General features: G+C 49.1%; 3 protein-coding genes, 1 long non-coding RNA gene and 1 pseudogene across 11 annotated transcripts; 2 read left to right on the forward strand and 3 right to left on the reverse strand.

The window, feature by feature from the left end:
* The first annotated feature begins 15433 nt into the window (after positions 1-15433).
* HSPG2 (heparan sulfate proteoglycan 2) lies at positions 15434-132181 on the forward strand. 7 transcript variants are annotated; one of them, XM_063714482.1, is made up of 98 exons: positions 15434-15601; positions 57796-57931; positions 58846-58890; positions 64088-64197; positions 64297-64355; positions 64641-64801; positions 66065-66115; positions 66713-66841; positions 67093-67347; positions 67433-67552; positions 69305-69436; positions 69600-69744; positions 69839-69990; positions 70080-70229; positions 73232-73395; positions 73899-74078; positions 74175-74371; positions 74480-74627; positions 75605-75732; positions 76061-76147; positions 76233-76291; positions 76471-76538; positions 78074-78214; positions 78318-78494; positions 78682-78861; positions 78976-79094; positions 79721-79832; positions 79994-80107; positions 80190-80317; positions 80711-80797; positions 81288-81337; positions 81621-81715; positions 81952-82092; positions 82355-82546; positions 88739-88831; positions 89183-89263; positions 89474-89704; positions 90336-90449; positions 92383-92510; positions 92655-92741; positions 94281-94339; positions 94515-94682; positions 94841-94951; positions 97126-97226; positions 97316-97496; positions 98599-98724; positions 98836-98988; positions 99065-99207; positions 99525-99660; positions 99743-99897; positions 100165-100315; positions 101405-101556; positions 101643-101775; positions 102240-102385; positions 102548-102683; positions 102777-102928; positions 103982-104117; positions 104289-104440; positions 105212-105350; positions 105448-105599; positions 106161-106296; positions 106414-106565; positions 106762-106900; positions 107662-107813; positions 108006-108153; positions 109936-110087; positions 110787-110928; positions 111304-111455; positions 111844-111985; positions 112083-112223; positions 112552-112686; positions 112943-113127; positions 114428-114623; positions 114895-115074; positions 115362-115622; positions 117435-117639; positions 118802-118899; positions 119493-119759; positions 120513-120622; positions 120824-120971; positions 121054-121170; positions 121832-121943; positions 122650-122794; positions 122884-122983; positions 123122-123231; positions 123356-123464; positions 124356-124454; positions 124843-125064; positions 125368-125612; positions 126020-126191; positions 126294-126416; positions 126527-126583; positions 129669-129744; positions 129833-129911; positions 130035-130141; positions 130244-130327; positions 130728-130831; positions 130954-132181. In XM_063714482.1, the coding sequence occupies exons 1-98, from the start codon at positions 15539-15541 to the stop codon at positions 131124-131126; spliced, it is 13266 nt and encodes a 4421-aa protein (XP_063570552.1). In that variant the 5' UTR covers positions 15434-15538; the 3' UTR covers positions 131127-132181. The 7 variants fall into 7 exon arrangements, with proteins under 7 accessions (XP_063570552.1, XP_063570563.1, XP_063570557.1 ...); XM_063714493.1 differs by having other exon boundaries at positions 130071-130141; XM_063714487.1 differs by having other exon boundaries at positions 70083-70229.
* Positions 55985-62518, reverse strand: LOC129056636 (uncharacterized). Its single transcript, XR_010136610.1, has 3 exons — positions 62251-62518; positions 57006-57950; positions 55985-56550 (listed from the first exon to the last, which is right to left on the reverse strand). It is a non-coding gene; the product is annotated as an uncharacterized LOC129056636 (long non-coding RNA).
* Positions 132182-132246: 65 nt separating the features above from the next.
* On the reverse strand, positions 132247-141338 carry LDLRAD2 (low density lipoprotein receptor class A domain containing 2). Its single transcript, XM_054546755.1, has 4 exons — positions 141254-141338; positions 138957-139382; positions 137741-137872; positions 132247-132981 (listed from the first exon to the last, which is right to left on the reverse strand). Exons 1-4 carry the CDS (start codon positions 141336-141338, stop codon positions 132764-132766), a joined length of 861 nt encoding a protein of 286 aa, XP_054402730.1. The 3' UTR covers positions 132247-132763.
* Positions 141339-173550: 32212 nt separating this feature from the next.
* Positions 173551-279405, forward strand: USP48 (ubiquitin specific peptidase 48). Of its 2 annotated transcripts, none has more exons than XM_054546749.2 (27): positions 173551-175748; positions 200785-200905; positions 201864-202020; positions 205421-205548; positions 205889-206013; positions 206916-207024; positions 210260-210393; positions 211402-211484; positions 221902-222081; positions 228694-228822; positions 229792-229941; positions 234418-234615; positions 236753-236867; positions 237351-237481; positions 243073-243141; positions 251631-251755; positions 251910-252032; positions 252313-252374; positions 252665-252775; positions 254114-254244; positions 254887-254993; positions 256889-256993; positions 263338-263493; positions 268466-268591; positions 271347-271395; positions 277780-277806; positions 279184-279405. In XM_054546749.2, the coding sequence occupies exons 1-27, from the start codon at positions 175615-175617 to the stop codon at positions 279204-279206; spliced, it is 3108 nt and encodes a 1035-aa protein (XP_054402724.1). In that variant the 5' UTR covers positions 173551-175614; the 3' UTR covers positions 279207-279405. The 2 variants fall into 2 exon arrangements, with proteins under 2 accessions (XP_054402724.1, XP_024111672.1); XM_024255904.3 differs by having other exon boundaries at positions 228697-228822.
* On the reverse strand, positions 217332-217387 carry LOC112131257 (U7 small nuclear RNA; annotated as a pseudogene).
* Positions 279406-284029: the final 4624 nt, after the last annotated feature.

Genomic DNA, 284029 nt, shown 5'->3' on the forward strand with positions numbered 1-284029 from the left:
TACCCACGTTTGGGCCAGGAAGAGTGGGAACCCCCATCCCCTCTCCCCTTGTGGGGTGGATGAGGAGATTCTGTACTTTCAGAGAGGACCCAGGCCAAATCTCTTGAAAAGTTCTGATCTCATAATCCAGCCCCATCAGCGGGCTTATCACGCCACCTGGCCCTCGCCCTCATTTGGGGTTCTTAAAGTCAGGATCCACTTACTAACAGGGTTACCTATAGCCCCTACTTCTCACCAAGGCCCCCATCTAGGCAGGCAGAGCAGGTGTGGTGAGAATTCATCCTTAGCAGGCTACAGGAGAGGCCAAATTCACCGTGATGATGTGACATTGTCTGTTAGGGGTCAACAGAGACACCCAAGATGCTATCCTGACCCCACTGCTTACAAGCTGCATGATCTTAAGCCAGTCCCATCATCTCTCTGAGTCTCAGTTTCCCCATCAGCTAGGAATAGAATAGTAACTACCTCCTTGATTTGTAGCAGGAATTAAAGGAGTTAGCCCACAGGGGACACCCAGTGAGGAGTGTGGCACACAGTGAGAGTGTGTATAGCATTGCATCCATGCTAAGATACAGTTTTTAGTATCAGGGTGCATTGCGTAGTTGATGGTTAGCTTTTTGATACGACCTCAAAAGCAGGTGTGTCTCTGCTTGGAATTTCACCATTAGAGATTCAGTCCTTGGCCTCTGTGGTCTTCTGCAGTACCTGCTTCAAGGGGGAACGGGAATTTTCAAATGTGGGCTAAAGCTAAAAGAAAAAGAAGGCACTGCCCCACTTCTAGGCGGGCCCCTTGGTCTCAGTCATCAAGATGGTCTGGCCTTATGCCCCCATCTCTCATGCTTTCCCTGGTGCATTCTGAAGAAGAGGCTGTCGGTTTTCCAGTTTGAGAATTCCTGGGCCTGGGAGGAGGATGGGGAGAGGAGCAGGACATGGAGACATGGAGCCCTGGGGGCAGAGGGAACACCTGGAGAGAAAGCCTGGAGGGTGGCGGCAGGGAGCACAGCTGAGCTGAACTAACTCTGTCTCTGCCAGGCCCCAGTAACCAGTAACCAATCTCCAGACACTGTTACCACTCAGCCACGAAGCTTTGTCCACCCAGCCAGGATAATGTCTGGATACCAGGCGAGCCATTCCAACACTCACGGCCGCTTGGGCCATCCCAGCAACACATCCTTTCCAGCCCGAATTCCAGGCTGGACCAAACGCACCTTCCTGAATGAGGCCAAGAGCCTCAAGCGCCTCCACACCCGGAGTGGCTCTGGCTTGGAGTCCAGCAGCTGCAGCAGCTGCTCTGAGCAGCCCTTCAACCCCACTAGGCTTCCGCTAGGGAGAAACTGCATGGGCCGGCCCTGCTACTCCAACTACACAGAAAAAAGTCACCTGGTGAACCCCAAGGTGGCCAGAAAGTCCGCTTTCCAGGGTAGCCCCCGCTGCCTGCTCTGTAAGGATTGTCCCTCGGACTCCTCCAGCCCCACGTTCCTGGACCAGCTCATCAAAGGCATCAACTGCCTGGACCGATCCACCAATGCCTGTAACAGCTGCCACAAGACATTGCAGAGCCTGCCAAAGCTTGCAGCCAACTACCTGGAAAGGGCTGCCAGCTCCCTCAACCTAGACCACCAGGACCACCCCTTGCCCCAAAGTTACTCCAGCCCCAGCACCAGCGTGACCATCCCAAACAACTCCACCACCAGCACCTGCATGGTGCCATCCCTCAGGGGTGCCAGTGCCCTGCAGTGCCTGGATGACTCCACCAACACGAGTTATCCGTGCAGGTCTCATTGCCAGAACTTCACTATCGCACTGCCGCGGGGGCCACGTACAAAGCTGCCTGAGCTCCCTTTGCTTAGCAATGGGCTCTTTGCCTTAGGTTGTCTGCCCAAGGTCTGGGAAGCAATCTGCTCAGGCTGGAGTGCCCCTGAGGCCATCTCCAAAACCGCCAAGCTGGTGGTGACACTGATGCCAACCGTGAAATGGGCACATGCCCCTCAGGCCACAGTTGTGGAAAATAAATCGTCTGTGGCAAAATACTTCTTCTAAGACTTTGTTGGAGGGGAATGGCCATTTAGATTAGGGTTATAAAGTCAAGGGCCTCTGAGGCCAGGCAGGGAAAAGTGAAATGAGAGAATTTCAGGCAGGGCAGTAGCAGGGAATGATAGAGACTGTGGACGGGTGGAGAGGGACTGCCTAGTCTCAACCCGCCTCTTGAACAAGTTGAGGCCTTTATAAGAGAATCCAGTGAACTGATCTTTTTTTTTTTTTTTTTTTTGAGACTGAGTCTCGCTCTGTTGCCCAGGCTGGAGTGCAGTGGTGCAATCTCGGTTCACTGCAACCTCCGCCTTCTGTGTTCAAGTGATTCTCCTGCCTCAGCCTCCTGTGTAGCTGGGATTACAGGGACACGCCACCATGCCCAGCTAATTTTTGTATTTTTAGTAGAGACAGAGTTTCACCATGTTGGTCAAGCTGGTCTTGAACTCCTGACCTCATGATCTGCCCGCCTCAGCCTCCCAAAGTGCTGGTATTACAGGCATGAGCCACCGTGCCTGGCCTCAGGGACCTGATTTTTATATGTCAGCGACAAATTCAAAAATGTCATGATGCTCTGTGGGCTGAACAAAAATACTTGCAGGCTAAATGTGAAACCCACAGGTCTTGTCTTGGAATCTCTGGTTTAGATCCTGAATGGATCACTGAGGAGGTTGCTGGCCTCCCTTAGCCTCGGTTGCCCCATGTGAAGAAACAGACTGGCTGTCCATTCCCAACTCCTATACGTATTCCTCTCTTTTCAGGATTGTTGATTTTAGCACAGTCCCATGTGAGCAGAAATGTAGAATTAATATGAATTATAAGAAGAGTAACAAGCACTCATAGAGTACTTATTATATAGCAGGAACTGTTCTAAGTACTTGATATATGTTTATTCTTTTAAAGGTGTGATTTTAATGATCAGGGCCTAGGTTAGACATAGAATAAAGCCTCCTGGTGCCTAGTGTGAGAGGCATTGGAACAGGCCACGAGGGATAGTGGCAGGTAGTGGGATGGCCCTTTTTGGGAAATCTGCAGAGTGGTTCTGTCTGTGCCAGGGGAGGCCTGGAAGGGTCAAGATGAGCCGGTCCCCTTTTCCCACTATGCTGAATTTCTTGCTGGGACTATCTGGGAAAATGTTCCCTGGACCACCAAGAACTCCAACTGAGCTCCTTCAGAGACCCAACTGAGCCTGGTGCTGGAACATAGGGCATTCAGCAACCCACCATCCTGCTGGCTAAGGGACCCTGGAGATGGGGATTCCAGCCTAGTTCCACCACTAGCCTGCCCTGAGATCGTGGATATATCACTTCTCACTCCAGTCCTCGGATTCCCCATCTGTAACAAGGGTGCAGTAGCTCTGATGATCTCTAAGGGCCGTTAGACTCTGATGTTTCTGAGTGTCTCCTCTCGGTCCCAGGCCAGGCCTGGAGCCTCTCAGGCTGAGGATTGAGAGTACCTACACCCAAGAACTCAGGCATCCTGTACCCTGAGCCATCTTCCCAGGCTACCCAGGGGCCGTTTCAGGCCTCAGGGCCCATTTCTACATGGTGATAAACTTCAGGCTTCAGGTCTCTTATTGCTTGAGCTCTCCTCATCACCCTGGCAATGTGAAGGCCAATAGCAGCTCAGACTTCAGAATGGGGCTAACCTTGAGATAATGCAGAACCTGGAGGCCCACCAGATCCATGGTGTTTGGAGGCAGTGGCCAGTCAGAGAAAGTGACAAACCTGAGTATCCCCACCATGAGATCACCACAGTGGTCCCAGGGCAGGAGGAGGGAAGGGGCCAAACTCCTGGCCCACTGAATTTACCCTCCCTTCTATTCCATCTCTGGAGGACAAGGGTGATCCTCCCTGGGCCCACAGTGTAGCACGTGGCATACTCCTTTCTCTGTTGCACCCCTTCCCTCCTCAGGGAGAAGACTTTGGCCTTAGTCTGGTGGGTCCTCATCTTGCCAGAGACCCATTCCCCAGGTGAACATTCGCAGGAACACAGCTTGTTAGAATCCATCTGGCCTAGTTCAAGAGACAGTTCAAGGGTGTCCTGACTCCCAAAGCCTCTGTCTGGCCATCTAAGGCCACCCTTCCCATTCCAGGGCTGTATTTTCCTGGCTCTCAGAGGCCTCAGAGCGGTCTGTCCCTGACTTTCCTGGAGATGCTCACCTCCAAAATGGTGCACTTTCTCCCAATGAGAGTGTAAGATCCTTGCCTAGGGTGCTGCTCTTAAGGTCTCCAGTATCTAGCCCACTTCTGGCTCATGATAGGGACTTGAATATCAGATTAATGTTGATTACAAGCCTTGTGCTCAATAGGTGCCCAGTAATAATAACTACTATTATCTTAAGGATGATTACAGGGTCTCATGCAATGGATGTTCAATAATTAACAATAGTAATGATGACAGCCAACATTAATTAAGCACTTGGTTTTTGGTTTTTGTTTTTTGCTTTTTTCTTTTTTTTTTTTTCTTTTTTTTTGAGATGGAATCTCACTCTGTCGACCAGGCTAGAGTGCAGTGGCACGATCTTGGCTCACTGTAACCTCTGCCTCCTGAGTTCAAGTGATTCTAATGCCTCAGCCTCCTGAGCAGCTGGGATTACAGATGTGCACCACCACATCAGCTAATTTTTGTATTTTTAGTAGAGATGGGGTTTCATTATGTTGACCAGGCTTGTCTCGAACTCCTGACCTTGTGATCAAAGCCTCAGCCTCCCAAAGTGCTAGGATTACAGGTGTGAGTGACTGAGCCCGGCCTGTTTTTGTTTGTTTGTTTTTTCTGAGATGGTGTCTCGCTCTGTCGCCCAGGCTGGAACGCAGCGGCACAATCTTGGCTCATTGCAACCTCTGCTTCCCGGGATCAAGTGATTCTCCTGCCTCAGCCTCCTGAGTAGCTGGGATTACAGGTGCCCACCACCATGTCTGGCTAATTTTTGTATTTTTTAGTAGAGACGGGATTTCACCATGTTGGCCAGGCTGGTCTCGAACTCTTGACCTCAAGTGATCCACCCGCCTTGGCTTCCCAAAATGCTGGGATTACAGCACGAGCCACCGCCCCCGGCTGCACAGCAACTCTTTAAGGATGGTACCATTATCCTTATTTTACAGATGAGCAAACTGAGGCACAGAGTGGTCAGGTATAAACGATTATGATGATGATTAAAGTGCATAGAACACATTGGCTTTTCAGAAAATATTTGGTATTAACATTACGGAGTACTATATGCAGAATAGGTACATAATAATACAATTATCTTCACGGGAACAACATCTTGTAAGCAGAAGGTATTCTGCAAATACACACAGTAGGTGCTCAATGAATGGTAGATGTCATTATAGAGCCTCGTACTGAGCAGGTGCTCAAATTAGGTTTTCCCATTGGTTGGGGATTGGATTGCATCCCAGAGAGACAGGATCTCGGCCCTTGGCCCAAACTGCTTCTCAGGATAGATACTTACTGTTCACAAATCCCTTCCACAAGTTATTCAGCCGGAGTTCAGGGAAAATAAGCCTGTTAGGGAAGGTCCTCTGCTCCACATGGCCATGCAGAGGCTACAGGAAGCCTCCCAGGTCTACAGTTCAAGCCATGCATCTGCAGGGTCCATGTAAACAGGAAGCAGCATGCTGGCTGCAGACAATGCCACAGCCTGCTGTACTGTCCCCCTTGTGTTCAGGAGTGGCCTTGGTGTCCCCGTGGCTGGGAGTGGCCGAGGAAAGTCTTTCACACTTGCAGAAGTACGTCGCCCATTGAGCACTCACGCTGTGTGCCAGGCATGCTGCCGAGGCCTGAAACGCATGCTCTCAACCCTCCCCAGCCTGCCAGGCTAGGTTTCAGTGCCCCATTCTGCAGAGGGGGAAAACTGAGGCTTAGTGAGAGGAAGTGACTGCCCAAGCGCCTGCAGCTGGTTGCAGAGCTGGGATTTCAACCCAGGGTTCTAACTCTCAACCAATGTCCTTTTCATCCAAAGTACAGCTTCTTTTTATTTATTTATTCTTATTTCAGTAGTTTTGGGGAAGAGGTGGTGTTTGCTTAGCTGCGTAAGTTCTTTAGTGGTGATTTATGAGATTTTGGTGCACTCATCACCCGAGCAGTGTACACTGTACTCAGTGTATAGTCTTTTATCCCTCACCCCCCCATCCTTCCCCCTACCAAGTCCCCAAAGTCCATTATATCATTCTTATGCCTTTGCATCCTCACAGCTTAGCTCACACTTTTTTTTTTTTTCTTTTGAGATGAAGTCTCACTCTTGTCGCCCAGGCTGGAGTGCAATGGCACGATCTCAGCTCACTGCAACCTCCGCCTCCCGGGTTCAAGCGATTCTCCTGCCTCAGCCTCCCCAGTAGCTGGGATTATAGGCATTTGCCACCACACCTGGCTAATTTTTGTATCTTTAGTAGAGGCGGGGTTTCATGATGTTGGCCAGGCTGGTCTCGAACTCCTGACCTCAGGCAATCTGCCTGCCTCGGCCTCCCAAAGTGCTGGGATTACAGGCATGAGCCACCATGCCCGGCCAGCTCCCACTTATAAGTCAAAATATATGATGTTTGATTTTTCCATTCCTGAGTTACTTCACTTAGAATAATGGTCTCCAACTCCATCCAAGTTTCTGTGAATGCCATTATTTCATTCCTTTTCATGGCTGAGTAGTATTTCATGGTCAAAGTGCAGTTTCTTTTCTTTTTTCTTTTTCTTCTTCTTCTTTTTTTTTTTTTTCTTTGAGACAGAATCTTGCGCTGTCGCCCAGGCTGGAGGGCAGTGGTCTGATCTCGGCTCACTGAAACCTCTGCTTCCCAGGTTCAAGCGATTCTCCTGCCTCAGCCTCCCAAGTAGCTGTAAATACAGGTATCCACCACCACACCTGGCTAATTTTTGTATTTTTTAGTAGAGATGGGGTTTCGCCATATTGACCAGGATGGTCTTGAACTCCTGACCTCAGATGATCCACCTGCCTCAGCCTCCCAAGTGCTGGGATTACAGGCGTGAGCCACCGCTCCTGGCCCAGTTTCTTTCTTACTATTTATTAAACAAATTCCAAGAGAAAGAGGAGTAAATCTTAGTCTCCAAAATATGTAGTAAATTAGGAAAAGCAAGGATGGTATTTAACATGGGTTTGGGCTGCCCCACAATACTAGTGTTCTAAACAGGGCAGAGTAAACCTGGAACATGCTCTTTCCAGTAAATAGTAAGCAAAGGGAGAAATTTCCTCAAAGGTCATCTATGGTATCAGTTGCCCAGTCCAATGGTCTCTGCATCCTTTGGTATCATTGGGTATAGCTGCATGACATTAAATTTTTTTGTATATTTAAACAAATCTGGTGTGGTCCCTTTCAAACAGACAATTTGATGGCACTTCTGTGATTCTAGAAAATAAATGCAGCTTTTTGGCTGGGCGTGGTGGCTCAAGCCTGTAATCCCAGCACTTTTGGAGGCCAAGGCGGGAGGACTGCTTGAGCTCAGGAGTTCAGAACCAGTCTGGGTGACATGGCGAAATCCCGTCTCTACTGAAAATACAAAAATTGGCCGGGTGTGGTGGCGTGCGCCTTTCGTCCCATCTACTTGGGAGGCTGAGGTAGGAGGATTGCTTGAGCCTGGGAGGTCGAAGCTGCAGTGAGCCGAGATTATGCTACTGCACTCCAGCCTGGGAGACAGAGTAAGACCCTGTCTCACAGGAAAAAAAAAGAAAAGAAAAGAAAAAAGAAAATGAAAAGAAATGCAGCTCTTTTATTACCAAGGTGTGTGTGCCAGAGAGAGACGCTCATGTTATTCCTCATTCTCACTCCACCCCAAATCTTTCCTCATGGGCCTAACTCTCCTAAGCCTCAGCTCTCCCTGTCCCTCACCCCATTCCCGGGCCCTCCTTTATTCCTTACTGCCTCTTCTGTCTACACAGGACTGGTCCTGCTTGCTCTACCTAAGAAACATAAAAGGGAGGCCTGAGTGGCAACCCACCCGCACCTCAAAATGCACCCGCACTGCCCTCTCTCAGCTGAAATCTGCAGGAGCAGCAAAGAGGCTCGGCCATGTGCTGTGCCTGAGCAGGTACCACCATTTTTGGCAAACTCTTTAACAGCCTCCCAGGCCCCTCCCAACAGGGCAGGAATTTCTGGTGAACAATTGAACAAAGCCGGGAACTCGGAGAGAGAAGGCACAGGACATTCCAAAAGGATTTCTCTCAAGCTCCAAAAGACAACATGTGGGAACACTGCAGAAAGCTCACGGCCAAGCAAAGAAAATCATGAAAGGGACGGAAAATCCGTCTGGGAGGAAGGGCAGTGCAGGCTGCAGGAAGGAACAAGGGACTGGGGGTGGTCAGAAGGCCTGGGTGGGAGGCCTTTCTCTGCCACTTGTATCCTTGCGGAAGCCATCCCACCTCCCTAGCCTTGGATTTGTGGTCCTTAAAAACTGAGGGAGCTGCAAAGTGAACTCACGGACCCACACACAGCCATTCATAGCAATGCCCTTGTGAATAACAAAGACCTGGAAACAGCTCAAATATCCAACATTTCCATCATTCACATAATGAATGGTAGTGTGTTGATGAGACATGATACCAAATGATTATCAAAAATATTGTGTGCAGGAGGGGCGCGGTGGCTCACTCCTGTAATCTCAGCACTTTGGGAGGCCGAGGCAGGCAGATCACCTGAGGTCATGAGTTCGAGACCAGCCTTAACGTGGAGAAACCCCGTCACTACTAAAAATACAAAAATTAGCTGGGCGTGGTGGTGCATGCCTGTAATCCCAGCTACTCGGGAGGCTGAGGCAGGAGAATTGCTTGAACCTGGGAGGCGGAGGTTGCGGTGAGCTGAGATCGCGCCATTGCACTCCAGTTTGGGCAACAAGAGCGAAACTCCATCTCAAAAAAAAAAAAAAAAAAAAGAAAGAAATATTGTGTGCAAAGGCAATGTCTTTTTTTTGTTTGTTTGTTTTGAGACCGAGTTTCGCTCTTGTTGCCCAAGCTGGAGTGCAATGGCGCGATCTCGGCTCACCACAACCTCCGCCTCCCGGGTTCAAGTGATTCTCTTGTCTCAGCCTCCCGAGCAACTGGGATTACAGGCGCCTGCCACCACACCCGGCTAATTTTTTGTATTTTTAGTAGAAATGGGGTTTCATCATGTTAGCCAGGCTGGTCTCGAATGCCTGACCTCAGGTGATCCGCCTGCCTCGGACTCCCAAAGTGCTGGAATTACAGGCATGAGCCACTGCAAAGGCAATGTCAATGCTATTCAAAGTAGCTGGCCCAGGAATTGTTCATGGGCACCGTCTGTCACAAAGAGCTCGCACCAGAATATAAATCTATGTGCTGCTTCCAATATGGGACAAGAATGGCCAGGGAAAAAAAAATGTCAACTGAGCTAAACTGTCACTAAGCTGTGCTTATTGAAACAGTTGATTTACACCTGGAGCAAGCTCTTTGTCTCATCTCAGACTGGTAATAAACAGTTTGGGGGCTGGCACCACAGACTCATTTCTAAGTAGCTCTGTTCCTTCCTGACACATAGAACGTGTTTATCTAAAAAATGTTCAGTGAGAAGGGCCGGGCACGGTGACTCACGCCTGTAATCTTAACACTTTGGGAGGCCGAGGCGGGTGGATCACGAGGTCAAGAGATCGAGACTATCCTGGCTAACACGGTGAAACCCTGTCTCTACTAAAAATACAAAAAAATTAGCCGGGCATGGTGGCGGGTGCCTGTAGTCTCAGCTACTCGGGAGGCTGAGGCAGGAGAATGGCGAATGGCATGAACCTGGGAAGCGGAGCTTGCAGTGAGCCAAGATCACGCCACTGCACTCCAGCCTGGACGACAGAGCGAGACTCCATCTAAAAAAAAAATGTTCAGTGAGAAAAGCAAGACATGAAATCGTACGTATGCATGGAAACGTACACAATGAGATCAAATGCATAATGTCTACACTGACAAGGGAAGGGAAAGGAGCATTTATGGAGCTCTAACCGTGAGCCTGGCAGAGAAGTCTTCTATAGCTGAAGTAGGGGCTAGTAGGCAGGAATGTGAGGGTGTGTACGGAGCTGTAAGAATTCCAGCCTAGCTGGAGGGGAGGGGTGGGAGTGGAGAGCCATGAGTGCAAATTCAAATTATAAAGGCCATCTATGGTCAGCTCAGGAGCCAGGCTCTGGGGCAGCATTCGCAAAGTGTTATGAGAAAACCCAGCCCTATAAGATTTTAAAAGGATTTTCCATAAAAACCACTGGGTTCTGTTCTCAAAGAGGTTGAGGAAGGCTGGATTAAATACAGTTGCATAGGCGACTTCACTGGAGGCCTATTCAGAAACCTTCCTGCTTTGGTGTCCCTTGAGATGGTCAAAGTGTGGGAAAGAGTGCAGGGTACTCAAACTTCTTTGACCAAAGAACCTCTTTTTCAAAGAGCATCTCAGATGGCAGGTGACCCATGAGGCACAGTGTGGGAATCCTGCCTTGGGCCTGGGACCCCAGTCCAAGAAAGCAATTGATAATGATGAAGGGTAGTGGGGAAACAGCAAGTTGGGGCAGGGGGTCAAATCCAAGGGCTTTCAGAAGATTCACGCTTCTGCCTGAGCTGGGAGAAGCACACTTCTGCCTGGCCAGAGTTGAGAACAGCCCACAGGGAAGCAGAATGGGTGTGGTTGAGAATGGGAGTTCTAGAATCAGACCGACATGGACATGAATCCTGGTTCTACCTCTTACTGACTGCACTACCTGGGCAAGCCACTTCATCCCCTGGGTCTCAGTTTTCCCAGCTGGAAAGGGAGGGGGATAATAAAATGTACTGCCTTGCCTGCTCCCCAGGGTTTATCTTTGTTCCAAGCACAAACCACAACAGGGACATTTACACTGTGTGCCATGTTTGAACTAATGTCTTGTTCTTTCATTTAAGTAACAATTATCCAAACGCCAACTCTGAGCCACACACTGTGCTCTTCACAGGGGATATAATTGGGACCAAGACAGAAACAAGACCTTCATGCCCTCTGCCTTCATTATGCCTCATAATATTAAATGATCTTCCAAATAATTACAATGGTCAAAAATGCTACAAGAAAAGCATGGCGGGGGGGTGCTGTGGGAAAGTGTGGTGGGGAACACGACCTAGCTTGGGAGGTCAGAGAAGATTTCTATGGTAATGTGATGTTTGGACTCAATCTTAAGGGAGAGTAGAGTGAAGGGGGATGGGTGTTAACTGGGAAAAGCACTTAGGAGAGGGAACAGCATCTGCAAAGACTATAGTGGGGAAGGGCCGTGGCTGGATGGATGGGCAGGACTAGATCATGCCAGGCCTTGTGGGGTCCCCACCCTCTCCATGGGAACTTTTGCTGCCTGCTTAGACCCACGTCCTGCCTCCTCTTCCTCGTCTTCTTCAGTACTATCTTCTTGTTTTTTCTCGTCCATTTCAACTCTCTTTCACACCAATTTCTGACTCTCTATTTTCATCCAAGGACATATTGTTACTCTGTTAGCATTTGTTTTCCCACACGGGCATAGAAACTCTCGTGGGTAGTGTTTAGTTTCATTATTGAATGAATGTAGGGCCACAGCTAGCCTTACAGTGCCTTCACTCATATTAGCAAAAAGTACCCATTCTGGGCCGGGTGCAGTGGCTCACGCCTGTAATCCCAGCACTTTGGGAGGCCAAGACGGGTGGATCACTTGAGGTCAGAAGTTCGAGACCAGCCTGGCCAACATGATGAAACCCCGTCTCTACTAAAAATACAAAAATTAGCCAGGTGTGGTGGCATGCGCCTGTAATCCCAGCTACTTGGGAGGCTGAGGCAGGAGAATTGCATGAACCCGGGACGCAGAGGTTGCAGTGAGTTGAGATCGTGCCACTGCACTCCAACCTGGGCAACAGAGTGAGATTCTGTCTCAAAAAGAAAAAAAAAAAAAAAGTACCCATTCTGGGCAGATGTAGCCCCACAACAGGGCCCATTACAGTTCCTATTTGCCCACTTGGCTACACACCTTTGTTCAGTGAACAACCTGCCCAACTGTCCACTGCAGCCCTGAATGAATGAATGAATGAATGGACAAAGGAATGTGATTAAGATGAATGATAAACTCTCAGGCAGAGCAAAGATTTGGAATGGGAGTGGAAGCCAGAAGATGAGTCCTGTTGAATTTGGAGGAGTGGACAGGTAAGCCACAAACTCCAGCTGCTGGTTCCAGAACCCCCAACACTTATTCTCAGAAGTCAGGCTGTTTGACTGTTTCTGCCTATCCAAGCTGTTGTAGTCTCTCCGTGCCCAGGGAACCTTGTATGAGACTTGAGTTGTTTCTCTCCTCGAGTGTGACCAGCACCCTGAACTCTGTGTACGTACAGTGAGATTATGGGCGCCTCCAAGGTTTTGCCAAGCCCAGAAGGCCTTGTGCCTGCTCCTCTTCTTAGCCATATGAGGAGATAGCCAGGCTCTAGACAAAGCAACTTGAGAGCATTTGCTAAAGATATCGAGGACTGCAAACTAAAACAGACCGAGCCAAATCCCTTAGTGGGAAGGAGAGAATGCAGAATAAATAGGTGGATGACCAATCCTCCGCTGCTGGAGCCGCCCTGGAAGACTTTCTCAACGTGCCGTATATTCCTGCTTTCTGCATGTCAGCCCAGCTCCTTCCAGTCCCCAGTCAGCCTTACCATCTCTTTCCTCAACCCCTTTGAGGAAGCAAGACTTATAGCTCTGGGTTAGTCTTGACCAAACATCTACAAAAGGTTGCTTGTTTCCCTTTTTCTCCCCCTTTGCTCATGAGCAAATCATCCAAGAAGCCAAAGCTCTGGTACTTAAAGGGCCCAAGGTAGGGAACAGACACTGAGGCAGCTCATGAAATGCGATTTGTCACGGATGCTGACAAATCCATGGACAGGCAAGGCCTTGGAAAAATCCTGCCACTAGGGCTGGCCACCTGCCAGCTCTGAAGTCAGTGGAGTTTTGAAGCCTTTCTCATCAGACAGGGAGTTTCCAGGCGCAAACTTGGTGTACTCTCCCCTCAAATGGGAGGTCCCTGGGGTGGCTATGGAGGCTGCTCCTCTATCCGACCTCAGCTCCCCAAGGGCCGAGTCATGTCTCTCTCTTTAGATTGGGAGCACATCGGAAATAGTAATAAGAGAAATGGCTACCACTTATTTCATGCTTACCATGTGTCTGAAATGGCTGTGTTTTTTCAAAGAAATATATTAATTCATCTTAATTCTCATAACAACGCTAAGAGAGACGTCTTAATGTTATTCTCATTTTCTACATGCAGAGACTGAGACGTGGAAGTTGAATAATGTGCTCAAGATTGCACGGCTAGGTGGTGGAGGCAGCATTCTCTATCAGACTGAGAACAATACCCGGACAGGGACAATTCTTCCCCACACCTCTATCAGATTAAGAGTTTACTGAGGGCCAAAACTGGGCGTCCCTCCTCTGTCCACCCCTATCTCCCTGTGCGGATCAGAGATAGACCTTATTCAGTGCTGCGCCTGGAGCCTGGGTTGGGGCCAGGCAGTTGGCCTGACTACCGTGGATGCAATTTCTGTTCTTTACAACTCTGAGCTGGTCCCACAGAAATACACCCCACAGGGCATATTTTGGAGATATCTTTCGGAGATAGGGTATCTATCTGGGATGGGGGTCAGGATGCCAGTGTTTTTTCAATCCCCCAGATGCCTGGCTGAGAGGCCCCAATGTGCCTGGGAGCCTGCCGACCCCTATCACAGGGAACATAGCTTCCGGAGCCAGGCCTGGTGCCGCCCAGTGAGCTGGGCATTTCCTTCTGTCCACAGCTCACCTCACTCCTGGCTACAAACCCAGCCATGAGTTTCTGGAACCTAGCAACTCTCGCAGGAAACAATGGAAACTTCAGTTTTATTCTCCTCCTCTATCATTACTCAAAAGGTTTCCCTCAAAGCTACACACACATAGTTTTCCTCTCCACCCATCAGCCTGGGGCTGCCCTGGAAATGTCAGGCAGAAGAGGGGAGCTGAGAGTAGGCAGTGGAGAGGTCGGGGGGCTTGGTGCTGTTTGCTGCCTGAGGCTGGGTCAGAGACAGATCATGGGGCTGTGATTTTATCACCCACCCGAGCATCTGTGATGGGGCTTTGGCAGGGTCTGTCTGTCTGGGCCTGGGTGTGTGAGTTGGTGTGCTTCTGGCTCTGGGGCTGTGATTTATGTGACTCAAAGTTGGTGTGTGAGTGATTTATATGGAAAATGGTGCAGGTGGGGTGGGCAGCTCAGTTCAGTACCCAGTGCCCACTATGAGGCACTGTGATTAGTGGGTGAGAACAGGTAAAAAATACAGGCTGAGGCTGGGTGCGGTGGCTCACGCCTGTAATCCCAGCACTTTGGGAGGGCAAGGTGGGCAGATCACAAGGTCAGGAGTTCGAGACCAGCCTGGCCAACATGGTGAAACCCCCATCTCTACTAAAAATACAAAAATTAGGCAGGCGTGGCGGCACGCCTGTAATCTCAGCTATTCAGGAGGCTGAGGCCAGAGAATTGCTTGAACCCGGAGGCAGAGGTTGCAGTGAGCCACGATCACACCACCGCACTCCAGCCTGGGGACAGAGCTAGACTCCTTCTCAAAAAAAAAAAACAAAAACAAACAAACAAAAAAAAAAACCAAGCTGGTAAGCATGCAGGCAATGATGTGGGCCTGTGTGTGAAATGTGCGTGCCTGCGAGGAATCTGTGTGAAAAGGCGTCCTCCCGCTCCGTGACTTGTTGGGATGTATGTGTGAGTCTGTGTGACATGGGAACAAGCCTGTGAGGGGCTGAGTGTGGTGTGAGAGCTGTCCCCTGTGTCCCTGGTGGAGGTGAGAGTTTGGAAGCGAGTTAAGTGTGCGTGTGAGCCGGTGAGGATTGTTGGTACTTGAGAGTTGGGTCCAGAGTGTGAAAGTGTTCCCGGGTAGCGCACAAGTGTGTTCGTGCAGTAAAGTTTTGGTGCGAAAGTGTTCTTGGGTGTGGAAGTTGGCGTGCACGTGTGGCGCGGAGTGGCAGCTGCGTGCGTGTGAGCTGGCAAGGAGATCCCGGGATCCTCAAAAGCTGCGCGAGTAGAGTCGGCCGTGCGGGGCGTGCAGGGGCGTGGAAGTCGGCGGGGCGCGCGGGGAAGCGGGGGAGCCAGGAATCGGGGAGGCGAGAGCGCCTGGCCCGGCGGCCCCATCCCATGCCCGGGCCCGGGCCCCCGGTCCCCCGCCCCGTCCCATCCCATCCCATACTCCAGGCCAGGTTTGGCGGGGAGCCGGGCCGGGCCGCGGCCCGCGCGGAGGGGGCTGGGGGCCCAGACAAAGGCCAAGTGGGCTGCGCGGCCGGCTGGGGCGAACAGAGCCCGCGGCCCGGGGGCGGTCCGGGGGCGGGGCCTGGCGCTCCGGGGAGGGACGGTTCGGGGGCGGGGCCGGCGCCGCGGGGGCGGGGCGGGGCGGGGCGGGGCGGGCGGGGAGGAAAGGGGGTGGTGGGGAGAAGGCCGCGCTGTCCCGAGCTGGCCGGCGAGCGGGCGGCTGCGGGCGGCGCGGAGCGAGCGAGCAAGAGACAGCGGCGCGGGCCGGGCCATGGGGCGGCGGGCGGCGGGCGCGCTGCTGCTGGCGCTGCTGCTGCACGGGCGGCTGCTCGCGGTGAGTGTGCAGGGCAGAGGGGCGGGGGGCGGGGGGCGGAGGGGCTAGGGGTGCCCCGGTCCCGCTGGCTGCCTCCCGCCAACTTGGCTGGGGCGCCCAAGGCTGCGCGGCGGGGACTCTGGCCCGGGACGGCGGCGCCCGCCGGGGACCCCGGGCCGGCGCCACCCTGCGGCATGGGGCTAATCCAGGGGGGCCACTAGTCAGGACCCTTCGTGGGGCCGGGGGCGGGGCTGGCCCGCGTGGGAGCCCGTGGGTCTCTCGGCCACGTTGCCGAGTGCTGGAGTCTCCCTAGGCATGATCCGGCCTACCATTCCTGGGGACCAAGAGGGGAAACTTTGAGCAGGGTGGGAACTTGGCAGGACGAGGGAACCCTTCTGTGCCAGCTTGGCAGAACGGCCACTCAGTGGTGATGGGGACCCTGTGAGTCTCGCTGAAACTTTACCACACCGTCTATCACCTTGGGGAGCTTGGACCCAGGTAGGCACAAGCAAAACTTTTGGGACAGAACTGAAGCTTGTGTGGAACACCCACGGGCCTTGGAGTCATACAGCCGAAGAGTTGAATCAATCCCTGCCTTTCACTGAGTAACTGTGTGACCTGGGGCAAGCTAGTTAACCTCTCTGAGGCCAGCCCCACGTGGGTCAAGGGAACTCAAAATGCACGGCCTCAAAATGCATAGCTGCAGGGCGTTGCTGGACTGGGTGGAATGAGCTGCAAAGTGCGTGGTGCAGGGATGCAGTGCACCCTTGGAGAACCCAAGTTCCCCAGCTTTCCTCTTCCCAGGTCTCCAAGAGGCAGAGAGAGGCCTGCCCTTGCAGTCTAGTCCCCTACTCTGAGCTCAGGTGGAGGAAAAGGGAATTCTACGGTCAGGAATCCCGAGGCTTAGAAGGCACTTGGCCAGCAGAGGCCCTGAGGACCTGAGTGAACTTGAGGAGGACTGGGCCGGGTCGGTGGGCAGGGAGCTAGTGGCAGATGTGGGTGGGGGCACATCTGGGGAGCCGAGCCTATCGTGGGGAGCCACAGAGCCACCCCCACTCTCTTCGAGGTGCTCCTAGGCAGTCCCCATACCTGCCTCCCTGTTCTCTGAGCCAAGAGAGGGACTTTTCTAACCAGGCTAGTGTTTACCCAGGAACTGCCTGCCTGGCCTCACCTTGCTGGCTTCATCGCACCTCTGCCCTCCTGAGTCACTCGTCAACCCCCGACCCAGACCTGGCTCCTCACTGCTCTTGCCCCACCCACCCAGCACTTCTCCTCCCCCACCCCCACTCTGGGCAGCCTCCTCTGTCGTCCTCCTGTTTCAGCCTCTCACCCCGAAATACTCAGCAGGGCCATCCAGTAGCTCCCTAGTCTTGACCTGAACTTGCACTCCTGGCACTGACTTTTGCTTTTCCCAACGCACCAACCTAGCACATGGGATGTTTTCCCAGGCCCAACAGTCTTGCCTGACCTTCCCCCAGCTCTGCCCCGTGATGAGGGGGCTCCTCCATGCCCTGGTGCAGTAGGATGGCGGTGGGTGGAGTTCTTTGCTGTGTGCATGAGGAATTTCCACAGACATTCCTGGACCGCGGCAGATCTTCTCATTCACTTGTTCATTCAACAGATCATCACTGAGCAACATTCCATGGCAGTCATCGGGAGTACAGGGGTTCATTCTTCGGGCAGATATTTGCCGTGCACCTACTGTGTGCCAGTGAACCAGTGAACCTGGTGTGGTGCTAGGGGCTGGGGTGGTGTGGACCAGCAAGGACAGGCCCTGTCTGTGCCTTCCCAGCACTCACAGGCTGGTGGGCTGTAATTTAGACAAATAAACAGGCAGCTCCAATCCTGTGGGATTAGAGAGCCTTCTCAGCAACACATGGAGGGTCGCTGTCCCACCCCAGGCTGCTGCTGGTGGGCTGGAAAGAGCTTGGCCCCTGAAGTCTCTTTATAAAATTCTTTTTAAAAAGTTTTTCAGGCCAGGCGCGGTGGCTCATGCCTGTAATCTCAGCACTTTGGGAGGCCAAGGCGGGCAGATCACGAGGTCAGGAGTTTGAGACCAGCCTGGCCAACATACTGAAACCCTGTCTCTACTGAAAATACAAAAATTAGCCGGGTGTGGTGGTGCATGCCTGTAATCCCAACTACTCGGGAGGCTGAGGCAGGAGAATCGCTTGAACCCAGGAGGCGGAGGTTGCAGTGAGCCGAGACCACACCATTGCACTCCAGCCTGGGTGACAGAGTGAGACTCCGTCTCAAAACAAACAAACAATAAAAAGTTTTTCGGGGCCAGGCGCGGTGGCACACGCCTGTAATCCCAGCACTTTGGGAGGCCGAGGCGAGCGGATCATGAGGTCAGGAGTTCGAGATCAGCCTGGCCAGCATAGTGAAACCCTGTCTCTACTAAAAATACAAAAAGTTAGCCAGGCGTAGTGGCACGTGCCTGTAGTCCCAGCTACTCGGGAGGCTGAGGCAGGAGAACGGCGTTAACCTGGGAGGCGGAGCTTGCAGCTTGCAGTGAGCCGAGATCACGCCACTGCACTCCAGCCTGGGCGACAGAGCAAGACTCCGTCTCAAAAAAAAAAAAAAGAAAAAAAAAGAGGGCATCACACTTTGTTGCCCAGGCTGGTCTCAAACTCCTGGCTTCAAGCGATCCTCTCACCTCATCTCGGTCTCCCAAAGTGTTGGGATGACAGGCGTAAGCCACCATGCCTGGCCTGTCCCTGAAGTCTTGCAGACCCAAGTTTCAGTCTCTGGGCTGCTGTTTCTGGCTGTGTGATCTGGGGCAAATTCCTCTCTCTGAGCCTTAGTTTCCAAATCTGTACAATGGGGTTGAGGAGTTTGTTGCAAGTCAAAAATGAGATCAATTCCTAGCCCAGGCTCCCAGCACGCCTTGGACCTCCTTGCCTGCTGCCCTTTCTCTCATCTGCCCTTCAGTTCGGTCCGGAGCCAGTGGCGTATGGGGAAGGGTTGGGCACAGGAGCAGGGTGAGATGGGCCTTAGGGAGCTTAAGACCTCCCCGGGACGGGGACAGGACCGCAGGAAGCTGGTCTGTGATTAAGTGTGGGTGTAATTTCAGCTGTTGGGAGGTGAGGAGGCTTGCTGGAGGAGGGGGCTGGGCCCGGGTGACTCGGCAGGACTTGGCCTGCTGACCCCTTTAGGGCGGCCCTGCAGGGGACAGGCGTCTTGAGGGAGCCTCGGTGGTGATTAAGGTGTTTTCCAGGGCCGAGGAGGGAAGTCGCTGAGATACCTGTTTCCTGCCTCAGCTGGATTTCCTCACTGGGGAGGCTGCCAGCTGAACTGGAGGAGCCTCCCCTTCCTGGCGGTCCCTCAGCCCTCCCCTCCACGCAGCCAGCTGCTCTGTCCCCTGACACTAGCCTACTTGTTCCATACCTGCAGCCGGCACAGGATGGGGTTTTGAGTGTGCCCTGGACATTCCCCGAGGGAAGGAGGGCAGGCTGCAGGTCTGTCTGCAGGGTGGAGGCTGGAAGGGGCAGAGATGGACCACCCCCCATCCCTTAGGCCCAGTTCCCCGTGTCTGGGGAGTTGTGGCCCCTGCCTGGCTTGGCCCGGGCCTGTTCTCAGGCTGAGCGCAGACAAGTTAGGATCTGTGGGTCTGAAGCCCTGCCCGGGAGACGGTGGAAAGAAGGTGGCAGGAGGTGACTGGGTTCAGGGCCTGGAAGACGTGTGAGCAAAGTGGAGAGGAAGGAGCTCTTGGGGTGCCAGGCTGGATGATGACAAAGTAATACGGGTACTTCACATTTATCCAGTACCCACTGTCTGCTCTGAGTTTCTCAGTGAATCCTCCCATTCACCTGTGTTTCCTGCTCACCACCTCCCTGAGGTGCTCAGAATTTGGTCCCGGCCTCTGACTTAATATAGCCTACGAGGCCCTGCAAGACCCGGCCTCCTGCCACCTGCTCCTCTCAAACTCCTCCAGCTATACCAGTCTTTGTTTTTTTTCTCTTTCTTTTTTTTTTTTTTTTTTGAGACAGGGTCTCACACCGTCACCCAGGCTGGAGTGCAGTGGCACAATCACAGCTCACCGCTGCCTCGACCTCCCAAGCTTAGGTGATCCTCCCACCTCAGCCCCCTGAGTAGCTGGGACTACAGACACCCTCCTCTACACCTGGCTAATTTTTGTATTTTTTATAGAGACAGAGTTTTGCCGTGTTCCCCCAGGCAGGTCTCGAACTCCTGGGCTCAAGTGATCCAGCCCCTTTCGGCCTCCCAAAGTGCTAGGATTATAGGCGTGAGCCACTGCACCGAGCCTTTTCTTTTCTAATGAATATAAAAATTTAAAACAAATAGAGATGGGGTCTCATTGTATTGCCCAGGCTGGTCCCAAACTCTTTAACTCAAGCTATCCTCCCACCTCGGCCTTCTGAAGTGCTAGGATTGTAGGCATGGGCCACCTCGCCTGACCAAGGCTTTGTTTCTTGAGCATGTGAAACACACTCCCACCTTAGGGTCTCTGCGTCTGCTGTTCCTTCTGCCTGGAACACTTGTCCCTGTAATATCCATATGACCCTCTCCCTCTCCTTCTGTTCCTTACCACTCTTCCCATAATGGCTGTCTCCTTAAACGGCTTCATTTTTGTTCTCGCAGTTGTCTGGCCTGTATTTGTCTGTATTTGTTTATGTGTTTATCTGCCTCCTCCAGCTCAGTTTAAGTTCTACGAGAGCAGGACCTCATCTGTTTTTGTTCACTGCTGTATCCTTAGCACCTGGCGGGTAGTAAGTGCTTAGTGAATATATTTGTCGAATGTTTTAAGCTATAGCTGCTAGCCTGATCCCCATTCTCTAAGCAGAGGACATTGAGGCACTGAGAGGTTATGTAACTTGCCCAGTGACTTACATATCCACACACTCAGAGATGCTGCAAGCCAAGTTTTGAATCCAGACGAAGCTCTCCTAATCACTCCACCTACTGCCCCATGTGCTTGTGGCGGGCAGTCAGTAGATATTGCTACAACTTGTCACAGATATTGATTAAGAACTCTGGTCCCAAGTAGTACAGGGGCTACCTCAGGCAAGGAATATCAGGGATTGGCTCGGGGAGAGAAGCTCTTAGGGTGGGTATGCCTCAGTGTCCGTGGGGTCTCCTAGGGGACGCCTGTGCCTGGAGGGGAAGCCTAGGAACTAAACTCTAGGGTGGTCATTTTTAGGTTTGTTAATTCATTAATGTTCTCATCAGATATTCCCCGGGACTCTACAGACAGTTGAATTTATCCAGGGACTTTTAGGCCTGAGTGGGCCAGGCTGGCCCTGCCCGGTGTGGGAGGTCAGGGGCCCCTGCCCCTGCCATGCTGCTAGTAGGGGAAGGGGAAGAACACCCTCCTGGTTGTCCTGCGTGGAGCCTGTGCTGTTTTTTTCTGGCTCTTCCCTGGGGGCTCAAGGTTTAGGGTGAGTCTGCAGAGTTTCAAGGGCTGCCTGGCCTTGGGGTGAGAGGCTCAGGAGGGAGGGCAGGAGGGCCTGCCCAGGCTATGGAAAGATCTAGAGCAATGATTCAGAGGCCACTTGGAGGCCAGAGGGGTGGGCTCTGTACCCTCAGACTACTTGGGGTATATGGGAAGGGTTTCCAGCCCTGGCCTGTTGCCCCCCTCCCCTCCACCCAATCCAGTCCCAGCTGTGAGGGGTCAGGCTGGAGGAGGAAGTGAATATGACTCAGTTCCCCAGCAGCTTCCCAAGGATCTGCTGGGCGTACCTCTCCCCATCCCAGGGCCTACCCTGGCCTTTCCCTCCTCTCATTCCTGCTCCTGCCAAGAAGAGGGAGGCTGCGCCGAGGGTCCCGGCCCTGCTGGAATGTTGCTTCAGCCTGGGCCTTGGCCTCTTTGGCCCTGCCACCCCCTCCTGCTCCCGGGGCCAGCTGCCCCAGCGCCCAGAGCTGGCTGACTGAAACCCAGAAGTATGTGTGGAACTCACTTCGCGGGGAGCCGCCGGCCTCACTGCCCAGCCTGGTGGCGTCAGGGCTGTGTCAATAGCAGCCTTGAGAGGGGTGTGGCTCGTGGCTGCTGGGGTGGCTGGGTCGGGGGTGCTGTCATGAAAGCCCTGAGAACAAGGTGGCTCTTTGAGGCCTGGGAATGTGGGGCCTTTGAGTCCTGCTGCCCCCAGAACCACCCTCCCTTCCCTTCCATGATGCTCATCTGTGCCAGGCCTGCAGGAACCTCAGAGCGTCCCTGGGGGCATCTGTGGCATCCTGAGATAGCCTTAGGACCAGCTCCTAGCTCCTGACCAGAGCCCATTCCCTGAGCCATGAACGAGCGTGTCCTGTTGCTCTGGGTTTTAGGGGAGTATCTGGTGCACAAAGCCTTGCAGAGTGTGTTGAATGAATGAATGAACAAATGATGTATGTGATTAAGCATTTGTTAAAATTCATTTCACAAATATCTGTGGAGCATCTTCTATGTATCTGACTGTGTTCTAGATTTTTTTTTTTTTTTTTTTTTTTTGAGATGGAGTCTTGATCTGTTACCCAGGCTAGAGTACAGTGGTATGATCTCGCCTCCCTGCAACCTCTGCCCCCCAGGTTCAAGAGATTCTTCTGCCTCAGCCTCCCAAGTAGCTGGGATTACAGGAACGCACCACCACATCCAGCTAATTTTTGTATTTTTAGTAGAGATGGAGTTCCACCATGTTGGCCAGGTTGGTCTTGAACTCCCGACCTCAAGTGATCCACCCATCTTGGCCTCCCAGAGCGCTGGGATTACAGGTGTGAGCCACTGCACCCGCCCTGTTCTAGATCTTGAGGTTACCGCAGAGAATAAAAATGTCAGATTCCTTCCTCTCATGTCACTTGCATTATAGCTAGTGCAGGAAGACAGACAATAAATGAAATACATCAGGTGGTGATAAGTGCTCAAAAGAAAAAATAAAACGGAAGAGGGCAGCGAGTGATGAGGCGGGGTAGGGTGGGGTGATAGGAAAAGCCTCTGTTAAGATAAGTTTGAACTGATGGAGACCTGAAGTAAGTGAGCGGGTGAGCCTCGCAGATATCAATGGAAAGGGCATTCCAGGCAGAGGGCACAGCTAGTGCAGAGGCCCAGAGGTGGGAGTGTCCTTGGCATGTCTGTGGAAAAGCAAGGAGGCCCGTGGGGCTGGAGCAGCATCAGTGAGGGGGAGCGTGGTGGACACAGCAGGCAGGGGGGTGGCAGAGGGTGATCAGCAGGGCCTTGGCCGTGGAAAGGACCTTGGATTTGCGTCTGAGTGAATTGAGAAGTCACTGAAGGGGCCTGGTGTTCCATAGGATTGCTCTGGCTGCTGTGTGGAGAGGAGCACGGGGAGGGTCCAGAGCAAAGGCAAGGAGGCCATGACCCAGGACAGACGATGGGAGCTCAAGCCAGGACCACGGAGGTGGGAGATGGTTGAATCCCCAGTACATTTTGAAGATGGGTCACCAGGATTTGCTAGTGGGTTGGATGTGGGGTGGGACAGAAAGAGAAGAGTCCGGGATGCCTCCACGGTCTTTGGCTTCAGCATCCCGAAGGATGGAGCTGCCACTGCCTGAGATGGGAAAACTCCAGGAGGAGTGGGCTTAGGAAGAGGATCAAGAATGGCAGGAGGTGGAGTCCAGAATTCTCAGAACAGTTAATTTATTTGTGTCTTCTCTTACGATCTCTTGTTTGGACAATAAAAATTCTTAAAAAAAAAAAAAAAAAAAGGCAGGTGGGCCAGGAGTGGTGGCTCACACCTGTAATCTCAACACTTTGGGAGACCAAGGTAGAAGGATCACTTGAGCCCAGGAGGTGGAGGTTGCAGTGAACCATGATCTTGCCACTGCACTCCAGCCTAGGTGATACAGCGAGATCTGGCAGTCATCCCCCTACCCATCTCCAGCCAGGAGCTCCCCCGTCCCCACCCAAGCTGGGGCCTCTGCATTGGCTTGTGGTGTAGGTGGAGGGGATCTTGCTGAGTGTTCATTTGTGGAGTTGCAGACTCTGCCTTAGAACTCCACAGCCAGAGCTCATGGCTTGTAGATTTATTCTTACCCCCTCATCTAGCGTGGAAGCTGCATGAGGGCAGGGACTTGGCTTTGTTCATTGTTGTTTGCCTGGTGCTAGGCAGACAGTAGGTGAACACATTAAAAATTACAGGTGTGCTGGCTCACAACCTGTAATCCCAGCACTTTGGGAGGCCAAGGCAGGCGGATCACCTGAGGTTGGGAGTTCGAGACCAGCCTGACCACCATGGAGAAACCTCGTGTCTACTGAAAATAATAATAATTAAAAAATCAGCTAGGCATGGTGGCACATGCCTGTAATCCCAGCTACTCAGGGAGGCTGAGGCAGGAGAATCACTTGAACCCGGGAGGTGGAGGTTGTGGTGAGCCGAGATCGCGCCATTGCACTCTAGCCTGAGCAACAAGAGCAAAACTCCATCTCAAAAAAAAAATTCAAGTGAATAAAGGATGGGCGCGGTGGCTCACGCCTATAATCCCAGCACTTTGGGAGGCTGAGGCGAGCAGATCACTTGAGGTCAGGAGTTCAAGACCAGCCTGGCCAATATGGTGAAACCCCGTCTCTAATAAAAATACAAAAAAGTCAGCCGGGTGTGGTGATGCATGCCTGTAGTCTCAGCTACTCGGGAGGCTGAGGTAGGAGAATCGCTTGAACCTGGTAAACGGAGGTTGCAGTGAGCCGAGATCGTGCCATTGCACTCCAGCCTGGGCGTTATTGCGAGACTCTGTCTCAAAACAACAAACAAACAAACAAATTCAAGTGAACAAATTAATGGCTTTGAGGAAGCCAGCAGGCCAAGAAGGCCCAGGCTCCTTGCTGAGATTGGAAAGGGGCGTGCTCTGGCCCCTGCACTTGGGAGCTGCCTGCCCAGCCATGCTCTCTGCAGGGCCCCAGAAGATGTGGGACAAGCTGGGATGTCCACTCTGCCCTTTTTGACTTGTCTGTGTCCTCATTGGTCTCAGAGCCCCTTCCCTGGGCACTGTGGTCAAGGGAAAGATGTGGGCTCAAAAGGCCCTGCCTTCAAGTCTTGGCCCAGCCCTGACTGGCTCTGTAACCTTGGGCAAGTTGCTTTACCTCTCTGAGCCTCAGTCAACTGTGAAATGGGGAGGCCTGCTTCCTGGTGGTTGTGAAGTAACCAGGTGGATGCACCTTGCTCAGTGCCTGGAATGTGGCAGGTATTTGACAATCTGTGATTGCACTAAGTCTTCTTCCTGCTAAAGGCAAGGCCGGTGGAATATCTGAGGCAGGGTTCCCAGGGCCCAGCCGGGCACGCCTTCTCTATGGCCCAGGTCCTGTACTGGGCTTGTTGAATGAATGGCTGTGTAAGGGGATTGTCCATTCCCTGGGCCTCTTTCACAGTCTCAGAGCTCCGGGTGTAACTGCCTCTGATCTGTCACTGCCCCTCCTTCCCCTACTGAGGCCGCAGCTGTAGGACAGAGTCCATCCTTCCACTCTGATTGCTCCTTCCTGGACTGGGAGAAGGAGGGGGGCACACCCCAGGGTGTGGCCTGGGAAAGGCTAGAGTCTTTGGACGCCTTGTCCCCTTCCCAGATGTGTGCAGTTGGTGGGCTCTGAGCAACAGGAGGTGTGGCCAAGGGCTCCCATGGGTGCAGAAAGGATGTTCATGTATCTTGAGGGTAGTGATGGTGGGGGGGGGGTGGGGGACGTCCTGGGACCCCATCCTAGCCCTGTCCCCCCCCGGCCTACACTGGAGGAGGCAGGACCTTGCCCGGGGAGCTCTGGGCAAACCTGTAGTTGGTCCTTACTTGGTGGGATGTGGGGCTGCTCGACTCTAAATCTGTCTCCCGTGGCCTCAGAGAAACAGCAGGACTCAGGAGAGAGAGAGACACACAGGCCTGGGGATCTCACCCCACCCCACCCTATGCTTTGGACTTGGGTATTGGGTAGAGATGTGTCCCCTCCCCACCAGGCGGGTCACACCTAGGTGTTTTGTAACATTTGGCCTCTTCCCCATCTTTCTCCCATCCCAGTCGGTGGGGAAGGGGAGGCCTGGCTGGGGCCTGAGCCTGGGGAGGACTTCAGAGGTGGCCTCGGGTCACCCCACAGATGCTTCTCCACGGGTGGGGCTGGGATTCCCAGCTGCCTCTGGCCCCTTCCCAGCCCACCTCCGGGTCCCTGCCGCCACCTCCCCACGCCCCGCGCCTGCCCATGGCTCTCTCCCAGGAAGCCGGCTCCGGCCCCCACCTCCTGGTCCTGGCCTCCCCTCCTAACTAACCCCAGCTGACTCAACCCTCTCCTTGTTTGGCGTTTCCAATTTTCAAATAGTTGGGAACTGGGATCATGCCTCTTCTTGGATCCCTTACTGGGCTGGATGGATTGAAATTCTGGCCTCATAAATCCCAGCGCTAGTGGCCTCTACTCTATCATTTTCTTTCTTTCTTTTTTTTTTTTTTTTTGAGACTGAGTCTCACTCTGTCTCCCAGCCTGAAGTGTAGTGGTGCGATCTCGGCTCACTGCAACCTCTGCCTCCTGGATTCAATAGCGATTCTCTTGCCTCAGCCTCCCTGGTAGCTGGGATTATGGATTACAGGCATGCACTACCACGCCCGGCTAATTTTTGTATTTTTAGTAGAGACGGGCTTTCACCATGTTGGCCAGGCTGGTCTCGAACTTCTGACCTCAGGTGATCCGCATGCCTCAGTCTCCCAAAGTGCTGGGATTGCAGGTGTGAGCCACCACGTGCAGCAGCCTCTATCACTTTCACGGCTCTTCACCTTTTCCTGCCTTTTGCCTTGCTATGACCCTTAGGCCAGGGGAACGGAAACCCAGGAGTTTCCTGGGGACAGACCAGTCTCTTGCCTGTCCTGGGACCTGCAGGTTCTCCTCCCCAGTGGCCTCAGTCACATAGGTCACCAGCCAACGTTCCCTGAGTGCTGACACCTTTTCATTGAAACTGCCACCCTCTTTAGAGCCAAGCTTCCCACTGGGCTCTTGCCAGGCATTATCGCATATAATACTTACAGCAATCTTTTGAAGTTGGCATTATATCTCCATTTTGCAGAGCGGGAAACTGAGGCATCAGGAGGGGGAGTTGGGGGCCAGATTCTCACTTGTAATCCCAGCACTTTGGGAGGCCTAGGTGGGCAGATTGCTTGAGGCTAGGAGTTCGAGAGCAGCCTGGACAACATGGTAAAACCCCATCTCTACTGAAAATACAAAAATTAGCCAGGCGTGGTGGCTCATGCGTGTAGTCCCAGCTTCTTGAGAGGCTAAGGCAGGAGAATCGCTTCAACCCAGTAGGCGGAGGCTACAGTGAGCCGAGACTCTGTCTCAAAAAAAATAAAAATAAAAAAAATAGAGGGAATGGCTGGCCCTTCATCCATCCAGTATGTGCCACACCTGGGAATGGAGCCCAGGTTGTCAGACTCCCAAGTCGTCATTGTTTTCCCCAGTGGGTCCTGTTGTGTCCAGAGAGAGGAAGTCTGGGAGGGCTGTGTGGAGAAGGTGGGTCCAGGCTGGCCTTGGCAAAGGGTTATAGGAGGCTGCATGTCTGCCACATGGGCTTTGCCAGTTCCTGTTTCACAGACTCGGGTGCCTTTTTGCCCTTTGGCTTCCATTTCAACCCAGTGATAATGTTCCCCAGAGAGATGGATGTGACCTTCCCTGTGATTGAGACCCCTGGGAACCCTGATTCTTCTCAGTCAGGTCCCAAGCTCCCTGTGGGGCCTGCAGGTTTTGCCCTGTTGGGAGTTCAGTGAGTTTTGCTGAGCGGGGCCTGCTCTGAGCCAGCCCTGTGTCCCCCTCATACTGGGGGCTTGGGTGAAATACAAGGCAGAGAAACACATGGCTCAGCTGCGAGGTGAAATCTACATCCAAGTCCCGCGTTGTGTTGTTTCAACAGCCCTGTGTGGTGGAAGCTTCAAGAATCCTTCCCTCCATCCCTCTGTCCACTCATTTGTTCACATATTCAGCTAGTGCTGCCTGAGGACCTGCTGTGTGCCTGACATTGCGCTCATTGTTTGATCTGCGTTATCAATCCCCCTGTACAGCTGGGGTTATGCCTCCATTTCCCAGATGAGAAGTAGCTCAGAGAGCAGGGAATAGCCAGGCGCAGAGGAAGGTGGAAGCTGCCTTCAGCATCACCAGACCTCCTGGAAGAAATTGGAGGCATGGTCCCTACTCTCCGGATGCCTTGGATCTTGTTGGAGAGGCAGGACTCGTAAGCTATAAGTGCCCAACACAACTCAAAGTCCAGACAATAGCAGAGTGTCAGGGGAAGGAAAAGATTGATTGGGCATGAGTTATCTGGAAAGACTTTCTAGAGGAAATGGGGCTTAAAGAGCAAGTGTGATTTGGCTGGTAGAGGAGGAAAGCATTGTGGCAGGGGTCCAGGAGTTGTCCCCATTGTCCCTGGACTCACATTGTCCGTATTGTTGTTGCATGTGCAAGAGCAGGAAGACACTCGCTTGCTGCCAGAGTCGTTAAAGTTGGGAAAGAATAAGAGGAAGTCCCCAAGATAGCTGAGGTGACATTCATTGCTGGTCAGACCAGGGAGGCAAGAGGTTAAGGCCTGGGCCTCCACTTGGTCACCAGTCGGCTACCATCTCTCCTCCCTGGGCCTCAGTTTTCCTACTCACAAGATGGGCTCCTTTCTTGTTTGTTGGCCACCTTCCAAGCAGACGAAAGGGACCCTGAGTTCTTGGAGAAAACTGCTCACTACCCCCCAAAAGTTGGTGGCGTTCCATTCTCTGGGGCCTGGGGTGGTAGGCACCTCAAGGAGCCCACCACATCACCAATCCCATGTCTTCCTTCATTGACGCTATTGATTCCTTCCCCTGACACTGTTATTTTCTGGACTTTGAGTTGTGTTGGGCCCTTATAGCTTACGAGTCCTGCCTCTCCAACAAGATCCAAGGCATCCGGAGAGTAGGGACCATGCCTCCAATTTCTTCCAGGAGGTCTGGTGACGCTGAAGGCAGCTTCCACCTTTCTCTGCGCCTGGCTACTCCCTGCTCTCTAAGCTACTTCTCATCTGGGAAATGGAGGCATAACCCCAGCTCCCAAGTTCCAGGCTCTGGGCTAGGGAAGCAGATGAAGGAGATGGCTCCTGTGCCCTAGACCTTGAAGCCTGTCCTGTCTTCTTGTGTAGCCCTAGAATCTCTCCTGCCGTGCTCTGTCCATGTCAGTTCACCTCTGCTCTGGGTACCTGCTGCTAAGCCGACATCAGGGGCATTCATTGTAAATGTCTGTTTAGAAAGTGTGACTAGGAGTCACAAGATTCCTAAACTCTTATGTGATCCCAAGCCATTGAACTTCTTTGAGCTTAATTTTCCCCAGAAGCAAAATGGGACCGTTCATTCATTCGGCAAGCATTCTCGAGTGCCAGCGGTATGCGAGGCCTTGTGTTGGATCTAAACACCAACCGTGGACTTATGGAGCTTGTGGTCTGATAGGGGAGAGAGGCTGAGTGGTGGGCCAGTTGGTAAAGGAGTAGGGAGAAGGAGCCTGCATTCAAGGAAGACACTCGAGGATTATAGCAGGATTTCGGGGCCACCAGACCTCTGGGAGATCTCTTGAGTCTTTGTGACTTGGTCTCAGCACTCACTTATGAGTCTGTTTCCCTTGCAGTGAGCCTGTGGGAGGAGAGGACCTGGGAGCCAGCTCCCCTGGGCGAGGGCGGAGGGGAGCCCACAGCAGCAGAGAGAAGTGCAGGCCGATTTTATCGTGAGTCTCAGATGAGCTCATGGATGTGCAAAATAGCGAGGGCTATTTATGTTGAGTCTGGTTATTTTATTTTATTTTTTTTTGAAACGGAGTCTTGCTCTGTCACCCAGGCTGGAGTGCAATGGCATGATCTCGGCTCACTGCAACCTCCGCCTCCCGGGTTCAAGCGATTCTCCTGCCTCAGCCTCCCGAGTAGCTGGGATTACAGGCGCCCGCCATTACGCCCGGCTAATTTTTGTATTTTTAGTAGAGACGGGGTTTCACCATATTAGTCAGGCTGGTCTCGAACTTCTGACCTCAGGTGATCCACCTGCCTTGGCCTCCCAAAGTGCTGGGATTACAGGTGTGAGCCACCATGCCCGGCTGAGTCTGGTTATTTTCATTTAGGAGAAATGGAAGCTGCCAACAGAGCCCAGGTTTGGGGTTCCCTCGCATTGAGTGGGTTAAATGAGGGGCGCAGTCTTGGGTGCCTGCTTTTCACTTTCCTCCCTCTTTTTTCCCTCCCGCCTCCTGCGATGGGGGTGGGGGCGGGATGGGGGAAACATCAGCTCAAGCCTGGAAATAGGAGGAAATGGGAGGAAAGGGTTAATTGACTCAGTCTGGCTTCCCACCTCCCTGGTAGGGGTCGAGGAGGGGGGACTGGGATGGCTAGGGCAGGAATGTGTGATAAGATCAAAGCTTTCAGCTGGCCTGAGCCCCACCTCGGTTTCACCTGAGCAATTGAAGGGAATTCTCTAGCTGGGAGGACTGTGGCCTCCTAGGCAGGGGGGTTTTAGGCAGGGCCACCTTCCTCCAAGAGGCCCCACCTCACGTTGGCTTCAGGTGCTTCTTCCTTCCCCCCACACCTCCACCTCATCTCCCAGAAGACCCACCTTGTGCCCTGACAGGTACTAGAAGCCCCAGGGGCCACCTTTACTTGGTACTTCAAATGCGGGGGGATGCACCCTCTCTAGCAACAGGCCTCTCTCCTGCTCCCTCCACTGCCCTCTCATAGTTTGGGTTTCTAAGCCCAGGACACTTGGTTTTAGAAAGACCAGGAGGACCCTGGCTAAGGAGCTGAAAGGCTTCAGACCGCCCAGAAAAGAGCCCAGAGCCTCCTTGCTGTGGCTGTTAGCTCCCGTCCATCAATTCCACACCGTTTCATTCTGCAGCTTGCACTTTGGGACAGTGTCATAGGCAGGAGGCATAGCCCTGAGGCCTGTCCTAGCTTCATCACTGATTGCTGTGTGACCCTGGGCTGGTGAGTTCGCCTCTCTGAGCCTCCTCTTCAGATGGGAATGGCAATTCCTACACTGCAGGGTTTTGGTGAAGATTAGAGATCATATAAATAGCCTACAGCTGGAATAGGCAGTTGATAAATTACAGGAACTATTATTTTGTGATTTTATTTTTCCTCCTTCGAGAGGGCCCCTGGTACTTGGTCCTAGATAAACCTCTGGGTCTCAGTTCTATTGTGTCGTCCCCCTGCAACCCCACCTGCCACCTCACCCCCGCTATGGGAAGGCCCTAAGTCCGAGAGTCCATCCTCTCCTCCAACACTTTTCTTACAGGATCTTCATAATGTTGGGAGGGGAGCAAGGTGGGAAGGGGTGTGAGTGCAGGGGGCCGAAGGCTCAGTAAATGCTCTCAGGGACCTTCCCTAGGGATAGCAGGTTGAGCCTTCCTGGACAGCCGGTGGTCCAAGCTTTCCCTCTCCATTGCCAGAGGCCTCACCAGGCCAGCTGAGCTACAGAAGTGGCCCCAGGAGGCACTCAGTAGGGAGGAGCGGATGCTGGGGGTGCCGCAGCCTGGGCTTCTGCCTGCTCTCCACGCTGGCTCTGCCCTGGTTAATGATTACTCTGGGTGAGCAGGAGAGCAGCAGAAGGACCCTCCCAGCCCCTTAACCACTGGTTGCACCCGAGGTATGTCAGTAGTCCGGTGTTCCCTGCTTTAATGTGGCAGCCTGCTCTGGGGTACATGGGGCAGGGAAGCAGGGGCTTGGAGTCACATATTGACAGGTAGCTTGTGCACCTGGGGTCCTGGAGACAGTCTTAGGGCCCACAGGGTCTAGGTGCAATGTGAACTCTGGTATAATAACAGGCCCTGTGGTTTGGTGGCAGCTGTATGAACAGATCCTGCAATAATACACAAGGCAAGGAAGCTGCTTCTAGCTCAGAAAATCCTGCACTCCTCCTCTCCCAGGCTCAGACCCTGCACAGGAGTCCTAGTATGATGATTAGGGCTTTGGGGCAGCTGGGCTTGGCTTCCAACCCCCAATTCTGCCAGTTCTGGGCTGTATGACCTTGGGCAAGTCACTTTACCTTTCTGAGTGGCTGCTTCCTTATCTGAAAGAAGAGAATGCTAATCCCTACTTTGCAATGGCAGTGAGCCACTGGGAGGAAGGTATTTAGTTCACAATTAATACCTGGGGAATGGCAGCAATTGTTATATTACCATTATAGTTTTTGTTATTAGGAGAAAGGGAAATTGAATCTTCGTCTTAGGTAACCAGGGCGACAATGGCCGTTGGGGATAAGCTGGAAGATCTGCGGGGGGGAGGAGGCATAGGCAGATCCCAGACACATGTTTGAAGAGGGCATGTAGGAAAGGGCTGGAAGGATGAAGAGAACAGGGGCTTAGCAGAGATCTCAGCCACCCTAGGCCCACCTCAGACCTCTCAGCCTGGATTCCTCCCTGGGCTGGGTCCTGCTGCTGGCGAAGTCCAGGAGTGGGGGAGGAGGGAGAACTGTTTTATTTTGATAACATTAGGGCATTTTCCCCTACTGGCAGCTGCTATTTTGAGAGCCCCGGAGAGCAGGGGCTATGGTTAAATTAGGTAATGTTGCTGCAACAGGAATGTGTGAAGCAGGCAGGCTGAGGCTGCAGAGAGAGGACGGTCAGTTAACTCCATATAAAATTAAACTGCAGCCTGGAAAAGAGCAGCTTGGGCCACTTTATAAGGCGATGTGGGGGGAACCATTGGAAGCTGCTGCTAGTGGAGTGAAAGTGATGGCCCAGGGCCTCTTTTTAGGGAGCCTGGGCCTCTGCCCGGAGGCCTGGCTGACCCAGCAAGGAGCCGGTGACTGGCCTGAGGGGCAGAGCTGGGGTGTCTTCAGCTCTACACCTGTGGCTGCTACTCGAGGCGTGTGGGGTTTAGGGTGGCGTGATGCATGAGAAGGATGGCTTGGCAGACTTGGCCTTGAATCCTGCCTCTGCCTCTTTCTAGCCTTCTGTGCTTGGGCAAACCCCTCAACCTCACTGGACCTCAGTATTAGCAGCAGTGGAAAAACAGTTCCAGCCACACGTGGTAGCTCATGCCTGTAATCCCAGCACTTTGGGAGGCCAAGACTGGCGGATCACTTGAGGCCAGGAGTTCGAGACCAGCCTGGCCAACATGGTGAAACCTCATCTCTGCTAAAAATATGAAAATTAGCTGGGTGTGGTGGTGCATGCCTGTAATCCCAGCTACTTGGGAGGCTGAAGCAGGAGAATCGCTTGAACCCGGGAGGCGGCAGTTGCAATGAGCCAGGATTGTGCCACTGCACTCCAGCCTGGGCGACAGAGCGAGACTCTGTCTCAAAAAAGAAAAAACACTTCCAGTGCCTTAGGAGAGTTTCTCATAGATCAAATCACAAGAAACAAAGGCATAGCTCACTTTTACAGAGGGCCTACTGTGTGCACTAATCCCTTTATGTTCTTATAACTCCGAGGGTGGTCCAGGCACTAGCAGCCCGGGCCTCAACTGGGAGCTTGTCAGAAATGTAGAGTTTCAGGGCCCCCTTGGACCTACTGACTCAGAATCTGCATGCCGACAAGATCTCCAAGTGACTCATACGCTCCTTAAAGTTGGAGAAGGTCTGCTTTCCGTCTGCTGTCTCATTTCATCCTGAAAACCACCCCTGGAGAGATGACTGCCATAGAAACTCCATCAGTGCTCATACTCTTCCCAGATTCTTCCCTTCTTCCCCTTTTTTGGTTCAGGTGGGGGTTCAGTGAAGAATAGGGTGTCAAAGCCCCTGACAGGACTGGAGAAAGTTGAGAGTATTAACCTGCTTTTGAGACTTTTTTTTTTTTTTGAGACAGGGTCTTGCTTTGTCACCCAGGCTGGAGTGCAGTGGCACAATCTTGGCTCACTACAACCTCCACCTCCCGAGTTCAAGCGATTCTCCTGCCTCAGCCTCCCAAGTAGCTGGGATAACAGGTGCGCACCACCACACCCAGCTAATTTTTGTATTTTTAGTAGAGATGGGGTTTCGCCATGTTGGCCAGGCTGGTCTCAAACTCCTGACCTCAAGTAATCCGCCAGCCTTGGTCGCTCAAACTGTTGGGATTACAGGCCTGAGCCACTGTGCCCAGCCCCTTTGAGACTTAATTAGACTTTCTTGTCTCCATTCACCTGCAGGCTCGGCACAGCCGGACAAAGGTCATTTCCCCAAAGTCATTCCATGCTGCCTGCCTTTGGGGAAAGATGGGGGCAGGAAAGAGGTTCTCTACTGACATGGCCTGTGGGGCAGGGAGCAGCCACTGCCCTATAGATCAGAGGAGAGGGGGAGGAGCCCAGTGGGGAGGGGAGTCAGAGAGGGGTGGCCCTGGGCTTAGTTAGGGTTCTCCCACCTATCACTGGTACATCTGGTACTGAGACGGTCTAGCAGCAAATACTTGGAGAACGCTAACTATGTGCCCAGCCCTGGGGAAGTATCTTCAATTTCCCCTAATTCTGTAGACCCTTTATTATTCAGAAATAAAACTCCACAACTGTTAATACAATTTATTTAGGACGTAGCATGTGCCACACACTGTACTGAGCACTTGAGTTGCATTAGCTCTTTGATCTATTTAATTTCACCATCACTTCCCTCCTCTATAAAATGAGGGTAGTAATAATAATACCGATCTTGTGGGGCTGTTATGAAGATAACTCAATGTTTGTCAAGTATCTGGCACATAGTGTTAAATAAATATAGTAAGTACAAATAATTTCCCAATAAGGTAGGTACTATTATTGTCCCACCCCTCCTTTTTTTTTTTTTTTTTTTACCACGGAGTCTCACTTTGTTGCCCATGCTGGAGTGCAGTGGCGCCATCTTGGCTCACTGCAACCTCTGCCTTCCAGGTTCAAGTGATTCTCCTGCCTCAGCCTCCCAAGAAGCTGGGACTACAGGTGTGCGCCACCACACCCTGCAAATTTTTGTATTTTTAGTAGAGACAGGGTTTTACTGTGTTGGCCAGGCTGGTCCCGAACTCCTGACCTCAGGTGATCCACCTGCCTCGGCCTCCCAAAGTGCTGAGATTACAAACGTGAGCAACCACGCACGGCCTGTTGTCCCATTTTACAGAGGTACAAATTGAAGTTCAGTGCAGGGAAGGGTCTGGACTCCTCTCCTGGGATCACAGGAGACTCGGGAAGAGCCATAAGAAATTGAGTCCTCAAACTTATAAGCCAATATTATAATTCAGTTCAACATAGTAAGTATTTGTTTATTATCCCCTAGCTGCTGGACATTAGGAAGTATCTAAAGGTTGAATATATATATATATGTTTAAAAGATGAAAAAAAACTTGGTGTCTGTCCCCAAGGAGCTTTGGTTCCAACAGGAGAGAAGAGACATTAACTCAAGTGATTATAATTAAGACTGAATCTCTAGTGTTCTGAGGTAGAAATTAAGTCCACATATTTGTAGGGAGAAGGATGTCTTTATAGGGGTTCCAAAAATTATTTAGAGTGGAGGTGGTGATTGAGTGGGCGCTGAAGGATGGATGAATAGATTAGCTCGAAGGGCACGGGAACAGCATTCCAAGAAGAGGGAACCACATGACTAAAGGCCTAGAGGCAGGCAAATGTGCCCTGTGTTACCCTGAGTGGGTTTCGTCCAGTTCTTAGGAGCCTCAGGGGGCTGATAGGGTTAGGGTAACCAGGTGGAGAAGTCCAAGCCCAGCTTTTTTGCCATTGAAGATTCCCAGTGTTCTTAAAGACATGGCTTCTCGACCAGCTGGGACTATTCCATCCCCATTCTGCCCTGTCTTTTATTTTTATTTATTTATTTATTTATTCATTTATTTACTTTTGAGACAGGGTCTTGCTCTGTCACCCAGGCTGGAATGCAGTGGCATGATCATGGCCCACTGCAGCCTCGACCTCCTGGGCTCAAGTGATCCTCCCCTCTCAGCCTCCCGAGTAGCTGGGACCACAGGCACATACCACCACACTTGGCTGATTTTTGTATTTTTCATAGAGATGGGGTCTCGCCATGTTGCTGAGGCTGGTCCCAAACTTCTTGGGCTCAAGCAATCCACCTGTCTCAGCCTCCCGAAGAGCTAGGATTACAGGCATGCGCCACCACGCCCAGCCATTCTGCCCTTTCTTAGTGTGAAAAAATCAAAGACCTTTGTAAACTGGCGGTCAGAACTTCTGGTCAGCGTGTGATAACTGGTGTAGCTGACAGAATTCAGGCCAAAAGCAGACAGACTTGATGTCTTGATTAACGAGGTAGCCTTATCACCACACATGTTCGATTTCCGTTAGCCGTTTCCAGCCTTGACAATAACCATGGGTGGGGAGCCCTGTGGCAGGGGCAGGCCTGGTTCCGATTTTGCCTCTGCAGCCTACAGCTGTGCAGCCTTGGCAAACCTCAGTTTCCTCCTTTGTAAAATGGAGATAGCTCCACCTCCAGGCTTGGCCTAAGGATCAATGATGGTATAATCTGCACTGTCTGATATGGTAACTGCTAGTCGCACGTGACTATTTAATGAAAAATTTAAAATTAAATAAAGTTTTAAATAAAAATTCAGTTTCTTTTTTTTTTTTTGAGACGGAGTCTCGCACTGTCGCCTGGGCTGGAGTGCAATGGCACGATCTCGGCTCACTGCAACCTCTGCCTCCCATGTTCACGCAATTCTCCTGCCTCAGCCTGTGGAGTAGCGGGGATTACAGGCACACACCACCACGCTGGCAATTTTTTTTATGTTTTTTTATTTATTTATTTATTTTATTTATTTTATTTTTTATTTTTAAGACAGAGTCTCACTCTGTCGCCCAGGCCGCAGTGCAGTGGCGCAATCTCGGCTCACCGCAAGCTTCGCCTCCCGGATTCATGCCATTCTCCTGCGTCTGCGTCCCGAGTATCTGGCACTATAGGTGCACGCCACCGCACCTAACTAATTTTGTTTTTGTATTACTAGTAGAGACAGGGTTTCACCGTGTTAGCCAGGATGGTCTCGATCTTCTGACCTCATGATCCACCCGCCTCGGTCTCCCAAAGTGCTGGGATTACAGGCGTGAGCCACCGCACCCAACCAAATTTTTTGTATTCTTAGTAGAGATGGAGTTTCACTATGTTGGCCAGACTGGTCTCCAACTCCTGACCTCATGATCTGCCCTCCTCGGCCTCCCGAAGTGCTGGGATTACAGGCGTGAGTCACCGTGCCAGGCCTTTTTTTTTTTTTCTTTTCTTTTTTGAGATGGAGCCTTGCTTTGTCACCCACGCTGGCATGCGGTGGTGTGATCTCCGCTCACTGCAACCTCTGCCTCCCGGGTTCAAGCAATTCTCCTGCCTCAGCCTCCCGAGTAGCTGGGATTACAGGCGCACACCACCACGCCCAGCTAATTTTTTTTATTTTTAGTAGAGATGTGGTTTTACCATGTTGGCCAGGCTGGTCTCGAACTCCTGACCTCAGGTGATCCACCCACCTCGGCCTCCCAAAGTGCTGGGATTATAGGCGTGAGCCACCATGCCCGGCAAAAAGTTCAGTTTCTTGATGGCACTAGCCTCATTTGAAGCGCTTAGTAGCTATCTTATTGGATGAGTGCAGGCACGCAACATTTCCATTGCACCAGAAAGTTCTGTCGGAAGCGCTGTGTATGTTAAGTGCTGGGTATTGCTGGAAGGAGTTGCTGTGGTCATTATCCCTGGTTCTCTGTCCCATATTGGAACCGTTCCGGCTCTCATTGGTTCTTCTTGCTGCTCCTCTCTCTGCTGGGCCCTTCCTGCTTTCTTCTCGGCAGCCTCTCACTCTCCCTTTGCCTGACCACACCCATAATGTGAAAAACTCCATGACTTGCCTTCATCCAGGTCCTCTGCCCCTGTTATTTTCCCACATGCTCCCTGCAGCCTGTCTGCATATCTGCCCTTTCAGCTGCTGGCATCTGGAATCTCCATGTCCAGGCTCCGAAATTCCCACTACCCATTCCCAGTGGGAGACGGGGAGGAGGCCTCCCCTGGCAGCCCCTAGTCCCCAGCTCCCAGCAGAGGTGCCGGCTGCCTGGGCCCCTCAGCGGGGCGGAGATGATGGTTTGTTGTGACGGGGGCAGTGGGCAGCCTGCCCGCTCTAACGCGCCCGTATCAGGGCGCCAAGCGTGCTGTTTGCACTTGGCTGGGCCTCACGATCTGGCCGGGTGCCCGTGAGGGCTGGCCCGCTTTGGCACCCTTGGTAACAAAGGCAAATCACGGACTCTCCGCCCGGTCAGGAACACAAGGAGCCGGTCCTGGGCTGGGCCCTGGGGGTGAGGCACATGTCTGACACCCAGAACCAGAGTGCAGGACAGAGGCCGTGGCTGTGGCTGGGCTCTGGGTGCTGAGTGGGACAAGGCCCAGTCAGGCATAGGCAGGATGTGAGCTTTTGGGGGTCAGGCAGGTGGTTGCTCTGGGTGGTTCAGGTGGGCAGGGTCTGCACCTGGCATTCACACCTGCCCGGGGAGGAGCTTTGGCCTGAGATGCCAGAGAAGCTCAAGGTCACCTCCCAGCACCATACTTTCTCCTCCCCTTCCTTTTGGGCACATCATCTGCAAAGTGGATGGAACAGGCATCTCTAGCCCATGAGTGACAAGGACATTGAGGCCCTACAAGGAGCTGCAGCTGGTCTGAGATCACATGGCCAGTCCCTGGAAGAATCAGAGCTTGGACTCAGACACCTGCGCTTTTCTCCCTTTCTGCTCCTCCCCATGGGAGCTCTGAAGCGAGTCATCCCTGGACACCTGGCTATGGAGGGTCAGATCCTGGCCCTGCCAGATTCTCCTCCGGGGGATAGAGACAATTACACCTAGCTCTCAGGGCAGTCATGGGAGTTAGATAACCGGCCTCCTGGCTGTTTCCAAAACATTCTGAGGCTCCTCCTGCCTCTAGCGTCTTTATAGATGCTGCTCCTGGTGTCTGGGTGCTCTTCCTCTAAGTATGCAACTGACTTACTCTGTCAGCATCACCCTCCATACCCAGGGAAATAGCAACCCTCAACAGGCCACTCCCCGTCCCCTCACCCTGCTGTATTTTCTTTTCAGCACTCTCACCATTTGACATGTATATTTGGGGTATTAATTTATGGTCCATCGGTCTCCAAGTAGAAGGTCAGCACCAGCAAGGGCAGAGAACGTTGTGTGGCTCATAGTACCTGCTCCTATAACAATTACTGTTTTATTCCCCTTCTCTTTCTAATGCTTCCCAATACCTAATAGCCACTGTTTACTGGGCCCCCGCTACACACCAGGTCCTGGGCTAAATGACTCACAGCTTAGCGCCACAAATTTCACAGGTTCCTGTCACAGGCTGCTGTCACTTATGTATCAGAGATGAGGGCAGAAGGCACTGCAGTGCCTTACCCAGAGCCACCCAGCTGGCAAGTGGCAGAGCCACGCCTCCAGCTGGGTTAGTCCCCAGAACTCACACTGTACTGCCTCCTGTGTTGGGTTTACGAGATCAGAGCCTTCATCCAAACTGGGGACTCAGAATCCACGTATGATGGGATTGGATGGATCAGATTTGGTGGTAGCTGTCAATCTTTTGGGGGTTCCCCTTCTAGCCTTCTCCTCCTTCCCTGTGCCCAGCACACATTTCCTAGGATGGCTCCTTCCCTGGGATTGGTCAGTTAGTTACAGCCAGGCTCACTCCCTAGAATGACAGGTACCCTTTGGCTGGGGGGACCCAGCAGCTAACCTAAGGCCTGGGGGTGGGGCAGGGAGCAGAGAGTGGGTCCAGGTTCCTGGCTGTCCCTGGGCTGTCTGAGGGCAGGTGGACAGGATGTTCCCTGGGGCAGCAGACATTCCTGGTCGAAGGTGACAGGCAGCGGGGAGATTTACCATTTCCGGTAACCCGAGTCCCTCGGATGTCGCATTCTCTCTGCCAAGGACACGGCATCCCTCCCTTGCCAGCCCTTCCTGCCATTTCCTAGTCTGGGCCTGTCTGGGGCTTGAAGACAGGCTGGAGGGACCAGCTCTGGGTGCCAGAGGTTGAGACTGAGGGCTCTGGACCTGATTAGCACCCCGACAAAGACCTAGCCCATTGCCACCCTCCCAGAGGCCTCATCTGTGTAGCCCCTTATCCTGGCCTTTGAGAATCCTTGCCCCAAGGAGAGGAGGAGGTGGCTTCGTGAAAGGTAAATGACCCTTCGTTAGGAACCAAGAGGCTGGGTCCTGGATCTGCCTCTGCCATCGAGTTGCTGGGAGGCTCCTCTCTCTTCTCACGGCTGCCCAAAAGCACCATTCTTGACACTCTGTATACATAATCCAGCTTTTTTTTTTTTTTTTTTGAGATGGAGCCTCACTCTTTTGCCCAGGCTGGAGTGCAGTAGCGCAATCTCAGCTCACTGCAACCTCCGCCTCCCAGGTTCAAGTGATTCTCCTGCCTCAGCTCCCCAAGCAGCTGAGATTATAGGCACGTGCCACCATGCTCTGCTAATTTTTATATTTTTAGTGGAGATGAGGTTTCACCATGTTGGCCAGGCTGGTATCAAACTCCTGATCTTAAGTAATCCGCCTGCTTCAGCCTCCCAAATTGCTGGGGTTACAGATGCAAGCCACTGCGCCCAGCCATAATTATTAATCCAACATTATGGGGGTATGGGAGGCACGAAAATGAGGCTCAAAGTGATAAAGTTTCCCAGCAGCCAGAAGTGTCAGAGACGGGATTGAACCCAGGCCCTCCAAGTCTGGTTGGTTCCCCATAACATGCTCACTTCCCTTCTCTGGGACTTGGTTTCCTCATCTGATTAGTGAGGGTGTTGGGCTAGGTGATCCCTCCCAGCTTGGACGGTACCGGATCCAGGAATGCATTGGAACCTTTTGCAGGCAGGTCTCTCTTGTGTCTCATTCTCCCCGGGGGTCTTTGGAGAGCTTACTCACTTGGTGTGTGAGCTCTGGGGTGGATTGGCCTGGGGGAGAAGGAAGAAGTGGTACTTACACCTCATAAGTGCCTGACACTAGCACTTAGGTTGTCCTGTTGAATTCTCACAGCAGCCTTGTGAGGGGGTCATTTTTATTCCCATTTTACAGATGAAGACACAGAGGCTCAGAGAGGTCAAGTGATTTGCCCAGAGCCACACAGCTAGGAAGCTGCCAGGCTAAAGTGTCCAGTCAACAGTTAACAGTGGTATGGGGTGGCATGTGCCCAACACACATTTCCTAGGATGGCTTTGATTTATTAATAAAATATGATAGATACAGTAGTCATCCCAAAAAACTGTCAACGTGTCTCAGAGATTTGAATACCTCTGCATCCAAACTTCACCTCCCAGGCTGCCTCTGACACTCAGAAGTAGCCCAGAAATCCTTTATTCAGTGGTTTCTTGATTTCTGCTTTGGAAAATATGGTCAGTTGTAATTATGGGTATGTGAGAGTTCAGAGGAGAGAGAGCTGCGTGGGCTGGAGCGGGCTGGAAAGGCTTGGCACCGAACTGGGACTGGAGCTGGGCTGGCCGGCAGCTGAGGGGGCTGAGATGGGCTGGGGTGGGCCAAGCTCACAGCCTCCAGGGACGTTTTCTGAAGGGCCTGCAGTGGAGCTGTGCACCAGGGAAATTGCAAGCCTCTTCAGGACTCCCTCCCTCCTGGCCCTGCACCTCCCCACGGGGGCCCTGGAGCAGGCCAGGCTCCAGTTAAGGCATGTTCAGCCCCAGACCTTTGCTCCAGCCTCTCCACCCAGGCTTCCCAGGGAACTGGGTAAAGGGCTGTGCGATGGGACAGCGGGGCCAGGCACCCTGAGGCTTGAGCAGTTGACAGCATGAGGACTAAGATGACCCCAGCCAGCCCGCCCGCCCCCTCCACACCCCCACTCCCTGCCTGCTCTGGGGCCCTTGGCCCCTAGGCCTCAGCAGCTGTCAGCAGGGAAGGGTGACAGAGGAGGGCCAGAGGTGACTTCCCAGCCTGCCCATTCTCCCCCTGCTTGGGCCAGGCCCAGAGCTCTCCACAGCTGTTGTCAGCAGCTGCGGAGCTTTGTTCCGGAGCCAGCTCTGGGTAGCCCCCTCCTCCCAGTACATCTTTCCACCATCCTTCACAGCTGCTGCCCCTGGGGAGGCGCTGGGGCTAGTGTGGGAGACAGAGTCACATCCTTTGGTTCCTTTGATCCTACCAACGACCTGAAGAAGAGGAATTCATGCCCTTGTTTTTATGGAAGAGAAAACTGATTCAGAGAGGCCAAGCAACTTGCTTGAAGTCACACAGCTTAGTGGCTGACTTCAGGCTCCTGGCTCCCCGCCCAGTGCTCTCCGACTGCCTTTCTTCAATGTGCATTTGCGCAGGATGCCGGGGCTTCAGGGCTCCTGGGCTTGACTCCCAGCTTGGCCATTTAGGACCTCAGGCGAGCTGCTTAACCACCTGGACTGGAACTCCCGTTTTCTTGCTTGTGAAATAAGAGAATGGTACCGACCTCTTGGGACTGTTGAGCAAATTCAATGAGATAATTAACATCAGGTACTTAGCATAAGGCTTGATGTGTTCTTTGTGCTCAAGCTGAGAGCTGGCAACGTTACCATCGAGGGTATTAACCACCTGTGTGCCTGGTATTCTGGGTGGTTCTATGGAGGCTACAGACACATTCCACAAATATTTGTATCAGTAAGTAAATATTTATTTGGCACCTACTGTGTGCCAGGTGCTAAAAAAAGGGCAGCGACAAAACAGACCAATGCCCGTTCCTGCCTATATTCTGCTTCACAAGGTGGCTGGAGAGACATTACTCATCCTAACCATGGAAGCCTCTGGAGTGCTTTCACACACTGGGATTCACATCCACATTTTGCAGATGAGAAAACTGGGACCCAGAGAAGATCGATGGCAGAGTTGGGCCAGGACCCAGCTTTTCTGAGGGTCTCAGGCAGTGCTGCTGAGCACAGGAGGCAGCCCTGTGGGCTTCCTGGAGGAGGCATTTTGTGCTGAATCCTACAGGGCCTCAGGGCCTGGCAGGGGAGGTGGGGAACAGTACAGGATGTAGCCTCCACAGTCTGGGCAGGAACAATTTCAGGAAGGTCTTACGGAGGGCAAGGCCTTTTGTTCCCCAGGGAGGAGGCCCAGTCAGAGCTTTAAATACCCCGTGCAGCCCAGAATAGCCCCCATTGTGTTGGTCTGCAGCTGGGGGACCCAGGGAGGAACCAGCATCACCATGGAGGATCCTGAGGGGGCTGATTCTGGCAGATTCTGGAGGTGGGGCGGGAAGGTCTTCAGGCACTTCCCTATATGGTACGGTGGCATTTCTGTGGAAGGCTTTTCTAGTCTGGCTCAGGCAGGAAGGCCTGCTTTGTAGGAAGGGTGGAGCAGCAGCTCAAGTTCTGCGTGAGCAACGTGCAGCTGAGGGGGGAGCCTGGTGGGTGGGGGACTCCCAGGGACGGCTCTGTGCCTGACTGAAGGTGCCTCTTTGTGCACCAGAGGTATGTGTGCATTGGCCCACTGGGCCCTCCTGTAGGTGGGCCTAGCCCAGGCCCTTGCCAGGGCCTCTTGGCACCCTCTCCTACTCTAGCTATTTTGGGCACTGGCTGTGTTCGGGTTTGGGGAGTGCTGGGTAATCCTGCCTAGACTAAGGCTGCTGGGGTGAGGTTAGTGGGGTACTACCTGGACTGCCATTCCAGCTCCCTGAATCTTTGATCACTGTAGCCTCTGCCCCTGGCTTCAGCTTCAAAGGGTCATGGTCAGCAGACTCTGAGGGGATGCCAGCCCCACTGATGAGGCAGAGAAGGGTGCCAGACAAGCCTGTCCCTTGGGACATTCCCTGCTCTCAGTATCAGGGATAGTTTTGCTTTTTCTAAACAACTGGTTTGTTTTTACATTATGAGACATGGAATCTAGGGACTGGTCAGGTTTCCTTCTTCCCATTGGCTGCTGGCAATCTCGGGGCCACATGAGTTGTCCCTTTCCTAGATCTCTGGGATTCAGCATGTGCTCTCTGTCTGCTTGCCTCACTCCAGGCTCCATCTGCCTGCCCTGCCTGAGTTTTTCTTATATATCTTTAGTTAATATTCTCTTGGCTGTTAAGTGTGCATCTTTGTAAGCTGTCTGCAGCCTTTTTGGAACAGGGCAAGAGGGGAGGTATAAATGAATGATGAGGATGATGGTGATGATGACCCTTTGCTGGGCAGGTCTCTGCAGCCTGACTCCTTCTGGCTTTGTCCTGACATTGTTTTTGTTTTTGTTTTTTTGAGATGGAGTCTCACTCTGTCGCCCAGGCTGGAGTGCAATGGCGCCATCTTGGCTCACTGCAACCTCCACCTCCCGGGTTCAAGCGATTCTCCTGCCTCAGCCTCCCAAGTAGCTGGGATTACAGGCATATGCCACCATGCCTGGCTAATTTTTGTATTTTTTAGTAGAGACGGGGTTTCACCATGTTGGCCAGGCTGGTCTCGAACTCCTGACCACCAGTCTCGGCCTCCCAAAGTGCTGGGATTATAGGCGTGAGCCACCGCACCCGGCCTGTCCTGACTTTGTAATCCCCTCCTTTAGCCCTGTTCCCTTTGCGGGTGGGACACAGCCTAGAATTTTGGAATCCTAATGTTTTAGAGTGTCAGTGCTCTAAAATATCAAAGCCAGAGGAAGCTTTGGGATCATTTAAGTTGATGGCTTTCAAACTCATTAAGCAGTGAGACCCTCATTTTAATCAAATTAACAATAATAATCACAGCAAACACTTTTTTTTTTTTTTAACAGCCCAGAGGTCTTTTTTTTTAAAACACCTATTATGCCATGAATTCACAGGGAATAGGTTCCAGCAGCTCAGGCTCCTTCCCATTGGTTCTCACAAAGTGTGCTTCTCTGGGTGAAGCAGGCTGGCACTTTAGTTGAACCCAGGTACCTTTCTCTTTGGCTTCTTTCTTTTTCTGATCATTTTCCTTCACGCGTTTCAGGAAGCTATCTCGGCTCTTAGAGTGCTTAATGTGCTCAATACGCACATTAATTCTCTTGGCAAGAATCTTGCCCTTAACTTGTTTGTTTACAACAATGCCAGCAACATGCTGGGTAACATTGTAGACTCTTCCAGTTTTGCCATGGTAACACTTGTGGGGCATTCCTTTTTGAACAGTACCCATTCCCTTGATGTCCACAATATCACCTTTCTTATAGATTCGCATATACCTGGCCAAAGGAACAACTCCGTGATTTCTTTTTTTTTTTTTTTTTGAGACGGAGTCTCTCTCTGTCGCCCAGGCTGGAGTGCAGTGGCGCGATCTCGTCTCACTGCAAGCTCCTCCTCCTGGATTCACGCCGTTCTCCTGCCTCAGCCTCCCGAGTAGCTGGGACTACAGGCGCCCGCCACCACGCCTGGCTAATTTGTTGTATTTTTAGTAGAGACGGGGTTTCACCATGTTAGCCAGGATGGTCTCGATCTCCTGACCTCGTGATCCACCCGCCTCGGCCTCCCAAAGTGCTGGGATTACAGGCGTGAGCCACCGTGCCTGGCCAACTCCATGTTTTCTAAAAGGCCTGGAGAACATCTATCGGGTACCTCTCCTCTTTCCCTTTGTGTTCGTCATTTTGGTGAATTACTGGAAGATGGCGGTTCCGGCCGAAAGGCAGCAAACACTTATAGAACATTCACCATGTGCTGTGTTATTTGTAGCATTTTACATTTGTATTTAACCCTCACAACAGCCGTATGAGATAGATATTATTACTATGAATGATCGTGCCCATTTTACAGTTGAGGAAACGGAGGCACAGAGAGGAGAAATGACTTGCTCACAGCCTCACAGCTAACCAAGGGCTGAACCAGATATTTATGTAGAAGGTGAGAATATAAAAAGGAAAGAGGTGGATTTGTAGCTGGGCACAGTGGCTCATGCCTGTAATCCCAGCACTTTAGGAGGCCGAGGCAGGAGGATCGCTTGAGACCAGGAGTTCGAGACCAACCTGGGCAACATAGCGAGACCTCATCTCTACAAAAAATAAATTAGCCAGATGTAGTGATGTACACCTATACTCCCAGCTACTTGGAAGGCTGAGGCAGGATGATATCTTGAGCCTAGGAGGCTCTGAGGAGGCCCACTGCCCTCCAGCCTGGGCGACAGAGCAGAACCCTGTTAAAAAAAAATTGGATGTGTTTTGATGAAAGTGAGTGTTTGGGAAGGGGCCCAAACTCTAACGGTGCCCCGCTTCCACCTCACTCCTGTCCAGAGTGGCCCTGAGGCTGCTGAGGATGGACTGGAGAGCCGTGACTTAGGGCTGCTTTGTCATCGGACAGAGGGGAGTCTGAGGCCCAGAGAAGGGAAGGGACTCGCCCAAGCGAGCAGAGCTGGTTGGGAGCCCTGTTCTCAGTCGCTGCCCTGAAGAGCACCAGCACCCACTCGCCTGCATGGTCCCCGGCCCTGGGAGTGAGCCCCTGCCCCGGTCTCTGCACTCAGCAGCTGAACGAAGCTCTCTTTCTCTCTGGGGCACAGGTACCTCCAGACTTTCTTGAGGGTCCCAGCGGACCAGGAATGACTGGGTGCTGGGCCACCTTCTCTTTCACCTCCGCCAGGAGTCACCCCCTGAGAGAGCAGATTGATGTCCAGGGAGGGAAGGCTCGGGCTGTGTCTGGATTTCTCAGGTGACAGGTGTCAATCACCCTGAGGAGAGAGAACACACCCCTCCTATTACCAGCTAGCCTGCTGCCAGCCCTCTTTTCCTTCCATGGGGCCTTGCAGCTTTTCTTATCTTCAAGAGCCTCCTTTACAGAGCCCCTGGGTACTGGGGAGCATATCTTACATCTAAAATCTTACTTAAGGCTAACTTGAGGGAAAGGCGGGATGGTTGGGATAGTGTTCCCAAAGTGTGTTCTGTGGAACCCTAGTCTAGTGAGCCTTGCATAAATAAAGGGTTCCAAGTTGAGCAACTTGGGAAACACTAAATAGTTGCACGTGACCCCTCCCAACCCCCCAGTCCCATCATGTTGCTTCAGTCATTTAGGACTTAGGGAGGCAGCTCAGCTTTGTGTAACCAGCCTTTCCCAGATGTGTTTGTCTCCCCCGCGCCTATTCCCTTCCCAGAGTTTCTGTGTCCAGGAAAGGACATTATCATGAAGAAAGCAGACACGGGGCGCTTCAGGACGAGGACCCCTTGCTCTGATTTCCAGCTCTGCTGTCCACAGGCCTATCTCAGCCATGGGCCTGGCCCTGCCTGCCCCTTCCTCTTCTTCCATACAGCAGATGAGGAAAGCCCGGCCTGGGGGCAGGGGGAGCCGACCTCCTTGGCCACAGCTGCCGGGCCGCCGTTCCAGCCTGTTTTTTCCTGTTGCCGATGCCCACGGGAACAAGCGCTGAGTACAGTCACTGAGGCCTGGCTGTCTGGCTGTGTTGCGCAAGGCCCTGGAGCCAGAGTTCTGGCCCCTGCTCGCCTCCGAGGCCCCCACCCACCCCTCCGGGATGCTCTTCAGTGACTATGGGCAGCCTCTTGTCACCCCAGAGATGGGCTTCCCAGCAGGAAAGTCCCAGGCATCATCGAGGGACCAGGTGGTATGGAGTTCCTTCCAGGTGTGGAGCCAGGGGTCTTAGGTTCAAGTCTTGGTTCTTCCAACCCTGTGACTATGGGCAAGTTAGCTCTCTGAGCCTCAGGCTCCTCACTTATAAACCCCATTAATTAATTAACTAATTAATTGTTTTTAGAGACAGGGTCTCACTTTTTTATCCAGACTGGAGTACAGTGGTGCAATCATAGCTCGCTGCAGCCTCGAACTCCTGGCTCAAGCAGTCCTCCTGCCTCAGCCTCCTAAGTAGCTGGGACTACAGGTGTGCACCACCACAATGGGCTGATTTTTAATTTTTTTGTAGAGACAGAGTCTCACTATGTTGTCCAGGCTGGTCTTGAACGCCTGGCCTTAAGTAATCCTCCTGCCTCAGCCTTCGTTAATTAATTCAACAATTTATTTTTTTAGATGGATTTTCGCTCTTATTGCCCAGGCTGGAGTGCAATGGCACAATCTTGGCTCACTGCAACCTCTGCCTGCTGGGTTCAGGTGATTCTCCTGTCTCAGCCTCCCAAGTAGCTGGGATTACAGGCGCCTGCCACCACACCAGGCTAAGTTTTGTATTTTTAGTACAGACGGGGTTTCACCATGTTGGCCAGGCTGGTCTCGAACTCCTGACCTCAGGTGATCCACCCGCCTCGGCCTCCCAAAGTGCTGGGATTATAGGCGTGAGGCACCGGCCATGCGCGGCTGAAAGGTGACATTTGAGCAAAAACTGGAAGAAGAGGAGCGAGTGATGGAATATGTGGGGACAGTGTCCCAGGCAGGGGGCTTAGTGTGTTTGAGGACTATTGAGGGGATGCATGTGGCTATTTTAGAAGGCAGGGAGTTGGGGGAGCACAGTAGCAAAAGAGGTTGGAGCGTGGCGTGTGTGTGTGTGTGTGGGTGTGTGTGTAGACAGATTACATAGAACCTGGTTGGCCATGATAGTGTGTGTGGGTGTGAGTGTGCGTCTGTGTGTGTGTGTGTGTGGGTGGGTGGGTGGGTGTGTGTGTAGACAGATTACATAGAACCTGGTTGGCCATGATAGTGTGTGGGTGTGTGTGTGTGTGTGGGGGTGTGTGGGTGTGTGGGTGTGGGTGGGTGTGTGGGTGTGGGTGTGTGTAGACAGATTACATAGCACCTGGTTGGCCATGATTGTGTGTGTGTGTGTGTGTGTGTGTGTGTGTGTGTAGACAGATTACATAGCACCTGGTTGGCCATGATTTTGTGTGTGTGTGTGTGTGTGTGTGTGTGTGTGTGTGTGTAGACAGATTACATAGAACCTGGTTGGCCATGATAGTGTGTGGGTGTGTGTGTGTGGGGGGGGGGTGTGTGTGTGTGTGGGTGTAGACAGATTACATAGAACCTGGTTGGCCATGATAGTGTGTGTGGGTGTGGGTGGGTGTGGGTGGGTGGGTGTGTGGGTGTGTGTGTGTGGGTGTAGACAGATTACATAGAACCTGGTTGGCCATGATTGTGGGTGTGTGGGTGTGTGTGTGGGGTGTGTGTGTGTGTGTGTGTGTGTAGACAGATTACATAGAACCTGGTTGGCCATGATAGTGTGTGTGGGTGTGGGTGGGTGTGGGTGGGTGTGTGTGTGTGTGTGTGTGTGGGTGTAGACAGATTACATAGAACCTGGTTGGCCATGATAGTGTGTGTGGGTGTGGGTGGGTGTGGGTGGGTGGGTGGGTGGGTGGGTGGGTGTGTGTGTGTAGACAGATTACATAGAACCTGGTTGGCCATGATAGTGTGTGTGGGGGGGGGGGGGGTGTAGGGGGGAGGGGTGGGTGTGTGTGTGTGTGTAGACAGATTACATAGAACCTGGTTGGCCATGATAGTGTGTGTGGGGGGGGGGGGTGGGGGGGGAGGGGTGTGTGTGTGTGTGTGTGTAGACAGATTACATAGAACCTGGTTGGCCATGATAGTGTGTGGGGGTGTGTGTGTGGGGGGGGGGGGTGTGGGGGAGGGGTGTGTGTGTGGGTGGGTGTGTGTGTAGACAGATTACATAGAACCTGGTTGGCCATGATAAGGGCTTTTCCTCTCACCCGTTGGTGAGTCAGGAGTCGTGGGAAGGCCTAACCCGACAGGTTCAGGAAGCAGCCGTGGTTGTTAGTGGTGTCTCATGGCAACATAACTTTGTGCGACATTCCGCCCATCCTTCCATAGTCCTGGCACTGTGCAAGGGGCATCATTCATGAAATCTGTGGGCAGTGACCCAGGAGGGTATGGGCAGGCCCGACCAGGTTGGTGTGCCCTTGAAGCCCCACAGACATGCCAGGGCAGCAGGGCAGCTGGGAGCCGGAGAACCTGAGAACCAAGCCAGGCTGCGTGCAGGAGGCTGGCACGTGAACGCTGCAGGTGCTGCCGGCAGCCGCGGTGCCTGGCAGATAGTGTTCAACCCCCAGGGACCTTCTTGCTGGGCAGCCCAGTCCAGAAGCTGTCGCCGCTTGGGCCACCCCCAGCGCCTTGGCCACACCTGGCACATGGGTGAGGCAAGGGCATTTCCCGGTGGCTTCCTGGTTCCCTGTAAGTTGGCAGGCAGCTCATTCAGCCACCAGGGGAGACCTAATCTTGGGGTGTCTGTAGGGGACGGAGGAGAGTGCAGGGACTCTGGGGGGACAGGGGAGACTTGGCTTCTGTGACTAGCACTGGGTCAGCAGCACAACTGAGGGGCGGCACTTTTAAATGGAAAAGCCCACTCGTGCCACCCTTTGACTCCTCTGCCACTCACACGCGTGTCCCGCTGCACCAGGCTTCCTCCCACCCCGTGAACGTGCCCTGCCCTCTCCAGCCCTGGCCTCAGCGTGTGCCTTCCCCTCTACCTTGTCCGCACTCTTCCCCTTCTCCACTTTACTTAGGTGAAGTCATCTCTCAGGCCCAGCTGAGTTAGCATTTCTTCTGGAAATCTTCCCCAGCCTCCCAGCCACCTCCCTAAGTGAGGGGACCCTCCCCTGGACTCTGCTGGCCCTGTCCTTCCCCTTCAGCACTCTCTTCGCACGGTATTGCCAGCACATGGTTCCGTGGCCTGTGTCCCCCAGGAACATGGAGTTCTGTGTCCATTTCACATTTTGTCCCGCGGGCCCAGCACATAGTAGGTACCCAGTAAGTCGAGGTTGAAGTGACTTGAATTGAACCGAATGGGACAGATCTGATCGATTCTACTGTTTTTACGGATAGGAAGCTGAAGCCCCCCAGCTAGACTATGGCCAGGGTGGCCCGGACTTGGAGGTGTCTGACAGCACAGCCTGCTCTGCCCCGCCGGCTGGTGGTCAAGTGTTCTTGCCAGTCCCCTGCCTGGTCAGTGCCAGACCGGGTTGGGTGCCCACCCCTAGCTGTGTCATAGGAGCCTCCAAGCAGAGACCACATGGGGCCTGCCTGGAGAAGGGCCAGGCAGATTCAGAGATTGGGACTGTGCCTCTCAAAGAAGTCACCACCTCATTCCACGTGCCTCTCCCAGTAGCCCCAGGAAGGAGGCAAAGCAGAGACCTTTTTTTGCTTCCATTTTATTTATTTTTATTTTATTTTATTTATTTATTTTTTGAGATGGAGTTTTGCTCTTGTTGCGCAGGCTGGAGTGCAGTGGTGCGATCTTGGCTCACTGCAACCTCTGTCTCCTGGGTTCAAGCGATTCTCCTGCCTCAGCCTCCAGGGTAGCTGGGATTACAGGCGCACACCACCACGCCCAGATAATTTTTGTATTTTTGGTAGAGATGGGGTTTCACCATGTTGGCCAGGCTAGTCTCGAACTCCTGGCCTCAGGTGATCTGCCTGCCTCTGCCTCCCAAAGTGCTGGGATTACAGGCGTGAGCCACCGCGCCCGGCCTTTTGCTCCCATTTCATAGCAGAGAGAACTAAGTCTTGGAGGGATTGTTCTGCAAGGACAGGGGGTGTCTTGGAATGGATTTCAGGGCTCCTGTGACCTAGTCCCCTCTTTCCCTTGGGATGAAGTATTATGGCCTCTGTTGTATTAATGGGAACTGAGGACTAGAGGTAATTCTGGCACTTTCAAGCTGTGTAATCTTGGGCAAGTCTCCTTCTGAAGTTACCTTTCTTCTGTCAGGTGGGTTAATTTCCACCTTAGGGCTGTTGGGCAGGTTCATTCATTTGGTTTATCCGCGAGTCCACAGATTTATTAGTACCTACTGTGTGTTTTCTGTTGTGGAGTTGCAGCAATGCTCAAAACAGATCAAAGTCACTGCCTTCCGCGTATTGTTCACACGGACTGAGATGGTGGTGTGGATGCCCAGTGCACACAGTAGGGACTCACTAAAGTTAGCTAAAAGGTAAAGGAGGCAGGGGCTTGTCCAAGGCGACATGGTGAGTGTGGGGCTGAGTTGGGATTAGAAACTCCAGACCCCAGCTTCCCGCCCTCTGGGTCTCCGCTGAAGGCCCTGACCTGCCCCAGCGCTCCCGAGAAGCCCTGGATGGAATGCAGCTTTTCCAGGTTGCAGGCCTTGATATGAGCTTACAGAGGGCAAGGGGTCAGAGGTTAGAAGCAGGGCCCTGCTGGCAGCTATGCCTCTGAGCTAGCCAAATACAGAAGCATGAACCCAGCAGAGGGGAGTCCTGGTTTCAGACTCCATTCCCATTGCCTTTGCTGTGTGACCTGGAGCAGGTAACTGTACCTCTCTGAGCCTGGTTTCCTTATCTATCAAATGAGGGTGCCTCCAGTGTCTCCCTCGTGAGGTTGTGGTGGATCTGAGTGACGTAAGTCTTGTGAAGACCTTAGCTCAGCCCTTGGCACAAAGAAGCACTGGCTGCGTGTTGGACCCTCTCCTTGTTTGGGGAGGTCCGTATTCCTCCTGGCTGACTGGCTGGCAAAGTTTCTGCCACCTTGGGGTCCCCTGTGTGAGAAGCTGGCAGGCCTCCCGAGTGGCACGGGCAGCACAGGCATGCCAGAGGAGGCTGTGGCCACCTCCGTTCCGGCCCGGCGCCCCTCTCAGACTGCCGGGGATTAAAGGCCTTTTGGCCTTTGTGTCCGACTCTGCGCCCCTGGCAGTTTGTACAACAAAGTGCTGCCCCGACAGATTCCTTCCCCTGTGCTGTCTGTCGCCTGTGGACAGGGCACTGGGTGGCCTGGGGGTGGGGCAGGGCACCTTGATCCTGTATCTGGGGCCTGGGTTGCAGCCGAGTAGGGGAAGCACTTGTTTTGGGGTTACCTAGGAGCCTGCATCCTGTCAGAGGGGGATGGGGACCTTGTCTGGGTTCATGTCCCTCCCCAGAGATTTGGGGACCATGGGTCACATTGTCTGCTGGTTCCTTGGCAGCGGGCAGGGGAAGGGGCACTGAGGCAGAGCCCGGGGTGACCGTGGCAGGGAGGCAGGTGGGCAGGCAGAAGCTCTTTTGTCCCCCCGCCCCCGCACTGTCTCTGGATTTTGATGGGGTGAGCTCACTCCATCCCCACATGCCTGGAGCCTGGCCCTGGGCAGCTGCAGCCGCCCTGGGGACTGTGCAGTGCTCAGACCTTCCTGCCTAGCTGCAGGGGCAGTCGGGGGCTCAGTCCCAGGCTTGGGCTACAAGGAGGGTGGGGTGGACTGGCTGCTGAAGGCATGTGAACAGTGTCTCTGGAGAAGCCCAAAGCCCTGGGTTGGTCCCAGAGTCAGCCTCTGAGCAGGCAGACAACTTTGAGCCATGGGACCCAATTCTATTGCCCACCCCTTGCTAGGGTCCCGCCCACTCAGCCAGGCTCCTCCCTTCATCCCAGATCTGGAGGCAACCCCAGGCCTGAGCCACACCTCACACTCCCCATGCATCACCCCTCAACCACACCTACCCCTCACCCCTACCCCGCACCCCCTGCATGGTACTAATCCTAATGCTTATTAAGCACTTACTGTATAAGTAATTCTAGAGCTTATTTTTTTTTTTTTTTTTTTTTTTTTTTTAATTTCTGAAGTATTTATTGATCATTCTTGGGTAATTCTAGAGCTTATTAAGCACTTACTGTATAAGTGAACGCCTCACTAAGTGCCTTACCTGCTTGATCCCATTTACCCAGCCAATCCTCTCTGAGCCTCAGTTTCTTCATCCAGACAACGGAAATAATAATAACACAAGCTCACAGTTTGTTGACCGAAAGCCTCGGAGTCAGATGTGTTTTGGAATTCAGAATTTTTCAGGTTTGAGGAAGGTGACATAGAGCATGTGCCCAGCCGGGATGTGACATCCCCATTGGAGTCTGGGGGTCACACCCCATGATCAAACAACAGTAATATTGCTACAGTGAAACACAGGACTCTTCCCTCTGAGTGGAGTGAACACACTCTGAATAGCTTCATGTCAGTTCAGTTCAGGGCTTGGCACTAAATGAGCTTGCTATAAACTTTTTTTTTAACAGAGTCTCGCTCTGTCGCCCAAGCTGGAGTACAGTGGTGCGATCTCGGTTCACTGCAACCTCCGCCTCCCGGGTTCAAGCAATTCTCCTACCTCAGCCTCCTGAGTAGTTGGGACTATAGGCATGTATCATCATGCCGGGCTAATTTTTGTATTTTTAGTAGAGATGGGGTTTTGCCATGTTGGCTAGGCTGGTCTCGAACTTCTGGCCTCAAGTGATCTGTACCTGCTCTCCGTATCTGTACCCCTCCTGCCTTCTCTCCGTTCTGTGCCCCACTCATGTGGTTTTCTCCTCCGTGCTGAGTCCTTTCCTAGCCAGCCTTGTCTGCCTCTTTATCCTCACCCAGGCCAGGAGAGGAGGATCCAGCCTGCATTCGTTGTCCCCAAGGACACAGCTTGGACCTGGAGTTCCATGTGACCCTCATTCTCACCAGGAGGGCCTGGACATAGCCCACCTCCGGGATTGGGTGCCTCCCAGAAGCCCTCGCCTACAGTCCCACCAGTGTTCAAGGAATGCCTGCCCACTGGGGGTCACACTGCCTGCATCCCGGCCCCAAGCAATTGTTCTCAGCCTGTTAGAACAGTTCTCTGGCCCGGGCCCGGTTGAGTCAGCTGCGTGCACCCCCACCCCCACCAACCAGGAACTGCAGGGTCTGGAAAATCCCCCTCTCTGCTTAGCTCCTTCCTCTCTGGCCGAGGTCTGCCTCCTAGACCCCTCCTCTCCAGCTCCCCGTCCGGCTCCAACACATACCTGAAGTGCTGGGTTCCTCTGGGAGGAAGCCAGGCTCTTTCACCACCGGAGACGGGCTGGAGGGCAGGAAACCTGGGTTCTATTTCTGCCTCTGACCTTGGAGCGGCTAATAGCCCTCCTTGGGACCTGAGGCACATGCTGCACGGTCCCAGACCACTGCCAGCTCAGGCATCCCATGGGGCCATTCTGAGAGCTGGTCAGGTTGGGGACAGGGACTAGCCAACCCTGGGCTCCCTGGTATTGCTCTCTGCTTAGGCCTCATGGCCAGCCCAGAGGTCCAGCCCTGCCTCATTTCCTGGTGAGCAGAAGGCCTGGGGTGGGACGCCAGCTCCTCACCTGTGGTCTGGGCCGACACGTCTCCCGGGGCTCACTGGGAAAGGGGAGCATTCATACCTCCTCAGCCACCTCCAAGGGTCACTGTCAACTCAGGTGATACTAGGCTGAGGAAATGCATTGCAAAGTGGCGTGCAGTGTGACTGAGAGGCTTCGCAACAGTGACTCCCAGTGATCTCTGCCTCGTTGCACACCCTGGTCACAGAGGTGATGTAGCACAGTGGTAGCTGCTTAGGTATTGGAGCCCGACCACCAGGGTTCAAATCTCAGCCCTGCCACATATAAGTTTCCACAGGTAACCTGACTTTCTCTGCTCTCTTTGCCCTCCTTCTCAGTGGCACCCCATAAGACCTATAACCTGGTTTAGGAGTGCCTGGTGCATAGTAAGTGCTCAATAAATGTTAGCTGTTATTATTCCTCAAGCAGATCCTGGACTTTCCCGTTCTGGGTCCAAGGTCCTTCTATGGTCAAGTCTCAAGTTCCTTTTGGCTCTTTCTGGGAGCTTCTTTCCTGTCTGGTTGCATCTCCTCTCCCAGATGTGAAATACAGCTGCTGGAACCTCTTGATCTTCAGCTTTTTACAAATGAAGTCTCTGCTCTTGCTGACTTATTCCTTGTTATGGGCCCTGATCTGACCCTGGATCCTCAGACCCTAGGGTGGGGGCTGCAAGCAAGAGCAGACTGGCAGATGGAGGGATCCATGCTCTGGAGTCCTCTGGTGGAGTGTGGGGCACTTCTGTCCAAGTCCCGACGTGCTCTGGCCTCTCTTTCCCCTCTCCCTGCAGATGTGTGTTCCTGGCTTTCTTTCCATGTTGAATCTCACTTTGCTATTTCCTGTCTGGTCCCAAGGCCACCCCCGCCGCCAACCCCAACGAGCTCCCTGCTCCCTGGGAAAAGCTCTGGACCTGGCTCATCATTCACCACTAGATTTTCCTTTCTAGACAGCAGTGTCTAGGAGATTCGGGGAGTCGCAGTGCTCCAGGCATGCCCTCCATAACCTTGGTTGCAATGGGAGGGGGATTGGCATTGACAGAGCCCCCCACCAGATTGAGGGGACCCCTCAAATCTCCTCTAACCAGAGTCAGTGCCCCTGCACCAGCCCCAGCCTCATACCCACGTTGGGTCAGTCAGGCCTGCTCCAGCCAGTGGGAACACTGCCCTGTACCCCACCCGGGGAAGGAGGCAGAGTCCCTGGTCGGGGCTGCTCTTATGGTTCTAACTAGGGGCTGTGGGAATCCCCTGGACATGCACAACTATGACCACCCTCCTGGGATGGAAGAGCCTGACTCACTGTCTCTGAGAAGGAGCCCAGGAATCTGCATTTCTTACCAGCTCCTGGACGTTCGAAAGCACACTCCTGAATGCGCATCCCACGGGCACAGCCTAGAAGTCCACAGGCCAGCACTCAGGATGACAGGGAGAGGGCAGGGAGAGGACAAGGAACAGGAGGCAACATTTGCCGGTAGATTGTTGGGGGTAAGGGCTTTAGGCCAAAGCAGGAATAAGATGTGGACAATGCAGACCTTCCCCAAGGTCTGAGAGCACCGCAAACACAAAGATGAACAAATGGCACCCAGCCACTCCCCCATCCAGGGAGCTCACAGCCTAGGATAGGAGATGCTTATAGATTGCACGGAGGTAGGTAGTGCCTCCCCAAAGCAAGTCATCTTCAAGGAGTGACTGGAATTCATAGGTGATGACATTTTTGTCCATTCATTTATTCATTCATTCAAGTATTTATTGAGCACGGGGTGCAGAAAAGGTGGAGATGAATTCATCACAGCCCTTGTCTTCAAGGTGCTTCCATTCCAGCAGAGGTACAGACAATAACCTTGTGAGCCCAGGAGGGCCCAGAACCAGACTGGGGTTGAGGTCACTGTGAACAGCAAGGAGTCGGGACAAAGAGAGTTTCTTTCTAGTCATCCTTATTTAGGCATAAATACACACAACAAAATATACCCATTTTCAGGGTACAGTCAGTAATGAGATAGTATGCCCAGTGAACCATCACCCCAGAGGTGTCTCTTGTGCCCCCTTCCCAGTCACCCCCAGCCTGCCCTTGGTCCCAAGTGACTACTGATCTTTCTGTCACTATGGATTAGACTTTCACCCCTAAGGGTTCATATAAATGGAATCATATAGTTTGTAGTCTTGTGTGTCTGGCTTCTTTCAGACCCACGCATATCAATCAGTCATTTGTTCCTCCTTATTCCTGAGTAGGTGGAGGAGGTGGTATTTAAGATGATTTTTGAGGATGCATTGGAGTTCGCCTGAGAAACAAAGAGAGGAAGGGCATTCCAACAGAGGGCCCGGCGTGAGAAACGCCAGAGGCGTGAGGGACATGGACTGTGGGAGCAGTAGGGGTGGGGAGGGAAGGGGGCCTGGCTGGCTCTTTGTTTTTTTCTCCTCCTTGGCGTTTGCTCTGGCTTGGACCTCACTACCTTGTCTAGCCCTTGTGGGTTTGGTTTTCAAAAGCGAGACCATTTCCTTCTGGCTTAAGGCCAGGGCAGGGCCTGAGGCCCTCACCCCAGGCCATTACCAGTCTGTGCATACTTGTGCTTGTGGAATCTGGGGTCCAGCCATCGTGAATCTGCACACTTGTGGGCCACGGGCTTCCCTTGGGCTCCCCTGGGTTTGTTTTCCTCTAAGTTATTTGGTAAAACTGCTTTGGAATCATCCGGATCTTGTCTAGGGGGAAAGAGGCACTCATTGCCCGGACCCACACCTGGGAAGGCAGGTGTTATGGCCGCTGGGGCCCTTCTGCTCCGGCCCACATAGTTTGCAGGCCCCAAGGTGGAGCTTATCCTGGGCTTGGCAGCAGCCTGAGGTCACGTGGAGTTGACACCACGCCTGTCCCCATTCAGCCCAGATGCTGAGCTCCGCCTCCGCGCTGCTGGGCCCAGGGATGAGTCTGTCAGTGTGGTTGCATGTGCCAAAGCTAATTCTCCAACACAGTGGAATGTGTTCCCTGCAGCCTGGAGACGGGCAGGCCAGAGTAAGGCAGGAAGAGGAGCCAAATGGCCTGGGGAGGAGCTGCCTGGGGAGGCAACAGCTTTGAGCAGCTCGCCCTCGACTTCTGCCTGTGTCCCCACCCATGCTGACCCTGGCCAGCCTTCCACCTGCCTGTGCCCCCCATCTGTGCTGGCCGAGGTCACCCCTTTACCCACCTGCATCCCCCCATCCACTCACTCATGTCCTGGGTGTCCCTTGCCTTCTCCAAAGGAAAAGGAGTCTTTACTTACCAAAGTGATTTACATTTTATTGTCTGCTGTATTTGAGGATTCATTCGGAATTTACAGGGTTGAGCTCCGAAGCCTCCAGGGGCTAATGGGACTTGGGGAAACTGAGTCAAAAGAGTTCAGCCCCAGCCTGGCTCACTGAGCCATACTAAGTCAAATTTAACCACTAAGGGGCCTGAGGGTGGGATTCTGGGTCCCCCTGGAAGTGAGGGGAAGGACCGTGGGGCTCAGTGGGAGCTGAAGAGAGTGACTCAATCAGCTCTCATTTGCTTACAGGTGACCCACGGTCTGAGAGCATACGATGGCTTGTCTCTGCCTGAGGACACGGAGACAGTCACGGCAAGCCAAATGCGCTGGACACATTCGTACCTTTCTGATGATGAGGACATGCTGGCTGACAGCATCTCGGGAGGTGAGCCAAGGATCCAAGGCTGGGAGCAGAGGGGTAGGGGGTGAGACCGTGCTTCTTCCCACTGGTCTTTAAAGAGGCCCCATGAAGTTCCACAAGGTGGTGCCTCAAGAAATGGGCTGGGCGTGTCCTGAGCCCTGGTCCCCATGACGCCAGCATCCTCCACTTACAACCTGTGTGGCCCTGGGCTGGTCATCACTCTGCAGCCTGGGACGGTCAGGACCCACTGGGCAGGTGGCTGGCAATGCAGCATGCAGGACCATCACGCATCCCGTACCCCACCTCCTTGTTCTCACCTGGAGGCGAGTCTGATCTGCCCGTTCCCACCCCAGCCACTGCACAGATGATTTGAGTCCCTGGATTTTGGGGCGTCAGCCCACATCCTCTCTCTCTTTTTTTTTTTTTTTTTGTTTTTTGTTTTTTGTTTTTTGAGACAGAGTCTCACTCTGTCGCCCAGGCTGGAGTGCAGTGGTGCAATCTCAGCTCACTGCAACCTTTGCCTCCTGGGTTCAAGCAGTTCTCCTTCATCAGCCTCCTGAGTAGCTGGGACTACAGGCGGGTGGCATCACACCCGGCTAATTTTTGTATTTTTAGTAGAGACAGGGTTTCGCCATGTTGGCCAGGCGGGTCTTGAACTCCTGACCTCAAGTGATCCCACCCACCTCGGCCTCCCAGAGTGCTGTGATTACAGGCCTGAGCCATTGAGCCCAGCTGGCCCACACCCTCTGTGATGGAGGCTTCCAAGCCGACTTTCACAGGCCAGCCCTCCCTAGGCATGGGGGAGGAGGGTGACCGACCATTCCGTGCTTTCTCAACCCTGCCCCACTGTGTACTAGATTCCCAGAACAGTGCCTGACACCCAGTAGGTACTCAACAAATATTTGTTGTTGCTGATTACGTCTCTTTTTTGCTTATAGACGACCTGGGCAGTGGGGACCTGGGCAGCGGGGACTTCCAGATGGGTAAGTTGCTGCGGGCCTCCCGCAGGTCTCCCTCCTGTCCCCCAGGGAAGCCCCAGAGCCAGTCTCCTGGGCTGAGGGCCTCAAGGGCTCCTTGGGCCTGCCCTGGGGTACGAAGCAAGAAGTGGGTGTAATCTCTTAACCCGCTGAGTGACAGTTGTGCAGACTGATTGGCAGGTCCCTGCAAGGCTGGTGTGGCCAGGTCCTATGCTTGCCCATGCCGCAGGCACAGGTATCAGGGCACTGGGCAGGTAAAGCCCAGCTCTGCTGGGGACTGAGAGCCAGTCAGCTGTTTCACATTCAAAGCAAAGTTCTCACCTCCCAGGGCAGCTCAGCTATTGAGTCCTTCCCCAGAGCCCTCCTGGGGGCACAGAGCTGGGGATCCCAGGCAAAGACAAGCGGAACAGAGGGGCTCTATGGAATTGGGCATTCAGGCAGCCAGCAGGGCGGGCAGGGCACAGATTGAGCCTGACCCTAGGCTTGGGAGACAACCCTGCCTTAAGGTGGGTCACCTGCTGGGAAGCAAGGGTTCCTAGCTTAGGGAGGCAAGGCTGGGCTCTTGGAGAGAGGAGAGTCAGCCCCCACCCTGGTCAGACTGGCCCAGCACTGGGATGGGGGCTCATAGTCCCCGCTTCCTTCCACTCTGGGATACTGGGTGGAGAAGGACCTACCCCAGGACAAGGCCCTGTGGCTCTTTATGGTTCCTACTGCCCTCTCTGGGAGGCAGCTCCTGGGACAATCTGTGACCAGGGCCAAGGATGGAGCAGGTGCTCAGGTCAGACCAACCACTGGGCCATCCTGTGGCATCCAGGGCTGCCTTCACCCTAGGCAGGCCTTGGCCAAATCTGGCCTGGGCCTACTTCAGGGGTGGAGTCACCTCCCTTTAGCTGACATATCAGGGGCCTTCAAATGCCAGTGGGTAGCATCCTAACTGGGTCAGTGTAGACAGGAGGGTGGGTGCCTGGGTAACCTGGTCCTGACTGTGACCTCCCAGAGCCTGGACTTGGGCTCCGCCTGAAGGTTTTCCATGCGTAGGTCTCCACGAGGCTGCAGGATGCCTGGGAGCTGGGTAGGGCTTGGGAGAGGGAGTGTCAGGTGGGCCCCAGGCACACATGGCACATCCCGTCCTGGAATGGCCTATGCTAATGTGTCCCTGGAGCTGCCTCTGGCCAAGCCAGGCTTGCCTCTGAGTCCACCCTGTCCGTTCATGAACCGTCTCTGGCCCCTCCCCAGGGGCTGCCCACTGCAGCAGCTCTGCCCCAGCTGGGCAGTCCTGGCCAGCCCACCTGCCCTCCCTGAGAAGCAGCTGTGAGGGCAGATGAGGCCAGAGGGGGAAGAGGTGGGGAACAGGGCACAGCAGCTGTAGGGGGCCCAAGACCAGGGTAGGTGCCTTTCCTCACAAGTGGGAACAGGTGGGGCCTCAGACCCTCCAGGCCAAACCCTGGCTCCTGCCAGCTGCCCTTGGGGCAGGTCCAGGCAGCTGGGCTGAATGCCAGTCAGGGAGGCAGCAGGTATGCCTCCCTGATCCTGGGGTCCCAGGGTGCCCGCTCAGACTTGACCAAGGGCAGCGCCCCCGCTGCGCCCATGAGCCAGGGCCATCCTGCCTGTCATGGGGCCATGCCTAGGCTCTGGCCCAGTCCCAGACCCTGGACTCCAGCCCCTGAGATGGCTCTTCCCCTCCTCCCACTGGGCATGGTTGTGGCTCCCTGGCTCAGCTCCAGCCCCCTGTGTCAAGACCCATCCCTGATAGCCTCCCCTCCTTAGGACCCCTTCCTACCTCTCCTCCCCCAGTTTCTTTCCATCTTCTGACCTGTCTCTTTCTGTCTTCCCCCATGCCCATATGTCCTGCTCTGACCGTCATCTCATGTCTGCGTGTGTCCCCTGTCCTCCCTGCCCTGGGCCCTCTTCCCCACTCCTTGATTGTCTGTCTGTGCACCTCCTCCCTCTGCCTCATCCTGTTCTCCCTCTCTCTGGCTCACCATCTCTGCTTCTTTCGCCCTCCGTCTTTCCCTCTCCCCTCTGCCTGTTCTTTTTTTTTTTCCTTTTCCCTCTGCCTTTTTCTTCACCTTTGTCTTACCTTTTCTCTCTCGTTCTCCCCCGCCCCACTTTCTTTATCTCTGTCTCTGTCTTTCTGTCTCTTTGTGTCTCCCTCTCTCTTGCAATGTCTCTGCCTCTCTCTCTGCTTCTCTCCGTCTCGTCTCCCTCACTGTCAATGTCCCTTCTCGCCTCCTTCTCTGTCTCTACTCTGCAGGCTCAGGGCTGCCCCTGGGCCGCCCGCCCATGGTTGGCATGATGGTCTCGGAGCCTGATGAGGAGTCCCCTCTCAGTAAGTGACCCAGGCCCTGGCCAGGTGGGAGCGCTGCTCTCCCTCTGCCTCCCTCCCCATCCTCTCTCCCCACTCTTCCTTTTCTCTCCTTTCTCCCTGTTCTCTTCCTCCTCAACCTGCACTTTGCTGCGAGTCACACAAGAGGCTCAGAGGCACCTCCCTGCAGAGTCCAGGGGCCAGGCCAGCCACTGCCCCTGCCCAGGACACACCAGGCCCACCCTGGGCCCACAGATCTAAACCCAGTGGGCTGGGACCCTGGCAGGCGTTCTTCCCCATGGGGTGTTGGTCGGGCAGAGATGGGTGCAGCAGCCCTGCAGGGACCAGGCCCTGCATTCCAGAGGCCACTTGTGTCCACCCCAGCACAGGCCAATCCTGGGCCCATCCGAGGGACCCACAGGGACCCAGGGCTGGAGTTTGGGGGCCTATATGTGTGTTGCAGGGAGTTCTGCTGAGCAGGGATGGGAATCAGGAGTTGGTGAGTAGCCTGCTCCGGGGCCAGGGCTAGTCAGGTGTGCAGCCCCCACTTCTACCCTGAGTGCAGGGCAGCTGTCTCCCTCTCCCAGCCTCTGGCTCCAAGGGAACTCACCAGATAGGGTGAGAGGAGGGAGAGGACTGGCCAGAGAGCACTCCTATTCCAAGGCAGCCTCGCCCCTGTTGGCTGCACCAGTGTCCTTGGCTCTGGAGGCTGGTTCTTTTTTCCTTTTCTTTTCTTTCTTTTTTTTTTTTTTTTTTTGAGATGGAGTCTCACTCTGTCACCCAGGCTGGAAGGCAGTACAGTGGCACAATCTCGGCTCACTGCAACCTCTGCCTCCCTGGTTCAAGCAATCCTCCTGCCTCAGCCTCCCGAGTAGCTGGGATTACAGGCATGCACTACCATGCCAGGTTAATTTTTGTATTTTCACCGTGTTGGCCACCCTGGTCTCGAACTCCTGACCTCAAGTGATCTGCCAGCCTCGGCCTCCCAAAGTGCTGGGATTACAGGCGTGAGCCACTGCATCCAGCCCGGGGGCTGGTTCTTGAAATAGAGGTGGCCTCACCTTCTGCCCCAATGCTCAGGCACCAGCTGCAGAGTGGGAGACGGGAGGTGTTCGCCTGGACCTGCCCTTGGTCTTGAAGAATGAAGCGGGGTGGGGTCAGGCTGGAGGGCCTGTGCCCTTCCCAGGCCCTAGTAGAAAGGGGCTTTGTGGATCTCCAGTCCCCTTCCCCAGGAGCGGGCACATTCCTGGGCAGAGGCCCGGCCTCCTCGCCTGCGCTGGGCCGTGGGGCTGAGGCCAGGGGCTTGGGTGGGGAGACTCTCAATGGGCCTCTGTGCCGGCTCACAAGGGGCCTCTGTGACTGAGCCATGGCCCCCACACTCCAGCCCACAGAGCCCCGCCCACCCGGCACCCAGGAGCCTGGCCCAGCGGTTCAGGGCAGGCAGCGCCAGGGCTTTCTCCACCCAAGCCACAGAGCAAGAATGTCCTGTGCACCTGCGGGCCTGATGGACAGAGTAAAGCGGGAGGAGGATGGGCCTGGCAGTAGCACAGACAGTGCCACTCCCTGCTCTGCCACCTACACACCAGATTTCAGATTTTTGGATTACGGATGCTTGGCTTGTATATGACTCATTTGTCACTCTTATTCATTCACATCTATCACATACATGAATTCACAAATATTGTGAAATGTAATGAGCATAAAATGTCTCGTATATAGTAGGTGCTTAAGAAACGATAGATGTACTTTGGAAGGCCAAAGTGAGAGGATTGCTTGAGCCCAGGAGTTTGAGACTAGCCTGGGCAACATAGCAAGACCCCATCTCTATCAAAAGCCAAAAAATTAGCTGGGCATGGTGGCATGCACCTGTAATCCCAGCTACTCAGGAGGCTGCAGTGGAAGGATAGCTTGAGCCTTAGAGTTTGAGGCTGCAATGAGCTGTGATTTTGCTACCGCACTCCAGCCTGGGTGACAGAGCAAGACCCTGCCTAAAAAAAAAGAAACAACAGATGCACGTGTGTGTTCACACCAGTCTGAGATGAATTTATTCAGCCATCACTTTCGAGGAACCCGCCGTGTACCAGGCACTCAGCAGGCACTAGGGATGCGGGCGTGAATGAAATCCCAGGTTCCCCCTCATCAAGCCTAGAGTCTGGTGGGGGAGAGGACCACAGCAGCTTTGATCCTCAGGTGGTTTGCTGTGTGCCAGGCGCTGCATCTGAGTACAAGGGCCTGGTGCATGTGAGCACAATGTCATGCACTCCTCGCAGCAACCCAGATGGTGCGTGCAGTCAATATCCCCATTAGGAAACAGAAACTCAGAGCCGAGGTCAGTGCCTGAGGTGCGGCTGACCTTAGAACTCACGATTGTTACTGTGATGTGAAACCTGGCAGAATCTATGCAGTACACGGTGGAAGGTGCTCTGCTAGGGAAAGCAGGGCACTGTGGGAGCCCAGGGGAGCGGTCTCTACCCCAGCCGGGGCAGATCAGGAAGATCAGGAGACAATGGCTGAGCCAAGTCCTGAGGAATGAGTAGGAACTGGCCAAGGAAGGCTGGCAGAGCCCTTCCCAGTCACACGCAGGTAATCCCTGTGCCAGGCCAGCCCCCTCTGGGAGCCACCCCTTCTTGTCCAGCCTTCTCTGAACTGTGGGGGTCTCCTCATCTGCACTAGCACTTGGTTTCTGGATCAAGCCCCTCAGTCAAGTTGGGGCCTTGACATTGACCCCTGAGCATGTATACCTACAGGCAGTCCTGGGCGTAGCTGTGGGCACACAGGTGTCAGCCTCGAGGGAGGCCTCCAGGGGCCATCCCCCCAACTCTGCCTGAATGGTCCAACTGCCTAAGGCCATAGATGCCAGGCTGGGGCTCTCAAAATGATCCTCCTTCGATTTTCCAGTTTATTTCCGAGCCCTGGTGAATTTCACTCGCTCCATTGAGTACAGCCCTCAGCTGGAGGACGCAGGCTCCAGAGAGTTCCGAGAGGTGTCCGAGGCTGTGGTAGACACGGTGAGGTGAAGAGGGTTCGGGAAGCTCGCGGGTGTGGCGGGGCAGGACCGAGGATGGGATGAAGGCCTCTGGGGCTGATGGCACTGTGTCCCTCCCCAGCTGGAGTCGGAGTACTTGAAAATTCCCGGAGACCAGGTTGTCAGTGTGGTGTTCATCAAGTGAGAAGGGGCCCCCTGGGAGCTGCTGGGGAACTTGAGCGGGTAACCTGGAGGGGGCTGATGAGGATGGGAAGGAAGCCTGGCACCGCGGAAAGGCCTATGGGATGAGTCACTATGGGTGGAAATTCAGGAATTGGTGGGGGGATCATTGGGACCTTTAGTTGCCCTTCTTTGGGTACAGGCTGTCCCAGAACAGGGCCTGAGTGTCGGGGCGAGAGCCTCATGGAGGAGCTGAGAACACAGGCGTCTCGCTGACCCTTCTCTCCTGCCCATCTCCATCCCCAGGGAGCTGGATGGCTGGGTTTTTGTGGAGCTGGATGTGGGCTCAGAAGGGAATGCGGATGGGGCTCAGATTCAGGAGGTGCTGCTCAGGGTCATCTCCAGCAGTTCCATGGCCTCCTACATCACCTCTCCCCAGGGATTCCAGTTCCGACGCCTGGGCACAGGTGAGCCTGTCCTGGTGTCTGGGGTTGCCTCCTCCAGACTTGTGGGGTCCCCTTTCAGTGTCTCTGTCATGGGCTCCCAACTTGGGCTTGCACACTAGAAACAGGGAGCTCACTACCTCCTGAGTCTGCCCCATCGATCTTTACACAATCTTGGCTTGGTAGAGCACAGACTGTTTCCTCTAGTACATACCCATTAGACCCAAGTTCTGCTCCTTCCTTCTAGACCTCTGCACATTGACAATAGGTAATCAGGCCTTTATTTATCCTGTACTTCCAAGTCCCAAACACATTAGTACTTAATAATAACCAGCAACTGTTTACTGAGCACTGACTGCCTTTATTTCCAGCCTCTGGGTCAGTCTTCACAGCAATTCCTATGAAGGAGATGTTATTCCTCCTGCTTCAGAGACGAGGGAACTGAGGCCCAGAAAGGAAAATCTGAATTTGTTCAGAATCAGATGGGCAGATAGTGAAAAGGCGAGGATTTCAAACAAACTCGGTGTCTGTGACAGTCTTGCCAGAACCTGTGATGAGAGAAGCCAGAGAAACTGAGGCACAGAGAGACTAGGAAACTGGTCCAAAGCCACACAGCTGTTAGGTGCAGAATCCTGGCCTTTGTACTCTGGGTCAGCCCAGATTTCCTTCTACTGTGCCCTTGGTCTCCTGTTTTAACCTCCTGAGTCTCTTTTTTTTCTCTAGACCGAACAGCCCTAGTTCATCCCTCACAGGTGTGGTTCTCAGCCCTGTCTCCATCTCAGTTCCCTCTCTCTGGGAAGACCCTGACTCAGTGCAACTCAGAATGGAACAAACTCCATCCCCTACCATGGTGTAGCCCAATTAGGAAAAAATAGTGAAACCATCACCTCCCTTGTTCTGCACCTCAATTAAAGCCAAGCATGGTGGTGCGTACCTGCAGTCCTAGCTACTCAGGAGGCTGAGGCAGGAGGATCACTGGAGCCCAGGAGTTTGGGGGTGCAATGAGCTAGGATCATGCCACTGTACTCCAGCCTGGGCAACAGAGAAAAACCCTGCCTCTAAAACAAAACAAACAAACAAAAACCCTTAATTATTGCACCCAGAGATCAAGCTTGCTCTTCTGCATCATCAGGCCCAGGTCTAAAGACTGCTGGGGGTCCAGCCCCCCTCTCTCACTTTTCAATGAGTCCTCCTGGCTAGGGATGGTGGAATGGCCTGGCCCAGCCCTGCAGCCTTCAGCTCCCGGCTCCCAGGTGGAACAGCCACTGACCACATCTTCCTTTCCAGCACAGACCCCCCCACCCCCACCGGCCGCTGTGGCGGTCGCAGTGACACCAGGTGAGAGTGTAAGCCAGGCCCAGGCCCAGCCAGGTTCCTAGAGAAGTTAAGGTTGGAGAGGAGGCCGGGTGCAGGGGCTCACGCCTGTAACCCCAGCATTTTGGGAGGCCAAGACAGGAGGATTGCTTGAGGCAAGGAGTTCGAGACCAGCTTGCGCAACATAGCAAGACCCTGTCTCTAAAAAAATAAAAAAGAAGAGAAAAAAAATTTTTTTAAAGGGTGGAGGGGAAAGAAGGGTGTGGGCAAGATGGCTGGCTGGGCACAGCCCAAGACAGCTGGGCACTCCCTTCTCCCCTCCTTCTTTGTCCTCACAGGGCCAGGCTGTGGCCTGCATGTGTGTGGTGTGGTGGTTGCATGCATGTGGCATGTCAACTGTGTGTGGGGTCTGTGTTAGAGATGGGGGAGGCCACTGCCACATGTCCCATGCCCCACGCGTGCTGTGGATATGTCTAGTATGTGCTCCTTGCCCTCGCTGTGCCTGCCAGAAACCGAGCTGCCTGACACAGGGTCCTGAAGCCCACTCCAGCCACACAGCACCTACAGCTTCCTGCACCTCCCTCCTGCCACCTCTGACTCCAGTCTTCCTTCCACCTGTAGTGCCCCAGTTCCCAAGAGCCTGCACGGAGGCCGAGTTTGCCTGCCACAGCTACAACGAGTGTGTGGCCCTGGAGTATCGCTGTGACCGGCGGCCCGACTGCAGGGACATGTCTGATGAGCTCAATTGCGGTGAGGGGATGTCCGGGGCCACAAGTGGTTTGGGCGCCAGGGGAGGGCCAGGGTCCTACACCTGGGTCTTGGAGCCCATCAAGGACTATGAGGGTTTGGTGCAGGCAGAGGATGGGGATAGGAAGGGTGATGACAGAGCCAGGCAGGGGGTGGTGTTGGGGAGTACAGGGTGGGCCTGGGGAGGGCTGGGGACAAGGAGCAGGTGAGGAGCCATCTGCTTCTGCCAAATGCCAAGCGGAATCTATCCACAGAGGAGCCAGTCCTGGGTATCAGCCCCACATTCTCTCTCCTCATGGAGACGACACCTTTACCGCCCCGGCCAGAGACAACCATCATGCGACAGCCACCAGTCACACACGCTCCTCAGCCCCTGCTTCCCGGTTCCGTCAGGCCCCTGCCCTGTGGGCCCCAGGAGGCCACATGCCGCAGTGGGCACTGCATCCCCAGAGACTACCTCTGCGACGGACAGGAGGACTGCGAGGACGGCAGCGATGAGCTAGACTGTGGTGCGCACCGGCAGGGGTGCAGGTGGGTGCGGGGAGCGGGAAGCTGGCCCGGGAGGATGCTGCTGACCCCTGCCCGGTCTCCTAGGCCCCCCGCCACCCTGTGAGCCCAACGAGTTCCCCTGCGGGAATGGACATTGTGCCCTCAAGCTGTGGCGCTGCGATGGTGACTTTGACTGTGAGGACCGAACTGATGAAGCCAACTGCCGTGAGTATCTGAGAGTCCAGCTGAGGCCCCCCTGCCCTGCCCAGGCCGCTTGCTTCTGCCCCGCCTTCCACTCCTGTCCCGCCCCTACCCTGCCGCTCCGCTTTCCACCCCCGCAGTCCCCCAAGCCTGTTTGTTTGCTCTCCCTGGCTGAGTGCGGAAGGCCCTGGAGACACACTCCAAGGTTTATCTCTGACCAGAGCCGTAAGGCCCCTTGGCCCTGAGCTGGCCTTTGGTGAAGCTGTGTGGTTAGCCTGCCTGTGGTTCATGTCTCGTCATTTATTTCCTTTATTTTTGTTACCATGAAGCTTCTCTTTGTTTTGTATGTGGGTCAGATGAATGGCTAGGAGGATTCTATGTGCCAAGGTCCCTTGGTGATGGGTCCTTGGTGTATGTATGCAAGTCAGAGCCTTACCCATCCATCTGTCCAACTCCCCAACCACCCATGCACCCACCTATACACCCATTATCCATCCACCCAGCCCTTCATCCATCTATCCACCCATCCATCTGTCATCCTTCTTCCCTCCCATCCATCCTTCCAGCCTCCCACTTCCCCACCCTTACGGGTGTGGACATTATGGGCATCCTGACAGTTAAATAGGAGGGGGAGGCTGGAGAGGCAGTGACCACATCAGGTGGTATCCTGTATGTCCCGTCCCGCGAGAAGCCTGATGCTTGTTAGTGTGAGATTGAGGATAATCTTCAGGCGCTTTGCTGTGGTCCTGGGTGGTGTGTCTGGGCGCGTGTCCATGTTCCTGCCGTGAGCTTGTCCATCTTCTCCTTGCCTTCCTTCCCCTGGCCACTCCACAGCAAGAGTGGCTTGCTGGGGAGAGGCTGCATCATGCCACAGACTGGTGGAGTTTGAGAACGCCTTTCTGTGGCTCTAAGCTTGCCTGATAGCACCAGCCCCTTGGGAGAGATAAAGTAATTGGGGGCTTTAGTTGGAAGGCCCTTCTCAGGGGCCTCTGCTGGGGAAGTCAAAGGAAGGACAGGTCCTTGTGGACAGCACAGAACCAGAGAACGTGAAGGCTGAATGGCCTCGTGGGCTCCTGAGAGTGTGGGGAACAGAAGCGCCTGAGCTGCACCCACGGCTACCTCCTGGTCTCCTCTCGCACCTGCTCTGTGGATGCGCGGCTTCCGCTCCTGCATGGCTGTGACTTCTCTGTCCCTGTCTGTGTCTCTCTCAAGCTCCATCTCCCTGAGGAAGAACATTGGTCACCAGCCACTAGAGAGGCCTAGCAGGGCCCAGCCCTTGTCCCGGGCCACTTCCAGCCTCTGGCCACTCCATAGAGGGCCTGTCAGTGGGAGCACAGACCGTTGAGCCCCGCAGGGGACCACGCCGTGCCAGGCGTTCTGGTAGAGAAGGGTGTGCGGGGCATTGCTGGCGCCCAGAGATGCCAGCCCCACTGGTTGTGCCTTTGACATGGGTCTTGTCCATGTGAGCAAGATAGTGCTTCTGTGCCTCTGAGCGTGGCCGGGTGACGCTGTGGTTGTGACAGTAATGCGCCAGCCATAACTGGCGTGGGGAATGCAGGTGGAGTGAGGGGTGGGGGCTGGGTAATGTGATGAGTGGTTCGATGACAGCTGGTGGCCACATCATGCTGGCTGTGAGGTGGACAGTGTTGTGCAGCAGGGGCTAGGCATGGCGAGGGCCGCTGTGGGTTATGTGGGCAAGATGAGAGAGTGGCCCTGGGGATGCCCGGGGAGGATGGATGGGGTGGGCTGTTGGGAACCACCTGGCTTTGTCCCCAGCCACCAAGCGTCCTGAGGAAGTGTGCGGACCCACACAGTTCCGATGTGTCTCTACCAATATGTGCATCCCAGCCAGCTTCCACTGTGACGAGGAGAGTGACTGTCCCGACCGGAGCGACGAGTTTGGCTGCAGTGAGCAGGGAGCTGGGGTCGAGATGCGGGCCCTGGGCTGGGTCCTGGGGGCTTCTGTCCACAGCCTCGGCCTCTACTCTTCTCCATCCTAGCCCCTTGGAGCCCTCCTTCCACTCCTCCTTCCTTTGCCCCCGACCCCTCACTCCTGCCCTGGTCTCCTCAGTGCCCCCCCAGGTGGTGACGCCTCCCCAGGAGTCCATCCAGGCTTCCCGGGGCCAGACAGTGACCTTCACCTGCGTGGCCATTGGCGTCCCCACCCCCATCATCAATTGGAGGCTCAACTGGGGCCACATCCCCTCTCATCCCAGGTGCGGCTCTGGGCCCAGGTGGTGGGGTGGGAATGAGGGGCAGCTGGTCCAGAGCCCTAGGCCAGATCCCACCACTTGTCTTGGGGCCCACCAGGGTGACAGTGACCAGCGAGGGTGGCCGTGGCACACTGATCATCCGTGATGTGAAGGAGTCAGACCAAGGTGCCTACAGCTGTGAGGCCATGAACGCCCGGGGCATGGTGTTTGGCATTCCTGACGGTGTACTTGAGCTCGTCCCACAACGAGGTACTGCCAGAGGGCAGGTGTCACTGGGTGTGGGGGTGGAGCCGGGCTGCCCACCACAGCCGGCTGCAGCCCCCGCCCATGCCGCCCAGCAGGCCCCTGCCCTGACGGCCACTTCTACCTGGAGCACAGCGCCGCCTGCCTGCCCTGCTTCTGCTTTGGCATCACCAGTGTGTGCCAGAGCACCCGCCGCTTCCGGGACCAGATCAGGCTGCGCTTTGACCAACCCGATGACTTCAAGGGTGCGTTGGCGGGCGGGTGAGCGCTGCGGGAGGTGGGAGGTGGGTACCTCTGTACCCAGTGGGCACAGAGGATAGATGCGGACAGAGGGGGCCAGGTTTTGGGAAGGAATGTGAGTCGCTGAAGAAACACTGAGCCCTGCCAAAAAAGCATTTCGGGGGGAAAACCAACATGTTTAGGAAGAGCCAAATCCCCCCTTGCTACCTACCTGCTTCAGGTTACGGTGAGGACGGGCCCTGGAGTCAGCTTCCTGCTTCAGATCCTGACGTGGACGCTGTCCACCTGTGTCCTGGCTCAAGTTACCCACTATCTCGTGTCTGTTTCATCATCTGTAAAGTCGGGGGAGTGGAATAATAACTACCTCCTAGGGGTTGGTAAGGACTTAGTGGAGTCACGTATGTAAGCCTCTCAGAATTGTGCTCAGTGCATTTTCAGCACCCAGGAGGTATTTGCTAACATCACAGTCATTGTCCTCGTTCTGAGAGACAGAGTTGCCAGTGTACCCAGATTATAGGAGCCTAGGCTTTGGCATCTCCTTGGCCTGAGGGTGGCCTCCAGCTACACCACTTACTGCCGCTGTGTCTTTGGGCAAGTCTCTTGGCTTCCCTGGGCCTATTTTCCCAAAGATAGAGGCAGGCGGCCGGACTCAGTTCTTTCTGGCACTGAGAGGCAGAATGGCAGGATGGCTGAGGGCATGAGCCCAGGCACTGCGTGGACTGGGGCTCAGGTCCCAGCTCTGTCGTTTCCCACCTGGCATCAGGCAGCCCTCACCCTGCTGAGTCTCACTTCTTCGTTGCAGAGGATTAAATGCATGTAGAGAGTTAGCTCCAAAGCACTCAACACATTTTATGCCCTTTTGTTGGTTGAGGAACCTAAAAATGACTTGTATAAAACTTAGTTACCTGGCCAGGCATAGTGGCTTATGCCTGTAATCCAAGTACTTTGGGAGGCTGGGGAGGGAGGATTGCTTGTGGCCAGGAGTTCAAGACCAGCCTCGGTAACATAGAGAGACCCCATCTCTACAAATAACTAAAAACAAAAAATCTAGCCAGGCATGGTGGCTTGCACCTGTAGTCCCAGCTACTTGAGAGGCTGAGGCAGGAGGATCTTTTGAGCCTAGGAGGTTGAGGCTGCAGTGAGCTATGATCACACCATTGCACTCCAGCCTGGACAACAGAGTGAGACCCCATCCCTAAAAACAAAACAAAACTTAGTTACTTCCCAAAGTTGTCCCCCAGTATATTTAGAATGCTAATGGCCGTGGCCACCATTTGGTGAGCAGGCAGTTGGCCCTGTGGCTTGACATGACAGTCACCTAACTGCCAATAACCCTTGCAAGGTCAGGGCTGATTTCACAGTTTTAAGATGAGAGCCCCAGGGCTCTGAGAGATTGTGGGGCTTCCCTGGGTTCACACAGCAGTTTAGAGGGGGAGCTGAACCCAGGGCTGTCTGATTGGAATCTGGTGGTCCAGGGGAGGGAGTGGTGGGAATTCCAGGGTGAGTGGGTGGCCTGTGTGTAGATGGTGACCAAGAGGAAGGAGGCCTGAAGACATCCCCGGAAGGCAGGGAGGAAAGAGGATAGAGTAACCTAGACCCGGGGTTGTGCTCGGTCATTCTGCGGGTGAGGAGCTGGATTCCCCTGTGGTTGCAGGGGGTTAATTCAGGATAAGGGGGAGAAGCTATTGGCAGACAGATGTGGACTCTGTGTAAGGAAGAACTTGCTAAGAGTCAAAGTTGTCCAGAGCTGGGAGGGTCGGCCTTTGGAGGTTGTACGCTCTCCATCCATGACAGCTGCACCATCCAATGTGGCAGTCACTGGCCATGTGTGGCTCTTTAAATTGAAATACAATGATTCATTCCTGAGCAGCACTAGATACATCTCCAGTGCTCAGTGGCCACGTGTTGCTAGTACGATTATTTTTAATGGCAAAACCAAACCAGCAATTACTTTTTCACCAACCTAACAGCTACCATAATGAAGAGTGTAGGTACAGGATATTTTCACTCCACTGAAATTTCTCTAGGATGGAGCTGTCCTAGAGATCTGGGAGGATGCTGTCAGGGGAATTCCCATGTGGGGTGACTGCGTGTGTTTGTGTGTGTGTGTGTGTGTGTGTGTGTACGTAGGAGAGGGTTGGACTGGACGACCCGTCATAACAACAGCAACAATAAGAGCTAGCCATTTTATATCAATTTGCTCATTTTAGCTTATACCTCTAGGAGGCAGGCTACTTGAAGCACCATCTTACAGATAAGGAAGCTGAGGCCCTTGCCCAGGCTTACAACACACCTGGACTTGGTCTCCTGTTCCTCAGCCCTGTGTAGCTCTCCTGCCTGCAGGGATGTTTCAGCCCTCAAAGTCTGTGGGTCTCTTAGCAAGAAAGGCCCTGAGAAGTCTGGCTGCAAATAATCGCCTTGTCCTTTCTTTGACCCTGCGGTTCCCAAATGGTTCCCAGCTATCATTCCATGGCATTGACTTTCCCAGAGCATGCTTTGGGAAATGCTGCTGCAGTATTTGAGAAGGAGGAAAAAAACTGCATTTTCTTTTTCTTTTTTTTTTTTTTTGAGACAGAGTCTTGCTCTGTCACCCAGGCTGGAGTACACTGGTGTGATCTCAGCTCGCGCAGCCTCCGCCTCCCGGGTTCAAGTGATTCTGCTGTCTCAGAATCCTGAGTAGCTGGGACTATAGGCGCGCACCACCATGCCTGTCTAATTTTTTTATTTTTAGTAGAGACGGGGTTTTACCATCTTGGGAAGGCTGGTCATGAACTCCTGGCCTCAAGTGGTCTGCCCGCCTCAGCCTCTCAAAGTGCTGGCATTATAGGCGTGAGCCACCACACCCGGCCAGAAACTGCATTTTCTTCACTTTGGAAGAGAGATCAAAGTTTTCTCGAAATCATATTTCCCCTAGAACTTTCCCATCTTTCTGGATTGCTGCCCCTCAAGATAGGTGTATCAGGCAGGCCCAGGCTGCAGCCCTCAGCCTCCCCCTTGCCACCCACAGGCGTGAATGTGACAATGCCTGCGCAGCCCGGCATGCCACCCCTCTCCTCCACGCAGCTGCAGATCGACCCATCCCTGCACGAGTTCCAGCTAGTCGACCTGTCCCGCCGCTTCCTCGTCCACGACTCCTTCTGGGCTCTGCCTAAACAGTTCCTGGGCAACAAGGTGAGGGGCCTGGGCTGCCACCCTGGGTAGGGAAAGAATCCCTGTGGGCTCTGCTCCCTCTGCCATTGGTGGACAACAAGGCAGACTTGGAGGGAAAGGTGTTACCATGCCCCGATGCAGCCCCCTATGGCAGCAGCTCATCCATTCAGGGCAGGACTTCTCCCCGGCACTGTTGGCTTGGGAAGAAGAGCTGGCCTCCCCTCCTCCCGGGAGTCCTCCCTGACCTCTCCCCCATGCCTGGGCTGGGTTCTGTGCCTTCACACTGGCTTCCCTGGGTACCCTGTGCACTGCATGATTCCACACCCTGCCATGGACCAAACACCCTAGAGTCAGGGCCTGAGTCTCACCCATCTCTGTTTCCTTGTGCCCAGCTCAGTGCCTGGCACACAGTGAGTCTCAGGTAGGCAGAGTGAGGGAGGAGCTGGAAGACTATAGGCACCTCATAGGCACGAGGTGTCAAGTGTGCCCACAGCTGCCCGCCCTGATCCACCCTGTTGTGCCAGGTGGACTCCTATGGCGGCTCCCTGCGTTACAACGTGCGCTACGAGCTGGCCCGCGGCATGCTGGAGCCAGTGCAGCGGCCGGACGTGGTCCTCGTGGGTGCCGGGTACCGCCTCCTCTCCCGAGGCCACACACCCACCCAACCTGGTGCTCTGAACCAGCGCCAGGTCCAGTTCTCTGAGGTGGGTGGCGCCTGAGCCCTTAGGGCTGGGAGCAAAGGGGGATTTAGGCTGGATAGACGCTGATGTGTGACCCCTGCCACCTTCACCCATACCCAGGAGCACTGGGTCCATGAGTCTGGCCGGCCGGTGCAGCGTGCGGAGCTGCTGCAGGTGCTGCAGAGCCTGGAGGCCGTGCTCATCCAGACCGTGTACAACACCAAGATGGCCAGCGTGGGACTTAGTGATATCGCCATGGATACCACCGTCAACCATGCCACCAGCCATGGCCATGCCCACAGTGTGGAGGAGTGCAGGTGCCTGAGCTGGCAGGGCTGGGAACCACAGAGACCCTGGCAAGGATAGAGGAGAAATGGCAGGGCCTCACAGTCCTTGCAGCGACTCTCTTGGTCCTGTCCCCACAGATGCCCCATTGGCTATTCTGGCTTGTCCTGCGAGAGCTGTGATGCCCACTTCACTCGGGTGCCTGGTGGGCCCTACCTGGGCACCTGCTCTGGTTGCAATTGCAATGGCCATGCCAGCTCCTGTGACCCTGTGTATGGCCACTGCCTGGTGAGTAGTGCCAGCAGACACTTGAACACTAAAATAGGAGCAGGGACAAGGTGTGAGACTCCCTGTGTTCATGAGCTCAGCACAAGCCTCCAGAATGACTGTCATGACTGCCAGATGAACTATCACGACCTCTGGATGCAATAACAGAAATATAGGTCAGGCGCGGTGGCTCATGCCTGTAATCCCAGCACTTTGGGAAGCCGAGATGGGTGGATCACTTGAGGTCAGGAGTTTGAGACCAGCCTGGCCAACATGGTGAAACCTCATTTCTACTAAAAATACAAAAATTAGCCGGGCGTGGTGGCATGCGCCTGTAATCCCAGCTACTCAGGAGGCTGAGGCAGGAGAATCGCTTGAACCCGGGAGGTGGAGGTTACAGTAGGCCAAGACCGTGCCACTGCACTCCAGCCTGGGCAGCAGAGCAAGACTCCGTCTCAAAAAAAAAAAAAAAAAAAAACAGAGATATAGCATTCAGATGAGGGAGGTGTTGGCCCTCCTCTCCTCCACTCTCATCGACTAATCCTGGAGAGTGCCAAATGAAGAAGCATGGCCTGCAGAGGGCAGCCCTAGGGGGAAGAGCCCTTGGGGTGGTACCTTATTTCTTAGGAATAGTGGTTGTGGAGCTGACAGAAAAAAAGGCTCAAGCAGGGCAGCATTGTCATCTCCAAATCCCTGCCAAGGTGTCGGGTAGAAGAAACACTCTGGAGAGCAGAACTGGCCAGTGGGTGCGGATTGGAAGAGGGTGGCAGGTTTAGGTCAATAAAAAGCAGGCATTTGGAACCATCTGTGGGACAGGCTGCCGTGTAAGATGATGAGCTCCCCATCATCTATAAGTGTTTGCAGTTGATGCTGCGCTGTCTGCAAAGCTGTGCCTCCAGCGTGATGGGGAGGCTGAGCTAGACAGCCTCCAAGGCCCCCCGCAGCATCTGGCCCAGTTCTGCTCTAGAAGTTGAGCCATACCATCCTCCTTCTTCTAGAATTGCCAGCACAACACGGAGGGGCCACAGTGCAACAAGTGCAAGGCTGGCTTCTTTGGGGACGCCACGAAGGCCACGGCCACTGCCTGCCGGCCCTGCCCTTGCCCATACATCGATGCCTCCCGCAGGTCAGCCCCAGCTCAGGGTTGGGGGGTTTGGCCGGGGACAGTACAACAGGCCAGAGAATATTTTGGGCAGGGAGGCGGGAGACTTGGATTCAGATCTCTACCTGATCACTAAGTTATCCCATGCTCCTTGACCTCTCTAGGCCTCTGTTTCCTTTTCTGTATAATGGGCCCCCTGACTTCCCACAGTTGCTGTGAGGCTGCCGGGCAGGGAGATGGCGTCATGCCTCATGGCACACTGTGTCTGTGTGGACAGCAGTCATTTCCCCGGGTGGGAGGAGAAAGCCTGACCCCAGCCCTGCCCCATTCCCTGTCCACTTGATACCTACAGATTCTCAGACACTTGCTTCCTGGACACGGATGGCCAAGCCACATGTGACGCCTGTGCCCCAGGCTACACTGGCCGCCGCTGTGAGAGGTGAGGGAGAGCCTTGGGGGCTGCAGGAAGGGGGCTCCTGGGTGGGGTCATGGAAGTGCTGATGGCGGCTCCCTCTCTCCCCTAGCTGTGCCCCCGGATACGAGGGCAACCCCATCCAGCCCGGCGGGAAGTGCAGGCCCGTCAGTGAGTATGGCTGCCACCATCCCCTGACACCCACCTCCCAACCCAGCCTGGGCTGCACACTAGGCACACTCCCTCCCTGCCCCAGCTCATGAACCTTGGGGAGCCACTGTTCCTGTCTCTGCCCGGACTGCATATATGCCATTCCCACCTGCCCTGCCAACACTCTTTTTGTGTCCCAGACCAGGAGATTGTGCGCTGTGACGAGCGTGGCAGCATGGGGACCTCCGGGGAGGCCTGCCGCTGTAAGGTACGCATGCCATCTGCCACCCACCCAGGGGCCTTGGGCCCAGCACCACAGCTGGGAGAAGGAGGAAGGAAGCTCCATCCTCTCCATAGATCCTTGGCCAGTGGGTGGTAACCTAGTCAGAGGCTGGTGGACCTGGCTGACCGAGCTTCCATACCAGGACAGGTGGCCTGGCGTTGGGAAGGAGCACTGGTTAGGGAGTCAGGTGACCACAGTTCAAGTCCCGGTCATTCTTTATGTAGCCTTTGTATCTGCATTGTACCTTTGCTTTTGCCATACTTTGTCCATTGTCACATTGATACAATGATATAGATATTAGTGTCCCCAATTTGTGAATAAGGAAATGGAGGCTCAGAGAAGGGAGGTCACTTGCGTTAAGAATGGGAGCATCGGCCGGGCGCAGTGGCTCATGCCTGTAATCCCAGCACTTTGGGAGGCTGAGGTGGGTGGATCACTTGAGGTCAGGAGTTTAAGACCAGCCTGGCCAACATGGTGAAACTCCATCTCTACTAAAAATACAAAAATTAGCCGGGCATGGTGGCGGGCGCCTATAATCCCAGCTACTCAGGAGGCTGAGGCAGGAGAATCGCTTGAACCCGGGAAGCAGAGGTTGCAGTGAGCTGAGACTGTACCACTGTACTCCATTATGGGCAACAAGACTGAAACTCCGTCTCAAAAAAAAAAAAAAAAAAAAAAAGAATGTGAGTATCAAGTGTCGGTGTAAAAAAGAATGGATAGATTCTGGAGCCAGGCACTCCTGGTCTTAAATCCCAGAGTGGATGGGCAAGCTGAGTAACTTTGTGCAAGTCATTTAACATCCCTGAGCCTCTGTTTCCTCATGTGAAGGATAAAGGTATCACCTACCTCTCAAGGTCCTTAGGGAAGTTAAATGAGGTGATGTCGAATGGAAAGCAGAACAGTGCGTGAAACACTCCATAAATAGAAGCAGCAATTATTTCAATCAAGTCACTGTATTTCAAATCTAAATTTATTGGTGAACCTCCTGACAGCCAAAGAGAAAAGGGAAAAATGCTTGCCTAAGTGCTTGTTAAGTGGGAATTACTATTCAGATGGTAATGACGCCTCATACATGTGCTCTTTCTTCTCTTTTCTTTTTTTTTTTTTTTTTTTTGAGATGGAGTCTCACTCCCATCGCGTAATCTGGGTGCGGTGGCACAATCTCGGCTCACTGCAACCTCCACCTCCCGGATTCAAACAATTCTCCTTCCTCAGCCTCCTGAGTAGCTGGGATTACAGCTGTGTGACACCACGCCAGGCTAATTTTTGTATTTTTAATAGAGATGGGGTTTCGCCATGTTGGCCAGGCTGGTCTTGAACTCCTGACCTGAGGTGATCCACCCGCCTTGGCCTCCCAAAGTGCTGGGATTACAGGCGTGAGCCACCACGCCCGGCCACATGTTCTCTTTCAGTGGCTCCCCTGGGTCTTGGGTTCTTATCTGGACTGAGGGCGGATTCGGCCAGAGCTCTAGGCAGCCTCTCCCGTGGGCTGTCCTTCAGCTCCAACTCTGTGCCTGCAGAACAATGTGGTGGGGCGCTTGTGCAATGAATGTGCTGACGGTTCTTTCCACCTGAGTACCCGAAACCCCGATGGCTGCCTCAAGTGCTTCTGCATGGGTGTCAGTCGCCACTGCACCAGCTCTTCATGGAGCCGTGCCCAGGTACCTCTGCAAGGTGGGCGGGCAGGACCGCCAAGCCCTGGGCTGGATGGACCAAGCGCCAGTCCCAGGCCACGGCCCCCATCCCAGCCCTTTCTCCTCCCAGGTGCATGGGGCCTCTGAGGAGCCTGGTCACTTCAGCCTGACCAACGCCGCAAGCACCCACACCACCAACGAGGGCATCTTCTCCCCCACGCCCGGGGAACTGGGATTCTCCTCCTTCCACAGACTCTTATCTGGACCCTACTTCTGGAGCCTCCCTTCACACTTCCTGGGGGACAAGGTGGGTAGTGGGTGGGAAGGCAAAGGAAACTCCAGGCAGCAGGAACAGCACAAGCAAAGGCTTGGAGGCAGGAGGGTCTTGGTGCCTTGGGAGAATAGTGAGATATACTGCATGGAAAAGGCGGCTGGAGCAGTGACGGGGCCCAAATTCAGGTCCCTGCTAAGCTCCTGTCTAACCCTGGTCCCAGGTGACCTCCTATGGAGGAGAGCTGCGCTTCACAGTGACCCAGCGGTCCCAGCCAGGCTCCACACCCCTGCACGGGCAGCCGTTGGTGGTGCTGCAAGGTAACAACATCATCCTAGAGCACCATGTGGCCCAGGAGCCCAGCCCCGGCCAGCCCAGCACCTTCACTGTGCCCTTCCGGGAGGTGAGCAATACTGCCCCCTGGGGGTAGGGGTGCGGGCAGGCCCTTGCTCCTGCCTCTCCGGCATCAACACTCCAGGACCTCAGGGGCTGAGCACATGTGTCCTTTCCTTGGCAGCAAGCGTGGCAGCGTCCTGATGGGCAGCCAGCCACACGGGAGCACCTGCTGATGGCACTGGCGGGCATTGACACCCTCCTGATCCGAGCATCCTATACCCAGCAGCCAGCTGAGAGCAGGTGTCTGGAGCCGGGGCAGGAGGACCAGCATGGGCTTGGGGAGGGGGCTCCGTCTAAGCGGTGCAGTGCAGCACAGCCACTTACAGATTACGTGACCTTTTTGCGCCTCACTTTCCCTGTCTGTAAAACTGAGAGTCTAACAACGTCTCCCTTACAGGCTGGTCTGGGGCCAGGCTCCCTAGAAAGAAGCCTGAGACAGGGATTGGGGTGCACGTGATTCACAAGGAGAGGGACGCAGGAGGGGGGAGGGGCCGCGCAGGGATGTGGTCGCAGGTCAAGTCTAGCCCCAGCCTCAGCCCACGGGGAGCTCTGGAGAGTCATTCGCCAGAGAGTGATCTTACTTTCAGGCCCGTGGGCTCTTGTAGCCTGTATCAGCCTGTCACTGGGGACCCCAGGGGAACGGGGTGGTATAACCTCTCCAGGTGAGGAAGGGTGATGGTTTGGAGTAAGTTGCAGGTAATGGCTGTTTGCCACGGTCCTCACAGCCTCTGGAGATCTGGACAGGGCCCCAGCAGCACTGTGACAGGGCTGTCGGGAGGACTAATAAGACCCTCCCAGTGGAGGACTCCAGGCGTGCCTGGCACAGAGCCAGCGCTCCTATTCACGCTGGGTCTTGTCACGCCCAGGGTCTCTGGCATCAGCATGGACGTGGCTGTGCCTGAGGAAACCGGCCAGGACCCCGCGCTGGAAGTGGAACAGTGCTCCTGCCCACCCGGGTACCGTGGCCCGTCTTGCCAGGTGAGTCCTGGGCCCCACGCCAGCCCAGCCAGCCCCCTCCATGGTGCTTCCCGCTCCTTCTCCATGAGCCCTCCACACCTCCCCAGCCCTGGCCATCCAATGCCCCTACCCGAATGGGCCGTGTTTGGAAGGCCCTCCCACTGCCGTCTTTCTGCCCCCAGGACTGTGACACAGGCTACACACGCACGCCCAGTGGCCTCTACCTGGGTACCTGCGAACGCTGCAGCTGCCACGGCCACTCAGAGGCCTGCGAGCCCGAAACAGGTGCCTGCCAGGTGAGTCCCGCCCTCTTTCCACCCACCCCAGCAATCTGTGGCCTCTGGAGGCCCAGCCTCAACTCACATCCTGCTCCTCCAGGGCTGCCAGCATCACACGGAGGGCCCTCAGTGTGAGCAGTGTCAGCCAGGATACTACGGGGACGCCCAGCGGGGGACACCACAGGACTGCCAGCTGTGCCCCTGCTACGGAGGCCCTGCTGCCGGCCAGTGCGTCCGGTCCCTGCCTGCACCTGCCCTTCCCTGAAATGTCTACCACCCCCCCCCCCCACCCACTTCGTCCATGGCCCTTCTGAGAGGCAGTGGTTAAATCCTGGCCTTGCCACCTCCTCAGTGTCACTTGGTGTGAGATACACTTCACTTTCAGGGCCTCAGCTGCCTCATCTGTGAAATGGGGTAGTCCACCCTCCTCAGCCCCTTGTGTGAGAGTTGAATGAGGCTATGCATGTGGAACTCTTAGCATAGTGCCAGGCATGCAGTGGCACTCAGGACACGAGTTCACATGGCTGTTCTTCCCCTCCCCTCTCCCCCGGTCCTGAAGAAGGATTGGGGGAGAGGAAGGAGCCACTGCGTTCCTGACTAGAAATCTGCCCCCACACTCAGGGCTGCCCACACTTGTTTTCTGGACACAGACGGCCACCCCACCTGTGATGCGTGCTCCCCAGGCCACAGTGGGCGTCACTGTGAGAGGTGAGGCAGGGGGTGGAGAGGGTGGGGGGATGCGCACAGGGGGTGTCCCTGGAGTCCTCAGGCAGGGCCCAGCCAGAGGAATCAGGGATGCCTCTCACTCTTAACCTTGCACAGGCCCCAGAAGACAGTCAGCTCCCCTCCTCGGGAGGCTCAACCTCTAGCCCAGAATTCAAGACCCTCAGACACACATCCTAGCCTACGGTTCACCTTCAGCCCCCTGGCCCCCTGCCCCATCCAGGCCAGAGTCTTCCCACAAAACCCCTGCTTCTTTCTGAAGCTCCTGGGTTCCTGACTGCCCCGATTCACTGGCTGTGCGGTCCAGAGCGCGTCCCTGCTCTTCTCTGCCCAGTTTCCCCGTAACATGGGCAAGTCAGGCTGTTGGTTTCTTCCAGTGCACGAGGCCATTGAATTCAATATGGGGCCCCCAGCCCAGCCCTGGGGTTCTGCTTCCCTTCATCCAAAATTTATCAGAGGCTTTTTCTGTCTGCAGGTGTGCCCCTGGCTACTATGGCAACCCCAGCCAGGGCCAGCCATGCCAGAGTGAGTAGGATTGGGGAGGTTGTTGGGGTCGGGTTACCCAGAGTCCCTAGGGCGGAGCTAGGACAGAAGCTTTTACTCCCTTTTGGCTTTGCCTGTCCGAGCCTGTTTCTTCATCTGTAAAATGGGGATAGGAGCAGGCCCCACCACCTCTGAGGGCTGTCGTGAGAGTGTCGAGTGCTCACATCAGAAATCAGAGCTCCCGCTCAGAGGTGAGCAGAGTGGAGGGAAGAGGGGTGCTGGGTGGCGGGTTTGGGGCTCCAGCCATGGCTTTCTTCCACCTCAGGAGACAGCCAGGTGCCAGGGCCCATAGGCTGCAACTGTGACCCCCAAGGCAGCATCAGCAGCCAGTGTGATGCTGCTGGTCAGTGCCAGTGCAAGGTCAGTCCGAATCCCTGCCCCTGAGGGGCCTGCTCTGCCCCACTGCCCGGACCCTGCGGGGAAATCAGGCAGCATCTGGTGGAAGCTGAGACCTGGGCATGGGGGACAGGGCATGGGGGACAGGGCAGGGGCTGCTCGGGGCTGCTGGAAGTGGCCAGGGAGGCTGGCCTCAGGCTGCTGGGGGTGCAGGAGACCCACTGAGTCCCCTGCCTGTCTCCTTCCATCCATCTACCCAGGCCCAGGTGGAAGGCCTCACTTGCAGCCACTGCCGGCCCCACCACTTCCACCTGAGTGCCAGCAACCCCGACGGCTGCCTGCCCTGCTTCTGTATGGGCATCACCCAGCAGTGCGCCAGCTCCGCCTACACACGCCACCTGGTGAGAGCCTGTGCTGCCCAGCCCCAGGTGGAGTTGCCACCTGCTGCCTGTTACTGTCCATCTCAACACTGAGCCCAGCGACCCTCATCCCTGCCTCAATACCCTCATATGCCCCCATTATTTCTCTCGTAGCCCTGATCTCAGCAGGACCCCATTCCGCACCTTAACACCCTCCTGTGCCCCATCCCCCACCAAGGAACTCCATCCCCCACCAAGGCACCCCAGTGCCCAGGCTGACGCCCCCTCCTTTTTCCCCTGCCAGATCTCCACCCACTTTGCCCCTGGGGACTTCCAAGGCTTTGCCCTGGTGAACCCACAGCGGAACAGCCGCCTGACAGGAGAATTCACTGTGGAACCTGTGCCCGAGGGTGCCCAGCTCTCTTTTGGCAACTTCGCCCAACTCGGCCACGAGTCCTTCTACTGGCAGCTGCCGGAGACATACCAGGGAGACAAGGTGGGCCCCAGCCCGGCACCAGGGTCAGCTGTGACTCAGACATGAGTTCACCTCTGTGCTGTCTCTCAGCAGGCAGGCACCTGCCACCTGCATGGCCATATCGTGGTTAGGCACGTGGCTTTTGCGGTCCCATAGACATCGGTCTGAACCCCAGCTCTGCTGCTTGCCAGCCGGATACCATTTGATAAACCTCAACTTCATGGTGGCTGAGGGGATTGGAGATCGTGCCTGGCACATAATAAGTGCTCAGCTGTTCATGACTTTTAGCTTTCATGCAGTTATTCTACAAACAGATCTGAGAGAGGCCGGGAAATATAAAGACAAGTGAGACAGTTTCAGTGTCATTCGCGTGCCTGCTCCGACTTCACTCATCCACGCTTCTGGCTCTGTGCTTGTGTTAGACACAGTAATTCTCATGATAGGTCATGTGTGTTGAGCTCTCACTATGTGCTAGGCAGCGTCCCTTACAAGTCATAGATCACAGCTGTGTGAGCCAGGTCCTGCTACTGCCCCATTTCATAAATAAGGCAAGAGGGGCTCAGTAACTTACCCAAAGCCCCGCAGCTGGGAGGTGGGAATGCTGGGATCTAAACCCAGGTCAGATGCTGCCCTTCAAATGCTCTGCCAAAGGCCAGAGCCCACACCTGTAATCCCAGCACTTTGGAAGGCTGAGGCGGAAGGACCACTTGAGCTCAGGAGTTTGAGACCAGCCTGGGCAATGTGACGAAACCCCGTCCCTACAAAAAATACAAAAAATTAGCTGGGCGTGTTGGTGCATGCCTGTAGTCCCAGCTACTTAGGGAGGCTGAGGTGGGAGGATCACTGGTGCCCAGGAGGGGGTGGTTGCAGTGAGCCATAATTGCACCATTGCACTCCAGCCTGGGTGACAGAGTAAGACCCTGTCTCAAAAAAAAAAAAAAAACAAATACTCTGCCAGTCAGAGGTGAACCTGTCTTTGCTACTCCAGAACAGGGTCTGGTGGGAAGGTAGTGATGATGGTGGTGGCAATGGTGTGATGGTGTTGTTGGGGGGCAGGGGCTCAGGGGTGGGCTCTGGGACAGCCTGCCCAAATGTGTTCTTGAGCAGCACAGGCATCTGGTGGCACCCAGGGCAAGTGGGTCTTGGCCCAGGAATCCACTGCTGGTCAAGGCCAGTGTTCCAGCAGATGTGCCCCCAGGCAAGGGGTGAGGGGGCCGGGGCACCTAGGAGGGGGCACTCTGGGGTTGCCCCGTCCCTGTTCCTTGGACACAGCCAGGTACTCCAGGCTTCTCCCGGGGCTGGCTGCCTTCTGGTCCCTTCTCCCCTCTCCCTTCTGGGGTTCGCTGTCTCCTGGCCTCCCTGCTGCCCTGTCCTGCAATTCTCAGACCTATCTCTGTCTCCTGTCCTGGCATTTCCCTGCGCCCCATAGCGGGAGGCGTACTTTGCGCAGATGCGCCGGGCTCACCAGGTAGGCCCAGGATGTGCGTGGTGTGAAGTTGGTGTGCTGGGGCGTGGTGCCTTCTCGGGTGCTCCCAGCCGTGTGTGAGGAGATGCACAGTGCCCAAGGCATTGGGGGTCTGCATGAACCCAGGCAGTGTCCCATGGCCCCAGGGTTGGAGCCAGGAGGGTATGTGCCTCACCTTGCCTCACCTGCTGTGTGGTCTGGTCCTGGTGCCAACTGTCTGAAGTCAGAATGGCAACTGAGGTAGCAAGGAGACTAACCCGATGCTAATCCACATGACTGTATGTAGCCCCCCAGGTTCCTCTGGCCCTGCCTCTCAAGCAACCACCATTAACCCTCCTCCGTGTGCATGTGGGCGGCCTGGAGTTAACCCTTGGGTGCCAGCCTGGAGAGGGGGGCATGCATCTTTCTTCCTAATTAGTGTGGGCCTTTCTGACTACCACATCCATGGGTAGAGGACCCTGCCCATGGTTCTAGCTCTACGACCTTGGGAGGTCTTAGCTGGCCTGCTCCCTCCATTTCATCAGAACCGCACATCCCTCTCAGAGGAGCAGTTGCGGGCAGCCGTGACAGCTGGGAGGATCCCAGAGCCCCCAGAGGGCAGGGACCGGGCACAGCGGGCATCACAGGTAACTGAGGACCTGGCTAGGACAGGTTGTACCTAGGGCCACAGGGAGGAGACCAGAGAGCTGAGTCTAGGCAGGCACCTGAGCGAAGACTCCAGCTTTCCTGGGCCATTTCCCCTATGCCAGGCCAGGCCCCAGCCTGATGCCTGGTCTGCTCTGGTGTCACCCCTGGGAAACATTCCAGAACAATGAATGGCTTGGGCTGGTGCCAGGGCACACACAGAGAGTCAGGCCGAGGAGCAACAACCCCCTCCAGATGCCCCTGGGGCTGCCTCCAGCACTTCTGACCCTCCCTTGCTGGGCACCCTTTGTAGGGCTTCTCCCATCAGTCACGGCCCTTAGGCAGCCAAACCCATCCCAGGATATCCCTGCCTGGCTCAGGAGGAACAAGAGGGCAGTGGGTACAAGGGCCAGAGTGCCAGGTATCAGCACTTGTGAGCAGACAGTGCAGAGCGGGTGGCTGGCTGGGCCCGCGGGGAAGTGAAGCCTCACGGACGTCCTTTCTGTCCCTCTCTGCTCCCTTCTGCCACTCTTTGGCTCCTGGTCCCCCAGGTGGACGAGGCTCAGAGACGGATGGATGCTGAGATCTGGCAGCTCCTGTCCAGCTTTGCTGCCCACCCCCAACCCCCTCCCCAGGGGCTCTCTCCTCATCCCCAGCCTGCAGCTGCTCTGCGAGCAGCACCTCCTTCTTCTTCCTCCTCCTCCTCCTCCTCCTCTTCCTCAGCTTCTCTGTCTTTCTCACCAGGCTCTAAGGTATGTGCCAAGGTGCCCATCAAGGGATCCCCACCCACCATGCTTTCTAGACTTCAGTCATTTCTGAACCAACTTCACCAATTTCTGTGAACTACTTGGACTATTATTTCTTTCCAGTTTTCCTTCAAATCAATCATATACCAACTCAGGCTGGTTACTCTCTTTCAAATACATATGAAAGGAGCCACCCCATTGAAATTGTGTACTGATGTGCTGTGTAAACGTTGGGGTCCACAAAAGAGACCCACCAGATGGGAGGAGAAGCCGACCCAGGCAACGCCCAGAGAGAGCAGTTGGGGACCGGGGCCGGGATTGGGAAGAAAGTCGTCCAAAGAGCAGGGCCAGGACCCGCACTGTCGGGTGGGAGTGGGGGGGCTCTGTCTCTCTGCCCTGCCACCAGGCCTCCCTCCCATGACGGTCCACCCCTGCTGGAACCACCTCCACCCTCCCACTCCCACCCCCGCTCCCCTCGGCTCTCACCACCTGCCCTTCCCTCCTAGTTCTCTCTCTCCTACGAAGGCTTCTCTCTGCTTCCTGGAAGCCTCTATTACTGGCAGCTGCCCCGGGCCTTCCTGGGGGACAAGGTAACAAGGATTTGGGGGGATTATAGGGGTGTCATAGAATCCTAAAATATCAGAGGGCCCTTTGTCAAGGCCCTTTGTGACACAAATGGGGAGACCGAGGCTCACGGTGGGTAGAGACTTGTCTGGGGTCTCACGTTCAGGTCAGAGCACAGCTGAGACTGAACTCAGCTCTGCCCCTGTCCTTCAGCGGGCCCTGAGCCCTGACCCCTGGCCCCTGATCCCTGACCCCTGTCAGAGGAGCTGTCTCGCCTGGGAGGGTTTCTCTAGTGCCTTTTCTCTGGGCTTCCTTGACCTTGTGTCTAGATGCTGGCCTAGTTTTTGGTACTTCACTCAGTCATTCAAGAAGCATTAATTAAGTATTTACTGTGTGCTGCATCGTGTACAGGCAGAGTGGGCCCTGGCCTCCCAGAGCTCCCTGTCCATCCGATTATCATTCCTGTCACCATCAGTATCATTATTATTATCATCATGAGTGCTGGCATTGGCCTTAGATGAGTATTGATACTGCCTCTATTTTGTTCCAACAATTTCAAGTACCTCTTAAGAATACACATAACAGGCTGGGCGCGGTGGCTTACGCCTGTAATCCCAACAATTTGGGAGACTGGGGCAGGCGAACACCTGAGGTCAGGAGTTCGAGACCAGCCTGGCCAACATGGTGAAACACTGTCTCTACTAAAAATACTAAAACTAGCTGGGCGTGTTGGCAGGCACCTTTAATCCCACTACTTGGGAGGCTGAAGGGGGAGAATCACTTGAACCCGGGAGGCAGAGGTTACAGAGAGCCGAGATTGCGCCACTGTACTCCAGCCTGGGCAACAAGAGTGAAATTCCATCTCAAAAAACAAACAAAAAAAAGAATAGGCATGACATGTCACAAGGTACATTCAGAGAAGTGAGACAGGGAGGTTGAGGGGTGAGGATAAGAAATGATCTGCTGGAGCCAAGGGTGGAGCTGGAGTACTGCAGGGTTATGGAGCGTGATGTGCATTCTCAAACTGTGTGGAGTACATCACCATTTGTGTCCTGTATTACTTAATCCTCATGATACCCTTCAAAGTGGGTATTACTTTTACTTCCGTTTCCATGTGAGGAAAGTAGGGCTCAGAGAGGTGAAGTGACTTGTCCAAGGCTGTATAGCCAGTTTAGAGCTAGTTTGAACCCAGGTCATTCAGACCGTGGAGTCTGCCGTTTTAATCATTATGCTGGATCTGGGTACAACAGCTCACACCTGTAATCCCAGCACTTTGGGAGACTGAGGCTGGAAGATCGCTTCAGGCCAGGAGTTGAGACCAGCTTAAGCAACATAGCGAAATGCTGTCTCTAAAAAAATAAATCGGCCAGGCACAGTGGCTCATGCCTGTAATCCCAGCATTTTGGGAGGCTGAGGCAGGATGATCACTTGAGTCCAGGAGTTTGAGACCAGCCTGAGCAACATAAGGCGACCCCATCTCTATTTAAAAAAAAATAATAATAATAAGTGCCTGAGCAACATAAGGCGACCCCATCTCTATTTTTTAAAAAGTGAAAAAATAAATAAAAATTTTTTAAAAATCACTGTGCTATACACACCTGCAACTTGCTAGAAAGTCGGTCCCAGAAATGGCTGTGAACTTGCTGGCATTCAAAGCAAGCAGGAAACCAGTTATTTTATGGTTATTTGGTTACACTCCAAAATTCCTTACCATGCCTTGAGCTCATGGAGAATATCCCTGTAGCCATGTAGCCCAGGGCTGTGTGTTTAATCAGTAGGTGTTTGATAAATGCTGGTTAGCTGAGTGAACACAGAAATGAACAAAGGGGTAGGCTTGATGCAGTTTGGTATAGAGATGAATGTCAGCCCTGGTGGCAGAGAAGAGAAAGGAAAGTCCTATGGGGCAGAGCTGGGGGGCCTCAGCTGTCCACGTGAAGGTCCGCTGCAGCAAGAGTAAGGACTCTCTGGTCATGAGCAACACAGTGCCCAAGTCCAGTGGGCTTGTCTGCAACAAAGAATCTTATCGGCTCATGCAACTGCGGAGTCTAAGCATGTCTGGTATCAGGCATGGCCTTATCCAGGGGCTCATTAGGGCTTTATCTTGGTTCTCCAGCTTCTCATCTGATGGCAGAAGGGACTTTCTCTGGCCTGGTAGAAAGAGCAGAAGTGCCCAGGTTACTTGTCTATCCCTGATGGGGTGGCAAAGGGCAGTGGTAGGTTATAAAGATTGGCCAGGCCTGGCTCATGTCTCCACTATAGAGGAGGAGGGGATCAGGGCCCTCAGACCACATGGTCTGCGTGTGCGAAGAGAGTTGTTCTTTATAGAAAACCATGGTTTAGTTTCTAGAAAGGAGGAACTGGATTCTGGGCAAACAAAAACCACCTGCCTAGGAGGCAAGGCCTCCGAGGGGCTGCCCTAAGCCCCACCCCCATGGCTGAGAACTTTTGAAGCTTCCACAGCCTCCCCATGGTGGTCATTGTCATTATCTTTGTCTGCCTTATGGGAAATTCCTGTAAATGAAAGCAGACCTGGAGTTTGTTTACCAGCACCATCAGGCAATGGGGAATAGAGAACCTTGCAGAGCAAAGAGGCTGCTCAGCATCATCACCACCATGTCTGGGGCTGCAGAGGAACTGAGAAATGTCCTGTTTCCCAGGCAACCATGCACCCTGGCCTCTTGGTTTGGGCAGGGAGGGGGTGGGAGAGTGTGGCACAGGTGCAAAAAGGCCGCCAGATGCTCCATCCCTCACCTATATGGTCCAACACTCACACCCCAAGGTCAGCCTGTGACCTCTGGGCTTGCCTCTTTGCAGGTGGCGGCCTACGGTGGGAAGTTGCGATACACCCTCTCCTACACGGCAGGCCCACAGGGCAGCCCACTCTCTGACCCCGATGTGCAGATCACGGTGAGCATTTGGACGCCGTGCTGGGCGGGCAGAAGGGCAGGATGGAAGCCAGGGGTACCCTCGGCATTTGTCCTTTGTCCTTTCCATCCAGCACTCAGTTTCCTGGCATAGGCTGGGGGAGTTAGGCCCGTGCCCCCACATCCCTGCCTGGTTGGACACTACCCAAGCAGAGGATCCTGCTGCTGGGAGAAGGGGGCAGTGGGCATATGCCTGACTCCTTTGGGCGCATGAGCTTGGGAGAGCAGAGAGGTGGAAGGCTGGGGGTTACAGAGAATCTAGGACTAGTGGAGGACACCCTGGCACCCCAGGGACCTCTCAGCTCCCCTTCCAATCCTGCTGGTGTCTTTCCAGGGCAACAATATCATGCTAGTGGCCTCCCAGCCAGCGCTGCAGGGCCCCGAGAGGAGGAGCTACGAGATCGTGTTCCGAGAGGTAAGGGGCACCTGGCCACGCTGTGTCTAACCCCACCCACCCTCCACCCTGACTCGGAGCCTGGCTTTGATGCCCACCCTGCCTCTCGCTCCCCAACCTTCACCTGGCAGCCCTCAGTCAGTGCCTGTAAGGCAGGAGTTGGGGGGTGGTAACTGTAGGAGCAGCCCACAAAGCCCACTGCCCCCTCCCACGTTGCCACCCCCAACCCAGGAATTCTGGCGCCGGCCCGATGGGCAGCCGGCTACACGCGAGCACCTCCTGATGGCACTGGCCGACCTGGATGAGCTCCTGATCCAGGCCACGTTCTCCTCCGTGCCGCTGGCGGCCAGCATCAGCGCAGTCAGCCTGGAGGTCGCCCAGCCGGGGCCCTCAAACGGACCCCGCGCCGTCGAGGTGGAGGAGTGCCGCTGCCCCCCAGGCTACATCGGTCTGTCCTGCCAGGTGAGTGTATGGCCGGCTGCGCCACATCTGCACAGGCACAGAGGCATCAGCAAGCAAATCAGCCGGCGTCGCCGCAGCCTTGATTACCATCGTAACTATAATGACCCCTGCATCTGGGCCCCGCATGTATTCCTCCCGACAGCCCTGAGTTACGTATCGTTATCCCCTTTAACGGGTAAAAAAATAGAGGTGCTGAGGGGCGAGTGTGTCCCAAGGGCACACGGCTAATGTGTGGCAGAAACTAATTTGAACCTGGGTCTGATTGACTCCAAAGCCTAGCATGTCCTAACCACTGGGCAGTGCAGCCTCAAGCTTGGGCCACACTCTCCAGAGGTTAAAACCCAGTTCATGCCCTTGAGGGGGCCCACCAGAGACAGGGAGCCAATTCAGAAACACAGATTACTCCGGCCCAAAGCACAGCATAGAGATACCTCCCAAAGGTGAACAGTGTGGACTGGGAGAGGGCCGTGGGCGGGAGGACAGACGGAGCAGAAGTGGGGAAGGAGGGGCGCCAGCCTGTGATGTTCCAGGGTGTCACCCCTGGGAGGACGCTAGAGGGAGGGGTTCTGGGTCTGCTGGCTGTGGGTGGGGCACGTTGGGAACAGAGGCCAACCTTCCTCTCTGCCCCTAGGACTGCGCCCCCGGCTACACGCGCACCGGGAGTGGGCTCTACCTCGGCCACTGCGAGCTGTGTGAATGCAATGGCCACTCAGACCTGTGCCACCCAGAGACTGGGGCCTGCTCGGTGAGTTGCAAGCGAGGCCGGGACAGGGGGTCAGCTCAGCTGGGCCTGGGTGGGGGACCAGGGCTGGACAAGGCAGGCATCAATCCACGGGATCAGGGTCATGGGGCATGGCCTGTGGTTCAAAGCACCTGGGTCAGCAGGCCAGGTCACCGGGGATGGTGGGGTGGCCAGAGCTATGGAATAACATCCTTCTGTGTAAAGAAAACTTTGGTTCTTTACTATTTTTTCTTTTTCTTAAAAAACATTTTTTTATCTAATAGAGATGGGATCTCACTTTGTTGCTCAGAAGGTCTTCAACTCCTGAGCTCAAGCAACTTACCTGCCTTGGCCTCCCAAAGTGCTGGGATTACAGGCGTGAGCTACCACACCTGGCCTTTTTACTTTTTTTTTTTTTTTTTTTTGAGACAGGGTCTCAGTTTCGTTCTGCCTCCTGGGTTCAAGTGATTCTCATGCCTCAGCCTCCCGAGTAGCTGGGACTACAGACACGAGCCACTGTGCCTGGCCTCATTATGTATATTTTTTATATCTTGACTTTTCAGAGTAGCATGTATATAGCCCCCCGGGGTACGCAGTGAAGGGGCAGGTGGTTGACAGCCATAACCTAAACTTGGAGCAAGGAACACCCTATGTTGATACCACAAACATGAATCTCTTTGGAGGAGAATCTGTAACCCACATATTTTTATGAGGATGCACATATTTTCTTTTTCTTTTCTTTTTTTTTTTTTTTTTTTTTGAGACAGAGTCTTGCTCTGTCACCCAGGCTGGAGTGCAGTGGCGCGATCTAGGCTCACTGCAAGCTCCACCTCCCAGGTTCACACCATTCTCCTGCCTCAGCCTCCCGAGTAGCTGGGACTACAGGCGCCTGCTACCACACCTGGCTAATTTTTTGTATTTTTAGTAGAGGCGGGGTTTCACCGTGTTAGCCAGGATGGTCTCGATCTCCTGACCTCATGATCCACCCGCCTTGGCCTCCCAAAGTGCTGGGATTACAGGTGTGAGCCACCACGCCCAGCCTTTTTTTTTTTTTTTTTTTTGTCGGCTCACTGCAAGCTCCGCCTCCCAGGTTCACACCATTCTCCTGCCTCAGCCTCCGGAGTAGCTGGGATTACAGGCACCGGCCACCACGCCTGGCGAATTTTTGTGTTTTTAGTAGAGATGGGATTTCACCATGTTGGCAGGCTGGTCTCAAACTCCTGATCTCAGGTGATCCGCCCACCTTGGCCTCCCAAAGTGCTGGGATTACAGGCGTGAGCCACTGTGCCCAGCTGACAATACACATTTTTAGTGCTCTGCCCCCAGATACCTGAGTGTGTACCTTTCCTTTGCTATCACAGGTACTTAGGGAGAAAATAGAATTAGCATCACCCTTTTTGACAGCCATTTGGATGGATATACTTTTTAATTTATCCAATTCCCTATTCATGGATGTTTAGGTTTGTTTATAGCTTTTTTTGCTTTTTTTTGAGATGGAGTCTCACTCTGTTGCCCAGGGTGGAGTGCAGTGGCGCAATCTTGGCTCACTCCAACCTCCACCTCCTGGATTCAAGCAACTCTCCTGCCTCAGCCTCCCGAGTAGCTGGGACTACAGACACCCAACACCACACCCAGCTAATTTTTGTATTTTTTAGTAGAGATGGGGTTTCACCATGTTGGCCAGTTGGCCTTGAACTCCTGACCTCAGGTGATCCACCCGCCTCGGCCTCCCAGAGTGCTGGGATTACAGCCAGGAGCCACTGTGCCCAGCCCATTTTGCTTTTTATAAACACCATGGAGATGAGTGTCCTTGTAATGAAATGTTTGTGCCCTTCCATGATTCTTTCTTTAAGATGAGTTCACAAACTTGGAATTTCTAGATCAAGGGATTACAACCCTGAAAGGCTTCTGGTAAATTTGGCCTAATGGCTGGTGCCTGCCCCCTTGTGCCCTGCAGCAATGCCAGCACAACGCCGCAGGGGAGTTCTGCGAGCTTTGTGCCCCTGGCTACTACGGAGATGCCACAGCTGGGACGCCTGAGGACTGCCAGCCCTGTGCCTGCCCACTGACCAACCCAGAGAACATGTGGGTACCCTAGCTCAAGGCCCAAGGACACACTTCCACTGGAGAATGAATGGAAGGCGTTGCATTGGCTTTTGGGGCAGAAGTGAAGGGAGCAAGATGGAGATTGGGCTTCCCATGACCTGACCTTTGCCTCCCCGATCCCAGGTTTTCCCGCACCTGTGAGAGCCTGGGAGCCGGTGGGTACCGCTGCACAGCCTGCGAACCCGGCTACACTGGCCAGTACTGTGAGCAGTAAGTTTGTAAACAGAAGTAGGGGAAGGGTGGAGGACAAATGGTGGCCTCCCAAGTGAGAGCCTTAAAGGGTGTTGCTCAGAAAAGTCTCCTCTAGGATTATGCTCGTTCCTTGCCCCAAACCCTTCTAAGATGCCACATTGCTCTTGGGACAAGCCCAACCTCCTTAGGCAGCTTTACTGTAGCAGCCTCATCCCACTTCTGACACCCAACTCTGTACTTCAGCTGGGCTTAACTTTTTAAATTCTTTTTCTTTTTTTTCTTTTTTTTAACTGAGACAGGCTCTCACTGTGTTGCCCAGGCTGGTCTTAAACTCCTGGGCTCAAGCAGTCCTCCTGCCTCAGCCTCTCAAAGTGCTGGGATTACAGGCGTGAGCCACCATGCCCGGCCACTTTTTGAATTCTTGATGTTCAGGCCTTGCTGCTGTTCCCTCTGCACGGAACAGTCTTCACCCCTAAACCACCTGTTCCTGGCTAACTTCCACTTAGCCTTCAGACCCAGCTTCATTCACTCATTCAGCAAATTTTTATCAAGCAGCTCCTGTGTAGCATGCTGTGTGCTGAGGTGTTGGAGATAATGGAGTGAACAGAACAGATTCCACCCCAGCCCTTACGGAGTCTGCCACCTAATAAGAGATCAGCCCTAATGGGAGATAAGACAGGGAAAAAGTAATTGTGCAAATGTATATTTACAAACCATGATAAGTTATCTGAAAGAAGAGTACAGCCTGCTCTGAGGTAATATGAGAAGTCCCATCCTCTTGGAAGCCTCCCTGGCTCTCCAGGCTGGGCCAGTGCCCTCCTCTGCACCTGCACAGCCCTGATATGCTTCCTGCACTCTCATTTTCATGTAGAATTTCCATGTTGGGCTCCCAACTAGTAAGTCCCACAGACCAGGGACTTCATCATGTTCATTGTTGTATTTCCAACACCTATAGCACATGCCTGGCACGCAGTCATTGCTTAATGGACATTTGCTGGCCAGGCGTGGTGGCTCACACCTATAATCCCAGCACTTTGGGAGGCTGAGGTGGGTGGATCATGAGGTCAGGAGATCGAGACCATCCTGGCTAGCACAGTGAAACCCTGCCTTTACTAAAAATACAAAAAATTAGCTGGGCGTGGTGGCGCACACCTGCAGTCCCAGCTAATCGGGAGGCTGAGGCAGGAGAATGGTGTGAACCCTGGAGGCGGAGCTTGCAGTGAGCCGAGATTGCGCTACTGCACTCCAGCCTGGGTGACAGAGCGAGAATCTGTCTCAAAAAAAAAAAAAAAAATGGACGTTTGCTGAATGAATTTCTCTGGAGAATAAAGACCTTACCTCCCTCATCACCCAACCTGCTAACACTCCCTTACACTCCCCTTTCTCAGTTCACCAGCGCCCTGTGTTGGGGCCTGTCTGGTCCCCAAAGTGCTTCCAGAGCTCTGAGCCTCCTCCCCTGACACTGGGCAGCCTGCTGAGCTTCTGGCTCCCTAAGTCCACCATGAGGCTCTGGGGCCCTTGAGGCCTGACATTGCTGGCCCTTGTTCCCCCTTACAGGTGTGCCCCAGGTTACGTGGGTAACCCCAGTGTGCAAGGGAGCCAGTGCCTGCCAGAGAGTAAGTGGGACCATGGCCCAGGATGGGGACGATGGGCAAGGCAGAGAGCCCTGGGAATTTGGGGGATAGTGGGTCTGGGGGACAGGGCTGACGGTGGGGTACGCCAGCTTTTGGGAGAGCAGAGATACTGATGACAATGCTGAAAGGCCCCTCCTGTCCTGGCCCCCACCCCCAGCAAACCAAGCCCCACTGGTGGTCGAGGTCCATCCTGCTCGAAGCATAGTACCCCAAGGTGGCTCCCACTCCCTGCGGTGCCAGGTCAGTGGGAGCCCACCCCACTACTTCTATTGGTCCCGTGAGGATGGGCGGCCTGTGCCCAGCGGCACCCAGCAGCGACATCAAGGTACCCATGGCCCTAGGCTCCTCAGCCCTAAGAGCCATCCCAGTGGGAGGGGAGGCAGGGGCCTGTCCCTGCCCTGGTGGGGTCCTGTCCTTGCACGTGGGGCTGGATGTGAGAAAGAGTGTATCTGCAGCAACAAGCTCCTGTCTCCTCCCCACCAGGCTCCGAGCTCCACTTCCCCAGCGTCCAGCCCTCGGATGCCGGGGTCTACATTTGCACCTGCCGTAATCTCCACCAATCCAATACTAGCCGGGCAGAGCTGCTGGTCACTGGTGAGTCCCTATGCCCCCTGTAACCAAGACTGCCTGTCCTGGGCTGGGCTGCAGGCTGCAGATTCAGGCAGATGGTGCATTCACCTGCTGGGAGGGGGCAGTGGTTGCCTGGATAAGGTCAACGGCCATGGAGATGAGGAGAGGTGGCAGATTCAAGACTCATTTTAGAGGTAGGATCGGCAGGACTTGACTGTTCGGTGAAGGCAAAAGAAAAGGGTGGGCTGGGCACGGTGGCTCACGCCTATAATCCCAGCACTTTGGGAGGCCAAGGTGGGCAGATCATGAGGTCAGGAGTTCGAGACCAGCCTGGCCAACATGGTAAAACCCTGTCTCTAGTACAAATGAAAAAATTAGCTGGGCATGGTGGTACACACCTATAATCCCAGCTACTCGGGAGAACTGAGGCAGGAGAATTGCTTGAACCCAGGAGGTGGAGGTTGCAGTGAGCCGAGATTGCGCCACTGCACTCCAGCCTGGGCAACAGAGCAAGACTCTGTCTTAAAAAAATAATAATAATAATGCACCTCAGAGTCACCCTGCCCTGGCGTCCAGGGAAAAGTGAGACAGGGATGGGAGGGCATCCATAAAGGCTGTGTCATCAAGCAGATTGCCACCGTGAGCAGTTGTTGCTTAGTACAACCGAGGAAGCTTTTAAAGGGAGCCAGTGTAAAATACGCACCTCAAAGTCACCCTGCCCTGGGGTCCAGGGAGCTGCAGTATGTCTAGGCCAGCTCCTGTCAGTCATTGACTGAGACCTATTCTGGGAGCATCAAGTCCCCTGCACATCCGTCCCACCCATGGGTGTGCACTCTGAGCTCCAGTGGCCTGAGAAAGCCCTCAATGCAAAGAAGTGCAGTAGCTGGCAGAAGTCAGGCAGGTGGGCACGGGGGGTGGGAAGCGTGGCTAGGCCACCAGCAGCACAGGCTACAAACAGGTCAGAGAGAATCGCAAGTTTGCTTTGGACGTGTTAGAGTCTGAGACGTTTGGGAAGACATGTCATTGAGTCCACCAGGCAGGCATTTGGGTATGTGAGTCTGAACTCACATAAGAGGCCCCAGCCAGAGAAATGAGTCTGGTTGCTGTTGGCACAGGGATGGTGTTCAAAGCTATGGGACAGGATGAAGTCACCTAGGGAGAGTGTGGCCCAAGGACAGGGCCCCAGCCCAGAGTCCCGAGAAGCTCCAGTGTGAACATGTCAAATGGAAGAGGAAGGGTAGGAAGAGCCTGAGAGAGTGCAGCCATGAGGCAGGAGGAGTCAGGGGGCATCATGGGAATCAGCAGGAAAAGGGCTTCCAGGGCAGCCTCCCCGCTAGGAAGTCACATAAGGGCAGAGAAATAGCCCTTGGAGGTCGTGCTTTGACGAGAGCGGTTTTCAGTGGAGAGAAGGGTTAGAAACCAGATTGCAAGGAGGCGACGCATGGGTGGGAAGGCGGCGAGTGTGGACAACTCCTGCAAGAGTCTTGGCTCTGAAGGGAGGCCAGGAAATGGGTCATTGACTGTGAGAGCATGAGGTCAAGGGGGAGTTTTCGGAAATGGGAAATCCTAGAATGCACTCTGGACCAAAGTGATCGCATGAGAAGGAGGAGACGCTGATGTTGCGAGAGCAGAAAAAGCCCTGGGGAGGGGTGGCACTCAGGCGCAGCAGTGGGATGGGGTGAGGGCAGGAGAAGGGGCCCGTCCTTCAGGGACCAGTATCTAGAGAGCTGGTAGATTTGAGAGGCTGGGAAAACTCCTGACTAGTCGTTTCTATTTTCGCAATAAGTGTGTGTCAGCGCCACTAGCTAAGAAAGTGGAAGGGTGGTTGGAGAGGCTGGAGAAGATGGGAGGAGGTGTGAAATAGTTGTTTTGGGGGGATAGAAACTCAAACCAGACGGAGAAACCCAGTTGGAGTGAAGTGTGATGTGTCAGGAGCTCATTGTGGTCTGTGATCAGGAACTGGAGCCAAGTGGACCCATAGTGTGATGTTCCCCAACCACATCCCGTGTCCACTCTGCTGGCAAGGAGGGCGGGATGGTGGGGTTTAGCCAGAATGGGGGAGGGCGCCAGGAGGTAGAATGAGAGCCAGGCTGGACCAGGAAGGAAGTGATGCCTAGAGGTTATGGAGAAAGACAAAGTGGCCACAGGACCGGGGCCTAGCCAGCACCGGCTCACGGGGGGACTTCCCATCCCTGCAGAGGCTCCAAGCAAGCCCATCACAGTGACAGTGGAGGAGCAGCGGAGCCAGAGCGTGCGCCCCGGAGCTGACGTCACCTTCATCTGCACAGCTAAAAGCAAGGTGTGCAGGTCAGGGAGTGAGGATGGAGGAAGTCTGTCTTCTGGGGTCTCTGAGCCCCACCCATGACCCCCTTTCGCCTTGCCCTGCAGTCTCCAGCCTATACCCTGGTGTGGACCCGCCTGCACAACGGGAAACTGCCCACCCGAGCCATGGATTTCAATGGCATCCTGACCATTCGCAACGTCCAGCTGAGTGATGCGGGCACATACGTGTGCACTGGCTCCAACATGTTTGCCATGGACCAGGGCACAGCCACTCTACATGTGCAGGGTACACCTCCCATCTATACCTGATTCTCCCACCCTAGCTCTCCCCCCATGCCCACCAGGATTAGCACAGCATTTCTTCATTCTGCTGATCATGTCTGAGCACCTGCTGCATGCCTGGTCCTGGTCTAGGCTCTGCAGAAGCAGGGAGAAAAGCATGTACAGTATCTCGGTCCTCCTGAAGTGCACGTTCTAGGCAGGGAGACCATAAGCATGGAAATAAATGAACAAGCAAGATAACTACACATGGCGATGAGTGCCAGGCTAGGAATGACGAGAAAGCAAGAAACAAGCTGGGAGAAGGCCAGGCACGGTGGCTCACACCTGTAAGCCCAGCACTTTGGGAGGCTGAGGCAGGTGGATCACTTGAGGTCAGGAGTTCCAGACCAGCCTGGCCAACATGGTGAAACCCTGTCTCTACTAAAAATACAAAAACTAGCTGGGTGTGGTGGCAGGTGCCTATAATCCCAGCTACTCAGGAGGCTGAGGCAGGAGAATCGCTTGAACCCGGGAGGCTTAGGTTGCAGTGAGCCGAGATCGCGCCACTGCACTCCAGCCTGGGTGACAGAGCAAGAATCTGTCTCAGAAAAATAAATGAAATAAAACAAGGTGGGAGAGGCAAGGGCTACTCTAGATAGGGCAGTCAGGGAGGGCCTCTCTGAGGAGATGACACCTAAGCTGAGACCTGAAGGAAAGGTAGGCATTGAGCGAGTTAGAGAGTTGGCAGAGTGTTCTTGGCAGAGGGAGCAGCACATGGCAAGGCCCTGAGGCAGGAGCACGTTGCTGTGTTTGAGGAACAGCAGAGACCACGTGGCTGGGGCTGTGGGAGGGAGGACAGGTATGGGCATACGGGAGAGCACGGAGTATGTGGTGGATCAGAGTAGGAATTTTGGATTTTATTCTAAAAGCAACAGGGAGTCATGGACGGGTCTCAAGGTGGGAGGTCACAAGGTCCTGTTGACATTTCCAAAGCTCCCTCTGGCTCCTGTGTGCACAGATGGCCGTGGAGGGCTAGCCTGGAAGCAGAGAGAGCGGCAGCAGGACTGTCGTGTGAGTCAGACGACACTCCCCACCCTGACTGCATGTTCTTTTTCCTCCCTCGTCAGCCTCGGGCACCTCGTCCCCCCCCGTGGTCTCCATCCACCCGCCACAGCTCACGGTGCAGCCCGGGCAACTGGCGGAGTTCCGCTGCAGCGCCACAGGGAGCCCCACGCCCACCCTCGAGTGGACAGGTGAGGCCGTGGTGGGAATGACATTCAGGGCCTGACTCTCCTGGGTGTGGGAGGGGAGGGGCAGGACTCTGAGCAGGCTTGGTGGGTGCTGACCCCACGTCTACTCGTCAGGGGGCCCTGGCGGCCAGCTCCCTGCGAAGGCACAAATCCACGGTGGCATCCTGCGCCTGCCAGCCGTCGAGCCCACGGATCAGGCCCAGTACTTGTGCCGAGCCCACAGCAGCGCTGGGCAGCAGGTGGCCAGGGCTGTGCTCCACGTGCATGGTGAGAGGCCGGGCTCAGGGTGGGGGCCGAGAGTGTGCTCAGCCCAGGGCGTGTTCTCACAGGACTCTGTCTGCAGGGGGCGGTGGGCCCAGAGTCCAGGTGAGCCCAGAGAGGACCCAGGTCCACGAAGGCCGCACCGTCAGGCTGTACTGCAGGGCTGCAGGCGTGCCTAGCGCCACCATCACCTGGAGGAAGGAAGGGGGCAGCCTCCCACCACAGGTGAGGAGATGGGCCCACCCAGGAGCAGGAGGCCCACAGGCTCTGCAGAGAGTCCCAGCCACCTTCCCTCCTGGTTCACGCCCCACGCCACCTCCTCTGTGGCTCCCTTCACCTCCAAGACGGTGGCCTCCTGCCCCTGCATCCCAGCAGGGAGCCCCTGCCGTCCTCTTGGCCGCCTGGCGTTTGTCCTCCTTCATGCCCCACTGAGCCCTAATATTGGCCCTGCACCTGCCTCTCCCTTTTATGCCCCATCTGTCCCCCTGGCCAGCCGTTGTCCAGCTGCCTCTGGGGCAGCTGACCCTTCTCACCCATGGCAGGCCCGGTCGGAGCGCACAGATATTGCGACACTGCTCATCCCAGCCATCACGACTGCTGACGCCGGCTTCTACCTCTGCGTGGCCACCAGCCCCGCAGGCACCGCCCAGGCCCGGATCCAAGTGGTTGTCCTTGCAGGTGCGGGCCCTCTGGGAACAGAGGGGTGGGGAGGGCAAGCCAGGGCTCCCCTGGGGCCTGCTGACCCCTACTCTGGCCCCAGCCTCAGATGCCAGCCCACCGCCGGTCAAGATTGAGTCCTCGTCGCCTTCTGTGACAGAAGGGCAGACACTCGACCTCAACTGTGTGGTGGCAGGGTCAGCCCATGCCCAGGTCACCTGGTACAGGCGAGGGGGTAGCCTGCCTCCCCACACCCAGGTATGTGGGCCCTGAGCCTATGGCAGGGGACCCAGGGTGCAGGGGCTGTGACAGAGGCGGGGCCTGTATGCAGGGCGGGGGAGGCGGCACACTGCCCCACATGTTCCACCAGCAGAAGCCAGGCCTCATCTCCCTCCCTGCCAGCTTCTAGCATGGGATGGCTCAGAGCAGAGCCAGTGAGAGTTTGAATGAATCACTGAGGCTGAGGGAGTGGTGACAACAGCCCCCGTCCCTGTCCTCACGTACCTCTGGCTCCTCCTGGCCCAGGTCCACGGCTCCCGTCTGCGGCTCCCCCAGGTCTCACCAGCTGATTCTGGAGAATATGTGTGTCGTGTGGAGAATGGATCGGGCCCCAAGGAGGCCTCCATTACCGTGTCTGTCCTCCATGGCACCCATTCTGGCCCCAGCTACACCCCAGGTGAGGAGCCAGGTGCGGCTGGGCCAGGGCTGAGCCTTAGGAGCTCCCAAGGAAGATGCCTGTGGCTTCTTCAGTGGGACCAGGACAGGGGGGCATTCCAGGCAGGCTTTGACCCTTCAGTGCCTGCTCAGAGAGAGGAGGGGGTTGAGTGGATGGGAGGGAGGGTAAGGCTGGTCCAGCTTACCTGCGCTCCCTGTGAGTGACTGTTTCAGAATTTGTCAGGAAGCAGCAGAGTGTCCAGGTTGAACACTAAGCTGGGAGTTGGCTGACCTGGTTCAAATCCCAGATCTGCCCCTTAGCAACCTTGAACTAGCTTTTACCTTTTGGGGCCTCAGATTCATCTATGAAATGGAGCAGTACCGCCCACCTGCTTGGTCATGGTGTGGTTTATTTTTTATTAATTTTTTTTTTTTGAGAGGGAGTCTCACTCTGTCACCCAGGCTGGAGTACAGTGGCATGATCTCGGCTCACTGCAAGCTCCGCCCTCCGGGTTCACACCATTCTCCTGCCTCAGCCTTCCGAGTAGCTGGGACTACAGGCACGCCCGCCACCAGGCCGGCTAATTTTTTGTATTTTTTTTAGTAGAGACGGGGTTTCACCGTGTTAGCCAGGATGGTCTGGATCTCCTGACCTCGTGATCCGCCCGTCTCGGCCTCCCAAAGTGCTGGGATTACAGGCATGAGCCACCGCGCCCGGCCGGTCATGGTGTGGTTTAAATGAGACAGTGTCTATGGAAAGTACTTGTGAGCACATGGAAGATGCCCTGTAGAAGGGAGGTGTCTCATTGTCATCAGCATCCTTGGGCGCAGCCTGGGTAGTAAAGCTTGCTGGTTCCCTACAGGCCAGAGGAGCTCATCATCAAGAAGTCATGGGTGGGTCAATGGGCCTCCAGCTTGTGATTAGAGGTTGGGGAGGGAAGAAGCCATACTCGGCTGGCCATGTGGAGGCAGAAGGGTGTGGCCCTAGTCCCAGAAAGGCCACCTGTCGGCCGTCCCCACTAGGGCCTGGTCACAGCCCAGAGCCTTCTGCCCCGGGGCTACAGGTTACAGCCCAAGAGTTCAGGCCTCTGAGCAGCCCCTCTGTGTCCAGTGCCCGGCAGCACCCAGCCCATCCGCATCGAGCCCTCCTCCTCACATGTGGCTGAAGGGCAGACCCTGGATCTGAACTGTGTGGTGCCTGGGCAGGCCCACGCCCAGGTCACGTGGTACAAACGTGGGGGCAGCCTCCCTGCCCGGCACCAGGTATGGCAGCCCCCCGGGACCACCTTGCTGGAGGGGCTGGATGGGACTGTTCCGACCCCCTGCCAACCCACCCCATTTGCACGCAGACCCACGGCTCGCTGCTGCGGCTGCACCAGGTGACCCCGGCCGACTCAGGCGAGTATGTGTGCCGTGTGGTGGGCACCTCCGGCCCCTTGGAGGCCTCAGTCCTAGTAACCATCGAAGCCTCTGTCATCCCTGGTGAGTGACTCCCAGTGACATGGAAAGCTGGAGAAGGCAGAGAGCCCTCCAGGGTGGTGAGATCCAAGGGACCCCTGTTGCCGACGGGGCAGGAGGCCCACACTGGAGCTGGCTGCAGGGCCCTGCCCAGGCCGACTCCACCCATCAGAGTAACCACCGCCTTCCCATCACACTTCGCTTTGGCCACATGACTCCTCAGGCGTCGCCTCCCACCTCCTCTTCCTCTCTCCAAGCCTCCACTACCCTCATCTCTCACTTCCTCACTCCCCTCTGCAAGGCGTGGCCCATGCCCTGGTCCTCCCATCAGGGTTGCTGAGCTGAGGGCATCAAGTCCAGGCCCCCAGATGCCTGAAAACCTGGACCTGGCCTTGGAACCCTGGGCTGAGCTAGCTGCAGGGTGGGCAACCCCTGCCCTCTCATCTCAGGAGCATCTACAACTCTCACTCCCATCCCCACTGCCGCAGGACCCATCCCACCTGTCAGGATCGAGTCTTCATCCTCCACAGTGGCCGAGGGGCAGACCCTGGATCTGAGCTGTGTGGTGGCAGGGCAGGCCCATGCCCAGGTCACATGGTACAAGCGTGGGGGCAGCCTCCCTGCCCGTCACCAGGTACAGGGCACCAGAAATGTGGGACGGGGCCATGGACAGTGGGTTGTAGGATCCTGGCCCCTAGGCTGAGGGGCTGGCACTTCCTAGATCGGGGGGATGGGGTGGGGCATCTGCTGGCCTCTGGGAAGCCCCCCTCTCACACCTCTGCCCATGGCTACCCAGGTTCGTGGCTCCCGCCTGTACATCTTCCAGGCCTCACCTGCCGATGCGGGACAGTACGTCTGCCGGGCCAGCAACGGCATGGAGGCCTCCATCACAGTCACAGTAACTGGGACCCAGGGGGCCAACTTAGCCTACCGTGAGTGGGGCCACCAGCCTGGGCTGGGATGCAGAGAACAGGCTGGAGTGGCTTCAGAGAACAAGAGTGACCGGTGACCATCTTATCCCTCAGCTGCCGGCAGCACCCAGCCCATCCGCATCGAGCCCTCCTCTTCACAAGTGGCTGAAGGGCAGACCCTGGATCTGAACTGCGTGGTGCCCGGGCAGTCCCATGCCCAGGTCACATGGCACAAGCGTGGGGGCAGCCTCCCTGTCCGGCACCAGGTATGGGACTGGAAGACAGACAGGCCAAGAAGAGGAAGCGGGTCCCTGGGTGGTGGAGGTTACTGGGGGAGGGCTAGAGGCTCCCCTGAGATCAGGAAGCCCTGGACCCCATTGCACAGATGTATAGCGCAGTGGTTAGAAACCAGAATCTAGGACTGACTAACCTGGGTGTGAATTCTGGCTCCACCACTTAGCTTGTGACCTCGGACAAGTTACTTAACCTCTCTGTGCTATAGTTTCAGGGCCTATAAAATGGTAATAGTATGTACCAGCCGGGCGCGGTGGCTCACGCCTGTAATCCCAGCACTTTGGGAGGGCGAGGTGGGCGGATCGCCTGAGGTCGGGAGTTCAAGACCAGCCTGGCCAGTATGGTGAAACCCCATCTCTATTAAAAATATAAAAATTAGCCGGGCGTGGTAGCAGGCGCCTGTAATCCCAGCTACTCGGGAAGCTGAGGCAGGAGAATCGCTTGAACCCAGGAGGCGGAGGCTGCAGTGAGCCAAGATCACGCCATTGCACTCCAGCCTGGGCAACAGAGCAAGACTCAGTCTCAAAAAAAAAAAAAAAAAAAAAGTACATACCTTACAGAATAATCTTAAAGATTAAAATATATGCAAAATCCTCAGAGCTTAGGCTCACAGAAAGTACTCTAAGCTGTTAATATTTTACTATAATGCTATTAGCTATTGTTGTTACCACACTTTGTACAATTTAGGATACCACTGATTGCAAGATCCGCTATGATTTTATGTACCTCTAAGAAAAAGCTTCCATTTGTAAGGTTATTCATTGTAGATGCATCTTGATTTTGGAGACATTGAAATGTGTGTCTAGAATTGATGGGATGTGGTGTGAGTGTGTACCCAGCTCACTGGGGCTCCTCTGGTCGACCACCCTGCTCCTGGACAAGAGTCCCCCTTCCCCATGTGAAGGACAGGAACAGTGATCCAGAGCTGATGGCCAGGCCTTGGGGGTCAGAGTGAGGCAGGGTTGCAGGTTATAGGAACAGGGGTCTCCTGAGGGCTCCCTCTGACTCACCCCCGTTCTGGCCAGACCCACGGCTCTCTGCTGAGACTCTATCAAGTGTCCCCCGCCGACTCAGGCGAGTACGTATGCCGAGTGTTGGGCAGCTCCGTGCCCCTAGAGGCCTCTGTCCTGGTCACCATTGAGCCTGCAGGCTCAGTGCCTGGTGAGTAGCTCTCAGGGAGGGCAGGGCTGGGGGCCCAAGGGCGGGAGGCTCCCCACTCTTGCAATGGCAGGATCAGGAGGCCAAGTCGCAGACTGCACCTGCCTAGAGACCAGGAGCCCCATCTCATCTCACCTCCCAGCCGGCTATTGACCCTTTGCCCTCTGTCCCCAGCACTTGGGGTCACCCCCACAGTCCGGATCGAGTCATCATCTTCACATGTGGCTGAAGGGCAGACCCTGGATCTGAACTGCCTCGTTGCTGGTCAGGCCCATGCCCAGGTTACATGGCACAAGCGTGGGGGCAGCCTCCCGGCCCGGCACCAGGTAGGAGGCAGGAGCTAAGGAAGCCTGAAGACCCTGTAGCTGCAGTACAAGAGCATAGGCTTGACCAGGCGCGGTGGCTCACGCCTGTAATCCCAGCACTTTGGGAGGCCAAGGCGGGAGGATCACGAGGTCAGGAGTTCGAGACCAGCCTGACCAACATAATGAAACCCCATCTCTACTAAAAATCCACAAAATTAACCGGGCGTGGTGGTGCGCGCCTGTAATCCCAGCTACTCAGGAGGCTGAGGCAGGAGAATCGCTTGAACCCGGGAGGCGGAGGTTGCAGTGAGCCAAGATGGTGCCATTGCACTCCAGCCTGGGTGACAGAGCAAGACTCCGTCTCAAAAGAAAAAAAAGAGCATAGGCTTTGAACTCAGGCATGTTCGAGTTCAGACACTGTTCCGCCACTTGCATGCTGTGTGACTTTAGTCCAGTCACTTGTCACTTGATTCCCTGACCCTCAGTGTCCTCATCTGCCAAATGGGCTCATGCTGCCTACCTCATCTCCCCCGTAGCATGTCAACAAACACTGCTCCCCACTTTTCTCTGGTACCAAGTCTCAGTCGTCCCTGGCATGGGTGAGGTGGGACGCTAGGCCCAGTCCTGACACTGGGGCGGGAGATAGGAAGGGAGAAAGTGATTTCCCCTGGAAGAGCTTCCATCAAGTTCCAGCTGGCTGGGCTGGGAGTGGCACCAGGGAAGGGAACAGGAGCTTTGCGTGAGCCACAGTGCCCAGCTCTGAGCCTGCCTCCTCCCTCCTGACCCCCCTAGGTGCATGGCTCGAGGCTACGGCTGCTCCAGGTGACCCCAGCTGATTCAGGGGAGTACGTGTGCCGTGTGGTCAGCAGCTCAGGCACCCAGGAAGCCTCGGTCCTTGTCACCATCCAGCAGCGCCTTAGCGGCTCCCACTGTGAGTGTCTCGGGGTCATGCAGATGGTGGAGGGCTGGGGGACCCCAACTGCACCCTCAGCAGCCCCCACACCCTGCCTTCCATCTTACCCTCCCAGCCCAGGGCGTGGCGTACCCCGTCCGCATCGAGTCCTCCTCAGCCTCCCTGGCCAATGGGCACACCCTGGACCTCAACTGCCTGGTCGCCAGCCAGGCTCCCCACACCATCACCTGGTATAAGCGTGGAGGCAGCTTACCCAGCCGGCACCAGGTACAGGGCCAGCAGGTGGGGAGGGCAAAAGCAGGGCACAGCAGCCCCCAATGGGAAGAGGCGGGACTCTCAGCACCTCACTCTGTGCTCATTCAGTCATTCAACATACATTGAGTATCCTTGCTGGGTGGGTCCTAGACCGGTGCTGAGAATACAGAAATAAGGCTCCCTGACCTCAGGGAGATCCACTTCTGCACCAAATCTCACTGAAAAGCTGCTCCGGGTCATGTCCTGTGCCTGACACTGAAGATTCCGGATGGAATGAGACAGTTGCCTGCTCTCAGGCAGCTCGCAGGCTGTGGGAGCCCCAGCAGGATACTGTGTCAATACTGCGGAGGGCCTTAACAGGCTTTCTGGAGGGGTGACGAAAGGCTAGACGTCCACCCCAGCCCAGAGACAGGCCACATGCCATGCTGGGAGCTTCACGAAGGCCACTGAGGAGGCAAGGCAGGGAGGCCCCCAGAGTCCAGGGCCAGCGGCAGCAGTGCCCAAGATGTGGAGGAGCTGCCCACACCTGCTACCACACCTCCTGCCGCACCTCCTGCCACCTGCTTCCTGCAGATCGTGGGCTCCCGGCTGCGGATCCCTCAGGTGACTCCGGCAGACTCGGGCGAGTATGTGTGTCACGTCAGTAACGGTGCAGGCTCCCGGGAGACCTCGCTCATCGTCACCATCCAGGGCAGTGGCTCCTCCCACGGTGAGAGCAGAGAGGGCAGGGGGTCCAGACAAGTGGCGCAGAGGGTGGCAGAGAGGTCTCTTGTGCCATCACTGTTATCTCACTCTGGCTGCATGGTCCACACCCCTCTGTCCCCAGTGCCCAGCGTCTCCCCACCAATCAGGATCGAGTCCTCTTCCCCCACGGTGGTGGAAGGGCAGACCTTGGATCTGAACTGCGTGGTGGCCAGGCAGCCCCAGGCTATCATCACATGGTACAAGCGTGGGGGCAGCCTTCCCTCCCGACACCAGGTACAGAGTGGAACCACGGCAGCGGGGGTGGAACCCTGGTCTCCTGGGGTGAGCAGAGCAGGCTCCCTGTCTCACGGACTGGGCCCTGGGTAGACCGACAGCAGCCTCAACAGGCTGAGCAGGAAGGCCTGAGCCAGCTGGTGACCCCAGGGTCCCTCCACTCCCTCTCCCTCTCCTCCCCCATCCGCACGCCCAGACCCATGGCTCCCACCTGCGGTTGCACCAAATGTCTGTGGCTGACTCGGGCGAGTATGTGTGCCGGGCCAACAACAACATTGATGCCCTGGAGGCCTCCATCGTCATCTCCGTCTCCCCTAGCGCCGGCAGCCCCTCCGGTGAGTCTGCCCAGGAAAGGGACGAGGGATGCAGGCAACAGTGTTCCTTGGGGAGAAGGAACTTTTCGGTCAGAGTCCTCGGACCTGGTGGTACTCAGGCAAGGGCCAGCGGAAAGATGCGTGGGTTCAGTGGCTATGGCTACCCCATTTCTAACATTTCAAGTTCTCAGTAGCCACATGTGGCTTGCAGCCACTGACTTGGCCTGTGCAGATAAAGAACATTTCCATCATCGCAGGAAGTTTATGAATTTTGTGAGGGTTAAGTTAGTTAGTGCATGTAATGTGCTTAGAGCAGTGCCTGGCATGCCAGAAGTGCTTTATAAGTGTTCACTATTATTATCTTTTTTTTTTTTTTTTTTTGAGAGGGAGTCTTGCTCTGTCACCCAGGCTGGAGTGCAGTGGCGCGATCTCAACTCACTGCAACTTCCACCTTCCAGGTTCAAGCGATTCTCCTGTCTCAGCTTCCTGAGTAGCTGGGACTACAGGCACATGCCACCATGCCCGGCTAATTTTTGTATTTTTAGTAGAGACAGGATTTCACTATATTGGTCAGGCTAGTCTCAAACTCCTGACCTCAGGTCATCCACCCACCTCGGCCTCCCAAAGTGCTGAGATTAAAGGCATGAGCCACCATGCCCGGCCAAGTGTTAACTATTATTATTACTCTGGGGGGTGAGATTTTCTATGGCAGAGATTTCCCACCAACCCTGTTCCCAAATCTGACAACGGCTGAGCCGACTCACTGATCTCTGTTCCCCCAGCCCCTGGCAGTTCCATGCCCATCAGAATTGAGTCATCATCCTCACACGTGGCTGAAGGGCAGACCCTGGATCTGAACTGCGTGGTCCCCGGGCAGGCCCATGCCCAGGTCACTTGGCACAAGCGTGGGGGCAGCCTCCCCCGTCACCACCAGGTACGCAGCTGGCAGGAAATGGTGGGAGGGCCGCTGGATGTGGGGGTCCTGGCTAGCTCTGCCAGGAGGGAGACCTAGGAGCCCCCGTGGGGTGCAGTACCCACCTGTGTCAGAGGTTAGACCCTGGCGCCAGGCCTTCAATGGTTCCAGACTGGCACCTGACTCTGTTCCTCTGTCCTGTCCCCTGTTCAGACCCACGGCTCACGGCTGCGGCTGCACCAGGTGTCCCCGGCCGACTCGGGTGAATACGTGTGCCGGGTGATGGGCAGCTCTGGCCCCCTGGAGGCCTCAGTCCTGGTCACCATCGAAGCCTCTGGCTCAAGTGCTGTCCACGTCCCCGGTGAGGGTCCCTGCAGTGGGACTGGGAGGCTGGAGGAGGGAGGAAGGGACAGAGACCAGTGGGCAGAACTGGGAGAAGGAAACACTTTCTGGCACTTGGCGAGAACTGCCCCTCTGATTCTAGACTTCACCTCCTGCCACCCGCACGGTCCCAGGACCAAGGAGCTGGCTCAAGTGGAGTGGCTCCTGTCCCTCTCCACGGCTTGTGAGCACAGGCTTTGGAGTCTGGCATCTGTGCATGAGTCCCAGCTCCTTTGGCCACACTTGGAGATGTTGCACAAGGGACCTCAGCTTTCCACGTGTCACTGTCCCTTATCTGTAAAGAAGGGGTAGTAGCGCTCTTGTACTCTACTAATTGTAGAGTCCCCAAAAGCCTGAGACTGCACCTCTACGAGTATTGGAGGGTGATTTACACATCTTTATTAGGGCCAGTGTGGTAGCTCACACCTGTAATCCCAGCACTTTGGGAGGCCAAGGTGGGCAGATTGCTTGAGCTCATGAGTTCGAGACCAGTCTGGGTAACATGGTGAAACCCCATCTCTACTAAAAATACTGGGCATGGTGGCACATACCATTAGTCCTAGCTACTCGAGAGGCTGAAGCACGAGAATCACTTGAACCCAGGAGGCGGAGGTTGCAGTGAGCCAAGATTGCACCACTGCACTCCAGCCTGGGCAACAAAGTGAGACCCTGTCTCCAAAAATAAATAAATAAATAATTAAATAAACATCTTTATTAGTACTGGTGGCATATAAGGGACAAAAAAACACATCAAGCCTGTCCTTATGTCTTGGAAATCTTTGCTTATGATGGGGCTAAGTAGTTAAGGGTTTTTTTGTTTTATTTTGAGACAGAGTCTCGCTCAGTCACCCAGGCTGGAGTGCAGTGGCGCGACCTCGGCTCACTGCAATCTCCGCCTCTGGGGTTCAAGCGAGTCTCCTGCCTCAGCCTCCTGAGTAGCTGGGATTACAGGCATGCTCCACCACGCCCAGCTAATTTCTGTATTTTTAGTAGAGACAGGGTTTCACCACGTTGGTCAGGCTAGTCTCGAACTCCTGACCTAGTGATCCGCCCGGCTCGGCCTCCCAAAGTGCTGGGATTACAGGCGTGAGCCACCACGCCCAGCGTGTTGTTAAGGTTTTTTTTAAAGTGAATCAGTTGAAAGGAAAATGTCCAGTAATTAATAGCACAGGGGACACATGCTATGCAGAAATCATGATAAGGGGACATGGATTGCTAAGTAGTAAACATGATCCAGCACTTCTTAGGTGTTGGACCCTATCATATTTACACACATTAGTTCATTTTATCCTCACAACAGCCCTTTGAGGTAGATGGCATTGTTCTCTCCATTTTACAGACGGGGAAACTGAGACTCAGAGAGGTGAAGTTGTTTTCCAGAGGTCATACAACTAATCAATGGCAGAGCTGGGATTTGAACCCAGGCAGTCTGGCCCCAGAGTCTGGGTTCTTAGCCACATTCTATCTGAGTTTGCCAAACATTAGTGGTCTAGTGGTCTGTGTGGAGGTGTCTAGACCTGAGCCCTGGCCCCACTGGTGCTGGGAGCATGGGAGGAGGAGGAGATGGTGGGGCCATTGCCTGGGGGGATGAGAAGTGCCTCCACCTCCCAGGCTAGCCCAGCTGCTCCAGGCCTCAATGGAATGGGAAGGGAAAGAAGCCATGTCCCAAATGGCCTCTGGTCCTAACATCTGGGCCCCAGGGGAAGGGCTAAGGGCATCAGGGTGGGTATCTCAGCTCACTGACCTCTCCCCTGTGCCCCAGCCCCAGGTGGAGCCCCACCCATCCGCATCGAGACGTCCTCCTCCCGAGTGGCTGAAGGGCAGACCCTGGATCTGAAGTGCATGGTGCCCGGGCAGGCCCACGCCCAGGTCACGTGGCACAAGCGTGGAGGAAACCTCCCTGCCCGGCACCAGGTAAAGGAGCTGGAGAAGGATGCATGCATCCTCCACACCCACAGCGGTCCTGCCTGAATCCAGCCCTGAAGGGAAAGTGGCCTCAGCAACCGGGGCTTGTGGGGAATGGCAGCAGGAGGTCACTGGAGTCAGGAAGTTGAGAGCGGGCTGGGCACAGCAGGGCCACCACCAGCCCTACAGCACCTTGGTGCAAAATAGAAAAGGACATCTCTGGCCAGGCACGGTGGCTCATGCCTATAATCCCAGCACTTTGGGAGGCCAAGGCAGGTGGATCACTTGAGGTCAGGAGTTCAAAGCCAGCCTGGCCAACATGGAGAAACGAAAAATACAAAAATTGGCCAGGCATGGTGTCAGACTCCTGTAATCCCAGCTACTCAGGAGGCTGAGGCAGGAGAATCACTTGAACCCAGGAGGCAGAGATTGCGGTGAGCCGAGATTGCACCACTGCACTCCAGCCTGCATGACAGAGCGAGACACTGTCTCAAAAAAGAAAGGACACCTGTAACCCAAGGCTCTTCCTCCTACCAGAAAAACCATCATAATAAACATGCCTTCCACAATGCAGACTGTCAAAGGGGTCGCCTCCAACAGGATGCACCTACATATCTGTGCATGGCAGTCCCAGGGTGTGGGTACCAGAGGCCTGGGCATCTGAAAGCTCCCAGCTCACCCTCCCCACTCTCACCCCACCTTGGCCAGGTCCACGGCCCACTGCTGAGGCTGAACCAGGTGTCCCCGGCTGACTCTGGCGAGTACTCGTGCCAAGTGACCGGAAGCTCAGGCACCCTGGAGGCATCTGTCCACGTCACAATTGAGCCCTCCAGCCCAGGACCCATTCCTGGTGAGTAATAGGGAGCAGTGGGTGATGCTGGAGCACAGGCGCGGGGCGCCTTCCTGGCTCTGCTCTTCTCCTCTCTCCCAGCCGGGTGCTTATTGTTGCCTGCGGGCGGGGTTTCCTACCACAGAGGATCAAGCCAACCTAGGTGTTACCAAGTCTGACAATGGTCCCGTCCCCTCAACCAGGGGGTCCCCAGCCCTGGGTTTCAGGAGGACCCTTGAGTCCCCAGGGAAAGGAGACCCTTCTTAGGTTATATCAGCCACTCTGAAGCCACCGCACCCCCAGGACCAACTGGAGCTGGTCTTCACTGCCACCACCTTCAGCCCCTGCCTTGATCCCCAGAGCCTGGCCTCTCTCACCCATCCCCTGTGCCCACAGCTCCAGGACTGGCCCAGCCCATCTACATCGAGGCCTCCTCTTCACACGTGACTGAAGGGCAGACTCTGGATCTGAACTGTGTGGTGCCCGGGCAGGCCCATGCCCAGGTCACGTGGTACAAGCGCGGGGGCAGCCTCCCCGCCCGGCACCAGGTACGGGGCCAGGATGGGGAGGATTCCAGGTCAGGCACGGTTAGACCTGCAGTTGCTTTCTGTACCCAAACCTCATGCAAACACCAGCCTGCTTGGGGATCCCAGGGGATAAAATACGTTTGGGGGACGAGTTCACCAGCCTGCAAATCAGGAGACCTGGGTTTTTCTCTTGGCTCTGCAGCTGAATCCTTTCCTGGGCCTCAGTTTCCTCCACTGTAAAGTGAGTGGGTTGGACCTCTAGGATTCTGTGAATGAAGCTTCCACCAGCCCTACCAGCTGGGACCCTGAGCTTCCGAGAGAACTCTCGGGTACCAGCACAGTTGGGCTTGGGGACATTCCTTGTCCCGGGGACTTTACCCTGATAACTGTCTCCTCGCTGCTCTGACAGACCCATGGCTCCCAGCTGCGGCTCCACCACGTCTCCCCTGCCGACTCAGGCGAGTATGTGTGTCGTGCAGCCGGCAGCCCAGGCCCTGAGCAAGAAGCCTCCTTCACAGTCACCATCCCACCCAGCGAGGGGTCTTCCTACCGTGAGTATGGCAGATGCCATGGGCAAGGGGCAAAGTGGAGGGCCCTGAAGCTGAGCCCATCCCTGCTGAGCCTAGCCCTCTGCCCCTTTGGCCCCAGGCCTTAGGAGCCCGGTCATCTCCATCGACCCGCCCAGCAGCACCGTGCAGCAGGGCCAGGATGCCAGCTTCAAGTGCCTCATCCATGATGGGGCAGCCCCCATCAGCCTCGAGTGGAAGACCCGGAACCAGGAGCTGGAGGGTGAGCCAGGCTGGTGGGCGGGTGGGCAAGCCGGGGGCAGGCATGGGGGTGCCGTCATCCCCACTGTGCAAGGGTGGAGCAGAAGTCTGGATGCCCCACATTCATGGTGTGGCCCTGAGTAAGGCCCTTCCCATCTCTGTATGGCAAGAGCGCTGGACCCAGGAGTTTCCAAGCCCTTTGTTACCTTCTGCTATCTGGGACTCCATGAGCTGGACACACCCAGGCCGGAGGGGTTGGGGGCGTGGGCCCAGGGGCACAGGCTGGCAGCACCAAGACATGAGAAGGACCAGGTCAATCCTCTCTCACCCTCCCCCATGCAACCTCACAGACAACGTCCACATCAGTCCCAATGGCTCCATCATCACCATCGTGGGCACCCGGCCCAGCAACCACGGTACCTACCGCTGCGTGGCCTCCAATGCCTACGGCGTGGCCCAGAGTGTGGTGAACCTCAGTGTGCACGGTGAGGGGACGTTGGCCATGTGGGGCTTTGCCCTCCTGTTTCCAGCCCTGATTCTCAGCTCAGAGCCTCCAAGTTTAAATCCTCCTTCCACCACTGACTCTGTCTTGGGCATTCTCCCTCTCTGAGCCTCAGTTTCCATCTCAGTGCAGTGGGGAGACTGGTGCCCACCCAGCAGTTACTAAGCTGGAGGCCATGGCAGTGTGGGTGACCAGCAGAGCCCTGCCTGTATGTCAGTGGTTGTCATTCCTCCACACAGGGCCCCCTACAGTGTCCGTGCTCCCCGAGGGCCCCGTGTGGGTGAAAGTGGGAAAGGCTGTCACCCTAGAGTGTGTCAGTGCCGGGGAGCCCCGCTCCTCTGCTCGTTGGACCCGGATCAGCAGCACCCCTGCCAAGTTGGAGCAGCGGACATATGGACTCATGGACAGCCACGCGGTGCTGCAGGTGAAGCCGGGGCTGGTGCCTCTCTGGGTCTGAGGCCCAGTCCATGGCCCAGCCTTGAGCGGGTGCTTGGAGGAGATAGTAGTGGATGGGCAGGTGGTGCTGAGTGGATGGAGAGAGGAAGGGAGGAATGGGATGGGATGGGATGGGTGGATGGCGAATAGACTGGAAGATGAGAGGGAAGAGAGAAGGAAGGTAGGAGAAGGAAGAAAGAATGAGTGGGAGGGTGGGTCGAAGGCCAAGTGGGTGGGTGGACTAATGGGGTGTCATGAGGGTGAACCCTCAAGCAACCAGATGGGAGAGCTAAAAACCAAGGAAAGGGCCAGGCATGGTGGCATGTGCCTGTAATCCCAGCACTTTGGGAGGCCGAGGCAGGAAGATCACTTGAGCCCAAGAGTTTGAAACCAGCCTGGGAGGCCAAAGTGGGTGGATCACCTGAGGTCAGGAGTTCGAGACCACCCTGGCCAACATGGTGAAACCCCGTCTCTACTAAAAATACAAAATTAGGCCGGGCGCGGTGGCTCACACCTGTAATCCCACAATTTGGGAGGCTGAGGCAGGCGGATCATGAGGTCAGGAGATCGAGACCATCCTGGCTAACATGGTGAAACCCCGTCTCTACTAAAAATACAAAAAAAGTTAGCCAGGTGTGGTGGCGGGCGCCTATAATCCCAGCTACTCAGGAGGCTGAGGCAGGAGAATGGTGTGAACCTGGGAGGTGGAGCTTGCAGTGAGCAGAGATCATGCCACTGCACTCCAGCCTGGGCAACAGAGCGACACCCTCAAAAAAAAAAAAAACAAAACAAAATTAGCTGGTGGGGTGGCACACACCTGTAGTCCCAGCTACTCGGGAGGCTGAGGCAGGAGAATTGCTTGAAACAGGGAGGCAGAGGCTGCAGTGAGCCAAGATAGCGCCACTGCACTCCAGCCTGGACGAGACAGAGCAAGACTCCATCTCAAAATAAATAAATTAATTAAAATAAAATAAAAAATTCGCCAGGTATGGTGGCACATACCTGTAGTCCCAGCTATTCAGGAGGCTGAGGTGAGAGGATTGCTTGAGCCCAGGAGGCAGAGGTTGCAATGAGCCAGATGGTGCCACTGCACTACAACCTGGGCAACAGAGTAAGACCCTGTCTCAAAAAATAAATAAATAAGTAAATAAATAAATAAATAAATAAATAAATAAATAAATAAATACCAAAGCAGGGTAGAGGAAATAGGGAAGACCAAGCCAGAGCTGGGGCTGACATCAGAGTCCCCACTCAGTCCCCACATAACCAGCCTCCTTGCTTTCTCCCAGATTTCATCAGCTAAACCATCAGATGCGGGCACTTACGTGTGCCTTGCTCAGAATGCACTGGGCACAGCACAGAAGCAGGTGGAGGTGATCGTGGACACGGGCGCCATGGCCCCAGGAGCCCCTCAGGTCCAAGCTGAAGAAGCTGAGCTGACTGTGGAGGCTGGACACACGGCCACCTTGCGCTGCTCAGCCACAGGTGTGGCCAGGGGCTGGCACATAGGGCTGGCAGGGCAGGGATGTCCTGGGGTCTGAAATGTAGACACATGTGATCTAGAGATGATGTCATGCCCAGGGGTGGGGAGTACGGGGAGACCGTGTTGCTAGCATCCCCCAGTGATGGCCAAGGAACCCAATTGGGGTCCCCATAGAGGGACAGGATCATCCAGGGCCCTTCCTCACCATGGCCACCTTCTGCGGGTCGCTGAGGTAGCCCAGTGACTTCTGTCATCCTCCACTTGACTCCACAGGCAGCCCTGCACCCACCATCCACTGGTCCAAGCTGCGTTCCCCACTGCCCTGGCAGCACCGGCTGGAAGGTGACACACTCATCATACCCCGGGTAGCCCAGCAGGACTCAGGCCAGTACATCTGCAATGCCACTAGCCCTGCCGGGCACGCTGAGGCCACCATCATCCTGCACGTGGAGAGTAAGGCCTCATCCCTTCTTTGTCTGTACCAAATGGAGATCTGAGCCCCCCGACTAGGCTCCACCCCACACAGAACCCCAGGAACCCCATCCAGAGGTCTTCAGGCACTGCAGGATCCCAGAGCCTTTCCTTGCCGGACACCCACATCCCCTCCTGGGACCTTTGCTTTCCTTATCCCCAGTCCTCTGGGCTCACCATTCAGCTTCGCTGGACACCTGGATCCAACGACCTGCTGCCATTCTGACCTTTGCCCTCCCCCATCCTGACCTCTATGTCCCCCCACCCAGGCCCACCGTATGCCACCACGGTCCCAGAGCACGCTTCGGTGCAGGCGGGGGAGACGGTGCAGCTCCAGTGCCTGGCTCACGGGACACCCCCACTCACCTTCCAGTGGAGCCGCGTGGGCAGCAGCCTTCCTGGGAGGGCGACTGCCAGGAACGAGCTGCTGCACTTTGAGCGTGCAGCCCCTGAGGACTCAGGCCGCTACCGCTGCCGGGTCACCAACAAGGTGGGCTCAGCCGAGGCCTTTGCCCAGCTGCTTGTCCAAGGTAAGCAGCCCAGCTCAGGGTGGAAGGGGATCACCTTTCCTCCTGGTCCTTCGATGACCCAGCTAGGCAGACTCGGGTGGGAGGGCCTCCCTCCATAACGCCACCTGGAATGCCCTCATCTCCCCTGCTCTCCAGGGCCCGAGGCAGGCTTGCCTCCTCCAGGAAGCCCTCCATCACATGTGCTCAGCTCCTCTAGCTTGTACGGCTGCTCCCCACCTTTGGCACAGCCCTGGCACTGCCAAAGGAAACCATTCTGTGTACATAAGCGCCCCAGCCTGCCTCCCCTGCCAGGCAGTGAGAATGCCCGGGGCAGGGCCTGGACCCAGGCATCTCAGCAGCCCTGGGCTTAATTGAGGGCAACAAGGCCCAGGATGGGCTGGGTAAATGCTTGACAGGGACAACAGTGAATGAGTGACAGGAGTGCCCACCCCAGCATGCCCAGGGCTTCAGTGGATCTTCAGAGAGCTCAGCATTTCCATGGCCTCCTCATCAATAATACAAATGAGGGCTTTTGGGCCCCAAACATTTAAAGCAGCACAGCATGTAGCCCACTGGTCAAGGGCCTGGACTGTGGACACAGACCTGGGTTCAAAGCACAGCTTGGCCATTTGCTGGCTATGCAACCTTGGCCAAGTCACTGAACCTTTTTGAGCCTCAGTTTCTTTTTTTTTTTTTTTTTTTTTTTGAGACAGAATCTCACTCTGTCACCCAGGCTGGAGTGCAGTGGCGTGATCTTGGCTCACTGCAACCTCCATCTCCCGGGTTCAAGCCTTTCTCGTGCCTCAGCCTCCCGAGTAGCTGGGACTACAGGCACGCGCCACCATGCTTGGCTAATTTTTGTGTTTTTAGTAGAGAAGGGGATCCACCATGTTGGCCAGGCTGGTCTTGAACTCCTGGCCTCAAGTGATCCACCCACCTCAGCCTCCCAAAGTGCTGGGATTACAGGCGTGAGCCACCGTGCTCGGCCTGAGCCTCAGTTTCTTTATCTATAAAGTGGAGAGAACAATGCCAACCACGTAGGCCGAGTTGGAAAGGTACACAGAGGTAAACACAGATGTAAAACTGTAGCTCACAGCAGGCACTTAGTAAATGTGGACAATATGCATCAGCCTCTGCCTCCCATCTGTCCCCTGCACGTGTAGGTGTCTTTGCCATGGCCAAGTCCCTGGATTCTCTTATTTAAACTGCAGGCAGAATAGGCTTTGCTGTCCTTCCTTAAAATGTCTGAGTCTGGCCAGGCGTGGTGGCTCACACTTGTAATCCTAGCACCTTGGGAGGCCGAGGCAGGCGGACTGCCTGAGCTCAGGAGTTCGAGACCAGCCTGGGTAACATGGTGAAACCCTGTCTTTACTAAAATACAAAAAAAAATTAGCCGGGCGTAGTAGTCCTGTAGTCCCAGCTACTTGGGAGGCTGAGGCAGGAGAATCGCTTGAACCCGGGAGGTGGGGGTTGCAGTGAGGTGAGATCGTGCCACTGCACTCCAGCCTGGGGACAGAGCGAGACTCCATCTCAAAAAAAAAAAAAAAAAGTGTTGAGTCTCTCCCACTCTTTTCGTGGCCTGCCCTCCCAAACCAGAAGCAAGGAGCTGTGGAAACAGCCCAGCACTCCACAGGCCCTTATCTGTGTTGGCGGAATGGCAGCTGTGTGTGCAGATGAATGAATCTGCCACTGAAGGGTCTTTTTTCCCTGGTCAGAAAGGCTATCGGGAGAACATTCCTTGAATGTTGGGCTGGGGGTTTCCTGGGTCCCTGGAGGGGCATCAGGGATATTACACACACATATACCTGCAGAACCTCATACATGTCCCCGCAGGCCCTCCCGGCTCTCTCCCTGCCACCTCCATCCCAGCAGGGTCCACGCCCACCGTGCAGGTCACGCCTCAGCTAGAGACCAAGAGCATTGGGGCCAGCGTTGAATTCCACTGTGCTGTGCCCAGCGACCGGGGTACCCAGCTCCGTTGGTTCAAGGAAGGGGGTCAGCTGCCTCCAGGTCACAGCGTGCAGGATGGGGTGCTCCGGTGAGTGGGGCCGGGGGCAGGACTGGACTTGGGCAGCATAGCCCAAGGCTCACAGTGAGCAGAGTTAAAGCATCTGCCCCAGGGGGCGCAACATGAAGCACTGTCCTTGGACACATCACTTTGCCTCTCTGAGCCTCAGTGTTCTCAGCTGTACAATGGGTTATATAAGACTGAATGAGGTCCAGGCAAGGTGGCTCACGCCTGTAATACCAGCACTTTGGGAGGCTGAGGCGGGCAGATCATCTGAGGTCAGGAGTTTGAGACCAGCCTGGCCAACATGGTGAAACCCTGCCTCTACTAAAAATACAAAAAATTAACTGGGCGTGGTGGTGGGCACCTGTAATCCCAACTACACGGGAGGCTAAGGCGGGAGAATCACTTGAACCCAGGAGGCAGAAGTTGCAGTGAGCCGAGAGCACACCATTGCACTCCAGCCTGGGCGACAAGAGCAAAACTCCATCTCAAAAAGAGAAAAGACTGAAAGGAGATTATCTGAAGCACTTGCACAGTGCTTGGTGTTTGGAAGGCCTTCAGTAAACAGTGGCCCATTCGTATTTATTATTAGTGGAGGAAAGAGAACAGGCCCTGGGGCCAAAAATATACAAATGACCCCAGATCTCAGCTCTGCTACTTGATAACTGTGTAATCTTGAGCCCTAGACCATAAGGTCTTTGTCTAAAATGGGTGTGGTGCCCCCCAACCTGCCTGCCTACCTCTAGTAGTTATTGGGAAACTAGAATGCAACACTGCGTGCTGTTCTACATCAGTTTTTAACGCCCACACAATTGCAAAGCATTCTTTTTTTTTTTTTTTTTTGAGACAGAGTCTCACTCTGTCACCCAGGCTGGAGTGCAGTGGCGTGATCTCTGCTTACTGCAACCTCCGCCTCCCGGATTCAAGCAATTCTCGTGCCTCAGTCTCCCGAGTATCTGGGATTACAGGCGTGTGCCACCATGCCTGGCCAATTTTTGTATTTTTAGTAAAGACAGGGTTTCACCATGTTGGCCAGGCTGGTCTCAACCTCCTGATCTCAAGTGATCCGCCTGCCTCCGCCTCCCAAAGTGCTGGGATTACAGGCGTGAGCCACCGCGCCTGGCCCAATTGCAAAGCATTCTATCAGTTGTTTTCAACTCCCTGATGTCTTATTATTTTTTCTTTATAGAATCCAGAACTTGGACCAGAGCTGCCAAGGGACATATATATGCCAGGCCCATGGACCTTGGGGGAAGGCCCAGGCCAGTGCCCAGCTGGTTGTCCAAGGTAGGAGGGTGGCTTCAGGCCTCTGCTAAGAGCAGGGAACAGAGATGAGACAGGGAGAGAGGCACAGGGCCCAGACCCTGTTCCCTAGGAATCCCCCTAAATATGTCAGAATAAAGAGAATTATTCTATTTTGCCTTGCTTGTGTCTAGCATAGAGTAAAAGGGGCTTGATAAATATTTCAAGGGAGGGAAGAAGGATATGGGTGGAGTGTGTGAGTGCTCAGATGAACCGATGAAGATTGAATCAGTGTGAACCGGGCATGGTGGAACACACCTGTAGTCCCAGCTACTCAGGAGGCTAAGCTTGGAGCATTGCTTGAGCGCATGAGTTCTAGGCTGCAGTGAGCCGTGATCACACCTGTGAATACAGCCAAGACCCTTTGTCTAAAAAAAAAAAGATGTGGACACGTGAGTGAGTAAATGCATAAGACCTGACAAGTGAGTGTGTTTGTGAGTGAATGCATGAAAAAGTGAATGAGGAATGAATGAATGCTGGAACTTCAGTGCTCACCTTTCTTTGGGCAGTCTATGGCCTCCCTCAGGCCAGGCCGGCAGTGACTGATCTCACTGGACCTCTGCCTCCCTCCTCCCCAGCCCTGCCCTCGGTGCTCATCAACATCCGGACCTCTGTGCAGACCGTGGTGGTTGGCCACGCCGTGGAGTTCGAATGCCTGGCACTGGGTGACCCCAAGCCTCAGGTGACATGGAGCAAAGTTGGAGGGCACCTGCGGCCAGGCATTGTGCAGAGCGGAGGTGTCGTCAGGATCGCCCACGTAGAGCTGGCTGATGCGGGACAGTATCGCTGTACTGCCACCAACGCAGCCGGCACCACACAATCCCACGTCCTGCTGCTTGTGCAAGGTGAAGGCCAGTGGGGACTTTTGTTGGGGGACAGTGAGTGGGGCAGGGGCTTCTCCTGCTGCCATCTTCTGCCTGCCCGCTCTGCTCTTCCTTTCTGTTCACTTGGGACATTTTCCATTGTGTGTGTTTAAGGGGCAGGTTTCATAACAGGTGGCAGCAGCAGGGGATAAAAGTGAGATTCCCCCAGGGCAGCCTGGAATGTACAGGGAGAGAGCTAGGCCATAGAGCATCAAGAAGAAAAAAGAAACCTTGTCCTCATCAGCAGGGAGTGCCTGCTCTGCTGGGAGAGACCTGCAGCATAGTCTGAGGGCAGAGACATAACCCAGTCAACAAACAGACCTAATAGAGAGTAAAACAAGGACAACAGATGCAGGGCAGACACAAACACTGTGTGTTCTTTAAAGGCAATTCCTTTTTACCCCAAGCCCTGTGACTTGCCTCCAAACTTTCTTACCTATACTGCCCCTACTACACACTTCTCAGGTCCCCAAAGGGCTGCACAATTTTTTGCCCAGGCACGTTGAAGAGGTCTCAGGCTGTAGAGTGAAATGGATCTGGCCCTGAACCCTGACTCTGCCCAACCAGGAGCAAACAGCCGCTTTTCCCCTCTAAGCCATAATTTCCTTATCTGTGAAATGGAATGTAGTGGCTCCCTTCAAGGGGTGATGTGAAGATGAAATGAATCAGGGTGCAGGCTGGGCACACATCTGTGACTGTCATGTTGATGGCCTATGTCTCTTCCATGCCTCTCAGCCTTGCCCCAGATCTCAATGCCCCAAGAAGTCCGTGTGCCTGCTGGTTCTGCAGCTGTCTTCCCCTGCATAGCCTCAGGCTACCCTACTCCTGACATCAGCTGGAGCAAGGTAAGTGCTGGAGAGGGAACCAGCAGGCATGCCTGGGGGGCTGGCACCAGGTCTGAAGCATCTCAGTGTCCCCAGGATGTGGCACAGGCTTGGCCAAGAGTAAACACTCAACGTTGAAAGGTGGGCCTGAGGCACAGATGGGAGGCAGGCCCCTGGAGCTGTGGGCTAAGGCCAGGGCCCTCAGTGCTGGTGCGTTTGCAGCTGGATGGCAGCCTGCCACCCGACAGCCGCCTGGAGAACAACATGCTGATGCTGCCCTCAGTCCGACCCCAGGACGCAGGCACCTACGTCTGCACCGCCACTAATCGCCAGGGCAAGGTCAAAGCCTTTGCCCACCTGCAGGTGCCAGGTAAGACACCACCCCCAAGAATTGGCACTGCCCTGCCCACTCCCTGACTGGCAGGGTCTCCAACTGTGCTCTCTGCCGGCAGAGCGGGTGGTGCCCTACTTCACGCAGACCCCCTACTCCTTCCTACCGCTGCCCACCATCAAGGATGCCTATAGGAAGTTCGAGATCAAGATCACCTTCCGGCCCGACTCAGCCGATGGTGAGCAGGAGGGTTAATTTGCAGGGTGGGCTGGCCTGGGTTGAGGGACCTCGTGGAGTAACTGCCATCATGGCTTGAGCCCTGGCTGCCCCTCAGTCCTGCCCCAATCCCTCAGCCCTCCCTCTCCAGGAGCCCCCAGACCTCTGGGCCTCCACCCTGGTGTGCCTTCTCTCACGCCTCCTGGCTTCTCCATCCCTGCCTCTGTGATATCTCCAGCCTCCCCATGGCTCCTCTGCCACCGGGGCATCACCCCCAGTCCTCCTGTCCCAGCTTCCTCTCCCCATCTCTGCTCCTTCCTCCCTCCCCTGCCTCCATCTCACCCTTTCCTCCTCTCTTTCTCTCGTCTCTTACGGGTCTCTGACTTTCACTGTCCAGGCCTCCTTCTCTACTCGGGTGAGTCTCTGCCTCCCTCTCCCCCTTGAGGGAGACACCAGTGTGTGTGAAGCAAATTCAGTTTTTTTCTAGGGGCGCTCAGTAAGGCCCTTGCGTTTGGGGCATCAGCCCTGAGATAGTGAGAAGGCCCTGGCTGTGTGAGGAGTGCCAGAGGGAGGGACAGGTTCTGAGAGTGGACAGGCTCAAGAGCTTGGGTAGTTTCTAGGGTGGGGGAGGACAGGGAGCCTGTGGCTGGATGGGGGCCCCTTACACAGTGATGCCTACCCAGGGATGCTGCTGTACAACGGGCAGAAGCGAGTCCCAGGGAGCCCCACCAACCTGGCCAACCGGCAGCCCGACTTCATCTCCTTCGGCCTTGTTGGGGGAAGGCCCGAGTTCCGGTGAGACCCCCAGCCTCCCTACCTATAGGGGGACTGGACACAGGGCTTTGGTCTGGCAAGCACTACCCTGGGCTCCATTATACAAAGGAGATCTGGAGGAAGGAGAAAATGTGGCCATTACCCTTGGTGACCACCCAATCTGCTAGAGTAGGAATAGTATGCCAGTCAGGTGGAGGAGGGTGCAGCCTCAGACTTGGGACTGCTGCAGGCCAGGATTCATTCATTCATTCATTCATTCATTCATTCATTCATTCATGCATCAGTTATTTGCTGACCACTCCATGTGTGCCAGGCACTGATACAGGTAAAACAAAACAGATCAAATTCTGGCTCTTGTGGGAAGAGGTGTATTCTCACTGGGGAAGAATAAACAAGCCATAAACAGAGAAACAAGGTGATCACAGGGAGAGAGGAGTCCTCTGAGGAACAGGGAGGCCAGGTGCTAGGCTGCAGGGCCCTGAGCCTGGGGTCCCTGTGGGCTGCTCTGGGAAAGCTCCCAGCGAAAGGATGTGGGGAGAGAAGATCCAGGGGATGGGTCACAGGGAGGGAGGACAAGACAGGGACAGGAACTGGAACAGCCCCAGGGCTGGGACTGCAGGAAGTGGTGACATCCCTCCTCTGGGGCCCCTCTGCCCAACTGGGCCCCTAGCCCTTCTTGCAAACCCCCTATCCACTCTCTCCTGCCCCGGCCTGCCCCACGGAGCAGGTTCGACGCGGGCTCAGGCATGGCCACCATCCGCCACCCCACACCACTGGCCCTGGGCCATTTCCACACCGTGACCCTGCTGCGCAGCCTCACCCAGGGCTCCCTGATTGTGGGTGACCTGGCCCCGGTCAACGGGACCTCCCAGGTGAGACTCAACCCAATCCTGCTACTTCCAGCCCTCATCCTGCCCCTGCCCAGCCTCTGTTGCCATTCCTGACTTTCTCACCTCCCCAGGGCAAGTTCCAGGGCCTGGACCTGAACGAGGAACTCTACCTGGGCGGCTACCCTGATTATGGTGCTATCCCCAAGGCGGGGCTGAGCAGCGGCTTCATAGGTGAGCCCCCTCCCCACCTCCAGCTGAGGCTGGGCCTTACCTGGCTGGCTGGAAGAGCCCTGGAGAGCCTGGGAGGGCACCTCAGGGTGTGGGCTGGGACACCCTGCCCTGTGCTCATCCTGCCCACTCACCTCCCAGGCTGTGTCCGGGAGCTGCGCATCCAGGGCGAGGAGATTGTCTTCCATGACCTCAACCTCACGGCGCACGGCATCTCCCACTGCCCCACCTGTCGGGACCGGCCCTGCCAGGTGACCCCACACCCCACATACCACCTGGCTGCCGTGGCCTCCACCCCTAGCCATGGCTGGCCCCTGTGGGGATTATGGGGGGGACTGAATGTTCTCGGCCTTACTTCCGGGGGCTGCTTTGCAGAATGGCGGTCAGTGCCATGACTCCGAGAGCAGCAGCTACGTGTGCGTCTGCCCAGCCGGCTTTACCGGGAGCCGCTGTGAGCACTCGCAGGCCCTGCACTGCCATCCAGGTATGCACCCCCGACCGCCAGTCGCTGTCGCCCCAGGGCCTGCCTCTTCCCTTTGCTGCCTCCCCATATCCACCACCATCTCAACCACTGGGGCACTTCCACACCCCCCACTCTTACCTGAGCACTCTCCACTCCTCCCATGTACCCATCCCCCATCTCTGCTACCCAAGGGCCCTCGCCCCATCACTGCTGCTTCCTCTCCTCCAGCCCTGCTGACCAAATTCTTAGCACTACCCCGCCACCCAGGTACTCCCCCACCCCCAGCCCCATTTTTATTTTATTTTTTTTTTTTTGAGACGAAGTTTCGCTCTTGTTGCCCAGGCTGGAGTGCAGTGGCACGATCTCAGCTCACTGCAACTTCCACCTCCTGGGTTCGAGCGATTCTCCTGCCTCAGCCTCCTGAGTAGCTGGGATTACAAGTGTCCGCCACCACCCCTGGCTAATTTTTTGCATTTTTAGTAGAGGCGGGGTTTCACTACGTTGGCCATGGCTGGTCTTGAACTCCTGACCTCAGGTGATCCACCCGACTCGGCCTCCCAAAGTGCTCGGATTACAGGCATGAGCCCCCATGCCCAGCCCCCAGTCCCATCTTATTACCCAGGTGCCCACCCCATTACCCGCCACCAGGTGCTCCCCCTCCAACACTGTCCAGTCTCTGAAGAACCTGCAGACACACAGAGTCCCTCGACTGCTTCCCCTGCAGTCCTCCCTCTGGCCTCTTCTGGCTCCCGCCTTGCTCTGCTCAGTTCCCTCCTCCAAGGCCTCCCAGGAGGCTGGCCTGGCCCTCACTAGCCCAGCCCCCCGGGGTGTGATGGGCAGGGCTCTGGCATCAGGACCCCCCTCCCTCCAGAGTCACCACCATGTCTTTTCTCTGGCCTGTGTACCCCCCAGAGGCCTGTGGCCCCGACGCCACCTGTGTGAACCGGCCTGACGGTCGAGGCTACACCTGCCGCTGCCACCTGGGCCGCTCGGGGTTGCGGTGTGAGGAAGGTGAGTGGAGCCAGGTCTGAGACCCCCAGGGTCCTAGTGTCAGCTGGGGAGGCTGGGTGGGGCACTCTGAGGCCATGATGGGCCCTACGGATGATAAAACGATTCCCAAGCCGGAGGATCTGGAAGTCACCTGGCCACGAGTCTGCCCAGCCTGAGCCCCTTAGTGAGTGAGGGCCCCCAAAGAGGACCCCTGTCATATTGGAGCTCCTCCCAGCCCAGTGTGCAAGGGCAGGGGGGCTTCTGTGCCACTGCAGCTGGTGCCAACTGGTCCTGAGCCTCTGGGCCTGGAGAGTGAGGCAGGCAAGGGTCCCAGAGGAAGGCAGAGTAGCTGGACCCCACCCGAGGGTCCAGGATCCCCACTGCCTCAGCTGAGCTGTGGCTGCTGCAGGTGTGACAGTGACCACCCCCTCGCTGTCGGGTGCTGGCTCCTACCTGGCGCTGCCCGCCCTCACCAACACACACCACGAGCTACGCCTGGACGTGGAGTTCAAGCCACTCGACCCTGACGGGGTCCTGCTGTTCAGCGGGGGGAAGAGCGGGCCTGTGGAGGACTTCGTGTCCCTGGCGATGGTGGGCGGCCACCTGGAGTTCCGCTACGAGTTGGGGTCAGGTAAGCACCTAGCACCAAATGCAGGGCTCTGCACGCCAAGCCTTGTGCCCCCCTCGGCTCTCCAAGCCGCAGGGAGACGTGGGAGGATAAATGCGAGGATCAGGCCAAGTCCCCTCTTCCTGTGCATTTTGTCTCTGTGTCACTTGAGGCCAGTCCCTAGCCCTCTCTGAGCCGTGGTCTCCTCATCTGGAATACAGAAGGCTGTAGGGCATTCCCCATCTGCTCAGGGCCCTGTTTGTGGTGGAGAGGGCAGGGAGACCCATGTGCCCCCATGTGCCCAACCCTGCCTGGCATCCTCCCCAGGGCTGGCCGTTCTGCGGAGCACGGAGCCGCTGGCCCTGGGCCGCTGGCACCGCGTGTCTGCAGAGCGTCTCAACAAGGATGGCAGCCTGCAGGTGAATGGTGGACGCCCCGTGCTGCGCTCCTCACCCGGCAAGAGCCAGGGCCTCAACCTGCACACCTTGCTCTACCTGGGGGGTGTGGAGCCTTCCGTGCCACTGTCCCCGGCCACCAACATGAGCGCTCACTTCCGTGGGTGTGTGGGCGAGGTAAGAGCAGCCTCCTCGGGACAAGCGGGAGGGGAGGGGTGCCAAGCCTTGTGCCCCCCTCAGCTCTCCAAGCACCTTGGCACTGGGCCCCTCCACCTGCAGCCACCCACGAGCCCTGGGCCAGGATGCTGTACCTCCAAGCCTCAGTTTCTTCCTCTGTAAAATGGGCATGATCACACCTACTTTGATGGGTTGTGCAGAGGATTGTCTGCGCTGACGGATGAATGTTTCTAGCACACAGTAGGCACTCAACTCCTGTGCCTCTCTCCCCACACCAAGAATCCATGCTGCCGCTTAGGCCCAACATGGGCTCCCAGCCGCCCTCTGCTGCATTCTTCTCCCTGCTGGTACACCTGGGCCTCTGCCTCCCAGGCCCCTTTAGTCCCTCAGTGTCCCTGTCCCCACAGGTGTCAGTGAATGGCAAACGGCTAGACCTCACCTACAGTTTCCTAGGCAGCCAGGGCATCGGGCAGTGCTATGACAGCTCCCCATGTGAGCGCCAGCCATGCCAACATGGTGCCACGTGCATGCCTGCTGGCGAGTATGAGTTCCAGTGCCTGTGTCGAGATGGATTCAAAGGTGGGAAAGCCTGCCCAGGGCACCGGAGGGGAGGGGCACAGGTGGTCAACGACACCTCCAGCCCATGCCCACCCACCCACTCGCCTCTGCCCTGGCCCGCAGGAGACCTGTGTGAGCACGAGGAGAACCCCTGCCAGCTCCGTGAACCCTGTCTGCATGGGGGCACCTGCCAGGGCACCCGCTGCCTCTGCCTCCCTGGCTTCTCTGGCCCACGCTGCCAACAAGGTACCCAGGCCTGGCTTCTCTCCACTTCATCTCTGTCTTGGGGCCCCGGGGCTCGACACAGTACCCACGGGTGTCTATGCCCACCAACTGGACCCTGCCCTTCTCCATAGGCTCTGGACATGGCATAGCAGAGTCCGACTGGCATCTTGAGGGCAGCGGGGGCAATGGTGAGTACTTGCCATGGCTTCCTCCCCAGCTTCCACTCAGCTCACTCTTCCAGTTACCCCATACCCTCAATTCTGGCCTACAAGCGAAACAGCTTTATATGAGGAGCTTGCTGGGCAGAGACAGCATGAAGACCACAGCCGTGTGGAGCTAGGGCCTGCCCCACACTTACTGGCTGGGTGACCTTGGGCAGGCCTTTGAAACCACTCTGACCTCAGTTTCCTCCTCTGTATTCATGTATTCAGTCAACAAACTATTGTTGCCCATCCTTGCCCTGGGAGCAGTAAATATAAGATGCATAAAGCAAGACCCTCATTCCCAAGAATTCTACCGTCTACTGAAAAGCTAAGGAAACAGTGAAGAGTGAATGCTGATTGAATGTTTACGGGCACTGTGCTAACCCCTTTACAGACACATCTCTTCTTATGTATCACTAATATAATAGGCGAGGCAGTGGTATAGTGGTTAAGAGTATAGACTTGGAGCCAGCCTGCTTGGGTTCAAATCCTAGCTCTCCCACTTACTAGCTGTGGAACTTTGGGTGAGTCACTTAACCTCTCTGTGCCCCATATAAAATGAAAATGGAGATGAGTAACATCTTTCCCTAAGGATTTGGATAAAATTTTATGTGAGAGTAAAATTACTTCGTGCATTTTTTTTTAAGGTGGAGTCTTGCTCTTTCACCCAGGCTGGAGTGCAGTGGCATGATCTCGGCTCACTGCAACCTCCGCCTCCCAGATTCAAGCGATTCTGCTGCCTCAGCTTTCTGAGTAGCTGGGAATACAGGTACACACCACCACACCCAGCTAATTTTTGTATTTTTTGTAGAGACAGGGTTTCACCATGTTGGCCAGGCCTGTCTCTAACTCCTGACCTCAGGTGATCCGCCCCCCTTGGCTTCCTAAAGTGCCGGATTACAGGCATAAGCCACCGTCCTAAAGTGCTGGATTACAGGCATAAGCCACCGTGCCCGGCCACTTAGTGCATTTTAAACGCCTAGAACAATGTGTGGTACAGAGTCAGTACAGAATGTTAGCTGTTGTTAATATTATATTCAGCTGGCCGGGCACACTGCCTCACGCCTGTAATCCCAGCACTTTAGGAGGCTGAAGCGGGCAGATCACCTGAGGTCGGGAATTTGAGACCAGCCTGACCAACATGGAGAAACCCTGTCTCTACTACAAATACAAAATTAGCTGGGCATGGTGGCACATGCCTATAATCCCAGCTAGTCCAGAGGATGAGGCAGGAGAATCGCTTGAACCTGGGAGGCGGAGGTTGCCGTGAGCCAAGATTGCACCATTGCACTCCAGCCTGGGCAACGAGAGCGAAACTCCCTCTCAAAAAAAAAACCCAAAAACTATATTCAGGTAGGTATGGTGATTCACGCCTATAATCCCAGCACTTTGGGAGGCTGTGGCGGGCAGATTGCTTGAGCCCAGGAGTTCCAGACCAGCCTGGGCAACAGGGCGAAATCCTGTCTCTACAAAAAAATACAAAAAGTAGGTGGGCATGGTGGTGCTCATCTATGGTCCCAGCTACTCGGGAGACAGGCAGGAGGATTGCTTGAGCCCAGGAGTTTAAGATCAACCTGGGCAACATAGGCAGACCTCATCTCTACAAAAAATTTAAGAATTAGCTGGGTGTGGTGGCACATGGCTATGGTCCCAGCTGAGGCAGAAGGATCACTTGAGCCCAGGAGGTCGAGGCTGTAGTGAGCTACGATTGTGTCACTGCACTCCAGCCTGGGCAACAGACTGAGACTCTGTCTCAAAAAAATAAAAAATAAGGCTGGGTGCGGTGGCTCACACCCGTCATCCCAGCACTTTGGGAGACCAACGTGGGTGGATCACCTGAGATCAGTTCGAGACCAGCCTGGCCAACATGGCGAAACCCCATCTCTACTAAAAATACAAAAATTAGCCAGGCGTGGTGGTGCGCACCTGTAATCCCAGCTACTCGGGAGGCCAAGGCAGGAGAATCACTTGAACCCGGGAGGCAGAGGTTGTAGTGAACCAAGATTGTGCCACTGCACTCCAGCCTGGGCCACGGAGCGAGACTCCATCTCAAAAATAAATAAATAAAATAAAAATTATCTATATATAATATTCATTCATAGAGTTGTTGTAACGACTGAGTTAAATGCAATGGTGTCTGTAGCTGGATGGGACACTCCCTGCACAGGCACATCATAGGTGTTAGGTAAATGTCAGCCATTCTCCTCATCATTTGGTGGAGGGTAGCAGAGGGTCCCCTACTCTTGTCCCCTGCCAGAGCTACTGTGGCCAGTGCCAGCCTATAGGATGGGTCATGAGCAGACAGGGCTGAGGGGGTGTGGAGCCACACACAGTATGGACATCCTGGGCCAGTCACTCGCCCGAGCCTGCCTGCTTATCTGTAAGATGGAGAGAACACCAAGGCTCTGAACCATTTATTGCCACAGTCCACGGTGACCAACGGTCCCAGTAGCTCCGGACTGAGGGGTTTCTTGGGATGTGGGACTTTCAGGGCTAAAGCCAGACAGAACTTGGCAAGTAGAATGGCGGGTCACCCGACCCGGATCCTGTTGACTACACAAAATAAAATAAAATACATTGATTTAACGAAAGCAATTATGCTGAAGTAAAGTAATGAAAACATTTTTCAAGTTTCCTGACTTGCTGTATATGTGCTTCTTTATTAACACATCAAATAACAAGATCTGGTGATCTCAGTACCTACCACAATTTCAAAGCAGCAATATGTGTAAATGATATTTTGAAATATTTGCAGCTACTGTAATGTGACAAGCAAATATTAGTAACAAAGTTGCAGGCCCTACCACTGCTACTTTGGTTTGTTGCCTACATCTCATTGAAAGAACTGCTCAATTTCAGTGAGAAGTGAGGGAAATTGAGGTGTAATGCTTTCCCATCCAAGGTCATAGGCTCCCTGAATTCTGTCGACAGCCCCCTTGGGTCCCCAGCGACTGCAGGCTCAGAGCCCCCTAGTCCTGTATGTTGGCGTAGAGGTAGGGGTCAGGGGAACTGACGGGGGATTTTGATGCCTGATGCAGCAGGTGTGGCACCATCCTCCTCTCTCCCACAGATGCCCCTGGGCAGTACGGAGCCTATTTCCACGATGATGGCTTCCTCGCTTTCCCCGGCCGTATCTTCTCCAGGAGGTGAGACTGGCATTGGAAGGGCCCATGGGCCTAATGGGGAGGATGGGAATCTGGGACTTCTGTCCCCTCACCCACTCTTCCTCCACAGCCTGCCCGAGGTGCCCGAGACCATCGAGCTGGAGGTTCGGACCAGCACAGCCAATGGCCTCCTGCTCTGGCAGGGTGTGGTGAGTGTGGGCATCCGGCCGGGCTCTGGGGCTCCTGGGGAAGGAAACTGGCTTCCTGGTGGCCGGAGTGGTGGGGAGAGGGGAAAGCGGAGCCTCCTGGCCTCGGCAGCCTCTGCTCTCCAGGCTGGGGACCCCAGAGACCCTGTGCTTCCCTGGCAGGAGGTGGGAGAGGCCGGCCGAGGCAAGGACTTCATCAGCCTCGGGCTTCAAGACGGGCACCTTGTCTTCAGGTAGGTCCTGGCACCTGGCCCTTCCTCTCCCTTCCCTGGTCCCAGCACCCCACCCCCCGGGTCCTGCCCCAGCTCATACTTCTTGGGCCTGGATGACTGCAGGTACCAGCTGGGTAGTGGGGAGGCCCGCCTGGTCTCTGAGGACCCCATCAATGACGGCGAGTGGCACCGGGTGACAGCGCTGCGGTAAGGGACCCTGCCGGGCACTCGGGATGGGGCCCAGCGTTCTGGAGTGGGGCAGGACGCCCCCCACCATGGGCAGAGAGGCAGGCATTGAGCTCTGTGGAGACAGAACTTGAAGCCAGGGAGGGGAGAACCCACCAGCCAGGGCCTGGGCTTCCATCTTGGACTGAACTCTGCTGGGGGCAGGCGAGTGTCCCAGGAGTGCGAGGAAACCTGGGCGCAGAAACGAGGAAGCTGTGTTTGTGGGGCCCGATCTCTCGTTCAGCGGGGGAAAGAAAGAGCTTGGGGAACAGGGACAGACTTCTGAGTCTGGAGTCTCGGTGCCAGAGGGAGGGGACTCTGTCATGGGGCCGGGGAGGACCGGGGAGTTTGTGGGAAGGGGCCTGACCCAGTTCCACTGCAGGGAGGGCCGCAGAGGTTCCATCCAAGTCGACGGTGAGGAGCTGGTCAGTGGCCGGTCCCCAGGTCCCAACGTGGCAGTCAACGCCAAGGGCAGCATCTACATTGGTAAGTCTGGGGCTCCTTCCCAGGGCAGGGGCAGGAACGGCACTCCCTTGGGAGCTCGCCCGGCCTTCCTCGCCTCCTGGGCTGCTGGAGCCCACAGGCCCTGTCTTCTCACCTCCTGGCAGGCGGAGCCCCTGACGTGGCCACGCTGACCGGGGGCAGGTTCTCCTCGGGCATCACAGGCTGTGTCAAGAACCTGGTGCTGCACTCGGCCCGCCCCAGTGCCCCGCCCCCACAGCCCCTGGACCTGCAGCACCGTGCCCAGGCTGGGGCCAACACACGCCCCTGCCCCTCGTAGGCACCTGCCTGCCCCACATGGACTCCCGGGCCGCACCCCAGCCCGACAATGTCGAGTATATTATTATTAATATTATTATGAATTTTTGTAAGAAACTGAGGCGATGCCACGCTTTGCTGCTACCGCCCTGGGCTGGACTGGAGGTGGGCATGCCACCCCCACACACACAGCTGGGCAAAGCCACAAGGCTGGCCGGCAAGGCAGGTTGGATGGGAGTGGGCGCCTCAGAAAGCCACCAGGACTTGGGGTCAGGAACGGTGGCTGGGTGGGCCCAGAACTGCCCCCACTGTCCCCCCTACCCACCGATGGAGCCCCCGGATAGAGCTGGGTGGCCTGTTTCTGCAGCCCTTGGGCAGTTCTCACTCCTAGGAGAGCCAGCCTCGGCTTGTGGGCTGGTGCCCCACAGCTACCTGAGACGGGCATCGCAGGAGTCTCTGCCACCCACTCAGGATTGGGAATTGTCTTTAGTGCTGGCTGTGGAGCAAAAGGCAGCTCACCCGTGGGCAGATGGTCCGCATCCCCACCAGCTCTTTTTTCAGCACCCCCACCCACCTCCACCCAGCCCCTGGCACCTCCTCTGGCAGCCTCCCCCTCCTACCACACCCTCCTGGCCTGCATTCCCACCCCCTCCTGCCAGCACACAGCCTGGGGTCCCTCCCTCAGGGGCTGTAAGGGAAGGCCCACCCCAACTCTTACCAGGAGCTGCTACAGGCAGAGCCCAGCACTGATAGGGCCCCGCCCACCGGGCCCCGCCCACCCCAGGCCACCTCCCCACCCATCTGGAAGTGAAGGCCCAGGGACTCCTCGGACGTACAGACGCCGCTGGTGCTCAGGAAGAGCTAGTGCCTTAGGTGGGGGAAGGCAGGACTCACGACTGAGAGAGAGAGGAAGGGGATATGACCACCCTGCCCCATCTGCGGGAGCCTGAAGATCCAAGAGCCATCCTGCCAGTGGCCCCCAGACTGTGGGGTTGGGACGGCTGGCCTCTGTGTCCTAGAAGGGACCCTCCTGTGGTCTTTGTCTTGATTTTTCTTAATAAACGGTGCTATCCCCGCCAGGGGCCTCCCGTGTCTTTGATGAGGGCTTCACTCAGTGGAGCCTGTGGGTGGGGCAGAGCAGGGCAGGTGAGATCTGTGGGTGAAGCAAGCTGGCTTTGGATCAGCGAGGCCCCCAGGCCCCCAACCCTGTGAGGCAGGAGTTGTCCTGTTTTCTGGAGGGGCAGCTGAGTCTCAGAGGGTTAGGGGGCCTGTCCAACATCAGACACAGAGCCAGGGAGTTAGAACCCAAAGAGTCTGTCTGACCCCAGAGCCTAGTCTCATTCCCGTGTGCCCGAAGCCCCTCTAGGGATGGCCTCCCTGATCCTGGAAGGCTGGGCCACTCAACTGCAGCCCCCTGGGGAGACCTGGCTGGGACATGGGTAGCACGTGGTACAGGCTGTGCTGCAGCGGAGGCAGAGGCCACAGGCATCAGGTTGCCAGGCCAGCCAGCTGGGAGAGCAACAGCACCAGAGGAGGCCCATGAGGAGGCCAGCAGAGGCCAGGAGCATCGAGGAGGCCAGCGCCACCCCTCGGAGCTGGGGGCCTGCGGGAGGAGAAAGTCCACTCAGGCCTCGGCCTGGGCCCACTGCCCCGTCTCCATCACCTAGAGAGGGACAGGTGTGATTTTGGTGGGAAGAGTAGGAGCAGGGTGTAACCTTCCAAAGCTGCATCTTGTCTCGTGGGGTCCCTGCCTGCTGGGGGACTCCTCTCAGCTGCAATCCAGAGGGATCCTGCAGACCCAAGAGCTGGGGAGGGAGTCGGGGGTCTGGAGGTATAGGCATCTGTACTTCCTGTCTGGCTGGGCACCGGAGAGGGACCTGCATGGGAAAGAACAGAACTAGCACACTGAGAACTGCCCTTTCTGGAGCACTTGTGTGTTTCATTCAATCCTCACAAGACTTCCCTGAGTTTGTCACTCTTTGTGTTTCCATTTTACAGAGGTTGTCACTTGCCAAGGTCACTTAGCTGGAAGTGATAGGAGGACTTGAACTCACACGGTCTGGCTCCAGGGCCTAAGGTCTATGAGTGGAGCTACTTCTCAAGGAAGAGGGTGTACATGTACTGAGCATTGAGGCAGGGTCTCACTCTGTCGCCCAGGCTGGAGTCCAGTGGTGCAACTTCTGCCGCCCAGCTTCAAGCGATCCTCCCACCTCAGCCTCCCGAGTAGCTGGGACTACCAGCACATGCCACCATGCCTGGCTAATTTTTGTATTTTTTGTAGAGATGGGATCTCACTATGTTGCCCAAGCTGGTCTCGACTCCTGAGCTCAAGCAACCCACCTGCCTCAGCCTCCCAAAATGCTGGGATTCCAGGCGTGAGCCACCGTGCCCAGCCATGAGCATTTTTTGTGCATCAAGCACCACACTCTGTGCTGGGCCCTTTACCTATGTATGCCACTTACAGTTTACAACAACTCTGAAGGGTGAGGTTTATCCCCATTTCACAGATAAGGAAACTGAGGCATACAGGTTCATTCTTCTATTCATTTGACTAGTATTTCTTGAGCATCTCCTACGCCCCCGGGCATGGCTCTAGCAACTGGGGGATACAACCATGAGCACGTGACAAATATGTCTTCATGGAACTGGGAGTTTAGTGTGGGGAGAAACAAAACACATGAATAGAATTTATGTCCAAAGGAGACAGATGCTAGTGAGAAAAATTACGCATGTTGGTGGGGGCAGGGCTGCCGCTTTTCGTACTGTGGGAAAGCACATAACATTTCCCATTTCACCGTGGGTAGGGGTACAGTTCAGTGGCATTAAATATATTCGGATAGAGTTTGGATCTGTGTTCCCACCCAAATCTCAGGTCAAATTGTAATTCCCAGTGTTGGAGGTGGGGCTGGTAGGAGGTGCTTAGATCATGGGGGTGGATTTCTCATGAATAGTTTAGCACCATCCCCTTGGTGCTGTTCGCAAGATAGTGAGTTCTCGCAAGATCTGGTTGTTTGAAAGCGTGCAGTGCCTCCCCACTCGCTCTCTCTTGCTCCTATTCTGGCTGTGCCTGCTCCCCTCGCCTTCTGCCAAGATTGTAAGTTTCCTGAGGCATCCCCAGAAGCTGAGCAGATGCCAGCATCATGCTTCCTGTACAGCCTGCAGGACTGTGAGACAATTAAACCTCTTTGCTTTATAAATTACCCAGTCTCAGGTGTTTTTTTATAGCAATGCAAGAACGGACTAATACGCATTCCCATTGTGCAGCCATCACAGCCATCCATCTCCAGAACGTTGTATCTGCCCAAACTGAAACTTCATCAACTCTGTCAATTCCATTAACTCCATATCCTCCTTGTCCCCACCCCCCCAGCCCCTAGTGACCCCAATGGCTCTACTTCCTGTCTCTGTGATTTTGACTATTCTAATATACGTATTAGAATATAATAGTATATGAACAGTTACTAATAGTATAATAACTTTTTTTTTGAGACAGAGTATCGCTCTTGTTGCTCAAGCTGGAGTGCAACAGTGCGATCTCGGCTCACTGCAACCTATGCCTCCTGGGTTCAAGCGATTCTCCCGCCTCAGCCTCCTGAGTAGCTGGGACTACAGGCATGCGCCACCACGCCCAGCTAATTTTGTATTTTTAGTAGAAATGGGGTTTCTCCATGTTGGTCAGGCTGGTCTCGAACTCCCGACTACAGGTGATCCGCCCACCTCGGCCTCCCAAAGTGCTGGGATTACAGGTGTGAGCCACCGCACCTGGCCAGGATTGCTATTTTTATATAAAGGAGTCAGGGAAGAACTTAAATAGAGACCCACCAGGAAGCAAAGGAATGAGCTTGCAATGCAGATCTCAGAAGAAAAGTCTTCCGGTAGAGGACACAGCTACTGCAATGGCCAGAACAAGGCTGGAGTGTGGAGGGGAGGCGGGGCCAGGGAGGGGGTGGGGCAGGGGAGGAGGCGGGGCCAGGAAAGAAGGGACAGAGCCAGATCGTGCAGGGCCTTTGAGCCCCGGGGAGGCTTTGCCTTCGCTAAATGAGATGAGGGTTTTGAGCAGGAGAGTGACATAACCTGATTTACTGTTTTAAAAGGTTCCTCTGGCAGGGAAGCATAACTCCCCACTCAAGTGGGCTATACATAGTGACTTCCCAAGAATACAGTGGGGAAAGATGGGGCCAAAAGTAACAGTGGAGAAACAAGGCAGACACGACTTCAGCCAGGCGGTCAAGGTCAGCGTCAACCACCATCCAACACCAAACACCCAACACCAAAGTCATGTTTGGTGTGATGTGATGTGATGAAGATGGCATTTCACCTCTGTGAACTGTAACTCCAGTCTTTTCATGAGAAAAGTATCAAATAAATCCCAATAGTGGGGCATCCTACAAAATCCCTGAGCAGCACTCACAACTGTCAAGGTCATTATAAACAAGGAAATCCTGAGAAACTGCCACAGCCAAGGGGAGCCTAAAGAGGCAATGATGACTATTAATGAATGTAACAGGAGGCTGAGTGCGGAGGCTCACACCTGTAATCCCAGCACTTTGGGAGGCCAAAGCAGGTGGAGCACTTGAGGTCAGGAGTTTGAGACCAGCCTGGCCAACATGGAGAAACCCCATCTCTACTAAAAATACAAAATGTAGCTGGGCATGGTGGTGTGCACCTGTAATCCCAGCTACACGGGAGGCTGAGGCAGGAGAATTGCTTGAACCTGGGAGGCGGAGGTTGCAGTGAGCCAAGATCGCGCCACTGCAGTCTATCTAGCCTAGGGGATAGAGCAAGACTCTATCTGAAAAAAAGTAGTAAAATAAATAAATAAATAAATGTAACATGAGATGCTGAATGGGATCCTGGGACAGAAAAAGGACATTAGGTAAAAACTAGGGAAAACTGAATAAACCGTGGACTTTAGTTAATACTATTACTGCATTAATTAAAACAAATGTCTCATACTAATGTAAAACGTCAGTAATAGCACCCAAACTGAGTGCTGGGTATATGAGAATTTTCTGTACTATCTTCTCAATTTTTTTGTAAATCTAAAACTGCCCTAAAAAATGAAATTCATGCAATCCCAACACTTTGCGAGGCCAAGGCGGGAAGATCTTGAGTCCAGGGGTTCGAGACTAGCCCTTGCAATACAGTGAGACCTCATCTCTACAAAAAACACAAAAATTAGCTGGGCATGGTGGCACATGTGTAGTCCCAGCTACTCTGGGGGCTGAGGTGGGAGGATCACCTGAGCCCAGGAAGCAGAGGTTGCAGTGAGCTGAGATGGTGCCACTGCACTGCAGCCTGGATAACAGAATGAGAACCTATCTTAAAACAATAAATAAGTAAGTTCATTTGAAAAAAAGAAAAAGAAAAAGAAGGCTCCCCAAGGCTTCCACAGGAAGAACACAGCATGTTCATGTTCTTCCTGTGTTGTCAGAGGCAAAGGACAGATGGAGGGAGACCACTTCAGAAGTTATTAGAACAACCCAGACGAGAGCTGGTGGTGGCTCAGACCAGGTGATGGCAGAGCAGGTGTGAGAAGGGTCAGAGTCTGGAGAGCTTTCAAAGGACTTGTCGCTGGCTTGGTTATGGGTTATAGGCTATGGGTTAAGTGGGCAGCAAAAGATGACTCAGTGTGAGGCCTGGGCAGCTGGAGTGTGAAGTCGCTGCTCCGCGAGAGGGAAGCAGGATGCAAGGAGGGCTGTGGACAAGGAGTCCAGCGTGGGGCAAGGTAAGTTTGAGATTTCGCCTATATATCCACACAGAGATGCTGAGTAGGGAGGAGGTTATGTGGCTGAAGTTCAAAGACAAGTCCCACAGGTGATACAATATAAACGACACCCACAAGGGAATGAGTCTGGATGCAGGACAAGAGGACATAGGACCTGGGTCTCATGGCACAAAGCATACAGCATCAGGGAAATGACCAGGAACCTGCAAAGAAGGCTGAGCGGGGGATGGGGAAGGTGTGTGTGGGGTTCTGGGAAACTGCATTTCACCCCTGTTCAACTGTACGTGGCAGCCCTACCTCCAACCCACTCCTAATTGGGTGTGGTGGGCAGGTGGGACATCTCTAGATTCCCAGGAAGGTTATTCCTGGGTGATTTATTCTGGTCCCTTCCACCAACCCTAGCCCTCCTATCCCACTCCCCTGTCTACAGAGATCATTCCTGCTCATTTTACTCACTGGCTTTATGACCTTGGGCAAGTCACTTCTCTCTAGGCCTCAGTTTCCTGATCTGTAAAGTGTGGGAATCAGACTGGATTGATGGTTTTCAAAGTATGTCTTGAGGGTGACACTCAAGGCCCTCAGAGAGACATCAGGCAGCCAGGGCCCCAGGCCCACCATCCAGTTAAGCAGAGGATATCTCCTTTGAATGTCTTGGGCCTCCGTGCCAGGTCCCATTTAGCAAAAGTTTCCACCACTAAAGCATTATTTGGAATCTGCCGGATGAGATCATCTGCAGCATAGTTCTGGCCCTGACTGCTCTGCCCCTCCAGCCCTTGGCCTAAGCCAATTCCACACTTCCGCTCTGCTCTCTCCTGCCTCCCCACTGGGGCCTTGCCCTAGGGAAGGGGAGTTAGGGCCAGGCTTCCCTCCAGCTGTTCAGTAGGGCCCAGTCCACATCCTGCACTGACCTCTGCAGTCAGCTGGTGACCAGGAGCCCTGGTCACTGCCGTCGCCACAGTTGTCCATGCCCCAGGGGTCACACACGAGGCTTGAGGGGATGCACCTGCCATTCTGGCATTGGAAGTAGGCACCACAAGGTCCTGAGGCCAGAAGCGGAAGCCTGAGGTGAGGATCCTGGTCCAGCCCCTGACACAGCAGGATGTGTGGCCCCATGGTGACAGTGTGGGGGTGTGGGCAGGAGAGAGCTGCCCTCATGCATGCGGATGAGAGCATGGATGAGTGTTTCATGGGGAGAAGGGTGGAGGACGGCAGCTAACATGTACTGACTTCCTCTTCTGTGCCATGCACAGCTGTAAATACTTCACATCCTGGCCCATTGAGGCCTCACAATACCCCTATGGGGCAAGTACTGTTATTAATTTTATTATTTTTTAATTATTATATTTTTTAAATTATTTTTTATTGTTGTTTTAGGCAGGTCTCTCTCTGTCACCCAGGCTGGTCTTGAATTTCTGAGCTCAAGTGATCCTTATGCCTTGGCCTCCCAAAGTGCTGGGATTACAGGTGAAAGCCGTGGCGCCCAGTTGGGCGAGTATTATTAATTTCAGTTCCAAGAGGCCCCTTTCCTGGCTTGAGTTGGTTTCTGCTGCCTACAGGCCTGGCGAGTCCTAAGCACACCCTTCTGCAAACATCTGAAGGGCTGACCCAGCGCAGACTAGCCAGCATGTGGCATGACAGCATGTGAGCTGTGTGTAAGTGTGCAAGGTGGTACTGTGTGCATATGAGGTGTGTGATTATGGTGAGTGTGCAGTGTGAGGCGTGTGCTGCAGTGAGAGGCATGAGTGTGGAGTGTGTGGGGGCAATGAGGTGCGTGGGTTGTGCGTATGTGACATGGGTGTGGATGTCAGAGTGTGAGGTGTGAACGTGTGTGGGAGTTGTGTGTAAATGTGTGTGGGGAGGAAGTTGTGTGTGGATGTGTGTGTGCACTGGGGCTGGTCGGACAGTCTGGCGCACACATCCACGGTAGCCAGATTTATATGGTTGGCTCTTAGGATCCGGGAGGTCTCTTATTGTGACTCTGCCACTAGCCACCACCTTCTTCCCTCCCTTTGGACCCAGTCCCTGCCATCTGGTGCTTCGGGCACCCCCGCCATTCCCCTGTCGGCAGCCAGTCCTGCATGGCCTCTGCGTAGGGTCCCGTCCCGGCCTTCAGCCCCAGCTCACCCAGACGGAAAGAGGTGACTTCGCCCACGAAGTGCACGCGGGGCTGGCGGCCTCTCGTGACCAGGCGCAGGCCTAGGAAGGGTCCGGAGGATGCCACAGGCACCGGGATGGTCAGGCCGCACAGGGGGGACCCCAGGGGCCTGGGCGCCCCCGGTGGGCCCTCGTAGAACTGCAGGTAGGAGGCGGGGGCGCACGGGTCGGCCGGGGCCGGGGAGGAGGTGTTGAGCGCCGGGGGCGCGGGGGTCAGGCTGTAGACCAGGAAGAAGCGGAACTGGAAGCGGATCCGGTCGCCGGGGGCCGCCGCCTGCACCCAGAGCGCGCAGTCGGTGTCCGGAGCCACGAAGTAGAAGCCGCGCGACGCGGCGTGCGAGCGCAGCAGCAGCCCGTCCCCCTGCCACGTCTGCCCGCACAGGTCCGCCAGGTCGGCTGCAGCGGAAGGCACGGACCCTGGAGCCGCGCGGCGCGACCCCGAACTCTGCTCTGCCCCCTGCCCGCTGTGTGATCCGAAGCGAGTTACTCGCCCTCTCTGAGCCTGTTTCCTCATCGGTAAAATGGGTATGATTAATCAATCTCAGAATGATTGTAAGGATTAAATGATTTAATTTAATTTAATTCAAATCCACAATCCCTTATTCAAAACCCTAAGATGCGGGGCCGAGCGCGGTGGCTCACACCTGTAATCCCAGCACTTTGGAGGCCAAGGCGGGTGGATCACCTGAGGTCAAGAGTTCGAGACCAGCCTGGCCAACATGGTGAAACCCCGTCTACTAAAATACAAAAAATTAGCCGGGCGTGGTGGCGCGCACCTGTAATCCCAACAACTCGAGAGGCTGAGGCTGAGAATCGCTTGAATTCGGGAGGCAGAGGTTGCGGTGAGCCAAGATCAAGCCTCTGCACTCCAGCCTAGGTAACACAGCGAGACTCTGTCACAAAAAAATAAAATAAAATAAAATAAAATAAAAAGGAGAGCTGTGTGATAAGGAGCCCCTTTTCTTCCTGCTCGTGAAAGCTGCTGACTGAGGATGAGGATGGGATGTCCAGAGCTGCAGCAGCCATTTTGCAAAGATGAGGTCAGAGCATTTCAGAGGAACAGTGACATTGTTGAGCCATTGAGTTAACCATCTCTGGAATCACCTATGACCACTCTTAACTGAAATAGCAAATATCCTACCATTTAAGCCCCATTTAGTTTGTTATCTGTTACTTACAGCCCAAAATATCCTCACTGGTACAGGGTTGTTGTGAGGATTAAATGAGATGATGTGTAAGTACTCAAAGTAGCCCTGATTTCTGTAAGCACAGAGAAAAAAGAGGAGGTGGGTTTTCTGGTGCAAGATAGGGACCAGTGGGTACTTGAGGACTAGCCAGGATGTGGGTCTTCTAGGAAAAAAATCCTTCATCAGAGCTCAGGATGTGGGAGCACTTTCCAATATTTGGTATTTCTCTGCTAAAGCCAGAGCCTACCCTGAAAGTACGCAGGGCAGGCATGGAGTTTAGAGAGTAAGGGAATTGGGCACACTTTTTTTTTTTTTTTTTTTTTTGAGATGGAGTCTCTCTCTGTTGCCAGGCTGGAGTGCAGTGGCGCAATCTCAGCTCACTGCAGCCTCCGACTCCCTGGTTCAAGCGATTCTCCTGCCTCAGCCTCCCAAGTAGCTGGGATTACAGGCACGTGCCACCATGTCCAGCTAATTTTTGTATTTTTAGTAGCGATGTGGTTTCACCATGTTGGCCAGGATGGTCTTGATCTCCTGACCTCGTGATCCGCCCGCCTCGGCATCACAAAGTGCTGGGATTACAGGCATAAGCCACCGCGCCTGGCCGGGAATTTGGCACCTTTTATGTGCCAGGCATTGTGAAGTGCCTTGCATGACTTATCTTATATTGCCAATAATCATAGTCCCTTAAGGGGCAAGGGCCTATTATTTTCATTTTACTGCCAAAGAAATTCAGACAGAGAGTTGAAACAATGATCTCAAAGGTACAAACGTAAGAAGTGGCAGAGTGTGTAAATGCAGCTTCTCTGAATCCGAAGCCTACAGAGTTTTGCAAAGCAGGACCTGAGGTCTGTCCTGCCCACTCCCAGACTCCTGCTTCTAGGTGACTGGCAGGTCCAGCCTTCCAGAAGGCTTTGGGTTGGATTTGGGGATGCCAAGCAAGACCATACACAGTTTCCCAGCCTCCCCCATCTCAAAACGTCTCAGCCCAGCAGGATGAATGCTGACTGGGGAAACATAGTCTCTAAGGATGGTGGGGGCCCAAGTCTTCTGGGTGCCCCAACCAAGCCCCCTGATACTTACCTGTCTCCAAAGCAGTTGCAGTCAGGGCAGCTGCCCCCAGCAAGAGCAACCTTTGCAGCAACTGCAGAAGACAACAAGCCTCCATCCAGGCTCTGCTGTGCCCAGCAATGGGGCAGACCCACAGAATCTTCAGCTTGGGGTCTCTGGGGAGACTGGAGTATGGGGCCTGGTCAGGCCAGCAGGGAGGCTGGTGGTACACAAGGAGAAGGGGGAGGCAAGTCCTCCAGCCGCCTGGTTTCTTCACTATGATCTTAGTGCTTTGCCTTCCAGATCCTCCTCATTTGATTCAGAACTGTGTCCAGGGGTTGCCATGGAGATTTGGAGCAAGGGCTAGAGCCTGGGGAGAGGAGGCAGGGAGGAGATCTGCTCCCCTTCTGCCAGACAGGAACCAGGAAACTCAGATCCGGTTCAGCCACAGGGCTTCTGGGAGGAGGACTCACAGGAAGCCAGATCTGCTACCTTCCTAGATCAGCTGGCACCTTAGGGACTGAGCTTGAGGGAGGTCCAGGACACCAAATGAGCCTCTCTGAGGGCCTAGAGAGCAGCAGGCAGAGAAGGAGCACTGGACCAGGAGTCTGCTCTATTACTAACAAGCCATTCTTGCCTCAGGGCCTTTGCACTCACAGATCCCTCTGTCTGGAGTGTTCTCCCCCCATAGCAGTACACAGCTGACTTCTTCAGGTCATCAGGTTGTGGCTCACATGTCACCTCCACAGACCACACTCTCCTGACCACGTCTCCATCTAGATTAACACTCTCTCTCTTTGTCACTCAATCACATCTCAAATGTATCATCCCAGCACTCTCTGGAATTATTTTGCCTATTCATTTCTTGTTGTATATATTGTCCACTGGCCTCCACTAAAATTATATTCCATGAGTATCTTGTTTACCTCTGAACCCCTATGTCATAGCACAGTCACTGGCACAAGGCAGGCACCCAAGAAATAATGAAAGAATAAGTGTGTGGCATTGAACAAATGACCCCTTTTTCTGGATTTTACTTCCCCATGTGTAAAATAAATACCCTGGACTAATTCAGACTTTTTCAAAACGTGTTATTAGTAGAACAATTTTTTTTCAAAAGGTATCTTACAAGGAACCTTAATCTATAAAACTGAAGCTTTTCAAGCCCTGGTATCCTTCTCTGGAAAATGGGATAATGATAATTCCAACCACATAGTTACATTGTAAGAATTAAGTAACTTGGCCTGGCTTGGTGGCTCATGCCTGTAATCCTAGCACTTTTTGGAGGCCGAGGTAGGTGGATCACAAGGTCAGGAGTTCAAGGCCAGCCTGGCCAACATAGTGAAACCCCATCTCTACTAAAAATACAAAAAAAATTAGCCGGGCGTGTGGTGCGTGCCTGTAGTCCCAGCTACTCAGGAGGCTGAGGCAGGAGAATTGCTTGAATCCAGGAGGTGGAGGTTGCAGTGAGCCGAGATTGTGCCACTGCACTCCAGCTTGGGCAACAGAGTGAGACTTCATCTCAGAAAAAAAAAGAATTAAGTAACTTAATACAAGTGGGGTACTTGGAATAGTGTCTATCATGTAATAAAGTATCCAATGTATGTCAGCTTGAATGATGATCATTAATGTCATCATTATTATTTAAACAGATGTTTCAAGTGTGGGGGAGGGGAGGAGCTACGCAGCCCAAATTGGCAGTGCCTGAGACACCACCTCAAAATCCCAGGAATCCATGAGAAGGTTAAGACCTCTGGACCTGGCTGGGCACAGTGGCTCACACCTGTAATCCCATCACTTTGGGAGGCCAAGGCAGGCGATCACCTGAGGTTGGGAATTCGAGAGCAGCCTGGCCAATATGGTGAAGCCCCCTCTCTACTATAAATACAAATATTAGCTGGGTGTTGTGGCACATGCCAGTAATCCCGGCTACTCGGGAGGCTGAGGCACAAGAATCGCTTGAACCTGGGAGGCGGAGGTTGCAGTGAGCCGAGATTGTACCACTGCACTCCAACCTGGGCGATAAAGTAAAAAAAACAAACAAAAAAACAAACAAACAAACAAACAAAAAACACCTCTGGACCTATTATTCCCTAACAGCTCTCCCTCCTGGAGCAGTCATTTGATGCAACCTTGATTTCCTACAGTGTATGATGTCCAAATCTGTACCCTGGGGGACTCCAAGAAGACTCAAATCTTCCCTCAGCTAGAATGAATTTATCATGAAGCCCACTGAAGCTTAAACTTTAGAACTCATCACTTGCATGGGATTATATGGTTTTTGTTTTTGTTTTGTTTTGTTTTTGTTTTTGTTTTTTTTGAGAGTGAGTCTCACTCTGTCGCCCAGGCTGGAGTGTAGTGGCGCCATCTTGGCTCACTGCAAGCTCCTCCTCCTGGGTTCACTCCATTCTCCTGCCTCAGCCTCCCAAGTAGCTGGGATTACAGGCACCCGCCACAACGCCCGGCTAATTTTTTGTATTTTTAGTACAGATGGGGTTTCACTGTGTTAGCCAGGCTGGTCTTGATCTCCTGACCTCGTGATCCGCCCGCCTCAGCCTCCCAAAGTGCTGGGATTACAGGCGTGAGCCACCGCGCCCGACCTTTTTTTTTTTTTTTTTTTTTTTTTGAGGCAGAGTCTCACTCTGATGCCCAGACTGGAGTGCAGTGGCATGATCTCAGCTCACTGCAACCTCCCAGGCTGGAGTGCAGTGGCGCAATATCGACTCACTGCAACCCTCCGCTTCCCAGGTTCAAGAGATTCTCCTGCCTCAGCTTCCCAAGTAGCTGGGACTACAGGTGTGCACCACCATGCCCAGCTAACTTTTTATTTTTAGTAGAGATGGGTTTTCACCATGTTGGTCAGGCTGGTCTCGAACTCCTGACCTCAGGTGATCCACCCGCCTCGGCCTCCCAGAGTGCTGGGATTACCAGAGGGAGCCACCGTGCCCGTCCGGGATTATATGTTTTTATAAAATTTGCAAAAGAAAGAATGGTTATAAACTTTCAGTTTTGCATGATGAAAATGTTTTAGAGATCTGTTGCACAGTACTGTGAAAATACTTAACGCTACTGAACTGTACACTTAGAACGGCTAAGACTGGCCAGGGGCAAGGCTCACACCTTTAATCTCAACACCTTGGGAGCCTGAGGTGAGAGGATCACTTGAAGCCAGGAGTTCAAGACCAACCTAGGCCTGTAATCCCAGCACTTTGGGAAGCCAAGGCAGGCAGGTCACCTGAGGTCAGGAGTTCGACAGCAGCCTGGCCAACATGGAGAAACCCGGTCTCTACAAAAAATATAAAAATTAGCCAGGCATGGTGGCAGGCACCTGTAATCCCAGCTACTCGGGAGGCTGAGGCAGGAGAATCCCTTGAACCCAGGAGGCAGTGAGCCAAGATCACACCACTGCACTCCAGCCCGGGTGACAGAGTGAGACTCCATCTCAAAAAAAAAAAACAAAAAAAAAAAACAAAAACCAAAAGACCAACCTGGGCAACATAGTGAAATCCTGTCTCTACAAAAAATTAAAGTTAAAATTAAAAAATTAGGTGGTGCCTGTACTCCTAGCTATAGTATAGCTACTCAGGAGGCTAACGCAAAAGGATCACTTGAGCCCAGAAGCTTGAGCTTACAGTGAGCTATGATCATGACACTGCACTCCAGCCTAGGCAACAGAGCAGATCCATCTCAAAAAAAAGGTTAAGATAGTAAGTTTTGTTATGTATTTTCTTGCCATAATTTTTTAAAATTTTGCAAACACAAGGGGTACATGTTTTCAGGACCTCTTGATACTGTGCCTCAAGCCAAATAAAATTTTTAAAAAATAAAAATAGGGTCGGGAGTGGTGGCTCATGCCTGTAATCCCAGGACTTTGAGAGGCCAAGGTGGGTGGATCATCTAAGGTCAGGAATTCAAGACCAGCCTGGCCAGCCTGGTGAAACCCTATCTCTACTAAAAATACAAAAATTAGCTTAGGCGTGGCCAGGCGCAGTGGCTCATGCCTGTAATCCCAGAACTTTGGGAAGCCGAGGCAGGCGGATTGCCAGAGGTCAGGAGTTTGAGACCAGCCTGACCAACATGGTGAAACCTCATCTCTACTAAAAATACAAAAATTAGCTAGGTGTGGTGGTGGGCGCCTGTAATCCCAGCTACTCAGGAGGCTGAGGCAGGAGAATTGCTTGAACCCAGGAGGCAGAGGTTGCGGCGAGCTGAGACTGGGTCATTGCACTCCAACCTGGGTGATAGAGCGAGACTCCATCTCAAGAAAAAAAAAAAAAATTAGCTGGGCTTGGTGGTGGGCGCCTGTAATCCCAGCTACTTGGGAGGCTGAGGCAGGAAAATCACTTGAACCCAGGAGGCAGAGGTTGCAGTGAGCCAAGATGGCACCATTGCACTCCAGCCTGGACGATAAAGCGAGACTCTGTCTCAAAAAAATTAATTAATTAATTAATTAAAAAATTAAAAAAATAAAAATAGGCCATGTGCAGTGGCTCACACCTGTAATCCCAGCACTTTAGGAGGCTGAGACAAGCAGATCACCTGAGGTCAGGAGTTTGAGACAAGCCTGGCCAACGTGGTAAAACCCCATCTATACTAAAAACACAAAAATTAGCAGGTGTGGTGGTGTGCGCCTGGATTCCCAGCTACTTGGGAGGCTGAGGCAGGAGAATTGCTTGAATCCAGGAGGCGGAGGTTGCAGTGAGCCGAGGTTGCACCATTGTGCTCCAGCCTAGGCGACAGTGAGACTCTGTCTCAAAAAAGTAAAAATAAATAAAATTAAATTAAATTAAAAATTAAAATAAAAATTTTGCAAACATAAGACATTTTAACCACAGTTAGTTCAGACTTTTTTCTCTTTCCACTCCCAACCTCTCCTTCATCACACCTCACTTCATATCAGGTGGCCACAGGTGTTTTGAAATCTGGCTAGGGAGAGGCTGATTTGGGTTTAGGGCTGGGGGTGAGTATATTTATGGGATTCTGGCCCCTTGCAGGTATAGTTATGTTATTGCCAGGTGCCCCAGATGGCATTCAGGAATATTGCTAATGCCACCGTGCTGTCTTCCTGAGTGTTGTGATCTGAAGGTGCTGAATCAGAGATTATATGATGCCCAGCCCCAGGAGTACAAGGGCATTGTAAGAGAAATAAAATTTGAAATGCATGAAGCCAGAAATAGTGTGTGGAAAATCCTTCCAAATACACAGCTCACATGTGTAAGATATTTTATAGCAGTTGCTCCAAATTTAACGACAATCATTAAGAGTTAAATAATCTTACCAACAATGAATTACAAAACTGAAGGAAAAAAATTCCTAAACTATCACTAATAAAAAACTAATTTTGAGCTGGGCACGGTGGCTCACGCCTGTAATCCCAGTACTTTGGGAGGCCGAGGCGGGCGGATCACGAGGTCAGGAGATCAAGATCACCCTGGCTAACACGGTGAAACCACATCTGCACTAAAAATATAAAAAATTCTTCAGGCGTGGTGGCGGGCGCCTGTAGTCCCAGCTATTCTGGAGGCTGAGGCAGGAGAATGGTGTGAGCCCGGGAGGCGGAGCTTACAGTGAGCCGAGATCGCGCCACTGCACTCCAGCCTGGGCCACAGAGCGAGACTCCGTCTCAAAAAAAAAAAACAAAAACTAATTTTGATCAATCATGGTAGAGGAAAAGACTGAATTGTTTTTCCAGTCCTGCTATAAAAATATCCTGGCCAGGCGCGGTGGCTCACATCTATAATCCCAGCACTTTGGGAGGCCGACGAGGGCAGGTCACGAGGTCAGGAGTTCGAGACCAGCCTAGCCAACATGATGAAATTCTGTCTCTACTAAAAATACAAAAAAATAGCTGGGCATGGTGGCGGGCACCTGTAATCCCAGCAACTCAGGAAGCTGAGGCAGGAGAACTGTTTGAACCCAGGAAACGGGAGTTGCAGTGAGCCGAGATCGTGCCATTGCACTCCAGCCTGGGCAACAGGGCAAGACTCCCTCTCAAAAACAAAAACAAAAATAATCCTACTGCCCAGGCACAGTGGTTCATGCTTGTAATCCCAGCACTTTGGGAGGTGGAAGTGGGAGGACCGCTTGAGACTAGGAGTTCGGCACCAGCCTGGGCAAGATAGTGACCAAACCCCATCTCTACAAAAAACATAAAAATTAACCAAGCGTGGTGGCATGCATCTGTAGTCCCAGCTACTTGGGAGGCTGCAGCAGGAAGATTGCTTGAGCCCAGGAGTTCAAGGCTGCAGTGAGCTATGATCGTTCCACTGCACTCCACCCTGGGCAACAGAGCAAGACTCCATCTAGCAAAAAAATAGAGAAAATAGGCCGGGCACAGTGGCTCACGCCTGTAATCCCAGCACTTTGGGAGGCTGAGGCGGGCGGATCGCGAGGTCAGGAGATCGAGACCATCCTGGCTAACACAGTGAAACCCTGACTCTACTAAAAATACCAAAAATTAGGAAGGTGTGGTGGCGGGCGCCTGTAGTTCCAGCTACTCGGGAGGCTGAGGCAGGAGAATGGCGTGAACCCGGGAGGCGGAGGTTGCAGTGAGCTGAAATTGCGCCACTGCACTCCAACCTGTGTGACACAGCGAGACTCTGTCTCAAAAAAAAAAAGAGAGAAAATATCATACAGTTGCTGTCACATAAAGAATCAAAAAGTGTGCAGCCAAAAAAATATAAAAAGTAAGCAAAAAAGGCCAGGTGCTGAGGCTCACACCTGCAATCTCAGCACTTTGGGAGGCTGAGGTGGGAGGATTGCTTGAGCCCAGGAGTTTGAGATCAGCCTGGGCAGCATTGTGAGACCCTGTCTCTATTTAAAAATATATATATATTATAGAAGAATGTTAAGCAGTTAATAAAAATTTGCTATTATTTTGGATTTTATATTATTTGTCTTATTTGTCCATTTTTTACATTTCAAAACTTGTTGGGATTTTTTTCTCATTCTAAATAAATATTCACTTTCAAACCTGATTTTTTTTTTTTTTTTTTTTTTTTTGAGATGGAATCTCGCTCTGTTGTCCAGGCTGGAGTGTAGTGGCACAATCCTGGCTCACTGCAGCCTCTGCCTCCCAGGTTCAACGAATTTTCCTGTCTCAGCCTCCCGAGTAGCTGGGACTACAGGTGCACATCACCATGCCCAGCTAATTTTTGTATTTTTTGTAGAGACAGGGTTTCACCATATTGGTCAGGCTGGTCTCGATCTCCTGACCTCAGGTGATCCACCCGCCTCAGCCTCCCAAAGTTCTGGGATTACAGATGTGAGCCAGCACATCTGGCCTCAAACCTGATTTTGTGTTAATAATTTCATATTTTAAAGAGGGCTCCCAAATTGTTTCTGCTTCAGGACCCACAAAATGTGGCCCTCCAGGACCTCACAGCCCGGTAGGCGCTTCAGATTAAACAAACAAACAAAAAAAAACAAATCAATAAATAAATTGCAACCCTAACTATAACAGGAATGTGACATACCTCAGGAAGTCAGGAAAAGCTTCCCAGAGGAGATTTTTGAGTTGGGCCATGAAGGACACATATGAGTTTCTGTGCAGAAACTACGCTAAATGCATTCCAAGCAGGGGACCCAGTATGTGTCATGGTCACAGAGGAGCTCATTCTGGGAACAGGTTGGTATGGCTAAATCCTGCTGCACAGAAAAGTGGATAGAAACGACAACAATATTAACGACAATAGGCCAAGTGAGCCAAGATCATGCCACTGTACTCCAGCCTAGGCAATAGAGGGAGACTTTGTCTCAAAAACGAAACAAGGCCGGGAACGGTGGCTCACGCCTATATTCCCAACACTTTGGGAGGCCGAGGCGGGTGGATCACGAGGTCAGGAGTTCAAGACCAGCCTGGCCAAGATGGTGAAACCCCGTCTCTACTAAAAATACAAAAATTAGCCAGGTGTGACGGCGGGTGCCTGTAATACCAGCTACTCGGGAGGCTGAGGCAGAGAATTGCTTGAACCCGGGAGGTGGAGGTTGCAGTGAGCCGAGATCGCACCACTGCACTCCAACCTGGACGACAGAGTGAGACTCTGTCTCAAAAACAAAAACAAAAACAAAAACAATAATAGTAACTTCCTGGCCCCTTGATCAGCCTCTGTGCTGAAATATTCCTACCTTTCATGACTAGGGACCCTTTCATATTTCTAGAGACTACTTCTGTTTTTGTTTGTTTGTTTGTTTGTTTGTTTTTGAGATGGAGTCTCACTCTGTTAACCAGGCTGTAGTGTGATCTTAGCTCACTGCAACCTCTGCCTCCCAAGATTGGCTGATCCTCCCACCTCAGCCTCCCAAGTAGCTGGAATTACAGGCATGTGCCACCTCACTTGGCCAGAGACTACTTCTTGAGTGATTACAGCATGCCAAGCACTGGCTTTAAGTTTGTCATATGCTCTATCACACATAGTCTTCACAATATGTCACAATGACCCTGCAAAGAGGGCATTCTTTTAGGAACCTCATTTAAATGATGAGAAATCTGAGGTAAGGGGGTAGAGTCTTCCCCTGAGCCACACTTCCCAGCCATATGACCCTTAGGCAAGTGACCTGATCGCTCTGTGCCTCAGGTTTTTAATCTACAAAATGGAGAAAATACTGAAGTATCTTACTGGGAAGATTAAAATGGAAAAAAATACATATGCATTCATTTTTCAAATTTTACTAACCTCTGTTTTAAGCATTGAAGAAATTTCAGGAAACAAAATAAACAACATTTCTGGGCCAGACATTGTGGCTCATGTCTATAATCCCAGCACTTTGGAAGGGCAAGGTAGGAGGACTGCTTAAACTCAGAAGTTCAAGGCTGCAGTGAGCTATGATTGCGCCACTGCACTCCAGCCCGGGTGACAGAGCGAGACCTTGAAAAAAAATAAAATAAAATTTTTCTAATGTTTTGGAACTTACATTCCAGTTGAGGATAAATGAGTAAGATGTTCGATATATTGAATAGTGATAAATACTAAGGAGAAAAAACATAAAGCATAGTTGGCAGGCATGTCAGAGGGGTGTTGACATTTTGATAGGATAGCCAGGGAAAGTCACACTGAGAGGGGCCTTTTGAGTAGAGACCAGAAAGAAGCTAGGGGGCCAGTTATGCAGTTATTTGGAGAAAGAACATTCTAGGCAGAGGCAATAGCAAGTGCAAAGGCTCTGAGGCAGGAATGTGCCTGGCATAAGCAATACGTGCGGAATGAAGGCAGAGATGCAAAGAATGATAAAAGATGAGTCAGATGATGTCGAGCCCTAGAGGTCATTGTAAAGACTTTGGCTTTTTCCGCTGGGCTCGAGGGCTCATGCCTGTAATCCCAGCAATTTGGGAGGCCAAGGCAGGTGGATCACCTGAGGTCAGGAGTTCGAGACCAGCCTGGCCAACATGGTGAAACCCTGTCTCTACTAAAAATACAAAAATTAGCTGGGTGTGGTGGCAGACACCTGTAGTCCCAGCTACTCAGGAGGTTGAGGCAGGAGAATCACTTGAACCCGGGAGGCAGAGGTTGCAGTGAGCCAAGATTGCACCACTGCACTCCAGCCTGGGTGAAAGAGCGAGACTCCATCACAAAAAAAAAAAAAAAAGACTGCCTTTTTCTCCAACTGAGATGAGAACTACTGGGTAAGGCCAGATGCTGCAGGACCAGATAGGAAACTATTTGAATAAGAAGTCTAGAGGTGATGATGGCCTGGACCAAAGTAGCTAGAAGTGGTCAGATTCTGGACATACTTTGAAGATATAGCCAATAGGATTTGCTGAAAGGTTGGACTTGGGGAGTGCAGGAAACAGAGGCACCAAGGATGGCACCCAGGGTTTCAACGTAGGCATCTGGAAGGACGGAGCTGCATAACTGAGATGGCGGGGACTGAGAGCGGCAGGCTTGGGGAGGATGAGGAACTCAGTTTTGGACACATTCAGACTGAGATGACTGCCAGACATCCCGGGGGAGAGAGAGGACAATGGCAGTTGGATCTCCAAGTCTGGAGTTCGGGGTGGGGGAGTGGAGTGTGCACTGGGTGATATAATTTTGGGAGTGCTCTACACACGGATGTGATGTAATGCCACAGGCATGAGCAGAAGGGAGAGGATCTTGGTCCTCTCCTAACCCTTCTCCTGGGCAATCCAAGTGGTACCCGTGGTTCTGGAGCAAAATGCCCCCTAGGGGGCAGTCAAAGCAAATCAAAGAATGGGAACACAGCCCGGCATCCCAGAAGCAGCTCCCTGGAGGCTGCAGGATGCCTCCCAGTTTAGAGGCAGGGGAGGGTGGCAGCTCCACCAAGAAGCCAAGTTCTCAGCATCACAGGACTGAGGCCTCGGTCTCTTCACTTTATGTTTTGGTCACCGCAGAGAAGGACAACTGCCCTGCTTGCCCGACACGCCCTTATCGTTCTATAGAATGGGACCTCAAGGCCAGGTGTGGTGGCTCACGCCTGTAATCCAACACTTTGGGAGGCCGAGGCAGGTGGATCACATGAGGCTAGGAGTTCAAGACCAGCTTGACCAACATGACAAAACCCCGTCTCTACAAAAAATACAAAAATCAGGCCAGCGTGGTGGTGCACATCTGTAATCCCAGCTACTCAGGAGGCTGAGGCACAAGAATCACTGAGAGCGTGCCACTGCACTCCACCCTGGGTGACAGAGTGAGACTCTGTCTTTAAAAAAAAAAAAAAGGACCTTAAGCAAGATGGGTTTATCTCTAAGGGCCTTAGATATTGGCTGATGCTTGTGCATTGAGGATATCACATCTCATGTCACATTCTTTCATGCAACATTACATTTGAGGTGGGACACTGTGGCTCACAACTGTAATCCCAGCACTTGGGAGGCCGAGGCGGGCAGATCACCTGAGGTCAGGAGCTTCAGCAAAACCCCGTCTCTACCAAAAATACAAAAATTAGCTGGGCATGGTGGTGCGTGCCTGTAATCCCAGCTACTTGGGAGGCTGAGGCAGGAGAATGGCTTGAACCCGGGAGGCGGAGGTTGCAGTGAGCTGAGATCGCGCCGCTGCACTCCAGCATGGGCGACAGAGCGAGACTCCATCTCAAAAAACACACACACACACACACACACACACACGCACACACACAAACTCATTACATTTGATAAGCTACTAGTAAATAACTATTCATTGACACCAATTCCAAGCCTGCTGCTTTGAATACTCTCATTCAAGAAAAGCTATGAGGCAAGTAAAATTATCACCATCTATATGTAGATGAGGAAACCAAAGTCCAGAGAGATGAGGTACTTGTTCCAGATAACCCAGGAAATGGGAGGCAGGGCTAGGACTGCCCACTTCGGTGTGGCACCAGACCCCGTTCGTTTTCTATTATGTCATCCCACTTTGACCTTGAGTGCTAAAGAGTCTGGCCCTGCACTCAGAGCTGGGGGGGAATGATAAAAGGCACACTCCTGCCTTTAAGCAGGTCAGTGCTTAGCAGACAGACAAAACAAAAGTACTCAGCATTATAAGAAACAAGGCTGGCCAGGCACAATGGCTCATACCTGTAATCCCAGCACTTTGGAAGGCCGAGGCAGGTGGATCACTTGAGGTCAGGAGTTCGAGAACAGCCTGACCAACATGGTGAAACCCCGTCTCTACTAAAAACACAAAAAATTAGCCAGGCATGGTGGCGGGTGCCTGTAGTCCCAGCTACTAGGGAGGCCGAGGCAGGAGAATCACTTAAACCCTGGAGGTGGAGGTTGCAGTGAGCCGAGATCCCACCACTGCACTCCAGCCTGGGCGACAGAGCAAGACTCCATCACAAAAAAAAAAAAAACAGCCAAGTCTATGGGGACATCGAGGGGGGAATCCCAGCTTTCCGGAGCAGAGAAGCCGGAAAATAATAAACCAAATAAAATTAATAAATAATAATAATTAATACTTAATAAAAACGATTATCAGGATTGAGTACTTACTATTTGGTAAAGATCATTTTAATGAGGCTGGGTGCGGTGGCTTACGCCTGTAATCCCAGCACTTTGGGAGGCCGAGGCGGGCAGATCACCAGGTCAGGAGATCGAGACCATCCTGGCTAACATGGTGAAACCCCATCTCTATTAAAAAAATATGAAAAATTAGCCAGGCATGGGGGCAGGCACCTGTAGTTCCAGCTACTTGGGAGGCTGAGGCAGGAGAATGGCGTGAACCTGGGAGGCGGAGCTTGCACTGAGCCGAGATCACGCCACTGCACTCCAGCCTGGGTGACAGAGCAAGATTCCGTCTCAAAAAAAGAAAAAAAAGATTGTTTTCATGTATTGGCATATATACATATATATGTGTGTGTGTGTGTGTATATATATATATATATATATATTTTTTTTTTTTTAGACAGAGTCCTACTCTGCTACCCGGGCTGGAGTGCAGTGGCACGATCTCGGCTCACTGCAACCTCCACCTCCCAGGTTCAAGCAATTCTCCCTCAGCCTCCCAAGTAGCTGGGATTACAATCATGCACCACAATGCCCAGCTAATTTTTTTTTTTTTGTATTTTTAGTAGAGATGGAGTTTCACCATGTTGGTCAGCTCTTTATATAGTTTTTGAGACAGGGTCTCGCCCTGTTGCCCAGGCTACATTGCTGTGACACGATCACAGCTCACTGCAGCCTCTACTTCCTGGATTCAGGTGATCCTCCCACCTCAGCCTCTCAAGTAACTGGGACTACAGGCAAGCACCACCACGCCTGGCTAATTTTTTTGTATTTTTTGTAGAGATGGGGTTTCACTATGTTGGCCAGGCTGGCCTTGAACTCCTAGGCTCAAGCGATCCTCCCAATTTGGCCTCCCAAAGTGCTGGGATTATAGGCTTTAGGCACCTTGCCCGGATGGCTAATTTAAGCTGATTTATTCTTCACAGTAGTGCCATAAAGTGGGTACTCTTATCATCTCCATTTTGCAGAGGAAGAAGCTGAGGCACAAAGATGTTAAGTGCAGAAATATTATGTAAGTAGGAAATGGGGAAGCAACAGTGTTCCAGGCAGAGGGAGAATCACACACAAAGCCTAGAAGGCCAGGGACAGCCTGGCTTTGCTGGCTTTTATGCAGCAACCAGAGAAAGCACCTTCTTCTGGCTACACTGGGCTCATACCCACACACGCCAATCAAGTGTTAAGGTTCAGCCACAGTGGAAGGGACACAGCCAGGATTTGAACTCAGAGGCTGTCTCACTTCCAAATCCATGACAACCATGTCAAGTAAATTTTCTCAATATTGAGTCATGTGGGGAGAGAGTTCTTCCCTTTCTGTTACCCATATATTTCTGGTTTTTTGGGTTTTTTGAGACAGAGTCTTACTCTGTCACCCAGGCTGGAGTGCAGTGACATGATCTTGGCTGACTGCAGCCTCCGCCTCCCAGGTTCAAGCAATTCTGCCTCCTCCGCCTCCCAAGTAGCTGCGATTGCAGGCGTGCGCCACCATGCCCTGCTATTTTTGTGTTTTTAGTAGAGATGGGGTTTCACCATGTTGGCCAGGCTGGTCTCAAACTCCTGGCTTCAAATGATCCGCCAGTCTTGGCCTCCCAAAGTGCTGGGATTATAGGAGTATGGCCACTACATGCCAGCCATATACTGGCAGAGGTTGTTAATCCCCTCACAATACATAATTCAAGGATGAAATAATGAGATCACAGAAATTTTTACTAGATTAGAAAAAGAAGGCATCATTAGGCAAACCTACGTCCCTACAAGTCACTAGTGTGGCCAGAAGGAAAATGGAAATTGGCAACAGACAACAAAAAATACAAATATAACATGCAAAATAAAATAAATGTACAAAAAATGTAGTGAGCTCTTATCTAACACATTAGAAATCACAGAAAGGGGTCAGATGCTGTAGCTCATGCACATAATCCCAGCACTTTGGGAGGCCAAGGCAGGAGGATCACTTGAGCCCCAGTTTGAGATCAGTCTAGGCAACATGGTGAGACCCTGTCTCTACCAAAAAGGCTGGGCGCGGTGGCTCACGCCTGTAATCCCAGCACTTAGGGAGGCCGAGGTGGGCAGATCACCTGAGGTCAGGAGTTCGAGACCAGCCTGATCAACACGGTGAAACTCTGTCTCTACTAAAAATACACAAATTAGCCAGGCATGGTGGCACACACCTGTAATCCTAGCTACTTGGGAGGCTGAGGCAGGAGAATCTCTTGAACCCAAGAGGCAGAGGTTGCAGTGTGTCAAGATCGCGCCACTGCACTCTAGCCTGGGTGACAGATCGAGACTGTCTCAAAAAAAAAAAAAGCTTCTATAATTAATGATATTATTTGGCTATTAGAGAAAACTTATACTAAGCTGAATATTGTTTTACAATATATCAAATCACCAGGAAAAAAATCCACAAATTTCCTTGAGGATCAGACATCCTTCAATGAACTGAAGTGGGTAGCAAGACATTTTACCCTGAGCACCTATACTAATAATGGAAACAAAGATTTCAATGACTCATGAACATGCTGATTGGTCACTCTGAGTCAGATTTTGAAGGTCAGGCATAGGATCATTTCTTTGTCAGCCTACTGGACAAAGAAATTTCTGATACAGGCCGGGCGCGGTGGCTCACGCCTGTAATCCCAGCACTTTGGGAGGCCAAGGCGGGCGGATCACGAGGTCAGGAGATCGAGACCATCCTGGCTAACACGGTGAAACCCTGTCTCTACTAAAAAGACAAAAAAGTAGCCGGACGCGGTGGTGGGTGCCTGTAGTCCCAGCTACTCAGGAGGCTGAGGCAGGAGAATGGCATGAACCCGCGAGGCGGAGCTTGCAGTGAGCAGAGATCGTGCCACTGCACTCCAGCCTGGGCAACAGAGCAAGACTCCGTCTCAAAAAAAAAAAAAAAGAAATTTCTGATACAGAAAACTAGCCCCTGGCCACGTGCAGTGGCTCACACCCTGTAATCCCAGCATTTTGGGAGGCCGAGGCAGGTGGATCACTTGAGGTCAAGAGTTCGATAACGGCCTGGCCAACATGGTGAAACCCTGTCTCTACTAAAAATACAAAAATTAGCTGGGCATGGTGGCAGTTGCCTGTAATCCCAGCTACTTGGGAAGCTGAGGCAGGAGAATCACTTGAACCGGGGAGGTGGAGGTTGCAGTGAGCCAAGACTGCACCATTGCACTCCAGCCTGGGCAACAAGAGAGGAAAATCAATCAATCAATCAATCAATCAATAAAACTAGCCCCATAGAGAAAAAGGGCACTGGTGACATCCTTGCATTACAGGATGCAGAGGAACTATTGGTAGCCCCAAAGTAAGAACAAAGCTACTCATCCTAACACGAGCTAGACTCAGTTCCGATCAGACAAAGGGAGTAGCCCAAGTATTACCCACCTAGAATGGAAATGGAACATAATGGAAAGGACAACGCAGGGTCCCAATGATACATCAAAGGTGCATGAGGGTCCAGGTGCGATGGCTCAGTTCTGTAATCCCAGCACTTTGAGAGACTGAGGTGGGTGGATTGCTTGAACTCAGGAGTTCGAGACCAGCCTGGGCAACATGGTGAAAACTCAACTCTACAAAAAAAGAAAAAAATTAGGCCGGGCACAGTGGCTCACGCCTGTAATTCTAGCACTTTGGGAGGCCAAGGTGGGCAGATCACGAGGTCAGGAGATCGAGACCATCCTGGCTAACATGGTGAAACCCCATCTCTACTAAAAATATAAAAAATTAGCCGGGCGTGGTGGCGGACGCCTGTAGTCCCAGCTACTTGGGAGGCTGAGGCAGGAGAACGGCGTGAACCTGGGAGGCGGAGCTTGCAGTGAGCCGAGATCGCGCCACTGCACTCCAGCCTGGGCGACAGAGCGAGACTCCGTCTGAAAAAAAAAAAAAAAGAAAAAGAAAAATATTATCTGGGTGTGGTGTCACGCACCTGTAGTTAGTCCTAGCTACTCAAGAGGCTGAGGTGGGAGGATTGCTTGAGCCTGGGAGGCGGAGGTTGCAGTGAGCCGAGATTGCGCCATTGCACTTACACCTGGGGGACAGAGCCAGCAGACCGTCTCAGGAAAAAAAAAAAAAAAGTGCATGAGGAGGTAGTGTCTTAGCTGTTGCTAGACTTGCTCTGTGAGCAGAGAGAATAGGAAACACCTTGACCACCACCCCTAGAGACAGCAGCTTCCTCCTGAGCTGGCACTGGGGCACAGGTGATGTGCATGGTTCATGAATGTGAATACCTCACTCATACCACAGGAATCAAGCAGAAAGCAGCAGCAGCCCTAAATTCATCACAGGGGACACCCTGGCAGGTGGAGGGACAGAAAAGTCATCCCAATATAATGAATTACAATCAATGAGGCCAGTCACGGTGGCTCACGCCTGTAATCCCAGCACTTTGTGAGGCAGAAGTGGACAGATCACCTGAGGTCAGGAGTTCAAGACCAGACTGGCCAACAAGGTGAAACCACTTCTCTACTGAAAATACAAAAATTAGATGGGTGTGGTGGCGGGCACCTGTAATCCCAGCTACTCAGGAGGCCAAGGCAGGAGAATCGCTTGAGCCTGGGAGGCGGAGGTTGCAGTGAGCCGCCATCATGCCACTGCACTCCAGCCTGGGCAACAGAGGGAGACTCTGTCTCAAAAAAAAAAAGAAAAGAAAAGAAAAGTCAATGCAATTGCCGATAAGTCATAACTTACAGAAGGAACATCCCAGTCTGATCCATGGGTGGTAGCTAAGGGCCTAATAATTTGGTGCTCAAAGTGGAAAATAATTGTCTAACAAACATTCAGTATGGAGAAAACCGGTAGGGGAGTATATACATCCAATTACACAGTCTCACATTCAGGAGACAATGTTTCAGACCCAGAAAAGTAAAACTTTCTGAAGCAAAATAAAATTAGAAGGTAGATAAATTGGCAGGGCTCAGTGGCTCACGCCTGTAATCCAGCAGTTTGGAAGGCCAAGGTGGGTGGATCACCTGAGGTCAGGAGTTCGAGACCAGCCTGACCAACATAGTGAAACCCCGTCTCTACTAAAAATGCAAAAATTAGCCAGGCGTGGTGGCAGGCACCTGTAATCCCAGCTACTTGGGGGTCTGAGTCAGGAGAATTGCTTAAACCCAGGAGGCAGAGGTTGCAGTGAGCCGAGATCACGCCATTGCACTCCAGCCTGGGCAACGAGAGCAAAACTCCTTTTCAAAAAAAAAAAAAGAAAAGAAGAAAAGAAAAGAAAAAGGAAGTAGATAAATTAACCAGAAGTATAACATCAAAAATGTTCAATTGGCCAGGCGCAGTGGCTCACACCTGTAATCCCAACACTTTGGGAGGAGGAGCCAGGTGGATCACTTGAGGTTAGGAGTTTGAAACCAGCCTGGCCAACATGGCAAAACCTCATCTCTACTAAAAATACAAAAATTAACCAGGCGTGGTGGCACGTGCCTGTATTCTCAGCTACTTGGGAGGCTGAGGCATGAGAATCATTTGAACCTGGGAGGTAGAGGTTACAGTGAGCAGAGATCATGTCACTGCGCTCCAGCCTGGGCAACAGAGTAAGACTCTGTCTCTAAAATAAAAAAAAAAAAAAAAAAAATCAATTGACAAAAATACTAGCTAGATGGGTTTCCCAAACAAATGGACATTTGGACACAAACTCACCAATTAAATCATCAATGGAGAAAGGTATTCCTAAAACAGCACCTGCTAAAAAAAACTATCAAATCTGTCAACTTTTTATATCATCACTTGAATCCTGGCAAAACAACCCAAAAAAGCTATCCCAGGATTAATCTGATAGATACACTACACCAGAAGCTATGACTGAGTCACAGGGGAAACAGACATGTCTGTAGTGATTACTTACTTCTTCATGATCGGCATTTGCATATATGCCCAATTCACAATACCAGATATGCAGACGCTTATTAGAGTCCATGGAACCCCTCAACCCCCAAGATCACAGAATCAAACCAAGGAACACACTTGACAGTAAGGAAATGAGTCTAGGCTACTGGGAAAGAAATCTTACAAAATTTTCCCATGTTTCATAATCCCACAGCAGCAGAAATGGAAAGAAGATTTAATGAGCCAAGCCAGTAGTGAAATAAATGCAAAATGGAACGGTGTTCTGACAGAATACATTGTCTAAAACAGTTAGCTTCCTGACACACTAGAGCTGTCAAACAGACAAAATACAGTCCCATAATCAAGTTTAAAGACATTAAACTGAAAGATTATGGGAGAATAAGAGTACAAATAAAAGAGGGCCTGGTGTGGTGGCTCATGTCTGTAATCCCAGCATTTTGGGAGGCTGAGGCACGTGGATCACATGAGGCCAGGAGTTCGAGACCAACCTGAGCAACATGGGGAAACCTTATCTCTACTAAAAACACAAAAATTAACTGGGTGTGGTGGCACATGCCTGTAATTTCAGCTGCTCGAGAGGCTGAGGTGTGAGAATTCATTGAACCTGGGAGGCAGAGCTTGCAGTGAGCTGAGATCATGCCACTGCACTCCAGCCTGAGCGACAGAGCAAGACTCCATCTCAAAAAACAAATACAAAAACAAAAAACAAAACCCTTGTGTTATCTCTTTAAGAATAAAAAAGCATTCATGGCTTACGCCTGTAATCCCAACACTTTGGGAGGCTGAGGTGGGCAGATCTCTTGAGGTCAGGAGTTTGAGACCAGCCTGGCCAACGTGGTGAAACCTCATCTCTACTAATTAAAAAAAAAAAAAATGGCTGGGTGCAGTGGCTCACGCCTGTAATCCCAGCACTTTGGGAGGCCAAGGCGGGTGGATCATGAGGTCAGGAGATCGAGACCAGCCTGGCTAACACGGTGAAACCCCGTCTCTACTAAAAATACAAAAAATTAGCCAGGTGTGGTGGCAGGTGCCTGTAGTCCCAGCTACTCGGGAGGCTGAGGCAGGAGAATGGTGTGAGCCCTGGAGGCGGAGCTTGCAGTGAGCCAAGATTGCGCCACTGCCCTCCAGCCTGGGCGACAGAGCGAGACTCCATCTCAAAAAAAAAAAAAAATTTGCCAGGTGTGGTGGCACACGCCTGTAGTACCAGCTACTCGGGAGGCTGGGGGAGTGGGAGGAGCGGATGGCAGCTGTAGTGAACCAAGATTGCACCACAGCACTCCAGCCTAGGTGACAGAGCAAGACTCTGTGTCAAAAAAGAAAAAAAAGCATTTACAACAACAATCCTCTGTGGCTTTAATACAAACATCCTAATCATCTGACACTATGCACCCATTTTTCCTGTAAACAGATGGGCCATAACCCAATAGGCTGACTTCACAACCTGATTGCCAAGGGTATGAACATCCCTCTGGACCAAACTACCATTGGGTACAGATCTATGGACATTTTACAATAACTAAAATACATCCTATGAGCCCAACTACAACTGTCACAAGAAAGAGAGCAATGGGGCTGGGTGTGGTGGCTCTCACCTGTAGTCCCAGCACTTTGGGAGGCTAAGGTGGGTGAATCACCTGAGGTCAGGAGTTCGAGACCAGCCTGGCCAACATGGTGAAACCCCATCTCTACTAAAAATACACAAATTAGCCAGGTGTGGTGGTGCACACCTGTAATCCCAGCTACTTGGGAGGCTGGGGCAGGAGAATCGCCTGAACCTGGGAGGCAGAGGTTGCAGTGAGCCGAGATGGTGCCATTGCACTCCAGCCTGGACAACAGAGTGAGACTCCATCTCAAAACAAAAAAAAGAGAGCAATGGTCCAGTTTTACATGAAAGGAAAGAAAGTGAGTCGGGCACAGTGGCTCACACCTGTAATCCCAACACTTTGGGCGGCCGAGGCGGGTGGATCACTTGATTTCAGGAGTTCAAGACCAGCCTGAGCAACACAGAGAAACTCTGCCTCTATAAATAATACAAAAATAGGGCCAGGCGTGGTGGCTCACACCTGTAATCCCAGCACTTTGGGAGGCCGAGGTGGGCAGATCACGAGGTCAGGAGTTCGAGGCCATCCTGGCTAACACGGTGAAACCCCGTCTCTACTAAAAATACAAAAAAAATTAGACAGGTGTGGTGGCAGGCACCTGTAGTCCCAGCTACTCGGGAGGCTGAGGCAGGAGAATGGCATGAACCCAGGAGTGGAGGATGCAGTGAGCTGAGATCGCGCCACTGCACTCCAGCCTGGGGGACAGAGTGAGACTCCGTCTCAAAAAAAAAACCAAAAACAAAAACAAAAATTAGCCAGGTGTGGTGGTGCACACCTGTAGTCCCAGCTACTCAGGAGGCTGAGGCCAGAGGATCCCTTGAGCCCAGGAGGTTGAGACTACAGTGAGCCATGATTGCACTGCTGCACTACAGCCTGGGCAACAGTGTGAGACCCTGTCTCAAAAGAAAAGGAAAGAAAGCTGGATGACGCTTCAGATGGCCTGGCTGAGGTCAATGTAACTCAATCGAGGGATCCTGAATGGGGATATTGACCTTATCAGAGAGATGTCAGTAACAACAGAGCATCAGACATGGACCCTGTGGACCTCAGCCTATACGTAGAACTTCATCTCAGAGGCATCTACTAAGAGTAGATCCAACAGGAATTATAATGCCTTCCTAGAGCAAAACAAGTGAACTAAAAGATGGAGAAGGCTTATAACATCATCATCATCAAAGAATGTGATGGCCATTAGGAAAAAGGGAAAATAGGCCGGGTGCAGTGGCTCAGGCCTGTAATCCCAGCACTTTGGGAGGCTGAGGCAGGCGGATCACTTGAGGCCAGGAGTTCGAGACCAGCCTGACCAACATGATGAAACCCTGTCTCTACTAAAAATACAAAAATTAGCTGGGCGTGGTGGCGTGCGCCTGTAGTCCCAACCACTCAGGAGGCTGAGGCAGGAGAATCTCTTGAACCCAGGAGGTGGAAGTTGCAGTGAGCAGAGATCATGCCACTGCATTCCAGCCTGGGCGACAGAGTGAGATTCCATCTCAATAAAAGAAAAAAAGAAAGGAAGAAGAGAAAACAGAACAGACCTGAGAGAGGATATCACAAATGGTCATAGACACTGAGCACAGTGACCTGAACAGGTACATGGAACAATTATAATAAAGATGCACTGGAGGAAGTTATATCTCTTCCTGGGGTGGCAAGCTTATGTGCCATGGGTATTCATAGGACTACTTTTTGGGTTTTTTTGAGACACAGTCTCACTCTCTTACCCAGGCTGGAGTGTAGTGGTCCCATCACAGCTCACTGCAGCCTCGACCTCCTGGGCTCAATCGATCAGTAACAATCAATCAGAGTACCAGACACAGACCTTGTGTCCCTCCTGAGTGGCTGAGACTACAGGCACACACCATCACACCCTGCTAATTTTTTTCATTTTTTATGTTGTAGACATGAGGTTTCGGCATGTTGCCCAGGCTGGTCTCAAACTCTAGGGTTCAAGCGATGTGCTCACCTCAGTCTCCTGAAGTGCTGAGGCTGCAGGTGTGAACCACCGCGCTCAGCCTATGAGATTCTTGATATGATCTCAGTGATTAGACACATCGAGGCACTATCAAATACTTATTTTTTTTTTTTTTTTTTTTTGAGATGGAGTTTCGCTCTTGTTGCTCAGGCTGGAGGGCAATGATACAATCTCGGCTCCCTGCAACCTCCACGTCCCGGTTTCAAGCTATTCTCCTGCCTCAGCCTCCTGAGTAGCTGGGATTACAGGCATGCACCACCATGTCTGGCTAATTTTGTATTTTTAGTAGAGACAGGGTTTTACCATGTTGGCCAGGCTGGTCTCGAACTCTGACTTCAGGTGATCCGCCCGCCTCAGCCTCCCAAAGTGCTGGGATTACAGGTGTGAGCCACCGCACCTGGCCTCTTTTAAAAAATGGACTGATATAAGCCAGGTGCGGTGGCTCACGCCTATAATCCCAGCACTTTGGGAGGCCAAGGCGGGTGGATCACCTGAGGTCAGGAGTTCCAGACCAGCCTGGCCAATGTCGTGAAACCCCATCTCCACTAAAAATACAAAAATTAGCTGGGCATGGTGGTGGGCACCTGTAATCCCAGCTACTCGAGAGGCTAAGGCAGGAGGATCGCTTGAATCCAGGAGGTGGAGGTTGCAGTGAGCTGAGATTGCACCATTGCAATCCAGCCTGGGTGACAGAGTAAGACTCCATCTCAAAAATAAATAAATACATATATAAAATAAAAATTGACTGATATAAAAGAGGGCCCAGGACAAAGGCTGGAAAAACGCCAGCATTTGGAAAACCAGTATAGGAGGAAGCACCAAAGAAGGTTGAGAGTGATACAGGCAGGAGGCAGACGAAAGCCTAGGCAGATAGGGGCGGGTCCCCATTGAAACTCCACCTCCAAGTCAAAGACCATTTAAAGGCTGAAAGTCAAGCTATAAGTCACATCCACAGACTGGATTGAGAACCTGTCTTACCGTTTGGCATGGTTTCCTCTGATTGATCCCTACCCTTCACCTATTTCACATATACCTACCCTTCCCTAATTTGTTTTTTACCCTGTAATGCCCACTTTTGACTGGTGTCTTTTTTTTTTTTTTTTTTCCCAGACGGAGTCTCAATCTGTCACCCAGGCTGGCGTGCAGTGGCGTGATCTTGGCTCACTGCACCCTCCACCTCCTGGGTTCAAGCTATTCTCCTGCCTCAGACTCCCAAGTAGCTGGGATTACAGGGGCGTGCCACCACACCTGGCTAATTTTTGTATTTTTAGTAGAGACAGGGTTTCACCATGTTGGTCAGGCTGGTCTCAAACTCCTGAACTTGTGATCCGCCTACCTCAGCCTCCCAAAGTGCTGGGATTACAGGTGTGAGCCACCACACCTGACTGGCCGATGCCTTTGTTTTAACCTTTTTTTACATACTCACAAACCAATCAGCATGCACTCCCCTATTCTGAGCCCATAAAAGCCCTGGACTCAGCCACGCTCAGGGAGAAACCACCCCACTCCAGGTGGTTGACCACCCTCTTGTCCCCTCTCCACTGAGAACTGTTTCATCACTCAATAAAATTATTCTCCTCCCTCCTCATCCTTCGCTTATCAGTGTATCCTCATTCTTCTTGGATGTGGGACAAGAGCTTGAAAACCACCAAACACAGGTACGAGCTATAACACAGTTGGGCCGGGGTTAGTCCTGTGCACAAGCCCAAGCACAATCCAGGTATGGTCCGGTGGGCCGAATGGGTGGGACGCCTCCTGCGGCAGGCCCGGGGCCAAGCAAAGCCCAGGTAGGGGCATCACCAGCCAGAGGTCTCTGACCAGCAAAAGTGGCTGAGAAAAATCCTGTGTCAGAAGGAGCAGCCACTGAAGGAGGTGGAGAATCAAGAGGGACATTTCGAGGTGGCAGGAGTGGTCATCTGTGCTGGTGACTGCAGAGAGCTGAAGCCAGAAAGGAGACCACTGAATTTGGTAACATGGAAGTCATGGTAACCTTGATAAAGGAGCTGTAGAGGAGTGACAAGGTCATAGGCCAGACTAGAGTTGGTTGATGAGTACATAGAAGATGAGGAAGGCAAAAGGGTGTAGATCTGTGCCGTCTACTAGGGTAGCCACTTGCCATATGTGGCTATTGAGCACTTGAAATGTGGCTCGCTCCTGTGAACTGAGATGAGCTGTAAGTGCAAAATACACACCAGAGTTCCAAAACTTAGTGTGGAAAAAATAATGTAGAATATCTCATTAGTCTTTTTATAATACTGAAAAACATTGATTACATGTGGAAATGTAAATGTTCTGAATATACTAAAGTTTTTTTTTTTTAAGACAAGGTCTCACTCTGTCACCCAGGCTGGAGTGCAGTGGTATGATCTCAGCTTGCTGCGACCTTTGCCTCCCAGGCTCAAGTGATCCTCCCACCTCAGCCTCCCAAGTAGCTGGGAATATAGGTGCACGCCACCACAACCGGGTAACTTTTGTATTTCTTGTAGAGAGACAGGGTTTTGCCATGTTGCCTCGAACATTTCACTATGCTGGTCCGAAATCCTGGGCTCAAGCAATCTACCTGCCTTGGCCTCCCAAACTGCTAGGATTACAGGCACGAGCCACCACGCCCAGCCAAATTAAAGATTTTTTGTTTATATTTTTATTTTTCGAGACGGAGTCTCACTCTGTCATCCAGGGTGGAGTGCAGTGGCACAGTCTCAGCTCACTGCAACCTCTGCCACCCAGGTTCAAGCGATTCTTTTGCCTCAGCCTCATGAGTAGCTGGGACTGCAGGCACGTGCCACTACGCCCAGTTAATGTAAAGATATTATTCAATTAATTTTACTTGTTTCTTTGGACTTTTTAAAAAGTAGTTAACTAGAAAAATAAAAATTGGCTGGTTTGCTTGAGCCCAGGAGTTCAGGACCAATCTGGGAAACATGATGAAACTTCCTCTCGCCAGCCATGGTGGCTCACACCTGAAATCCCAACACTTTGGGAGGCCGAGGCGGGTGGGGCACGAGGTAAGGGGTTCCAGACCAGCCTGGCGAACATGGTGAAACCCCATCTCTACTAAAATTACAAAACTTAGCCAGGTGTGGTGACACATGCCTGCAATTCCAGCTACTAAGAAGGCTGAGGCAGGAGAATTGCTTGAACCCAGGAGGCGGAGGTTGCAGTGAGGCAAGATCGCACCACTATACTCCAGCCTGGCTGACAGAGCAAGACTCTGTCTCAAAAAAATAATAGTAAGAAGAATAAATAAATAAATAAATAAAATTTACCATGAAAGGAGCCAAGAAATGAGGAGGAAGGTAGAGATTTCACATTGCTGATCAGGCTGGGCGTGGTGGCTCACGCCTGTAATCCTAGCACTTTGGGAGGCTGAGGTGGGTGGATCACCTGAGGTCAGGAGTTCAAGACCAGCCTGGCCAATATGGTGAAACCCCGTCTCTACTAAAAATATAAAAATTAGCTGGGCGTGGTGGCAGGCACCTGTAGTCCCAGCTATTCAGGAGGCCGAGACAGGAGAACTGCTTGAACCTGGGAGGTGGAGGTTGCAGTGAGCCGAGATCGTGCCACTGAACTCCAGCCTGGGTGACAAAGCGAGACTCTGTCTCAAAAAACAAACAAACAAACAAAAACCATTGCTGATCATTTCCAGCTTCTTTTAGCTTTCCTTTCTAAGGTTCTGAGATAGTTCTTGTGATTCTCCTCATATCTAACAGTTGTTCTTTCTGAACCTTCTTCTTAGGTCTTCCTCCTGTTCCTGTTGTCAGAGGTGTTCTGACCAGAATGACTCCATCTTGAACAGGGGCTAGACAGAATGAGGATGGGACCTGCTGGGCTGGAGTGCAGTGGCACAATCTCGGCTCACTGCAAGCTCCGCCTCCCGGGTTCACGCCATTCTCCTGCCTCAGCCTCCCGAGTAGCTAGGATTACAGGCACCTGCCACCACACCCGGCCAATTTTTTTGTATTTTTAGTAGAGACAGGGTTTCACCATGTTAGCCAGGATGGTCTCGATCTCCTGACCTCGTGATCCGCCTGCCTCAGCCTCCCAAAGTGCTGGGATTACAGGCGTGAGCCACCACGCCCGGCCGACGTTAGGCATTCTCAGTCACAGGATGAGATAGGAGGCCAGCACAACTGGTATCACAAGACACAGTTCATAAAGACCTGCTGATAAAACACAGGATGTGGTAAGGAAGCTGGCCAAAACCCACTGAAACCAAGATGGTGATGAAGGTGACCTCTGCTTCTCCTTACTGCTTATTACACGTTAATTATAATATATTAACATGCTAAAAGACACACCCACCAGCGCCATGATAGTTTACAAATGCCATGGCACATCCGAAAGTTACCCTCTAAGGTCTAAAAAGGGGAGGAACTCTCAGTTCTGGGAAATGCCCATCCCTTTCTCGGAAAACTCATGAATAATCCACCCCTTGTTTAGCGTATAATCAAAAAGTAACTATCTCAAGTATATTCTGCTCTGTCCAAGTACACAGTTGCTCTGTCCAAGGAATATTCATTCCTTTGTTTCTTTACTTCTCTAATAAACCTGCTTTCACTTTCTTCTATGGACTTACCCCAAATTCTTTCTTGGAGCTTACACACGGCTCCAAGAACCCTTTCTATTTTTTTTTTTTTTTTTTTTTGAGACAGAGTCTCGCTCTGTTGCCCAGGCTGGAGTGCAATGGTGCCATATTGGCTCACTGCAAACTCCACCTCCCAAGTTCAAGCGATTCTCCTGCCTCAGACTCCCGAGTAGCTGGGATTACAGGTGCCCACCACCACGCCCAGCTAATTTTTGTATTTTTAGTAGAAATGGGGTTTCCCCATGTTGGCCAGGCTGGTCTCAAACTCCTGACCTCAGTTGAGCCACCCGCCTCGGCCTCTCAAAGTGCCGGGATTACAGGCATGAGCCACCGCACCCAGCTTTTTTTTTTTTTTGAGATGGAGTCTCTCTCTTGTTGCCCAGGCTGGAGTGCAGTGGTGCTATCTCAGCTCATTGCAACCTCCACCTCCTGGGCTCAAGCAATTCTTCTGCCTCAGCCTCCCAAGTAGCTGGGATTACAGGTGCCCGCCATCACACCCAGCTAATTTTTGTATTTTTAGTAGAGACGGGGTTTTACCATGTTGGCCAGGCTGGTCTTGAACTCTTGATCTCAGGCAATCCGCCCACCTCAGCTTCCCAAAGTGCTGGGATTACAGGCGTGAGCCACCGCGCCTGGCCTCACCTGGGTAATTTTTATAAACTTTTTTTGTAGTGATGGGGTGTGTGCCTGTGGTACCACCTCAGCCTTCAGAGCAGTTGCGACCACAGGCACACACCACCACACCTGGCAATTTTTTTTTTTGGTAGAGACAGGGTCTCACTATGTTGCTCAGAGAGGTCTCAAACTCTTGTCCTCAAACAAGCAGTCCTCTAGCCTCAGCCTCCCAAAAGGCTGAGATTACAGGCATGAGCCACTGTGCTCAGCCCTTTGTCATTTATTCTAAATGATAGGAAATCTTTGGAGGTTTTTCAGGAATTACATGATTTACATGCCCAGAGCAGACTATGTAAGGGGGCAAGGGTGAAAACAGGAAGACCAGTATTGACGAAAAGAGTCAAACTCTGTAAAATATTTGAAGAGGTTTATTTTGAGCCAAATATGAGTGACCACAGCCTGTGACACGGACCCTCAGGAGCTACTGAGAACATGTAGCCAAGGTGGTTGGGGTGCAGCTTGGTTTTATATATTTTTAGGGAGACAGGAGACATCAATCAAATACATTTAAGATATACATTGGTTCAGTCCAGAAAGGCAGGATATCTAGAAGTTAGGGAGGGTGCAGGGGGTGCTTCCAGGTTATACGTAAATTTTAAATGTTTCTGATTGGCAACTGGTTGAAAGAGTTATTATCAATAGAAAGGATAGTCTGGGTTATGATAAGAGCTTGTGGAGACCGAAGTTTTCTCATGCAGATGAGGCCTCCAGGTAGCAGGCTTCAAAGAAAAGAGATTGTAAATGTTTCTTAAAGACTTAAGGTCTGTGTTGATGTTAAATGCTGGTCACTTTTCCTGAACTCCAAAAGGAAGGAGGCCATAATGAGGCATGGCTGAACCTCACTTCCTGTCAAGGCCTGAACCAGTCTTTGAGGTTAACTTTTGAGTACCTTGGCCGAGGAGGGAGTCCATTTAGGTGGTTGGGACACTTTTGAATTTTTTTTTTTTTTTAGACGGAGTTTCGCTCTTGTTGCCCAAGCTGAAGTGCAGTGGCATGATCTCGGCTCACTGTAACCTCTGCCTCCTGGGTTCAAGCCATTCTCCTGCGTCAGCCTCCTGAGTAGCTGGGATTACAGGCATGCGCCACCACGCCCGGCTAATTTTTTTGTATTTTAGTAGAAACGGGGTTTCATGATGTTAGCCATGGCTGGTCTCGAACTCCTGACCTCAGGTGATCCACCCGCTTCAGCCTCCCAAAGTGCTGGGATTACAGGTGTGAGCCACTGCGCCCGGCTGACACCTTTAAATTTTATTTTTGGTTTACACCATTTGGGAAGCTTTTGCAGTAATCCGGGTGAGACCAGAGTGATAATGATAACAGAACAGTGATGGCACTCTACACATATTTTGTTTTTCTGTTTGTTTGAGACCGAGTCTTGCCCTGTCTCCCAGGCTGGAGTGCAGTGGCGCAATCTCGGCTCACTGCAACCTCCGCCTCCTGGGTTCAAGCTATTCTCCTGCCTCAGCATCCCAAGTAGCTGGGACTACAGGCATGTGCCACCACATACAGCTAATTTTTTTTTTTTTTGTATTTTTAGTGGAGGCGGGTTTTCGCCATGTTGGCCAGGCTGGTCTTGAACTCCTGACCTCAAGTGATCTGTAGATCACTCCACAAAAATACAAAAATTAGCTGGGCATGGTGGTGTGTCTCAGCCTCCAAAAGTGCTGGGATTACAGGCGTGAGCACTTAATCTGCCCGGCCTCTACATCTATTTTGAAGGCAAGCTGACAGGTTTTGCAGGACTGGATGGGGATGTAAAGGAAAGAGAGAAGTCGGCCTGCAAGATTTCTGGTAGGATGAAGTTGACATCTACCAAGATGGAAAGATTTCTGTCTTTTGGATGGAAGGATACATGAGGAGAGGGGAGGTTGGGGTGGAATAGGAATACACTTTGGCCCTGTAACATGTGAGATATCTATTGCACACTGGAGACGCCAAGCAAGCAGCAGGATATATAAATCTAGCTTTTTAGAAGTTAGGTCAGGTCTGGAGATGTGAATTTGGGAGTCATCCACACACAGCAGGAGGAGATGAGATTGTAAAAAGTAAAGTAGAGGTTCCTCTTCAAAGAGACTTTCCTCCCCATCTAATTAGGAATAAACAGTTACTTCTCAGCCAGGCGTGGTGGCTCACGCCTGTAATCCTAGCACTTTGGGAGGCTGAGGTGGGCGGATCACCTGAGGTCAGGAGTGCGAGACCAGCCTGACCAATGTGGAGAAATCCCATCTCTACTAAAAAAATACAAAATTGGCCGGGCGTGGTGGCACATGCCTGTAATCCCAGCTACTCGGGTGGCTAAGGCAGGAGAATTGCCTGAACCCGGGAGGCGGAGGTTGCGGTGAGCGGAGATTGTGCCATCCAGCCTGGGCAACAGGAGTGAAACTCCATCTCAAAATGTATTCAAAGACCTGTGCTAACATTCTTAAATATCTGCTAGCCGTAATAAAGAAATCAATGTACTTTATGTTCTTACCTCCCACAATTTAGCCTAAATATTTGCCCTGGCATGCTTATACTGGTCCAAGCAAGCATTAGGTCATAGCCTGTTCCTCTTCCTTATTTAAAGGTGTTTTTACCGTTCTCAGCATTCCACAGGTTACTTCCTCCTTCCCTTGTTCTCTTCTGCCTCTGCTTTTTTTTTTGCTTTTTTTTTTTGAGACAGAATTTCGCTCTTGTTGTCCAGGCTGGAGTGCAATGCATGATCTTGGCTCACCGCAACCTCTGCCTCCCGGGTTCAAGCGATTCTCCTGCCTCAGCCTCCTGATAGCTGGGATTACAGACATGTGCCACCACGCCTGGCTAATTTTTTTTTTTGCATTTTTAGTAGAGGCAGGGTTTCTCCATGTTGGTCAGGCTGGTCTCGAACTCCTGACCTCAGGTGATCTGCCTGCCTTGAACTCCCAAAGTGCTGGGATTACAGGTGTGAGCCACTGTGCCCAGCCAGCCTTTGCCTCTTTTAAAAGTTCTAAGTTGCTAGCCAATCAGGACAAATATAGAATGTGAGGTCCTGTTCCAGCCAATGGAAGTCGGACACAGCAGTAGGGTGGATGCTTCAGGTTATAAATGACCCTGTCCCGTTTGTTCAGTGTACTCTAGTGGCAAAACTGCTGGCGAGTGTACCCTTTCTGCAGAAAGTGAAAATGGCCTTGCTGAGGATATTAATGTTCAAGTGCTATTTCTTTTTTTTTTTTTTTTTTAGATGAAGTCTCGCTCTGTCCCCAGGCTGGAGTGCAGGGGCGCAATCTCAGCTCACTGCAACCGCCGCCTCCCGGGTTCAAGCGATTCTCCTGCCTCAACCTCCTGAGTAGCTGGGACTACAGGCATGTGCCACCACACCCAGCTAATTTTTTGTATTTTTAGTAGAGATGGGGTTTCACCATGTTGGCCAGGATGGTCTTGATCTCTTGACCTCGTGATCTGCCTGCCTCGGCCTCCCAAAGTGCTGGGATTACAGGTGTGAGCTACCGTGCCCAGACTCAAGTGCTGTTTCTTGACGGCACTGGGGAACAAGCATTTCTAACAAGATCCCCCAGGGAGTAAACAAAGTTAAAGGAGAGGTCCAAAGGACTGAACCCTAGGCCACTCAAGTTTCCAGGTTAGAGGAGAAAGAAGCGGCAAAGGACACTGAAAGGGATGGCCAGCAGTAATGAGAAAACCAGGAGAGTGTGGCGCCCTGTGATTTAAGAGAAGAAAGTATTTCTAAGAGGAAAGAGTGAATAACTGGGTCAATTGCTGCTAACAGGTCTAGTAAAATAAATAGAGTATGAGTTTACCACTGCATTTAACAAGGTGAGGGCCATTGGCGTTCTTCATATGAGCAGTTTTGGGGGTGATAGAGGCAAGAACCTGATTTGGGAGGTTTAATGAGGAATAGGAGGAGAACTGGAGAAGAGTACAGAAAATGCTTTCCAGGAGTTTTGCTACAAAGGGAAAAAGAGAAATGGGACAGTAGCTGAAGGGGGATGTGGGAGTCAAGAGAGGGTTTGTTAAACTTAAGAGAAATTACAGCAAATTAGCACATTTGGGTTTTGTTTGTTTTTGAGACAGGGTCTCCCTCTGTCGCCCAGACTGGAGTGCGGTGGCGAGATCTCTGCTCACTGCAACCTCGACCTCCTGGGCTCAAGCAATCCCTCCACTTTAGCCTTCTGAGTGACTGGGACTACAGGTGCCTACCACCACACCTGGCTAATTTTTGTATTTTTGTAGAGACAGGGTTCACCATGTTGCCCAAGCTGGTCTCGAACTCCTGACCTCAGGTGATATGTCCATTTCAGCCTCCCAAAGTGCTGGATTACAGGCGTGAGCCACCGTGCCTGGCCGAAATCATCTTCTTTCTAAATCTGCTCCTTCTTCTGGTGTTGCTATCTCATTTGGTAGAAATTCTATTTAATTATCCAATTTAGAAAACTGCCATATAGTAGTGTCTTCATGGTGAATGATAGTCACAATTTCATCATGTGCTAAGTGAAGCAAGGGATGACACAGGGAGCTGTGGATACCGAGGAAAGGGGTGTGACCAGACTTGAAGGTCAAATATCAGAAAGGTGAAGATATACCGGTCAGGTCAACATCATCAAGCTGTAGCAAGTCCTCATTCTGTCCAAGGCGTTTAAACCAGAGTGACTCCATCTTGAATGGGGGCTGGGTAAAATAAGGCTGAGACCTACTGGGCTGCATTCCCAGGAGGTTAAGGCATTTTTTTTTTTGAGACTGAGTGTCCCACCGTCGCCTGGGATGGACTGCAATGCCACGATCTTGGCTCACTGTAACCTCCGCTTCCTGGGTTCAAGCGATTGTCCTGCCTCAGCCTCCCGAGTAGCTGGGATTACAGGTGCCCGCCACCACGCCTGGCTAATTTTTGTATTTTTAGTAGAGCCGGGGTTTCACTATGTTGGCCAGGCTCGTCTCGAACTCCTGACCTCGTGATCCACCCACCTTGGCCTCCTAAAGTGCTGGGATTACAGGCATGAGCCACCATGTCCAGCCTAAGGCATTCTTAGACACAGGATGAGACAGGAGGTCTACACAAGATACAGGTCATAAAGACATTGCTGATAAAACATAATGCAGTAAAGAAGCTGGTTAAAACCCACCAAAACCAAGATGGCCATGAGACTGACCTCTGGTCGTCCTCACTGCTTATTATATGCTAATTATTATACGCTAATTATTATACATTAGCATGCTAAAAGACATGCCCACCAGTGCATGACAGGTTACAAATGCCATGGCAACGTCAGGAAGTTACCCTGTATGGTCTAAAAAGGGGAGGAGGCCAGGCGCGGTAGCTCACACCTGTAATCCCAGCACTTTGAGAGGCCGAAGTGGGCAGATCACCTGAAGTCTGGAGTCCGAGACCAGCCTGACCAACATAGTGAAATCCAGTCTCTGCTAAAAAATACAAAAAAATTAGCCGGTCGTGGTGGCAAAAGCCTGTAATCCTAGCTACTGGGAGGCTGAGGCAGGAGAATCGCTTGAACCTGGGAGGCAGAGGTTGCAGTGAGCCCAGACCACACCAGTGCAAAACTCCGTCTCAGGAAAAAAAAAAAAAAAAAAAAAAATTCTTCTCTGCCTCACTATACAAAACGCAAATCTCCATTATAGCACTCGACAGCTTTATATCTTCAGTGGGGACCTTCAATAAAGGTCTTCCTTTTTTTTTGTTATTGTTATTATTGTTATTGTTGTTTTGTTTTTGTTTTTGGAGACGGAGTCTCGGAGTCTCGCTCAGTCGCCCAGGCTGGAGTGCAATGGTGCGATCTCTGCTCACTGTAAGCTCCGCCTCCTGGGTTCCCGCCCTTCTGCTGCCTCAGCCTCCCGAGTAGCTGGGACTACAGGCGCCCGCCACTACGCCCGGCTATTTTTTTTGTATTTTTAGTAGAGAGGGGGTTTCACCCTGTTAGCCAGGATGGTCTCGATCTCCTGATCTCGTGATCCGCCCGCCTTGGCCTCCCAAAGTGCTGGGATTACAGGCGTGAGCCACCGCCCGGCGGCAAGGTCTTCCTCTCAAGCCATAACCCTCACCTGTCCCTGTCTCAGAAATTGTGGCCCTCTCACGCCAAGCTTTTCTCTTCTGTGCCTTTGCTCCTTGTGGTTTCTTTTTTTCTGGAATGGTGTCTTTCTTCTATCCTGGCTAAGTCCAACTCATCTGTTAAAGGTGGGCTTCGGAATTAGTTCTGGGAAGCCTTTTCTCAAGTACCCCAAAGCCTCCCAAGACTGGGATGGGGATCTTTGTATTTCTACAGCTCACTCCCTAACCCATTTCCAAGGGCAGGGACCACATCTTAGTTTCTTCTGCCTTCAGCGAATGTTTTTTTTGTTTTGTTTTTTTTGAGACGGAGTTTTACTCTTGTTGCCCAGGCTGGAGTGCAATGGCATGATCTCGGCTAACCACAACCTCCGCCTCCTGGGTTCAAGCGATTCTCCTGCCTCAGCCTCCCGAGCAGCTGGGATTACAGGCATGTGCGACCACGCCTTGCTAATTTTGTATTTTTAGTAGAGACGGGGTTTCTCCATTTTGGTCAGGCTGATCTCGAACTCCTGACCTCAGGTGATCCGCCCACCTCGGCCTCCCAAAGTGCTGGGATTGGATCCTTGAGCCACCGTGCTCGGCCCAGTGAATGTTTATCTAAAGAATTCAGCCTAAGGTTTTCCAGCGGGCAAGCAGTTGAGTCAGAAATTAGCGCTTAGATTCTGACAGGGCTCTAATTCAAATGCAAAATTCTTAAATATCCTTACTTTAGTAGAGTTCTTTACAGTTTGAAAAAAAATTCTCATAAAGCTACTTTTTATGTCCTGGGGCAGGAGTCGCAGAAAGGAAATGTTTTAAACCAGGAGCTACAGAGGAACTAGAAAATCCTGGCATAGAGGTAACAGTCTTGAGAAGAGAGCCAACAGCAAACGTGACCTTGCTCACCAGAGAAACTCCACCCTGGCACCTCGGACCCCCTCCCGCACAGTCTGCGGCGCACTGACTTCGAAGACTACAAGTCCCACTTCGAAGACTACAAGTCCCGGCATGCCTCACAGTGAATGGCAGGACGAAGGGCATGCCGGGACACGTAGTCCCACCCTAGCACGGGAAAAGGCCAGAACGTCCCATGACGTCAGGAGGGCTCGGGAAAGGGGTTCGGAACCGGTCCAGGCTCAAGTTAAATCTTCCTCTAAAGAGCCAACTCTGGTTTCTTTGGCGACTCGCTTTCTACTCTAAACAGGTCCCGCTCCACAGTCTGGGCGGGACTGTGTGTGCGTTGAGTAGCCTCTAGCGTGAAAACTTCATGGTTAAAAGGGAAGTACCGGAGGCAAGAAATAGTTTTCGAGGCACTGGTTTGTTAGAGTAGTGGTACGTAGTGCGCCGCCCTGAACGGGGGCTAAGTCGCTGCTTTTCCAGCAGCGCCAGTGAGGACGTGGCAAGACTGCCTCGGACGTACGCTTCCTCTTCCTCAGCCCGTCGGGTTAGGGGCGCGGGCGGCGCAGAGGCTGCTGGGAACGCGCATGCGCCCAGCGCGGCTGGGAGTCCACCTTTAACGTCCGCGGGCGCGGGGTGTGTCGGGTGTCGACGGCGGCGCTTTGCGGCGGGTCGTGCGGGTCGGGCGCGGGCGGGCGCGGGCGGGCGCGGCGGCAGTGGCGCGCACAGGTGATTGACTGGCCAGCTGCCTGAAGGAGCGCCGGGTCCTCCTTGCTAGCAGGTGGCGGAGCCCACTGGGGCGGCGGTGCAGACCGCGGCGGCGGCTGCGGCGGTCTGGCTCGGGAGGCGTTCCTGGGGCCAAGGCCATGGCCCCGCGGCTGCAGCTGGAGAAGGCGGCCTGGCGCTGGGCAGAGACGGTGCGGCCCGAGGAGGTGTCGCAGGAGCACATCGAGACCGCTTACCGCATCTGGCTGGAGCCCTGCATTCGCGGCGTGTGCAGGTGAGGCCCGCGCACCGCGCCTTGCGGGCCCCTCGCGCCGGACCTTGGAAAGCCCGGGCGGGGTGGGGGAAAGGAAGACGGCAGCCCTTTGCGTGCGTTTGGGAGGCGCGGAGCCGAGCGAGGTGGAGTTACCCCCTTTGCGCCGTCTGCGCAACCTGGGAAACGCAGCCTTCCCGGGCTGTGCGCGGAGGTGATGCTGGCCAAAGCACTTTAGAAAGGTTTGGGTTCCCATCCAGAAGATGGCGGTGGAGATGAAGGCAGGAGCCGAGAGCTTAGCAAGCGTCGATGGCTGGGGTATCTTGGCCACAGCACGGCTCTTTCGTCTGTAAAAAGGAACTTTTTGGAAGTGAGCTTCATCACAGTGTATCTTCTTGGTGTTGACACCGAAGGCCTGATCATCTTAGTATTATTTTTGGAGAGGGCAGGTTTAGAAAAAACTGTGGTCAGCCTACGTCATCGGTACCCTGCACCCCCGTTGGCCTTCTCTCACTCGTTAATCTACTATTTTTTTTTAAAGCTTTTCTTTGGTCGTTGTGGTTCGACACCACTTTACCGAGTACCAAGTTTGAGCTGTGATAGTGCTGTCCTTCACGTCTGCCCCGCCCTTGAACCTTGTCTTTCCTTAACCCCTTCCTATAGATTGAATCCTTAGGCTTTGCTCCCGTTTATTCCCTTTTTTCCACCTTGTAACTCGGGAACTATAGTTTTTGTTTCAGAATGTTGTTGAAATTGACTTGGCCAAGCCGGGCATGCTCAGTAGCCGTCTTTCGGCAGGCATTTAGGAAATGCTTTCTGGAGTTTTTACATTCCGCTGGGGGATCCGGAAGGAATGGAAGTCATGGTCTCTGGCTTTGGAGCTTAAAGTCTAGTCTGAGAAGTGAAATAAGTTAGAGAGTTTCTATAAAGCAAACGAATAAGCCCAAGCTCTGGGTGTCTGTCTCACAAGGAGGATAAATCTGACTTTAACAGTAAGTTCTGGAATGATTGAAGTCTGTGTATAATAGAAATAATCAAGCTTCAGTTTCTCAACGTAATTAGTTTCCAGACTAACCAAATAATATAAACTGTTAATAGTTCTGGTGGTTTTTGAGACAGGGTCTCACTCTGTCACCCAGGCTGGAGTGCAGTGGCACGAGCTCGGCTCACTGTAACCTCCGTTTCCCAGACTCAAGCGATCCTCCCACCTCAGCCTCCGGAGTAGCTGGGATTAGAGGCAGGGCCACCACGCCCGACTCTGTTTTGTATTTTTAGTAGAGACGGGTTTTCGCCATGTTGGCCAGGCTGGTCTCGAGCTCTGGGCTCAAGGGATCTGCCCACCTCTTCTGGGATTACAGCCGTGAGCCGCCATGCTGGGCCAGTTTCTGATTATTTATTTATTTTTTGAGACGGTGTTTCGCTCTTATTGCGCAGGCTAGAGTGCAATGGCGCAATCTCGGCTCACCGCAACCTCTGCCTCCTTGGTTCAAGCGATTCTCCTGCCTCAGCCTCCTGAATAGCTGTGATTACAGGCATGCACCATCATGCCCGGCTAATTTTTTTTTTTTTTTTTTTGTATTTTTAGTAGAGACAGGGTTTCTCCAGGTTGGTCAGGCTGTCTCGAACTCCTGACCTCAGATAATTTGACCTCCTTGGCCTCCCAAAGTGCTGGGATTACAGGCGTGAGCCACCGCCCGCCGGGCCGATACTTTTTTTTTTTCTTGCTTTTCTTTTTTTTTTTTTTTTCGAGACAGCGTCGTGAGACTCTGGATACATTTAAAAAAATAAATTTTTAAAAGAAAAAAGAATAGGCCGGGTGCGGTGGCTCATGCTTGTAATCCCAGCACTTTGGGAGGCCGAGACGGGCGGATCACGAGGTCAGGAGTTCGAGACCAGCCTGGCCAGCATGGTGAAACCCCGTCTCTATTAAAAATACAAAAATTAGCCGAGGGTGGTGGCGGGTGCCTGTAATCCCAGCTACTGGGGTGGCTGAGGCAAGGAGAATTGCTGGAACCCGGGAGGTGGAGGTTGCAGTGAGCTGAGATCACACCACTGCACTCCAGCTTGAGCAACAGGGCGAGACTCCGTCCCCCCCAAAAAAAAATTATCTTATCTTGGCTCTGTATGCGCTGTATGTTCTGCCTCTAAATTTCCCTATTCTGGACATTTCATATAAATGGAATCCTAAAATACGTGGACTTTTGTGACTGATTTCCTTTACTTATGTATTTAAGGGTCATCCATGTTGTAGCATGTTTCAGCACTTCATTTCATTAAAAAAATAGCTGGGAAATACATATAACAGTGTTTACCATCTTAAAGTGCACAATTCCGTGGGTTTCAGTACCTTTATAGTTGTACAACCATCACCACTGTCTGGTTCCAGAACTTTTCATTATCCTAAAAGGAAATTGAGCATCTGTTAGTCACTTCCCATTTTCCCCCCTCGCCCAGCCCCTGGCAACTGCTAATCTACTTTCTGTCTCTGGATTTCTCTATTAATATTTCATAGCAATGGAATTATACAGTACGTGGCCATTTGTGTCTGGTTTCACTTAGCATAATGTTTCCAAGGGTTATCCCTGCTGCGCATGTGTCAGTACTTTATTCCTTACGGCTGAGTAGTATTCCATTTTATGGATAATACCGCATTTTATATATCTATTCATCAATTGAGGGACATTTTGATTATTTCCACCTTTTGGTTATTTTGAGTAGTACTTCTCTGAACATTTGCATACAAGTTTTGGTCTGAACATCTGATTTCAGTTCTTTACCTGGGAGTGGAATTACTGGGTCATAACACAGTCAGTTCTGTGTTTAACTTACTGAACCGCGAAACTTTTCCACAGTGGTTGTACCGATTTACATTCCCACCAGTGATATATGAGGGTTCAAATGCCTCATCATCCTCCTAAACAGGTACTATTTTCTGTTTTTCTGATTAGGCCCTCCTAGTTGGGTGTGAAATATACATCTTTGTGGTTTTGATTTGCATTTTCCTAGTGACTAAATGAGTTCAGCCTCTTTTCATGTGCCTGTTGCCTCTTCCTTTTATTGATCAATAATATGCCATCATATCTCTGTATCTACCACATTTTTTATTTGCATTCATCTGCTGATAGACATCTGGGTCGTTTCTACTTTTTGGTTATTATAATGTTGCTATGAACATTCATGTAGTAGTTTTTGTGTGGGCATTTGTTTTTATTTCTCTTAGTTATAGAACAAGAAGTGGGATTGTTGGGTTGTGTGGTAACTTTTAAGTTTTTATTATTATTATTATTATTATTATTATTTTGAGACGGAGTCTCTCTGTGTTGCCCAGGCTGGAGTGCAGTGGCGCCATCTCGGCTCACTGCAACCTCTGCCTCCTAGGTTCAAGCGATTCTTGTGCCTCAGCCTCCCGAGTCGCTGGGATTACAGGCGCCCACCACCACACCCGGCTAATTTTTTGTATTTTTTAGTAGAGCCTGGGTTTTGCCAAGTTGGCCAGGCTGGTCTTGAACTCCTGACCTCAGGTGATCCACCTGCCTCGGCCTCCCAGAGTGCTGGGATTACAGGCTAGAGCCACCACACCCAGCTCTTTTAACTTTTATTTATTTATTTATTTTTAATGAGGTCTCACTCTGTAACCCAGACTGGATTACAGTGCAGTCATGGCTCACTGCAGCCTTGAACTCCTGGGCTCAAGCATTCCTTCCGCCTCAGCCTCCTGCCACTACAGGCACATGCCACAACACAAGTCTAATTAAACAAAATTTTTTTGCCGGGTGTGGTGGCTCATGCCTGTAATCTCAGCACTGTGGGAGGCCGAGGCGGGCGGATCACTCAGGAGATGGAAACCATCCTGGCTAACATGGTTAAACTCTGTCTCTACTAAAAATACAAAAAATTAGCCTGGCATGGTGGCGGATGCCTGTAGTCCCAGCTACTCAGGAGGCTGAGGCAGGAGAATGGCATAAACCCAGGAGGCAGAGGCAGGAGAATGGCATGAACCTGGGAGGCAGAGCTTGCAGTGAGCCGAGATTGTGCCACTGCACTCCAGCCTGGGTGACAGAACGAGACTCCGTCTCCAAAAAAAAAAAATTTGTGGAAATGGAGTCCTACTTTGATGCCCAAGCTGGTCTTGAACTCCTTGCTTCAAGTGATCCTCCTACCTTGGCCCCCTAAAATGCTTGGATTGCATGAATGAAACTGTTCATGGCCTTTTTTTGGCTTTTTTTTTTTTTTTTTTAAGATGAGGGCCTTGCTATGTTGTGTAGGCTGTCCTTGAACTCCTGGGCTCAATCGATCCTCCTGCCTCAGCTTCCCTGGTAGCTGGGACTGTAGGCACAAACCACCATGTCTGTGTTTACTATTTTGAGGAATTGTCAGATTACTTTCCAGAGTGGCTGCACTATTTTACATATTCACAAGCAGTATATGAGGATTCCAGTTGCTCTACGTCCCTATACTTGTTACTGCCTTTTTTCTTTTAGCCATCCTAGTGGGTCTGAAGTGGTGTGTGGTGTCTTATGTTTTGATTTGTGTTTCATTGATGACTAATCATGTTAAATATCTTTTTGTGTACTTATTGGCCATTCATATATCTTTTTTGGAGAAATGTCTGTTTAAATCCTTTGCATGCTTTTAAATTCAGTTGCCTTTTTATTATTAGTTGTGATCTTTTTTTGGTCTTGTTTTTGTTTTGTTTTTTTTTTTTTTGAGACGGAGTCTCCCTCTGTCACCCAGGCTGGAGTGCAGTGACGCCATCTCGGCTCACTGCAACCTCTGCCTCCCAGGTTCAAGTGGTTCTCCTGCCTCAGCCTCCTGAGTAGCTGGGACTGCAGGCACACACCACCATGCCTAGCTAATTTTTTTTTTTTTGGTATATTTAGTAGAGATGGGGTTTCACCATGCTGGCCAGGCTGGTCTCAAACTCCTGACCTTGTGATACGCCCACCTCAGCCTCCCAAAGTGCTAGGATTACAGGCGTGAGCCACTGCATCCAGCCGAGTTGTGTTCTTTATATATACTGCATATAAGTCCCTTATTAGATATATGATTTGCAAATATTTTTTCTAATTTCTATGGCTTTTAATTTTATTGGTGGTATCATTTTCAGTACAAAAGCTTTTATTGTTGATGCAGTCCAATTTGTTCTTCTTCTCCGTCTTCTTATTCTTATTAATGAAGCAGGATTCTTGCTTTGTTGCCCAGCCTGGAGTGCAGTGGTGTGATTGTAGCTCACTGTAGCCTTAAACTCCTGGGCTCAAGTGATCTTTTTGCCTCAACATCCCCAGTAGGTACAACTGCAGGTTGCACCACTACACCCAGCTAATTTTTTTGGTATTTTTTGTAGAGTCGGGGTCTTGCTATGTTACCCAGGCTGACCTTGAACCTTTAGCCTCAAGCAGTCCTGCTTCAGCTTCCCAGAGTACTGGGATTACAGGTGTGAACCACCTGGCCCCAACATTGTACAATTTTTTTGATGCTTTTGGTCTTGTAAGAAGCCACACCTTACCCAAGGTTTGAGCAGTTTTAATTAATGAATTAGTTAATTTTATGAGACAAGGTCTGGCTCTGTTGCCCATGCTGGAGTACAGTGGTGCAATCTTGGCTCAATGCAACTTTTGCCTCCCAGGGGCTCAAGCCATCCTCCTACTTCAGCGTCCCGAGTAGCTGTGACTACAAGCATGCTCCACCACACTCGGCTAATTTTTGGTGTTTTTTTTTTTTTTTCAGATGGAGTCTGGCTCTGTTGTCCAGGCTGAGTGTAGTGGCACAATCTTGGCTCACTGCAACCTCCGCCTCCCAGGTTCAAGCGATTCTCCTGCCTCAGCCTCCTGAGTAGCTGGGATTACAGGCATGCACCACCACACCTGGCTAATTTTTTTTTTTTTCTTTGAGACAGAGTTTCACTCTTGTTGCCCAGGCTGGAGTGCTGCGGCGCAAACTCGGCTCACTGCAACCTCCGCCTCCCGGGTTCAAGCAGTTCTGCCACAGCCTCCCAAGTAGCTGGGATTGCAGGCACCATGCCTGGCTAATTTTTGTATTTTTAGTAGAGATGGGGTTTTGCCATGTTGGCCAGGCTGGTCTCGAACTCCTGACCTCAGGTGATCCCCCCGCCTTGGCCTCCCAAAGTGCTGGGATTACAGGCGTGAGCCACTGTGCCTGGCCCTGTCAGCTTTTATTTAGATATCCAAAAAGCTCTCTTTCTACTCACTTTCTTCTATTTTTTTGAGACAAGACACTATTCACTTTCTCCTTTTTTATAGAGACAGAGTCTTGTCACATTGTCCAGGCTGGTCTCAAACTCCTGGGCTCTAGCAGTCCTCCCTCCTCAGCCTCCTAAATTTCTGGAATTCCAGGCATGAGCCTTTCTCCTTTTGTTTATTTCTTCTCTTTGCAAGAAGAGATTAAATAAATAAATAGTATCACCAATATGTATTTTTCATACTTTATGCAACAATTTGTTATGAGATACCAAAGCTGAAGATTGAGGTGTTTGACCATATTCAAAGACTACGTGTGTCAGGACTGTTTGCATTTCTGAAAGTACTTAGGACAGTCACAGGATGAAAGGAGTGTGTACTAAATCCTCTGTCCACAGAATTCTGCAAATATTGTGTGTCTTGAGGGCAGACTTGTTTGTTAACAGTGAGGTTGGTGGTCAAGTAAGTTCCTGGAAGTAAACTTGTTGAGTAAAGGATGTGTGTTTTTCATTATGATCCATATTGCTAAATTGCCCCTCAGAATGAGGGTTTCTCTTTACATTTCCCTGTCAATGTGTAAGAGTATCTTACATATACATCATACCCTCACCAACATAATGTGTTAGTCACACTTTTTGATCTAAGTGCAAAGGGTTTCATATGTTTAATATGTATTTCTTTTGTTACAATTTCTTTTTGTTACAGTTAACCTTTTGATGTAAAATTTGTTTTGTTTTGTTTTTGAGACAGGGTCTTACTATGTTGCTTAGGCTGGTCTCAAACTCCTGGGCTCAAGGGATCTTCCTTCCTCAGCTTCCTGAATAGCTGGGATTACAAGTGCATGTCACCATGCCCAGCCTTGATATGAATTTTCAAAGACTGGATTTACTTATGCTTCCAGCCGTGTATAGGGAGTACAATGTCTGTTTTGTTCTCATTAGGGAAACATCATATGACTATTACCAAATTAAAACATTACAGAAATGTGTGAAGCACTCTAGAAAGCCAGTGTCATGCCATCTTACTTCAGTGGCTTTGTAGCTCTAGTCCCAAAACCCTAATGAGGGTCACACATGGTGGCTCACGCCTGTAATCCCAACACTTTGTTAGGCCGAGGTGGGAGGATTACTTGAGGTCAGGAGTTTGAGACCAGTCTGGTCAACATGGCAAAAACCCATTTCTACTAAATTAGCTGGGCATGGTGGCGGCATACATCTGTAATTCCAGCTACTCAGGAGGCTGAGGCGCGAGAATCGCTTGAACCCGGGAGGTGTAGGTTGCAGTGAGCCGAGATTGAGCCACTGCACTCCAACCTGGGTGACAGAGTAAGACTGTCTCAATAAAAACCAACCAACCAAACAAAATGACCCTAATGAGGACCCATAGTTCCAGCTACACTGGAGACTGAGGTGGGAGGATGGCTTAAGCTTGGGAAGTGGAGGTTGCAGTGAGCCAAGACCATGCTACTGCACTCCAGCTTGGGCAACAGAGCAAGACCCTGTCTCAAAGGAAAAAGAACAAAGGGGAGTCACAATACATACTTTGTTGCAACTTGTTTCTATTATTCATGCATGTAGATCTGCCTTATTTATTTATTTATTTATTTTCGAGAGAGTCTCGCTTTGTTGCCCAGGCTGGAGTGCAGTGCGTGATTTTGGCTCACTGCAATCTCTGCCTCCCAGGATCAAGTGATTCTTGGGCCTCAGCCTCCGGAGTAGCTGGGACTACAGCCATGGGCCACCATGCTTGGCTAATTTTTGTAGTGTAGTAGAGACGGGGTTTCACCATGTTGGCCAGGCTGGTCTCAAACTCCTGACTTCAGGTGATCTGCCCGCCTCAGCCTCCTGAAGTGTTGGGATTACAGGCGTGAGCCACCGCACCTGGCTATTCTTTTTTCGTTTGTTTGTTTTGAGACAGAATCTTGCTCTGTTGCCAGGCTGGAGTACAGTGGCGCGATCTCGTCTCACTGCAACCTCTGCCTCCTGGGTTCAAGTGATTCTCCTGCCTCAGCCTCCCGAGTAGCTGGGACTACAGGGGCGCCCAACTACACCCGGCTAATTTTTGTATTTTTAGTAGAGATGTGGTTTCACCGTGTTGGCCAGGATAGTCTCGATCTCCTGACCTCGCCATCTGCCCACCTTGGCCTCCCAAAGTGCTGGGATTACAGGCGTGAGCCACTGCAACCGGTCCTATTCTTTTTTAAAAAATATTCTTATGTATGTTTATGGTATATAACATAGCATACATACAGATAGTAAAATGGTAACTGTAGTGAAGCAGATTGACATCTATTATCTCACAGTTACAAATTTTGTGTGTGGCAAGAGAAGCTAAAATCTCATTTAGCAGGAGCCCCAAATACATACCTGCCTTATTATTATTATTATTATTATTATTATTATTATTATTATTATTATTTTGAGACGGAGTCTCGCTCTGTCACCCAGGCTGGAGTGCAGTGGCGCTGTCTGCTCTCACTGCAACCTACACCTCCTGGGTTCAAGCCATTCTCTTGCCTCAGCCTCCCGAGTAGCTGGGATTACAGACACATGCCACCATACCCACCTAATTATTGTATTTTTAGTAGAGCCACCGCATCCAGCCAGTTATATAGTTTTTTAAAAATAGAGATGGGGTCTTGCTATGCTGCCCTGACTGGTCTTGAATTCCTGGCTTCAAGCTGTCCTTCCACCTTGCCCTCCCAAAGAGCTGGGATTACAGGTGTGAGCCACTGTGCCTAACCTGCGTTATGATTTATTTAACCAGTTTCCTGTTGATGGACTTTGGGGTTTCCGGTTTTTGATAATACAACCCATGCTGCCCTAGCCAGCCCTCTGCATCGATCTTGAGTGTTGAGTGAGTGTTTTCACTTAGGTTGCTAGATGAGAAATTGCTGAGGTAAAGGGACCGCTTAGAATTTTGATAGATGCCAAAAGTTCACACCATTTATCCTGGTCCTCTAGAGTGAGTGTGCCTATTACCTATTCAAAGCGTTTCTATTCCCAGCTTCCATCTGATTAGCAAAAAATAGCATCTTATTTTCATTTGCCATTTTTTACTGGTGACATTGAGCATCTTTTTAATTTTATTTTTTAGTTTTATAGAGATAGGATCTCATGTTTTGCCGAGGCCGGTCTTGAACTCCTGGGCCCAAGAGATCCTCAGCCTTGGCCTCACGAAGTGCTGGAATTACAGGCGTGAGCCACTTCGTCCCTTCTCCTTTTTATATTTACTTGCCATTTGTATTTCTCCTGTGAATTGTGTGTTCTGGATTGTTGGTCATTTTCTTACTGATTTTCAAGAGCTTATTGAATATTTCTTTTTTTTTTTTTGAGACGGAGTCTCAGTCTGTCACCCAGGCTGGAGTGCAGTGGTATGATCTCAGCTCGCTGCAACCTCTGCTTCCTGGGTTGAAGCGATTCTCCTGCCTCAGCCTCCCAAGTAGCTGAGACTACAGGTGCCTGCCACTATGCCTGGCTAATTTTTGTATTTTTGTAGAGACGGGTTTCACTATGTTGACCAGGCTGGTCTTGAACTCCTGACCATGTGATCTGCCTGCCTCAGCCTCTCAAAGTGCTGGGTTACAGGCGTGAGCCATCGCGCCCGGCCGAATATTTCTTTTTTTTTTTCTTTCTTTCTTTTTTTTTTTTTTTTTTGAGAGAGTCTTGCTGTGTTTCCCAGGCTGGAGTGCTGTGGTGTGATCTCAGCTCACTGCAACCTTTGCCTCCCAGGTTGGAGCTATTCTTTTGCTTCAGCCTCCCAAGTAGCTGGGATTACAGGTACGCGCCACCACTCCTGGCTAATGTTTGTATTTTCAGTAGAGACGGGGTTTCACCATGTTGGCCAGGCTGGTCTTGAATTCCTGACCTCAGGTGATCCACCTGCCTTGGCCTCTCAAAGTGCTGGGATTATAGGCGTGAGCCACCACCACGCCCGGCCTAGTTGTTTTCTTTCTTCCTTTTTTGAGATGGAGTCTCGCTGTGTCACCCAGGCTGGAGTGCAGTGGCGCGATCTTGGCTCACTGCAAGCTCCGCCTCCCAGGTTCGCGCCATGCTTCTGCCTCAGCCTCCCGAGTAGCTGGGACTACAGGTGCCCGCCACCACGCCCAGCTAATTTTTTGTATTTTTAGTAGAGACGGGGTTTTACCGTGTTAGCCGGGATGGTCTCGATCTCCTGACCTCGTGATCTGCCCGCCTCGGCCTCCCAAAGTGCTGGGATTACAGGCATGAGCCACCGTGCCCGGCCCGGCCTAGTTTATTGAATATTTCTGTCGAAGATATTTTCTGTGGTATTTTTGGGCTTTGTGGGCTTTTTTTCCTTTTGGTACGTTAGTTTTTTATTTTTTATGTGGTAAAATTTATGAATGCTTTTTTTTATGGTTTCTGGATTTCCCAATTCTGAGGTTATAAAAATATTCACTCATGTTGTGTTTTAGTACTGATGGTTTACTTTTATGCAACCTTTATGTTTTTATAATTTAATGTGATTTATGGATTGAGGTAGGGATCCGTCAATATTTTATTTTGCTTTTTACCAAATGTCTTAGTTGTCTTAAACCATTTATTGAACAATTCAGTCTTTTTCCTCACCAGTTAAAAAGCCACCTTTATTACATGGCAAATTCCTATATTTACTTGGTTTTATTTCTCAGCCCTTTTTTTTTTTTTTTTTTTTTTTTTGAGATGGAGTTTCTCTCTAGTTGCCCAGGCTAGAGTGCAATGGCGCCATCTCGGCTCACCGCAACTTCCTCCTCCTGGGTTCAAACGATTCTCCTGTCTCATCCCCCTGAGTAGCTGGGATTACAGGCATGTGCCACCACGCCTGGCTAATTTTGTATTTTTAGTAGAGACGGGGTTTCTCCGTGTTGATCAGGCTGTTCTTGAACTGTCGACCTCAGGTGATCTGCCTGCCTTGGCGTCCCAAAGTGTTGAGATTATAGGTGTAAGCCACCGCCCCCAGCCTCTCAACCCTGTTTTTTTTGCCATTGATTAGTTTCGTTGAATAACTCTGTACTGATACCACAATTGTAATTATCTTATAGTATTTAAAAAATATCTGATAAGGCGAGAGCTTAGTTCCTTTTAGAATTTTTCTCATGGTTCTTATGAAAAATAAATAAATAAATAAATAATTTATAATTAATCATTATATTATAATTCATAATTATAAAATTATAAAATAATTATAAATTATAATTAATATATTAATACTTAATAATTATTTATTTATTTATTTTTTGAGATGGAGTCTTGCTCTGTCTCCCAGGCTGGATTGCAGTGGCGTGATCTTTGCTCACTTCAGCCTCCATCTCCCAGGTTCAGGCGATTCTCCTGCCTCAGCCTCCCAAGTAGCTGGGACTATAGGAGTGTACCACCACTCCTGGCTACTTTTTGTATTTTTAGTAGAGATGGGGTTTCACCATGTTGGCCAGGTTGGTCTTGATTTCGAAAATTTGTTTAAAAAGGTATTTGTATGTTAGTTGTTTTTTGAGGCAGTCTTGCTCTGTCACCTAGGCTGGAGTCCAGTGCCACGATCTTAGCTCACTGCATCCTCCACCTCTTGGGTTCAAGTGATTCTCGTGCCTCAACCATCTGAGTAGCTTGGATGACAGGCATGCGCCACCATGCCTGGCTAATTTTTTTGTATTTTTTAGTAGAGATGGGGTTTCACCATCTTGGCCAGGCTGGTCTTCAACTCTGGGCCTCAAGTGATCTGTCTGCCTCGGTGTCCCATAGTGCTGGGATTACAGGCCTGAGCCACTGTACGCAGCTTGAAAATTTATTTTTTTACATACAGAAAAGCACACAAATCATAAGAATAACACTTGATTGGCTGGGTGCAGTGGCTCATGCCTGTAATCTCAGCACTTTGGGAGGCCGATGCAGGCGGATCACCTGAGGTCAGGAGTTCGAGACCAGTCTGGCCAATATGGTGAAACCCTGTCTGTACTAAAAATACAAAAAATTAGCCGAGCATGGTGGTGCACGCCTGTAGTCCCAGCTACTCAGAAGGCTGAGGCAGGAGAATCGCTTGAACCTGGGAGATGGAGGTTGCAATGAGCCGAGATCATGCCTCTGCACTCCAGCCTGGGCGACAGAGTGAGCTCTGTCTCAAAGAAAAAAAAAAAAAAAAAGAAAGAATAACACTTGATTGACTAATTATCATGTAAGAAATTTATCTGTCCCGTATCTACCACCAAGATCAAAACATTACTAACACTTCAAGACACCCTTATCTTCCATTTTTCTACTACCAGTTACTTCTGCCTCTCTTCCTTGAAGGGAACCACTTACCCTTACTTTGAATTGAGCAGATTATTTTGCCTGTGTTGAACTTTATGTGTATTCATACATTGTCGTTCCTTCTGCCTCTGTTTTCTTTCACTCAACTTTATAAGATTAATTTATGTGTAAGCAGTAGTGTGTTCACTTTTAGTGCTGTACAGTTTGTTTTTTTTTTTGGTGGGGGACAAGGTCTCAATATGTTGCCTAGGCCGGTCTGGAACTCCTGGGCTCAAGCAATCTGCCCACCTCGGCCTCCCAAAGTGCTGGGATTATAAGCATGAGCCAATGGGACCAACAGTGCTGTACATTATTGCAGCGTGTGAGTATATACTATATATTCCTTTCTACTAGTGATGGTCATTTTGATTTTTCCATGTATTTGGTCATTATGAATAAAGCTGCAGTGAACGTTCTGCGTATATATTTTAGTGTCTTTTTTTTCTTTTTTTTTTTTTTGATACAGGATTTCACTTCATCACCCAGGCTGGAGTACATGGTGTGATCACAGTTCACTGCAGCCTCGACCTCTGGGGTCCGTCTAAGTGGTCCTTCCACTTCAGCTTCCCCAGTAGCTGAGACTGCAGACACTCACCACCATGTTTGGCTAATTCAAAAATTTTTTGTAGGCCTGGCGCAGTGGCTTACACCTTTAATCCCAGCATTTTGGGAGGCTGAGGTAGGTGGACACTTGAGGCCAGGAGTTTGAGACCAGCCTGGGGAACATGGTGAAAACCCATCTGTACAAATATACAAAAATTAGCCAGACGTGGTGGTGCATGCCTGTAATCCCAGCTACTTGGGAAGCTGAGGTGGGAGAATTGCTTGAACCCAGGAGGCGGAGGTTGCAGTGAGCTGAGATCTTGGCGCTGTACTCTAGCCTGGGTGACAGCGAGACCCTGCCTCAAAAAAAAAAAATCTTTTCTGCTCCCCTCCCTCCTCCCACCCTCCACCCCCAAGTAAGACCCCAATGTCTGTTGTTCTCTTCTTTGTGTTCATAAGTTCTCTTTGTGTTCAGAAGTTCTCATCATGTAGCTCCCGTAAGATAAAGATTTATCTTCCCCAGGGCCCTAAATATTCTCCTGTGTTATTTTCTATAAGTTGTATTGCTTTATCTTTCATGCTTAGGTCTACAGTCAACCTGGAATTGATTATTCTCATCAGTTGAGAAGTTGGGAAGTAAGATCATGGAATAATTTGATCTTACTTGATCTCTGTGACTTTAGCAAAGTAGCAGAGGATTGAATGACTGCTAATCATGAACATGTCTGATGTTAGCAAAAGCAACAACTCAAAGCAAAAGGGAGACATACGTGGGGAAAACAAACACAAATACTTCAAATTAAATACATGACAAGACTGTGTGTGTGTTTTAAAAAATGATATTGGGCCAAGTGCAGTGGCTTATGCTAGTAATCCCAGCAGTTTGGGAGGCAAAGACGGGAGGATCACTTGAGGCCAGGAAGACCAGGCTGCAGTGAGCTATGATTTTACTGCTGCACTACAGCCTGGGCAACAGAGCAAGACCTTGCCTCAAAACACAAACCAAAACCAAAACAATACTGTTTTATTATTACTAGCAGGAGTGGCCTACATGAGTGGTGGGTATGCTGGGCTTAGGGTGTGTGGGAGCCATGAGGAGGAGATGGTGACTGAGATCCTAGAAGGAAAGCGGGGGTGGGGCTTGAAAGGGGTGAGGCTTCAAGGCAAGACCCAAGGCAAGACCCTCCTTAGATTTGCTTCTGGGAATAGGTAGCCATGATAAAACAGTCATGGCTTATGATGAACTAGGGCCATGCTGCCAATAAGATTAAGAAATTTTTCAGGCTGAGATGAGGGAAACAAAAAAGATTAAGCAACTCTTGGAAATCTAACTGCCTGTCACAGTTGAGGTCTAGTTTCTTCATCATGTGGTCAAGGACACCAGCGTCCTTGTGGTTCTGTGTGAGGGCAGCCAGTTCTGTATTCATGAAACTAAGGGGCTCCCCTCTTGGAGAGTTTGAGGTTGTGACATCCTTTCCAGCATCCTCCTGGAAAATAGCAATCAGGGACTTGATGCACTGCTCAGTCTCTGTAGGGCTGGAGAATTTTTCCATGTTGGAGTTGAGTGAGGTACCTGCTGAGACTTTTGTATTTTGCAAACTCTTTTTTTTTTTTTTTTTTTTTTGAGACAGAGTCACGTTCTGTCGCCCAGGCTAGAGTGCAGTGGTGCAATCTTGGCTCACTGCAATCTCTGCCTCCCAGCTTCATGCCATTCTCCTGCCTCAGCCTCCCGAGTAGCTGGGACTACAGGCACCCGCCACCATGCCCGGCTAATTTTTTATATTTTTAGTAGAGACGGGGTTTCACCATGTTAGCCAGGATGGTCTCGATCTCCTGACCTCGTGATCCACCCGCCTCGGCCTCCCAAAGTGCTGGGATTACAGGCGTGAGCCACCGGGCCTGGCCTGTTTTTAGATTTGCTTATTTCTTGCATGTCTAATTTATGAGACCTTGATACAGTAATGCCATGAGGCATTACATGAAAATCACTGGAAAGTTTTTAGTAACTAGAACCTAGAATTTATATTATCATGGTTCTTTATTTTCACTTTCAGGAAAATCTGTACTTTAGTGTTTTAAGTAAACTAGTTTCCTTCTTCAATGATTTTTCAAAAAATTTTTCTTTAAAAACAATTTATTTGTAAGCAGGCAACATAGTGAGACCTTGTCTCTAGAAAAAAAAAAACTCTCTAAAAAGTCCTGGCCGGTCGCGGTGGCTCATGCCTGTAATCCCAGCACTTTGGGAGGCCGAGGTGGGCAGGTCACGGGGTCAGGAGATCAAGACCAGCCTGGCCAACATAGTGAAACTCCATCTCTACTAAAAATACAAAAATTAGCCGGGCATGGTGGCGCACACCTGTTAGTCCCAGCTACTCGGGAGGCTGAGGCAGGAGAATCGCTTGAAACCAGGAGGTGGAGGTTGCAGTGAGCTGAGATTGAGCCACTGCACCACTGCACTCTAGCCTGGGCAACAGAGCCAGACACCGTCTCAAAAAATAAAAATAAAAATAAATAAAGGTCCCATGCACAGTGGCTCATGCCTATAACCCCAGCACTTTAGGAGGCTGAGGTGAGTGGATCACTTGAGTCAAGGAATTCTAGCCCAGCTTGCACAATGAGGCTAAACCCCATCTCTACAAATGATACAAAAAAGCCGGGTGTGGTGGCGTATGCGTGTGGTCCCAGCTATTCAGAAGGCTGAGGTGGGAAGATCACCTGAGCCTGGGAGTAGAGTATTATACACCCTGAGTGCCCAGGAGGCCATGGATTTTATTTGCTGTTGTTGTTTTTTGTGTTTTGTGTTTTTTGTTTTTTTGAGGCAGAGTCTTGCTCTGTCACCCAGGCTGGAGTGCAATGGCATGATCTTGGCTCACTGCAACCTCCGCCTCCTGGGTTCAGGCGATTCTCCTGCCTCACCCTCCCAAGTAGCTGGGTTTATAGATGCCCGCCACCACACCGGCTAATTTGTAGTAGAGACGGTGTTTTGCCATGTTGGCCAGGCTGGTCTCGAACTCCTGACCTCAAGTTATCCACCCGACTCAGCTTCCCAAATTGCTGGGTTACAGGCATGAGTCTCAGGAGGCTCGGGCAGGAGAATCTCTTGAACCCGTTAGGTAGAGGTTGCAGTGCACTCCAGCCTGGGCAACAGAACAAGACTCCATCTCATAAATAAATAAATAAAAACTAAGAAACTAAGAGGTGATGAGGAAGAAGCAGAACCTCTGTAAATGATCATTTGGAGTGAAATCCCTATCCCCTTTCCCATTCAAAGGATGAATCTTTGAACTGCATAGCAACTGTGAAATCTTTGATTATAAATTTTCTACTCATCGTGCGTACTCTTAAATGACAGATCACTGGAGATCTACCAAAACAGAACTGAAAGTGTATCTCCTGCCTATAGTCAATATATTATAGAAGGAACTTAGTCATTCATACCCTTTGATACCTAGCCTACTAGTTTTCTACTCCCTGAACACAATTTTTGACTTGTGGAACATTGGTTTTTTTTGCTGTGTCACCTAGGCTCGGGTGCAGTGCCATGATCTCAGCTCACTGCAACCTCCGCCTCCCGGGTTCAAGTGATTCTTGTGACAGCCTCTGGAGTAGCTGGGATTACAGGCATTCACCACCACACCTAGCTAATTTTTATATTCTTAGTAGAAGTTTAGTAGGGTTTTGCCACGTTGGCCAGGCTGGTCTTGAACTCCTAGCCTCAAGTGATCCTCCCGCCTTGGCCTTTCAAAGTGCTGGGACTATGGGTGTGAGCCACCACATCCAGCCTGGAAAATCGTTTTGTTACAATTTTGGGCATCATTCCAGATTTCTCCTTTCCTTTCTTGCCTGTCGCATCTTATTAGTCCCCAGTTTCTATTGATTTCTTCCCATCAATATGCTTGAACTTCCTCCATTCCTATTCCCACTGAATTGGCTTTTTTTTTTGGAGATGGAGTCTCACTTTGTCACCCAGGCTGGAGTGCCGTGGGATCTCGGCTAACTGCAACCTTGGCTTCCTATTTTCAAACTATTCTCCTGTCTCAGGTGATCCGCTCACCTCAGCCTTCCAAAGGGCTAGGATTACAGGTGTGAGCCACCACACCCGGCCTAAATTGGCTTTTTAAGACCTCGTCTTCCACTAGAAAAATTGTTATGTCTCACACCTTGTTTAGCTTCGGAGTTACGTCTCATGCCTTGTTCAGCTTCGGGCTGTCCCTTTTTTTTTTTTTTTTTGACAGAGTCTCGCTCTGTCACCCAGACTTGAGTGCAGTGGCGTGATCTCGGCTCACTGCAACCTCCGCCTCCCGTGTACAAGCGAGTCTTCTGCCTCAGTCTGTGGAGTAGGTGGGACTACAGGCGCGTGCCACCATGCCTGGCACATTTTTGAATTTTTAGTAGAGAACGGGGTTTCACCATATTAGCCAGGCTGGTCTCGAACTCCTGACCTCAAGTGATCACCTCCCTCGACCTCCCAAAATGCTGGGATTACAGGCGTGAGCCACTGCACCCGGCCCGTTCTGTCCTGTTTACTGCTGCCAAAGTGTGTCTCTGGCCTAGAATCACAGCAGATGTCTGCTTAGCACGTCATAACCAAACCTTTTGGAACCTATCCTCTGCCTAACACTTTGGTGTTCTCATACAGTGCAGTCTTGGAACAAAGTACCCATTAGGGTTATCTGAATTCCTTATCGTACTGTGGCATTGCCATTGTGCTGTTATTACTCAAGTTTGGTGGACCTGTGCCCAGAAGTAGAATTATTGAAACAAAAACATTGGTGTCATTTAACATTTTTGAGATGTTTTCTTCAGTTATTTTTCCTGCAGGGTTATATGATATTTTGATTTATAAGAAATATATGCTTAGTCTTTGTACAACTTCTGGCACAGTTCCTAAAACTTTTGGAATCTCTGAAGTGACTAAGTGTCTTTTTGTATGCTAATGAAATGATGGATGGCTGGGAGCTCTTGGTAGCCTCCAGACAGGGGCTGGTTGCCAGGAGAACCAGCCACTTGATGAGAGGGTTAGAACTTTTTAGTCTGACCTCTGGGAGGGGAGAGGAGCTAAAGGCTGTTGATCTCTATTGGCCAGTGATTCAATCAGTCATGCCTATGTAATCAAGTCTTTTTTTTTTTTTTTTTTTTGAGACGGAGTGCCACTCTGTCGCCCAGGCTGGTGTGCAGTGGCACGATCTCGGCTCACTGCAACCTCCACCTCCCGGGTTTAAGCGGTTCTCTGCCTCAGCCTCCAGAGTAGCTGGGACTACAAGCACCTGCCACCATACCTGGCTAAGTTTTGTATTTTTAGTAGAGTCAGGGTTTCACCATCTTGGCCAGGTTGGTCTTGAACTCCTGACCTCATAATCCACCAGCCTTGGCCTCCCACTGCGCCCAGGCTTTTTTTTTTTTGGAGACAGGGTCTCTCTCTGATGCCCAGGCTGGAGTGCAGTGGCATGATCTCAGCTCACTGCAGCCTCTGCCTCCCAGGTTCAAGCAATTCTCTTGTCTCAGCTTCCTGAGCAGCTGGGACTACAGGCATATGCCACCACACCCGGCTAATTTTTTGTATTTTTAGTAAAGACGGGTTTTCGCCATGTTGGCCTGGCTGGTGTCAAATTCCTGGCCTCAAGTGATCTGTCTGCCTCAGCCTTGCAAATTGCTGGGACTACAGGTGTGAACCACTGCTCCCGGACACTGTCTCATATTTTGTGAAACACTCAACCTCTTTGATCTGTTTTGATAGTTGATAGACACAGGTACACAGAACTGTTTTTCTACTGTAAGGTAATTGGCACACACATGATGATAAATGATCCTTGATACCTGGGGCTTACTAATGAGGGATAAAATGGAGTTAGGGGCATTGGAGAATGACGAATGGGAGAGGCTGCAGCCCTCTGTAGTTGGCATTCTGCTGTGCTGCTAAGGCTGGCTTTAGAAGTAACAGCTTATAATTAGAACTGTGATTTGTGTCTGCCTGTCCATCCGTCCTTCCTCCCTCCCTCCCTCCATTCCTCCCTTTTCTTGAAACAGTTTCTAGTTGCCAGGGTCGGAGTGCGATGGCATGATCTTGGCTCACTGTACCGTCTGCCTCCTGAGTTCAAGCGATTCTCCTGCCTCAGCCTCCTGAGTAGGTGGGATTACAGGCATGTGCCACCACGCCTGGCTAATTTTTTGTATTTTTAGTAGAGACGAGGTTTCTCCATGTCGGCCAGGCTGGGCTCGAACTCCCGACCTCAGGTGATCTGCCCGCCTTGGCCTCCCAAAGTGTTGGGATTATAGGCGTGAGCCACTGCACCTGGCCGTTATTTGTGTTTGTTAAGTAGATTCTTTACCTCTCCAAGTAAGAAAACAAACACAACCTGCCCCCCCGACCCATATTGGGCTATGTATGAAAGGCTTAGCAACAATTTAGAAGTTTGGAAAGCCCAAGCCCTTTTAATGCAAAGCACCACCATTGGCTTTTTGGTTCCCACCTGAAGTGTGGCCATAGAGGCTCGGAAGCCGTAGGTTTGGCCTGGGGTGGTAGTCTATCACAGGTCACCTGCACTTGGCATTCTGCCGTGATGGTGTTCTAGCCGACTGAAGACGTATTCAGTAATACCTAGCAAGCAATTAATTTAAGAAAATTTAAAAAGAACAATGCCAGTGTTGTGGGGCCTAATAATACAGATTGCTCCCAGCTTCTCATAGTAGCTTTTGAAAGTCTTATTGTGGTAATATTTAGGCCATAGGTTGTGTTTGCCTTTTGATGCCGGCTTTAGAACCAGTTGAGTATGCATAATTTTTGGGTGGGGACAGGGAGAGCCTACCTTTTGTTCATTGTCTGAATTATTTTGCTATCAGGAACTGGGGACTAAAATCTGAACAGATCCACTGGAACTATTTTCTGAGAATGATGTCTGTGTTTGACACATGGGAGTATCTGTCTCCCCAGCCAGGTCGTGTGAATTTTTTTTTTTTTTTTTTTGAGATGGAGTCTCGCTCTGTCACCCAGGCTGGAGTGCAGTGGCGCGATCTCAGCTCACTGCAACCTCAGCCTCCTGAGTAGCTGGGATTATAGGCGCCCGCCACCATGCCCAACTAATTTTTGTATTTTTAGTAGAGATGGGGTTTCACCATGTTGGTCAGGCTGGTCTCGAACCCCTGACCTCGTGATCCACCCACCTCTGCCTCCCAAAGTGCTGGGATTACAGGCGTGAGCCACCGCGCCCGGCCCGTGTGAAAAATTGTTACCACCCACTTGTCCAAGAGGAGGGAGTGAACAAACAAGACTTGATATTACACCTTTGAAAAGCAGAGTTGAAAGAATTGACAAAATAAGTGCCTACTTTGTTTTAGAGGTATATTTTCACCATGGTTACTGACACTATTTTTTCCTGTCTCCCAAAGACCTTTGGGAGAGTCCATTGCCACTAGCTGTAATTTTCTTTCAAAAGAACCTTCCTAGTATATCCTTGTCACTGTTCCCAGGAAAGATTTTACATTACTTTTCTCAGTCTCAGAATCGGTTTTGTTTCTTCTTTTTTTTTTTTTTTGAGACGAGTCTCGCTCTGTTGCCCAGCCTGGCTGGAATGCAGTGGTGCGATCACAGCTCACTGCAAACCCTGCCTTCCTGGTTCAAGCGATTCTCTCACTTCAGCCTCCCAAGTAGCTGGGATTACAGGCACACGCCACCACACTTGGCACATTTTTGTATTTTTAGTAGAGACGGGGTTTTGCAATGTTGGCCAGGCTGGTCTTGAACTCCTGACCTCAAGTGATCTGCCCGCCTCGGTCTCCCAAAGTGCTGGGATTACAGGCAGGAGCCACTGCACCCAGTTAGTTTTGTTTCTTTAACTCTCTTGTAGTAAACCTTTCCCATTAGAGATGAGTTATAAGCACTAAAACAAAACCCTAGCTGCTTCTCCCCACAGTGGATGGGTTCTACTTTTATTTCATTAATAAGCTTTTTTCCCTCCTAGCTTTGACATAAGCTGACAAAACTGTTCTTAAATTGGTCGAACTTGTTTTCATTTTTATTTTTTCAAAAGTTTTAAAATAGAGACAGGGTCTCACTTTGTTGGCCAGGCTGTAGTGCAGTGGCTGTTCACAGGTGCAATCATAGTTCATTGCAGCCTCCAACTCCTGGGCTTAGGCCATCTTCTGCCTGAGCCTCCTGAATAGCTGGCACTATAAGCATGTGCCACCACACCCAGCTTCATTTTTATATTTTAGAAGACAGTATGTTTAAACAGAACATTAAAACAATTATTTACTTATTTTTGGAATATGTAACACATTTTATTGTTCAAAGTCTGAAAGGTATAAAAAGTGATGGGGTCAGCCTGGGCAACATGGCGAGGCCCTGTTTTTACCAAAAAAAATTAAAAAATTAAAAAATTATCCAAGTATGGTGGCATGCACCTGTGGTCCCAGCTACTCCAGAGGCTGAGGCTGGAGGATCACTTGAGTCCAGGATGTAGAGGCTGCAGTGAGCCATGAACATGCCACTTCAGTGTTGGGAGTCTCAAAAAAAAAAAAAAGGAGGAAGTTCAGAGTGTTGTGTACTTTTGACTTATAGCTGACAAGTACAGAGATAATCTTTGCCGATAAAGTTGTTTCCAGTTTATAGTGTACTCTTCTATCTAAACAAACAGGTGTGTTTACCCCATTTGTAAATTTAAAAAATGGCAACATGATATGCGGTGTTTTGTACCTTCCTTTTTTTTTTTTTGAGACAAAATTTCCACTTGTTGCCCAGGCTGGAGTGCGGTGGTGTGATCTTGGCTCACCACAACCTTCACCCCCCCCAGGCTCAAGCAATTCTCCTGCCTTAGCCTCCCGACTAGCTGGGATTAACAGGCATGCGCCACCATGCCCGGCTAATTTTGTATTTTTAGTAGAGACAGGGTTTCTCCATGTTGGTCAGGCTGGTCTCGAAATCCTGACCTCAGGTGATCCGCCTGCCTCAGCCTCCCAAAGTGATGGGATTACAGGTGTGAGCCACTGTGCCTGGCCCACCTTCCTTTTTTCAACTAATGATATCGTTATATATCACGACATTAAAAGCTTTCCCTACCTTTTTATTTATTTATTTTTATTTTTATTTTTTTTGAGATAGAGTTTTGCCCTTGTTGCCCAGGCTGGAGTGCAGTGGCACGATCTCAGCTCACTGCACCCTCCACCTTCCAGTTTCAAGTGATTTCTCCTGCCTCAGCCTCCCGGGTAGCTGGGATTACAGGCGCCCGCCACCACGCCTGGCGAATTTTTTATTTTTAGTAGAGATGCGGTTTTACCATGTTGGCCAGGCTGGTCTCGAACTCCTGACTTTGTGATCTGCCCGCCTGGGCCTCCCAAAATGCTGGGATTACAGGCGTGAGCCACTGTGCTCGGCCTACCTTTTTATTTTTTGACAGCAGTAGTTTTTATTGTTTGGTTATATTGTAATTTATTTTGTTACTTCCATATAAATTTCCAGTCTTTTATACCAGTGGGTATTCTGTAGGATACCCACTAATCCTTTAAAGGGTATCCTACAGAAATCTGCAGAACTTTGTCCTGTAATGTTCCTTTATAGCAAAAGAAAACCTAAGCTTATGTTACATTCAGTTGTGTCTCTTCGGTTTCCTTTAATCTGGAACTGTTAGTGAATCTTTCTTTGCATTTCATGACACTGACTTATTTTGTATAAAGTCCCTTGAGTTAGTTTGGTCTGATGTTTCCTCATGATTCAATTAAGGCCATGCATTTTTGGCCAGAACATCACAGAAGTGATTCTGTGTTGTGCATTATACTAGAAGGTGTGTGGTGTCAATTAGATTCATTACTGGGTGTGTTAAATTTAAGCATTTGGTTAAGGTGGTGTCTGTCAAGTTTCTCCACTGTAAGTTATTATCTTTCCCTTTGTAATTAACTTTTTCTGAGATACTTTGAGACACTGTAAATATTGTTATTTCTCCAACTTGCCTACGTTAGCATCCGTGATGATCCTTGCCTGATTCCTTTCTGAATCTGATGTATGCCAAATGGAGATTTTTAATTCTGTCATTCCTTCCACTTTGATAGTTGGTTTTCTTCTAAAAGGAAGAGATTTTTCTTCCATCCATCTCACCATGAAATGATGCATTGTTACTTTATTCAGTAGGTTATAATCCTATTACTCATTTTGTTGCTAAATTTTGTTGCCAAATTTGACCAGTGGGACCTCCCCTTCCAGCCAACTCTTGTGCTCTTTTAACATGTCCCCATCACTCTTTCAGTACATCATTTCAGGGCACAGTAAGATGTAGGTTCGTTTTCTAATTTCACTGCCCTGGCCTTGCAATCAGCCATTTATTTCTCCAAGGAGCACTGGATTCTTTTAGTGGGTAATATTTAGAAGTCAGGATCTGTTTCAGAATTATTAACCCATGTCTCTGGAAAAGAAGCCTACTAATTAGAGTTGGCTGTTTGTTCCTTTTGTCTTTAGCCAGAGGGTACTACTAAATGAGCTTGATAACTGTTTAAGTTACTTTGGTCAGTCACACCCGCTTCCCTCTCCCTCCCCCATTCCTGCCTTCCCTTCAGTCTGGATCTTTTATTTAGTTGAAATATGTTTTCTCTGTTTTGAATTTAGGGTTCCGGTCATCCTTGTTGATTCCTTTTTTTTTTTTTTTTTTTTTTTTTGGAGACCGAGTCTCGCTCTGTTGCCCAGGCTGGAGTGCAGTGGCACGATCTCGGCTCACTGCAACCTCTGCTTCCTGGGTTCAAGCAATTCTCCTGCATCAGCCTCCAGTCTTCAGCCTATAGCTGGAGTTACAGACATGTACCACCACGCCTGGCTAATTTTTGTATTTCTAGTAGAGACAGGGTTTCACCATGTTGGCCAGGCTGGTCTCAAAACTCCTGACCTCAAGTGATCCTCCTGCCTTGGCCTCCCAAAGGGCTAGGATTACAGGTGTGAGCCACGACGCCTAGCCAGTTGATTTATTTTTGTTTGTGTGCGTGCGTGAAGTAGTGTGAGAAACAGTTACATGGTCCCAAATTGTGCATTATATGAAAAGGTACATTTCCTTTTCATTCATTCATTCATTCATTCGTTCATTCATTTATTTTTTCCGAGACAGAGTCTTGCTCTGTCGCCCAGGCCAGAGTGCAGTGGTGCAGTCTCGGCTCCCTGCAACCTCCGTGTCCCGGGTTCAAGCGATTCTTCTGCCACAACCTCCCAAGTAGCTAGGATTACAGGCCCGTACCGCCACGCCTGGCTAATTTTTGTATTTTTAGTAGAGACAGGGTTTCAGGCTGGTCTCAAACTCCTGACCTTGTTATCCGCCTGCCTCAGCCTCCCAAAGTGCTGGGATTACAGGTGTGAGCCACTGTGCCTGGCCGAAAAGGTACATTTTCTTTTAACGTTATTCCCACTCATGCTCTGTAGGTAACCAATTTCATTAGTCTCCTGTTTTTTCTTTCTGTATTTCTTTTTGTCCAAAATGAGCAGGTATATGTACATGTATATTTTCCTTATATATTTCTTACACATAACAGTATGCTAGAGATACTCCTTTGCATTTTGCTTTTTTTACTTAATAACGTGTCCTGGATTTCTAAATTACTTCATATCTATTCATAGATATCTTTTTCATGCTGTGTGTGTGTGTATGTGTGTGTGTGTGTGTGTGTGTGTTTTACAGTTGCATAGTACTCTGCCATATAGATGTACCATATTGTCTATTTTTGGGCATTTGGGTGGCTTCCAATATTTTGCAATTAACAGACAGTGCTGTAATGAATAACCTTATGAGTGAGAGTTTGCATTGTTGGAGGTATAGCCTAAGGAACAGTAAATCCTCATAAATGAGATTGCTAGGTCTAAAGGTAGTTGTCTATGTAGTTTTGTTAGCAACTGCGTTTCTACCAGCAGTATATGCATGCCTGCTTCTCCACACCCTCACAAACTGAGTGTCTTATACTTTCTCAGTTTTGCTAATTTATAGATGAGAAGTGGTATCTCATTGTAGTTTTAATTTGTTTGTCTCTCATGAAACTATGGTCTTTTAAAAATTAAACTTTTTTTTTTTTCCTTAGACGAAACTGCAAAGGAAATCCGAATTGCTTGGTTGGTATTGGTGAGCATATTTGGTTAGGAGAAATAGATGAAAATAGTTTTCATAACATCGATGATCCCAACTGTGAGAGGAGAAAAAAGGTAAACCATCATTTTTTAAGCGATTGCTATATGCTGTTTTTTGTTTTTGTTTTTGCTTTTGTTTTGGGCCTGTGATCAGAAAACTCTACTGATCTCAGGTAACCTGTGCAGCTTTAAGATAAGCAGTAGAACTTAAGACTCTAAGCCACTTGAATTGGAACACTTCTTAATGATATGCTTTAAAACAGGCAGCTGCGTAATTCAGTAAGCCTTTAAATAATAGTTTTAGTTTGAATGCTGATTCTATGTTTGCCTTAACATTGCATGTTTTATTTCGAAATCTTAACGCCTCTTTAAAGGAGATGGTAATTCAAGGGAACAAACTCATGATGATAGCACTTTGCTTTCTAGGGCTTGTATTTTATATATAATTTTACTTTTTAAAAATATACATTAAATTTTCTAAACATAAATCTTAGCATTCACGAAATAGCCAAGTTTGTTACGTAGATATTTTAATAAAAGAATAATTCTTTGTAAGGTCAGGAATTCCCAACCTTATCTTTGGAAAAAGTTGCAACCAGTTCCCTCTACCACCCCCAATCTTTAAAATCTCTAGAATATAAAGGAAGTTTTCTGCATAAGTTTTACTTTGTCATTCTGCTGAATGCTGGCAGTTTAGAAATACAGAAAACATAAAACCTATATATGCTTGTTCAAAACCGATCTTTTCTAGAATCCACTGTTCTAATTTTAGATTTAAGTGGCTGGAGAAGACGATATGCTAGAGATGAGCAGTGATGCTGTCCGAAGTCTTTTTCACTCCTGTGGTCAACCCAAAATGGGGCTTTCATGAAAATTATGCCCCACCTCCAGCCAAGAGAAACTTAAGGTGGCTATACCATGTTGGTTGTGACGGTCTTACACATTTTTAATCTGAAAATTTAAGAATAATGCTTAGAAATTTGTTGTTTAAAGGAAAATGGGTTTTATAATTATGAATTTTGTATTTTTGTAGAACTCATTTGTGGGCCTGACTAACCTTGGAGCCACTTGTTATGTCAACACATTTCTTCAAGTGTGGTTCCTCAACTTGGAGCTTCGGCAGGCACTCTACTTATGTCCAAGCACTTGTAGTGACTACATGCTGGGAGACGGCATCCAAGAAGAAAAAGGTGGGTGGAAAGGGGTGGGGGAGAGCTCTCGTCCTGAATACTTTTTTAAACTTTTTTTTTTTGAGTCTTCCTCTGTTTCCCAAGCCAGAGTGAAGTGGCGCCATCTCGGCTTACTGCAACGTCTGCCTCCTGGGCTGAAGCGATTCTCCTGCCTCAGCCTCTCGAGAAGCTGGGATTACAGGTGCCTGCCACCACGCCTGGCTAATTTTTGTATTTTTAGTAGAGACGGGGTTTCACTATGTTGGCCAGGCTAGTCTCGAACTCCTGACCTCAAGTGATCTGGCTGCCTCAGCCTTCCAAAGTGCTGCAACTACAGGTGTGAGCCACTATGTCTAGCCTAAACTTATTTTATTATTATTATTTTTTAAGACAGTTTCACTCTTGTTGCCCAGGCTCTAGTGCAATGGCACAGTCTCGGTTCACCACAACTTGCGCCTCTCAGGTTCAAGCGATTCTCCTGCCTCAGCCTCCCGAGTAGCTAGGATTAGAGGCGTGCACCACCACGCCTGGCTAATTTTGTATTTTTAGTAGAGACGGGGTTTCTCCATGTTGGTCAGGCTGGTCTTGAACTCCCAACCTCAGGTGATCCACCCGCCTCAGCTTCCCAGAGTGCTGGGATTACAGGTGTGAGCCACCGTGCCTGGCCTAAACTTTTTTTTTTTATACAGACAGGGTCTTGCTCTGTTGCCCAGGCTGATCTTGAACTTCTGGCCTCAAGTAATCCTCCTGTCTCGGTCTCCAAAAGTGCTGGATTACAGGCATGAACCATGGTGCCAGGCCTTGAATAGCTTTTACCAGCCTGCAAAACCTTTGCACCCCAAGGAGTAATATCTTATCTTTATTTTACAGATAACATATTGACTTGCTGAAAGCCACAATTGGTAGTAAGGATATAAATATTCAGAGTCTGCTTAGAAGACAGAAGCTACACAATAATTTGAACAGAAAAGGTTTTTTTTGTTGTTTGTTTGTTTTTTGAGACAAGGTCTCACTTTTTCGCCCAGGCTGGTGCGAGCACAGCTCACTGCAGCCTCAACCTCCCAGGCTCAAGCAATCCTCCTGCCAGAGCCCCTCCGAGTAGCTGGAACTACAGGCATGCACCACCACCTCTTGCTAATTTTTGTATTTTTTTTTGGAAACAGCGTTTTACCATGTTGCCCAGGCTGGTCTCAAACTCCTGGGTTCAATCGGTCCACCTTCCTTGGTCTCCCAGAGTGCTGGGATTACAGGCATGAGCCACAGCACCTGGCCTTGAATAGCTTTTACTGGCCTGCAATGCTTTTGCAGGCCAAGGAATAATATTTTATCTTTATTTTGAAGATGATATATTGACTTGCTGAAAGCCACAGTTGGTAGTAAGGAGATCAGTATAGTCCAGTTAGAAGACAGAAGCTACAGAATAATTTGAAAAGGGAAAGTTGAGAATTAATAACAGAATTAATTAGAGAAATGAGGAATTGGTTAGAGTTAAAGATTAAAGAGGATTTTAAAGAATACAAGGACAGCAGATACAGGGAACAACCTGTATCCCTGGGGCTGAAAGAGAACATCCAAGGGATAGTCTGTCACCCCCATGGCCCAGGCTTGAGATCCAGACCTCTTTGGACACTGCTGGGATGCACTGGGTGGCTGAAAAGGTGCTGAGATGCATCCCTGGGAATCCCTACTGGAAACTGTCCATGAGAAGGTGCTGGGCCCTGGAACCCCCTACAGAGTCACCTGAGAGAGTGTCCGGGAGGCCATTCACAGGGTGGTCATTCGAGACGAAATGCCTCACTGGAGGCACTGTACTGTGAAGCTATCAGAAGAGGTGCTGGGTAAGCTGCTGACCACTGTTAGGTGCAGGAACCTGGAGCCCTGGAGGAAGCTGACCTGCAGCAGGCTGGTGAGAGAGGCACAACCAAACCCTGCAGTGCCCTTCACTGATAAGCCTTACCTTCTTGATAACTGGCAAAGGAGAAGTATTTGCAGAGTCCATCTCTCATCACTGAGCAGGCAAAGAAGGGTGGATTTGGAGCTGAGAAGCAATAGGTTAATAACTTAAAGAAGATAAGACTTCGGTCTTCTGGGCTCTTAATATCCGTGCTTTCTGCTTCCATTCCCTGCACTAGCTCATTAAAACTTTCAACTCAAATTCTAGGGTTTTGTATTCTTCACTTAAGTGTGAATTGCTGTGCTTGAGATCCCAAGTCCATATTAACTGGACTTTAAAAAATCATGACTACACACTGTAGTCATGATTGCTGTTGTTGCTTTAATACAGGTAGGCTCTTGCCTTTGGGGAGTGTATGTGGACAGTCCTGGCTGCCTCATGACTTCCACAAAACATGGTTGCTAATTCTATTTCTTTTTTTTTTCTTCCCAGATGGAGTCTCACTCTGTTGCCCAGGCTGGAGTGCAGTGGCAGGATCTTGGCTAACTGCAACCTCCGCCTGCCTGGTTCAAGTGATTCTCCTGCCTCAGCCTCCCAAGTAGCTGGGATTACAGGCGTGTACTACCATGCCCCGCTAATTTTTGTATTTTTAGTAGAGACGGGGTTTTGCCATGTTGGCCAGGCTGGTCTTGAACTCCCGACCTCGTGATCCGCCCGCCACGGCCTCCCAAAGTGCTGGGATTACAGGCAGGAGCCACCGCATCCAGCCTTGAGCCACTGCGCCCGCCCTGTCTTTTAAAGTTTTTTTGTTTGTTTTTTTTAAAGAGTCTCGCTCTGTCATCCAGGCTGGAGTGTAGTGGCATGATCTCTGCTCACCACAACCTCTACCTCCTGGGTTCAAGCTATCCTTGTACTCCAGCCTCCCGAGTAGCAGGGATTACAGGTGCTCGCCACCACACCCGGCTAATTTTTGTATTTTTAGTAGAGACAGGGTTTTACCATGTTGGCCAGGCTGGTCTTGAACTCCTGACCTCAGATTATTCACCCGCCTCTGCCTCCCAGAGTGCGGGGATTACAAGTGTGAGCCACCATGCCCAGCCTTGTTTTTTGTTTTTGAGACAGTCTCGCTCTGTTGGCGATCTCGACTCACTGCAGCCTCTTCCTCCTGGGTTCAATAGATGCTCGTGTCTCAGCCTCCCAAGTAGCTGGTATTACACGTGTGCACCACCACACCCGGCTAATATTTGTATTTTTTTTAGTGGAGACGGGGTTTCTCCATGTTGGCCAGGCTTGTCTCAAGCTTCTGATCTCAAGTGATCTGCCTGCTTTGGCCTCCCAAAGTGCTGGGATTACAGGCATGAGCCACCATGCTCAGCCTATTTCTTTTAAAGTTTTAAAATGATAATAAAGTATTAATCTAGTTTGGATGTAGGGGTGTTTATGTTCTCATGTGAAGAGGAAGTACCATTTTTTGAAAAGAAAAGTAGCACCTTAAAAAAACCCAAATTTATATTTTTGTTTTAATAGATTATGAGCCTCAAACAATTTGTGAGCATCTCCAGTACTTGTTTGCCTTGTTGCAAAACAGTAATAGGCGATACATTGATCCATCGGGATTTGTTAAAGCCTTGGGCCTGGACACTGGACAACAGCAGGTAAGAACTGAATTTTTTTTTTTTTTAAATATTCAGAGGTACTCAAATATTCCTAAGAATGTTGATAAAGGGAGATGAAGTAGAATGCTTTTTAAAAATTAAATTTTTTCTATTTTGAATGAAAACCTTTACTTACTGTCCAATAGTTTACACATTATACTTGATTCCATTTATGGAAATTCATATGGGGGCACAAACTGATTGAACATAGCTGTAGCCCCTGTTTGAAAATGCTAAGTTGAAAGTATAGGTAGTTTCTGGAATGTTGAATGTATTACTATTTGTAGTAGAAGTTGAAAAGCAAGATATGATTTTTCTTTTCATTAACCTAAACTTGTAGGATGCTCAAGAATTTTCAAAGCTCTTTATGTCTCTATTGGAAGATACTTTGTCTAAACAAAAGAATCCAGATGTGCGAAACATTGTTCAACAGCAGTTCTGTGGAGAATATGCCTATGTAACTGTGTAAGTCTGTTTCAACTTTTTCATGGTACATTTTATTCTAAGACAGTTGCTCATATGTTAACTATTTTTCAGTGCAGTTCCAGGTTGTAGCTTTAGTGGGTTATCATGGGACCTGAAATATTTATAGTAATACATTTCCATGGGAACATGTAAACAAGTGACTTGGTAATTGCAGTTGCACCCATCCAGGTGTTAGGAACGGTGTCTGGGTGAGCTTTTGCAATCTGCTCTTGCTTTATGGCTGTGTGGTGTGAGCTAAAGAGTAAGATTGGAACCGGCTAGAATACTAAAAGTAAATGTAAAATGCCTGTTAAAAAATTTGCATGAGTACAATATACAACATTTGGGTGATGGTTACATTAAAACCTAGACTTCACCACTGTGCGATATATTCATGTAACAAAACTGCACTTGTACCTCTTAACATTTATTTTAAGAAAGTTTCCCAACGAATGTTTAGCTTCACCAGGCACTTTGTTTTTATTTCTTTGTTTTTTTTTTGAGATGGACTGTTGCTCTGTTGCCCAGGATGAGTGCAGTGGCGTGATCTTGGCTCACTGCCACCTCCGCCTCCCAGGTTCAAGCGATTCTCCTGCCTCAGCCTCCTGAGTAGCTGAGGTTACAGGCGTGCGCCACCACATCCGGCTAATTTTCGTATTTTTAGTAGAGACGGGGTTTCACCATGTTGGTCAGGCTGATCTCGAATTCCTGACCTTGTGATCCGCTCGCCTTGGCCTCCCAAAATCCTGGGATTATATTTCATTTTTAGTATACATAATTTCTGTGAAAGAGAACTAATGAAAGTTATAAATGCTTTTTTCCATCTTTCTAGGATGTAATACAATATAACTTTGTTGCTTTTCACACCCTGATCTGAATTTTGTCGTTCTATTTTATTATAGTTGCAACCAGTGTGGCAGAGAGTCTAAGCTTTTGTCAAAATTTTATGAGCTGGAGTTAAATATCCAAGGCCACAAACAGTTAACAGATTGTATCTCGGAATTTTTGAAGGTATTCAAATTTTGGTATATGTATTGTTCCTGCCCATTAACAGTTAAATGCTGTTCTGAATGCTATTCTGTTTTGATTTAGTGGCTAGAGCTTTTATTGTGTCAGCTTTTTCTACATAAGAAGCGTCTGTGTTTGTAATGATCCAGAAGACACTTTATGAAGTACCAAAGCAGGCTGTGTCTTAAAAATAATTTTGCTTATTTCAAGTTATTTTATATGTAAAGTTATGTATGTGTGAGAAGATATTATTCTGTGATTGTGGGTAGTGGGGTATTGAAAGAACTCTATGCTCAGTTATCAGAAAGGTAATTTACCTTGTCGTGCAATGAAAACTAGAATGTGCTAAATACAAAACTTTTTTACATTGATATGGTCATTCTGCTTTCTGTATATTTAGATTCATGTGGAGATAATTCAGTGATTCCTTTCTGTTCTGAGTAGAAAACTGCTAAGAGGAACCCTTTGTTGTCAAGCATGAATGTATACATAGCGTAATAGACAAGCTTATTATCTAGCTAGCTAGCTAGCTGTCTTCAGATAATTTTTGTGCTTTCTTACTTCCTCAGCTCATCCATAGGCATGCCTGAAGTAGTCATTGAATTCATTTCACTGAAATTTTTTTTTTTTTTTTTTGAGATGGAGTTTTTCTCTTGTTGCCCAGGCTGGAATGCAATGGCACAATCTCGGCTCATTGCAACCTCTGCCTCCCGGATTCAAGCGATTCTCCTGCCTCAGCCTCCTGAGTAGCTGGGATTACAGGCGCGGGCCACCACACCTGGCTAGTTTTTTTTTTTTGTATTTTTAGTAGAAACAGGGTTTTACCATGTTGGTCAGGCTGGTCTCAAACTCCCAACCTCAGGTAATCCACCCGCCTTGGCCTCCCAAAGTGCTGGGATTACAGACGTGAACCACCGCGCCTGGCCAGTGAATATTTATTGAGTGCTTACTGTGTCAGACACTGTTTCAGCTGTTGGGGATTAGCTTTTATGGAGCCTACAAAGTAGTGATGTAGGCACCAGGGAGGGACAGTAAAATAAAGTTAGAATATATAGTGGGTCAACTGTAATAAGGGCTGTGGAGAAAAAGAAAGCAGGGAATGTGGCGCTGGGCAATGTGCTAGGGAGTAGGGTGGAGTCTGTGGAGTTTGAAATAAAGTGATTAAAGGTGAAGGGGTGAGCCCCGTTAGAAACAAGGAGAAGAGTGTTCTGGGTAGATGAAATAGCAAGTGCAGAGCCCAAAATGAGAATGTGCCTTGCCTGGTGGATTGAGGAACAGCCTGGGTGGGGGGCGGTTAGTGTGGCTGAAGTGAGTAAATGATAGAAGATAAAGTCGTGGAGGTGACACAAGGGCCATATCAGAGAGGGCCTAGTAAACCTTTGTCAGAAGTTTGACTTTTACTCTGTGTGAGGTTGAGATGTCATCAGGGTCATATGCATAGGAGTGATACAGTCTGTTTTAAAGGATAACTGTGGGTGCTGAGAATAGGCTGAAGATGGATTGAGGGCAGATGGGAGTGCATGGTGGCTTGGACCACGGGTTAACTGAAGAGGTGATAAGCACTATTTGGCTTTTAGATATATTTTCTAAGAGCAGATAAAATTTGCAGGCCGGGGCCGGATGTGGTGGCTCATGTCTGTAATCCCAGCACTTTACGAGACTGAGACAGTAGGATCATTTGAGAACGGTAGTTTGAAACCAGCCTAGGCAACATAGTGATAGACTGTCTTTGCAAAAAATAAAAAAATTAACCAGGCTTGGTGTTGAACAGCCATAATCCCAGCTACTCAGGAGGCTGAGGCGGGAGAATTGCCTGAGCTCAGGAGTTTGAGGCTGTAGTTAGCTATGATTGGACCACTGCACCCCAGCCTTGGTGACAGAGCAAGACCCTGTCTGTAAAAATAAAAAAATTAAAAAAAAAGATTTTTTTTTTAATTTGCAGACTGGATGTGGAGAGTAAGAGTAAGAGGGGAGTCAAGGATTACTAAGGTTTTTGGCCTGATCAACTGAAAGAATGGAATTGCTCTAACTGAGATGGGGAGGACCTGGGAGGAGCAGGGTTGAGAGGAATTAGGAGTTTGGCTTTGAGCATGTTACATTTGAGAGGTATAGTTCCAGGAAGAAGTAGTGGCTGGATAAAATCCCCAAGGGAGTGGGAGAGAGACAAGGACTGAGGCCTCGGACATTCAAATGTTAGGGATCAGGGAGGTAGGAGCAGCTGGCACAGGAGTCTCTGGAGGAATGCCAGTGAATTAGGAGGAAAGTCAGTGAGTGTGGTATCCTGGAAGCCAAGTGAAGAGATGATGGTACCAGTATTGCATTACTTACGATAATATGGTACAAAAAGCTTGAGCTCAGGAGTTTGAGTCTTCGGTTAGCTATGATTGGCTGCAATTAGCTTTATAGAAATATAAAGGCAAATTTTAAAAAGAAACCACTATCAGCTAAAATGTTTGATTTTTCTACACGTCTCTTTTTAGCTTTGTCTCATGAATATGTTTCAGGAATTTTAAACAAATATGTATATAATTTTGTATTCTGGTGCCCATATATAGTTTTTACACTACCCTCCTCCCTCCTTTTTTTTCCTTCATTTTTTTGAGACAGAGTCTCGCTTTGTTTCCAGGCTGGAGTGCAGAGGTGTGATCTCAGCTCACTGCAAGCTCCACCTCGCGGGTTCAAGTGATTCTTGTGTCTCAGCCTCCCGAGTAGCTGGGACCACAGGTGTGTACCACCATGCCTGGCTAATTTTTGTATTTTTAGTAGAGATGGGGTTTCACCAGGGCCGCCAGGCTGGTCTCGAATTCCTGGCCTCAAGTGATCCACCCACCTCGGCCTCCCAAAGTGCTGGGATTACAGGCGTGAGCCATGCTGCCCAGCCTTTTTGCTGTCTTTAAATGAATGTTGCATCAAAATACATGTGACATTTCTTTTTAAAACTTAATTTAGAATTCCCAGAAGTGGGATTACCAAGACAAAGAACCTAAAACAAGTATTTTTAGTATCATACATTTGGGAAATAGGCACATCAGTTTTAAATATCAGTGTATTCAAATTGATAATGTCACTGCTGAACAGTTCCCATTACTTTTGTGTGTCCATTATTTATAGTAGCTGTTTTTAAGTAGCTTAAGTGAGAGCTATTAACTAAAATGAAATTATACTTTACATCAAGGGTTTTATCACTTGTTTTAAACCCATCTTCTTTTTAAAATTAATATGTCTTATTCTTGATCAGGAAGAAAAATTAGAAGGAGACAATCGCTATTTTTGCGAGAACTGTCAAAGCAAACAGAATGCAACAAGAAAGATTCGACTTCTTAGCCTTCCTTGCACTCTGAACTTGCAGCTAATGCGTTTTGTCTTTGACAGGTAAATGTGTGCAAATATTAGTGTTTGTTGTTCATCGTGGTCTACTATGTACAGACTTTACCGTAGATAGATGAGATGATAAAATGATTGTAATTTGAAACTCTAGATTTGAGGATGAAAGTTATAGATGAAGCCTGTCATTTTGAAATGTCAGTATTTCATGATTTTATCATAAAAATTTTAAAGAAGCCAACCATATATAATTGATAACTAGAAAAGTAAAAAATCCTTACTTTTTTTATTCTAAGAAAGTATTAAAAACTGCAAGGGCCAGGCGCGGTGGCTCACGCCTGTAATCCCAGCACTTTGGGAGGCTGAGGCAGACGGATCACCTGAGGTCAGGAGTTCGAGATCAGCCTGGCCAACATGGTGAAACCCCGTCTCTACTAAAAATACAAAAATTAGCCGGGCGTGGTGGCAGGCGCCTGTAATCCCAGCTATTGGGGAGGCTGAGGCAGGAGAATCACTTGAACCCAGGAGGCGGAGGTTGCAGTGAGCCGAGATTGCACCATTGCACCATTGCACTCCGGCCTGGACAACAAGAGTGAAACTCTGTCTTGGAAAAAAAAAAAAAAAAGAAAGAAAGGAAAACTGCAAGTAATTGAATTACCCTGACCTTCTGTATTATCCGATATTTTAAATAGAATAAATTTTGTACTCGTTATACCCCCGCCATGGGAATGTATTTTTCATTTTATAATTAAAATCAAGGCAATGTTTGCACATGTGCATGTCTTCTGTAAAGCAGGATAATCTGTTTTGTGATTAAGTTGAAACTTCTGGAAAATAAGCTGTGTTTGGAATCAGCACTTTGCATTCACATTTTTTAACCTCGTATTTGTCCAGCTATAAAACAATATTCTGTTTACTTCTAATTGTACATGTTTTGGAGGAAGATTGTTAAGTGAAAGCTAGCTACTGTTGAGTTTATTAAAATAGCTAATAGACCTTATATATTGTATTATGATTGTTTTAAATGTAAATATAATCAGCTTTCCTTTTGGTTAGGCAAACTGGACATAAGAAAAAGCTGAATACATACATTGGCTTCTCAGAAATTTTGGATATGGAGCCTTATGTGGAACATAAAGGTAATATTTTTACTGAGGAGTAAACATTATAATGCTCAGAGACTCTAACTTGTGATCGGCTTGTGATTAATATAGAATAGCAGTCAATTGCCAATTTTTGTTTGCTAATCCCTCTCTGGGAACCTCTGTCTGGGAACAAAGACTTTTTTAGGAGAGCCAAGATGTTAATTCCATTTTGTGTGAGTAAGCACATAGCAAAGATGAGGTGGTTCATCGAGATGTACAGAATTAAGGGTATAAAAATAATTTGTAAAAAATGAAAAGGGTATTTTACTGTTTCTGAACCCACACTTGCCACCTTAGTTTCAATACTATTATTTGTCGTTTCTCAAAACTAACAGTCTCCAAGCTGCCTCTATTCACTTTTTAAAAAATGTTGTCCCAGAAACATTAGGTGGCATAATTCAGTATTTATGCTTTCATTTTTCATATCTGCAACTACTGATATGCCCTAGGATGCTATCATTGTTTTAACAAGAAATAAGTACTACTTTTTTCTTTTGGTAGTCTTCATCCTACCAAACAGAATGAGTCTTACTAGAGAAAGGACTGTTTTACTTCCCTTTAAGGTTGATTGTAGTACTTATAAAATATTATGTATATGTATGTATGTATGTATGTATGTATATATGTATGTATGTATGTATGTATTTTTGAGACGGAGTCTTGTTCTGTTGCCTAGGCTGGAGTGCAGTGGCACGATCTCGGCTCACTGCAACCTCAGCCTCCCTTGTAGCCTCCCAGCTACAAGGGAGCCCAGCTAATTTTTGCACTTTAGGGTTTTGCCTTGTTGGCCAAGCTGGTCTCAAACTCCTGGCCTCAAGTGGTACACCTGCCTTGACCTCCCTAAGTGCTGGGATTACAGGCGTGAGCCACCACCCCCAACCTGAAATTTTTAATGTAGAAATTATTTTGTAAACTCTATCTCTTTCCAAAAAAAATAAAAAATTTCTAGAGGCAGCTTACAATGGAAGCAAGCTGTAAAAACCTTTAAGAGACATGATTGGGAAGGTTGGGGAGGAATGTGCTAAATAAATATGTAAGCTTTCAAGTGTATGATACTCTTCAGTACTGTACTTTAAAGTTTGTACCTCTATGGAACAAGGAAACTGTTTTCAACTTCGCTTTCAGACTTCAATGTTAGATTGTTAAATTTTGTTGAATAAATAAACTTAGCTATAGTTCACTTTATGTAGTAGTTTGCTTCCTGCCTCCTTTGTTCGGGGAATTGAAATTGAGGAAAATCTAATGGGTTAGTGGCTTCCCAGTCCAGAAACTTAGGAGATGTGAAATGATCACTTTGCTTGACTCGACTGGCTGAGTTTGAATTGTTACTATTACTACTTATTAAGTTTATTATATATTTGCCCAGTTTATGCTATAAAGAAAATATTTATCAAAAGGATGTGTTAGATCAAAACCTGTAGAAATACTTAATTTTGGTATGTTGGTTTACTAAATATAGTATTTTTTATTTTTTATTAATTTGTTTTTGAGACAGGGTCTGGCTCTGTCGCCCAGGCTAAATTGCATTGATGTGATCACGGCTCATCACAGACTCAGCCTCCTGGGCTCAAGCTGGAACTACAGGCATATTCCACCATGCCCAGCTAATTTTTAGTTATTTTTTTTAGAGACGGGGTCTTGAACTCCTGGGCCCTAGTGATCCTCCTACTTCAGCCACCTGAAAGTGCTGGGATTACAGGCATGAGCCACCATGTTTGTCTCCTTAATTTTAAAATAAATAAATAAATAAATATTATCTTCTCATTTTAGAATTGTTAGGACTGGTAAAAGCAATCTAGTAGTTTATAGTTACAGGCTTGTCTTTTACACGCTGTCGTAATGCTTGCTGTACCTTATATAGGTAGAAGACTAAAAACAATCAACTTTTGTTAATTGCGTAGGATTTGTTCTAGATAATTTGGGAAATTCAGAAAGCATAAAGAAAAGAAATGCAAACCATGTGTAATTCTGTCATCCAGATAATTAGTATTTATATTTTCCCGTACCCACACATAACCATACAAATCTGTACACACATATCCATGCAAAGCTCAAAAAATGGATCTAAAAGATGATCTATTGTTAAAAGGAGAATCCATCTGTTTCTTTAAACGATGAGCCTGCAGATATGCAGACATCTTTAGATGGAGGGATTCTCATTTTCGAACATTAGCCCCTGACTCTCTAACTCAAGTCTTGCCATATTCCTTGGGGATTTAAAAACTTATCTTTTTTTTGTTTTTTTTTTTTTTTTTTTGGAGATAGAGTTTCACTCTGTTGCCCAGGCTGGAGTGCAGTGGCATGATCTTGGCTCACTGCACCCTCCATCTCCTGGGTTCAAGCAATTCTCCTGCCACAGCTTTCCGAGTAGCTGGGATTACAGGCGCCTGCCACCATGCCTGGCTAATTTTTTGTATTTTTAGTAGAGACAGGGTTTCACGGTATTGACCAGGCTGGTCTTGAACTCCTCACCTCAAGTGATCTGCCTGCCTTGGCCTCCCAAAGTGCTGGAATTACAGGCGTGACCCACCACACGTGGCCTAAAAACTATGTTAATTCTGAAATTTTTCTTTTTCTTTTTCTGGTTTTTTTTTTTTTTTTTTTTTTTGAGACAGAGTTTTGCATTGCCCAGGCTGGACTGCAGTGGTGTGATCTCGACTCACTGCAACCTCCACCTCCCGGGTTCAAGCAATTCTCCCTGCCTCACTCTCCCAAGTAGCTGGGATTACAGGCGCATGCCATCGTACCCGGCTAATTTTTGTGTCTTTAGTAGAGACGGGATTTCGCCATATTGGCCAGGCTGGTCTCGAGATCTCCCAACCTCAGGTGATCTGCCTGCCTTGGCCTCACAAAGTGGTGGGATTACAGTTGTGAGCCACCACACCTGGCTTTAATTTTAAAGTTGATTAGTTCAATGAATTGATGAATATAAATTCAGGTTATCTGCAAGAATGGTAATGTCAACATTTTTAATGCTGTCTATTGGTAATAAAGTTACAGCTACTGCTAATACCTGTGGATTATTGTCTTCATTAATGATATAGGGAATACTATTAAGATTCCTTTGTAGATGCTCCTTCCAGCTGACCCAATAGCAACTTCTATTTTTCAGTGATCTTGCCGTCCATCCTCGCGCAGCCCTTACTCAGTGTCTTACCTTGCCTTGTCCTTCTATAGTTGAAGTTTCATGTATCTCAGCATATTTTAGTTTTTTCTTTTTAAATTTTGAAATATATCATATTCCTAAAAGTTCAAAACTCAAAAATGCATGGCTTAGTGAATTATGAATTATGCACACTCCCCAGATCAAGAAAGAAAAACATTTCTGGTACCCCAGAAGCCTCCTTTTGTGCCCCTCCCAGTTGCACAGTTAAAACCACCTTCCTCCCTTTAAGTGTAACCACTTATCTGACTTTCGTGTGGAACGCTTCTTTTATTTTTTTTCTTCTTTAGCATTTTACTATATAAGCATGCATCCCTAAACATAGCTTAGTTTACTCTTTTTTCTCCTGGGATATCGCCAGCCACAGCGTAACCCATAATTAAATCTTACTCTGCTGCCCCTGCTTCTTCACCTGGGTCATTGAAGGTAGTGGGAGAAGAACCCCACTGCTGACGCCCCCAGATCCTGCTGAGTCCGTGATAGTTAACAACCTTATCATACTTTGTTCCTCCCAGACCCTGCAATGTCTTTGGACACTGCTACCTTTTGTGTTTTCAGCTGAGGTTTCATCCGTTGGACACTCTTGTATTTCTGAGAACTAGGTCCTGCTGAGGTTGCTGGGACCCAATGTGCTCCCATACTCTGGAGGCTGACGCATTTCTAGAGAATCCTGGGCTTTGGTTCCTCTTCAGCCTCCTTTCCTTTTCTCTTCCCCTCTTCCTTACCCATGTTCTGCAAAATGAGGTGCTTTTGACCAATTAGGGTCAATAGAGCCACAAAAAGAAATGTATCACCTATCTCAGTTATTGATATATTTAAAATGAGTTGTCATCAATATTTGTTCATAAATGTATTAAATAAAGGTACCCAGAATATTAAAAAAATTTTTAAACCACTTTAAACATTAAAAACACCCAGTTTTTATAATCCATTACTGACCGTGTTGGAATATTGTTCAGGCTGATCTCTCTACCTGAGCTGGTTATTGCAGTGTTGTTTTGTTGCTTCTGTCCGTGGTTGTCTTTGACTGCATGCTGGTTATTGCACATAGAGAATTATTTATGGGGATTCCCCTAGGGCTGGGATACATGCCATCTCCTCCGCAAAGCCCTTAGGTTTATTTCTGTCAGGCATTTGGGGCCTCTGCTGGTTAGGTGTGATCACAGAGTTCACGGCTTGAGGTTCCCTGGCTTACACAGACTGGAAGAATCTGATATGGGCAATCTAAGACCATCACATTTTCCTCTCCTTTTTATTTCTACTGCTCTGTTCAGGACTCGGGAGTTTTCTTTTTCTTTTTTTCTTTTCTTTTCTTTCTTTTTTTCTTTTTTTTTTTTGAGACAGAGTCTCGCTCTGTCACCCAGGCTGGAGTGCAGTGGTGCGATCTTGGCTCACCGCAACCTCCGCCTCCCGGGTTCAAGCGATTCTCATGCCTCAGCCTCTCGAGTAGCTGGGATTACAGGTATGCACCACCATGGTTGGCTAATTTTTATATTTTTAGTAGAGACAAGGTTTCACCATGTTGGCCAGGCTGGTCTCGAACTCCTGACCTCAGGTGATCCACCTGTCTCCAAAAGTGCTGGGATTACAGGCACGAACGAGCCACTGTGCCCAGCCAGGAGTTCTCTTTATGGTTCCCTGAGGTTAGGAAGATAGGCTTTTTCTGGCTCACCTTTAACATGAAGTAATGGGGAGAGTGCAGTGCAGTAGAAAGAACAGTGGAGGGTGATTCCAGGTAAACCCTAAAATTGGAGAATGAAAATGCCCCCTAGGGCAGCCTGGGCCAGCTAATACTAATAATTAACTAGAAATTATAACATGTATTCTTAACTCTCTAGATAACATCTTTACCCTCAGTGATCTGAAAACATTAAGCAGTCGACACTCTCCTAAATTATTTTAAGATGGTCTTGCTCTGTCACCCAGGCTGGAGTGCAGTGTGGCACGATGATGGCTCACTGCAGCCTTGACCTCCCAGACTCAAGCAGTCCTCCCACCTCAGCCTCCTGAGTAGCTGGGACCACAGGTGTATAGTACCATGCCTGTTTAATTTTTTAAGTTTTTATAGACTGGGTCTCTATGTTGCCCAGGCTGGTTTCAGACTTAACGGCCTTAAGCAATCCTCTTGCCTCGGCTCACAAAGTCCTGGGATTACAGGTGTGAACCACCACACCTGGCCTATTTTTCATATGTATTTTAGTTCTACCTTTTTTAAAAAAGAAACTTACAGACTATCTTATATAGGAATCCTGGTGTTTAGTTTACCCACCTCCTTTGTTTATCATTCTTTGCATTCTAGACCTTCCATCTGGAAGAGTTTTAAAATATTGAATTAGAGCTTACAAAATTCTTTTAGTAAGGGTCTGTGGGTGAAAGATTCTTTTCACATATTATTGTCTGAAAGTGTCTATTTTGTCCTTGCGAAATTCATTTTCTCTAAGCGTGGGTGGTTACTTTCACTCATTGAAGATATCATTGAAGAAGATAGCATTCTGTTGCCTTGGGGCATCCGTTGTTGCTGTCAAAAAGTTGGTTGCAGTCTAATTCTTGTTTCTACAAGAGGCCTGTTTTATTTTGTCTAATTTTAAGACCTCTTTTTTGGTTTTGGTATCTTGCAGTGTCACTGTGACCAATTTTGGTTTGGTTTCTTTTTAAATTTTGATTCTTTAAAAATCTTTTCTGGTTTTCTAGTAGGAAAGCCTGCTAGACAAATTCTAAAAGAGCTGTAACACTTGGTTTGATTTTTAATTGATTTATTCTTCTCACCTAGGGCATCTGAAAATTTTCCAACTATTACCTCTGAATGCTTTTTCTCTTCTCCCTTTCCTTCTGGAATGCCAGTTAGATATGTGTTAGATTTTCTTACTCTATATTGCGTGTTGCCCAACTCTTCATTGATTTGTCCTGCATTCTGCATAATTTCTTCAGCTCCACCTTGTACTTTATTCATTCTCTGTTCAGGTCAACCTGATCTGAGGTTAAACCATTTTATAGAGTTTTGACTGTCGGTGACTGTGATTTCCATTTCTCGGAATTTGATTTGGTTCTTCGTCATTTGATTTTCATTTTCTGTAATCTCTATTCCTTTTAATTTCATCATTTATTTCTTTAAATATACTTAAAATTTTATTTATGTATTTGCTGTTTCCACTGACTGAGGTGAAAATCTTCATCAGTTTGATTTTGCTGCTGTTTGCTGCCTCACATTAGAGTGACTTGTGATGTGACATGTGTGTGTTTTGTGAGTACTCATTCCTTAGGATTGTCACTTGTCCCAGGACCACATCAAACAAAACTCTTGGCTTGGGGTTTTTCTGACTCCATAGGTGGTATGAATTCATAGTAAAGAAATCTTTTTGAGGGCTAGCTTCTTATGAAGTTGTAATGGAGATTTCCTCTTGGTTTTTTATTTTTACCCCTAGGTCCCAAAATATAAGTATAAGGCAGATAATTTTCTCTTACCATTTCCTGTGGAGAGCAGATTCATTTTGATAATCTTCTAAACCAAAGAATTCTAGTTTCAAAGAAAATGTGGTATATATACACAATGGAATACTATTCAGCCTTAAATGGAAAGGATTCTCTTTCATGTGTGATCACATGGATGAATCTGGAGGACATTGTCTATGTGAAACAAGCCGGGCTCAGAAAGACAAATACTGGCCCGGGCGCAGTGGCTCATGCCTGTAATCCCAGCACTTTGGGAGGCCAAGGCGAGTGGATCACCTGAGGTCAGGAGTTTGAGACCAGCCTGACCAACATGGAGAAACCCTATCTCTACTAAAAATACAAAATTAGCTGGGCGTGGTGGCGCATGCCTGTAATCCCAGCTACTCGGGAAGCTGAGGCAGGGGAATCACTTGAACCTGGGAGGTGGAGGTTGCAGTGAGCCCAGACAGTGCCATTGCACTCCAGACTGGGCAATAAGAGCGAAACTGCGTCTCAAAAAAAAATAAGACAAATACTGCATGATCTCATCGATACTATATATAGAATCTAAAAAAGTCAAACACGTACAAACAGAGAAGAAAATGGTGGTTACCAGAACCCAGGGAGTGGAGGTGGTGGATGGCAGAGGCGATGAGGAATGGGGAGGTGATGTTCAAAGAGTACAAAGCTTTGGTTCGACAGGATGAATAAGTTTTGGAGCTTTATTGCATAGCATGGTGACTACAGTTAATAATGCGTTGTGCATTTTGAAATAGCTAAAATAACAGATTTTAAATGTTCTCACCACAGAAAATGGATACATTAGCTTGATTTAATCATCCCATAATGTAAACATATCAAACATCATATTGTACCCATAAATATATGCAAATATTATTTGTCTTTTTTTTTTTTTTGAGACGGAGTCTTGCCTTGTTTCCCAGGCCGGAGTGCAATGGCATCATCTCAGCTCACTGCAACCTCCACCTCCCGGGTTCAAGCAGTTTTCCTGCCTCAGCTTCCCGAGTAGCTGGAATTACAGGCACTCACTACCACGCTTGACTAATTTTTGTATTTTTAGTAGAGATGGGGTTTCACCATGCTGGCCAGGCTGGTCTCAAACTCCTGACCTCAGGTGATCCGCCCGCCTCAGCCTCACAAAGTGCTGGGATTTAGGTGTGAGCCACCGTGCCCAGCCTGTTTGTCAATTAAAAAAAAACCTTAGTTTCCTGGTGGGAGTCTCCTGTTAGACTCCTCACCTTTTATGAACCTTAGCTGTTGTCTCTGATCCCCTAAGCCCTTTGAGATACGGAAAAACAGAGTTCAAGTCGATCATAGTGTTCCCCTAACACTCCCAGAAGGAAACTCTGTTGTCCTTTACTACATGGCTTATTGCCTTCACATGGTATTGGGCTTTTGATAATTCTTATTTTCTTGACAGTGCATTTAGAAAGATTTAAAAATATTTTTATCTTACCCAGTATCTTCAGTGTTTTCAGCTGGGGTGAGTTCAGTGGGTTTTGGCCCAGGTATTAATCTGCATTACTGTTTCCCCAACTATGCTTCAAGAATGCAGGGACTCTGTTCCTTTAGTTAACTGCTGTATCCTTCATGCCTGAAACCGTGTCCAGTATGTTTATTGTTTGTCTAATGAGTGGTTGGCTATACTCTGCTGTGACGTACTCTTTTGCATTTTTAAGGAAATTATAGCAATGAAATAGTCAAATTCTAGCCTGGGCAAGATAATGAGACCCTGTCTATAAAAAAAAAAAAAATGGGCCAGGCGTGGTGGCTCACACCTGTAATCCCAGTACTTTGGGAGGCTGAGGCAGGTGGACCACTTAAGGACTGGAGTTTGAGACCAGCTTGGCCAACGTGGTGAAACCCCATCTCTACTAAAAATACAAAAACTTATCCAGGCATGATGTTGAGTGCCTGTAATCTCAGCTACTTGGGAGGTTGAGGCAAGAGAATCGCATGACCCCAGGGGGGTGGAGGTCGCAGTGGGCCGAGATCACGCCATTGCACTCCAGCCTGGGCAACAAAAGCGAAACTCCATCTCAAAAAAAAAAAAAAAAAGGCCAGGAGGCGTGGTGGCTCATGCCTGTAATCCCAGCACTTTGGGAGGCCGAGGCAGATGGATCACCTGAGGTCAGGGGTTCGAGACCAGCCTGGCCAACATGGTGAAACCCCGTCTCTACTAAAAATACAAAAATTAGCCAGGTGTGGTGGCGTGTGCCTGTAACCCCAGCTGCTTGGGAGGCTGGGGCAGGAGAATCACTTGAAGCCAGGAAGCAGAGGTTGCCGTGAGCTGAGATCACACCATTGCACTCCAGCCTGGGCAACATGAACAAAACTCCATCTCAAAATAAATAAATAAATAAATAAAAATGTATACCTGTCGTCCCAGCTACTCCTGGAGGCTGAGGTGGGAGGATTGTTTAAGCCCAGGAGGTTGAAGCTGCAGTGAGCTATGATTGTGCCACTGCACCCCAGTCTGGTGACAGAACAAGACCCTGTCTCAGGAAAAAAAAAAAAAATTGTCAAAGATCTGTGCAAAGATTTGTACTGTAAAGATAATTATTATTGCTTATAAAGGCCCTCAAACATTACCAGTTTAAATAAGTGTTCATTAATGTGGGTGTGGTTAGGCATATTATGGTAATTATATATAGTCATTATAAGTAATTTTTAGAAGAATAATGATGTGAAAATATATTATTTGTTGGAAAAAAACTGTAGGTTTCAGTATGAATTGTGGTTATGTGGGTTTATTAAGGAATTGTTTTGTTTTCCAGTAAATAACAGAACATGTATAGTGGAAGTGATCTTTTCTAACATATTTTCCCCATAATTGCTTTAAGTTGAGGATCTTTACAAGATGTTTCTCAAACTTTAAGACATTTTAGTTCATTTTGAAATGTAAATGTTCATTTATTGTCAGTATTTTGATGTATGTATAAAGCCTTTTATTTTCGAATACCATGTAAAATATAGGCTATGATTTATAGGTTTTATTTAATGAAAATAGCATAGGAACTTAAAATACTTACGAAGAAATCTGAGTGCAGTATCATTCTAGATTTTTTAAGTTTTCATCCCTATATTTTCCAACTGTTTGGCCTACACCTGTTTTTATTTTTTATTTTTTCCAGCTTTAGTGAGGTAGACTTGGCAAATGAAACTTTGATCTGAAGGTGCTAATGTGATGATACATGTGTCTTGTGAAATGATGACCACAATCGTGAGTCTGCATGTGTCATCTCAACGCGCTGTGTGTTAGATCTCCAGATCAAAGTTTGTGCCCTTGGACAAATGCCTACACCTGTTATGAGAGCAAATTTTCGTGACTTGCCGTCAGTTTTTGCCAAAGCATTTATCTTCTCTTCTATAAACAATAGCCTTTTCATTTGACATTTGTGTCTCCCTGGTTTGTATAAGTTTTAAGTTTCATAACACATCAGAGAGTACGAAAAGCCAATTCTTGGGAAGCGTGTGGCCTCGCTAGTGTGTGCTGAAGAGCACAGTATGTAGTAGAGTAGCTCATACTCCCTGAATGCCCAGGAGGCCATAGTTTTTCATCCGTGTATTTTGCAGAGGCTTGGAGAGTTAATACAATGTGCTGTTTAGAGTGTGTTTAAGAGAGTGTTAAGGGAGTGTAATTATACATTATTTTGTAAAACTAATTTGTAAAAATTTTAGGTGACATGTTTTTAGTTATACCACATGTATAAAGATTCGTAATCATTACAATTCAGCCTCAGGATATAAGAAATACTGTTATCCAACGTTTATTTTACTTTCTCCCTTTCTCTCCAGGTGGGTCCTATGTGTATGAACTCAGCGCAGTCCTCATACACAGAGGAGTGAGTGCTTATTCTGGCCACTACATCGCCCACGTGAAAGATCCACAGTCTGGTGAATGGTATAAGTTTAATGATGAAGACATAGAAAAGATGGAGGGGAAGAAATTACAACTAGGGATTGAGGAAGATCTAGGTAAAACCTTTAAGTTGTGAGTGCCCTTTTAAAATATAAATTTATTTTACTAGAAATATTTGTGATAAATTATTATGGCTCAAGATTGTTATGTTATAGACTATCAAGGATATTTGCATTTCTTAAACACATGTAAAATCACTGAACATCTTGTATTAGCAGTGCTTGTTTTTCGAGTCCGGGTCTTACTCTCTTGCCCAGGCTGGAATGCAGTGGTACAGTCATGGCTGACTGCAGCCTAAACCTGCTAGGCTCAAGTGATCTTCCTGCCTCAGCCTTCCCTTCCTAGTAGCTGGGCCTACAGATATGTGCCAACACATCTGGCAAAATTTTTTTTGTCAGGTAAAAATTTTGTCAAAATTTTTTTCAGTAAAACAGAGTCTTACTCTGTCACTAAGGCTGGAGTGCAGTAACACCATCTTGGCTCACTGCAACCTCTGCCTCCTGGGTTCAAGCAGTTCTCGTGCCTCAGCCTCCTGAGTAGCTGGGATTACAGGCATGTGCCACAATGCTCAGCTAATTCTTCCTTTTCCTTCTTTTTCTTTTTTTTTTTTTTTTTTTTGCTCTTGTTGCCTTCTTGTCCAGGCTGGAGTGCAATGGCGAGATTTCGGCTCACTGTAAACTCTACCTTTCGAGTTCAATGATTCTCCTGCCTCAGCCTCCCAAGTAGCTGGGATTACAGGCATGTGTCACCACGCCTGGCTAATTTTGTATTTTTAGTAGAGACAAGGTTTCACAATGTTGGTCAGACTGGTCTCGAACTCCTGACCTCAGGTGATCCATCTGCCTTGGCCCCCCAAGGTGCTGGGATTACAGGCGTAAGCCACTGCACCTGGCCTTAATTTTTTCTATTTTTAGTAGAGACAGGGTTTCACTGTGTTGGCCAGGCTGGTCTTGAGTTCCCGGCCTCCAGTGATCTGCCCGCCTTGACCTCCCAAAGTGCTGGGATTACAGGTGTGAACCGTCATGCCCGGCCAACCTGGCAAAAATGTTTAAAACAATTTTTTTGTAGAGACGGGGTCTTACCTGGTTGCCCAGGCTAGTCTCGAACTCCTGAGTTTAACAGTCCTCCCGCCTTGGCCTCCCAAAGTGTTGGGATTACAAGGTATGAGCTACCACGCCCAGGCAGCAATGCTTGCTTTTTAAAATTTTAGTTAAAAAAGTTTACAATTATTTTGTTCCAGAGATGGTTTTCATAATGTCATGTTTTCAGTAAAACTTGAAGGCAAATGATCAGTTTTTAATTACCAGGTTTATTTAAGTGGGTAGGGGAGGATCATGGGTATTAAGTTAGTGATGATGAATAGTAGATTTAATGTAATAGGATTTGTAATTATTTTCCTTGGGTCAGGAAATTTATTTTGGGGAACTAATTCTAGCAGGTAAACTTTGTTTCTCCTTCCTTTAAGTATCTTACTCAAATCCTTGAGCAGTGCTTCTGTGGAAAATGAGCTGGTTGCTACTGTGTAGTAGTGAGGTCTGCCATAAAGACTACTTCTTAAAATAGTATCCTAGTATGTACTTTCATCACCTCAGTTGTCTTGGGCCTAAGTACCCATTTATTTTCCAAAGGAATGGACAGTTTTTCTAGTTGGAGCCATTTCCTGAGCTCCATCTCCTGAGCTGTTTATCACTTTCTTCCCATTGTCTGTCAGACAGGTATAGGCAATTGTCCAAGGGCAGAGACTTTGTTGTGGAAATCTAACACACAGCACAGTGAGATGACACATGCAGACTCACAATTGTGGCCATATAATTTCACAAGAAAGTGCGAAACAGCTTTGGATGAGGTTCAGACTGTGGTATCTGAATTGGAGAAAAGAAATGGGAGTGTGTGTCTCCTGCCACTCTTCTTTCTTAATAGGTCAGAGATGTTTATTCAAGGTGTCCAGTAGGCAGGAACATAGCAGTTGAGATTTGCTTTCGAGACATACGCATCATCTCTACAGATAATCGTTTGTTAACTCCATTCATGTAGCTTGGAGAAGTCATTCTTTCACTTTTAAATTTTATTTTCTTTCCTTTTATTTATATATTTTTTTGAGACAGAGTCTTGCTCTGTTGCCCAGGCTGGAGTACAGTGGCACGAACATGGCTCACTGCAGCCTCGAACTCCTGAACTCAAATAATCCTCCTGCCTCAGCTTCCCACATAACTGAGACCACAGGTGTGATCCACCACACCTGGCTAATTTTGTAATTTGTCACAGAGACAGAGTCTCCCTGGGTTGCCCAGGTTGCTTTTGAGTTCCTGCCCTCAGATGATCCTCACACTTGGCCTCCCAAAAGTGTTGGCATTACAGACATGAGCTTCCGTGCCTAACCTGTTTTCTACTTTTAAATAACATTTCTGTGTTTATAGAATTTCAGCAATCTCGCTCCCATTTTACCTAAGTAAAACTCAAATTCTTAACATTTACTTATACAGTATATGTTTTCATTATAACATTCTTACTAGGAACAAAATTGAGATAGCACATTAACTGGGTTGAGCGAGGTGGCTTACATCTATAATCCCAGCACTTTAGGAGGCTGAGGTAGGAGGATGCTTGAGCCCAGGAGATCAAGGCTTCAGTGAGCCATGATTGCACCACTGCACTCCAGCCTGGGCTACGGAGTGAGACCTTGTCTGAAAAAAAAAGAAAAAGAACTTTAAATCGTGAAAAATTATGTCTTGATTTTATTTGACTGTTTTTTACTGGTTTTTTAAAAATCTATCTACATTCTAGGTTAAAAGCATTGTTAAGGCTGTCTTATATATGGGTAGTCCTAGATTTTAAAACAGTTCAAGAAAACACAACACCCATTGGTATCTAATTCCAGTGTTTTCATAACTCATTATTTTATGTGGCATATATTTTAGCTTTCATCTTTTACATCAAAAATAGAAAATATTTTTAAATTTCATTAGACATTCATTATTGTGTTGTATCCTGAAGTTTTATGAATCATTTTATATTCCATTTTATACAAAATCATTAACATCTTAAATCTCAGGTACTCTTTTTTTTTTTTTTGAGACCGAGTCTTCCTCTGTCGGCCAGGCTGGAGTGCAATGGCGTGATCTCGGCTCACTACAACCTCCACCTCCCGGGTTCAAACGATTCTCCTGCTTCAGCCTCCTGAGTAACTAGGATTACAGGCATGTGCCACCACGCCTGACCAATTTTTTGTATTTTTAGTAGAGACGGGGTTTCACCATGTTGGCCAGGCTGGTTTCAAACTCCTGACCTCAAGTGATCCGCCTGCCTCGGCCTCCCAAAGTGCTAGGATTACAGGCGTGAGCCACCACACCCATCCTTGGGTACTCTTAATTAGGAATGGATGACTAACCTCCTCTTACCTGTACATGTTCCTGGTATTTTAATTCCCTGTGACAGTACAGTGATCTTCCAACCTTTTTTGTTGAGGTGTTGTCTGTAAGAATGTTTAACATCCAAGCATAGGTGCAAGAGAAAACAAAAAAAGTTGAACAACTTTTTTTCTGTGCACATTTTAAAATCTGACAAATTTCATCATAAATTTTAAGTAGCTCCAAATGCTGTAATTTATGACATAATAAATACTGAAACTTAAATTGTGACATCACTCTTTTAAGAATGTCCAGATGACATTAAATACCATAGAGGTTTTATATCCACCAGCATCCTTTTCAAGGATAACTGAACAGGTCTTGTTTTATAGTAGGCATTTTTAACAATTCTATTTTCTTCTGTACTACTATTTCCATTATGTTTACCCTACAGAATTTTATTCTAATGGAATATAGTAAGTTTTTTGTGACTATAAAGCTCTAAATAGTTAAAAAGTACTTCTGGATAGAATGCTGTTTTTAAAATTATGAATATTACTACATAATTGATAAAACTCATAAAAGTATGTTATAAATTTAAACAGTAAAATTTTACTGTAAATGTACTTGTTTTGTAAATATATCTCGATGTGATAGATGAGACCTTTTTCTGTCACTGGCTGAGAGGTTATATCTTTCTTTTGTGATGTGGGAGTCAACTGATTGTGAAAAGAGAGGTAGAAACCATCATGGGACCTCAGTATTGAGGCAGATCCATTTTAGAAAAGCACGTGGTTAATTGAGGATCTGGTAGCTGGATTTCCTTAGAACTGCCCATAAACTCTCTTTTTCTTTTTGAGATGGAGTCTCACTCTGTCGCCCAGGCAGGAGTGCAGTGGCGCTATCTTGGCCCACTACAATCTCCGCCTCCTGGGTTCAAGCAGTTCTCCTTCCTCAGCCTCCCAAGTAGCTAGGATTACAGGTGCACGTCACCATGCCTGGCTAATTATTTGTATTTTTAATAGAGATGGGGTTTCACCACATTGGCCAGACTGGTTTCGAATTCCTGATCTCAAATGATCCGCCGCTATAATCCCTTACCTCTCAGAACGTTACCTGGAATGCTGAAACCCAATTTGAAAATCGTTTTCATATGCTATAGTTGCCATCTGAAACACTTCATGTTTTCCACTTGCTGTTTACTTCATAGAGATTAGTGGCTAATGTTTCTGGTTGTTAGCATTTCAAATTCCTTTGGTTTTTTCTTTTTTGGGACTGAGTCTCACTGTCACCCAGGCTGCTGTACAGTGGCGTGATGGCTCACTGCAACCTCTGCCTCCTGGGTTCAACTGATTCTGCTGCATCAGCCTCCTGAGTAGCTGGGATTACAGATCCCTGGCTAATTTTTATAGTTTTAGTAGATACGGGCTTTTACCGTGTTGGCCAGGCTGGCCTCGAACTCCTGACCTCAGGTGATCTACCTGCCTCGGCCTCCCAAAGCGCCGGGATTACAGGCATGAGCCACCACACCTGGCCCATTTCATTTCATTTTTAAAAATTATGCTATTTTAGGCTGGGTGGGGTGGCTCACTCCTGTAATCCCAGCACTTTGGGAGGCTGAGGAGGGAGGATCACCTGAGGTCAGGAGTTTGAGACCAGCCTGGCCAACGTGGTAAATCCTCATCTCTACTAAAAATGCAAAAATTAGCCTGGCGTGGTGATTACACGCCTGTAATCCTAGCTAATGGGGAGGCTGAGGCAGGAGAATCACTTGAACCCAGGAGGCAGAGGTTGCAGTACACCGAGATTGTGCCATTCCACTCCAGCCTGGGAGACGAGCAAAATTCTGTCTCAAAAAAAAAAAAGAAAATATGCTATTTTATTTATTTGGGCAATTAAATTAAGTCTAGATTTATTTGTATTATTTTGACTAAATTGAAAATCTGTTTACTAAAATGATTACTGAGCTAATTTTTATTTTTCAAACTGTACATATACATTTTGTATATACTTTTATTAAAAAATAACATTAAAACAAATACTTGTGTACCAAGCAATCATTAAGAATAAAAATATTTCAGCCAGGTGCAGTGGCTCACGCCTGTAATCCCAACACTTTGGGAGGCTGAGGCGGGCAGATCGTGAGGTCAGTAGATCGAGACCATCCTGGCCAACATGTGAAATCCTCTCTCTACTAAAAATGCAAAAATTAGCTGGGTGTGGTAACACGTGCCTGTAATCCCAGCTACTTGAGAGGCTGAGGCATAAGAATCGCTTGAACCCAGGAGGTAGAGGTTGCAGTGAGCCAAGATCGCGCCACTGCACTCTAGCCTGGAGACAGAGCAAGACTCTTGTCTCAAAAAAAAAAAAAGAATAAAAATATTTCCAGTAGAGTTGAAGTCCCATATTCCCTTTAGTGATTGCATCAGTCTTGATTTTTATTTATTTATTTTTTTGAGGCAGAGTTTCACTCTGTCCCCCAGGCAGGAGTGCAGTGGCACACTGCAACCTCTGCCTCCTGGGTTCAAGTGATTCTCCTGCCTCAGGCTCCCGAATAGCTGGGATTACAGGCATGTGCCAACATGCCCAGCTAATTTTTGTGTTTTTAGAGAGATGGGTTTTCACCATGTTGGCCAGGTGTGAGCCACTGTGCCTGGCCTGTTTTTATTTTTTAATTTAATTTAATTTAATTTAACTTTTTCTTTTTCGCGAGACAGAGTCTTGCTCTGTCACCCAGGCTGGAGTGCAGTGGTGTGATCTCGGCTCACTGTAACCTCCGCCTCCTGGGTTCAATCGATTCACTTGTGTCAGCCTCCCAAGTAGGTGGACTGCAGATGCACACCACCACGCCCACCTAATTTGTGTATTATTAGTAGAGACAGGGTTTCTCCATGTTTTGGCCAGGCTGGTCTTGAATTTCTCGCTTCAAGTGATCTCCCCATCTTGGCCTCCTAGAGTGCTATGATTACAAGCATGAGCCACTGTGCCCGGCTTCAGTTAATTTTTATAATTTAAGACTAACATAAAAATCAGCTTATGGCAGTAGTGATTTTTTTTGTTGTTGTTCTAGGTTTGTTCCCCCAGAAAAATGTATTTTCTTTTCACCTTTAAAAAATGGAATGTGGCAGGCAATAGTGGTAGTAAACTTTTTTAAATATTAAAGCTAAAGAGCCTGCCAAATTTCTATGGCCTTTGAATGTTTTAGGTTGGTGTTAATGTGCCTTGGGTGTATATTTTGGAAATTGTTTTCTATAGCCCCGCTAAAGAATAAACAAACTCTAGGCACTTAAGTTAAGGTACCTTTTGATTTCTCTATCTCAGCAGAACCTTCTAAGTCTCAGACACGTAAACCCAAATGTGGCAAAGGAACTCATTGCTCTCGAAATGCATATATGTTGGTTTATAGACTGCAAACTCAAGAAAAGCCCAACACTACTGTTCAAGTTCCAGGTAAAGTAGTTTTCCAGGATTATAGCAGGCAAATGTTTTAGAATGCCATACTCAAAGATTAATGATAAGTAATGGATTGCTTTTAGTTATTATGATAAATTGATTCCATAAGGTGAATGTTGGTGAAAGTAAATATTAATTGCAAATTTACTTTTAAGAAATGAGCTTCTGAAATAAAGCAATGCAATTATTAAAAAATCAGAAAGTAATCAAAACGTGTTTAAAGTATAACTTGGTTTTATTTTGTTCAGTTTATAGAGTATTTGTGAATTTTATTCAATTATCTATAGATTTTCTAGACTTCATAATATAAAAGGTGGAGTTGCTGCTGCCCTGAAGACAGTCTGAATCATTTTACTCAGCACTTTTCTAAGCTTGGTGGCATCATCTATTCTTTTTTTCTTTTTTGAGACAGAGTCTCATTCTTCGCCCAGGCTGGAGTGCAGTGGTGCAGTCTCGGCTCACTGCAACCTCCGCCTCCCGGGTTTAAGCAGTTCTGTGCCTCAGCCTCCCGAGCAGCTGGGATTACAGGTGTGTGCCACCATGCCCAGCTAATTTTTGTATTTTTAGTAGAGATGGGGTTTCACCATCTTGGCCAGGCTGGTCTTGAACTCCTGACCTCACGATCCACCCGCCTCGGCCTTCCAAAGTGCTGAGATTACAGGTATGAGCCACTGTGCCTGCCTGGCATCATCTGTTCTAAAGTGGTGATTTTGAGCCATTCGATTGTTCTGGGAGGCTGGTGATGTCATGGAGAGCTAGGTGGGGGGAATCAACTCAGCATTATTCCAGTGGCTATCTTCACTTTTACTTCTGCCTTCACTTTGGAGGTTTCTAGCAGACAGGGAGACCATAGTTGGAATTTCTGCCAGTGTTTTAATCAGTATTTGATATGATTTAGAGATTAGCATGGTTCACTATATTTGAAAACAAGAATAAAGTTGTTTTTTGTCTTTCTGTTTTGAATAGCCTTTCTTCAAGAGCTGGTAGATCGGGATAATTCCAAATTTGAGGAGTGGTGTATTGAAATGGCTGAGATGCGTAAGCAAAGTGTGGATAAAGGAAAAGCAAAACATGAAGAGGTTAAGGAGCTGTACCAAAGGTTACCTGCTGGAGCTGGTCTGTAAGATATTCTGGGACAGCACTGTTGCTATTAAGTGCCTTGTTTTTTTATGTTCACAAATGTATATGAAGAAACTTTCTCAAACTTACTCTTTCTAATAACCCACTAAAGCCAGCTTAAACACTCTAAAAGTACTTTGTAAACTGACAATAACTTGATGTGTAGCATTCCATATTATTTCATTACGTTGTACTTCTAAAAATGGGAAGCTGTTAATAAATTATAACATTTAGGTCAGCACTCTGCATCCATGAGTATTGTAGATATTTATATTTTGTGAGATATTAACTTGTTTAAGAAAAATCCGATTGGATTACTATGGAAAAAGCAACTTGCCTGTTCTGTTTCTTTGCATACTTTGTGACCTAACAGTTTTAACAGACATTCTGAGTACAGTTTTTTTTTTTTGACACTATTAGATTAATTTGAAGTTTAATACCAAATATTATGCTAAGAGTAGAAAAGCTTTCTGCTGACCCCTGATTTCTTAGAAATATCCTACATAATCCAGCTTATCCCTTTTCTGTATATGTTTATTCAGGTTTACCTGGTGTCTCAAAATGAAACCAAATTAAGCCTTTTTAAAGGCTGATGTGCCATTTGTATTAAGTTATCTTTGTCATTTCAAAGACATGAATTCCCCAAGCCTAATTCCTACTTAAGGAAGAGAGACAATTTAGTTCTTACTTTAGAAAATAAATACTTAAGCATAATTGTACTTGTGGTTTGTCTTTTTAATATCTTAATTTTCTATTACTAGTATAACTTTAAACAAAATGTGAACAAAAATTGCTAAGTCTATAAGAATATATTTTAACTGAACTTTAATTTGATTCTGACCCTTGTTTGTAATCTGTTACTTTAACTCTGTCCAAGGGTTGGGATTATCCTAAAGAATTAAACTGACCTTAATTTAACTGGAAATGATTTGGAAATGAACCCAGGATTCAAATCTCTAAATTTATAGGTCTTTGTTCAAAGGTGTTAGGACTTAGAAATCTATTTTCCAAACTTTATTCACGGTTTCCTGTGTCCACTGGGCAAGAGAAAGGGACTTAACTGGGTCTAAAGTGAAATACTCATTTGAACCACTCTTTAGAACTACAGAGTTCAAAGATGTTATGTGTCAAGTTAGCACTGTGCTTCCTTTGGCTGTTTTCATTCAGCATATAGGAACCTAATGTTCTTAGAATATGCTTATGTTCTTAGAATATTTCTCTGTGTTATTTATACTTTTACCAATTATGAGCTATATAATTCTTTTCCGTTTGCAGTAAACTTATATTGTAGACAGTCCACATTGCAAAATTATGTAGAATCTCAAAGTTAATGAGCATGGTTTTGTGCTGGCAAGAGAAGTCTTTTGTTATGCATTTTCTAAATCTTATTTTTGTGTGTGAACATATTTAAAGAAAGATCACTTACCCTAAAATCTAAGCCTCAGTAGGAATGTGCTTTTGGCCCTTTTTATTTCCATTGAGATATACTTAAATTATCTCTAGGTAAAGTGTTTCAGATGTTTTTGATGCTGTGATTGTTCTAAGACTTTATAACTTTCCAAAGAAAATGTGTCATGTTCAAAATCCAGGTGTTTTTTTTTTTTTCTTTTTAAAGAACTTTGAACCAAAATGTATATTTCCTTGTGGTAAATTGTTTAATATTTTGCTTTCCTCATCAAATGCTGAGGTTTCATATAGTCCAGTATCTCTAGCTTGATAATGGGAGAGTTCGCCCTCATTTGGAGTTGATTATATCCATGGCCTTTGGAAAGCAATGCTTGTAGTTTACTGAATCACAAATACTAGGGAATATATTTGAGGGGCCTACTCAGTCTTTTTCTAGTGCAGAAACATCTGTAGTGTAAAAACTTTGCCACAAACAGAATCTGCCTTAACTATGAGACTTGTGCTCCACTTGTATTCTCAGGCAAGCTCTTGGCAGAGTCAGTGCAACTCTTTATGATGATAGAGACTGAAAATGGAAAGAAAGACAGACTTCTGTGACCATAGTCACTCTTCCTTCGTGGAACCCACAGCGCACTAAAGTGAAATCTGGAAAACTTGCTGTTAGTAATAAGCATGGTATTAGATTAGAATTATAGGCCTGTTCTCTGCTTTCTGTCTTCCTGCTCTTACTATAAAACCATACATAGTTTTTCTAATCATTGTATCTTACATTAAATTTATATTGAACGATTCAAAAACCAAAACAACAAGCTTTCCTTGGAAGTTTTCTGTGAGATTGGAAAATGTTGTCTTGCCTTTGAGCCCCATTGTTGCTGGACAGTCAGGGCCACAGTCACCCTAGGCTTTGAATTCCTGCAGACATCCCCTGGCAAGGAGGGCTTTGTGCATTTTTAGCTTTCCTAGATTCCTTTCATTGTGAGGGCCAGGATTCTTAGGGTGTTTTCTTTCAGTTAGCAATAACAGATACTGCTGTCTGTCCACTCCTCCCCAGCTGCTGGGGAAACTAGAATGCCTAGTGACTTATTCTTGAATGTTGCTCTTTATCACAATCCTGTTTTTTCTCCTTTGATAGCCTTCATATTACTTACCATTTTAATCTAATTGACTGTCCTTGGGAAAAGATTAGAGTATGCTAAGACTTTTATTTTGCTTTCAGAAAGGGATCATTTATCTTTGCATTCCCCAGATACCCAGTGTACTCTATCCCTGGCAGATTAAGCTTGATAAATGGCAAATAAAGTCGGGAGGCATTTTGAATGTAATTAGCCATACCATGCTATACTGTAAAGTGCTGCAGCTGTGTTACATATACTGCGTCTTAAGGTCTCCTCTTTTTTTTTTTTTTCCGAGACGGAATTTCACTCTTGTTGCCCAGGCTAGAGTGCAATGGTGCAATGTCAGCTCACCACAACCTCCGCGTCCCGGGTTCAAGTGATTCTCCTGCCTCAGCCTCCCGAATAGCTGGGATTACAGTCGTGCGCCGCCATGCCCGGCTAATTTTTTGTATTTTTAGTAGAGACGGTGTTTCTTCCTGTTGGTCAGGCTGGTCTCAAACTCCGGACCTCAGGTGATCCGCCCGCCTCGGCCTCCCAAAGTGCTAGGATTACAGGCGTGAGCCACCGTGCCCAGCCAAGGTCTCCTCTTTTATATATTAAGCTTATGTAAATGTATAATTAACCTTTCCATATCTCTTTTCTTCCAAAAAGCTCAAAATGCTTCACATAGCTTATCTTTTATACTCAACAACATCCCCATGAGGTAGGTAGAAGGCAGGTATTATTACCTTCATTTTACAAATAAAGGACTGGAAACATAGAAAGTTTAAGTGACTTGCTCAGGTTCATTTTCTTGGTGGCAGAACTTGGATTAGACCATGACCTCGACTCACAGTCCTGTGCTCTTTCTCTGGAGCCACATTCGACTTGACCAGTTAGAAGGCTCTTAGTTGATGATGTACAGTGCCAAATTTTGTTTTCATAAAAATTGAGATGGTTTACTGTAAAATTAAAATGGGAGTTAGTTTTCTAGACATGTAACTCTGGGGAGTATAAAACTGGTCACAATGGGCTTTGCGTTGAAGTATCTGTCCCTCAGATCTCATCAGAAGGAGTATATAATACAAAAATATAAATTCAACCTCTGTATGTTTTCTTCTATGTTTTATGCTGGGACTCACTGGAGATCTTTGTAAGTAATCAAAGCTGGCCCTTTATCTTTGATTTTGGCTTTTAGGGAATTCTAGGGACTTCCTTTCCCCAAATTAAAACTCATTTTGAGGTGTTTGGTTTTGTCTTTTAATTTTTGCAACTTCAAAATTGATGATGACTCAGTTCTAGTGTACTTTATCCTGGAACTTGTTTAAAATAGGTTACTCTCTTGAAATAAATAATAATATAATGAATAGATCATGACTTGGATTTGGGTGGGGGAATTAAATACCTTTTCAAAATTGCCATCAGTATCATCTTGGGTGAGGAAAGTTCAGTGGTTAAAAGCATCTTCTGAAGTGTGGTCGTAGTCGGTGAGGTTAATTTCAGTTTGGCTTCTCATTTTAATTTTCAGATGTATATCACATATATGTGAAAAGTACTGACAAAAATAATTTATGAAATAAACATAGTAGGGCATGAGGTTGTGTTATTTGTGAGGCAGCAATGGAGCATGACTTGTAGTCAACAAACATGGGTGTCTTGATCAAAGCTCTGCTGTGCTATTAGGCAAGACTCTATGTGGATGCCTCTTGTAGAATGTGGTTAATAATACCAGCCAATCTCATAGGGCACTGTGCAGACTCAGCATTACGGTGCACAGCTCCTTGAACTCATAGGAGTGGCACTTAACTGGAGCTTTGTGTCGTACTCATCAAACGTCTTCCCCCAGACAATGATTCTTCTGATTCTGCTAACTCTGGACAGAGTTTGCATTGTCTTTTGAGAAAAATGAATGTATCACTTAGTCAAAAAACTGTAAAAATACATAGGCTTTTTCCGATGCTTGCTTTCTCAGAGCCCTATGAGTTTGTCTCTCTGGAATGGCTGCAAAAGTGGTTGGATGAATCAACACCTACCAAACCTATTGATAATCACGCTTGCCTGTGTTCCCATGACAAGCTTCACCCGGATAAAATATCAATTATGAAGAGGATATCTGAATATGCAGCTGACATTTTCTATAGTAGATATGGAGGAGGTCCAAGACTAACTGGTAATTCAAGATGTCCTCTCTGTTTAAAAAAGAACAGCTCATTAAATCTTCATCTTACGGTCTTTATGAGTGTGGCTTATGATGATTTGACCCAAACTATGCTAGACCAAATATTCCTTACACTTTGCACAAAGGATTTGCTAAATAAAGTAGAAGTTAAGCAACTGATGCTATTCATAGAGGGTTGATGGGGGTTTTTAGTTTTTTTTTTTTTTGGTTTGTTTCTTTTAACCCCTCTCAAAGCAGACAAAATAGGACCGTTTTGAGAAAACTGTCTGGTAGTAGTTTGTTACTCTGTATAATACTGTTTAAGGTACTTAAGCCCTTGTCTGATTAATTACAAGTTTGTGCCTCCATGTTATGGTGACTTTTTTTTTTTTTTTTTTTTTTTTTTGAGACAGAGTCTCGCTCTGTTACCCAGGCTGGAGTGCAGTGGCTCAATCTCAGCTCACTGCAACCTCCACCTCCTGGGTTCAAGTGATTCTCGAGCCTCCCGAGTAGCTGGGATTACAGGCACGCACCACCACGCCCAGCTAATTTTTGTATTTTTGGTAGAGACGGGGTTTCACTGTGTTGCCCAGGCTGGTCTCGAGCTCCTGGGTTCAAGTGATCCACTCAACTTCACCCCTCCGAAGTGCTGGGATTACAGGCAGGAGCCACCGCGCCCGCCCGGCTATGGTGACTTCTAACAGTGTGTGAGCTGTAGATGGTTACTTAGTTTATGAATGGAAGCTACTTGATTCTACCTTAAATATAGAGCTGTATATGACCACATAGTACCCACGGTTTGTTTTGGCTGCCTTTCTGTTCTGCCTCCTTGAAACATTTTTCTTTTTACATGAGTAGCTGCCAACACAATCCTCCCTCCAATTTTCAGATGAGGCTGTAGGAAATTACATGACCCCTCCCTTCCCAATACACTTTTTCTGAAATTAAGTGCTGTTTTCTAATGCTATACAACTTATTGCATAAAACCTGATATTTAACTACATGCTGCAGGCCTTCTGTTAAACACAACTGGAGTTTTGCTTCCTAAATTTCTGGGAATTTTTGTTTTTGTTTTTTTGAGACAGTGTCTCACTCTGTTGCCCAGGCTGGAGTGCAGAGGTGCAATCACAGCTCACTGCAGCTTCGACCTCCTCAGGCTCCCGTCTCAGTCTTCCAAGTGGCTGGGACCACAGACATGCACCACCATGCCTGGTTAAGTTTTGTATTTTTTGTAGAGATGGTGTTTCATCATGTTGCCCAGGCTGGTCTCAAACTCCTAGGCTCAAGTGATTCACCTGCCTCGGCCTCCCAAAGTGCTGGAATTATAAGAATGGGCCACCATATCTGGCCCCTGTTTTTTTTTTTTTTTCTGAGACAGAGTCTTATTCTGTTGCCCCAGCTGGAGTACAGTGGTGGAATCATAGTGCACTACAGCCTAGAACTTCTAGGCTTAAGCAGTCCTCCCACCTCAGCTTCCCAAGTAGCTGGGACTACAGGTACACATCACCATGACTTGCTAATTTTTACATTTTTTGTAGAGACAGGGTCTCACTATGTTGCCCAGGCTGGTTTCAAACTCCTGTTCTCAAGCTACCCTCCCTGCCTGGCTTCCCAAAGCTCTTGGTGGTATGAGCCACTGTACCTTCCACTGTTCTTAATTCACAATGAATAAACCATGCAGTGGGAAGGGCGTTCACATTTTAGATGATTCCTAAAACTTCTTTGAGTTTTAAACCAGGCCCTTCATTTTGCTTTTCCTTTTAGTGTGCTTTGAAGATCACTTTCACATGAAGAGCACTATTTATAATTATCAGCTATATTTAACCCCCCCACCATAGAACCTCAGTTATTTGATTATCATCTTGTAAAAATTGCATGTAAGCCTTGTCAGATACTATATTTAGATACTTTTAATGTAATACAACATTTTGTCTCTCATTGTTCTTTCTTTATTCAGATAACAGTATTGCCGTCTTGGTTTCTAATTGTCTTAGTAAAATAATTTAGGGTATATACCAATTTGCCATATTGCCAACATTTGTGACTTTGGTTTAGAATGTGTCTGTGTTTGTGAAGTGCTAAAAACATTTTCCTAACAGGAAGTCTGTCTGAATGAAATATATTTCCTTTCATTCTTTCTTGCCTGTAGTGAAAGCCCTGTGTAAGGAATGTGTAGTAGAACGTTGTCGCATATTGCGTCTGAAGAACCAACTAAATGAAGATTATAAAACTGTTAATAATCTGCTGAAAGCAGCAGTAAAGGGGTATGTTGCACAGTGTACATTGTTTGTGATAAACTAAGAAGTTTTCAAGAGGTCATAACCAAGCATCTCGTTATTTATTAAAAATAGGAGGTTGGGATTTTTAGAAGAAGGATGATAAAGTGGATGGTAGAGCCAGATCAAAAGTAAATTTTGCAATGACTGCCCCTGTGGCAACGATAAAGAAAACTGCTGAGTCAGATAGCCTTTGCCACTGTAGTCCATCCTACCATTTGATTGGTGTGATTGGCATGAAGGTAGGAAAAGCAGGATAATATTTAGAATGGAAACAAAATATTAGATCCCTGCAGTTCAATAGTGAACAGAGAAAATGACCAAAATTAGGAAGTGGATTAAAATCAGTTACATGTACAGTAGCTGATGTTGAGTGTTTGTAATTCACTTTAGTTGTTTTTATAGGCAAAGAAGGGAGGACAGTGTTTGGAAATATTGCTTGTATGATTTAATATTCTCTCTGTTCCACAGCAACGATGGATTTTGGGTGGGGAAGTCCTCCTTGCGGAGTTGGCGCCAGCTAGCTCTTGAACAGCTGGATGAGCAAGATGGTGATGCAGAACAAAGCAACGGAAAGATGAACGGTAGCACCTTAAATAAAGGTAACACTTTAAACCTATGTGTAGATCGTTGTGAAATTATACCATGAAAATATAAGTGGACCAGGCACGGTGGCTCATTCGTGTAGTCCCAGCTACTTGGGAGGCTCAGATGGGCAGATCACTTGAGCCCAGCGGTTATGCCAGCCCCACTGCACTCCAGTCTGGATAACAGAGTGAGACCCTGTTTCTCTAAAAAACAATTTTAGGCCGGGTGCGGTGGTTCATGCCTGTAATCCCAGCACTTTGGGAGACCGAGGCAGGTTGATCACTTGAGGTCAGGTGTTGAAGACCAGCCTGAGCAACATGGTGAAACCCCGTCTCTACTAAAAATACAAAAATAATTAGCCAGGAGTGGTGCTGCACACCTGTGGTCCCAGCTACTCGGGAGGCTGAGGCAATAGAATCGATTGAATCCAGGAGTTGTAGGTTACCATGACCCAAGGTTGTGCCACTACACTGCAGCCTGGGCGACAGAGCAAGATTCTGTCTCTTAAAAAAAAAAAAAAAAAAAAAAATCCAAAAAATGAGTAAAATTGGTTTCATACCCATCCATGTAATTTTAAAGACAACTTTTATTAAACTACAAGCTCTCACAAGTAGGTCAGAGCAAATAAAAGATTTTTAAGCTATCGAAATTCAGCAAGGACTCAGCAACTCACATGTGAAATTTTCCTTTATAACCTATCATGCTTGGGCTCAAGCTCTCTCTAGTTAATCACATTCAAAATTAATATTAATTCTGTTCTAGGCTAAGAGTTTAAAGAAAGGTTAAGTGTACTGCAAATTGGCGTAATATATTGTATGCTCGGTACATTTTGGTTTTGGATTATCTGCCACACTGCCTTTGTCAAGTAAATGAGCTTGTACTTCTTTATCTTTCATCAAGTAGAGAAGGCAGCTTTTAAATAGCTTTCTGCTTATAAATTGTTCTGAGTTTCCTATGCTTTCAAATCAGAAATTATGTTATTGTAAATCAAACACTAAATTTAATTTTATAATCAGTGGTTCATAAGATGTCAAGGAAATTTATTACTTTAATGTTCTTGACCTTTATTGAAATATTCTGTATTTTCTGCATTCAAGCATGTCATATCATTTGTATCATTATTTTTTATTTTTTAAGTTTTTATTTTATTTATTTATTTATTTGAGATGGAGTTTCACTCTTTTTGCCCAGGCTGGAGTGCAGTGACGCAGTCTCGGCTCCCTGCAACCTCCGCCTCACTGCAACCTCTGCCTCCTGGGTTCAAGCGGCTCTCCTGCCTCAGCCTCCCAAGTAGCTGGGATTACAGGTGCACACCACCACGCCCAGCTAATTTTGTATGTTTAGAAGAGACAGGGTTTCACCATGTTGGCCAGGCTGATCTTGAACTCCTGACCTCCCAAAAGTGTTGGGATTACAGGCGTGAGCCACCGCGCCTGACCAGTTTTTATTTCTTTTAAATTCTAGAGATAAGGCCTCACTATGTTGCCCAGGCTGGTCTCCCAACTCCTGTGCTCAAGCGATCCTTCCACCTTGGCTTCCCAAAGTGCTGGGGTTATAGGTGTGAGCCACTGAGCCTCGCCCATTTCTGTCACTTTATATTATATTTATTTTATTTGGTATTGATCTTCCCATCTCACTACCTTACTTTTTGGGAAAACCAACCCAGTATTAGTTTTAAACTCTTTGAGCTGTGATTAACATTTTCAAACTTGAAGAGTTTTTACTTTTTTTTCTTTTTTGAGACTTTTTTTTAACTTTTTTGAGATAGAATATCACTCTGTCCCCCAGGCTAGAGTGCAGTGGCGTGATCTTGGCTCACTGCAACCTCTGCCCCCCCCCCCCGCCCCCTGCCCCTCCGCCTGGTTCAAGTGATTTTCCTGCCTCAGCCTCCCAAGTAGCTGGGATTACACATGTGCCACCACGCCCGGCTAATTTTTGTATTTTAGTGGAGATGGGGTTTCACCATGTTGGCCAACTGGTCTTGAACTCCTGAGCTCAAGTGATCCGCCCACCTTGGCCTCCCAAAGTGCTAGGATTACAGGTGTGAGCTACTGCACCCAGCTGAGTTTTTACTTTTGATTAAAATATTTTATTGTGCTATATAATTCATGAACTTAACATCAATTTGAGTTTTATTATCCTGTCATTTGAAAAACCATACTATAATTTTAATGATAACATGTGACTTAGTGTTAAATATTTATTTACTGCTTTTTAAAACCTCTTTAATTTTGGAGGCCGAGGCAGGCAGATCACAAGGTCACGAGTTCGGGATCAGCCTGACCAACATGGTGAAACCCCTTCTCTCCTAAAAATACAAAAATTATCCAGGCGTGGTGGCATGCACCTGTAATCCCAGCTACTCAGGAGGCTGAGGCAGGAGAATCATTTGAACCTGGGAGGAGGAGGTTGCACTGAGCCGAGATCGCGCCACTGCACTCCAGCCTGGGCGACAGAGCACGACACTGTCTCAAAAAAAAAAAAAAAAAGCCTCTTTATATATCAGTGTCCCTTCATTTTTAGTAAAATTGGGTGCCATAATAGAAAGTGCCTTCATGTTGGCATAGCTTAAAAGTATTTTTCATGTTGCTTTCAGAGTAATATGCCTCTATTCTCCTTCCGCCATTAAAACATTTCAAAAGCTTCAAGCAGCACAAATGTGACAAAGTAGAACTTCAAAGCCTTCCCACCAGATACAATCACTGTAAATAGTGGGTTTTTATAATACAGCTCATATGGGCACAGTTGTACATCTCTCCCTGTCAAAACATACAGCCCTTTTTATTGATTGCATTTTGTTTTGTGGATTCATTATGTTTATCTGATTCTATTTTAATTTTTTACATTACTATGTACACACAGGTGAAGTGAGAGTCCTTTTGTGTCCTGTACTTACATCATTACAGAATTTTCAGATTATTTCTGAGAAATAAGTTCCTAGAAATTGCTGGATCAGAGTTATAAATATTTATAATTGCCACATACTGACACATATCGGTAAATTTTCTTCAATATATGCATATTAGGGGGTTCATTTTTGCATGCTTTTGTCAACATAAAGAATACATCCATCACATCAGTTTTGTTTTTTCTTGTTTTGTTTTGTTTTTGAGATGGAGTCTCCCACTGTTACCCAGTCTGGAGTGCAGTGGTGCGATCTCGGCTCACTCCAACCTCTACCTCCCGGGCTCAGCCTCCGGAGTAGCTGGGATTACAGGCATGCACCAGCACACCGGGCTAATTTTTGTGTTTTTAGCAGAGAGGGGTTTTTGCCATGTTGACCAGGCTGATCTTGAACTCCTGACCTTAATCTGCCCACCTCAGCCCTCCAAAGTGCTGGGATTACAGGCATGAGCCACCGTGCCCGGCAGTCACATCAATTTTTATCAGCCTGATACAGGAAGTTAGACTTAGCCGTGTTGAGGCTTAACGTTTTTCAAAATGTCATTGAGGTTGACCATCGTCTTAGGCTTGAGAAGTTATTTGTATGTGTGACAGAAAAAGAGGAGACAGAATTATCTGGTCATATCCTTCCTTTGCCCATTTTTTCACTTGATTCTTGTGGGTTTTTTTTTTTTGTTCGTTAGTTTGGTTGGTTGGTTTTTTGTTTGTTTGTTTGTTTTGTTTTGTTTTTTTAGACAGGATCTCCCTCTTTCACCCTGGCTGGAGTGCAGTGACGCAATTGCAACTCAATGCAGCCTCCACCTCATAGGCTGAAGCAATCCTGTCACCTCAGCCTCCTGAGTAGCTGGGACCCCAGGCACGTGCCACCACGCCCAGATAATTTTCATACTTTTTGTAGAGATGGGGTTTTGCAGTGTTGCTCAGGCTGGTCTTGAACTCCTCCTGGGCTCATGCGATCTGCCTGCCTTTGTCTTCTCATGGTGCTGGGATTACAAGCGTGAGCCACTGTGCCTGGCCTCTACTTCAGTTTTTGAATGATTAGTAAATATTTTTTGTATGTATTAATTGTAGTAAAAATGTGTGAAGTTCTTAACCTGGAAAACCCATGGATAATGATTTTTTTTTTTTTTTTTTTTTTTTGAGACAGTCTTGCTTTGTCGTGCAGTGGCGCGATCTGGGCTCACCACAAGCTCCGCCTCCCAGGTTCACGCCATTCTCTTGCCTCAGCCTCCTGAGTAGCTGGGACTGCAGGCGCCCGCCACCATGCCTGGCTAATTTTTTGTATTTTTAGTAGAGGCGGGGTTTCACCGTGTTAGCCAGGATGGTCTTGATCTCCTGATCTCGTGATCCACCTGCCTCGGCCTCCCGAAGTGCTGGGATTACAGGCGTGAGCCACCACGCCTGGCCCCCGTGGATGATGATTTTAATCATACTTAAGGATTCTTCATTTGATCCTGTTCCCGGTATATACAACTGTAAATTGATAGTGACACAGTGTAAAAAAGTAAGAAAAGCAGATATTGGAAGAGAAACGTTAACAGCAAAAGCAAAGTTTTTATTATATAGTGGTCCACTCTTATGCAAGGTTTTGCTTTTCATGGTTTCAGTTAACCTGCAGTGAATTGCAGTCTGAAAATATTACATGGAAACTTCCAGAAGTAAACAATTCATAAGTTTTAAATTGCACACTGTTCTGAGTAGCATGATGATATTATATCTCATACCCTCCTGCTTCATCCTGCCTGCGACATGAGTTTTCCCTGTGTCCAGCTTATCTGTGCTATACATGCTACCGACTGGTCACCTAGCAACCCTCTTGGTGCTCAGATTGACTGTAGGAGTGCCTGTATTCAGATCACCCTTATTTTACTTAATAGTGATCTCAAAGTGGAAGAGTGGTAATGTTGGCAATTCAGGTATGTCAAAAAGAAGCCACAAAGTGCTTCCTTTAAGTGGAAAGGTGGAAGTAAGTTCTTGATTTAAATAAGGAAAGAAAAAAACTTGTATGCTGAGGTTGCTAAGATCTATAGGAACAAATCTGTCTGTGAAATTAAGAAGGAAAAAAATTCATGCTAGTTTTGCTGTCACACTACAAACTGTAAGTTATGGCCACAGTGTGAGTTAAGATGGAAAAGGCATTAAACTTGTGGGTGGAAGACATGAATAGAAATGTGCCAATGGATGTTTATCGAGTTCAGTGGTATATGAGGTTTTAGGCATCCATTGAGGGTCTTGGAACATATCTCCTGACTGATCAGTGGGGAATACTCTGTTTGATGATAAAGGTTAAGTCCTTATTTAATTTGCCTTTAATGCTTTGTGTTCACCCCCAAAAAGTGTAGGTAGGTGAAAATGACATGCCATGACATGACATGTAGATGATTAACTTGGTTTATGACACAGTATTCTCGATACTTTGACTAGAATTAATAGAAGAATTCCATTTTTTGAATTTAAAAAGGCACATTTTCTTGCATAACCTAAATCTTCAAAAGTTAGCTGTCATTGAGATGTTCCTCTTTCCTTTTAAGGGAAAGAAATATAACACTTTTTAGCAGAACTGTGTAGGAATCACATGGGTCTAATTTTCAGAGTTTTAAAGTTTTCTTTGTTCCAAATTGTGCAGAGTAGTATATCTGCTACTTTCAACTTTAAGTACACAATAACCACAGCAGATATCATTTGTATTTCTTTTGATTAGATGAATCAAAGGAAGAAAGAAAAGAAGAGGAGGAATTAAATTTTAATGAAGATATTCTATGTCCACATGGTAAGCTAGAAGCATAAATGAGTTCTGTTTTATTATCCTTATTTTAGTTTTAGCTTCTACTGCCTGGCTTTCATGCCAGTATCTCTCACATCTTACCTGGGAAAAATGTTTTTTTTAATAGAATTTCCCCATATTTAGAGGAAATCATTGGAAAAGAAACTTCTTGTCACTTGTTCCATTGAAGTGCTTTTGAATTTTAAGTATTGAATTTCAGTTGTTTCCCATGATTGTCATTGTCCAAGTTAAACACTTTGAGAATAGTGCTCATATGTTTCTTCTTCTTCATCTTGTTAGGGCTGTCTTTGGTTTTTATTTATTTTTTTATCTGTGCAACAAGGTCTCTCTCTGTTACTGTCCTAGCTTAGTGCAGCATCAACATCCTGGGCTCAAGTGTTCCTCCTGCCTTGGCCTCCTGAGTAGCTGGGACCATAGGCATGCGCCATCACACCCAGCTAATTTTTAAATTTGCCTCCCACCTTGGCCTCCCATAGTGGTGGGATTATAGGCACAAGCCACTGGGCTCAGCTTGATTTAGTTTCTTGTTTGTGTATTGACCAGCTGCTGTGTACTGTGTGCTAGATAGTTTTTTAAAAAGCTAAATTGTAAATCCTTATTTAATCCTATGTATTGGTTCATGTATTTCTTTACTTGGTCTTGGTGAATGCTTACTTCTAATAAGTAGCTTTTACAAGATGATCATGCAAGGGATTCATCATATATTAGGCACAATTTTCTATTCTAATAGCACCCTGAAAGTCGAGCAGGTGTCTGTTTCTCAAAGCTTTCTACTTCGTAAGTTCCCCTTCCCACCTCCAAAAAGTCTGAGCACTGAGTGCGGTAGCTTGCACCTATAATCCCAGCTACTAGGAAGGCTCAGGTAGGAGGATCGCTTGAGCCCACGATTTTGAGACCAGTCTGGGCAACACAGCAAGACCCTGTCTCTAAAAAAATATTAAGTGGGTTTGGTGGTATATGCCTGCAATCTCAGTTTCTCAGGAGGGTGAAAGGATCACTTGACCCAGGAGTTTGAGGCTAGAGTGAGGTATGATCACGACGCTGCACTCCAGCCTGGACGACAGTGCGATACCCCATCTCTTTAAAATAAAATCAATAGGACACTAAATTTGACACAGAAAAGTTGGCTTGTCAGTGGTTCATTTTGTTAACCCATGTTCATGCGTTTCTTGTTATGTGGTAATTTATTGCTAATATTTAGGATTCCTGTTGATCCTAATGAATTCCTAACTGTAGTTCTTGTTTCATCGGTTCACTGTGAACCAGTGGATGATGTCTCACTCTTATCCCTGATGCACATTGGCACTTTTATATGAAGTGCCCTTGATGATACTAGTGATGGTTGTTGCCACTGGAGTAGTACTAGCATTCTGGATTATCTCACTGCACTTTAGCTTGCGAGGTGAGTGGCATTCCCATTTACAGGCCACACAACTAGAAAGGGGCCATCCTGGGATGTGTGTTTGGGTCTTGGTCTCTGTGAGTCCCAAGTTCCTGTGTTCTTTCTATCGTATCACCCTGTCTGTCTACTGGTTGGTCTTTTACACTACAGGTGCACAGCAGGAGAAGATGAGTTGACCTCGTGAGTGCTGAATAGCAGGAGGAAATAAACAGGGGAAGGAAGTTCGGGTGAATAGCCAAAAGGAGGTGTATTTTTCCAGTGATGCTCTCATATCACCTTTTCTAACCTTCACAGCATAGATGTGGACATAGGATTGGTGCCTCCATATTGAGAGTTGAAGCATCTGTGGCAAAATACTGTGTCATGCTTGGTGCTACCACTTGGAACAGTGCTGGAACTTAGATTGTCCTCGTGCTCCTTAGCTCACTGACCTTTGCTCTGCCTTCCCACCTCTTATCATGTCATTTCAATACTGACAGTTTTGAATACAAAGCATGGCAAAGCTGAATGTCGTTTCAGGACACATAGTCCACTCCCCAGCCTATCAGAAATTGTACATAAAGGCCGGGCACGGTGGCTCACACCTGTAATCCCAGCACTTTGGGAAGCCAAGGCGGAGGGATCACTTGAGTCCAAGAGTTTGAGACTAGCCTCGGCATCATGGCAAGACCCCATCTCTACAGAAAGATCAAGAAATTAGCCAGGGGTGGTGATGGTGTGTATCTGTGTTCCCAGCTACGTGAGAGGCTACATTGAGAGGGTTACCTGAGCCCAGGAGGTCAAGGCTGCAGTGAGCCATATTCACGTGCCACTGTACTCCAGCCTGGGTGACCGAGCAAGACCTTGTCTCAAAACAAAACAAAAAAGAAAGAGAGAGTGAGAAAGAGAAAGAAAGAAAGGAAGGGAGGGAGGGAATGAGAAGGGAGTGAGGGAGGGAGGAAGAAATTGTATACAAGGGTTATTTTTTTAGGCTGTTATCTTGATCTGTAACTCAAGTGTTTTGATGCCATACTTTGTTCTCAAATATTTTAAAGGATAGTTTGGCCGGGCGTGATGGCTCACGCCTGTAATCCCAGCACTTTGGGAGGCTGAGGCGGGCGGATCACTTGAGGTCAGGAGTTTGAGACCAGCCTGGCCAACATGGTGAAACCTCATCTCTACAAAAATACAAAAATTAGCTGGGTGTCATGGCGGGCGCCTGTAATCCCAGCTACTCAGGAGGCTGACCCAGGAGAATCATTTGAACCCAGGAGGTGGAGGTTGCAGTGAGCCAAGATGGCGCCACTGCATTCCAGCCTGGGCAACAAAGCGAGACCCTGTCTCAAAAAAAAAAAAAGATAGTTTTCTGCCTTTGTTTTTGTGTTACGTTATCTGTCAGCATACCATGTGTCCAGGGTAAAATTTTTCTGGTATAGGATACCTGGCCTTACTTAGATCCACTTTACTCATTAAGTTTCTGTTAAAACCTCTTTCTGGAGGTGTGCTGATGATGTTGGTAGGAGGGGGATTATAGTGGGCAATTATTGAATGTTTACCATTTGCCTGTAGTTTTCCACATTTATAAATATTAACTCATTTAACCTGTTTTGTTTTGTTTTGTTTTGTTTTGAGATGGCGTCTCACTGTGTCACCCAGGCTGGAGCGCAGTGGTGCAGTCTCGGTTCACTGCAACCTCCACCTTCTGGGTTCAAGTGATTCTCCTGCCTCAGCTTCCCGAGTACCTGGAACTATAGGCATGTGCCACCACTCCCAGTTAATTTTTGTATTTTTAGTAGAGATGGGGTTTTGCCATGTTGGCCAGACTGGTCTCAAACTCCTGACCTCAGTTGATCTGCCTATCTTGGCCTCCCAAAATGCTGGGATTACAGGCGTCAGCCACCGTGCCCGTCCAACTCACTTAATCTTACAACAACCCTGTGCTATCAGTATATTATCACATCCATTCTACTGTTGAGTAAGTAAACTGAGGCACAGAGAGGCAAGAGTCACCTGTCTAGGATCACCATACTGAATGGATAGTTTTGCCTAGGTATTTAATTGTCTGTTGGAAATATCTTTTCCGTGAAAATTTAAGAGACTTTTGTGGTAGTGCTCTGGACGTACCATTTGGAAGTCCAAAGCCATTGTTTCTTGGTAATTTTTCTCCACTTCAGTTTCTGGTAGGCTTGTAAGATCTTTGTCCCCAATGTTGTACGGGTTCATTTATTATGCTAGGCACTCTCTGGAAGCCAGGTGTGTCTTGGAGGGGCTTGGTGACTGAGCTTCACTAGTTCAGTGCCCCAGCCGGCTTGTTTTACTGGGAAATTCCCAATGGTGCTGTCTGCTATTGGGCCACTAAGGTTTTTCCATAAGCATCTTTCATTCGCCTGCCTGGAAAATTCAGACCTGCTGTCGCTCTTCGGAAGCTGTAGAAAGAAGAGGACTTAGGAGTCCCTGCATTCAAGAGTGGAAAGGTTTAATTATCCCTGTCTCAGCTTGTCACTTCATTTGTCTCTGTGTTTTGTGTCCGCTGTGCAGGGGCCTTAGGTTTTGTTGTCCAAGAATAAGCATGTAGTCTTTTGTGGCTAGAGGGGGCAGTGATCTCAAGGGCAGAGAAGGGGACTGAGCATTTAACTACATACTTCTTAAATATACTTTCCATCCCTTCTCTCATTTTTTTGTAAATCCCTACCTTGACTTCATGAGCACCCAGTTTTTGGGTCTGTGGGACAGTACTGCAATGTAGCAAATCTGGCTACTTCTTGACTTTCGCCAACTTAGAGTTAATTTTTATTGTGTCTCATTCACCTTCTTTTAAACCCTTATAATTTTTATCCCTGTTGTTCCCTCTGTTGTCTTCATCATTATAGCTGTATGTCTTTTTTTATATATATAAATAATTCCTTAGGTGTGGTGGTTCACATCTATAATCTCAGCACTTTAAGAGGCTGAGGCATTTGAGAGCAGCCTGGGCAACATAGTGAGACCCCACCTCTATTTAAAAAATAAAATAAAAATTAGCCAGGCAAAGTGGCACATGGCTGTAGTCCTAGATGCCCAGGAAACTGAGGCAGGAGCATTGCTTGAGCCCAGGAGATTGTGGTTACAGTGAGCTATGATCACGCCACTGCACTCCAGCCTGGGTGACACAGTGAGATCCTGTCTCTAAAAATGAAAGTATTTTTTTTCTTTTAATTCTTTATTGTGATTTAATGATGTATCATGAGGCATTTAAAGTAAATGCAGTTTTAAACATCATTTTAACCTGGAAAGTCCTTGATTTAAATTTTCATATTTTTATAACAAAATCCCTATATATTTCTAATGTATTGTATGTATTTAATATATCACAGGTTTTGTGTGAATTAATCATTGGATTATATTCCATTGGAAGATTTACTATCATAGAGTTCAGTATTTGTTGCAGATATTATATAACAAGCTTTATAATACAGATATCATATATATATCAAGCTTTCTTACCCATTTTACTTTTTAGTCCTTTAAGTGAATAACCTTCTTATAGCTTACCTTGTTTATTACACCTAGTTTGCTTAGACGATGGGCTGTGTTTTGTTTTGTTATTTTGAAAGTACTTCTTGAGATGTCCTGAGGCCCAAAGTATTATATACAGTTTGAACTAGATTTAGGGTGAGGGGTTGAGGGTCATTTATTCAGTATCTAAATTCATTGTTAACTAGATTTCTCTATTTACCAGAAGAATCTTTGAGTTTTAGATTATCCAGTTATGTTTAATGAATTGAATCTCTCTTGACTGCTTTGATCTTGTTTTGGGAGGTATTGCTCATAGAATGGGTTTAGTTGATTGGCTTTCTCTTAAAATTTAAGAAATAACATGATTCATTGCAGGATACAAGTTTAATTTCTAACAATTTATATGTCCCAGTGAAAAGAGCAACCCAAATTTATTTAACTATTTTGAGGTCATAGACAATATTCAAGTATATTTATTTCATTATCATTCGTTACATTAATTTAATTAATTGTATTAATATTCATAGTTAATGATATATTAACAACTACTATGGTAGTAATTATTAGAATAATAGGAAATTAAATTTAGGAACTCAGCTAAAAAGTAGAGTGAAGGACTATATATTTTTATTACCAACTAGACTACAGTAAAATGACTAATATTATTCTGATCTCAGAAATGAATTTGGGTTGTTCTTTCCTAATTACATGAAAAACACTCATCCCACATAAAAGCCAGTCACTACCTAAAAGTACCCCCACATCAGAATGAAGCCATGCACCCACAGTGTCTGTGGTCTCCTCTGCTCATTTAATAGTAAAGTGTGTGTGTGCATTCCCATTATTGTTTCCTCATAACCACATGGGGTTATACCACACACAAAGAAGCTCTCTTTTTTGTTTTGTTTTTTTTTTTGAAGCATAAAAAGGAAACCATTTAAATATTGTAGTTGCCGTGGAGTTCTTTCCAAATCAGGTCATGGAACTCTACCTTAATCTTTTTTATGGTTACATTGTATTTCACCATAAGGACTTACTAAGTTAAGGTTTGATAATCCAATTAACCTTTTTCTTTCATTTTTAAAAATAAATTCCCTAATTGTGTCTGAGATGGGCATGTTAGAATAAGTTTTCATAGACTCACGGGAAATTTAAATTAACAGCCCACCCAGAAGGAAAATACACGTTTACATTGTGACCCCATTTCTCTGGTAACAAGTTTATTAAAGCAAAATAATCTTTTGGGGATTATTCAAAGATCCAGAAGAGGTGAGGGGTAGAAGTTAAGTTGCATTTTGAGGTATTATAAATTATAGGGACCAGGCATAGTGGTTCATGCTTATAATCCCAGAATTTCTGGAGGCTGAGGTAGGAGGGTTGCTTAAAACCAGAAGTTCGAGAGACTCCCTCTCTACAAAATAAAATATTAGGCGGGCATGGTGGCTCATGCCTGTTAGCCAAACTACTCAGGAGGTTAAGGCAGGAGGATCGCTTGAGCCCAGGAGGTTGAGGCAGCAGTGAGCTATGAACCTGCCACTGTACTCCAGCCCGGGGGGACAGAATGAGACTCTGTTTTCTTTTTTTCTTTTCTTTTCTTTCTTTTTTTTTTTTTTTGAGACAGAGTCTTGCTCTGTCACCCAGGCTGGATTACAATGGTGCGATCTTGGCTCACTGCAACCTCTGCGTCCCGGGTTCAAGCGATTCTCCTGCCTCAGCCTCCCATGTAGCTGCAATTACAGGCGTGCACCACCACTCCTGGCCAATTTGTTTTGTATTTTTAGTAGAGACAGGGTTTCACCATTTTGGTCAGGCTGGTCTTGAACTCCTGACCTTGTGATCTGCTCACCCCAGCCTCCCAAAGTGCTGGGATTGCAGGCGTGAGCCACTGCCCCCGGCCTGTTTTCTATTAAATAAATAAATAAATTTTAAAATATATTATGGGGTTTGAATGAGCTATAGACCTGGGTTTTTTTGTTTGTTTGTTTGTTTTTGTTTTTTGAGACAGAGTCTTGCTCCTCACCCAGGCTGGAGTGGAATGGCACAATCTTGGCTCACTGCAACCTCTGCCTCCCGCATTCAAGTGATTCTTCTGCCTCAGCCTCCTGAGTAGCTGAGATTACAGGTGCCTGCCACACGCCTGGCTAATTTTTGTATTTTGAGTAGAGACAGGGTTTCGCCATGTTGGCCAGGCTGGTCTCGAACTCCTGACCTCGTGATCCGCTCTCCTCAGCCTCCCAAAGTACTGGGATTACAAGTGTGAACCACCAAGCCCGGCCTCAGACCTAGTTTTGTTTTGTTCTGTTTTGTTTTGTTTTGTTTTTTTTGAGATGGCGTCTCTCTCTGTTGCCCAGGCCAGAGTGCAATGGTGGTTATCTTGGCTCACTGCCACCTCTGCCTCCTAGGCTCAAGCAGTCCTCTTGCCTCGGTCTCGAGTAGCTGGGACTACAGGCAAGCACCACCATACCTGTCTGATGTTGGTATTTTTAGTAGAGGCAGGGTTTCATCATGTTGGCCAGGCTGGTCTCAAACTCCTGACAAGTGATCCACCTGCTTCGGCCTCCCAAAGTGCTGGGATTACAGGAGCAAGCCACTGTGCCTAGCCTATAGACCTGGTTTCATATCCCAGCTTTATTACACGCTAGCTGTACGCTGCCTGGTTATATTCATCTTTCTAAATTCATTTATTATGGAAAGTGTAGTACGTATTTAGAAAGCTCCTGGCTTTATTACTCTTAATAAATCTGTATTTACCTTGCCAATGGGTGCAGAAACAAACATATGATTTTAGAAATTTAAAGATAGTTTTCTGGGTAATGACCGATATGGGTAGATAAGTGAAGTTCACTAACTTATTGCTTAGGAACAGCTGAAACAATAGTGAATATAACCACAAGTAGAGCCAGAGGAGAAAGGTCCTGGCAGGGTGGCGGTGACTAGTATTATTTTTTTATGTCTTCTGGGATTTTTGAAGATTGAAGGGGATCTTCAAAATAAATTGCAAATAGCAAACAAGTTGGTGCTTGATTGGAGATGGTTTTCAGATTGAACAGTAGATTGCTTTATCTTCTGTTTGAATTGATAACTTAAGGCAGTGGTCCTGTGATGGCTGGACACAGCTTACAAAATATTATTTTAATGCAGTGTGATTTCAAGATTAGTCAAATGGGAGACAATAAAGTCTGCAGGAAATGATAACCTTTGAGTGTAGGAGTAGGTGTAATTTTGTTAAGCAGCCCTTGCCATGGCACAGAGGTCTCAGGACTCCTGGAATCCCATTTTTGACTACTTCCTTCCTTGCAAGGAGGAAGAAAATGCATGGTTTTAGCTTTGTACATTTGTTTTTATCTCATGATTTTTTTCAACCACAGACCTAGATTAAGGACATAAAATTGAGGTTAATGGCTACCTCCTTTAGAATTAAAATGAAATCGGAAATTCAGAAGTTTTTGAAAACAAGAAAAGAGAGCTAGAAATACCAAACTTTAGCAAAGCAAGAAAAGTGCACCTGTGGATTTTTCTTAAGTTTAAGAAATAGGAAATAGATAATGACTTTTTTTCAGCTGTTTTTTTTTTTCCAAATATATTTTTTTAAACTCAGGTGAGTTATGCATATCTGAAAATGAAAGAAGGCTTGTTTCTAAAGAGGCTTGGAGCAAACTGCAGCAGTACTTTCCAAAGGCTCCTGAGTTTCCAAGTTACAAAGAGTGCTGTTCACAGTGCAAGGTACTGAACACTACTGACATCTGGGGAAATAGCATGCCACCTCCCTGGGTTGACTTCCCAGGGGAATTAACACTGTACTTCTGACGGGGGTGTAGGGAGGAGGCAAGTCATGTGCTGTCAGCAGGAGACAGTTGATTGCTTCGTTCTCTTTCAGATTTTAGAAAGAGAAGGGGAAGAAAATGAAGCCTTACATAAGATGATTGCAAACGAGCAAAAGACTTCTCTCCCAAATTTGTTCCAGGATAAAAACAGACCGTGTCTCAGTAACTGGCCAGAGGTATAATGATTCCCACAAAAGAAAGAATGCATCTTTTCTTTTTAAAGCCCTTGCCAAGTTCCCAGTGAGCTATTTCAGAACAACCCAGAACTTCTCATATTCTCATTTGTTTAGTTATCTAACCAGGGGATTTACTCCAACCTGCTATTTTTTGGTAGAGGACTGTGTTTTCATTTTATTTATAAAACTTGAATAAGGACAACCAAAGTATATTATAAGGAATTTGTGTTAAGCAGGTGGTGAATTGACGGATACTGTTTTGTGATTTTTTGTGTTCTAGGATACGGATGTCCTCTACATCGTGTCTCAGTTCTTTGTAGAAGAGTGGCGGAAATTTGTTAGGTAGAAACAAAATATGTTTTATTTCCTTTATAGTTATTATGATTTAGTTGACTCTGGTATTTTTTAAGATTTTGTGGATTCTGTTTGTTGTACCCTTCCTCATGGTTACTTTCACCAGCATACACTGAAAGCTTTCTTTTCTATTAAGTTAAATGAGTAAGCCTAAGAAACACATTGAATTACTAATATTTTATTAAATATATCTCTGATTTTGAAATAATTATTTTAAAATCTTCTCTTTCGTCATGCAGTAATTAGGTATATTTCTCCTCCTTGTCTCATTTGAGTAGAAAGCCTACAAGATGCAGCCCTGTGTCATCAGTTGGGAACAGTGCTCTTTTGTGTCCCCACGGGGGCCTCATGTTTACATTTGCTTCCATGACCAAAGAAGATTCTAAACTGTGAGTTCCTTCTCTTCATGTGATTTTTTTTTTTCTTTTCTCTTTCTGGTGATTAATAAAGTATGTTTAGGAAATTTCTCGTCTGACATAGTCTATTTTAAGAATTTAGTCCTTTGCTGAATTGTGGGGGGTTTTTTTCCCCCTTTTTAAAAGAAAAGAAGACTACTCCAGGAAAGACAAGAGGCTGCCCGAGGCTATTTGTGTTTTTGCTCATTCCTTGTCCCTCTTGGAGACAACACAGCCACCCTTTCTCCTCCCTGGCTGCTGGTGACCAGCGCTGAGACCTCTTTTCCAGAATCACAGAATCAACATGGTCTTGGTTATAGGTTTTGTTCTGCCATGGCCAGGCTTCAGACAATTAAAGGAGGAGGCTAGCAGGGTGGCAGAGCAAAGTCACTGCACTGGTCATCTGGAATTCTAGGGTCTTAGAACCCAAATTTTATTCCATGCTTTAAGTACTTCCAGAGGTGTTCATCTGTGAATTTCTCCCCTGATTTTACCAAAAACCATTATATACGAGAAGGTAGAATGCTTCCAACATTGTCAGAAAATCAGGAAAAGGAAATTGGAACACATAAATAAAAATGCCCTTGGGGTTAAGCTAGAGTTTTATTATTCATATTTCAGTACTTTAACATCATTTAAGGGAGTTCAAAGTTTAGATATTCTCTACATTTTCTCCCTTCTCTTTCTCTCCCTCCTTCTCTGCGTCCCTCCTTCCCTGTTGCTCTCTCACTCTCGCTCTCCATCTGTCTTCTCTTTCCTCCCTCCCTTTCTTCCTGTCATTGTTATTATTGCAAATGTCAGACTTCCAGGAAAATATACCAGTAAGCAAACGTGTGTTACCAGTCAGTTTAAAAGTTAAATGGTTCAAATATGATTAAAGGCCCCACAGTGCTTATCTTTCTGTTGCTACTTCTCTTTCTCCCACCCTTCCTCTCGCAGTAACCACTGTACTGAATTTAGAGTTTATCTGTCTCAGAAAGTATTCTGTAAAAAAAAAAAAAAATGTACGCACATAATGTCTTGCATATTTAAAACTTTTTATATAAATGGCACCATACTGTATTTATACTTCTGCAACTAACTTATTTTACTCAATTATGTTTTTGAGATCTAACCATGTTGATTCATGTAATTTCAGTGCATTTAGTTTCGCCGCTGTGGTAGCATTCCTTTGTATGAAAAACTATTCTTTGTTTATTATATGTATCTTTTCCCTCTCATTCCTTTGGATTAAATGTTAGTGTTGATGGTTTTGGTTTAGCAGACTAATGGATTATGTTAATTCTCTTAATTTCCATGTGTCTTAAGGCATGTTGTGTTTTTTTTGCACAGTATAGCTCTCATATGGCCCAGTGAGTGGCAAATGATACAAAAGCTCTTTGTTGTGGATCATGTAATTAAAATCACGAGAATTGAAGTGGGAGATGTAAACCCTTCAGAAACACAGTATATTTCTGAGCCTAGTAAGTTTTCATATTGCTTTTGGTTTCTATAGTTAAGAGCTGACATTTTAAGAAGAAAGGGTGTGTCAGTGTTGTCTGCTTAAAGTTAAAGATCATGTGGTGGTCCCAACTCCCTAGGTGGAAACTCTCATTATAATCATCCCATTATTTGTACGTTTATTTATGGACAGTAAATGGATTTCCTTATCATTTGCATGTGATAGAATATAACAGTTAATAGAAAATATCATTAAGAGTCTGGGCCAGCGCACTAGCTCACACCTATAATCCTAATACTTTGAGAGACTACAGTGGAAGGATTGCTTAAGGCCAGGAGTTTCAGACCAGCCTGAGCAACATAACAAGACCTTCTCTCTACAAAATAATAAAAATGTAGCACATATCTGTAGTCTGAGCTACTTGCTGAGAGGCTGAGTCAGGAGCATGGCTTGAGCCCAGAAGTTTGAGGCTACAGTGAGCTATGTTCGTACCACTGTACCCCAGCCTGGGTGACACAGCAAAACTTTGTCTCAAAAAAAGAAAATGTTACTAAGAGTTTAATGAATATTCACTAGTAACTTTGACATATGTTTTTAGATCTTTGATTCTTTAACAATGATTCCTCAGCCACTTCTGTTTTCCCTTTTTTTTTTTCCCCCAAAGAACTCTGTCCAGAATGCAGAGAAGGCTTATTGTGTCAGCAGCAGAGGGACCTGCGTGAATACACTCAAGCCACCATCTATGTCCATAAAGTTGTGGATAATAAAAAGGTACTGGTCCCTCTTGTGGCCATGACTAGTAATGATCAAGTGTGCTCTTTGACTTGATTTGCTGTTGTATTTGCACTGAGGGTCTGCCTAGGACTGCATTTTTGTTCCTTCAGAGCTGTTTGGCATCAGAATTGAAATTGGACAATAATTGAAAATGAATAGTTATGTGATTGTATGAGAATTTAGTTTGTTGTTAATTGATACATAGATATTTACTGAATGTCAGCTGTGTTCCAGGAATGATCCCGGTGCTGGGGATACAGTGATAAAGAAGGCAGGTATAATACCTGCTCTCAAAATTATAGGCACCTAATGAGGAAGATGAGGAATAAAGTATAAATTCATATGATTTCACACAGAAATGATTGTTTTGAAGGAACTTTAGCAGGGTCAAGTGGAGGTTATACGGGAGAGGCATCTTGGAGAAGTTGTTTTTACCCAAGCCCTTACTGTCAGGAATGCAGCCTGGGAAGTATTTTCCAGACAAAGGAAGCAAAGGTCAAAAGCATAAGCCTAATGTGCTTATGCAACAGAGTGAAAACCATTGCACCTAGAACAGCGCTGTCCAGTAGAGCTTCCTGTGGTGATGGACAGGTTCTAGGTTCTGTATCTGTGTTGCGCACTGCAGTAGTCACTGGCCACGTGTGGCTGTGGAGCATTCGACGTGGCTAGCGTGACTGAGGAATTTAGTTTTAGTTGATTTAAAATTAAATAGCTACATGTGGCTAATGGCTACCCTAGTGGCTATTGCTGGTCTAGAATGAAATTTATTTCAAGAAGGGATCATGATATGAAATGAACGCCCATACACTATCAGGTTTTATACATCATACCAAGGATTTGGGTTTATTCCCAGTGTAGATATAAGCCCCTGGAGAGTTTCAGGCAAGGTCATGATATGATCTGATTTATAGTTTAAAAAAAAATCACCCTGGCTGTAGTGTTTGGAATTGCTGTGAGGGCATAACAGGAATAAGAGAGGTCAGTTAGAGCCCCTTGCACTGACTTACAAGGATAGATGAAATCAATTGGATATATTTGGGAAGTAGAGGTGTTAATACTTGCTTGGATTGGATTTCCAAGCATTTTTATTATATTAGGGATGGCTCTTGGGTAGATCCTGACCCAGATCTCTAGATATCTTGTTAATTTATTTAATTCCATGCTTTCTGGGATTAAAGACAAAATGGAATACATTTTATTTGATGCTTGTTTCCAAACACATTTTTTAGAAGGGTAACTTAAAATTATGCTCTGGAGGCCGAGGGTTCTGCTTTACAAGCTAAATAAACTAAGGCCTTCATTTCCTAATTTGCCAAGAAAATGAAGTTAATGAGTATAAATGTCTCTGTTTCTCCCTGTAAAATTTTCTTAAATCTTTTATTCTCAGTATAAAATACTATCCAATTTAGCTGTAGTTTCATTGTTCAGTTTAATAAGAGTATTTCATAGTGTTCTGCAAGAGAGCGCTTCTCTTCCATCTTTCATTTTCTCGATTCTTAAAGAGCTTGTGACTCCTGCCACTTGAATAGTTTGAGAACTTGAAAAGGCTTGGCAATCAGTGTGCTCAGGAAGGTGTCAAGCACCTTCAAACTTCTGCAAAATAACATCATTGTACAAGACTGATAATAATAACTGCTCTGCAGAGACCTCTTAAATGTATGGTGAGCGCATTAAATACTACAAGAATAAGTCATAGGGTAAAAAACTAACATGTTAAAAGAGCATAGAAAACCGAGAAGGCTTGATTCTTGATCCACTCTCCAGTCTATAATCCCACCATGATAAAGGTGTTCCTCCTCTTGATAAAGGTTGCCGGTCCCAGCCCCCACATCCTCCATAGCCTGCCTTCCTAGGGTCTGACCTACTTCTCTTTGTTGTCCTGGCACATTCAGGTGATGAAGGATTCGGCTCCGGAGCTGAATGTGAGTAGTTCTGAAACAGAGGAGGACAAGGAAGAAGCTAAACCAGATGGAGAAAAAGATCCAGATTTTAATCAAGTACGTGTTGAAGCTGCTTTTCGTTGTTACACTTTCTGCTGTTCTTATAGAGCAGCCACTCGAAGCCCCTGGCCATCTTTCTGTACGCTATATGGGATATTGGTTCTTTTTCTTTTCTTTCTTTTTTTTTTTTTTTTTGAGATGGAGTCTCGCACTGTTGCCTGTGCTGGAGTGCAGTGGCACTATCTCAGCTCACCACAACGTCAGCCTCCTGGGTTTAAACGATTCTCCTGCCCCAGCCTCCTGAGTAGCTGGGATTATAGGCGCCCACCACCACACCTGGCTAATTTTTTATATTTTTAGTAGAGACGGGGTTTCACTGTGTTGGCCAGGCTGGTCTTGAACTCCTGACCTCGTGATCCGCCCACCTCAGCCTCCCAAAGTGCTGGGATTACAGGCATGAGCCACCGCGCCCGGCCTTTTTTTTTTTTTTTTTTTTTTTTAAGAGATGGATCCTAGCCTTGTCACCCAGGCTGGAGTACAGTGGCACAATCTCAGCTCGCTGCAGCCTCCACCTCCTGGGTTCAAGTGATTCTCCTGCCTCAGCCTCCCAAGTAGCTGGGATTACAGGCATGCGCCACCACGCCTGGCTAATTTTTTGTATCTTTAATGGAGACGGGGTTTCACCTAGGCTGGTCTCGAACTCCTGACGTCATGATCCTCTCACTTTGGCCTTCCAGAGTGCTGGGATTATAGGCGTGACCACCGCACCCGGCCGGTAAATTGTCTTTTGAGAACAGGAAATCGTGGGAATATGGTTGATGTAGGTGGAGATAAGTTTCAACTTCTCAAAAAGTCAGACCCGCACATTGGAGGATATTTTGTACTTTAAACTCATGGATTTTCTACTCAAAGTTTTATTTTTAACAGATGAGGTATTTGTTTTCTTTCTTTACTACTAAAATAGTGTAGTGAAATTATGGATAGTGTTCTCCCTGAAAGAATGAAAGTGTTATAATAGCCATCTACGGTATCTGTGACAGGGCAGAGGTATCTGGGCTTGTTGGCCTGTCTGCACGTTGATACTGTTACTTCATTTTTAACATTGATTGAGAGAGTCTGAAAAGCCATCTTGATTTGAATCTTGGTGTGCCCAAAATAAATGTTACTTGTGGTTTCCCAACTGGTGTAAAGGGATGTCAGCATTTGTTTTCCATGGCTTACTGGCGCTCATAAAATAACCTCAAAACACCTGTGAAGAAGCAAAATCATGCAGTTTGTGACAGTGATCAGCCACTCTTTAAGTTGTCCTTCCCAATCTGTATTTCAGTCAGTCAACACTGGAGGGCCCTTTGCTTCAGTGCTAACCAAATCTGTACACTTGATGAGAATGCAGGCTTTCAGTTTAAAGGGGATATTTTTCTATAGTAAGTGATGCCCTTATTAAACTCTGTGTGCATATATACATCTTGTGTTCCTTGTCATAAGGAACGGGGTAAAGCAGGGCAGCAAAATCATGTCTGCAAACGCTTGTGGAGACATATTAGTTGACTCAGTACTAACATGTCTCCACAAGCGTTTGCAGACATGACTTTGCTGCCACCCTTTACCCTGTTGTCAACTCTCTTTTCATGTCCCTGTCTCTGTGGTGGGGACATCTCTGTGGTCTATACAAGCCATCTTTCGAGCCACATTTGTGCAAACTCGATTGTGTGCTTTTTAGTTGATATATTAAAAGTGTGCGTGCCTGTGTGTGTGTGTGTGTGGCCAGGCGCAGTGGCTCACACCTGTAATTCCAGCACTTTGGAAGGCCGAGGCGGGTGGATCACTTGAGGTCAAGAGTTCGCCACCAGCCTGGCCAAGATAGTGAAACCCATCTCTACTAAAAATACAAAAAAAATTAGCCGGGTGTGGTGGCGGGCATCTGTAGTCCCAGCCACTCAGGAGGCTGAGGCAGGAGAATGGCATGAACCCAGCAGGCAGAACTTGCAGTGAGCTGAGATCACGCCACTGCACTCCAGCCTGGGTGACAGAGCAAGACTCCGTCTCAAAAAAAATAAATAAAAATAAAGATACAAAAACACAAAAATTAGGCCAGGCGCGGTGGCTCACACCTGTAATTCCAGCACTTTGGGAGGCTGAGGCGGGCAGATCACGAGGTCAGGAGATTGAGACCATCCTGGCTAACACAGTGAAACCCTGTCTCTACTAAAAATACAAAAAATTAGCCGGGCGTGGTGGCAGGCACCTGTAATCCCGGCTACTCAGGAGGCTGAGGCAGGAGAATGGCGTGAACCCAGGAGGCGGATCTTGCAGTGAGCCGTGATCTCGCCACTGCACTCTAGCCTGGGCGACAGAGCAAGACTCAGCCTCAAAAAAAAAACAAAACAAAACAAAAATTAGGTGTGGTGGTGTGGGCCTGTAATCCCAGGTACTGGGGAGGCTGAGGTATGAGAATCGCTTCAACCTGGGAGGTGGAGGTTGCAGTGAGCCGAGATTGCGCCACTGCACTCCAGCTTGGGTGACAGAGCGAGACTCCATCTTAAAAAAAAAAAAAAGAGTGTGTGTGTGTGTGTGGGCGCGACCACGTGTGTGCGTGCATGCACGTGCATTTGGGGGTATGGGTGTACATATCCATCCCGATTCAGGACTCCATTCTCTTTTGTCTGTTTGGCTGGCAGTACCGTATGTTTTAGTTATTATCACTTGGTAGTATGGCTTAATAATCAGTTGGGAATCAAATTTTTTTATTTTGAGACCAAGTATTGCTCTGTCGTCCAGGCTGGAGTGCAGTGGCGCCATCTCGGCTCACTGCAAGCTCCGCCTCCCAGGTTCACGCCATTCTCCTGCCTCAGGCTCCCCAGTAACTGGGACTACAGGTGCCCGTCACCACGCCCAGCTAATTTTTTGTATTTTTTAGTAGAGACGGGGTTTCACGGTGATATCCAGGATGGGGGAATCAAATATTTTATTGCCTGCTGTCACTAATTCTCTGTTCTCTGGTTAACTTTGTAATTAGTTTGTTAAACTTGACACAATGTTCTTACTGTCTTTAGTTTGTTATTTTAAGCTTTGCTTTTCACCCTAAGAGTTGTTTAGAAAAACCATCTATATTTTCAAGTGATTTAGATTTTAGAAAGCTAACTTTTTTTGATGGTCTAGTTTTATTCATTGTGGTCATGACCACAGCAATTTTTTCAAAGTGGATGTGGAATCACTCTCCTTAGTTGTGGACGACAACAGATTTCACATTTATAAATATGATAGAGAATGTTCGGGAACATTGCTTTTTATACTGTAATTATTTTTTATACTTTATAATTTTCTTCTGTCTTCCTTTTCCTTCTTTGGATGTTGTAATACTCTAAAATGTTTTACATTTTGCTTTCTCACAAAAAATTTTTGGCTCACAAAAAATCTCAAGTGTAACCTTCCTCTTTGGAAAAGAATAGATAGTCCCTGAAAAATGTTCAGCATTTTCAAAATGTCACCCTCCTCATCACATATCTCAGTACATAGATAGCTTCTGTAATTTCTGCTTTAAATCCCTGTAATAAAAAATGGTGCATTTCTGCTTGTCCTTAGTGGAAATAAACAAATCCCCTTTCCTCTTTTCTCTAAGCTAGATCAACCCAACTCCTTTGACTTCATCTAAAAATTTAGGTTAATAATATACTCGGTATTGGGTATCACTTAGGTAATTGAAAGCCTTCTAAAACCAGTGGGCTGGTTTTTTTGTAAGTTAAGTTGGATTTAAATTCTCCAGATTAAGAAAGAAATAATTCCAGGAAAAGCCTTTAGATCCATTTAAAATCAGAGTTATTAAAAAATCTGTCTTGCTTGATGCTCAGGGTTTTGGTTTTTGGTTGTGTTTTGTACTTCTAAAATAAAATTATATGTTGATGTAGTTATTTTTCTTTATATTCCTGATTGTAGAATTTGGGTTCAATTTGACCTTTTCTTTTCTTTTTTTTTTGTTTGAGACAGAGTCTTGCCCTGTTGCCCAGGCTGGGGTGCAGTGGTGCGATCTCAGCTCACTGCAAGCTCCGCCTCCCGGGTTCACGCCATTCTCCTGCCTCAGCCTCTCGAGTAGCTGGGACTACAGGCGCCCACCACCACGCCCGGCTAATTTTTTGTATTTTTAGTAGAGACAGGGTTTCACCGTGTTAGCCAAGATGGTCTCAATCTCCTGACCTTGTGATCCGCCCGCCTCGGCCTCCCAAAGTGCTGGAATTACAGGCGTGAGCGACCACGCCCGGCCTGACCTTTTCTTTCAACAGTCGAGACTGAGAAAAATGTTTCATCAGGTTTCATTTTATTTTATTTTTTAAACTCAAATGTGCACTTAACTTTTTCTCGTGAATCTTAGAATCACTCAGTTGCCTATGTAGGTTCAGGGCTAGAGCTAAACTGTCCTCAGGCAGTGTCTCGCCAGTGGTTGGCACCCTGAACAAATGCTCTTCTGTGTTTGGATCTTGATCACCTTTTGCTTCGTAAAACTGTGGAGCCCATGAATAATGAGTATGTGGCATCTGTGTCTATAATGACCGCTAAACCGCTTTGCTTATACATGGCTGACACTCAGTGACAACTGTGGAAACCAGAGCCAGGGCCTTGAGGTTACCTCATCCAGGTTTAATTAAACCAGAGGAAGAGATTTTCTTAAAAATCCTGCTTCTTTTATTCCCTGGCCTGGTTAGCAGAAGAATCTCCCCTGCGCCTCTCACCCACCCCGCCAGCCCCCACCGCCCCCACCGGCCACCACCACCACCTTTGGTACAAGAAGCAAAATAATCTTGATCATTAACCTCTTGATGAGGGATTTATAGGTGTACTGTAGAGGACATTAGGTCCTCATCTATTATTTTTTTCTTGACTGGTACCGCATGTATCATGCACACCCAGGGGCATCCTTTTACAGCACCTTTAGGTAGTCATGGCCATCATGGCATTTCCCCTATAAAAATAAAGACAGTGTCCTACCTAATACTAATAATGTGCTCATAAATAAGAAAACTAATGAAAACTCCCTAATGTCCTCTAATACCCGTACTCAGATATGTCTTGAACAGTTTTTTCCTCTCAAACCAGTATGTAATCAGGATATGTGTTGTTTGTATCACTTTAGACTTAGAATTTGGAACAGTTACTCTGCCTCCACATCCGCTTTCTTTCCCTTCTTCTTTTTTTGAGTCGGAGTTTTGCTCTTGTTGCCCAGGCTGGAGTGCAGTGGCACAATCTTGGCTCACTGCAACCTCCACCTCCCAGGTTCAAGCGATTCTCCTGCCTTAGCCCCCTAGTAGCTGGGATTGCAGGCATGAGCCACCACGCCCGGCTAATTTTGCATTTTTAGTAGAGACGGGGGTTTCTCCATGTTAGTCAGGCTGGTCTCGAACTCCTGACCTCAGGTGATCCGCCCACCTCAGCCTCCCAGAATGTTGGGATTACAGGCATGAGCCACCATGCCCGGCTCTTTGCCTTCTTGACATTGAACTTGGACCAGTTTGATTTCTTTTAGATTGTTCCATGTTCTGTATTTGGCTGATTGCTTCTTTATGTTACTTATTTTAATTTATTTATATATCCCCTATATTCCAATTTCTGTAAATTGAAAGGTGGGCGTAAATGTTTGATTACATTCCGGTATAACATTTTTGCAAGAATATTTTGAGTGAGGCTGTATATTTTGCCATTAGGACAAGTGGTAAAGTCTTGTTTTTAGTCAAATTAAGTTTGATTTTTTTTATTAATGTTCCATATTTTATTTTTAAATTCACAGCAGTTTATACTTAGTTTCCATGTCATTCTCAAGAAGAGAATAAAATGTTTAAAATTCAGGTTGTTCATGAACTAAATTTTGTAATCCTGAAGTTTTTCAGTTTATTATGTTTTTCTGATGTAAGGTCTTTTTTATAAAAGAGACAGAGTCTCACTCTGTCAGCAGACTGGAGTCCAATGGTGCGATTGTAGCTCACTGCAGCCTGGAACTACTGGGCTCAAATGATCCTCCTGCCTCAGCCTCCAAGTAGCTGGGACTACAGCCTCATGCCACCACACCTGGCTAATTTTTGGTCGAGATGGGTCTTAATATGTTGCCTAGGCTGGTCTTGAACTCCTGGGATTATAGGTGTGATCCCCCTCACCAAACCTTAAATGTGTCTTGTAACAAATATTTAAACCACTTACATGCACTTAGAGGTGTGTATTACTCATTATTTTCTTTTATCAATTATATGTGAGCCTGGTAAGAAAGTTTTGTTAGTCTCTACTCATTGTTTACATTGAATTTCAAATGGTTAAGGGACCAATAAGTAAACAGCTTTTGTTTACCTGAAAAACTTCATGAGCAAGGGTCACATTGTGGTTAATTTCAGTGCTTTCTTCATTTCCAATCTTTATTATAGAGCAATGGTGGAACAAAGCGGCAAAAGATATCCCATCAAAATTATATAGCCTATCAAAAGCAAGTTATTCGCCGAAGTATGCGACATAGAAAAGTTCGTGGTGAGAAAGCACTTCTCGTTTCTGCTAATCAGACATTAAAAGAATTGAAAATTCAGGTGAGGAAAACATTTGTTCAAGTTTGCTCTGGACTTAAGAAGGCCTTTATGAATTCCTGCTTTCCACCTGTATTTACATATATGTATGTATCTGTGTTTTTTTCCAAAAGACTTAAAGTTTTCAAAATAGCCAAAAATCTTTTTGTGAAGATGAAAGTGAATTTTGGGTTCTGGAAACTTGGGCTGGTACTGCAATAGCTTTCCAATAATGAGAAACATTGGGAACCACTTAATTTGTCACATGTCGAGGTTGTGCCAGGATAACTGTTCTCTCACTTTATTGTGCTGTATGCTTTTCTTTGACCACTTAATAGGTATTGGAGCCTGTTACCAGGAACCGCTGTGAAATTTAATGGGAGATAAAAGGCAGCTTATTATTAGTGATTAGTGATTGCTTATTCACTAGGCTGTCACAGTATTTTTGGTGGCAGATAAATCTATTTGATAGAGGTTTTTTTGGTTTTTTTTTTGTGTGTGTGTGAGACAGAGCCTCACTCTGTCGCCCAGGCTGGAGTGCAGTTGTGCCGTCTTGGCTCACTGCAACCTCTGCCTCCCGGGTTCAAGCAGTTCTCTGCCTCAGCCTCCTGAGTAGCTGGGATTACAGGTGAGTACCACCACACCCAGCTAATTTTTGTATTTTTAGTAGAGACAGGGTTTCACCATCTTGGCCAGGCTGGTCTTGAACTCCTTACCTCGTTTGCCACCCGCCTCAGCCTCCCAAAGTGCTGAGATTACAGGCGTGAGCCTCCGTTCCCGGCCTTGATAGAGTTTTAAAATTATCTTTACCTTTCTTTATGCAGTGATGTTTTCCAAATTGTTATATAGATTTATTTTAGGTATGTCCTCTCCATCCCCCCCAAAGCATGCATTGCTTTACAGATCAGTTCCATGGCTGTAGTGCAGGCATTATGAAATGGTTTCATGATACTGTTATATCTTGGTATCAATATTGAAGTGCTATAAATAAGCATTCCAGTGGTAAATCTCAAACCCTAGGCAGAAGGAACTGATAAATTCAAGATGTCCATGAAAAAATCTGGCCCCTAATCTGTTTCAGTCACTGATAGATATCCAAAAAGTTGACCAAATTTCCTCCTTTGCTACTCTTATGTGGCATAGTTTACTGGTTACACATTTTTCTTGTTGCTGATATTTATCATTGTAATTGAGGCAAAAGTACAGGCCTCCTTTGACGGTGTTATGTATTCCAGATTGTCCTGACAACAGTATTTCCCTTAGTTGAACCCATGGCTCTGAAAATAAGTGTGTTGGCATAATATCTTTACTCTGTTATTGTACCTTTTACATCTAAGAAACCTTGTTTCTATCACTGGCTTTCTGCCTGTCATTGGGAAACCTCGAACATTCAAAACCTTTAAATTACAGAAAGAGCCCCTGTGCATAAAGACATTTTTTAAAGCCTGTGCTGCTTTTATTATGGACTACGATTTTTGAAGAATAAACCAGAAGTCAGCAGAAATAACCCTTCCATCTGAGAGCATGTACCTGCCCAAATGAGCTGCTAGAAGATGGCAGCTGTTCACACAGCCCCCAGAGGTGCTCTTCCTGAATGACTCTCTCGTCTCCCACTCTTGCTTCAGGGACCACTGCGGGCCAAACAGAGTCAAAGAAAGGGCAGTGGAAGGTCTTTCCCCTCACTACATAGTGGTGGGAGCTTGTGAAGCTTCAACTAGATGTGAGCCTATTTGCCTGGCAGTGTGGATAGCATCAGAGTGTGTAAGGTTTGCTTGAAACCTTACAAAGCTTGCTGTGTCTAATCGGTAATTCATCCACCTTTGATCCCATGAGGTTAATGAAGTACAATTTGTTCATCTCCTTTCTCAAAAGATGTGCAGTGTTTAGTTGTATTATTTCATTTTCCCAAAGATAGATCTTTAGTGGGTGGGTGGTATTGCCTGCCTGAGAAAGCAGAATATTTTGGCACAGAGGTGAAGTGGCTGGCAGCTGAGGCGATTGCTTCTGTATTTTCTTTTTTCAGCCCCACACACCATCGCAAGCAGAGGAGAGCCACTCCCTGATAGCATCAGGGTTTTCATGGTTCCTGTTAGGCTCCATAGACCAGGAATGCCACATCTACTTGTTAAGCAGACCTCTATCATATTCTTTATACCGAAGCATTCTCCTAGCACTTAGAGTTTAAGGATTATTTTACCGTAGGCCTCCCTGCCTTGGTTGGCCTGTTCCATCTTCTCACTAGAAGCATGTGTTCATCTTTCATATTGACTCTTCTGTGAAACCTGTCTTGGCCCCTTTCATGGAACTGACTGTCCCCCTGTGCTCGCTAGATCCTGCACATACCTTCTGCTGCCATCCTCACAACTTTGTTTTGACCTCACTCCTGGGAACCCCTCCAGGGCGGGATTATTCACTTTCATATTATCAACACCTAGAACAGTACTTGACACATGGTAGCTTCTTAATAAATGTTTCATTAGTTGTTGACAGCATCTCAATGTCCTTGTCCGTTCTCAGAATATAATGTGTGAACGTCAGTCCCTCAGTTGTGGCACTTGTGTCTAGAAGTATTTGCTATTTGTCCAGTTTCATAGGGTAGTACAAAAACACTTAGCATTTAGGCGCATGAGCAAGCATTTCTACAGTCCAGCAGCTGTGACGTTATCCGTGTTAAGTTAGCATCACACACATCCACCATAGCTCTGCTCGATCTTCATGGTTTCGGAACATTTGCTGGTATAGGGCTGGATATGCCTCTGCTTGATGTTTGCATGCTGAGCTCGTTTGGATAGAACTGTCCTGTCAGTACTTCCTGCTTATTGCTTCATGAAGGCCATTGATGGTGCCAGTGCACTTTTCATTGCTAGCCACAGATCTCTGGCTAGTCCATCCCTGCCTGCTTTTCGGGCGCTAATGTTCTTTTGAAAAATCCAGGTAAGATTCTGTCCCAGCAGTTAGGGCGGAGGCCAGTGCTGTTATCCTTGTTCTTATTTGTCTTTGGTGCCATTATTAAAATCACTTTTCTGGTCCCCATCACACTGGCCTGTCAAGCTCTTGGGCCCTGTTACACACACAGTTCAGGGTTGATTTGTGAGGCTCGTTTTGTCTTTCCACATCCAAAGAATAGAGTGCAGGAAAGGGCAGAGTGCTTTTCCCATGACATCATGGGTGTTGGTGTAATATAAGATACATGTAATAGCATGCATTTTATGGGTAAGTTAAAAAGCATACTAATATGAATATTCTTGAACTTGTCTACTGAGTTAAGAATTAAAACAGTGTCATTGAAGGTTACCTGTGTTTGCCTCTCTGAGCCCAACTTCTCCTTGCCCTCCAGAGGTAAACATGACCCAGAAATGATAAAATTTAAAAAACAAACCTTTCTGAATTTGTAAAAACATTTAAATATTATGTATACCAGTATTTTGGAATGTATGTATGATTTATTTTTGAGACAGTGTCTTGCTCTTTTGCCCAGACTGGAGTGCAGTGGTGCAATCTCGGCTTACTGCAACCTCTGCTTCCCGGGTTCAAGTGATTCTCCTGCCTCAGCCTCCCAAGTAGCTAGGATTACAGGCACATGGCACTACTCCCAGCTAATTTTTGTATTTTTGGTAGAGATAGGGTTTTGCCATGTTGGCCAGGCTGGTCTTGAACTCCTGACCTCAGGTGATCCACCTGCCCCTCAGCCTCCCAAAGTGCTGGTGTTACAAGCATGAGCCACCACACTCATCTGGAATGTATTTAATTTTTTTTTTTTTTTTTTTTTTTGAGATGGGAGTTTCGCTCTTGTTGTATAGGCTGGAGTGCAATGGCACGATCTCAGCTCACCACAACCTCCATCTCCTGGGTTCAAGCAATTCTCTGGCCTCAGCCTCCCGAGTAGCTGAGATTACAGGCATGTGCCACCACACCCAGCTAATTTTGTATTTTTAGTAGAGATGGGGTTTCACCATGTTGGTCAGGCTGGTCTCGAACTCCTGACCTCAGGTGATTCATCCGCCTCGGCCTCCCAAAGTGTTGGGATTATAGGCATGAGCCACTGCACCCGGCCATATTTAATTTTTAACACTTGGCCAGAACTGGGGTGGGGCATGTGGTCCCTACCCTTCAGAAATTCATATTTTGCTTCCTAGAGACAAAACTCAGTCTAAGAATATTTGACAGTTCCAAAGGCTGAATTATATACTCCAGGCCATTTGCTAAAGGAATAAGAACAAAGGAGAGAATTTAAAGACGGTTTTAAGGAAGAATTTTGGGCCAGGTGCAATGGCTCATGCCTGTAATCTTTGCACTTCGGGAGGCTAAGCTGGGAGGATTGCTTGAGTCTAAGAGTTCGAGACCAGCCTGGGCAACATAGCAAGACCTCATGTCTACAAAAAAAAAAATAAAAAATCAGCCAGACATGGTGGCACACATCTGTAGTCTCAGCTACTCAGAAGGCTTAGGTGGGAGGATCCCTTGAGCCTGGGAGTTCAAGGCTGCAGTGAGCCGTGATCACGCCACTGCACTCCAGCCTGGGTGACAGAGTGAGACCCTGTCTCAGCAAAAAAAAAAAAAAAGAAAAAAAAGAAAAGAAAAAAAAAGAAAGAATTTGGACTTGACTTGTTGATGAAAGGATATGGGGCCTGGGAAAGATGAGGTGACAGTGATGACCTTGCCCAAGCCTCAGAGTAGCCATCAGCCCAGCCCCACTTTTTACTCATTTTATTTCCCCACACCTCCATCCTTGGGAAGCTGGTAAGGTAAGGAACAAATGCATCTATATGTGTAATTGTTTCCTAATACTCTACCAGACCTCTTAAGGATGTTCCCGGATATATAGGGACGATAGCCTCAGTAGGAGTATAACAAGTAGGCTGACTGTAAGCAATAGTGGTTTTGTACTCTGAAGCCTTTTTTTTTTTTTTAAGAATCCATGCATAATTTATTTAAATAGGGTATAAGTCTTAGTATTTTGCATTATACGGACTTTGTCTCTTTTATATTGGCACAGATCATGCATGCATTTTCAGTTGCTCCTTTTGACCAGAATTTGTCGATTGATGGAAAGATTTTAAGTGATGACTGTGCCACCCTAGGCACCCTTGGCGTCATTCCTGAATCTGTCATTTTATTGAAGGTAAGTAAACAGCTCCTTAGCTGAAGAACTCAAAGTTTTACATGTTACATAACTATGTGTAAACTGTGTGAAATGGTGGTTAAAGGATGCCTTGAGTCTTTAGCAGAGGGTAGTGGTAAATGACTGCTGTGGGTTTTTGCAGCTCAGCCCAGCTCTGGCTGAGCCCCAGGAGACTTAGAGGACGTCAGGACATCATCATATCTTGTTCTTGTGTGTTATAGTAGGTGATGTTACACCACAGCTTCAGCAACTGCTGGTACCCTGAGAAGGTGAAAGTGAAGGCTTTCCTTGGCCTTTCCTGGATCACCTAGATCAGTTTCTATGCCTTTGTGGGATCAGGGTACACCATTACTTTCCTGTTCCCTGGTAGGGCAGGGCAGTGGTATAAATCCCACTCACCCAACTGCTAAGCTCCAGACCTGATTTTTCCCTTTTGATTTTCTGTCACAAGGGCCCCCATTATTCTCCAGATACAGATCTAGTTTTCATTCCCCTCAGACTGGGAGGAAGGGAGTGATATTGGGTTGTGGCCCTCTGAGCACTGAGGATTGACTCTCATTCCAAAGGGGAAAGCTGAGTGATCTGGTCTCAGGTCACAAAGTTTCTGTGGTGTCCCCTCCCCAATGCCCTCCAACCCCCCGCCCCCCCAACTTTTTTTTTTTTTTTTCCTTTTTTTTGGACTGGATGGATCTGTTCTTAAAACCACACTAATGATACTGATGTCTGCAACTTAATTTGAAATGCTGCTCCCACAAAAAAAAAAAAAGCAAAAAATGGGTAGAAGATAGACTTATGACCAATGCAAATAGTAACTTATTTTATACTTTAAAATCTAACTCTGCTGAGATTTTCATAGTTTTTCTTAGTTAAAAGTAGATTCAGCCTCCTCTGTAACCTTTTCCCTAACTTCCGGTTCAGCAGAATTGCTTAACCATACATCATAGTATTAAAGTATCTCCTCTTTTCCTTTTGGTTCAAAAGTATTAGCCAGCCAAGCTAGGTAACAAGGGTAAAACACAAGGTTCTGTCATAACAGTCAAAATACACAACTTAATGGGATTCTGTCCAAGGCATGGAAATTGGTTTTGGATTTAGTAGATGTAGAAAGTAGGGGCTTCTTTTTTTTTTTTTTTTTTTTTTTTTTTTTTTTTTTTGAGATGGAGTCTCGCTGTGTTGCCCAGGCTGGAGTGCAGTGGCACAATCTCGGCTCACTGCAACCTCCACCTCCCAGATTCAAGCAGTTCTCTTGCCACGGCCTCCCAAGTATCTGGGATTACTGGCGTGTGCCACCACACCCAGCCAATTTTTTGTATTTTTAGTAGAGACAGGGTTTCACCATGTTGGCCAAGCTGGTCTCAAACTCCTGACCTCAGGTGATCTGCCCTCCTCACCTCCCAGAGTGCTGGGATTACAGGCGTGAGCCACTGTGCCAGGCCTCAGTGACTTTTCTTTGACAGTGTCTTAGAAGCCCCTACTTTCACTGGGCGCAGTGGCTCACGCCTGTAATCCCAACACTTTGGGATGTTGAGGTGGGTGGATCACGAGGTCAGGAGTTCAAGACCAGCGTGGCCAGCATGGTGAAACCCCATCTCTACTAAAAATACAAGAAAATTAGCCAAGCGTGGTGGTGGGCACCTGTGATCCCAGCTACTCGGGAGGCTGAGACAGGAGAATGGCGTGAACTCGGGAGGTGGAGGTCGCAGTGAGCCGAGATTGCGCCACTGCACTCCAGCCTGGGCAACAGAGGGAGACTCCGTCTCAAAAAGAAAGAAAGAAAAGTCATTGAACCAGCCTCATTTGCCCAATTCTACCATCCCTAAGGGCCTAACTTTGTTGCTTCCCATTGCCTCTTTCGTTTCTTCTTGGCCAAAAGAATCCCTGCTGTGCCAAATACCACCACATCATGTGGTAGAATCATTGTTCAGGTTTTTTATTTTGAACTGTGAAATGTATGCTTTTCAAACCTTGGAGCCCCTGTTCTGGTGTGATAAAGTTAGGCCCTGGAATGATGAGGCAGACATATCTACCCCATCCATGCACACACACCCCTCATCCCACCACCTAACCCCTCCCTCTGTTTAACATTCTGCATTTCCTGGAAGTATAAGTTCTGTGAAATGGTTTTGAAAACACATTGAGTTGCTAGATCCTAATGATCCTGTCTAAAGTCCTAAAACAGCCTGTATTGTTGAACGGTTTGTACTTCACATGGGCAGCTAGAGTCTGTACTGGTCATTGGCCTCATTATCCTTGCAGCTAACCTTATCATAAGCTCAGGCATCATAAGCTTCCTCCTAAAAAGGAAATGGGTATCTTGTTCTTGCTGGTGAAGTGGGACAAAAGTATAATTTTAACCTAATTGGTATTCTAAGAAGACCAGTCTAACTTTTTATTTGTACCCCTCACTGCCATTACCAGTATCTTAGCTCACATTGGTTTTATCAGTCTTTAGTACCAGGGTGTCTAAACATTTCCATGTCTAAAGTAAAGATGTCTTTAAGAATGGGAAAATAGTCCCCCTGCCTTTCCTCTTCACACACACAGTATACCATTTCTGAGATGTTGACTCTAGACCCATAGCCAGCAGGGCATCCGCTGTTAAACCTGGACACTGCTGGCTGTGGCTCAAACTGAGTTATCTACTGGACAGTGTGTTTGTATCTTTTAGCAATATCAGTAGTTGAATCATGGGCCATACTTCAAATTTCAGACTCCCACTCCCTTGTGGTTTGAATTGTCTTCATTTGTTTTCTAGGCTGATGAACCAATTGCAGATTATGCTGCAATGGATGATGTCATGCAAGGTAAAGATGAATTTGTTATAGGAATCTGTTGATTAGGTTTTAGACGGAGGTGGGATTTTAGATATTGAAGCTTTAGTGTACAATGCTTTTACTTTGAACCTTGAAAAAAGCTGCCACATGTTGTTACAGTAGAATACATTGTCTTAAAAGATCATAGAAAAGAGGGAAAGATATCTACAAAAACTTGGAAAGCTAACCTGAGGAAACTGAAATAAATGTGAGCTCTGCCTGTGGAGGAGGTCAACAAGAAGCAAAACTAAGTCAAATTGCAGTGCCCCAGACAGGCACACACAAATTAGAGGCCTAGGTACCTCCGAAGGTGGGAATGAATTGTGAGCCTAAAAACAAGATAACACGATACTTGTTTGGAAAACTGTATAAGAAGCAGTTAGACAACTCTCTACCCTTCACATCCTTGTCACTTCCCTATCTCCACCTGGACCTCAGATGGGCACCCAGAATTACGTGTTTCCACACTTGGAAAAATTAAACTAGAAAGGTGGGAATGAAGCCTATACCAAATAGGAGACCATCTCTTAGCCCTTTGCTCAAATTCGGGCAGCCCATTACTTACCCTCCCTCAGGTGGGAAGGGATTTCTCTCCAGGGAAACTAGTCAAGAAAATAACCAATGGATGTAAAAAGTCTGGTTCTGTATGATCAAGTGAGATTTCTCCCAGGGATGCAAGGATGGTTCAACATATGCAAATCAATATATCACATCAGCAGAATGAAGGACAAAAATCATATGATCATCTTAATAGACAAAGAAAAAGCATTTGATAAAATTCAACATCCCTTCATGGTAAAAACTCAACAAATTAAGTACAGAAGGAACATACCTCAATATAATAAAGGCCATATGTGAGAAACCCACAGGTGACATCATACCTAATGGCAAAAAGCTTAAAGCCTTTCCTCTAAGAACTGGAATAGACAAGGAGAGCCATTTTCACTACTCTTATTCAACATAGTATTGGAAGTCCTAGCAAGAGCAATTAGGCAAGATAAATAAGTAAAAAGCATGCAAAATTGGAAAAGAGGAAGTCAAATGGTCCCTCTTTGCAGATGATATGCTTTTTTTTTAGAGTCTCTGTTGCCCAGACTGGAGTGCAGTGGCACCATCTCAGCTCACTGCAGCCACCACTCCTGGGTTCAAGCAATTCTTGTGCCTCAGACTCCTGAGTAGCTGGGACTACAGGCATGTGCCATGACACCCAGCTAATTTTTGTATTTTTACTAGCGATGAGGATTTCCCATATTGGCCAGGCTGGTCCCGAACTCTCTGGCCCCCTGTGATCTGGCCACCTGGGCCTCCCAAAATGCTAGGATTACAGGCATGAGCCACCGTGCCAGGCTGACATGATCTTATATATGTAGAAAATCCTAAAGACGCCACCAAAACACTCTTATAACAACTGATAAACATTCAGTAAAATTGCAGGATACAAAAATCAGTGTACAAAGTGAGTTTCTGTAGTGTAGTGATTATCATGTTCGCCTAACAAAAATCAACATGCAAAAATTAGCAGCATTACTATACACCAATAAGAACTAGCTGAAAAAGAAATCAAGAAAGCAGCTGGGTGCAGTGGCTCATGCCTATAATCCCAGCACTTTGGGAGGGCGAGGCAAGTGGAGCAGCAGTTGAAGTCAGGAGTTCGTGACCAGCCTGGCCAACATGGTGAAACCCCATCTCTACTAAAATTACAAAAATTAACCAGGCGTGGTAGCGCATGCCTGTAATCCCAGTTACTAGGGAGGCTGAGGCAGGAGAATTGCTTGAACCCAGCGGGTGCAGTGAGCCAAGATCGTAGCACTGCACTCACTCTGTAGCCTGAATGACAGAGAGACTCCATCTCAAAAAAAAAAAAAAAAGAAGAAAGCAATTTCAATAATAGTAGCTACAAAAAAAAATAAGATTAAATACCTAGGAATAAATTTAACCAAGAAGGTGAAAGACCTCTACAAGGAAAACTACAAAACACTAATGTAAGAAATTGAAAGACGCAAACAAATGGAAAGACATCCTGTTCTCATGGATCAGAAGAATTAATATTGTTAAAATGACCATATTACCCAAAATAACCTGCAGATTAAATGCAATTCCTATCAAAATACCAATGACATTCCTCACAGAAATAGAAAAACACGATCCTAAAATTCATATGGAACCACAAAAGACCCTGAATAGCCAAATCAATCCTCAGCAAAAAGAACAAAGCTGGAGGCATCATGCTACCTGGTTTCAAAATATACTACAAAGCTATGGTAACCTAAACAGCGTGGTATTGGCATAAAAACATAGGACAATGGAACAGAATAAAGAACCCAAAAATAAATTCATGTATTTACAGCCAACTAATTTATGACAAAGGCACCAAGAACATACACTGGGGAAAGGGCACCCTCATCACTAAATTTTGCTGGGAAAACTGGATATCCATATGCAGAAAAATGAGACTAGACCTCTGTCTCTCACTATATATTAAAATCAACTCAAAATGGATTAAAGACTTAAATGTAAGACTTGAAACTATGAAATTGCTAGAATTCAATATGGGGGAAATGCTGTCAAACATTGGTCTAGACAGAGATTTTAGCTGAGACCTCAAAGCACAGGGAACAAAACCAAAAATAACCAAATGGACTATATTAAACTAAAAAGCTTCTTCACAGCAAAGGAAATAATCAGCAGAGTTGAAGAGACAACCTGTAGAATGGGAGAAAATATAATCTCATTAAACAGTAGGCAATGGATCTGAATAGACATTTCTCAAAAGAAGACATAAACATGGCCAATAGGTGTATGAAAGATGCTCAGCATCACTAATCATTAGGGAAATGCAAATCAAAATCACAGTGAGATACCATCTTATCAGTTAGCATGGCTATTATCAAAAAGACAATAACATGTAACTAGGATGCAGAGAAAAGGGAACTCTTATACGGACTTTTGGTGGGAATGTAAATTAGTACAGCCATTATGGAAAACAGTATGGAAGTTTCTCAAAAAACTAAAAATATAACTACCATATGATCCAGCAATCCCACTAGTGGTATTTATCCAAAGGAAAAGAAATCAGTGTATCAAAAGGATATTTGCACTCTCATGTTTATTGCAGCACTGTTCACAAAAGCCAAGGTATGGAATCAACCTACATGTCCATCAGTAGATGCCTTGATATGTTATATTTATATGTAGACATACAATGGGATACTATTATTCAGCCATTAAAAAAATGAAATCCTGTCATTTGTAGCAACATGGGTGGAACTGGAGGACATTATGTTAAGTGAAATAAGCCAGGCTCAGAAAGACAATACTGTATTTTCTCACTCATATGTAGGAGCTAAAAAAGCTGATCTTTTGGCTGTAGAAAGATAGTTATGAGTGGATGGGAAAGGGGCCATATGAAGGGAGGTTGGTTAATGGGTACAAACATACAATTTGATAGAAAGAATAAGTTCTGGTATTCAATAGTACAGTAGGGTGATATGTTGTATATTTCAAAAGAGCTAGAAGAAAAGATAAGGCAATGTTCCCAACACAAAGAAATGATAGGCCGGGTGCAGTGGATCACTTGAACCCAAGAGTTCAGGACCAACCTGGGCAACATAGTGAGACCCTGTCTCTACTACAAATTTTAAAAAAATAGCCAGGCATGGTGGCTCGCACCTGTGGTCTCAGATACTTGGGAAGCTGAGGTGGGTGGATTGCTTGAGCCCGGGAGTTGGAGGCTGCAGTGAGCTGTGATCATGCCACTACACTCAAGCCTGGGTGACAGATTGAAACCCTGTCTCAAAAAAGAAGAAATAATAAATATTCAAGGTGATGGATATACTAAATACCCTGATGTAATCATTATACACTGTATGCATGTATCAAAATATAAGCTGTTCCCCATAAATATGTACAAATATTACGTTTGGTTTTTATTTTTTATTGTTTTGAGATGGAGTCTCAAAAGGCTGAAGTGCAGTACGGCTCACTGCAACCTCCGCCTCTGGGGTTCAAGTGATTCTCCTGGCTAAGCCTCCTGAGTAGTAGCTGGGACTATAGGCATGCGCCACCATGCCTGGCTAACTTTTGTATTTTTGGTAGAGACGGGGTTTCACTATATTGGCCAAACTGGTCTCAAATTCCTGTCCTCAGGTGATCTGCCCATCTCGGCCTTCCAAAATGCTTGGATTACAGATGTGAGCTATTGCACCTGGCCTTGTTTGTATTTTTTTTTAAAGCTGGTTCATGTCCCAGGCACCCTTTAGTCAATCCCACCAGTGCCCACTGAACAGAGCTTTCAGACATCTTTTTTTTTTTTTTTCTGAGTTGGAGTCTCACAGTTGCCCAAGCTGGAGTGCAGTGGCACGATCTTGGCTCACTGCAATCTCCCCGTCCTAGGTTCAAGCGATTCTCCTGCCTCAGCCTCCCAAGTAGCTGGGACTACAGGTGCCTGCCACCATGCCCAGCTAATTTTTGTATTTTTAGTAGGGACAGGGTTTCACTATGTTGTCCAGGCTGCTCTGGAACTCGTGACCTCATGATCCGCCTGCCTCGGCCTCCCAATGTGCTGAGATTACAGGCGTGAGCCACTGCGCCCGGCCCAGAAATCTTTTTAGTACCTCATAAGTAGATATGAGCAGTCAGATAGTTGAGCAATGAGAGCCTGGGACCAAGATATGTCGAGGAAATAGCATAGGAAGCATAAGAAAGCTGGGAAATAACCTATAAATAATGGCAAAAAAAAAAAAAAAGCAAACAATAGGAAGAGGAACTATATAAAAGGAACATTTGGAGCATAGAAAAGAGTTCATGGAAATGTAAAAAATGATTGTACCCTGGGTTTGATATAGTAAGTAAAAAACTAAGAGTAAGACGGTCATGAAAGCATCTAAAAGTAGGAGGGAAAGCCAGTCAAACTCACAGGATGAAGTCAGGAAGACGAGATAATAGAGCAGTGCCCGCAAGATCCTGAGGGAAAGCGAGTTCCAATCTAGAAGTCTGTAACCCTCACACCTGATGGCCCCTTGAACATATTCAAGGCCTCAAAAGATTGATCTGTAATGCACCATCTGCCATGATACTGTGTGAGGATGTGTTCTTCTTCTTAAACATTAAATCAAGAAAGAATCAACAGTGGACCCAGTAAATAAATAGGGGATCAGCCTAGGATAAGATGCCCTAGAAGATGGTGAAGGGAAGTCTCAGAACTGCTGTTCTTCAGCAGGCAGCGAAGACACCTGATCCATATTGGAGTGGTGGGATGCGAGCTTCAGGAAGGGATGCCACAAGGAAAAGTGGAAGGGATGATGACTGTCTTCAAGAGGTTACAGGTCTTTAAGAATTTACACGTGAATTGGAGATAAATACAGAGAAAATGAAACACATCAGTAATTCAGTAGTTACCAAGCCCAGAAAGACCAAGTCATACCATGTAGTAAATATAACCAACGTGCACCAAGGCATTCAACTGTGACCAGTATTAATGGCGTAAAAAGTAATGCCAGCGCTGGAGACTGGCTTAAGAACAACAAACACCACTTCATCAGGAAGATGGGTCAGGGGCGGGTGCTATGTAAGTGGTAAAACAGCTGTTTGTATCCTTCACTGAAGAATTAATTAGATTTTATCTAAAATTATGAAGTAGGCCAGACACGATGGCTCACTCCTGTAATCCCATCACTTTGGGAGGCCGTGGCGGCGGATCACTTGAGGTCAAGAGTTCGAGACAAGCCTGGCCAATGTGGTGAAACCCTGTCTCTACTACAGATACAAAAATTAGCCAAGTGTGGTGGTGGGCGCCTGTAATCCCAGCTACTTGGGAGGCTGAGGCAGGAGAATTGCTTGAACCCAGGAAGCAGAGGTTGCAGTGAGCCGAGATCATGCCACTGCACTCCATTCTGGGTGACAGAGCTGGACTCCCTCTCAAAAAAAAAAAAGAAGTAAATAAATAAAATTATGAAAAGCATGTTATTTAGAAATAGGCTAAATACCAGAAGAAGCTGCTGTGTGAGTCAAAAGTGACTCCTTCCAGAACTTGGGAATGGGAGGAGGAAGGGGAGAGAGACAGCTCTGGAGGAGTCAGTTACATGGCTTCCCCCCAGGCCACTCCTAGAGTCGTGCACAAGGTGTGCCCTAGTTACAAACCTTGTCCTGTCAGTATTTGACTTTTTAAATGATGCATACGTATTGCTTTGATAAAAACAGAAACAAAGATTGTTCTGAAATTAATAACATCCGTAACTTCAAAGGTGATTATTACAGGTGACTAAGGTAATCAAAAGTTATTTTAAACTTTTGTCTTTAAGCATTGAAGTGATCTTATTACTGTCTGTCACGACAATCTTTTCAATTTGGAATTCTTCTTTTTTTCTTTTTTTTCAGTTTGTATGCCAGAAGAAGGGTTTAAAGGTAAGTTACATTTGTCATGTTTTGTTCATGAATGTCAGAGTCATCCTGTAATTTTCTGTTAAAGCGAAGGCTATAATTTGATTTTAAATTTTAATCCAATCTGAGTCTCATGACTGAAATTAATTTTAGTTAAATGCATTTCTTACTCAAGCTTCTTCATTATCTTTTTCAACACTCAGGCCTCAGATGGGGCCTCAGCTGGGGCTTGTGTGTTAGAACTGTTTCTTGCCAGATGTCCATTTGGCCTTCCCTTTCTCATTTTGTGGGAGGTTGGGAAATTAGCTAGTGGCATTTCAAGATTTATTTTTAACCTTTTCCCAGTTCTTCCTATCAAGTCCCCTCCTAGAGCAAAACAGTTTGTGTGTAACTATTAAGAATTAGTGGTAGAAGAATTTGTCAGGTTTTATCAGGTCCAGTGAAAAGATTTAATTAATCACTTAGCATTAAGGCATTTGTTGGATTATTACTTCAAGAGGAGACACGGTGGTGCTCGTACTACATCTGGGCCATGTAGTTGTGCACACCGATAATATTCAAGAAGTCATCAAATACAGACCTCTGACGTTTTCGGATTTTCCTGTTGCTGTCTTGATTCTTTGCGGGCCACTCCAGAAGCCCCTGGCAGGTTGTGATTTTGCTAAGGAATGACTTTGAATCACATACCAGGTATTCCTTGCTAAAGCAAATGAGAGACAAATCTACTGGCCGAAATAAAGTCTTCCTCTTGCTGCAGCTTTGTTGTCTGCATGTTACCATTACAAAGGGACTCCTGATGGGGTCAAAACAAAGCAAAAAATGTCTTTATGAAAAATGGTCATTGGACGGGCACGGTGGCTCACACCTGTAATCCCAGCACTTTGGGAGGTTGAGACGGGTGGGTCACTTGAGGTCAGGAGTTTGAGACCAGTCTGGCCAACATGGTGAAACCCCATCTCTACTAAAAATAACAAAAATTAGCCAGGCATGGTGGCATGCACCTGTAATCTCAGCTACTTAGGAGGCTGGGCAGGAGAATTGCTTGAACCTGGGAGATGAAGGTTGCAGTGAGCCAGGATTGCACCACTGCACTCCAGCCTGGGCGACAAGAGTGAAACTGTTTCAAAAAAGAAAAATGGTCATTAAATGAAACAATCAATAAAATCTGGTTAGTTTGTGTGAAGATACACTTAGGAAGCACATGGCTTTCAACAGAAATGTGATTTATCGGAGAGCCTGGAGTCTGCTGGTATTTTGTCTTATCCTCCCACACCAAGGTGCTGCTGTGTTCATTTATTAAATTGGATGCTCCCTGTTGATGATGTGTTCTTGGTAAATGGAATCCATGAACTTTGAATCTGTAGTTCACAACTATCCCTCCACGTGTGTTTCTTTTCCCAGGTACTGGTCTTCTTGGACATTAATCTTTGAATACTTGCTGACTGCTAAGAAATGACCAGAGGGGAAGAGGAGTTTGACATGTTAGGGCATTAAAGCAAAGGTGGATTTAAGAATTAAACCATTACATGCCCCTTCCAAAAGGCAGAAATCCATTCAAACGTGACTGTCCCAAATGCCTTATGTCAAATAAAGCAGATTGCACTGATGGACATCAGACTTGAAGGAAATGTTTCCAATTTTATATTTAAGGGGGGTGGTGGGTGGGAGGGGGCAAGTAAAGATGGAACAAGTTTAGTAGCAGTAATAGTAAATCATGTTTACATATGAGATTTATAGTCGTGGGAGGGGAATAAAGTTCTGTTATATTTCCTTGCTCGAGTTTCATACCAGATGCGTTGGTCCATAAAGGATTGTATCAAGTAGATGGGACAACATTCTGCTCTGAACAAAAAGTAATTTTAGAGACATAACCTGCTTACCAATGCCTGTCTTTGATTCATATTCTACTTTCAATAAAGCATGAAAGTGAAGAACTTGTCCTAAGTGTGGAAAAGTATCTTCAGATTTAGACTCTTCTCCATGTCAGCTGCAGCGCCACCCGCCTTACACCTGCCTGGCCGTCTGTCTCTTGGTATTGGGTAAAGGAGGGGGCACCTGCATGTCTCCTGCAATGAGCAAGGAATTATGTCTCATTTTTTGACTTCAGAGGCTTTTTGCTTTGGTGCATTTCAGAAAGGATGGAGAACATTTATTATGTGTGAAAGCATCCTCTTCCGGTTTTGCTGTTATTCAAAAGTGGGAAATGCACCTGGCATGTTTGAAAATAAAAAATCTGACTACCTATCAGAAGAGTAAATCAGACTGAAGTACATTTGGATAACACAAGGTTTCTATAAAATTTGTTCTTCCTATCCTCCATGTCACTGTTTCTTGGACCTCAGTTCTCTTTTTGAAAGCATTCTTCCAAAATGCCCTGAGAGGATCTCTTAGATCATTGTTTAAAAAAGGAAAAGAGTATATGGATGAGGATGTGCTGTCCATCTAACTCAGGATTATCATTCTTAGCAACACATAACCGAAGCAATATTCTTAAGAATATTGAAGGGTTTTTTTAATTGAACTTAAGACTGGAGTTTTTCCTTTAAAAAAAAAAAAGTTTTCTCTGTTGAGTCCATATGTGTAAGTTTGTGGCTGAGATGCTAGCTTAGGCATCTCTCTTGTTAACATTTTTCTTGGCCTTGGGTTTGTGCAAGGCTTTTTCCCCTTTCATGAAAATGTGAACTCAGATCATGGATGGGGAATGCAGATTTTGATTTGAGACCCGATAACCTTGGCAGCATCCCTTTTGAATACCTCCTTTTGTCAGAGTAATTACGGCCATTTGGTAAAATTATAACTTCGTGTTTGTGTTTCCCCTCTGTGTTTCTAATGTCTTCAGTCTGTGCCCCCTGAGGAGGCAGGGGGTCTCTAATGAGCCTATGGGAGAAGGTGAGAGCTGCACACAGCCCCCTCAGAAACCATCCTTGGAGCGGAACCAAGGGACCAGCTGTTCTGGCTTTGAGGTTGGCACAGGGGAAGGACTTGAAGTTGAGCTGATGGATCCTGATTTTTAGATCTCATTGTTTTATTAGCTCCAAAGAAATGAATGCAGGAGCCTAAAACTAATAACACAAACTTCTTCTTTCCCAAGGTAAAGACTTTTATAAAAGTTCGCATAATGCTTGATGAAGCTGCTTCCTTTTCCTTACAAAGAAGCTTGTAGGCCAGAGAAGGTTCTTTTTGGGGATTGACATAAACATGTTAGTAGCCCCCAGAAATCTGATACATTTTCCCCAATTTGCTGTTGATAACAGTTTTGAAATTTGTTACTTGGGTATTTTTTCCTCCTGCAATGCTACGAAATAACAGCCTTTTGTAAATCTTTCAGGCTGGTACCTGCTCTGAGTACTGGCTTTAATATCTCTGTCCAGGGGTGGGGTGGGCACCGAGTGAGCAGGTGATGCTGCGAGAGTCTGCCCTTGGCTCAGGGTCATCTTCCTCCTGCTCTGACAACTTGCCTTGTTCTGCCAGCACTGCTGAAAGTAACTGCAGCCCAGCAGCTCCAGTGACGCTATGAAGCTTTGTTACAAAGGCAGGAGCTCAGGCCCTAGACCCGCTGAATCGGAATCTGCATCCACAGGCCACTCCTGTGCTCTTTGAAACCCCTGGGCTGGGGTCTCTCCCACCCATAGTAGGCAGAGTTGCAAAAAAACGTATGCTTGTATTGAATGGCTTTGCATTGCCACCCTTCTTACTTGGTACAGGGAAAACAGGTAAAGGGTATGACCTAAAGCCCGATTCTCATTTCGTCTGTAATTACGAATAGATGGAGTCCATTTGCCTTCTGGACTGTGAAAAGTTCAGAGACTCCTTGTGTTGGGGTTCTAATGCCGTGCATGTGTACTTTTTTATATTAGATCAGTCTCCTGTATAAGGTATTATGAAGCTGGGGTCTTTTCCCCTTTATATTTCTAACCATTCTTTAATCTCAAACGAATGTGGTCAGCATACTACACTGGTACAGATTGTCACCACGAACTGAAATATAGGCTGCATTTGGGTGTCTTCATTTCCTGGGGAGTAAGTATCTTTCTGTGTATTTATGAACTCTATTGTTTAGAATTACTGTTACCTTCCTGCCAGATGAAAAAGGTACGAGTGTCCCTTTATTTCTGTGGGATCATAATCCATAGTGAATTTTTTGGTTATTTTAAATGTGCTTTTGGTTAGTCTGTGTGGTCATAGATGTGTTCATCAGACTCTGGTTAATATTGGAATCTAATGCTCAGGTTGATTAACCTGTTTTAAAAACCCAAGGGATGATTTATCTCTGTCTAAACAAACTGCTGAAGCGAAATGAGCAGGAAAGCCTGTCTTTCCTGTTACAGAATCATGGGGCAGAATCATATCCTTTCTCTTGGGTACTTTAGTCCTCAGCTCATTCAGTGTTAACAGGGGACTGCAAACAGAGTGCATGCAGATTAAAAGCCAGCATTTTCATTTTAAGAAGATTTTCCCAGCCTGAGAAACATAGTGAGACTTCATCTCTATAAAAAAACAAAAATTAGCCAGGTATGCCGGTGGTCTCAGCTACTCTGGAGGCTGAGGCAGGATAATTGCTTGACCCCAGGAGGTCGAGGCTGCGGTGAGCTGTGATCACACCACTGCACTCAACTTGGGTGACAGAGTGAGACCCTGTCACCAAAAAAAAAAAAAAAAGTGCACATCTATGATAACGCCCCATACTCCCACCCCCACCCCAGAGTGCAGGGTTTTGTCAACAACATTTCTAATTCTGAAAGCTGGCATCACCACCCCCACCCAAAACACACACACACACACACACACACACAAATACACACACACACATCCATCTCCTAGACATTCTATAGGCAGAAATACTGGCTGGGGATTTATCAACATTATTCGAACCCTCATTTTTCATTAAAGTAAAAATTACAAACATTTGTAAAATGGTAGGTAGCACTTTCTTGATTTCCCTGAGCAACATTTCTGTGTCAGGTCCTGTGTGCCAGGTAGACAGTCTCATTGGAAGACAAAACCACTTCTCCATCCCATATATCTCAAACCTTGGATTTTTTTTTTTTTTTTTTTTTTTTTTTTTCTCCATTCTGGCTGTTAATTGGGCTAAGGAGTCTGCTAGCTATCCAGATAGCACATAAACATACAGGCAAGTGTTGAAAGTGTGGAGTTGTAGAAGTTGGGCCACCTGTCTTACAGATAATTTCACCATTTACCTTGTAACCAAGAAAAGTGACTTAATCTTGCTTTACCTTAATTTCTTCATCTCTCAAAACAGCAGTATTTGCTATTTTTGTTTACTACACTCAGAAAATTAAACAGTAATAAATATTGTTGAGGTAAAAGGCTTTGTATTTTTCTTTGTATTTAGAAAAACTGTTGCCTTTCTGAGGAAATGCTGTTGGAATCTCTTTTCCAAGTCTTCAAAAAGAGGTCTTGTAACCACCTAGCAAAGCTACCTGGAGCATCTTCTTTGAGAACTTTAGAAACTACCTTTTACTTCAAGCCCTTCCAGCTAAAATGATAACTAGACAGGTGTTCGACCATCCTGTTACATAAATCTTTCCTCCTGGCCCATAAGGATAATGAAGCCAATGGCCAAACTGCAAGCCTTCTCGATTCGGTGTTTTTTTTTGCAGGGTCACGTCGAAAGGTATTTGAAACATGCTTAGAATGCATGTTGAAGATTTATGTCTCAGTGATGGGCAGTTTCTGCCCCAAAGGGGCAGCTTCAGTTGTTTTGATTGTCATTGCTAAGAACATCAGGAACAGATGTCTCGAGCTGCCGAGGCATGGCTCTGTGGGCACTGGGAAGCAAAGCCATGCGGAGGCCTGTGACTGGTGCTCAGAGGTCACTTCCTGGTCGGAGAATTGCGTTTTTCATTATTTACCTGGTGATACTTAGTGAATAATATCGTTCAAGGGTAGAGTACACAAAACAGGTATTTCTTACGTCTCCCCTCCCCCAACAAATGACAGAACCAGTTATCAAATAAATACAGGATACTAACCATGTGAGATTTCTGCATATGGTAAGGTTTAAGTATCTCTTTGAGCCTCACTAGATTTTAGGAAGGAGGAGGTTGCAGAATTGTGGCTTGCCAGGAGTTGTATGACCTCTTCAAAGCGACATTAGTTAACTTTATTTTATTTTATTTTAATTTTTGAGACTGAGTCTTGTTCTCTCACCCAGGCTGGAGTACAGTGGCACAATCTCGGCTCATTGCAAACTCCGCCTGCTGGGTCCAAGCGATTCTTGTGCTTC

This window comes from Pongo abelii, chromosome 1 (genome assembly GCF_028885655.2).
Source record: "Pongo abelii isolate AG06213 chromosome 1, NHGRI_mPonAbe1-v2.0_pri, whole genome shotgun sequence".
Taxonomy (NCBI): Eukaryota; Metazoa; Chordata; class Mammalia; order Primates; family Hominidae; genus Pongo; species Pongo abelii.

Excerpts from the sequence above, each read along its gene's own strand:
- LDLRAD2 (XM_054546755.1), bottom strand. The coding sequence starts at position 141,338 with ATGGAGGCTTGTTGTCTTCTGCAGTTGCTGCAAAGGTTGCTCTTGCTG. Across the intron at positions 137,873-138,956 it reads AGTCACCTCTTTCCGTCTGG|GACCTTGTGGTGCCTACTTC; the intron begins GTGAGCTGGGGC and ends TTCTGGCCTCAG. Across the intron at positions 132,982-137,740 it reads GTCACCAGCTGACTGCAGAG|GTCCCTCTCCGGTGCCCAGC; the intron begins GTCAGTGCAGGA and ends TTTCCCATGCAG.
- HSPG2 (XM_063714482.1), top strand. The coding sequence starts at position 15,539 with ATGGGGCGGCGGGCGGCGGGCGCGCTGCTGCTGGCGCTGCTGCTGCAC. Across the intron at positions 69,991-70,079 it reads TGAGCTCGTCCCACAACGAG|CAGGCCCCTGCCCTGACGGC; the intron begins GTACTGCCAGAG and ends CATGCCGCCCAG. Across the intron at positions 107,814-108,005 it reads GCCTCCCCCGTCACCACCAG|ACCCACGGCTCACGGCTGCG; the intron begins GTACGCAGCTGG and ends TCCCCTGTTCAG.
- USP48 (XM_054546749.2), top strand. The coding sequence starts at position 175,615 with ATGGCCCCGCGGCTGCAGCTGGAGAAGGCGGCCTGGCGCTGGGCAGAG. Across the intron at positions 175,749-200,784 it reads TGCATTCGCGGCGTGTGCAG|ACGAAACTGCAAAGGAAATC; the intron begins GTGAGGCCCGCG and ends TTTTTTCCTTAG. Across the intron at positions 256,994-263,337 it reads AAGATCCAGATTTTAATCAA|AGCAATGGTGGAACAAAGCG; the intron begins GTACGTGTTGAA and ends TCTTTATTATAG.